Consider the following 254969-nt stretch of genomic DNA (forward strand, 5'->3'; position numbering starts at 1 on the left):
CCACAGAGAGCAGGAGGAAGGCTTGGGTTTCCCAGGCAATATAGGAAGCCAAGCTTTCTGCCTGCCCTTGCTGGTCTAAGCCTCCACTCTAGGCTACAAAGTTTCAATTATAGAAGGTAAACAAATCCAAACAGAAATAGCTGCCGGCCATGGAGCAGGCAGAAAGCTTGGCTCCGCTCCAGGCTACAAAGTTTTAATTATAGAAGGTAAATAAATTCCAGATACCAGGGCCTCCACTTGGGTCACCAGGGGGTGTGGCTGGCCTGCAAACCACCACAGGCTCCTCGCTCAAGTTGCCCCATACTGCAAGGGAACCCCCACCCTGCTCTGGGACACCCTTCAGGGCAAACCAGCTGGCCCCCACCTATGCACCAGGCCTCTATCCTATCTAATAAAAGAGTGATATGCAGACTGACCATCACTTCAACACACAATAGCTGCCCCCATGTGTCCCGACCCGAGGGGCAACAATGGGGGTACATAGGAACCACCTAAGAGAATGAAACAAACAAGGAACTCGGAAGAATGGAGGCAAGACAAGGTTCTGATCAAGCCTCGACTTTATTTTTTGAAATGGCTGTATATATACAGCAGAAACAAAGGAGGGCAGGGTAGCCTATGCAGAGGGGTCTTTGGCAGTGTATAATTGGTTTAGGCACTTAGTGACAAGGTGGTAAGGTATCTGGCAACACAGGATTGGCTAACTGCCAGGGCAGCGTAACATTCCAAGGTGTAACATTCCAAGGCTGGGCTAGCTATGGGGGAGGGTCAGGAAGGGGAAGTTGCAAAGATGCTAAGCGGCAGGTTAACCTTATCTTCTGGCCAAACCCTCAGGGCACCGCATAACTTCTGCTAGAAGGAACTTAATTCTATTTCCTTAAGACGGAGTTGCTTGTCTCAACTCTGATGGCTCCCAATACCCATGTGTCAAAGATAGCTGCCCCCATATGGACACAAGATGGCCAACCACAAGATGGCCAGCTGGGGAGGGCAGTTGGGAGGCACCAGGCCTGCAAGGGAGGGCAGTTGAAGGCTATCAACCCTGCAGGGAAGGGCAGTTAGGGCTGACCAGGCTGGCAGAGGAGGGAAGTTGGGGGCAAATAGGCTGGCAGGAGAGCAGTTAGACATCAATCAAGCTGGCATGGGAGTGGTTAGCAGGGGGTTATCAGGCTGGCAGACAGAAGCAGTTAGGAGCTTCCCTCCGCTGCCAGCAATCAGGAAGGCAGGCAGGTGAGCAGTTGGGAGCCATCAGTCTTGGATTGTGAGAGGCAGTCGGACAGCCCTCTAAGGGTCTCAGATTGGAGAGGGTACCCCCCCTCCCTCCATGCACGAATTTTGTGCACCTGGCCTCTAGTAAATAAATAAATAAATAAATAAATAAATAAATAAATAAAATAACAACTCATAAGACACGACACAGAAAGTTAATGAAAAGAGACATCCAAAAACAACAGAGAAAAAATTTAAACATTAAACAATACAACAAAAGCCAAACAAAATATCAGTTATTACAATAGCTATCTATGAATCGGAGGCAGATAGTGGGGAGAGCTTCAAAGACCTTTCCTTTTTTCAGGTATCCTCTGATTCATAAATCATGGCTCTTCTGTCTCAAAAATAGTAAAAATTTCTCTTAACATTCTGGCATTCATTTTGAGGGGTAAGTTTTCTCCATTTTTCATGTCTCTGTAGTTGTTTGGGTGGATGGCCAGGACAAGCGACAGTAGAGGCCACTGCCAGGATACCACTTTCTGTGTGACATTCTCATCCCATGCCTTCTGAAGTCCTACAGCACTTCCTGCTGCCCTGGTCTCTTCCATGGCACTACCACATGCTACTTGGGCCTTCACTCTCCTTTTTTTGCTCCCAAGGCCCATATCTGAGTCTCATGCATGCAGTTTTGAATGCCCGAAGTCTCCAGAGGAAGGCCCTGCCCACAGCATGGGCTCTGTATAGCCCTGACCAGTTTGGCTCAGTGGATAGAGAGAGCATCAGCTTGCAGACTAAGGGGTCCCAGGTTCGATTCCGGTTAAGGATATATAACTGGGTTGCAGGCTCAACCTCAAATAGGGGGAGTGTAGAAGATAGCCAATAAATGATTGTCTCTCATCATTGATATTTCTTTTATATATATATATATATATATATATATATATATATATATATTATTGATTCTTTACAGAGAGAAAGAGAGCTAGAAACATCGATGAGAGAGTAACATCAACCAGCTGCCTCTTGCACACCCCCTACTGGGGATGTGCCTGCAACCAAAGTACATGCCCTTGACCGGAATCGAACCTGGGACCTTTCAGTCTGCAGACCGAAGCTCTACCGTTGAGCCAAACTGGTTTCGGCTCATCATTGATATTTCTATCTCTCCCTACCTCTCTGAAATCAATAAAAATTATTAATATAGGGAGCAACCAAGATGACAGCATAGGTAAACACCTAAATTGCTGCCTCACACAACAATTTCGAAACTACAACTAAAAGACAAAAACGGACATCATCCAGAACCATAAGAAGGCTGGCTGAATGGAAATTCTAAACTAAAAGGAAAGAGAAAATCACAGAAGGAAAGAGGAGCTGCAGGAGGCAGAGGTACTGAGACACGTGCGTGGAAAGGACTGGCAACTGAGTGCACGGTTGACTTTCTCAAGTGGGAGGGAGACAAAAACTCCCGACTACACTGAACTCCAGTTCTGGGCGAGACTCTAAGGACCCAGACTCATACTGGGTGAAATAGGACTGTTAGGAAAGAGAAAAGGACACTGAGACTCAGAGGAACTACAGAAGGCAGAGGTACCAAGGCACATGCGCAGAGAGGACGGGCAACTGAGTACATGGCCGGCTTTCTCAAGTGGGAGGGAGACAAAATATCTGGACTTCTCTGAACTCCAGTTCCGGGTGAGATTCTGGGGACCCAGACTCATACAGGGAAAAACTGGACTGTTTGGCAGAGGGCTGAACTCGAAAGTGGCTTTCTCTCAAAGGTGCTTGCAGCAATTACCATGGGACACTGAGACACAGGGGCCTATTAGGGCAGGGTTGATGAAGAACCAATGCTGTCTGCTCCACCCTGAGACTCTGCCCCCCATCCAAGCTGAGCACAGAGGCTTTTGCAAGTCTTGCCTCATAAGGGTGTCTCCAGAACAGAAGTTCTCCCAGTGTACACAAAGCTGATCCTCACAGCTAATTGGCCTGGAGGTCAGTTTCTCCCAGTTGATACCAACAACAATCAAGGCTTAACTACAACAAGACTGTGCACATAGCCCACAAAGGGATGCACCAAGAGTGTCCACCTCAGGTAACTGGTGAGGCTGAGCCACTGGGCTCTATAGGACACCTAGCACACAAAGCCACTCTATCAACTCAGGGAAGCAACCAAAATGTGGAGACAAAGAAACTGATCACAAACAAACAAAATGGAGGAAAGCAAATGACTGGATATAGAGCTCAAAACCATGGTTATAAGGTTTTTCAAGAATTTTCTAGAAAAGGCTGATAAATTTAGCAAGACCCTCAAGGATATGAAAAAGAACCAACTAGAAATTAAACATACACTGACTAAAATAAAAAAAATATTATACAAAGACCCAACAGCAAACTAGAGGAATGCAAGAATCAAGTCAAAGATTTGAAATACAAAGAAGCAAAAACCACTCAACTGGAAAAGCAAAAAGAAAAAGAATCCAAAAATTTGAAGATAGTGTAAGAAGCCTCTGGGACAACTTCAAGCATACCAACATCAAAATAATGGGGGTGCCAGAAAAAGAGAGAGCGCAAGATACTGAAAACCTATTTGAAGAAATAATGACTGAAAACTTCCCCCACCTGGTGAAAGAAATAGACTTATAAGTCCTGGAAGCGCACAGAACTCCAAACAAGAAGAATCCAAAGAGGACCACACCAAGACACATCATAATTAAAATGCCAAGGGCAAAAGACAAAGAGAGAATCTTGAAAGCAGCAAGAGAAAAACAGTTACCTACAAGGGAGCACCCATACGACTGTCAGCTGATTTCTCAACAGAAACTATGCAGGCCAGAAGGGAGTGGCAAGAAATATTCAAAGTGATGAACAGCAAGAACCTACAATCAAGATTACTCTACCCAGCAAAGTTATCATTGAGAATTGAAAGGCAGATAAAGAGCTTCTCAGATATGAAAAAGCTAAAGGAGTTCATCACCACCAAACCAGTATTATATGAAATGCTAAAAGGTATTCTTTAAGAAGAGGAAGAAGAAGAAAAAGGTAAAGATAAAAATTATGAACAACAGCCGAAGCCGGTTTGGCTCAGTGGTAGAGCGTCAGCCTGCGGACTGAAGGGTCCCAGGTTCGATTCCGGTCAAGGGCATGTACCTGAGTTGCGGGCACATCCCCGATGGGGGGTGTGCAGGAGGCAGCTGGTCGATGTTTCTCTCTCACCGACGTTTCTAGCTCTCTATCCCTCTCTCTTCCTCTCTGTAAAAAATCAATAAAATATATTTTAAAAAAAAATTATGAACAACAAATACATATCTACAACAAGTGAATCTAAAAATCAAGTGAATCTAAAAATCAAGTGAATTAAAAATCTGATGAACAGAATAAACTGATGAATATAATAGAATCAGGGGCATAGAAAGTGAGTGGACTGACAATTCTCGGGGGGGGGGGGGAGGGGGGCGGGGTGCCGAAATACACCTATGGATGAGGACAATGGGGGTGGTAAGGGCAGAGGGTGGGGTGGGAACTAGGTGGAGAGGAGCTATGGGGGGAAAAAGAGGAACAATTGTAATAGTCTGAACAATAAAGATTTATTAAATTAAAAAATTATGAATATATAATTAAAGACTCTTTGTAGTAGTCGGCAGAAATACAATTCAAACTGCTACATGTAATCAAAACTTTCCAAGGGATGATGGGGCTTTCGGCCTAGCTGTATCTGAATGTTCAAAGATAGAATCAACAGACTTAGTGTCTTTCCATCCTTTGAATGTTCTTTCCTTTGCACTGAGTTCATTTCTAATACCCAATGGGTCACCAGCAATTTCAGCTCCCCAACAAAAACAGAACTTCTTGGACCTCAGATAGCCAACAACAACAAAAACAGGAAATAATTCTCAGGGGACTGGCGTGGATCCCATGGCCATCGCTGAGTCTAACACTGAGGCCGGGGATGGAATCGTCTAACCACTCAGCCTTCCACTGAGAGCCCAACAGGAAGAGGATTTGGTAAACAAATATGGAGAAGAAATGAAAGAGCAACAAATGTCCACCACTCTCTTCTTAGTTTCTTTCCAGAAGGAAACCTCCCTGCAGGACTGATGGGAATGATGAGGCCACCATACAGCTGCTGGGTATATCCTAGTTTACAAGGTACTGCTTACGTGGTCTCATTTAATCCTTACAGCCAGTCTGCTAGCCAAGTGCCACTACACAGATAAGGCAACTAAGGTTTAGGTGAGTTAAGGGGCTCGACTACATCAGAAGGCAGGTAAGCAGCCGACAGAGGGGCTGAGGAGAGGTGCCTGCAGGAGAAAGAGGAAGAAAACACTGACCCCAGGCAACTTCCTCTGTGTGTCAAGCTCCCCCACAGTCTCCACCACTTCCTCCCCTTCACCTCACGGACAGCAGTTCACCCCACCCCCCACCCCCACCTCTGCCTCCTCTTTGCTCCTGTCTCCCCACTTCTCTCCCTTATCATTGATCTTGCCTGCCTAGTTTCTGCCACACCTCTTTGCTGACCTTTGCTCCCTGCTCCAGGCTTGTTTTCCTCCCCTCTGGCCTGCGGGCTCACTTTCACTCACACTCACCGCCGTCCAGCCACGGCACCATGTGCACGGGAAAGTGTGCCCGCTTCGTGGGGCTCTCCCTCATCACCCTCTCCCTTGTCTGCATCGTGGCCAACGTCCTCCTGCTGGTGCCGAATGGGAAGACCACTTGGACCAACATCGATAACCTCAGCGTGGAAGTCTGGTTAATGTCCGGCATCTTCGGAGGGGGCCTGCTGGTGAGAAGGCTATCGAGGCAGGGGGCTGGGTGTCCCTCTAAGCCGGGTTCTGAACAGGAGGGGGAGGGAGAAGGAGGGAGGGAAACAGGCAGGTGCCTGGGAGGGATGGCAGTGGCACGGTGAGACCTGGAGCCCTCCGAATCAGGTCCCAAACACTGAGCACTGGGTAGAGTGCTGGAGGAGCCCCCGGGTCCTGAGCTGGATGGAAGGCTGAGGGGAACCAGAAGGAAAGGAGCCTCACGGCTCTAAGCAGCTTCCCTTCTGGGAAGAGGGAGTACGTCCTACCTGCCCCTCCTCATCCCACCGCGGGGCAGATGCTGGAGGCCACGAAGGTGGAGGCCGAGGGAGCAGCTGGTTGTGTGGGAGTTTATCAGGGCAAGATAATAATGGGTGGGGGTGGGGTGGGGTAGGGATGGGGTGCTTTGATAAAGTCTGGAGCCAGGAAGCAGTGTCATGGGTTAGTCATTCTATTTCTCATCTTGGTCTCATCCTCCCCAGTCTCCTTGTCTCTTCACTATCACCCCCATTTCTTTTTTTTAAACGGGAATTTTTTTTTAAAGTATATTTTATTGATTTTTTTAATTTTTTTTTTTTTCAGAGAGGAAGGGAGAGGGATAGAGAGTTAGAAACATCAATCAGCTGCCTCCTGCACACCCCCTACTGGGGATGTACCCGCAACCAAGGTACATGCCCTTGACCGAAATCGAACCTGGTACCCTTGAGTCCCTAGGCCTACGCTCTATCCACTGAGCCAAACCAGTGAGGGTCTCACCCCACATTTCTGAATGCCCCCTCTGTGCTCAGAGCTAAGGATAAACTCAAATCTAGGTCAGGGTGATGAAGAAGGTGCCCCCACATCTTCCCAGAGACTAGAATCTGTCAGGAAAAGTGGGAAACTGGGAGACACAGATTCCCTGGACTTCCTACCTCCCACCCTGCAACTCCCTCCCCATTTAGAGGAACTTTGGAAGATCAAGCTAGTTTAATATCTTCGTGGGATGAAGACAAAAGACCTACCCAGCACAGTTCCATACTTCTCAGGATAGCTGACTGATAAAATCCTCTGGGAGACGTCTCCCCTTTATCTCTTTCCTAGGTCCTCCTCTTCTCCTTTATCCACCCATCTCCTCTTACCCCCTGGGGTCTTTGCTCCTACTCCCCATCCCACATGGATTCATGGCTCTTGGACTCTATCCCTCTGACCTCAGCGCTCCCTTAGATGTCACCTCAGATTGCCAACGCATCATGCTCTTCTCCAGCTTAATCCATCCCAACTTCCTCACAATCTAACCAGCCTGTGTCAGGGGAGATCCCTGAGGATGCTCTCTCAGCGTGTTCATTCCCAGCTGTCTTCCTCCCACCTCCATGCCCGGAGCCACTCTTGAGAAGGCTTTTTCAAGTCTATTCACCTGGTCAGTGCTACGCCATGAGGACACAGGCGAGTTCCCTGCTCTCCCTGAAGCTGGCATTCCCACTGGGGAGACACACGGTATCACAGAAGCAAGAATGTAAGCCTCATTACATCAGGTACATTACACTACCCTGGCTGCCGTGTGCCAGGTGCCTAGACCAGTGCCGTGCACTTAGGGGGCACTTGAAAAAAAAGTAAATAGCCAACACCGGTTTGGCTCAGTGGATAGAGCATCGGCCTGCGGACTGAAGGGTCCCAGGTTCGATTCCGGTCAAGGGCATGTACCTTGGTTGCGGGCACATCCCCAGTAGGGGGTGTGCAAGAGGCAGCTGGTCAATGATTCTCTCCCATCAACGTCCATCAACGTTTCTAACTCTCTATCCCTCTCTCTTCCTCTCTGTGAAAAATCAATAAAATATATTTTAAAAAATAAAAATAATAAATAAATAAAATGGGAAGACATAATTAAAAAAAAAAAGTAAATAAGAGCAAGATGATTTCAGATGGGAGTAGGTATTATCAAGAAAACAAAGCAGGGTGCTGTCAATAGAGAATTCGTAGAGTAAGATCAAGGGGCAATTATAGTGTTTTCAAGGAAGGCCTCAAGGAGGTGATGTCTGAACGAAGACACACACCCTCCCCACAAGAAAGAATCAGCCTGGCAGACAGAGTGACTGACAGTACAAAGCCCCAGGCAGGAACAGGCTCCCATACCTGAGGACCGGATAGGTGGCCAGAGCAGCTGAGGTTAAATGAGATGAGATCTTGGGTAGGCAGAGACCAGAGCAAACATATATACTCCTGGAACCCACAGGAGAAATCTGAATTTTACTCCAAGTACAACAGAAAATGACGGAAGGACATGTTACTTTTTATTTTTGAACTTTTAAAAAATATATATATTTTATTGATTTTTTACAGAGAGGAAAGGAGAGGGATAGAGAGTTAGAAACATCAATGAGAGAGAAACACCAATCAGCTGCCTCCTGCACACCTCCTACTGAGGATGTGCCCGAAACCAAGGTACATGCCCTTGACCGGAATAGAAACCTGGGACCCTTCAGTCTGCTTTATCCACTGAGTCAAACCGGCTAGGGTTATTTTTGAACTTTAAATATATATATTAGTGATTTTTTTATAGAGAGGAAGAGAGAGGGATAGAGAGCTAGAAACATCAATGAGAGAGAATCATTGATTAGCTGCCTCCTGCACACCCCCTACTGGGGATGTGCCTGCAACCAAGGTACATGCCCTTGACCAGAATCAAACGTGGGACCTTTCAGTCTGCAAGCCGAAGCTCTATGCACTGAGCCAAACCGATTTCAGCAAAACTGTACTAGTATTCAGTGCAACTAGATATTACCAAAGAGTTTTCTGAAGCTCTTATACTAAGTCCATTTCCATTAGCAAAGTATTAGCGTTCTAGTTGCTCCATACCCTATTGGGCTTAAGAAGATGCCTCTAGCCTGGCTGATATAGCTCAGTTGATTGGGTGTCGTCCAGTGCACCAGGAGGCTGACGGTTCAATTTCCCCATCAAGGGCATGTGCTTGGGTTTTGGGCTCAATCTCCGCTAGGGAGCATGCAGGAGGCAGCCAATCGATGTCGCACTTTCAAATCAATGTTTCTCCCCTTTTCCCTTCTGCACACTCCACTTTCTAAAAAAAATAATAATAATAAATCAGTAAACTATACTTTTAAAATTTATAAATAAACTATTCTTTTAAAGAAAATCCCCCTTGCAGCTATGTGGAGAATGGAGAGTGGGAGTCAATAGTGGAAGCAGGAAGTCCAGATGGAGGGATGAAGGTCACTGCAGTTGCTCAGGAGAGATGATAGTGGCTTGAACTAGGCCAGTGGCCATGGAGATGGAGAAAAGTAAGCAGATTAGAGCAATACACTCAGCATTTCCTCCTGTGTTTACAATTACTCATCTCTTCTCATTAAGATGTGTAGAGAATGAGACAGAGAAACTCAGATAATAAAAATAAACACTTTGCTGAGACCGGTTTGGCTCAATGGATAGAGCGTCGGCTTGGGGATTGAAGGGACCCGGGTTCGATTCCGGTCAGGGGCATGTGCCTTGGTTGCGGGCATATCCCCAGTGGGGGGTGTGCAGGAGGCAGCTGATCGATGACTCTCTCTCATTGATGTTTCTAGTTCTCTATCTCTCTCCCTTCCTCTCTGTACAAAATCAATAAAATATATTTAAAAAAATAATAAATAAATAAATAAATAAATAAATAAACACTTTGACTGAAAAAGTAAGAATATCAAATAAATAGGTCATTCAAAACTGGTAAACCCAGCCGAAACCGGTTTGGCTCAGTGGATAGAGCATTGGCCTGCGGACTGAAAGGTCCCAGGTTCGATTCCGGTCAAGGGCATGTACCTTGGTTGCGGGCACCTCCTCAGTAGGAGGTGTGCAGGAGGCAACTGATCGATGTCTCTCTCTCATCGATGTTTGTAACTCTCTATCTCTCTCCCTTCCTCTCTGTAAAATATTAATAAAATATATTTATAAAAAAAAAACAAACAAAACTGGTAAACCCAAAGGCAATTCTAGATGTCTGGATCCAGGAGCTTCCCAGTAAGTGACCTAACCAGAGAGGCGAAGCCAGAGGGCCAAAACTGGCCCTAGCGTCCTGGCCAGTGTGTCTCAGTGGTTAGAGCTTCGGCCCATGCACCAAAGAGTCAAGGTCTCTATTCCCAGTGAAGGGCACGTACTTGGGTTGCAGTTCGATCCCTGGCTCTGGTCAGGGTGTATGTGGGAAGCAACCAATTGATGCATCTCTCTCACATTGATGTCTCTCTCCCTCTCCTTCTTTCCCTTCCACTCTCTAAATATCAGGTGAAGATTTAAAAAAAAAAAAAAAAAAAAAGTGGCCCTTGACCTACCATAAACATAGAGGGGAGAGTGTCTGGGGAAGTTGATTCAACTCTGCAGGTGTTTCTGTGAGGTTGCAGTAGGTCTCATAACAGGACTATAACTCTCAGCCCCTCCCCTGGGGAAGAAGAAAATGCTGCTTTGTGTGTGATGTAGGCCAGACAAGGTTCACAGGGAGGCAGAGATCAAGACAGCTGTGGGATTCCAGAGAAGAGAGACAGGCAAAGAACCTGGCATGGTGCACAAAGATAAGGCTGGAGCCAAATCAAGGATCCTGGAATACCTTTTCTGCGTTGAGTTTTGATGAGCCTCTCTTTGAGGATGTGATCATACAAGACTAATAAAACTTTAAAAATTAATTAAAAAAAAAAAAACACTTTAGCTTAATGATAGCATGTAGGATGGGGTAGGGTGTGGCTTGGAGCAAGAGATAGGGAATCTTACCCTGACTGGTTTGGCTCAGTGGATAGAGCGTCAACCTGCAGACTGAAGGATCCCAGGTCAAGGGCATGTACCTTGGTTTCGGTCACATCCCCAATAGGGAGTGTGCAAGAGGCAGCTGATCCATGTTTTTAACTCTATCCCTCTCCCTGCCTCTCTGTAAAAAAATCAATAAAATATATTTTTAAAAATCAATGAAAAGTATTTTTTTAAAAAGAGATAAGGAATCTAGTAGGCAGGCTGAAAGTATCATCTTCATGGGAGATGATTAGGGATTTTCGTTGAAGAAAAAGAAAGAACTGACAGAATCAAAAGCTGTTGAAGGGCTGAGACTGGTTTGGCTCAATGGATAGAGTGTCAGCTTGGGGACTGAAGGGTCCCGGGTTCGATTCCGGTCAAGGGCACGTACGTTGGCTGCGGGCACATTCCCAGTAGGGGCTGTGCAAGAGGCAGCTGATCGATGACTCTCTCTCATCGATGTTCCTAACTCTCTATCCCTCTCTCTTCCTCTCTGTAAAAAAAAATCAATAAAATATATATATATTTTTTAAAATCATGAGATCAGCCTGTGAGGTAGGTATTGAAGACCCATTTTACAGAGGACAAAACAGGGGCCTGTGAGATGAATCAATTCGTGGAGTGTGCAGTGCATTGGGGTTAGCAGTAAACCCAGGCCTCCTGGCTCCCATTCAAGTGGGCACCGAACATGTGTCAAGATGTATTGGGAATATATTATCAGGCGTTACCCTCAATCTGGACACATAAATTATGATAAATGAAGGTGGAACCTGAGAGTGCCCCAGGAGAAGTACAGATAAGGCCTTCCTGCAGTCCAAACGGCTGACTGAGGACGTCGCAGGCAGGTTCCAGGAGGAGGAAAGCACTGATGCCACTAAGGCCTTGAGGACCTGGAGGGGACCGGCTATCACACGCCCTTTGTTCCATAGGTACTGTGTCCGGGAATCGCAGCCGTCCGGGCAGGGGGCAAGGGCTGTTGCGGTGCAGGCTGCTGTGGGAATCGCTGCAGGGTAAGATCCAGATTCAGAGGGGACCCAGGACGGGTCTCTGAACAGGTCTAGGAAGAGCCAACCTAAAGCCACGCCCCCTCTTCCTAGCTGCACCACCGGCTCTGCAGTCCCAGGATCCACCTCTTCCCCGCCCTACACAAACCCCATTACCCCCATGCGCACCCCACTCCACCCCCCACCCCCCACCCCCGGCCAAATCTTAGACCTCAATGAGCCTTGACCGGAGGGGACTACAACCCCCATGAACCTCTGCAGCTGATGGCTCTTAGGGTTAACCTAACTCCTAGCCTTGGGGCTTGAAGGAAAATGTATGGGGGGAGCGGGGAGGAGTTAGGCAGGGCAATCTCACCTCTCCTTCCACTCGCTCCACGTCCAGATGCTGCGCTCGGTCTTCTGCTCGGCGTTAGGATTGCTTGGAGCCATCTATTGCCTCTCAGCATCCGGAACCGGGCTCCGAAAGGGACCCATATGTTTGAAGGACAACGCTTGGGGATACCATTTCAAAGACACCGAGTAAGGCTTGGCCGGTTGTTGCGCCCTCACTACCCCATCCTGCGCCTCTCTGCTGTGGAGAGCGCTTCCTCCTCGGTGGGGTCTAATCAGGCCTTTGCAAAGCCCCCTGGGCACGTGCTCAGGGCCGGGAGCCAGGGAACCGGGGAGCCGGGAGCGGGCTCTCCGCGGGGACCTCAGTCTCTCACGTGTCCTTGTCGGACCCACAGAGGCTCCTACCTGCTCAACAGCACCGAGTGGGACGCGATGTGCCAGCAGCCGCCGCACGCGATCCTCTGGCACGTGACGCTCTTCTCGCTGATGGTGGCCGCCTCGTGCCTGGAGGTCGTGCTGTGTGGGGTGCAGGTGGTGAACGCGGCCATCGGGGTCCTCTGCGGCGACTGCAGGAAGAAGGTGGGTCCGCGTGCCCCGAGCAAGTTTAGAGGGACCCTCCTTGCTCCCAGGCTGGGCTGCGTTCTTACGTCCTCTTCCCCGCAGGGCACCCCGCAATGAGGCTCCACTGACCACGCTGCTCGCCGCCGCCGGACGCCCACCCGACCCACCCACCCCGCCTGGAAATAAACCGCTTTGAGCTCTCTTGCGCCTCTCAGATTGTGCCCTGTGTGAGGAGTTGTCCGACCAAAGCTTGTGGCTCTCCTGTCTGGGGCCCATGCACTCAGCTTATTTTCTTTTTCTTTTCTTTTCTTTTCTTTTTTTTTTTTTTTATTGATTATGGTATCATATAATTGTCCTCATCCCCTCATTCCCATCCCAAACCCCTCCCCACATATGCCCCCACCCCCCTGTTGTCCATGGCCACTGGCTAGGCCCATATGCACGCACACAAGTCCTTTGGTTGATCTCTCGCCCTTATCCCCAACCTCCCCTACTTTCCCTCTGAGGTTTGAGAGTCTGATCGCTGTTTCTCTTTCTCTGGGTCTGTTTTTGTTCATCAGTCTATGTTGTTCATCATTTCCTCTAGATGTGTGAGATCATGTGATCCAAGAAATACCCTTGTAAGAACCTAAACTGCGATAAGCCATAATGGTTATGCTGAGAGGCAAATGAATCAGTCTGTAGACCCCGCTTATTTTCTTAGCAAATAGTGATATTTTTAAGCACGAGTTTACATTGTTTATTTATTTATCATTGTTAATTGATTTTAGAGAGAGGAAGGGGAAGAGAAAGAGAAAGATTGGTGCCAAAAAGAAACATCACCAACTGGTTGCCTCAAACCAAGATGCATCTGCCGTCTGGGTGTGTGCCCCAACCTGGAAGGAACCATCTCTTAGCGCACCTGTCAGGCTCCTACCAACTGAGCCAGGCGGGCCAGGGCAGCACACAGTTACTGAGCTATTAGTGTGCACCCGAAGTACCGCCGTTAACAAGGCAGGCAAGTTCTGCGCTCTCGATTTAGCATTCCAGGGTGGAAAGTTGGCAGTTTCTAAAAGAAGCAAAAGATCAGCTCACGATAAGCACTTTTACAGAACTCCTTGAGAACTGGCCAATGTGGCTCAGTTGGCTGGAGCGTAGTCCTGTACACCCAAAGGTTGCCTGTTGATTTGATTCTGGGTCAGGGCACATACATAGGTTTTGGGCTCAATCCTAGTGGGGACTTATACTAGAGGCAGGTAACCAACCTATCTCTCTCTCTCTCTCTCTCTCTCTCTCTGTCTCTCTCTCTCTCCCCCTCCTTCCCTCCCCCTCCCCTTCTCTAAAATCAGTAAAAAATATATATATATATATATCCTCTGGTAAAGATTAAAAAATAACAACACGTTGACAATGGGATACCTATACACCCTGAGAAAGTGAAATTGGAGCTGAAATCTGCTTATGGGCTAACCGCCTAACAGCTGAGGGATTTCAGGCAGAGAGAACATCGAGAGCAAAGACCCAAAATAGGAATCAGTATACGGAAAAGCCACCGCTGGCGTTTGGGGGGAAGGGAGGCAGGGGACAACTAAGGAAAAGACACATTCACCAATCAAGCTCTAGAAAATGAAGCCTGAAGGTGTGGGAGCATGTCACCTCCTAGTTCAGTAGAAGTTTCTGGATCTGAGATCACTGGTGGCTCAGAAAGGAAATAACCTGGGCGTTTAGTGGGCGTGATGTGTGTGCAGACGCCTTCAGGAAGCCAGGCGCTTCCTTCCCTTGTACACAAAATTGTACTTAAGTGCCTTTTTTTCTGGACTATAAGTAAAGTGACCAGACATCCCGCTTTTGGCAGGACAGTCCCAATTTCTAACAATTTGTTCCGCGTCCCGTGGCGTTTTTGAAAAGTCTTGATTTTTGGAAAGATTCTTTTAAATCTTTTTGAATTTTTTTAAAAATATATTTATTGATTTTTTACAGAGAGGAGGAGAGCCGAAACCGGTTTGGCTCAATGGATAGATCATCGGCTTGGGGACTGAAGGGCCCCAGGTTCGATTCCGGTCAGGGACATGTAACTTGGTTGCGGGCATATCCCCAGTAGGGGGTGTGCAAGAGGCAGCTGATCGATGATTCTCATTGATGTTTCTAGCTCTCTATCTCTCTCCCTTCCTCTCTGTACAAAATCAATAAAATATATTTTTTTTAAAAAAGAGAGAGAGAGAAAGGAGAGAGGGATAGAGCTAGAAATGTTGATGAGAGAAACATCGATCAGCTGCCTCTTGCACACCCTCTACCGGGGACGTGCCCACAACCAATATACATGCCCTTGACCGGAATCAAGATGTGCCCACAACCAATGTACATGCCCTTGACCGGAATCGAACCTGGGACCCTTCAGTCCGCAGACCGACGCTCTACCACTGAGCCAAACCGGTTTGGGACGTCTGGTCACCTTACTATAAGTCCGGAACTTTGAGTAGCCAGCCATGGACCCCTGAGCCAAACCTGAGCTTTACCCCGGCCCATGCTAGGCTAGGAGACAGGGAGATGCAGGTTCCTGTGCCTAAGACAAATGACACCAAAGCCAGGGCGGGGAAGCTTTAATGCGGAATGTGGGACAGCCGAGGTGGGGCCAGGAGAGGGCCCACGGGGATCAGCTGCTGCAGCAGAAAAAGCGCACGTCGTTAAGGGCGGTGTCGTCCAGGAGGCCTCTAGACGCCTGGACCTTGGTCTGCGCACCACAGATGCCTTTGGGACACGCCTCACTCCACTTCCCAAAGTCTCCCCAGGCCAGGCCAGGCCCCTCCAGCTCCGTGCCGTCGGAGCAGCGGAAGCGCACGTTGTTCGCGCCCGTGTTGTCCCCCAGGGTCTTGGGTGCCTCCACTCGGAGTGAGAAAGCCACGAGGAAGCCGCCGCGGGGACACCACTGCGGCTCGCTCCACGCGCCCCACCTGCGAGGGAAGGGAAGACTCGCTGACTGTGGGGGCGCCCTTCACCCACCTCCAGCCCGACCCAGCCCCGGGGGCACTTCCCAAGCCCCAGGCATCCGCCGAGGTGCAGAGGGGAGGTCTAAAGTGTGGCAGCTGAGGAGTTCCCAGCCGGCTGGGAGGGTGTGTGTGTAACAGAGGATAAGGGCCACACCCCACCCTAGGGGGTCACAGGCTCCGGCCCCTCACCTTCCAGACTCGGACTCCACTGTGCGCCCACGGGAGCAGTGCAGCCGAATCCCGTTCATGGCCGTGTCGTCTCCAGAAATGCCTTGTGGGGCCTCCACCTGGCGCGAGAAGAGGGGTAAAGATGAGTCAGACTACCAGTCACTATTTTATTTTATTTTTTACAAATAAACGTTGAATGCATTCTTTTTCGTTTTTATTACTGGAATTGGTTGGCATCTTTTATTAAAAAAAAAAAAGCCACACATATTTGTATGGATTTCAGAGAGAAACGGAGAGAGAGACAGAAACATCAATGATGAAAGAGAATCATTGATCGGCTGCCTCTTGCACGCCCTCTACTGGGGATGGAGCCCGCAACCCCAACAGGTGCCCTTGGACCGGAGGAATCTAACGGGGACCCTTCAGACCGCAGGCTAAAGCTCTATCCACTGCGCCAAACCTTTGAGACCCAGATCTGAGCCCTCACCTTGATGGAGAACCCGATGGTGAAAAGTCCGTCGGGACACATCTCGGGCCAGGCCCAGTCGCCCCAGGGACCCCCGTTGGTCACCCCGATGGTGTAGCGGCTGGAACCAACCGCGCGGGCATGCCAGCAGCACGCCGCCCACAGCAGCAGCAGCAGCCTGGCTCCCGCGCCCCGCTCCATGCTGCAGCTCTGTGAGCCAGGGCCTCGTAAGCAGGTTTATACCACCTCTGCTTAGGGGGATCCGATTACGGAAGCAACACCAAAAAGTAATCGGATCCCAGAACCCCACAGACCTGCTTTGCTGCTCCGGGGAGAACAGTGCTCCCAGCACCAGAGGAGGAGGGGGATCAGGAGCAGACAAGTTGGAATCACCACCATCTACTGAACTTTTTTAAAAATATATATATTTTATTGATTTTGTACAGAGAGGAAGCGAGAGAGATAGAGAGTTATAAACATCGATGAGAGAGAGTCATCGATCAGCTGCCTCTTGCACACCCCCTACTGGGGATATGCCCGCAACCAAGGTACATGCTCTTGACCAGAATCGAACCCGGGTCCCTTCAGTCCCCAAGCCGACGCTCTATCCATTGAGCCAAACCGGTTTCGGCTGAACTTTTTTTTTTTTTTTTTAACAATTCTTTTTAAAAAATATATATTTTATTGATTTTTTTTTACATAGGGGAAGAGAGAGGGATAGAGAGTTAGAAACATCAATGAGAGAGAATCATCCATCAGCTGCCTCCAGCACACCCCCCACTGGGGATGTGCCCTTGGATCGAACCCAGGGACCTTTCAATCCGCAGGCCGAGGCTCTATCCACTGAGCCAAACCGGTTTCGGCTCTACTGCACTTTTACTGCAGGCCAGGAACTGTGGTTAGCGTCTAGCAGGCATGTTCTATTTAACCCTCACAATTTTAGAAGGTGGGAATAAGCCTTCCTAGTACCGTATGTAGATTAGGGAACTGGGGCTTAGAAATGGCAAGCAACTTGCCTGAGGTCACCGTCAGCCAAGCTGAGAAACACTTCACCCCTGGGAAGTGGGAAGCCCAAGGCTAGGGATGGAAGTGAAGGCTCCTGAGTCCCAGGGGACAGGATTGGTCAGCAGCAAATGCCAGGACCTCCACGACTCAAGGGAGCATCAGAGTGAGAGCTTGGGCAAGAACCCATGAACTGTGGGAGCTAGGAGGAGGCTTTGTAGAGATCGGGGTCCTCACTTCTTGAGAATCTGGGATACTCTCCCTCACCCTAAGAAGAAAGTATACACAGAGACAGGGACAATTCTAAGAAGTTTATGGACTGCAGGCTAAGAACAGGAGATGTTGTTTATTTGATTGCATCCCGTATCCTTTCTCTGAATGTACCCCCTCCAAGGCCACTAGGTGGACTCCTAATTTGCAAAAATCAAAACCAAGTCCCTCACCCCAAAAAAACATGCAAATTTGTCATCTGGGTACTACCCTTGATTTGCCTGCCCTTAATACACATTTCTTTGTTTATTAACATACTAGAGGCCCAGTGCACGAAATTCGTGTGCCGTTAGGGTCCGTAGTGGCTGCTGGCTGGTGGCGGCTGGGTGTCTCCCTCCCTTCCCCTGCCTGGCCCTGTCAACTGACTGAACTCCCTACGAACTCCCAGTTGAGGGGACAATTTGCATACTACACCTTAATGATATAGGATACGTGTGTCGCAATAATGTACTTTGGCCCAGGTAATATTCTAAATTCTGCAAATAGAGCTGCAACCAAGTAAAACAAGATTCCTCAGAGCTCACATTCCAGTGGAGGAAACAGATTATAAAGTCTCCCGTGGACCTTGAGCTCTATGAAGGCTCAGTTTATTTGTCTTCTTGAAGCCTAATCAGGGCCTGGCATGTGGAAGTACTTAATAAAGGCTTGTTTGATAAATAATAGAGAACCAACCTGGAGTTGGGACAAGGACTGGGTAGGAGCTGGTGAGGGCATGGTGGATAAAGCCCAAAGTAAACAATCAGGAAGTCAAGCATCTAGATCCAGACCAGGTCCCGTGGGGATAGACTAGAGAACTTAGAAGTGGGTGTCCTGTGCTTGAACTTTATAGGTAAGATTTATGGAGCAATTGTGGTCAGCTTTCCCATTCACAGTGTTTACACGTACATTATCATTTAATCCTGGCAAAGTACCTATTATTATCCTCAATTTGCAGTGGAAGGAATCCAAGCCCAGAGTTATCTTAGGACCCACGTGATTGCTCAGTGTGGGAGCTGGTTCTGACCCTTCCGGATACCCAGGCTGCCTCTTCCTACAACCTGATCCTAGAAGGAAGGGAAATACAGAGACCTGTCACGGCCACGGAACTTCCCAAATCCTCTTAATCTGGTTTCTCACTCCTGAGGTGCTGCCCTCTGGGGCAAAGGACAGGGTAAGGGGCCTTCGGTTAATGATTAAACCTTGCATCTCAGTGCACCGCGGGCTTCTCTTCCTTCTCGGAGGCGGAGGGATAAGGACTGGGTGGGAGCCGGCGAGGGGTGGTGGTCCCGGCAGCATCCATGGGGGTCGTGCCGCTTCCACAGGTCTCCAGGCGCTGGCTCCGCTATACAATTGCTCTTGCCATTTTCGCGCTGCTGCTTTTGTATCTCTATCACCGGAGCCTGCGTGAGTGGCCTCTTCCCCCACCTCCTCTGGCAGGGACCCAGGAAACCAGGTCCAGGGCACCTAAGGCCCCTCTTGGAGTCCTCACCGCCCCGCCTTGTCTCTCCCCAGGCGGCCTCTCGGGCTGCGGATCCGGGGCCCAGCCCTGCGTTTCGGAGGGACCCCCACCTTCTCAGGTACGCTTGGGGCAAAGCTGGGACCGGGAGCCCCAAGTAGGACCCTGAACCGGGGGAAGGTGGAGCCCAGGCTGGCTGACTCCCTGCCGAAAAGCGGGTCTTCCTTCCCGTACCCCCTCCCCCTGACAGAAGCGAAGCGCACAGCAGGAGGGACACCGGCTAGACCTTAGGAGTGACTTCCTCAGAGCCCCACTGGGCTGCTTGGCGAAGGATGCCTAACAGGCTAGGGGTTCTGCTCCCGCCCCTCCTCCTCCTCCCCATATCTACTCCCCCCAGATCCTGCAACAGTGGGGAGCCCCGGAGGCCCCGGAGCCAGGAGAGCCTCCGTGCCTGGGCCCCCGGGGGATGCTGGGCCGCCTGGTGAGGCCGTTCCGCGCCAGCCTGAGCCTGGACGGGGATGTGGAGCTGTCGCAGTACCTGGTCGGATGGAGGGAGCTGATCAAGTGAGTGGCCTACCTCCCCTAAACCCAGTCCCCGCCCTCGGTGGCTCCATCGCCCTCTCTCTAACCAGCCCGCTCTCCCCACCACCAAACCACACAGATTCCTAACTCCCTTCGGCTCCATCTTCACCTTCGCCACCAGCGAGGCCTTCACCAAAGTGACCGCCCTGGAAGCTCGCGTGCACGGCCCGGAGGCCGCGCACTACAAGTCGCTGGTGACCATGGCCGCGTGGGAGCGGCGGGCGGGGCGGCTGGAGAGGCCCGGGGCCGCCCCCCCGGACTCGGCCAGGTCCTCGGGCTCCCGGACGGCGCTGCTGCTGCACCGCGCGCTGCGCTGGTCGCAGCTCTGCCTCCGGCGGGTGGCCACCGGGGCGCACCGCGGCCCGAGCGCCGGCGAGCAGTGCAGCGACGCCTACAGCGCCGTCCTGGGCCCGCACCACCCCTGGCTGGTGCGCCAGGCCGCCCGCCTCGCCTTCCTCTCCTTCCCGGGCCGCGGCCGCCTGCTGGAGCTGGCCTGCCCACGGACCACGGAGGCGGAGGCGCGCGCCGCGTTGGCTCGCGCGGCGGCCACCCTGGAGGAGGTCTACAACCGGACGCAGGGTTTGCTGGCCGAGCGCGGCCTGCTGCAGCTGGCCTAAGGGACCAGCTGGGGCAGAGCGCGCCCTGGGGCGGGATCCGCGCAGCACTTGGCTCGGGGTCCAGGCCCCTGGAGCTCGGCTGCCTGGGCGGGGCGCCTGATGTCCCGCCTCTTCGGTGAGGTCACTCCCGTGCAGGCGCGCCCCGGGTTGGGTGGGATTTTTTTTTTTATCTCCTCCTCGTCGCTATCTCAGCCACTCCTAGGGCCGGCCTTGTCAACTGCATGCCGAGTCTCCAGCCCCCATAAAGCCAGATATTTCTCAAATGCCCGCATGTGCAACACGTCCGTCTGGGATCCAATCGCCTCCTCCCAGGACTTCACCTCCTGTGTTCCTTGTCTCTATGAAGAAACGGCACCCTTTCCTGTCAACCTCCTAAGCCTAAAACCTCACGCCAGGCAGAAGCTCAGCGCAATATACATCTTTATTAAATGGCGTTGGCTGCTCCCACAATGAGAGTGAACATTTCATACGCTGATAACTCCAACCAGTTTACCCTAGATGCCAGAATCCTAACTATACACCTCCTTATTCGACATCTCCGTTTGGATTCCAACTACACATAGCAAACTTAGATGCCTAAAACTATGCTAATTCCCTCTCCTCCCAAAGTACCCTCTTTTAGCCTTTGCTATCTCAGTAAATGACAATTCCATTTTTCCAGGCCCTTAAACCAAAAACCTTGTAGTCATCCTGACTCTCTGTTTCTTGTTCTCTGTCCCCACATTCAATTTGTCAGAACCTGACTACTTTCCACTTTCTTCACTGCTTGTCAAGCCAATTTTATTACCTCTATTGTTGCAATTGTCTCCTAATTGTCTCTCTGTTCCATACTATATCTCCCTATAAAATATGTTCAATAGAGCAGCCAAAATGATTATTTAAAATGTAGTTCACATCATGTCACTTCCCTGCTCAAAACCTTCCAATAGCTTCCTATTGCACTCCAACTAAAAAACTTAATTTAGTCCTAGTTGGTTTGGCTCAGTGGACAGGGCGTCAGTCTGCAGACTGAAGGGTCCCAGATTTGATTTAGGTCAAGAGCACATGCCCAGGTTACCGGCTCGACCTCCGGTAGGGGGTGTGCAAGAATCGGCTGATCAATGATTCTCTCTCATCATTGGCGTTTCTTTCTCTCCCTTTCCCTTCCTCTCTGAAATCGGTAAAAATATATTTTAAAAAAATTAATTTAATCAGGAAATTTTCTGTATCATGTTTTCAGTTTTGAGAATGATAAAAAGCTTTGTAAACACCCTACCTGATTTGAATCTGCATTAGCCAATTTGACCTCAATATTCACTGGACATGTCAGGTTTTTTTTTGTTTGTTTGTTTTTTTAAATATATATTTTATTGATTTTGTACAGAGAGGAAGAGAGAGAGATAGAGAGCTAGAAACGTCGATGAGAGAGAAACATCAACCAGCTGCCTCTTGCACACCCCCCACCGGGGATGTGCCCGCAACCAAGGTACATGCCCTTGACCGGAATCGAACCTGGGACCTTTCAGTCCCCAGACCAATGCTCTACCACTGAGCCAAACCGGTTTTGGCTGGACATGTCAGTTTTGATCCTGTCTCAGAACCTTTGCACTTGCTCTCCCCTCTGTCCATACTGTTTTCCCCCAAATAGACCAATGTCTTCCCTCTTTACTTCCTTCAGATCTTTATTCAAATGTCTCCTCAGTGAGATCTTCCTGATTATTCTAAAATGCCAAAACACACACACTTCCCAACTTCCTTGCTTTATTTTTATTCTTACTCAATTGGCTCTTTAACATACTATATATTGTAACTATTTTTTGTTGTCCCCCTCAATGTATATAAGCTCCATGGGGCTAGAAATTTCTGTCTATTTTGTCCCCTGAAGTACCTTCAGTGCCTCACACAGTGCCTGGCACCTAGTAAACACAATGGTTTCTTGTTGAATGAATGTATGAGCACTAAAAATATAATAGTTCAGGTGGCTGGAGCCAAGAGAGTCGAAAAGAAAAGGAGGGGGTTCCACAACAATGTGAATGTACTTGATATCACTAGATTGTACACCAAAAATGGTTAAAATGCTATCTTTTATGTTGTTATTTATATTTTACTACAATAAAAAAAATTTTACAGTAGCCTGGCTGGTGTGGCTCAGTGGTTGAGTGTTGACCTATGAACCAGGAGGTCATGGCTCAATTCTGGGCGCATGCCTGGGTTTCAGGCTTGATTTTCAATGATTCTCTCTCATCACTGATGTTTCTATCTCTCCCTCTCCTTTCCTCTCTCTGAAATTAATAAAAACACATTTTTAAAAGTATATAAAAAAAGAATTGACCATAAATGCATAGATAAGAGAACAAATTGATCATCTCTCTCTCCCTACTGCCTCCCACTCTCCCTTCCTCTCTCTCTCAAATCAATAAATAAAAATTAAAAGAAAAAAAGTAATTTGAAAATATTAAGAGAATTAACAAAACTTTAGCTAGACTGCAGAAACCAGTTTGGCTCAGTGGTAGAGCATCGGTCTGTGGACTGAAAGGTCCCAGGTTCGATTCCGGTCAAGGGCATGTACGTTGGTTGCGGGCACATCCCCGGTGGGGGGTGTGCAGGAGGTGGCTGGTCGATGTTTCTCTCTCATCGACGTTTCTGGCTCTCTATCTTTCTCCCTTCCTCTCTGTAGAAAATCAATAAAATATTTATATTTTTAAAAACTTTAGCTAGACTGACAAATAAAAAAAGAGGGAAGACAAATTATTAAAATCAATAATGAAAGAGAACATTACTACAAATTTTACAGAAATAAAAGGGATTATAAGGGAATACTATAAATCATTGTAGACTAATAAATTAGATAACCTAACAGAAATGGACAAATTCATAGAAAGACATAAAGTACCAAAATGGACTGAAAAGTAAATAGAGCCCTAGCCAGTTTGACTCAGTGGGTAGGGTGTCAGCCTTCGGATTGAAGGGACCCAGGTTCTATTCTGGTCAAGGGCACATGCCTGGATTGTGGACTTGATCCCCAGTAGGGGGCATGCTGGAGGCAGCTGATAAATGATTCTCTCTCATCATTGATATTTCTCTCTCTCCCTCTTCCTTTCTATCTGAAATCAATAAAAAACTAATAAAGAGTGAGAATGTATTAATAAAAAAGTAAATAGAAACTCTGACTAGTCCTATAACAAAGAGATTGAATTAGTAATAAAAATTTCCTACAGCTCTAGCTGGGTTGGCTCAGTGGATAGAGCGTTGACCTGCAGACTGAAGGGTCCCAGGTTCGTTTCTGGCCAAGGGCACATGCCCTGGTTGCGGGCTCGATCCCCAGGGTGGGATATGCAGGAGGCAGCTAGTCAATGATTCTCTCTTATCATTGATGTTTCTATCTCTCCCTCTCCTTTCCTCTCTGAAAACAATAAAGAAATATATATATTTTTAAAGTGAAAAGATAACCCATAGAATGGGAGAAAATATTGTATTAGCAGATCATGTATCTGATATAGGACTAGCATCTACAATATCAAAAACACTCTTACAAACTCAACAAAAGATAACCCAATTTTAGCCCTGACCGGTTTGGCTTACTGGATAGAACATTGGCCTGCAGACTCAAGGATCCAGGGTCCGATTCTGGTCAAGGGCACATACCTTGGTTGTGGGCACATTCCCAGTGGGGAGTGTGCAGGAGGCAGCTGATTGATGTTTCTCTCTCATCGATGTTTCTAACTCTCTATCCCTTTCTCTTCCTCTCTGTAAAAAAAATCAATAAAATATAGTATTTTAAAAAAAGATAACCCAATTTTAAAATGGGCAAAGGAATTCTTCAATAGACATTCCTCCAAAGAAGATAAATAAACAGACAATTAGTATATGAAAATAGGCTCAACATCACTAATCATTAGGGAAATACAAAAACAACACCACCCCACAAGATACCAATTCACACCATCTAGGATGGCTAAAGTAAAAACACACAATAACAATTACTGAGGATGTAGAGAAATTGGAACCCTGTTATGTGGCTAGTGGGGATGTAAAATGGGACAAGCTGCCATAACCGGTTTAGCTCAGTGGATAAAGCCTCGGCCTGCGGACTGAAGGGTCCCAGGTTTAAATCCAGTCAGGGGCAGGTACTTTGGCTGCCGGCACATCACCAATGGAGGGATGTGCAGGGGGTAGCTGATTGATGTTTCTCTCTCATCTATGTTTCTAACTCTCACTCTCCCTTCCTCTCTGTAAAAAAAAATCAAATAAAAAAATGGGACAGCTATTGTGAAAAATAATTGTCAGTTCCTCAGAATGTTAAACAGTTAGCAATTCCACGCCTGGTTCTGTATATACTGCTAGGTATATACATACCTAAAAGAAATGAAAACATAGTGTGCTGTCTGGAAGTCAGAGGCTCAAGTCTGTCTTGAAGACTTTTTGAATTGCAGTTCCAATCAGATATTATCAGTACTGCACAATCCAATAGGAAGTATAGCCTTGCAGACTGTTTTTTGTGTTTTGTTTTGTTGTTGTTTTTTTTTGGGGGGGGGTGAGAGGAGTATTTTTGTTTGCTTACTTTGCCACGCTGCCATCAAGCATTCACTGTCGCAAAAAAAAAAAAAAAAAAAAAGCCCTTACACATTTCCCTTCTGCCGTCAACCGCGGCCCCGCTGCGCTCCCAGAAGGCCTCAGAGCACGACAGAAGGGAGTGACAGAGCGCTTTACGACAGTTGCTTTGCGGCAGCACCAGAGGAGAAAGATGGCGGCCACCTTAGTAGCGAGAGGAGCGGGTCCCGCACCCGCCTGGGGGCCGGAGGCCATTACCCCCGACTGGGAAAACCGGGAAGTCTCCACAGGGGTGAGGAGGGACTCGGGGTTCAGGGGGTGCGCGCGAGTCTCAGTGCGATGGGAGGACAGGCCTGAGAGCGCTGGGAGAACTGGGGGGCGGGGGTGGGAGGTGGGCTGGGATGTGCCGTAGGCCGAGGGAGAGGTATCCCGAGGATGCGTTATGGTAGGATGTGGAAGGCAGGCAGAAGTGTGGAATTCTGGAATCTTGCTCGACACAGGCTTATGGCTGGGATGAGCCTGGGGGAGGGGAGGGAGGATTTGAGGATTGGAATCCTGGTATTTTGCGGGTTGTTGAGGCCCCTCTGAGATTTGACAACGGGCTCCTAGTACTCTAGGGGCTGGATAGAGGGATCATTGTTTTCTTGTGCTGGAGAACGTGAATAGGCCCAGACTCATCCCTTTCTCTTTTTTCCCAGACCACTATCATGGCCGTTCAGTTCGACGGGGGCGTGGTTCTGGGGGCCGATTCCCGAACAACCACTGGGTAAGCTCTTCCTATCTTTCCCTTCCTTCCATGCCTGCCAGCCCATCCTTACCCTCCACAGACAGCTGTGGGAGGGAGGATTCTCCCCTCCCTGGAGATAAGGATTTGTTCCAGCTTCTACAACTCACCCGTAGATGAAATTCTTGTAGAAGTCTCTTCTCCAGACTGCTTCAGTTTGGATGAGAATAGGAACTAGAGGAAGTCCTATTCCTGAGGCCAGAAGGAGTAGATAATGGGAGGGAGGTGGGAGACCAGTAGGGTCCTTTCCCTCACTCTCCTGTCATTCTGCAGGTCCTACATTGCCAATCGAGTGACTGACAAGCTAACCCCCATTCATGATCGAATCTTCTGCTGCCGCTCCGGCTCTGCAGCGGATACCCAGGCTGTAGCTGATGCTGTTACCTATCAGCTTGGTTTCCACAGGTGCTTGTAGGCCGGGAAGAAACAAGTATATGAAGGGACCTGGGAGGGTCTTGACTTCTAGGTCCTGATGATGCCTTCCCTTTGACTTCTAGCATTGAGCTGAATGAGCCTCCTCTGGTACACACTGCAGCCAGCCTCTTTAAGGAAATGTGTTACCGATACCGGGAAGACCTGATGGCAGGAATCATCGTTGCAGGCTGGGACTCCCAAGAAGGAGGGCAGGTCAGATACTCCCCACCCCTGGAATCTTGGGGCCATGACTTTGATCTTCTCCCCACCCCAGCCATTTTCTGTTTCCAACCTCTACCTCACTATTAACTCTTTCTAGATCAATTCCACAATGGACAGGTGAATGCACATGTGTTGTGAGGAGGGTACAACTGATGACTCTTTTCCTCCCTCCACCTGGCAGGTGTACTCGGTGCCCATGGGGGGGATGATGGTAAGACAATCCTTTGCCATTGGAGGTTCTGGAAGCTCCTATATTTATGGCTATGTCGATGCTACCTACCGGGAAGGTATGACCAAGGAAGAGTGTCTGCAATTCACTGCCAATGGTGAGAATTTGGGTTTCTGGGCCTATGAGCTTTAACCCCCATACCCAAGCCAGTCCAATTTTCATCATTCCTTGCAGTGTTCCCAGCATCCAACTCTGACCCCCAACTTTTTTTTTTTTAATCCACAGCTCTCGCTTTGGCCATGGAGAGGGATGGCTCCAGTGGTGGGGTGATCCGTCTGGCATCCATATCAGAATCAGGGGTAGAGCGGCAGGTACTCTTGGGAGACCAGATCCCCAAATTCTCCATTGCCACTTTACCACCTCCCTGAATCCTGGGATTCTAGGATACAATAAGAGACATCCCCTGCTGACCCAAAATTCAATAAACAGTTTGTCAAAGAGTCTGTGTGCTTTGGGGTTCTTTTTTTTTTACTTCAGTCCAAACTTGTCTGGTCCACTACAGTTTGTACAGACCACTGCCCTAGCTCTGGGGCCATTGGAGTGGAGACTTTACAGGAGTGGTTTTCAAACTCTTCAGGCCACTTTCCCCCCACATTTCCTTTCCTCTAGTACAGTGTTTCCCAAAGTGGTACGCGTACCCCCAGGGGGACGGGAAGAGTTTGGTGGGGGTACGCGTTGCACCGGAGTTTGTTGGGGATATGCACTGCACCGTGCTTAGCTGCGCCTAATTCTACGTTCTCATGAGTACGAGGGGTACTCAACGTTACGAAAATTATAGAATGTGCACATATGTCAAAAGTTCGGGAAACATTGCTAGTAGGTCCAGGTCCTTGTGACACCAGACTAGTTTATGTGGAACTACCACATAATAGAAATGGTCCTATTCCCATCCCTGTTCAAGTCCGAGGTAGAACTCAGTATTCTGACGGAGACAGGTCTCCTCCCCTTAGCCTGCCTCCTGCCTGTCATCATGGGAGGCTACTGGCTCTAAGGCCAGAAGGACTCCAGGTCTCCTCTGACTCAGGCTCATGGTCCCCTCTTTCCAAACGCACCTCTGTCACCTCATCTTGTCAGAAGCTCCAGTTGCAAACACCTTTCTCATAAAGGTGTTTGCAACTGGAGCTTCAGATGGACATTGGGTGGGAGAGGGCAGCCACAGAGAGTGCGGTGGGCCAGTTCTGGAAGCCACCATTCCCATGGGGAGTGTAGTGATAAGTCAGCCTTCAGCCCCTGAGATGGGAGGCAGAGACTGGACTCTGACCCTTCCATTGCTGTCTCCACTCAAGCCAGGGCCCTAAGTAAATGAAGTGGTGTTCACCAAGAGTGACCAGCATTCTTTTTTTAAAAATATATATTTTGTTGATTTTTTACAGAGAGGAAGAGAGGGGGATAGAGAGAAACATCGATGAGAGAGAATCATCGATCAGCTGCCTCTTGCACACCCCCTACTGGGGATGTGCCTGCAACCAAGGTATATGCCCTTGACCGGAATTGAACCTGGGACCTTTCAGACCGCAGGCCACCACTCTGTCCACTGAGCCAAACTGGTTTCAGTGTGACCAGCATTCTTAATCCTGCCCCAATCTTTTCTCCCCACTATGGGTCAGGGAACTGTATAAGCTACATTTGAAAACTTTGCTCTAGAATATAATCCTGCCCTGTAGAGGGATAGTATCTGATGAAGTGAAAAAGAGCAGAAAAGGACCTCTGTCCTCAAACTTGCGTACATCAAACTTAAAATAATCAATAGAGCACTTCTGATTTTCCTGCAAAACCTGTTCTGGTCCTCCCTGCCTTAGGGCATCTTTGATTCAATCTTTCCCTTTTACTCCACATTCAGTCTAACAGTAAGTCCTAAAACTCTCCAAAAGTACGTCTGGAATCCGTCTACTTCTCACTGCACTGGCTTGAGCCAAGCCACCTTCATCTTTTTAAAAATATATATATTTTATTGATTTTGTACAGAGAGGAAGGGAGAGAGAGAATTAGAAACATCGATGAGAGAGAGTCATCCATCAGCTGCCTCTTTGCACACCCCCTACTGGGGATATGCCCGCAACCAAGGTACATGTCCTTGACCGGAATCGAACCCAGGACCTTTCAGTCCCCAAGCTGAAGCTCTATCCATTGAGCCAAGCCGGTTTCGGCACACCTTCATCTCTTGCCTGGAGGATGGCAACACCCTCTCCTACATGGCCTTACCGCTTCCATACTTGTCTTCTCCAATCTTTTCCACATACAGCAACCAAAGAGATCATTCAATGTAAGTGAAATCACATTGTTTCCCTGCTTACCATTCTTCAGTGGCTTACCATTCCATCTAGAATACGATCTTAACATCTTACCATGGCCTACAAGACTCAGCAGTCCCCCTCAATCTTGCCACTCCAGTCACTGGCTTTTCCCCCTAGAACCTAAGAGGTTTTACACTTAATAGTTCCTGATGGTTTTTGTTGTTGTGGTTGTTGTTGGTTTGCCTGGGACTACTCTTTGCTGATTTAAAAATATATATATATTATTTTTTTAGAGCAGTTTTAGGTCCACAACAAAATTGATCAGAAAATAGAGATTTACCGTACACCTTCCTGCCTCTGACATGCATAGAATCTCCCACTATCGGCATCCTGCACTGAGTGGTACACTTTTTAGATGATGAGCTTACATTGACACATCATTCATGTCTCAGCTCTGAATGGCACCTTATCAGGCCTTTCCTAACCACCTGCAATTTAAGAAACAGCATCCCCCTCACACTTTCATATTACCCTGTTTAATTTTCTTCATAGCAGCAGTTATTGCTATCTCATCATGTTTCCTTGTTTACTTATTGTCTACCTCCTCTGGTAGAAAGTAAGGACAGTGAGAAGAGAGAATTCTTTCTGCTTGCTCACTGACTTATCCTCAGTGCCTCGTAGAGAGTGGACATCTGATAGACACTGAATGAACATGTCAGCCCTATCTGCTGTCCTGCCTAGCCCCCAACCTCTCCAAATGCTCTCTCCACACTCAACTCTGCAGTTTGATTTCAGCAAACTTCTAGCTAGCCACATCAGGGCTCTTCATTAGATCAGCTACATCAGGTTCATTAATCCTATGTCCCCACTCCCACCCAATTCTGCACTTCCCACCTCAGCCCCCTAACCAGGTCTCCTCATCTACTCTTCCACCCCAACATACGTGCACATACACAGAACACTTGGCAACTCTGAATATGTTTAATGAGAAGATCATGGGGGAGCCAGAAACTGGAATCACTGAGAAGGGGAGTGGGGGAAGAGGAAGGTTGCCAAGGCTTCCTAGAAGTTCAGCCCCTGGTTGTCCCCTTCAAATGGTAGAGTCATTGGCTGATGCTCTGTCGTGCAGCTGGTGGCGGAAGGAGAGTCGGGCTTTCCTGCTGAAGTAGGCACTAGACCCTAGGGAAGGCATCCCTCCCTCAGCCATGATGGGGGCTGTCACTGGGCTGGGATCTGGATCTGGAGGGGCAGCTGGATCCAGACCTAAACGAGAGATTGAAAGAAGAAGGGAATTGTGAGTCTGGGTCCTCCTTTACCCCCACACCACCAGCCTCTGAGGTGGAAGGCCAGGGAAGACCTCTGAGGGTCCTGGGTGAAGGAGAGAGGAGTCCTTAAGAGAGCAGGCCTGTGCAGTTGCAAAGGACCCCACACTCAGAAGGGCACCCATGCTGGGTGTACTGCTCTGCTCTCATCATCTTGAAATTCTTAATCATTTTTTAATATAGGGCCCCCCTTCTGCATTTTGCATAGGGCCCTGCAAAGTATCTAGCCAGCTCTGTGAAGTCAAAGACCCACCTCCCATCCAGGGAAACAAACTAGCCTTTTCCCTTCCCCGGGTTAAGCACTTCCCTTTCTCCCAGTGCCAGTTTATATCTTCCTAATGCCCCCCTTTTCCCTCAGTCTCCCCATACCTGCTCCTCTTTCCGTCCCTCGCTGTCTCCGGCACACACACCATGGGAAACACCCTGCCCCCTTGAGACCCATCTCAACAATGGAGGAGACCAGGGTGTTGGGAATGGCCAGGAGGGCCCCAGGAGAAGGGGTGTGGTTTCCAAGCCCCACTGTGGGCAAAACTACCACTTAGCCTCAGACCGCCTGGTGATTAGAGGCGCCAGGAGATAGAAGGGGGAGAAGAGGGTGGAAGGAAGGGGTGGAGGGATACCCCACTCAAAACACCTGTCCTTTTTGTGCCCTCTTAATTTGGGGGCTCTCTGGAACCAGCAGCAGGAGACTGAGACGGGTGGCATGGCAGAGACACGCAGAGGGGCTGGGGCACACAGGTGCAGTGAAAAGTCACTACAGCTATGCTGGACCTCTGGGTGCCAGCCTGTACACTGCTGGGGACTCATTTGTATTTTCAAGTGAGAATTCCCAAGATGTAAAAATTTAAAGAATAGTTCTTTAAAAAAAAAATTTTTTTTTAGAACAGGAAACTTGACCAGTCAGGGAAATATATTTTTTAAAAATATATATTTTATTGATTTTCCACAGAGAGGAGGGGAGAGAGAGAGAGAGCTAGAAACATCAATGAGAGAGAAACATTGACCAGCTGCCTCCTGCACACCTACCACCGGGGATGTGCCTGCAACCAATGTACATGCCCTTGACCGGAATTGAACCTGGGACCCTTCAGTCTGCAGATCAACGCTCTCTCCAAATGAGCCAAACCGGTTTCAGCCAGTCAGGAAACTATTATGTTCTCATTAAATGATACAGTAGCTCTTGTCCCCTTTTATGAAGATAATTAGTTGTAATTGATTAATTAGGCTGTGCCAGGTAGATCCTAGGGACTTGCACGTGTTATCTTATTTCTATTCTGTCAGTGTTCCTTTGAGGCAAGTGTTATTACTATCTGATGTAGAGGTGATGAATCGGGGCCGCTAAGAGACTAGGTAACGTGCCCAGGGCACACAGGCAGTTACCAGCAGGGCGGGAACTACCCCCACTCCCATCAGTCTGACTCCGGAGTCCACTCTGCTTGCCACCACACAGCCTCCCAAGCATGTCCCTGGCAGGCTTTGATGCCCTCAGGCAGGCAGGGAAGGTGCCCAGAGCCTGGGCTGGGAGCCTCAGGTCCACCTAGACAAGGATTCTAAATGCCCTTTAGTAAAGCTGCACTAGATTATTCCCTAAGGTGAGAAGGGTTGGGAGGCACTGCTGACTCTATTGCCTGACTTAGACAGAAATCTGTTTTTTGTTTTTAAATTAACTTTATTTATTGAAGTAAAAATTTACACATAATTTAATACATATCCCAGTGTACAGTTCTATGAGTTTTGACAAGTATATACACCCATGTAATCACACCAATCAAGATCCAGGACATTTGTATCCCAGAGTTCCCTTACATGTCTCTTCACAGTCAGTCTTTTCCCCACCCCTGCCACAGGCAACCACTGATCTGACTTCCAGCACTGCAGATTGGCTTGGCCTCTTTCAGAACTTTATATAAATGGCAGCATATAGTATTACTCTTTCGTGTCTGACTTCTCTCAGCATAATGGTTTTGAAATTCACTCATGTTTCATGCATTAACAGTTTATTTATTTTTTGTATCAGTGGCTTTATTAGGAGATGATTCACACATCATGAAATTCACCCTTTTTAACCTTTTGTCCAACATCTTAGCAAGGCTGCAGGGGTAGCAGCTGCTCTATGAGCTTCCCTAGGCTGCCAAAGAGGACAAGAAGAAGAAAAATGCCAGAAAGTCAGCCAAGAAAGACAAAGACCCAGTGAACAAATCTGGGGGCAAGGCCAAAAAGAAGTGACCCAAAGAGAAAGTTTGGGACAAGCTCAATAGCCTAGCTTCATTTGACAAAGCAACGTATGACAAACTCTGTAAGGAAGTTTCCAACAATAAGCTTATAACCTTGACGGTTGTCAGGACAGCCCTAGGAGCTCCTTAGGAAAGGACTTACTAAATTAGTTCCCAAGCACAGAGCTCAAGTCATGTAGAAACACGAAGGGTGGGGACGCCCCAGCTGCTGGTGAAGATGCATGAACAACAGGTCCCACCAGCTGTACATTTTGAAAAATAAAACTTTATTAAATTAAAAATCACCCTTTTGCCGAAACCGGTTTGGCTCAGTGGTAGAGCATTGGACTGGGGACTGAAAGGTCCTGGGTTTGATTCTGGTCAAGGGCATGAACCTTGGTTGCGGGCACATCCCCAGTAGGGGGTATGCAAGAGGCAGCTGATCGATGAGTCTCTCTCATTGATGTCTCTAACTCTCTATCTCTCTCCCTTCCTCTCTGTACAAAACCAAAAAATATATATATTTTATTGATTTATTTTATTGATTGAGCCAAACCGGTTTCGGCAATATAATATATATTTTTAAAAATCACCCTTTTAAAGTGTACAATCCAGTGGTTTTAGTGTAGTCACAACCAATTTTCATACCCTCAAAAGAAACTGTACTTATTAGCAGTCACTCCCCTATCCTACCCCCAGCTATGGGCAACCCACTTATCTACTTTCTATGGGTTTATTATTCTGGACATTTCATGCAAAAGAAATCACACAAAATGTGGTTCTTTTGTGTCTGGTTTACTTCACTTAGCATGTTTCAAGGTTCATCCATGTTGTAGCGTACCAGGACACCATTCTTTTTTATGGCTGGATAAAATCCTACTGTAGTTGATGGACATTTGGGTTGTTTCTAGTTTTGGGTTATTTGAGTAATACTACCATGTACATTCATATACAAGTTTTTGTGTGGACATGTTTTCAGTTCCCTTGGGTATATATCTAGGAGTGGCATTGCTAGGCCATATGATAACTCTATGCTTCACAGTTTGAGGAACTTTTCCAAGGTGACTGCACTATTTTATATTTTATTCTCTTTTATTGCTAAATAATATAGTCTATATACTACCAATTAATCAAAATAAAAATTGTGCTCTTTAAAAAGCACTATTATTTTATTTAAAATTTTTAGACTGATTAAAATATATATATATATATATTACTGATTTTTTACAGAGAGGAAGAGAGAGGGATAGAGAGTTAGAAACATCGATGAGAGTCATCGATCAGCTGCCTCTTGCACACCCTGCAAAAGGTGCGCGCAACCAAGGTATATGCCCTTGACCTGAATCAAACCTGGGATCTTTCAGTCTGCAGGCCCACGCTCTATCCACTGAGCCAAACCGGTTTCGGTTTTTTTTGTTTTGTTTTTTTTTTTTTTAGAGAGAGAGAGCAGAAGGGAGAAAAACATTGATTTATGCATTCATTGGTTGATTCCTGTATGTGCCCAGACTGTGGAATGGAACCAGCAACCTTAAAAGGCACCATTATTTTAAAAGGACAAGCCACATTCTGGGGGGAAATATTTGCAATACATAAATCTGATGGAGGATTTGTATCCGAATATATATCTAGAACTCCTACAATTAAATAATAAGGCAAATAACGTGGCTTTAAAAAGACTCAGTGAAGACTTAACACTTTACAAAATATCTACAAATGGCCAATACGCACATGAAATATGGTCAACATCATCAATCCTCAGAGAAATACAAATAAAACTACAGCCACGTATGACTTTACCTATTAGAATGGCTACCCCTGCAAAGATTGGCAGTACCAAACGCTGGCCGCGTGTGGAGCAACTGAAAATGTAAGATGAAACGACTGTTTTGGAGAACAGCTTGGCAGTATCCTACAAGGTTAAAGCACAGTTATTATATGACCCAGCAGCTCCACTCCTAGCTATTTACCCAAGAGAAAGGAAAACATGTATCTACACACACTTACACAGGCATGTTAGAGGACCTTTATTCACAACAGATAAAAAAACAAACAAACAAACAAACAAAAAACTATTGTAGAAACAACCCAAAATCTCCATCCAAAGAAGAGATCGAGAAATCTGCTTTAGGGTGTTTTGAACTAGTCTGTCCTTTAGAACCTGAACATGTTCCTGCCTCCTCCCACGCTGGAAGTTCCAGGACAGCAGCTCCCGCGACTGCCTGGTTCGGGGCGAGCGCTCGAGTGCTGCCGAATGAATGAACGAATGCAAGCTTGCGCACATTGATTTGTGGCCACCCTCCCTCGGACCTTTTATCATCCCTCCCATCTACAGACGCCCGGCCGGGAGGTATCCGGTGTGGCTCCCTGCCCGCCCGGGAAGGAACACCCGCAGGTCCCCACCGAGAGGCAGGCGCGTCTCCGTCGGGGCCGGAAAGCGCCCGGGGGCCGCGCCAAGGGGAGGTGCGGGGCGCGCCGCGCCCAGCGCCCACGGGGCGGCAGCAGGCACACCCGGACCGACGGCGCGGGACGGACGGACGGACAGGCCGGCGGACGGCGCCCGCCCGCCGCCCGGATCCCCGCGGAGCAGAGGAGGATCCCCTCCCCAACCCACCCCGCCCCCCGGCCCAGGGCGGGGCGCTGGACGGCAGGGGCGGGCCGGACCCGACGAGAATCGCGCGGAGGTGAGGCGGGGGCCGCCCTGCCCCCGAGGGCAGGCCCCGAGCACCGCGCGGCCCGGGGTGGCTGGGGTGTGGGCTCCCGCTCCGGATCAGCCCTGCTCCGTCTGCTCCAGACCCCGCGGCGGCGCTGGCTCGGGCTGCCCGGGTAAGGGGTCCGGGGAGGGCAGCGCGGAGGACCGGGGCCCAGGAAGTCGGGCGGGGTCCGGCTTGAGCCCGGGCTTCGGCGGAGCCTCCTGACTCAGCCGCACTCTCAGATTTTGGGGTTTCCCTGCCAGGCGGAGAGCGCGCGTAACTTCCTCTTCCCCGAAGGGATTCCCCTCTCCCAGCCGGGCTGGCCTAGCCCGAGTCTCCCCCCCCCCCCCCCCCCCCCCCCCCCGGCTCCCTGGCCCCTGCACTGCCCCTCTCCTTGGCCTCTGCTCTGCCCCTCTCCCTGGCCTCTGCTCTGCCCCTCTCCTTGGCCTCTGCTCTGCCCCTCTCCCTGGCCTCTGCTCTGCCCCTCTCCCTGGCTTCTGCCCTGCCCCAGTTCAGCGATTTGGGGCCTGATGGGTGTTGCTGGCTGCGCGCCCTGCGCACAGAACAGGAGGCGGGACCCAGGGGTTCTGGACGGAGGCCTGGGCTCGGGGATGGATGTTGGAGGCGGGTTGGAGGGGTTTTGCAGACGATGAGGCCACAGCCACAATCGGGCAGATTGGAGTTATGGGAAACGAGGCGGGCGGGTGGGTAAGAAGGAGGGGGTGGGGGGAGGGGGGAGAAGATCTGTGGGAAATGGTGAAGCTTGGGGTCTGAGGTTTCCCCCTATTCCTAGGATGGCGGCTAGCCCAGAGAGCCTCTTCCCTTCCGGGGGCGACCTGGACTCCAGCCAGTTGCAGATGGAGCCGGATGAGGTGGACACTCTGAGGGAGGGAGAGGACCCAGGTACACAGGGAGTATGGCGCTCAGGGAGAGGAGGGGGAGGGGGCTGAGACCCTCCCGGGGTCTACACGCTTCCACTTTCTCGCCTCCCAGCTGATCGGATGCACCCCTTTCTGGCCATCTATGACCTTCAGCCTCTGAAAATGCACCCCTTGGTGTTTGCCCCTGGGGTTCCTGTCACAGCCCACGTGGTGGGCACTGAAAGATATACCAGTGGATCCAAGGTAGCTGGGCTGGGACCAAAGGGTGCGGGGGAGGGAGGGCTAAGGGGCACCGGCCGGAGTTGGGGGTTGCAACCCAACCAGGGAATAGCCATTCAGTTCCTCACACCCCCAGGTGGGAACCTGCACTCTGTATTCCGTCCGCTTGACTCACGGAGACTTTACCTGGACGACCAAGAAGAAGTTTCGCCATTTCCAGGAGCTACATCGGGACCTCCTGAGACACAAAGTCTTGATGAGTCTGCTCCCCCTGGCTCGGTGAGGGAGGACCAGACTGCTTCCTGTGAAGGGCAGGCCCACGTCCCGGCCCCAATTCCCATCAGTCCTTCTGCCTAGTCTCACCTCCAGACCCCAACTTCTCCCTCAGGGACTTTTCTCCCCCAACTGGCCACTGAGCCTTCTCCCCTGACCCTGGTTACCAGGAAACCCTCCCTGCTCAGCTCTCTCTGTCCATGGTTCTTTGCCAGTATCTTAGCCGGGCTGGCTGCCCAAATGCCCTTGGCAGCCTCCTCCGTTTCTTTCTTTTTTTAAAATAAAAAATATTTTTGCCCTAGCCAGTTTGGCTCAGTGTATATAGAGTGTCAACCTGGGGACCGAAGGGTCCCGGGTTCAATTCCTATTGATGTTCTATTAAAAAAAAAAATTTCTTTTATTGATTTCAGAAAGGGAAAGGGAGAGAGATAGAAACATCAATGATGAGAGAGAATCATTGATTGGTTGCCTCCTGCACGCCCCCTACTGGGGATTGAGCCCACAATCTGGGCATGTGCCATCACCTCCTGGTTCATAGGTCATTGAGCCACACTGGCCGGAGGCTCTTCCGTTTCTTCCCTCCATTCTCAGCACAGGGGGCCTTCCTCCTGCCAGCCTCTAGGTCTCCTTCCTTTCACCAAGGCCCCATCGCTAGCGCTTCAGGAACCCGGCTGCTCAGCCTCCCAATGCTCACTTGACCCTCACTCCATCCCTTCCACAGCTTTGCTATTCCCTACCCTCCAGCCCGAGAGGCAGCCGACAGAGAGATGCCCTCTCTGCCCCGAGCAGGGCCTGAGGGCTCCGCCAGGCATGCGTCCAGCAAGCAGGTGCGACCACACGCCAGGCCCTCGGGGGAGGTGCAGGTGTGCAAATGGCTCTGGTCTCATCTGTCTCCGTTTCCCATTTCTGCTTCAGAAATACTTGGAGAATTATCTCAACCGCCTCCTGACCATGTCTTTCTACCGCAACTACCATGCCATGGTGAGGTTCAGGGGCTGGCTGCCTGGGTCTTCTTAGGAGGAGCAGGATAACCAGACCCCCAAGGGGCAGAGGATTGCGGTCAGTAGGGGCCTGAAAACTAGAGTCTGCCCTCTGAGCCTGTTGCTTCTGCAGACGGAGTTCCTGGAAGTCAGTCAGCTGTCCTTTATCCCAGAGCTCGGATGCAAAGGACTGTAAGTGTGTGACACCAGCCACCTGTAAAACGTCTGTGTCTGAATCCCTGCCTGAGAATGGGGGATGAGGTGAAGGGTGGGCTGGGGGTCTGGACTCCGCATCCAGCACCTCTTCCTGATTTTTCCCACAGGGAAGGGGTGATCCGGAAGCGCTCTGGTGGCCACCGCGTTCCTGGCTTTACCTGCTGTGGCCGAGACCAAGTCTGCTATCGCTGGTCCAAGAGGTGAAGCCTGGGGAGGGGCAGCTGGGCCTTGGGTCGGGATGAGGAAGGAGATCCCCAGGGCAGGGAGGCACAGACAGAGTCCTTCTGCTCCAGGTGGCTGGTGGTGAAGGACTCCTTCCTGCTATACATGTGCCTCGAGACAGGCACCATCTCATTTGTTCAGCTCTTCGACCCTGGCTTCGGCGTGCAGGTGGGGAAACGGAGCACGGAGACGCGGTATGGAGTCCGGATCGACACCTCCCACAGGTAAGACTCTCTGGTGTGGACAGACGCCTGATGGGTAAATAGCCAGCTTAGGGTCCCGAGGGGAGTTTTGTGGCATTGCCTTGCCCTGGAGCTGGCCTGGATTTGGACCAGGCAACTGTTCTAGCCAGATGCTTGGGATTGCTCTTAGCGTCTAGGCCCAGAGAAAGGGGCTGAGTGTAAGCTTACAGAAGGGACTCTTGATGTAAAAGAAATGCACTCCATTCATTCGTTCATTTATTCATTTGACAAACCCGAGTGCCTGGCATAATGCTAGGTGCCAGGAACCCAACGGTGAATAAGGCAGATATATGCCCTGTGCTTATGGAGTCGAGATTCAGGGACTAAGTAAGGGAGGAAGTGGGGAAACTAGGATAGCCAAAGTGGCCGGACCAGAGGTACAGAGGGTGAGGGTTGTGGCCCATCTCACTGTTCCTGTCCAGGTCCCTGATTCTCAAGTGTAGCAGCTACCGGCAGGCGCGGTGGTGGGGCCAGGAAATCACTGAGCTGGCCCAGGGCCCGGGCAGAGACTTCCTGCAGCTGCACCGCCATGAAAGCTTTGCTCCACCCCGGCCCGGAACTCTGGCACGGTGGTAAGACACTGATGCGCCTGCTGAGCTCCGTGCCTTCTGTGGCCTTCTGGACCCCCTTGGTGTCGAGTCCTTGGTTCTCTTTTATCTCCGTTAACCCCTTCTGACCTCAGTAGCCTCCCTCTTTGACTGCTTGAATCTGTCCAACCCCCTGACCTCTTTAAACACACTGATCTCTCTGATTCTCCTCTGATTTTTCTTTTCTTTTTTTAAATCCTCACCCGAGGATATTTTTCCATTGATTTTTTTTTAGAGAGAGTGGAAGAGAGAGGGAAAGGCAGAGAGAAATATTGATGTGAGAGAAACATATCGATTGGTTGCCTCCTGCACATACCCCCACGAGGGCCTGGGCTGGGGAGGATCCTGCAACCGAGAGGTACATGCCCTTGACTAGAATCGAACCTGAGACCCTTCAGTCCATAGGCCAATGCTCTATCCACTGAGCCAAACCGGCTAGGACTCCTCTGATATTTCTCGCCCTCAAACTTGGTCATTTCTTCTGATCCCTGGACAATCTGACCTCCTGTGATCTTGTAAACCCCTTTCACCACACTGCCCAGACTTTCTGTTCTCTATGATCTCCTCAAATCTCTCTGATTAATTCATTTTATTTATAAACTTTTCCTAAGCACTACTAAATGCCATGTCCAGTGCCAGGAATAAGAGTTGGGTGGGTGATTCAATCATGAAACAATGGGAGCTCACCATGCTGGTGGCAGATACAGGATAGGGGCACCGAGGAGCAGTCTGCCCCAGCGTGGGAATGCCATGGCTGTGCTTCCAGAAGGCAGTCACCCTGAGGTTTGCCTTAGCAAGATAAAGACAATGGAGAAGGGCTGTCCATGCAGGGAAGGTAGTAATAGCCTGGTGTGTTTGGGAACCACCGGTCTGACTGTTGGTGCAGAGTGAGGAGGAGTGGCCAGAGAAGAGTCTCGGAGCCGGCAGCCCCTGATCTGTCCCCGAATACTAAGCTGCGGAGGTTGACTCCTATGACAGGCAGGGGGACAGTCATGGAAGGAGTGTTGAGATTTGTTTTTAACATGAGAATAATAATAGCTAGTACTTAATGTAGCACTTACTATGTGCCAGGAACTGTTTTAAGTGTTTTATATGCATTAACTTACTGAATCTCCACAACGCTACAAGGCAGGTATAGTTATCTCCATTTTACAGATGAGAAAACCGAGGCAAGGAGAAGTTAGGTAACTGGCCTCAGGTCACACACCTTGAAAACACTGGAACCAGGATTCAAATGCAGGCAGATTGGGTTAAGACCTTGCTCTTAACCATCATACTAGAATGTTATTAAAAAAAATCAAACACGGCCGAAACTGGTTTGGCTCAGTAGATAGAGCGTCAGCCTGTGGACTGAAAGGTCCCAGGTTCGATCCCGGTCAAGGGCATGTATCTTGGTTGCGGGCACATCCCCACTGGGGAGTGTGCAAGAGGCAGCTGATCGATGATTCTCTCTCATCGATGTTTCTAACTCTCTATCCCTCTCTCTTCCTCTCTGTAAAAAATCAATAAAATATATATTTTTAAAAATCAAACATATTTCCCTAGCCAGTTTGGCTCAGTGGATAGAGCGTTGGCCATGAACTGAAGGGTCCCGGGTTCGATTATGGTCAAGGCCATGTACCTTGGTTCTCTCTCACATTGATGTTTCTCTCTCTCTGTCTCTTCCCCTCCCTTCCACTCTCTCTAAAAATCAGTGCAGCCCTAGCCAATTTGGCTCTGTGGATAGAGCACTGGATTGCAGACTGATGAGCCCCTGGTTCAATTCCAGTCAAGGGCACATGCCCAGGTTGTGGGCTGGGCATGCAGGAGACAGCTGATCAATGATTCTCTCCCATGATTGATGTTTCTGTCTCTGTCCCACTCCCTTCATCTCTCAAATCAATAAAATATATATTTTTTTAAAAGAAAAAAAAAATCAATGGGAAAAAATCTTCAGTGAGGATTTAAAAAAAAAATGATAAAAGTTGAACATGTTAACAGAAGTTTCCACTCATTGCATAATCCTTTATTCCCTTTTCCCCCCAGCCCTTACGTCTTCCCCATACAATCCCTTTTCTCACCTCAGAAGTAACCCTGGCAACAGTTTGACATTTATCCTCCCAGATTTTTTTCTGCATTATTTTCATATTCTTATTCATATATGTTACTTTTTGTTTTAATGTCAATGAGATCATGTACTCCCTTCTGTGATATTTTTTTTCATTTAATACATATATTAGAGATTAGGTGTTTAAGTTATTCCCCATTTTTTACTTTCTTTTTAAAATATGTTTTTATTGATTTCAGAGAACAGAAGGGAAAGAGAGATAGAAACATCAATGATGAGAGAGAGTGTCATTGATTATGCCCTTTACCAGGGATTCAGCCTGCAACCTAGGCATGTGCCTTGAAGGGGAATCGAACCGTGACCCCCCAGTTCATAGGTCAATGCTAAACCACTGAGCCACATTGGCCAGGCCCCATTTTTTTACATTTTTTCCCATTTTTCATTCTTTTTTTTTTTTTTTTAATATATTTTATTGATTTTTCACAGAGAGGAAGGGAGAGAGATAGAGAGCTAGAAACATCGATGAGAGAGAAACATCAACCAGCTGCCTCTTGCACACCCCCCACCGGGGATGTGCCCGCAACCAACGTACATGCCCTTAACCAGAATCGAACCTGGGACCTTTCAGACCTCAGACCAACGCTCTACCACTGAGCCAAACCGGTTTCGGCCCATTTTTCATTCTTGAGAGCTTGTTTGGAGGTTCTAGCAGGGGAGCGCAGCTACTCTTATACCCTTGACCAAAGACCGGTCCTCTCCTCTTGGGGGAAAGTCGTCCTCTTCTACCGAGCGCGCAGCTTCGGGAGGGACGCACATGGATCGGTGAGGGAGGAGGGGGACACCCGCCTAGCCAGCCAGATCAGCCGAATCAACCCTGGTGATCAATGGGGTGCAGATGTCGCAGCCAGATCGCCCTCACATCCCCATTTTTCATTCTTATAAGTAATGCCACAATGCATTTAATAGGATATATTCCTAGAAATGGAATTACTATGTGAATGTAATGGTTTTAATGGGTATACACATCTAACTATCTGATAGATACTGCCAAGTTGTCATCTGAAAAGTTTATAACCAATGTATCCGTAGTCTATAAGAATGCTCACTTCCTCATATGCTTACATTAAATGTTACCAGTGATTTTAATTTTTGCCAATCTAGTGAATTAAAAAATGTTATTTCACTTTCCATCAGGTTTTTTGTTTACTAGTGAAGTTGATTATCTTTCCTTATGATGATTGATCATTGTCATTTCCTCTGTGAACTGTTCTTATCCTTTTTCACTTTTCAGTTGGCTGATATCCTTTGTTGGAAGTCTTTATGTGTGATGTATTCATCTTCACAATCTTCAGTCATTTTCTTTAGTTTATTGTCTTTTCTAATTTTTTAATTTTATTTAGCTCATACTGGCAAATTCATCTCACTTTCATATGTCTGATACCATCTGACCTTTCTGATCATTATTGATCTTTGGCCCTGCTGTCACCTCTGACCCATGACTATCCTCTGGTCTTTACTCTCCAGAGCTTTCTGACTCCCCTGACCTCCTTGGCTTGGCCTCCCCCCAGGTTTGTGAATGGGGCAGGTTACTTTGCCGCTGTGGCAGATGCCATCCTGCGAGCTCGGGAGGAGATTTTCATCACAGACTGGTGGTACGTGTGGGGAAAGCCCAAACAAGAAGGGGTGGGATAGGGCTTTTGTCAGATCAGTTATAGATCCCAGGAGGGAGTGGAGAGGGAGGAGTGGCTGGTTGTCTGGGGCTTAGCTTACCCTCCTCAACCTCTACCCTGAATCCTAGGTTGAGTCCTGAGATTTACCTGAAGCGTCCCGCCCATTCAGATGACTGGAGACTGGACGTTATGCTCAAGAAGAAGGCGGTGAGGAGGGTGGTCAGGCTGGAGGGGAGGGGTGGTGGGGTGGGTTAGAAGGGGCAGAAGCATGAAGGAACATAGGAATCCAAGGCTTCAAGGGGAGGAAACATGCCTGTCTTGGCTTGGTGTCCGGCAAACATCACCGTCTCTTCTCCCTAAGAAGAGCTGACGCCTCCCTCTTTATGCTCCTCCTCTACCTGGTAGAGACTGCCCTCCCGGTGCCCATTGCACTCTATGTGTTACCTGGGGGTGTACATGACTATCTCCCATTGGACCGACTGATATCACTAGTTCCAGTACAAGGCACAGTGTCTACCATGTTGGAGGCACCCATAGATGTTGATGGACAGGAGGAAAGTTATGTGGACGATGGAGAGTGGGTGGGCAGAGAGAAAGGTAAATGATGGAAAGGGAGATGGAAGGATAAGCATTTGGAAAGGTGGATCAATAGGAAGGCGGGTGAGCAGTTGGATGGATGATAGTCCGTAGATAAGGGGATGAACAAATGATTGGGAGGATGGACGGATAGTGATAGATAGGTGGGTAGATATATAGATGGATGAGTCAGTGAGTGCATTGCTTAACCATTGCTAAGTGCTTTGCAAGCATCAAAGCAGGGTAAGTGGCAGAGCATTGAGGATCTCCAGGCTGGGTGTGGGGGGGGACAGTCAGGAATCCTGAGCCAGGGGGAAGGGCTTGGGAAGGTGGAAAGGTGCCATTCCGAGAGAGGCATTAGGATACGATACCCTTTGCACCACCAGGAAGAGGGTGTCCGTGTGTCCGTACTACTGTTTAAGGAAGTGGAGCTGGCCTTGAGCATCAACAGTGGTTATAGCAAGAGGGCTCTGATGCTGCTGCACCCCAACATAAAGGTGACTCACACCTCAGGGACCCTTCCCACATACAGTCCTCCTCACCGTCCTTCCCATCCTCTCAACCCTCCCTTTCCTGAAGCATCATGTCCTTCTCTTTCCACTGCCCTCCCAGCATGACCTCTTGTCTCTCTCTCACCTGAGCCCACCCTCATGAGCTCCTCCATATTTACTCCAGGTGATGCGACACCCCGACCACGTGACCCTGTGGGCCCATCATGAGAAGCTACTGGTGGTGGACCAAGTTGTGGCCTTCCTGGGAGGGCTGGATCTCGCCTATGGCCGCTGGGATGACCTGCACTACCGACTGACTGACCTTGGGGACTCCTCTGAGTCAGCTGCCCCTCAGGTAACCCCCCACGGTCTTCCTGAACACCTCCAAACTCACCTAGCCTGACTCTATACCCTTTCCCCGCTTCAACCTTCCCCCTCATTTCCACTAACCACTCCCCCACCCCTACCCCACCCCAATTCCTCGAGGAAGTGCAGCTGAAGGGGAGGGCTGGGAAGTCAGACGGTCTGTTTCATTCTTACCCTGTGTCTCTGTCTCTGTCTCAGACTCTTTCAGTGCTCCTCTCTTCTCTTGGGCCCTGGCTCTGTGTGGCCCCATGACCTCTCCTTGCCCATGGCTTGGGTGTGTTCCCCTCACAGCCTCCCATCCCGTGCTCAGACTCGACAGCCACCCCCGATTTCTCTCACAACCAACTCTTCTGGCTGGGCAAGGACTACAGCAACCTTATCACTAAGGACTGGGTACAGCTGGACCGGCCTTTTGAAGGTGAGGGTCCCCTCCCCCCAAAATCCCTGAGAGCTTGGAGCGGGGGCGAAAGTCTGGGCCGTGACTGAGAATGGGATGGGCTGGGTCAAGGAAAACGGCAGCCTTTCCTCTGGTCAGCTGCTCCTCCTCCCTGCCGCCGGTGTCCCCAAGAAGCCATCCCTGACCTCTCTTCTGGGATCCCCAGATTTCATTGACAGGACGACCACAGCCCGGATGCCGTGGCGGGACGTTGGAGTGGTTGTCCATGGCCCACCCGCCCGAGACCTGGCCCGGCACTTCATCCAGCGTTGGAACTTCACCAAGGTGCTCCCTCCCTCCTGGCGATGCTGGAGGTTGGGAGGGAGCCAGGGGCAGCTCGCCGCCTCCCGCTGACTCTGCCATCCCTCTCCCTCAGACTACCAAGGCCAAGTACAAGACACCCATGTACCCCTACCTGCTGCCCAAGTCCACCAGCACCGCACACCAGCTCCCCTTCACACTCCCGGGGGGGCAGTGCGCCACTGTGCAGGTGAGGCTGGACTGACTTCAACCTGCCCCACCCCCCTCCCTTCAGCCCACTCTCCTTGACCCGAGCGCCCTCCAGAGTCCGCCCCTCCTGGGCTCAGGCACCACGTCACATTTGCCATTCCCCCAGGTCTTGCGGTCAGTGGACCGCTGGTCAGCGGGGACTTTGGAGAACTCCATCCTCAATGCCTACCTGCACACCATCAGGGAAAGCCAGCACTTCCTCTACATTGAGGTCTGACTGGGGGTGGGGTTGTGAGGGGAGGGTGGAGGGGATGTCCTGGGAGAAAGACTTAGGATGTCAGCGGATCGGTGTTGTGGGCCTGCCCAGGTAGCTGGGCCGGGAGGAAAACGGGAGCCTAGGGCTGAGGCCTGGAGCCTGGAGGTGGGGATGGCAGCCCGGAGCTGAGGGCAGGGCAGGGGCTTTGCTGCTGATGACTCTTTGGTCCCTGCCCCAGAATCAGTTCTTCATTAGCTGCTCAGATGGACGGACGGTTCTGAACAAGGTGGGCGATGAGATTGTGGACAGAATCCTGAAGGCCCACAAGTAAGGTGGACTGGCAGGTGGCGGGAATTGAGGGCGTGGTTTAAGCCCAACTGGAGGGGTGGGGCTTTGGGGAGAAGTCACACCTCTGACTCTCCCCCCTTCCCAGGCAAGGGCAATGCTTCCGAGTCTACGTGCTGCTGCCCCTGCTTCCCGGCTTTGAGGGTGACATCTCCACAGGTGGTGGCAACTCCATCCAAGCCATCCTGCACTTCACTTACAGGTGCCCTTCTAGGCATGGCCCCTTGAACCCTGCCCTTCCCGATTCTCTCCTGACCCCTTCCCACTGGACTTTTGAGGTCTTCTTATCTCCGGAGATCCCCATCCCCTCCTCCAGCCTTCATTCCTCTCATCCACTCTTTTCCCTCAGGACCCTGTGTCGTGGGGAATATTCAATCCTACATCGCCTCAAAGCAGCCAGTGAGTTCTGGGGGCTGGAGGTTCAAGCCCTGGACCCCTTGGGAGTGGGAGGGGGGGCCTGGAGATCCAGGTGGAGGAAGGAGCCTATAATTCCTGTGTGCTTCCGAGGCTACTGCCCTGAGACCACAGATGGTCTTTCCCAGAGGGAGAAGTGTATAGACTGGGCTCTGACGTGAGGGGGTGTGTGGGCCAGGGCTCCATGTGCACATGGAGGGCACCTGGCATCTCACCCCCCTTCCCCGATCTCTCCTTCTTTCAGTGGGGACCGCATGGCGGGACTATATATCTATCTGTGGGCTCCGCACGCACGGAGAGCTGGGTGGGCACCCGGTCTCTGAGCTCATCTATATCCACAGCAAGATGCTCATCGCTGACGACCGCACGGTTATCATCGGTCAGTGCTGGATCCGAGTCCCTGGCAGCAAGAGCGGGGGGAGGGGGAGCAGGACCCAGCCAGGGCACCGGGGCGAAGGGAAGTGGCTGCGGCTGAGGCCCAATTGGGAGTCGAGGCCAAGGAAGGCGTGTTGCCCACAGGCATGTGCTCTGGTGGAGCTGATGGGGTGAAGGGGGTCACCCCGGGCTCAGACAGACACAGTGTGTCCCGCCCTCACCCCAGGCTCTGCGAACATCAATGACCGGAGCCTGCTGGGAAAGCGGGACAGTGAGCTGGCCGTGCTGATCGAGGACACGGAGATGGAGCCCTCCCTCATGGGTGGTGTGGAGTACCAGGCGGGCAGGTTTGCCCTGAGCTTGCGGAAGCACTGCTTCAGGTAGAGCCTGGGTGGGCTCTACAGGGTGTGGCAGGAGGGGGAGGAGGACCTACCCTTTGAGGAGGTGGGAGGATTGCTTAGACGTACTACTGGGTTTCCCAATGGGCCGTAATCAAGTTTGGGGTACCAGCAAAGTAGGGGCACAAAAGAGAGAGAGAGAGAGAGAGAGAGAGAGAGAGAGAGAGAGAGAGAGAGAGAGAGAGAAAACTTTAAAACTAATTTGTTATGTTTTTCAAAACATCTTGGTCCCCAAAGTAGAGACACATGAAGGCTCATTGATGCTATTTTACCCTTTAGCATTGCATCCACTTTGAAGGACCTGGGTAGGCGCAGCATAACTTTCCTGGTATTCAGGCTCTCTGAGGACCTTAATCTGGTCCCTGAGGATCTTAATCTTAAACCCCTTTCTCCCGTAGCGTGGTTCTCGGGGCAGATGCCCGGCCAGACTTGGATCTCCGAGACCCTATCTGTGACGACTTCTTCCAGTTGTGGCAAGACACAGCTGAGAACAATGCCAATATCTATGAGCAGGTGGGAGCTTCGGGGAGTGGATGGGGGGGCGGGGGGATATAGAGGGGGTGGGGAGGATTCATGGATTATCCTGTTCAGACTGGGATGGAGAGCCATACTCAGAAGGTGCATGGGACTCTGGGGGCATATCATGGGATTCGGTGGCTCAGGGTTGGTATGGGGGTGGGGGCTTCCAGCTTAGTTGGGCTTGGGCTCTTGGCCAAGTCTCTCCAAACCTCATTGGTTTCTCTGCCCCCCACTTCCCCCCAGATCTTCCGCTGCCTGCCATCCAACGCCACGCGTTCACTGCGGACCCTCCGGGAGTACGTGGCCGTGGAGCCCCTCGCCGTGGTCAGCCCTCCCTTGGCCCGGTCTGAGCTCACCCAGGTCCAGGGCCATCTGGTCCACTTTCCCCTCAAGTTCCTGGAGGATGAGTCTTTGTTGCCCCCACTGAGTAGCAAGGAAGGTGTGATGCCCCTAGAAGTGTGGACATAGCTGGGGTTCCAGCTGGAAGAGGTTGGAAGAGGTCACCAGCTCCACCAGGCCTGGCTCCCTGCCCCTGAGGACTGAGGGCAGTGCCCGCTGAGACCTGCGGGAGGCAGCATCTCTGAAGGGGATGGGAGAATGCACAGAGGACCCTTTCTTGAGAATGAGCCAAAGAGGGCATTCCCTGCCCTGGGCTCTGGAGGCAGGAGAGGGTCCCAGAAAAGTTCCCCTTCCCTCCCGCTGCCGATTCGAACCACTGCTACAGAGGAGAAGCGAAACTCCTGCCAGGATTCCCGGGGCTAGCCTTCCCATCTGTCCCTCCCTCTGCCCCAGGGCCTCTCCCGGCCCATTGCTGCCAAGGGGGAGAGAAGGATGAAACCACTCCTGGCTTCAGCCCCCACAGTGGGGAGGGGTGGGAATTGCACACCCACTCCCTCCAACCTCCTGCTGCCAGACACTAACTTTGTATCAGTTCAATAAGCGTTTCTTAAATAAAAGCCTAGGAAAAACTCGTGCCTCTTCCTCAGTCGGAGGGAGCACTTGTCTCAGTGCCTACACACAGCCCTGGGTTCTTCCCCTCGCCACCCCACTCCTTCCTGCTGTCTCCGTTTCCATTGCGCTTGTCTGTGGCTTTCGGAGCTCGGTTTCCAGGTGCTGGGAGAAGGTCACGCTGCTGTCTCGGTAGGAGGAAAGCAGGGCACCTGGAGAACAGGGGAGCTGGTGTTGCAGTTGCAGTGAGGGAGGGGCACAGAGAAGGCCTGGAGGAGGCCTGACAGCACAGGGAGAGGCTCAGGGAAGCCCTTTCCCAAGTGGTGAAGGGCATAGGCTTTAGGTCAGGAAGAGCAGGGCTCAAATCCTGGATTGGCCACTTGTTAGTAAGGTGCCTTCTCAAGTCGCATCACTTCTGGGCCTCAGTGATGCCAACTGGGAAATGGGAACAATGCTTACATAACTGGCTTGCTGCAAAGATTCGGTCGTTGACTTCATTACTGAGCACTTGCTATTTCCCAGACACTGTTCTAGACTCACGGAAGTGAGCATGATAAAGCCCTCATCCTTATGGGGCACTTAGGCACGTATGTTCTGAAGCTTCACTGTCCAGTACAGTAGCCACGAGCCACTTCTTTTTCTGTTTATGTTTAAATTAATTAAAGTTAGAAATAATTAAACATTTAGGTTATCACTCGCACAAGCCACATTTCAAGAAGTGCTCTGTTGTTGCCAGTGGCTAGCATATTGGACAGTGCAGGTCCTCCCATCCTTGTACAAAGTCCTATTGGATGTCGCTGCTCCAGAGGAAGAGAGAAAATAAATGGTATAGTTGACAAGAGAGTATAGCACACAGATTGAGAAGGGTTATCTCCCAGGTGTGGAGAAAAGGGGACAATGGGTATGCAGAGAGCCCTCCAAGTGAATCAGTGACTTATTTTTTTAAAATATATTTTTAATGATTTCAGAGAGGAAGAGAGAGGGAGAGAGCCATAGATGCATCAATGATGAGAGAGAATCGTTAATTAGCTGCCTCCTACTGGTGATTGAGTGAAGCCTGGGCATGCGCCCTCATAGAGGAGAATCAAACCATGACCTAGTTCATAGGTTGATGCTCCACCACTGAGCCACACTGGCCAGGTAGTGACTTATTTCTTAATCTGAGTGGGGGGTGTATTAATTTTTATTATATATATATATATATATGAAATATTTTGCAATTAGAAAATAGTTGAGCAAATATCCTGGCTCTTGTGCTTCATTCCCCCCTCAAGCCCCACTCCACAGTCTCAGAATTGACCACAAGGGAGCAGAGTGAGGAGTGTGCTGTGGATAATGATGTGGCAAGAGGAAATGCTGTTGTCTGTTCCCATCTTTTCAATCCAGTCCTCCCTCTGAAGAAGGCATTTCCACACAGGAGACCCCCTCCCACATTTAGCGGTCCCCTGGCGCTAATTGATATTCTGCTAATTAGCCTCGTTGTCAGCACTAAGTGCCTCTTTCCCTGGGAGACCATTACCTCATTAGCGGTGTAGTGGGTGGAGACAGCAGCTGCCTGGGGCTGGGCCAGGGGCTGGGCACCGTGGCTTTCTGCTTCACGTTGCCTGTTGGTGTATCTTGCCACAACCCCCTACTTAATCCCCACCCCCGACCCCGCACATACCCCCCCTCTCACGTTTGTCCTGGAGGTTCTTGAATGGAGGCCACCACAGTGCAGGGAAAAGAGTAGTGAGCTTGGAATTGGAAGAGCTGGCACTAAGGAGACCAGCAATTTTCAACCTTTTTTTATCTCATGGCACACATAATTACTAAAATTCTGTGGCACACCAAAAAATACATTTTTGCTGATCTGACAAAAATAAGTATGTATTTTTTCTTTAAAAAATTTTTTTTAATTGTTTAAAGTATTACCTATGTCTCCTTTCCCCCCATTGACCTCTCCCCGGCCATTCCCACCCCCCAGCACATGCCCTCACCCCCTTTGTCTGTGTCCATGGGTTATGCTTCTATGTGTGCATACAAGTCTGATCTCTTACCCATGCCTTCCCTCTGAGGTTGGATGGTCTGTTTGATGCTTCTATGTCTCTGGATCTATTTTTGTTCATCAGTTTATGTTGTTCATTATATTCCACAAATGAGTGAGATCATGTGATATTTATCTTTCCCCAACTGGCTTATTTTACTTAGCATAATGCTCTTCAGGTCCATCCATGCTGCTGCAAATGGTAAGAGTTCCTTTTTTTTCTTTTTTCTTTTTTACAGCAGTGTAGTATTCCATTGTGTAGACATTCCACAGTTTTCTAATCCACTCATCTGCTGATGGCCACTTAGGCTGTTTCCAAATCTTAGCTATTGTAAAATTGTGCTGCTGTGAACACAGGAGTGCATATGTCCTTTCTGATTGGTGTTTCTGTTTCCTTGGACTATATTCCTAGAAGTGGGATTACTGGGTCAAATGGCAGTTCCACTTTTCATTTTTTGAGGAAACTCCATACTATTTCCTCCACAGTGGCTGCTCACTAGTCTGCACTCCCAACAGCAGTGCACAAGGGTCTTTTTTCTCCACATCCTCACCAAGGTATAATTTTTATTGTTCTATTGGCTGTCTTTTTTTTTTTTTTTTTTTTTTTAGGGTGGTGAAGACCTGGGGTGGGGTTGGGGGCAGGCTAGAAGAGGTCAGTGGGGGGAAAAAGGAATATCTGTAGTACTTTCAACAATAAAGATTAAAAAAAAAAAAAAGAGGTCAGTGATCCAGACTAAATAGTCAGGTGCTGCCTGTTTTAATTCTTGCAGCACACCAGTGTGCCAGGGCACACCAGTTGAAAATTGCTGCTCCGCCCTGGCCAGGAAGCTCATTTGGTTGGAGCATCATCCCCACACACCATGGTTGTGGGTTTCCTCCCCAGTTAGGGCACATACAGGAAGCAGCCGATGAGTGGATAGATATGTGGAACAACAAATTGATGTTTCTCTCTCTGTCTCCCTCAAAATTAATATTAAAAAATACAAAGAAAATTGTTGCTCTAGCCCTGGTGGAAGAAAATAAACTCAGCCTCCCAAGGTGGGTGGGAGACACCGAGGTCCACTGGGAATGTGTAAAAGGTTCATTTATCACCCAGGGATACTATAATTTGTCTTATTTTTAATACATTAACTTTAGTCATACCTGACCCAGGACTTTCTCCATTCACCTCATTGTCTCTAAGTTTGTTTTTTTTTAAAATATATTTTTATTGATTTCAGAGAGGAAGGGTGAGGGAGAGATAGAAACATCAATGATGAGACATAATCATTGAATGTGCCTCTTGCATGCCTCTTACTGGGGATTGAACCTGCAATCCAGGCATGTGCCTTTAACCAGAATTGAACCTGGGACCTTTCAGTCCACAGGTAGACTATCTATTCATTGAGCCAAACCAGCTAGGGCTCTCTTTACGTTTTTATTAAGGACACATTTCCTATGTATATACAGGAGTGGTCAAAAGTAGGTTAATAATAATATAATTAATTAATATAAGATTAAACTGTTTCACTTACAATTATAAACCTACTTTTGCCAACCCTGTATATCTAAAAGTAGGGAATGGGATAATGAACCCTCACATATCTGGGGATCCATATTCTGGCTTAGATAATTATCAGCACTGGACTAATTTTGTTTCCTTCTCTCCTTTCCTAACCCCCAGATTAATTGTCTCTTGAAGTTTAAATGGCCATTTATCCTATCCCTGTGATCTTAATTTGCTCATTCAACGATTCCATATCTCTTCATTAAACACTGCCTATGAATCAGACATTAGTAAGTTTATTGAAGACCTAGTATATGCCAAGCGTTTTACATACCATTTTATTTTATATTATCCACCCTGTTATTATCTCTATTTTACAGATGATAGAATTGAGCCTCAGAGATTTAATGACTTGTTCAAAGCACTAACTTTAAATTCTATGTTTGTTTTTTTTTCTATGACCCAATGGTCTTGACCTTGAATTACTATCTATCACTGTGCTTCCCAGACAACAGAGGGCTTCACTCAAACTTATGTATTCCTGAACCTCTAAATGTGGGTGCCAGGCCCTGTGCTGAACACAACTGACATAATTCCTCCTTTAAGATGATTCAACAGGCATTTACAATTCAAAGCATTAAATGTTACCATGGTTTTAAGCCAGGAAAAACTCAATCTTAGTCAAGGAAGGCTTCGTGGAAGAAGTTTAGGACAAACATGTAGCACAAAACAAAGGGCAGTGGGCATGGTTAGAAGGTTCCGGGCGGATGGGAGCAGTGCAAAGGCTGGAGCAGGGTCTGCTGAATTCTGTGGTTGTAGAATGTGTAGGGTTGAATGGTGGAATGATGAAAAACAAGGCAGGAGAAGCAGGCGGAATCTTGAAGGGTCTTTGATGCCAAACTTTAGATTTTACTCAGTAGACGGTGGGGGTGCTCAGCTGGTGTGGCTCAGTGGTTGAGCAGGAACCTATGAATCAGGAGATAATAGTTTGATTCCCAGTCAGGGTACATGCTGGGGTTGAGAGCTCCACCCCCATGTGGTGTGTGTATGTAGTGTGTGTGTGTGTGTGTGTGTGTGTGTGTGTGTGTGTGTGCAGGAAGCAGCCAACCACGATTTTCTTATCATTGATGTTTCTATCTCTCCTTTTCCCTTCCTCTCTCTGAAGTCAATAAAAAAATGTATTTTTTAAAAAAAGACTGTGGGGAGCCAGTTAAGGGTCTTAAATAGGAGAGTGACGCCAGATTTGAGTTTTAGAACAATCACTAAGGATTTGGAGAACTGATTTAAAAGGGTTGGACAGGGAGACCAAGTAGGAGCCTGATAAGAGTAACGGGAGGTAAGTAAGGTGTGTGGCTTGGACAAAGACAATGGCAAGGTAAATAGGAGGGCAGAGGAGCAAGTCTGGATGTGCACCTGAGAGTACTCAAGGGCTCAGAAAGGAGGGTGTTAGCCCCTTCCTAAGGGCTCCTCAGGATTCAAACTCTCCGAAACGGTGTTTACATTAAGGTGGGAATCTTTCAGAAATAGTATTGTTTTTGGAAGTGAACTGGAGGATCAGCCTTCTCCCTCAACATCACAGTGAAAGAAATGTCCAGAGAAGCAAAGCGACTTGCTCTAGGTCACACAGCATTTCAATGGCAGGACATGACTCCTTGCTCTTCTTTTAAAAATATATATATTTTATTGATTTTTTTTACAGAGAGGAAGGGAGAGAGATAGCTAGAAACGTTGATGAGAGAGGAACATCGACCAGCTGCCTCTTGCACACCCCCTACTGGGGATGTGCCCGCAACCAATGTACATGCCCCTGACCAGAATCGAACCTGGGACCCCTCAGTCCGCAGACCGACGCTCTACCACTGAGCCAAACCGGTTTCAGCGACTCCTTGCTCTTTACATGGAATTAACCCGGCCTCCAGTGAGGCTAGCAGCTTTGGAGGGAGCTCTGCCAGAACGACTGGACCTAAGGTGGGTGACCCGAGCAAGATGTGAAGGGATTGGACAGATTCTCCCTCCTCCTCTCTGCCTCTCCCTGCCACACTTTCCCCAACGTGTGGCTCCAGCGATCAGTCAAGGCATAATTGTGGAAACAGTTCCTTTGTGCCGAACAAGAGGTTCAGAAATTACAGTCTGCGGCAAGAGGGCCTATCTTGAGATCTGAGATCCCCTCCTCCCCAACCCTCTCCAGCTAGGGGAGGGGAGAGAGGGCATTCCTGAGGCACCTGGTCCCACCCCCCTGTGCTCCCCAACTCCCTTGTGGTTCCTCCAGTCAAGTTCTCACCGAGAGGCCCCTCCCTCTCAACAGAGGCTCCACTGTTGCCATGGCAATCGGGTGGGTGGACAGCCCATCCTACCTAGAGGCCACCCAACCCTCGCGTGGGGAGTTACCATAACAACCCTCTTAGTACTAGAGGGGGTTGTGTCCTTCCCGCTTCCTCTGCAGAGAGAGAGGTGGGCGGCCTGATTGGCAGCTGAGCACACGGAAGAGGAGGGGAAGGAGAAGGGGAAGGAAAGGCGTCCAAAGGAGAGCTAAGAAGAAAGTGGGGGAGAGAGAGAGGGCAAAAAAAACAAAACAAAACAGGGGAAGGGAAGGAAACACGCGTGCGCACGCGCGGCAGCCGAGGGTGCGCGGCCGCCCGGGCCGCCGCCCACTGCTTTCACGCCCGGCTCGCGCGGCCGCCCGGTCCTCACCGGCGCCTTCCGCCGCCTCCTCTGCGCGTGCGCGCAGGTGCCGGCGCCGAGGGGGAGGGGGCCCGGCGCGCGCGCGTCACGTTCTCTCGCGTCCGCCCTCCCGGCGCGCCGCCGCTCCGCGCCTGCGCAGCAGAGGCGGCGGCTCGGGTTGCAGGCTCCCCGGACGCAGGCTCCTGTCAGCCCGTGGGTCGGTCCTCCCGCCGGCCCTCCCCTTCCCTGGTGGTGTCCGCCCCCAGGATCCCCCGATGGGGGAGCAGTGGCGACGGCGGCAGCGGACTAGCCGAGCGGGAGCGTGAGCGGCGCCGGGGCCCCCGTTCGCCGCCGCGGAGGCCATGGGCGACCCAGCCCCCGCCCGCAGCCTGGACGACATCGACCTGTCCGCCCTGCGGGTGAGCGCGCCGCCCCCCCCCAGCTCCGCCCGGGCTCCCGTCCCCGCCGCCGCCGCAGGGGAGCGGGCTGGCCGCTCGCCTCACGTGCTCCCCGGAGGAGGCCCTCTCCGGCAGCCGGCCCGGTCCCCCCTCGGCGACCCCCGCTCCTTTCCCGGGCGCCCCCCGGGGCTGGGCCCCCCGCCCTCTGCTCCTCTCTCTCTCTCCACTTGCTGCAGATTCTGGGGAGCCACCAGTTCGGTCCCCACCCCGGGGGGCCCCGCCCCCACACTTCCCTGCCGCCTCTGCCTTCGCTAAGGCTCCGGGCTCTCTGCCTTCAAGGCGTTGGATGGTCACCCTCCAGTCCCTCTCTGAACTTGCGCTCCATCACCTGCAGGATCTTTATGATGGTGCCCCTCCCTGCCCGCCCGCCCTCCCCCGCCTCTCCAGCCCCTTTCAGTCCTTGCCCTTACTCAGGGCAAGGATTTCCTCCCCCTCCTTTTTCTGGGTTTCTCGAATGTTGACTTTGCAACTGTCTGGACAAGCCTCCCTCTCCTTTATCCTCGGCCACCCCTGAATTGCATCTCTCTCTGTGGTCGGCATTTCAGCCTCCCAGCTCCACCCCACACCGCCTACCGTCGTCCTCATCCTCCCCCCATTCAGCTCTCCCTAGCCCTTCGAGTGCAGCAGTCTAGAACCAGGCATTTCCGGTCTCAGGGTCCCTGAATATTACATTACCAACTCTGCAGCAGTGTGGGGCCGGGAGAGAGACAAGTGCACGGGTGGAGGAGGGGACGCGTGCATTCTCTCCAGAAACTCCGGCATGGGTTGGGAAGAGGATGTTTCTGGATGTACACCCACAAAGCCCATGCTGTATGTTATGTGGAAAACCTGCTTGAGGGATGGGGATGAGGATGGGGTGGGGGGGCTCATTGGAAAAAGGATGAGAAGAAACGATCGCAGCAGGCATTTCTTGGAAATACCTATTTATTGTTCCTCCCGGGGCGCTTGCATGGCCCTCCTATGGGAGCTTTTTCAGGAGCACTTGTGTGCTTTTCTGTTTCAACAAGGAGCTCTGACTTAAGGGGGCAATTTAGTGATTTCAAGGTGAACACTCCAGACTGTGGCCCAGGTGGTGTTTTTGTCCCCTGTCCTTCGAGCTTTCCATCAGGCCAAGATGTGTGTGTGTGTGTGTGGGGGGAGGCTTTCCCGTCTCTGGGTTAGCTTCTCTGGAGGCCATTCACATCGTCTTCTGGCTTAGGAGTTCGCCAGGGAACACGGCCAGTTTATCAGGAAAAAGGCGGTCAGCCACACAGGTGCCCCGGATACGACTGGAGGGGAGAGGGGAATTGGAGAGAACAGAGTCGTGTTGTTAATTGGGTTTCTGTAGGTGACATAGATTTTTCTTGCCATTCAGGTCATAATTTGTTTGGTGCAGTGTTGGGCTAGGAGACCTGGCTTGCTGGAGATAAGGTGATAAGTTGCTGAGGAGGGAGAGACGAAGAAGCATCGGATTTCTGTTGTGTGTATGGGTGGGGAGAGCGTCTGAAGGCTTGAGCGGGGAGATGTTTAAGGTCGGTTTCAACTTTGATTCTCAAGTTCAGCCAGTTAGGGTAGAAGATGGTAATTCAGGCTCCCCTTTGATTTGCTCCTCTCTGGGGCCCGTCCCCACTTTCCCTTCTTCCCTCCCCACTTTAGTAGTTAATTAACTACAGGTTCTGTGGCTGTGGTGGCTAAATTACAATAAAAAAGGGGTGAGTTCAAACCATGACCTTTGATTTAAACCTTGTGGGACTCTGCTTGGGCTTCTGTTTTCCTTTAGCCTCCTCTGCTAGAGTTTGGCCTGGATCCTCAGCCTGGGATTTCCAGCAATTCTGCAAACACCCTTTGACCTTGGATGTGGTATTTCCTTTCTGGACTTTTCTGCTAGAAGCAGTGTTTGCCTCCTTCCTCAGCCTCCTTCCTCAGTTGCCTCCTGCCTTATTCTGCTCTCTCCTTCCAGAGAGGCCGCTTGCTGATCTGCTCCCAAGTGCTTCTGTCTTTCCTGCCTCAGGCTTCTTAATAAAGCACCCCTCCCCCACTACCCCCCTTCTACACCAGGGGTTGGGAGGGAGCTGTGCTTTCTTTGAAATGGGGCCTGTTTCCTCCTTGATGCTGACCTTTTCTCAGTGCCTGTCCCCTCTACTCCCCCTCAGAGAGCTGCTGTGGCACCGTGGGGCCACCAGCTCAGTCAGCTCTTGCTCTGTTCCTGTCTGTTTTCCAGTGAGAAATGGGTAACCTAGAGAATTAACAGCAAAGATGTTTCCCATTGCCCTAGCGAATTTGGCTCAGTGGATAGAGCGTCAGCCTGTGTGGACTGAAGAGTCCCAGGTTCGATTCCAGTCAAGGGCACATGCCTGGTTTTCAGGCTCGATCCCTAGTGTGGGCTGTGCAGGAGGCAGCCGACCAATGATTCTCTCTCATCATTGATGTTTCTATCTCTCTCGCCCTCTCCCTTCCTCTCTGAAATTAATAATATTTTTAAAAATATATTTTGTTGATTTTTACAGAGAGGAAGGGAGAGGGATAGAGAGTTAGAAACATCAATGAGAGAGAAACATCGATCAGCTGCCAGTAGGGGATGTGCCCTCAAACCAAGACCGGAATCAAACCTGGGACCTTTCAATCCGAAGGCTGACGCTCTATCCACTGAACCAAACCGGTTTCGGCAATTAATAATATTAAAAAAAAAAAAAAAAGATGTTTCTCTTTACATCATCATGTGTTGGGGGCCTGGGGAGGAGGTGGGAGAGGAACATATTCAGCATTTAGTAGCTGGCCTTAAAGAGGCCAAATTGTCATTCTTCTCTTATTTCAAGATAAGGCTTGATTTTTAGCTGGTGATGAGAGTAATAGCCTGATATTGGGGAAGATTGAATTGCACTAATCTCTTAGTCATGTGTGGGGAAGCCAGGTGGACCTGCCACTGTGATACGGGCACCATTGACCTCTTTGAGGCTCCATTTCACCATCAGCACAGTAGTATGGGGTTGTATTCCTAAGATGAAGTCCTGGCTTTTTCACTGAAACCTTGGCTTTGCTCCTCCTCCTTCCCTTACTTGCTACAGATTCTGTAAAGCCCTTACCCTCTCTAAGGCTCTGCTTCCTCATTTGTATAGGAGAGGAATGTATACTAGTACTGAACTCAGTTGCTGGGGGTTAATGAAATACTGTATGCTAACTACTTAGTCCAATTCCTGGCACATAGCGACCATATATCAATATTAGTTTTTATTGTTGTTAATTGTTATCAAATGGCAATCAGAGAAGCCTTCTAGGGCAACTGTATCTAAAATAGCATTCCCTCCCCTGCTTAATATTTACATACAATTTTATTTTATTTTATTTTTAAATATATTTTTTATTGATTTTATACAGAGAGGAAGGGAGAGAGATAGAGTTAGAAACATCGATGAGAGAGAGTCATTGATCAGCTGCCTCTTGCACACCCCCTACTGGGGATATGCCCGCAACCAAGGTACATGCCCTTGACCGGAATCGAACCTGGGACCCTTCAGTCCCCAAGCCAACGCTCTGTCCATTGAGCCAAACCTGTCCCGGCATACATACAATTTTATATAACATTCCCTTAATCTGCTTTATTTTTCGTAGTATATATCACCAGCTGACATAAATATTTTCATCAACCCTGACTAAAATGTAAATATAGTGAAGGCTAGGACTGTGACTGTTGTTCATTTTTGCATCCTGAGCGCCTATGGCAGTATTTTGTGCTTAAAAGGGGCTCAAAAGGTTGTTGAGCCAAAACCGGTTTGGCTCAGTGGATAGAACATTGGCCTGTGGACTCAAGGGTCCTGGGTTCGATTCCGGTCAAGGGCATGTACCTTGGTTGCGGGCACATCTTTAGTGTGGGGTGTGCAGGAAGCAGCTGGTCGATGTTTCTCTCATCGATGTTTCTAGCTCTCTATCTCTCTCCCTTCCTCTCTGTAAAAAATCAATAAAATATATATTTTTAAAAAAGGTTGTTGAATAAATGCATGTTATAATAAGTGAAAACTCTTAGCACAATGCTTGCTTAGAGAAAGGATTCAACAAATGTCATGCTTATTAGGCTTCCTCCTGCCACTCATTTGTATGCGCACAATTAAGAATATATCTTTTCTGAGTTGTTTTGAAATCAGACCTTGTCTGGTGGAAAAGAGGGTTCTGGAAACTTCTATCTGAGCAATGCTCATGAAGTAAAGTTAGGATCATTCAAGAGAAAGTTTGCGCCTCTTGCTTCAAACCTTTTTTTGTGTCCAAGCTTGGTTATATTCCAGAAGAGTCTTCTGACTTGGAACTCATGGCTTCTCACAGAGGGCAAGTATCAGTGGAAGTGGATGGGACAAGGAGGGAGCAGACCCCAGGCTGGCCTCTTTCCTGTGCATTGCTCCTTTTGGTTAACCCACTTCATAAATCAAACAGCTTCTCCTTTACTGTCCGACCAGCTAGAAGTTTTAGACTGCAGTGTTCCTTGAAATTATGGAGCTAAATACAGTGTTGTTGTATTGAAATAATATGGAGCTCAGTCAAGAGAGACTTGTTGCTAGGTAGTAGTGCTGACAGAGATGTTCTTTCCCAATGATTTTGTGTTGTTGTGTCTGTTCTTTGGAGAAGTCTCTTCCCCCTCCTTGTCTCTTCATGAGACTGTAGAGCCAGCGCCACTTGGAAAGCTGGCAATTCTGGGCATGCATTTCTAGGCTGCTGAGCAACGTGGGACTGCTACTGTGTTCCGATGTGCTAGCTGTCCAAATGTTGATGACAGATGCCTCAGGCAGGGGAAGGGAAGACTGACCTCCTACTGCAAACGGTGTTAAATAGTGACTTTTTTTCTTAGAGAACTGTAAACGGGGAGTGGGGCTGTTTGGGGAGCTTGTGGCATTTGGAATGAAGCGAAATGCTATTTGGCAAAATGAGGGAAGGAAGATTGCGGAGAGTTTTGCTGGAACTGGATGTTCAGCCATTCCCCCAAATGAAGGAAGAGACACCACCACCTTTGATGCTGTGGGATAGGACAGATGGCCATAGTCCTTAGTGATCATGGAGGGGAAGGCCTTTGCAAAAGTGCGGTTTTGACAGTTAAGATAGTAGTAGGAGGGTTAGCAAGAGAGCCAGCAGATCCGCTCTCTCAAGCTTGCCCCAGGAGCTTGGTTGACACTATGCTGTGTGGGATCCTAATTTCAGACTTAGCCTTCTCCTTTCCCTGCAGCTTTGAACTGTGTGCCTAACACAGGGTAACCAGTGCTTGCTTCGGCAGCGTAAATGATGTAAACTAAAACTGGAATGATACAGAGAAGGTTAGCGTGGCCCCTATGCAAGGATGACTCGCAAATTCATGAAGCGTCTATATATATATATATTTATTTATTTTTTAATTTTTTTTTTTAAAGACAGGATAACACACAGCTTGGATAGGAAGAGTGTCCTCAGTTGTCATTTTGGGGACAAGATGGTTGAAAGTGTAACCACTCATTACAAGCTTGCACCTTATTCCATAAATAAGGAACGTGGTAACCTCTCAACCCAGAAATATAAAACAGTTCTGGGACTGAGGAGCATCTCCAGAAGCCATCTGAGAGTCTGTCTGACTAATCATTCTGTCTCCAAAGTTGTGCCAGAGAAAGTTAATAATATCCTTTCTTGCATCAGTCAGTCACCAATCATTGTCAGTCTGCTGTATTGAGAATCAGGTTCTCGGTACCATGGGAAGGATGTAATATTGTACTCAGTACTGTACAAACTATTTAATAAGAACTCTAGGAGCATCCACTTAAGACATGCCTTTGTGCCCTGGCCAGGTAGCTCAGTTGGTTAGAGCGTCAGCTCAATATGCCAAGGTTTTGGGTTTGATCCACGGTTGAGGAACATATAAGAATCAACCAATGAATGCATGGGTAGGCGGAACAACAGATTGATGTTTTTCCCTCTCCTTTCCTTCCTCTCCCTCTCTAAAAAAAAATAAAAATAAAAAAATTAATAAATAAAAATTTAAAAAGAAATGCCTTTGCAAGTTCAGGCTCCCCTTTTCTGATCTGCTATTGCTTTCCTCAAAGCCTCAGAACCTTGGAGGAATTTCTTGTTAAGTTTGTTTTCCATGAATTATACTCATTTTTTGTTATCCTCAGTCATCTTGAAATACAGTCTTTTCCCTTCCTCAACAAACATTTTATACCCTCCAACTCCCTCAATCTTTTCTTTCCTAGGTTTAAGAAATAGAACAAAAGTAATCCGGTTAATAAGTCAACTCTCAAAGCATTTCATGAATGCCCACAGAATACAGAAAGACACAAAAACATCACTTGGTAGAAGAATTAGACCCGGTCTACAGCCAACATTCATTGTCTCCTCTCTCCTGTTTTTCCTGCCATTCTTTTCCCAACCAACCAGTCCTTGACTTGAATCTGGGATTTTCCTATCTACAGGAAGTTTCTCCAGAGAAATTGACAAATACTTGAGGTGCTTTATAAGGGTAGGGAATGGTAGAGGAAGGAAAGAAGAAAGGGTTGGAATTGTGGTGACTCAGGAGCCTCTGGAGATTTTGTCCAGTGGCCAGACAGACTGAGGATGTACTTGCTAACTGTGGGAAGGATTTCCTATCCTGTCTTGAGGAAAGATCTCAGACTAGGCACAGAGGATACAGTGACAAAACAATCATTGGTTTTCCTACAGTGTAGGTAGTAGGAGAGACATTAATAAAATAATCAATAAATGAGCCCTGCCTGGTGTGGTTCAGTTGGTTGAGTGTTGTCCCATTCACTGAGATCTCTAATTTGATTCCTGGTCAGGGCACATGCCCAGGTTGCAGGCTTGATCCCCAATAGTGGGCATGCAGAAGGCAACAGATCCATGTTTCTCTCTTTGATTGATGTTTCTTTCTCTGTCCCTCTTCATTCCTCTCTCTTTAAAATCAATAAAAACATATCTATCTCTATATATAAAAGCCTAATATGCTAAGTGTCCGACCAATCAATCGGTGGGCTGTTTTGACAACCGTTCGACCAATTGCTATGACATGCACTGACCACCTGGGGACAGATGCTCCTACTGGTAGATTAGTTTGCTGCTGGAGTCCAGCTGATGGGGATTGAGCGAGATGGGCCTGACACGGCCTTGAGCCCTCCTGTGGTCCCTCCCCAGCCGGCCAGCTCCCATCTGCCCCTATTGGGACTGGGCAAGACAGCCCCTATTGGTCCTGATTACTGGCCAGGCAGAGGGCCTCTACTGTGCACGAATTCATGCACTGGGCCTCTAGTTAAAAAAAAATATTCATATATAATACATATACATACAATTGCGAATGATGATAAGGACTATAGGAAAAAACTTTAGTATGACATGAAAACATATAGTAAGAATTGCCTTTACTTTTTATGTGACAGAAATATTTGGTTGGTTAGATTGAGAGAGAAATAAATCACATATAAGAAGACCAAGCTGGTATGGCCATAAAAAGAGTAGATAGAAGTGAACCAGCAGGTGGAGTTTGGTGATGACCAGAAATGGGAGACACTGGAATGGTGCTGCTCTTAGGGTAGAATATTTGGTCAAAAATCAAGGGCTTGGGCCTTATTATTTTAAATGCTTTTTATTTATTTTTATTTCAGAGAGGGAGAGAGAGACAGAAACATCAATGATGAGATTGATGCCACCTCCTGCATGTCCCTCTACTGGGGACCAAGCCCATAAACCGGGGCATGTGCCCTTGACCGGAATTGAACATGGGACCCTTCAGTCCGCAGGCCGATGCTCTATCCACTGAGCCAAACCAGCCAGGAATGGGGTGGAATTTTCAAAAGGATTTCTTCTGAGCCTTACTATTAGGGGGTGGAGGGAAGTTTATTTGTTTCAGAGGGTAAGGGCATATGACTCATATGACCCTCATTTTTATTTAGGGGGAGAAACTCTGAGTCTGGGTTTGTGGACTCACATGTTGCTTTGCAGAGGGTGGATGAAGGAATGTGCTTGTTGCCTAGAAAGGGCTTATGAGGGAGAAGGGCATATTAGATGTTTTACTTTTTTAAAAGAAAAATTGTATATATTTAGGGTATACAACATGATATGTTTTTTTGTTTGTTTGTTTTTGTTAATCCTCACCTGAGAATATTTTTACCATTGATTTTTAAAGAGAGTGGGAGGGATGATGGGAGGGAGAAAGAAACATCGATGTGAGAGAAACACATTGATTGGTTGCACACACCCTGACTGTGGCTGAAGATTGAACCTGCAACCCAAGTACGTACCTTTGACCCAGGAATCAACCCTGTGACCTTTCGGTGTGTGGGCTGACGCTCTAACCATTGAGCACACCAGCCAGGGCTGCAACATGATATTTTGATATACATAGCGAAATGGTTGCTACAGTCAAGCTAATTAACATAGTCATCTCCTCATGTAGTGTGTGTATCACTAAATGTCATTAACCTAAGTGGTAGCTCGGATTGGAAGGTTGGAAAGTCTCACAGAAATAAGTACAAGTGGGCCTGGTTGTTGTGGTCTGTGGGCAGTGGGAGTCTTCCTGACATTAGATGTATATAAATAGATGATACTCTCAGTTTACATTGTGTACAAGTAAAGGGTGGGTGGGGTGTGGAGGAGGAGTGTTACTGATTTTGCATTTTTGAAAAGAAACAGGGGTGAGGCGCCACTGTCTTGGGCTTCATGGAGGAGCCGTGCTCCAGGAGCAGCTTCAGGACCTGGGGTGGCAGAGTAGAAGACAGTGGGATGGACTGAGAAATGTTTGATGGCACAGCCTGTGGGAGGAGCCTTAGTGGCTGGAGAGAGATGAATAGAGGAAATGGGCTCTCTGCCTAAGAAACATGGTGATGGTTGGTAAGGGAGGAGGCAGAAAACCTCTGACAGAGGAGGTAGTTAGGACTTCAGACTCAACTAGGAAGTGCATGTCCCCACAGCAGGAGAATCTCACAAGGCCGAAGGTGACTTGGAGAGCTTCTGTAATCACAACCGGGAACCCCCTCCACTCTGAGTCTGACTGAGTCAGTGCACATGGCAGGGAATGCACCCTGCCTTGCCTTTAGGAAGAGAAGGCCTTCTTAAAGAAGGCCTGCCGTTAGCTGGTCTTCTGAAGGAGAACTGGGAAATTCCTCACAACCTCTTCTCCCAAGAACCATTTGAGGCAGAGATCTGAAGGGCTTGCAGTGCTGGGGAGTTTTCTATGTACAGAGGTGCTTGCAGGCACAGATTGAGGATCAGGAGGGGCTGAGTGAAGAAACTTCCACCTCCATCAAGAGTTACCTCAACTCGCCAAAACCGGTTTGGCTCAGTGGTAGAGCGTCGGTCTGCGGACAGAAAGGTCCCGGGTTCGATTCCGGTCAAGGGCATGTACATTGGTTGCGGGCACATCCCCAATAGGGGGTGTGCAAGAGGCAGCTGGTCGATGTTTCTCTCTCATTGACTTTTCTAGCTCTCTATCTCTCTCCCTTCCTCCTCTCTGTAAAATATCAATAAAATATATTAAAAAAAAAAAAAAAAGTTACCTCAACTGCTTTTTCCACAAAGACTCTCCTGACTATGCTATCCTCACTGCTTGTGTTCTCTATCTTCTCACACACCTTACAATTTAGCATTTGGTTGTATATTACTTCATATTGAATAATATTTTATGGGTGTTTCCCCCCCTATCACTTCCTTACCTATAGGGGCTAAGATCTGTAGCACATTGAGTTCTCACAGTGCTTACAAAAAGGCTGAGCACATAGTAGGGGTTCAGTAATTATTTGCTTGGTAAGAGATAGGGATTTAAACCTTCCTGTGACTTGTCCTTTCCCACTAGATTCAGTCTACAAGCACCAAAGCATGCCCTATATGTGCTTGGCACTGCAACAGAAAACAATACAGGTCATTCAGTACATTGCCTTCCAGGGGGTGTTTAGAAATGGGGGGGGGGGGAGGGGACGTTTAATTGTCACATGTCTTGGAAGCACTAACAGTATTTAATATTTGGGGGATCAGAGATGTTAACCACCCTACAATGTCTGGACAGCATATTGAAAAATTATGTTTTTTTTCCACCTAAATTTCCAACAGTGCCTCTTGTGAACTTGTTATGAATGAGGGAAAGGTTAGGTAGAGTACTAGATAGCTTTCTCTCATGAAATTGGAAAGTAGTTCCTAAGTGACCTTTTACTTCTTTTGGGGTGGGGAGAGGAACGTAGGCTTTGCAGTACTTTTCTGCCGGGCATAGATCTCTTCTAACAGCTTTTATTTGTCCGAGAGCACACCTCAGGAGGTAAAATGGGCCTGCTCCAAGCCAGTCTGTAAGGAAGAAGGTTTTCGTGTTCTCTTTTCACTACACACCCACTTTCTTCCAAGGTACATTTGTAAGAAAGTGGCTGAAGCATATAGTTCTTGGTCTTTCATTTTAAGTGGCTCAGGAAAGAGTTTTCAAAAAAAAATCAAACAGGGCAACCCCAAAGCCTAAGCAGTATGAGGCAGAGATAGGGGTGTGTATGCACAGTGTTTGAGATGGAAAGCACCTTTGTCTCATCTTTCTGGTCACCTTGAATACAGAGGTATCATCACTCAAATTTCAGAAAAGTAACCAGATGTAGAAGGCAACTTGCCTAGTGGATTCTTTGGAGAAAAAGACCATTGGGTATGGGTGAGTGGCTGGGAGTAGATCTGCTGATGGGGACAAGTTGACGAAGCTGTCCATTCACTTCTCGCTACGTATCTCCTAATCTAATTTAGGAGAGCAGAACTCGATGGGTTCTCCGAGTGGTATATTTCTGGCTGGAAGCTTTATTCCACAAGCATGTATACATGTATTTTTTAGGAGCTGTTCTAAGGTTGTGAAAGCTTACATGTGGGTGACATCAATTACAGGAAGGAGGTTTTTAATATCAGGTAGTATGAGTTTGTGGGATTATGAGCCATGGAAAAGAACTAAATTCTTGTGGAAAGAAGAAGAAGGTTACAGCTAAATATGTTTTGGGGAAACCATGGGTAGCTTTTTAGGCTCCTTTAATGTTTCCTTCTGGGCCTTCAAACCTGCCGTTTGGAGCTGGGTCAGACTCTGTATCTCTCTGTGGTGTCTGCATTGCCGGACAGACCCAAAGCATGACCTAGAAATGAGTTAGTTTTCTTAGGCCAATTCAATGGCCTGCCTGGCCTCCTCATGTTCCTTTGTCCACACTGTTTACAGTTTTTTCATTGACCTTCATGGGGAAAGAGGAAAAAAGGAAGGAGAGAAAGGCTTAGCTCTCAGGTCACCCAGGAAGAGAGGAAGGCAGGAGAGCCCATGTTATAGAGAAGCCTGCCTGATAGGTCAAAATCCAGGCCACAGAGGTTGGGGGTGAGAGCTTAGAGCCCACTGTGTAGGGCTGTGTCCCTAGATCACCAGGTCTTGTGTTGGTTCCAAGGACTGAGGAAGAGTTTAAGAACTTGTAGTCTTTTTTCCTGACTTCTGTGCACAACAGGAGAAGCTTACACACTCATAGTGTTTTCTTCTCCAGGTCTGCCCAATCCCGAATGGCCCTTCATACCACAGTCTCTCTCACTGAACCCTCAAGCCTGCTTTTCTCTTAGATTGTGCCTAAAAGTCCTTTGAGTATCTACTCTGTGGGGCACTCTATTCACAACACTGACTTTAACATCTGAATACCAGATGTGTGATTTTCAGTGTAGTATATGTAAGCAAAGGTGTATTTACAAGGTGGTGATTGTGTGTGTGAATTGAGGTTGTTTTCCTTGGACTGTTTTACCTAACCTGGTACTCAAAGTTTGAATGAAGAAATGTTCCACTCACTCCTAGAAACACCGAATTTTGTTTTGTGTTTTTTTTTCTTTCTTTTTTTAATATATTTTATTGATTTTTTACAGAGAAGAAGGGAGAGAGCTAGAGAGCTAGAAATGTCGATGAGAGAGAAACATCTACCAGCTGCCTCTTGCACACCCCCTACCGGGGATGTGCCTGCAACCAATGTACATGCCCTTGACCGGAATCAAACCTAGGACCTTTCAGTCCGCAGACTGACGCTCCACCACTGAGCCAAACCGGCTTCGACGAAACACTGAATTTTGTATGTGTTATCCTACAGTATGGTATTACTCACTGACTGCATATGGTTATCATCACCATCACTAATAAAAGTAAAAAGTGATTTAAGTGCCTGTGTTTAAAGCAGAGCATTCATGGGACATTTTTTAAAAAAAAGTAATTTTATTGATTTATTTAGAGAGAGGAAGGGAGAGGGAGAGACAGATAGAAACACTGACGAGAGAAACATCCATCTGCTGCCTCCTGCACGCCCTCTCCAGGGGTTGAGCCCACAACTGGGCATGTGCCCTGACTGGGAATTGAACTGTCACCTCTTGTTGCATGGGACAACACTGAATCCACTAAGCCACTCCAGCTGGGCCCATCTTACATCCCCTCCCCCCCTCAAATATATTTTTTTATTGATTTCAGAGAGGAAGGGAGAGATCTAGAAACATCAATGATGAGAGAGATTCATTGATTGGCTGCCTCCTATACGCTCTACACTGGGGATGTGCCTGACTGGGAATTGAACCCTGACCTTCTGGTTCATAGGCCGAGGCTCAACCACTGAGCCACACCTGCTGGGCCCGTCTTACATTTTTAAGGTACCCACAGTAGGTCAGGTCTCAGAGCTAGTTAGGTCTGACTTCCAATACTCTTGTTCTTAACCATTCTGCTGTATTGCTCAGTCCCTACCAGAAACAAAGGGTTCCCATGTGTTTGGCCAGCCTAGGGTTCAGGGTCATTCTGCAGAGATGAGGTGTGTTTCACAAGTCAATGATGAATGCCAGATACTTCCCAGATCCCCTGCTCTGTCCTCCTAAGTTCCTCAGACTGGGTAAAATTGACAGTCTCCTGAGAGCTCCTAGCTGGAGGCCTGCTGACTGTAGAGGCTGTTGGAGCTTAGGCAATGTGATACTTGGAGTGAGCCTGGCATTAGAAGCTGGGAGTCCTGATTCCAGCTTCAGTCCCATCTCTGGTTTCCTCACTAGCAAGAGAAGGGGATGAGAACGGTGGCTTTTAGTCACAGGCTGAATCAGAATCATGGGGGTACTTTTTAACCTACACATACTCAGGCCCTGCCTTCGGAGGTGTGATTCAGTCATTCAGGGTGGGGCCGGGTGTGTTTTGTTCCAGGTAATCAGATGCATTTTCCTTCCAGAGCTACTGGACCAGATGAAACTTAAGGTTTTGCTAGACCCAGGAGTCCACTCCTGCCTTCTTTCCTTCCTTCCTTCTGTCCTAAAAATCTTTGAATGCTTGCTATGTTCACAACATTGACTTAAACATCTGAATGTCCGATGCATTACTTGCAATGTAGTATAAGTAAGGAAAGGGAACTCCTGGGTGGTGGTGATTGTGTGTGTGAAGCTGGGCAAAGGAGGAGCTGAGAAAGTTGGAGGAGGTTGGCCAGAGTTGGGTAACTGGGGATGATGTGTGAGCTGGTCTGGGAAACAGCAGCACCGACTGTGTAAAGATCTCAGGGTGACTCTAGCCAGTTTGGCTGGGTGATAGAGGGTCAGCCTGCAAACTGAAGGACCCCGAGTTTGATTCCGGTCAAGAGCACAGGCCTGGGTTGCAGTCTCGGTTCCCAGTAGGGGGCATGCAGGAAGCAGCCGATCAGTGATCCTCTCTCATCATTGATGTTTCTATCTCTTCTTCTCTCTTCCTCTCTGAAATCAATTAAAAAAATATTTTTTTTTAAAGAAAGATCTCAGGGTGGGGATAAAGTTGGGGAATGCGGTTGGGCACCTGGGAAGGACATAAGAAAAAGATCTAAAGGACTGTTTGAAGTATGAATCTCAGAATATGTGCACTCTGGAGACTGTTTCCTGAGTCTCTTAGTGCTGAGTGGAGAGCAGTCAGGCTAGGTGAGGATTGACCCTAAGAAAGGGAATTTCTACTTGGGTTTTAAAGATAGGGAGGGGGCCAGAAAGATAGGACCTTCCCCATCATCATTCTCCCCAAAAGCATAGGAGCCCTTGTAGACAGGCTTTCATTCAAATCCCAGTCCTATCACTTATTGTGTGACCTGTGACAAAGTCATTACTACCCTATGCCTCATTTTCATCACTTGTCAAATGAGGACAACAAGAGCCACCCAATAGAGCTGTTGCTAGGGTTAAATACAAGTATAGGTTTGGTAAGGGCTCATTAGATTTCTCTTATGAAATAATGCACCCAGAAAGGGTGTCTCCCGTGGTTCTGTTAATATTCCTCTCCTCCTGAGTTTTGTTTGGGAAAGAGAAAACCACCCAGTCTATTGAGTTCTATCTTAATTGCTGTGGGTGGGTGAGTCACTGAGCCCCCAGGTGTGGGCATAGAATTCCATGAGTCTCACCTCCCTTTCTCTGCCCTAGAGCCTTCTACCATCTCCTGAAAGTCTTCCAGCTTCATTGGAAGAAAGAGCAACTTTAAACTCTAATACCTGAACCTGAAACTCCTGTTTGTCCTGCCCCCTGAGTCAGGAATTTCCTGCAATAGCTAGGCAATCACTCTGGCCCTGCTTACACTTTTGTGTCAGGGTTCTCTGGACTCACCCAGAGGAAGCACTGAGCCTGGGGGTGGGGGTGGGGGTGGGACCTGTGCCTCACCCTTGGGAACATTCTGATGGGAATACATTGCTTTGTTCTGGTGTGTAAGACGTGACATTCGCACAAAAATGTATAAAGGACTTTGGCAAAAGGCACAGATTCCTGGGTGGGTGGCTAGGGCCTCTGGGTTCATCACAAGGCCTTGCCTGGAGATTTAAGACATTTCCAACCTCAGATCCTTAGACCTTTCCAACTGTCCGACCTTTGCTAGCTTAACTCTTTATCCTTTGGTCTTAGCTTAAATATCACTTCACCAGCATGCCTCTCCTGGCTCACCTCCCCCATCATGACCTCCCTTTCATCTTTCTATTAGTGTTTTGTACTTTTTTCTTCATAGTCTATTATAGTTGGATTTGTGTAATTGTGTCATCATGTTCTTAATGTCTGCTTCCTGTAAACCCCATTTCTATTTTCATTGCCACACTCTCCTGTCTAGGCGGCACTCGATATTTGAACTGGTGTCCTGTGCCCTAGGGTTGATATGAACGCAGGCAGGGAGGTTTTCTGAGGAGAAAGAGGAGAGATGGGCCTGTTTAAAAATTGTGTGAGCATATTTGCTCCATCCTGTTGGTCAGGAAGTTCCTCCTGTCTCACCTACATCCTTTGGGCTATAATTTATATAGTCCTTGGCAGAGCCAGAGAATATCTGGTCTCCACCCTTTGGAGACTAACCCTGGTTTTCCTTTCTAAGTCTGATTCTGACAGTTCTCCATTCCCCTCCTGCCGGCCCCACCCTTTATCTGCTCAGACTGCCATTCCGTCTAGGTTCTCTTTTCATAGTCCTCCTGTCTTTCGTAGCCTTCTTTCTCTCGTGGCAGCTGGTTGGCCTCCCATCTGGAGCTAGAAGCATACAGGGGCAAGACAAGTCACGGGTTTTCTTGGTGGTGAAGCTTCCCCAGTCGTTTGCCTTGGATTTGTGGACACCTGATCCCCCAGGAGGAGGTTGGCAGTGAGGTAGAATGATTTGTTTGTGCTCCAATTGAAAACCAGCAGTGAGAAGCCTTATTATCCAGCCCCTATTTTTGTTATCCTCTTCCGTGAGCTTGGTGTCTGCCAGCTTGAATGAGCTTGATGTTCTTTTCCCTGCCTGCCTCCTACTTCCATACTCTGCCCTTTCTTGCCTTCCCTAATGTCTGCTTCCCAGGGACTCCCCCTCCCTGCCCCTTTTAGCCCTACCTCCAAGGTCAAAGATCTTTTTCTCTCCCTTCTCTTCACCTGCCCTCATCTCAATTCTACTCTTTTATCTTATTTCTTTTCTGCTTAGTTGCCACTTCTTCACTCTAAATCCTATTAACACCAACATGCTTATTGCTAAATGACCTTTTTCCTTTTTATTTTATTTTTTTAGCATGTGAATTTTTTTTTATTTGGGGATAACATTGGCTAATAACATTATATAGGTTTTAGGTGGTATATGACATTATAACTTGAAAACTGTATTCACTATAGCATGCTCACCACCAAAAGTCTAGTTTCCATCTAACACCGTAATATTTTATCCCCTTTTTCCATTTAACCCTCCTTCCCCCCTGTAACCACCAATGTATTGTCTATATCTCTGAGTTTGTTTTGTTTTTTTGTTTCCTTTTTTTAATATTTCAGATATGGGTGAAAACATATGGTTTTTGTTTTTGTTTTCTATCTGACTTATTTTGTTTAGCATAATAACCTCAAGACCCATTCATGTTGTTGCAAATGGCAATATTTTATCTTTTTTATGACTGAGTGTGGTATTTATTCCGTTATAGATGTATCACATCTCTATCCATTCATCATTGATGAACAGTTAGGTTTGACTCAGTTTTTCCTTGCTCTATGGGAGGCAGTCTCTTCATAATAACTATGCAGATTTGTTGCATTTTATGGATTTCAAAATGTTTACATCTATGAATTCTTGTGAAATGAGTTTGGGTAGGTCAGGAAAAGAAACTCTGAGAGGTTAAATTTGCTGATTTGCCTGAATTACATGAGAGAATTAGAACAAGTGCCCAGGCCTTCTGATCCTTGGTGAAGTTTAAACACTAACTATTTAATACCATTCCATTTTTACTATACTCCTGGCTTCCTTTTTGCTAATAAATAAATAAATAAACAAATAAAATCTGTCCTTGTGTTTTCCTCTTAAAATTTTGAATCTTCCTGTAAATTGTACTCAAGAGATGCGGTCACCTTCTGTCCTCACCAACCCATTCTCTGCTCACTTCTTCCTCCTTTTCAGAATACTTAGCTCCTTTCTCCTCCAGGAAGCCTTCACTTTATCTCTTCTTGCCCTGTTGCTTCCTACGGTCTTTGGTCCTTATTAATGTTCCCATTTGGGTTTTGCCAACTATATAGGAGTTCCTAGCTTCAAGGAAGTCCACTTTATAATAACATCTACATACCAAATATATAAATTAGGGGTGCTGATTCACATGACAAAAAAGGATTCCGCCCTAACCGGTTTGGTTAAGCGGATAGAGCTTCGGCCTGCGGATTGAAAGGTCCTGGGTTCAATTCCAGTCAAGGGCATGTACCTTGGTTGCAGGCGCATCCCCAGTGGGGCATGTGCAGGAGGCAGCGGATCAATGTTTCTCTCTCATCGATGTTTCTAACTCTCCCTCTCCCTTCCTCTCTTTAAAAAAATCAATAAAATATATATTAAAAAAAGAAAAAAGAAAAAAAAGGATTCCAAGCCCTGGCCAGGTAGTTCAGTTGGTTAGAGCAGCATTTTTCAACCGCTGTTCCGCAGCACACTAGTGTGCCGTAGAGATGTTGCCTGGTGTGCCGTAGGTGCAGACAAGACAAGAATTTTATAATTTTTCACTATTTTGTTTACTTAATATTTCATAATAAAGTAATTATAAAATACTTTCTTTGTGTTTATTTGATTCCTATTCAAGAGAATTACTTTATATATAGTCAATATAGGCACAGAGTTAAATTTTTTAACATTTTCTAATGGTGGTGTGCCTCGTGATTTTTTTCATGAAACAAGTGTGCCTTTGCCCAAAAAAGGTTGAAAAACACTGGGTTAGAGCATCGTCCTGATATGCCAAGGTTGCAGGTTTGATCTCCAATCAGGGCACATACTAGAAGCAACTAATGAATGCATAAATAAATGGAACAACAAATCGATGATTCTCTCTCCCTCTTTCTCTCTGAAATCAATCAATAATTTTTTCTTTTAAAGGATTCACATTTAGTAGCTAACTTAGTGCATTGCTTTTAAGTAAATATTCATGGATTATTTTGAAAGAATGGAGATAAATCCAAACTATTATTAGAAACTTGTAGTAAGGAGAAGGGAAGGTTTTCTAGATAACACCAGTCCTCTTTTATGTTTGTATTTGTTCATTCAACAGAATGTGGTATTGAATGTGGCCCTGACCACCAAGAACTTAGGCTAGCAGAGAAGACAGCCAGTTAAAGTCAGTCACAAAAATGTAATTGGTGCCATGAAGGGGGCAGTACAAAGTCCTGTGAGAGCAGAGGACAGGGAAACTTCCTGGAGAAAGTGATGCCTACATGGAGGTCTGGAAGAATGGGCATGGGACATTCAGGTAAGGAGGGGAGTGATGTGTAAGGAGGGAAGAGGAAGCAGCATGTGCAAAGACCCTGAAGTGAGAAAGGGCATGGCAGGTTAGAAGAACTGAAAGAAACCCAGTCGAGTATAGGGCTCTTGCCCTTCAGCCTCGTCCCCAACCTAACATGAAACAGAACGACCCCAGTATGGGAATTGGCAAAGCTGCAGATAAATTGTCCTGGGATAATCAGCTGTAAGGCAGTCAGATCCAAGCATGAGGAAGAACCTCTTTGGCCCACAGATGCAAATGGAATCTAGTGGACAAAGCCAGGGGCTGGATTATGGGAGGCCTCTTTGGATTTGCCATCAGAAGACTAAGCAAGCTTGAGTTCACTGTCACAAACATTTAACAAAGGAGACTTGGTTCTATCATGTGTGAAATGGGGTAGTAATTCCCACCTGCTTCCCTATGGGTCTGAAGTGCCATTGAGATAATGGCTGTGCAGGCACCTTGTGGATTGTAAGGAGCTGGGCAGTTGGGTGATGGCAGCACTTGGTTGTGGCCATGAGGTGATGAAATGGATTCTGCTGGTTGCAGAAAGATCAAATTGCTCTGATAGCTTATAACAGTTTGAAAGCAAAGACCTTAAAAAGTTGAGACTTGCCCTACCTGGTTTGGCTCAGTGAATAGAGCGTCTGCCTACAGACTGAAGGATCCCGGGTTTGATTCTGGTCAAGGGCACATGCCCAGGTTGTGGGCTTAATCACCAGTGAGTGGCATGCTTAGAACCCATCAATGGTTCTCTCTCATCATCGATGTTTCTATCTCTCCCTATCCCTTCCTATATGAAATCAATAAAAATCTATTTAAAAACAAAATTAAAAAAGTTGAGACTTGGAAAGTATTGGAGAAGAAAAGGGAAGTACCACCTCAGCTGCCTAGAAGACTTTGCAACTTCTGCCGAGTCTGGGCAGGGGGTGGCCAGAATGACCTCAGCAGTCTTCAGTCCCGAGAGCAGGGGTTGTTCTAGGCATGCAATTCTTCATTTTCCCTTAGAAGGCTCTGGAGGCAGGCGGAACTTCAGAAACAAGCTGTCTATCTTTTAGGTTTTTGGGTTTATTTTTAAATTTCTGACTGTAATGGTATTTATATTTTCCTTTTTCCTTTCCCCACTTCTCCAGCTCAGCATCAGGAAGGGACCATCTGTCTCCTGCCTTGCCTGTGGCCATTTTAGAACCAGCACACGGCTGTTTGAATTCTAGTCCATCTTCCATTTCCCTCCCTCCCCCTCTGCCTGTCTCTCTCTCCTCTGCACTCTCCATCTAGCTCCCTCCATGTATCAGCCACCCACCTCCTGTGGGCCCTGCAGAGGGTCTGGATAAAGCACCAGCCCAGGGTCCCTGATCCTGGGCATGGAGACAAGGCTAACCTCCTAGCTGAGGCTGCTTCTAACCTCCTCTGCTCTGACTGGTTTCTGATTAGAATGGTATTTATGTTCATGTATGTGTCATGTCTGAACTTGTTTTTACCTTAGTGTATATCTGCAAGCGTTTATGTTCATGTGTGTGTTCTGGCATAGAGACTCAGACGTGACTTAAAAACTACTGCTCCCCCAGCATATCATTCCTGGATTCCCCCACCCCCACCCCCGGAGCCTATTTAATTTCTTATTTCCATAAAAACACTTCAAAACATGTATAACAGTAAATAGCTAAACAAAGTACTAGTACTTTACTGTGTGGAACCAGAATAAAAAAATCTGATTCAGTTCCACAGTGTCAGCCCAGAGCAGAGTGGAGAGATAGTTTTACAGAATGATGAAAGCTAGGGAAAGGAGTTTTTTGAAGACTTCATTCTAGTCCAGTTTATTATCGGACATGATGGACAATGGGGGATTGATGAGGGTTTTTTTGTTTTGTTTTTTTAATATATTTTGTTGATTTTGTACAGAGAGGAAGGGATAGAGATACAGAGTTAGAAACATCAATGAGAGTCATTGATCAGCTGCCTCTTGCACACCCCCTACTGGGGATATGCCCGCAACCAAGGTACATGCCCTTGACCGGAATCGAACCCAGGTCCCTTCAGTCACCAAGCCAATGCTCTATCCATTGAGCCAAACCGGTTTTGGCGAGGGTTTGTATTTAAACCTCACCTGAAGTCATGCTTAGAGGGAGGGATGTAGGGAGGGAACAAGGGAGAGAGAGAAACTTGCATGTGATGGAGATACATTGATCGGTTACCTTCCATACGTGCTCTGACTGGGAATCCAACTGGCAACTTTTCATCTTTCGGTGCCCACAACCACCACCAGTGAGCCACTCTGGCTGGGCTGATGAGGGTTTTAATCTCTCTTTCGCTTTGTCTTCCGTCCAGTTTGTTGGTCCAATGAAGAGGTGCTCCGAGGATCCCTCTCCTCGTACCCCCCTCTTCCTCTCTGTATGGGCTTTCTGGCTCACAGGAAGAGCTCAGGACTTCCTTTCTCACCATAGGAAGACTTCATCTGTTCCAGGCTTTGGCTTTGGGCCTGCTTCCCCACTGAGCCCTGCGGGGTAGGGATGGGAGTGATGCAACCTACTTCCCTGGTTGATTTAGGGGTAGATGGAGACTGACTCAGGCCTTGGAGAACCACCTCCTATTGAGAAAGGCAGGCATCTGAACCAGTTGGGTTTTGGGGGCTGTGTTTGGTTTCTCTGCTTTGGTAGGAAGAGGTGACATAATGAAACTTTTTTTGCCACTTCCCTACCTCCAGTCCACACATCCACTCCCATTTCCCCCCACTTACGCACTCTCTCACACACACCTTTCTGTGTGTGTGTGTGTGTGTGTGTGTGTTTATCATGTGCACACATATGCTGTAGCTACTCATAGCTAATTAAAGGATGTCTTAAGTATCCATCCCTCCACCACCCCCGACTCCATACCTCTGCCAGTACTGAGTAGGTTAGGCCTGTGCCTGTGGGACTTGAACTGTTGGAGCAAGCAGCCCTGCCTCTGTCCCTCATCTCACAGGCCCTTAGCCTCTCCCCTGGTGGTGGAGTATCTCCTATAGAAGGGTTTAGGGTCAGCAACCTGGCTGATAGTGGGACTAAAGGGATGAGGTTTCAAGTTGCATTTGCATGGCTGTCGCTGTTTTAGCACTTAGATTATTGGGTTTTTGGGTTTGAGGCTGCTGCTGAGCTTCTGAGAGATGGAAGGCCTCCTCCCCTAGGCTGTGCCTTGGTACCTCACTGCTACCACACTGCCTTTGCCCCCCTCTTCCTCTTTGTGTGGGCTTTCTGGGTCACAGGAAGAGCTCAGGAAAACAGGCCTATTGTTTTTTTTCTCTCAGTCCAGCCCAGTCTCAGCACCAGATAAATAGAGGCTCCACAGGCTCTGGCAGCCCGGCTCTTCAAGGGCAAAAGAGTTGTTTGTCTCGGGACTTTCTTATGCCAGCTCTGGGTTCCCTCTGTAGACCACAAGTTCCCATTCTCTCCCTAGTGGCCCTGCCATTCTTTTTCCTACTTCTCCCTCTGTTTGTCTCCATACACGTCTTTCTGGGTCTCTCGTCCTCTGTGGAGTCCTGGAGTGCTCGGCAATAGGCGTGGGCCTGTCTCCTGTAAGTGGGAGAATATGGGGCTGTGGCCCCTTCCCTCAGCCCTTGTCCTCCTATGCCCCCCACACCCCAGGGCAGCCCCACCTCCTGGCCCTGCTTCCCTGTTGGGGGTAGGGTGGCACCTTGCCTGAGTTTAGGAATGGCACTGGTTACGACAGCAGGACATGCTGGGACATATTTGAGTGAATAATCATTGCTGGGCTTGAAACACAGAAGAGACCAGTCCTTCCCTCATCTCTTTCCCAAGGACTCTAGCCCTTCCCCCGGCTTTATGCTTCTATTTCTTTCTGCTATTCTAGTAGCGTCCTAGACTCAATATCCTGGAATTCTTTTTTTTTTATTTTTTAAATATTTTTTATTGATTTTTACAAAGAGGAAGGGAGAGAGATAGAGAGCTAGAAACATCGATGAGAGAGTAACATCGACCAGCTGCCTCCTGCACACCCCTTAATGGGGATGTGCCCGCAACCAATGTACATGCCCTTGACTGGAATCGAACCCGGGACCTTTCAGTCCGCAGACCGATGCTCTACCACTGAGTCAAACCGGCTTCGGCAATATCCTGGAATTCTTTTTTTTTTTTTTTTTAATATATTTTGTTGATTTTATACAGAGAAGATGGGAGAGAGATAGAGAGTTAGAAATATCGATGAGAGAGAGTCATCGATCAGCTGCCTCTTGCATACCCCCCACTGTGGATATGCCCGCAACCAAGGTACATGCCCTTGACCAGAATCGAACCCAGGACCTTTCAGTCCCCAAGCCGACGCTCTATCCATTGAGCCAAACCGGTTTCAGCAATATCCTGGAATTCTTAATGCCTGGACCCTTCCAGCTCTGGAATTCTGTAACAAAAAAGTAAGGAATACATTTTCCTTTTTTTTACCTGCTTTTCCTGCAGTTTCCTCACAAGCAGTCTTACTCCATGTTTTAGCATGTCACTCTTCTCAACATGTTAATTTGCTGTATTGATATCTGACTTAGAAGCTCTTAGACGGTAGAGCCAGGGTTTAAGAAGGCATCCTTGGACAGACACTTAAAAAAGATGCCAGTTGCCTGCCAGTGTGGCTCAGTGGTTGAGCATCAACCTATGAACCAGGAGGTCACGGTTTGATTCCTGGTCAGGACACATGCCCAGGTTGCAGGCTCGATCCCCAGTGCGGGGTATGCAGGAGGCAGCCCCTCAATGATTCTCTTTCTCCCTCTCCCTTCCTCTCTGAAATCAATAAAAATAAAAAAAAGTATTATATATATTTTTGAATTTTTATTGCTGAAAGTATTATATATGTCCCCTTCTTTTCCCCATTGACCCCTTCTAGCTAAAAATATATTAAAAAAAGATACCAGCTAATATATACATATACACACACACACACACACACTAAAACCCAAATATGCAAATCAACTGAACAGAGGAAGGACTGGCGGAGCTGTCACAACGCAGCAGCTGCCCCCTGGTGGTCAGTGCACTCCCACAGGGGGAGCGCAGCTCAGCCAGAAGCTGCCCTGCTCCGCTGGTGAGCACAGCGGTGCCTTTCTCACGGCCGCTGCAGGTGGGTGGTAAGGAGTGAGGGGTTCCGGACTGTGAGAGGGATGCCTGACTGACTGCTTAGGCCAGATCCCGGACTGAGGGGACTCCCCTTCCCCCGAAGTCCATGAAATTTATGTACTGGGCTTCTGTGATGTATACTATAGTATTTTTGTTGTTGTTGATGTTAATTCTTACCTGAGGACATTTTTTCCAATTCCTTTTTCAGAGAGCGTGAAAGGGAGGGAGGAAGGGGCAGAGAGAGAGGGAAACATTGATGTGAGAGAGCCACATAAACTGGTTGCCTCTCGCAGGTGCCCTGATTGAGGACAGGGGGTGAACCTGCAACCCACGTACATGTTCTTGACTGGGAATGAACCCAGGATCCTTCAGTCCGTGGGCTAATGCTCTAACCACTGAGATCACAATGCCAGCTAATATTGATAATAAATAGCAGGTTGGCCCTGGCTGATTTGGCTCAGTGGATAGAGCGTCAGCCTGCAGACTGAAGGATTCTGGGTTCGATTCTGATCAAGGCCACACACGGCACATACCTCTGTTGCAGGCTTCTTTCTGGCCCGGGCCCTGATAGAGGCACGTGGAGGAGGCAACCAATTGATGTGTTTCTCTCATTGATATTTCCATGTCTTCTCCTCTTCCTCCTTTTTTTCCTCCTCCTCCTCTTCATCCTCTTTCTTCTTTTTTTAAATCTGGTTCTCAATTTGGCATATTCTTAAAATATATTTTATTGATTTTTTTACAGAGAGAAAGGAGAAGGATAAAGAGTTAGAAACATCAATGAGAGAGAAACATTGATCAGCTGCCTCCTACACCCCCCCCACTGGGGATGTGCCCGCAACCAAGGTACATGCCCTTGATCAGAATCGAACCTGGGACCGTTCAGTCCGCAAGCCGATGCTCTATCCACTGAGCCAAACCGGTTTCGGTGATATTTCCCTGTCTTTTCCTCTCTTTTCCACTCTCTCTAAAAATCAATGGAAAAATATCCTCGGGTGAGGATTAAAAATATTAAAAAAAAAAAAAATACATAGCAGTTTGCTTTTGTTGAATTACTTAAAAAAACAACAAACAAACAAACCTTTACCCCTCAGAGGATTTCATCTACATTTGAGGCAGGGACACAACATGAATGACTGAATGACGGACTTGAATGACTGTGGCCATTTGGAGATGGCAGTCAGAAGTACCCTGGGAAGAGGCACATTGTTAGAGGAGGTATTGTTAATGGAACAAGACTGGAGGCCAGGGTTCTGATCTGCTACCTCTGGGTCACTTCCAAGAAATGTGGCCCCAAACCCAAGAATTTCCCTCCTTTTGCTTATTCTGTCTCTCACCCCTTTCATCCTAAATGCCGCTCTGACTCCAGACCCCTCCTGTACGTTTCTAGGTACTCACATGCTAACTGAGGGAGCCATTGAGGTGTCCTCCTTCCCTTGTCCCACTGCTCCCTAGCCCTTGAGCCTCAGGTAGTGTCCCCTGACACTCTGCCCCACGGAGCCTCTGAACTAGACCGCGATTTGGTAACCTGGAAATAATTGATGCATAAACTCCTTCGCATTTTCTCTTGGGAAATGGGTACAGTCTTCATTTCTTAACCTAATCTCAGTCTGTCCTACTACTGCATGCAAGTGACTTTTTGGTTTCAAGGAAGGAGAAAGGAAAATGCCAGTTGGTACTGGTCCCCGAGCATCAGACTGCCTGCCTTGCTGTTTGTCAGAGCTGTGCTTGCCAGTCCCCTGTAGTTCTTTCTCCGCATATGAGCTGTGAGAGAGACCAGGGAGCCCCTTCCGGGTCAGCAGAGCCTAAAGCCAGTGTGTGCCCAGTTCTCTCCTGGCCAGTCCTAGTGAGTACAGCCCTTGATGAAGTTTTAATTTCGAGTCTTGGGAAGGATCAAGACGCTGTGCCTTGTCCCCATTCAGCTCATCTTTATCAAACATATAGCACATGTTGAAGGCTGGGGAGATTCTAAAGCACAAGGTAGTGCCTTTTGGAAGTCCTTGGGCTACAGCTGGGGAGACTAGCACACTTGAGATCATTAAAGGGGAATTTAAGGCAGAGGAGAAGAGTCTGAAGGGACAGCTCTTCCCTTTCTGGCCCCTTGCCCGCCCCTCAGGCTGTGTTTCCTCTTTACCACCCAGGTTGGGGCCCCTTCTCTCCCTCTGGCTCTTTATCCTCAGCTTTTTCCAGAAAGCTTTCCTTGACCAAACCCATCTCTACCTTGCTCTGTCTGGCATTTAAACATTAAATCAAAAGCATCTAAGTACCTTACGCATACTCAGACACATACCTGGTGCTATGAGGAAAACAGAATGGGGCAACAGGCATTTCCTGAATCGTGCAAGGGTAACATCCCGAATGAGCTGCCCCTCACTATGTTAAATGAGTGTCAAACATGGTCCCTTGTCTTACACATTGCACGTGGTGTTACATCCACCTGGAACGGTTTTGCAGTTAACATCATTGCTGTCGCTTCATATCTGAATGTGTATATTATAAATCGTAAGTGATATACAGTGTAAAGCACAGTGCCATGTAACTTCTTGCTGGCTGTTTTTGACCTACATGGAGGGTTGTCAATTGTCTCAGAGCCACACTCTTTCATAATTTATTCCAACTCTTTGGTGGTGCCTTCCTCAGCCTCTACATCAACGGAATGCTTTATAAAATTTTTTGGTTTATAAGAAATGCTTAGTAACATCAGCACTAGTGAGTGAAAGAAGGCAGCCGCAGGCTGTTACTCCACATGCTTACTATGCCACAAAAGTTGTTTGTGTGTGATACAGATTCTGAGCTGCACAGATAGCCTCACTGCTGTTATTTTTCATTCAGGCACCCATATCAGCACAAGTTTGCGTAACTCATGCTGTGAAGTACCCAGGAACCACCTGGTTTCTGCCCTTAAAGAGCTTCTGTTCTATTTGGGATGTTGAGACATAATCATGTGAAAAGTTAAATAGCGATGCTGTGGTCTAGTTTGTTTGGTTGCAAGGAACCTGCGCAAACTATGTCCAATAAAGGCTGATTGTAGCAGACTCTGGAGCCAGGCTATAAGCATTCAAATCTTGCCTCTGCCACTTAATTAGCTGTTTGACTTTGGACAATTACTTTACATTCACTGTGCCTCAGTTTCCTCATCTGTAAAATGGCACAAACAATAGTATCAATGTCATGGAGTTGTGTGGGTTTACATTGATTGGTATGTGTAAAGCTCTTAGAACAGTGCTGGCTATTAGAAATAATTTTTATTTACTTTAAGGTCCAGAATCTCACTGGCACCTGAGCACAGAAACGTGGAACTGTAGGGTAGTTCTGGATTCACAGTAACATCAAGGAACAACTAGAACAAATCACTTAATCCCTCCCACTTCCATCTCCCTCCGCTTTGCTTTATTCTCCGTTTTCCTTTACCCGAGATAATAATGGCCTCTCCAACCCTGACTCTGTCCTCTCTGGCATCTTCCCTCTGGGTTTTAGTTGGAAAGGCTGAGGGGGCAATCATCTTTCTTTCTTCAGCCTTGGATTGACTACTCTTGTGCCAGGAACCCCTTCTTAAACTCATGAGCTATGGCTGGGGCAACAAAGAAACCAAATGGTCCCTTAGACAATAGGAACTGTGAGCATCTAGGGCAAAACAGAGCAGGGCAACACAGTACTAGAGTCACATTTTTGAGGTCAGACCTTGGCTCCACCATTTCCTGGCTGAGTGTAACTCTGGGCAAGTCATTTAATTGCTCTAAACTTTCTTCATCTGTGAAATTAATGTACCAGCAGTACCAATCTCAAAGTTTGTTAGGAAATTATACTTCTAAAGCGCTAAGCAGTACCAGAAACAAAATACTAAAAAAAAAAACTAAAAAAAAACTACCTTTTTAATTATTAAGGGGATATGGTGAGTGTGGGCAGTGAGAGAGGTATCTCTGAGACAGATAATCTAGGAGAGCTTCATAAGATAATAAAGATAAAGGCCACATGGATGGGATGGAGAGTAGTACTGGGAATGTTTTTAGACCCCAGCTTAAATATGTTGTCCTGAATGAGCTTTTCCCCAATTCCTCTAACTTGGTCAAGTTTGTTCTCTTAGCGCCAGTACTTCTCCATAGAATGTAAGATGTATCATGGTTACATTTAAACAATTGTTGAGTTATTCGATGTCTGCCTCCCCCATTAGAATGTAATCACCGTTATGGCAGGGTCTGCCCTGTTTTTTCGCTGTATGTCGGAGCCCAGCACAGCTCCTAGCACACAGTGAGGATACATTAGGCTGGCAGCTTTGTGGAATGTGGGCTTGAGCTTTTAGAATCATAAAGTTAGAACTGGAAAGTTTTTCTGTTTGTTGAAAGGGAAACAGTGACTTCCCCCCGAAACCCACGGCGTGTTCACAGCGGAGCCAAGAATAGAAATCAAGTTGCCTCAGTCTTCATATAAGTGGTTGCATTTCACCGTTTTTCTGTGTTTGTCTCAGGACTTTTTCATTTGTGTCATTCGGTCAGAAGCACTTTGAGAGCTTCCTTCATCTTATTAGAGTAGCTTTCTTGAGTGGAAACTGTCATTAATCAACAATAATTTATTGAATGCTATGGAACATGCTCTTGGGATTATTATTTCTTTATTGAGGTATAATTGATATACAACATTATATTAGTCTCCGGTGTACCACACAGTGACTCGACATGCATGGGGAAGGATCTTCTGTTAACATCTGTCACCATACATACAGAAGTTTTATTTTCTTGTGATAACTTTTAAGATTTACTCTTAGCAACTTTTAAATATGCAAATATGACCTCAGCACCCAGGTCACTCCCAGCCAGCCATCAGGCAGAGGCTTTAGGCTTGGGAAGGGGCCGGGCCTGCGATTGGAGGTGCCAGGATGAGGGGGAACCCCTTCCCAAGCCTAAAGCCTGGGGTGGAGGCTTTAGGCTTAGGCAGGGGCCAAGCCTGGGATCAGAGGAAAGGGGGAAAAAAATCAATGGAAACATATCCTCAGGTGAGGATAAAAAGAAAAAGAAAGAAGGAAATGTCATATCTTATGAAAGACACATCTTGAAAATGCCTAAAGAAAGTTGTCATTTTTTCATGGTTAAGGGACGGGTGTCCATGTTGATGAAGATACCTTGGTAGCTGCAGTGACTGGCAGTGGCTGCAGTAGTGGGGTGATGGGGCTGGCGCCTTCCCCTGATCAGCCCAGTTGTCTCCTGCAAAGGACATCAGTAGGACATACCCTGAGGGCTCCCAGTATGTGAAAGGGGGCAGGCTGGGCTGAGAGACCCCTCCCCAGTGCACGAATTTCGTGCACCGGCCCCTAGTTAACTATAGTCGTCATACTGTCTATTACATTCCTATGACTTACATATTTTATAACCGAAAATTTGTACCTTTAAACTACCATCAGGATTATTATTTTTAATAACACATACCTCCAAATCATTCATTTAAAATATTTTAGAAGTCTTATGACTACAGATTTACAGAAGAAGCCACATCAAGACTGGTAGGAAAAAAAAAAAAAGACTGGTAGGAAGAGCAGAGATCGAAGGGGGCTGGCCCACTCCCATGGGCTGTGGCTGAGATTCCAGAGGGCTATCTCATCTGCAAAGGTTCCCCCTGAAGAGCATGGATCTCAATCCCATGCTGGGCTTCCCAGCCCAGAGGACCATAGCCAGGAAGAGATGTCCACATAACATCTGGCTTTGAAAATGAGCAGGTATTCTGTCTGCCATAGAGAAATGGCAGTCTGCTAGAGACACAGGCGCCCTACTAAAGGGCCAACATACAAAATCTCAATTGCATCTACTCTCCCTGGGCTGTGGCAGAGGGAGGGTGGAGCAGATTAAAGTCTTATATGGGGGGAGGTTTGTGGCTCTAGAGATAGGTCTAACGGCACAGCCGCCAGGACCCCTATGCTGAATCATTCTTCTGCACCACAGACTCAATCTTTCTTGGATAGAGTACTCCCTTATGGTATCAGCCTAGAGCCATGGTCGGCAAACTGCGGCTCACGAACCACATGCGGCTTTTTGGCCCCTTGAGTGTGGCTCTTCCACAAAATATCATGGCCTATTATGAAGAAGTGAAGTTAGAAGAAGTTTAAGTTTAAAAAAATTGGCTCTCAAAAGAAATTTCAGGAGAGAATCCAAGATGGCGGCATAGGTAACCCCTAACTACAGCCTCACACAACAATTTCAATAAAATACAACTAAAATACAAAATGGACATTACCCAGAACTACAGGAAAGTCGACTGACTGGAAATTTTACAACGAGAAGAAAAGAGAAAACCAGAAGGAAGAGCAGAGGAGCTGTAAAAGCCTAAGGTACGGAGACACGCGCGTGCGGAGAGGAGGGGGAGGCTGAGTGCCTGGCTGGCGTTCCCTAGCAGGAAGGGGATAAAGCTTTGGTCTATGTTGAACCCCAGATCCGACAGCACTGAACCCCAGTTCTAGGCCAGACCCTGGGGACCCAGGCTCATCCAGAGGGAGCCTGGGCTGTAAGGTGGAATCTCAGGGGATCGGCAAAAGGCAGAGCCCCTGGAGGCGCACACATTAGGCGCAGAGGACGGACTGTTGACTCTGCTGCTGGATTGCCCTAGTGGGAAGGAGACAAAAGCTCTGGACTGTGCTGAGCTCCAGTTCCGACTACACTGAACCCCAGTTCTAGACCAGACCTTGGGGACCCAGGCTCATACAGAGGGAGCCTGGGGTGTAAGAGCGGCGAAAGGAAGTCCCAGAGGCGCGCACATTGCACGCGGAGAACAGGTGTTTGTGCCACTGGATTGCCCTAGCTTTCCAGTGGCACAGTCACTTCCAACTGAACTGAACCCCAGTTCTGGGCGCACTGGGGGAGAGCCTAGACTGTTTGGTAGCAGGCAAAACTCGAGGGCACCTTTCTCTCAGATGCTTGCAACGAGTACTGAAGGACCCTGGGAATTACTGAGACTCAGGAACCGCATAGGGCGGGGCTGAGGGAAGCCAAGGCTGTAGGCTCCACCCTGAAACTCCGCCCCATCAGGGAAGCTGTGAAAATGCCGAGACAACAAAATAGATCACAAACGAAAGAAATGGAGGACAAAAAGCTACTGGATATAGAGTTCAAATCTATGCTTATAAGGTTTTTCAAGAATTTCCTAGAAAAGGTCGATAAGACCTATGAGGATATGAAAAGGGATCAACTAGAATGAATAAGGAATCAACAAGAAATGATAAGGGATCAACAAGAAATAAAGAACACATTGTCTGAAATAAAAAATATTATACAGAGTCCTAAAAACAGAATGGAAGATCGCAAGAATCAAGTCAAAGATTTGGAACATAAAGAGCCAGAAGACACTCCTCCACAGAAGCAAGAAGACAAGAGAATCCAGAAAGTTGAAGATAATGTAGGAAACCTCTGTGACAACTTCAAGCGAACCAACATCAGAATTATGGGGGTTCCAGAAGAAGAGAGAGAGCAAGGTACCGAAAGAATACTGGAAGAAATAGTGACAGAAAACTTCCCCCACCTGGTGAAAGAATTAGACCTACAAGTCCAGGAAGCGCATAGAACTCCAAACAAAAAGAAATCCAAAGAGGACCACAACAAGACACATCATAATTAAAATTCCAAGAGCAAAAGACAAAGAAAATATTCAAAGCAGCATGAGAGAAACAGGTAGTTACCTATAAAGGAGCGCATATACGATTGTCAGCTGATTTCTCAACAGAAACCATGCAGGCCAGATGGAAATGGCAAAAAATATTCAAGGTGATGAATAGTAAGAACCTACAGCCAAAGATAATCTACCCAGCAAAGCTATCACTTAGAATCGAAGGCCAGATAAAGAGCTTCACTATTAAAAAAACGCTAAACGAGTTCATCACCGCCAAACCAGAATTATATGAATTGATGAAGGGGGTTCTTTTGGAAGAGAAAGAAAATAAAGATAAAAATTATGAACAACAAATATATAACTATCAACAAGTGAATCTAAAGAACAAGGGAATTAAAAAACCTGATGAACAATATTAACTGTTGAATATAATAAAATCAGAGGTATGGAAGGGGAGTGGACTGACGATTCTTGGGGAAAAGGGGAGTGGGGAGTGCGGGAAGAGACTGAACATAAACTGTGCACCTATGGATGAGGACAATGGGGGGTGGGGAAAGGGCAGAGGGTGGGTTAGGAACCTGGTGGAGGGGGGGAAAATGAGGAACTTTTGTAATAATATGAACAATAAAGGTTTATTAAAAAAAAGAAAAGATGCCGAGACCGGTTTGGCTCAATGGATAGAGCGTCGGCTAGGGGACTGAGGGGTCCCAGGTTCGATTCCGGTCAAGGGCATGTACCTTGGTTGCGGACATGTCCCCAGTAGGGGGTGTGCAAGAGGCAGCTGATCGATGACTCTCTCTCATCGATGTTTCTAACTATCTCTCTCCCTTCCTCTCTGTACAAAATCAATAAAATATATTTAAAAAAAAAAGAAAAGAAAAGAAAGAAAAAAAGAATTTCAATCGTGTACTGTTGATATTTGACTCTGTTGACTAATGAGTTTGTCCACCGCTGGCCTAAAGGAAAGCAATGGCCCCACCCTGCTGAGGAGTGAGCTGCCTGAGCAGTGGTGTAGAGGTCTGGGCAGATTCAGGGAGTGTCAGTGACTAAAGTGGGGGGATGGGGAGTGGTCTCCATCCCCCCACTTTCCCATGAACCCCTCACTAGGATCTCCTAGCCTCACCCTTTGGGCTCCAGGTGGCCCCATCCTCTCAACTCCTAGTGGTCACGCTCTGTTGAACATAATTTTGGACAGCTGAGTTTTGTGTCTCTAAGACGGGGCCATTTTTCCCTTGCATGCTCAACTGATTTGTTTGGGCCTCATAAACTCTGCTGGCCTCAGCCTGATGACTCCCTGAGACCCTTCCCCATGGCAAAGGTCTGCTGGCATACAGCAGGTGGCTGCCAAACTGGGTATACCCTGGGGCATTTACTGAGTAGCCTTAGATCCAGCGCTGACACTGAGTTTCAACCTGCATCAACCTGGTGAACACCACTCACCCTACCTGGTGATTCACTGAGATCCTTCTTTATTCAACTTGAGTGCTGCCAGGGACTCTTTCAGTGACTGGGCATAACAGGCAGCTGGCAGGAGGAGGCAGATCTTGGGGTTCCTTAGGACTTTTGCTGACCTGCTTCTGGGTCCAGTGCTGGTAAAAGCTGGCCTTGGTGGTCAGCATGGTACTTCCCGCATACCCAGGCCCAGCAGAGGCAGGCACAAACAGTAGATTGCTTTGTAGTTCCAAACAGGTTGCCTAGAGCTAGTCTCAGGCATTGTCTGGCATTGGACTTCACCCGTGGCCCTCCCAGAACCAACACACCCAGTGGCCAGCTTTAGACAATAGAGCAGCATCAATTAACTTAAGCAGCATATCCAAAAGGATATCTTGGCAGGCACCAGACCCTGCTGAGGCAGATTTCGCTACGTGTGATCAACACCTGCACAGCCTGAGGGTCAACCCCACACACGAGCGGGCCCATAGTAATCAAGACTAAATTATAACAGGAGGACCCACATAAGGGACATTCCTGGAGCATCCAGATCAGGTGACTAAGGAGATAGCACTAGTACCTAGGGCTACCCTACCAAGAATGGGAGTCATAGCAGAACTATCTAATACATAGAAGAAACACAAAGAGGCAGCCAAAATGGGAAGACAAAGAAACATCCCCCAAATGAAAGAATAGGAGAAAGCTCCAGAAAAAGCTATTAAATGAAATGGAGGCAACCAATTTCTAAAAATATATATATTTTATTGATTTTTTACAGAGAGGAAGGGAGAGACAGAGCTAGAAAGGTCGATGAGAGAGTAACATCGACCAGCTGCCTCTTGCACACCCCCTACCAGGGATGTGCCCGCAACCAAGGTACATGCCCTTGACTGGAATTGAACCCAGGACCTTTCAGTCCGCAGACCAACGCTCTACCACTGAGCTAAACCGGTTTCGGCGGAGGCAACCAATTTATCAGGTATAGAGTTAAACAAAAATGCTTATAAAGTGCTCAAGGAACCTAGTGAGAGCATCACAAAGAGATAGTGAGCAGGTAAAAGGACATAGAGCCAGGCCGATGTGGCTCAATAGTTGAGCGTGGACCCATGAACCACTGGAGATCGTGGTTCAGTTTCCAGTCAGGGCACATGCCCAGGTTGCAGGCTCGATACCCAGTGGGGGGTATGCTAGAGGCAGCCTATCAATGATTCTCATCATTGATGTTTCTATATCTCTTCCTTTCTCTCTGAAGTCAATAAAAATATATATATTTTTTAAAAGATTGGAACAGAAATAAATGTAATAGAGTCTAAAAAAAAAACACAAAAGATTAAATCAAGAGCTGGTTCTTTGAAAAGATAAACAAGATTGACAAACCTTTAACTAGACTCATCAAGAAAGAAAGAAAGATGATCCAAAAGATAAAATCAGGAATAAAGAGAAGTAACAACTGACTCCAAAGAAATACAAAGCACTGTAAGAAAATATTACAAATAACTAGATACCAACAAATCAGACAAACTGGATAAAATGGATAGATTCCCAGAAACATACAATCTTCCAAAACTGATTTAGGAAGAATCATAATCTGAATAGACAGATTACAACTAGTGAAATTGAAGCAGTAATCCAAACACTCCCAACAAACAAAGTACTGGACTGGATGGCTTCACAGGTAAATGTTACTAAAACATTCAAAGAAGAGTTGACACCTGTCTTTCTCAAACTACTCCAAAAAATTAAGAGGTGGGAAGACTCCCAAGTTCATTTTAAAGAGGCCAGCATTATCCTTTTCCAAAATCAGGTAAGGACACTACAAAGAAAGAAAATTAGCCAGTATCCCTGATGAATATAGATTCTAAAATCATCAACAAAATATTAGCAAACCTGATGGAATAATACATTAAAAAGATCTAACACTATGATAAAGTGGGCTTTATTCCAAGGATGCAAGGTTGGTAAAATAACTGCAAATCAATAAATGTGATACAACACATAACAAAATGAAGGATAAACGTCACATGATCATGTCAATAGATGCAAAAAAAAAAAAAAAGCATTTGATAAAACAAGCACCCATCTATAATAAAAACTCTCACAAAATGGGAATAGCGAGAACATACCTCACAACCTAATAAAGACCATATATGACAAATCCATAGGCTACATCATACTCAGTGGGCAAAAACTAAAAGTGTTTTCCTTAAGATCATAAACAAATCAGGAATGCCCACTATCACCATTCGACTAGTACTAGAAGTTCCAGCCCCAGGAAACAGACAAGAAGAAATAAAAGTCATTAAATTAGAAAGGGAGAACTGAAGATGTCATTATTTACAGATGACATAATACTGTATCTAGAGAATCCTAAAGATTCCACCAAAAACTACCAGAACTGATAAATGAATTCAGTAAAGTAGCAGGATACAAAATAAATATTCAGAAGTTGGTTGCATTTTAATATACCAATAATGAACTATGAGAAAGGGAAATTAAGAAAATGGCATAACAGAAATTACCTTGGTTGTAAAAGACCTATACTCAGATAATTATAAGACACTGAAGAAAGAAATTTAAGCTGATACAAATAAGTAGAAGCATATACCATGTTCATGGATAGGAAGAATTAACATCATTAAAACTTTTATACTACACTGACTGGATGGCTTGGTTGGACACTGTCCTAAACACCAAAAGATTGCCAGTTTGATTCCCAGTCAGGGCATATGCCCAGGTTGTGGGTTCTATCTCCAGTGTGGGGGGTGCAAGAGGCAGCCAATCAGTGCTTCTCTCCTTCTTTATAAAAACAATAAAAACATTTTTAAAAAATGTCCATAGTACTAAAAGCAATCTATATATTCAATGTGATTCTTATTAAGATACCAGTGGCATATTTCACAGACCTATAGCAAATGTTCCAAAAATTTATATGAAACCGCAAAAGATCCTGAATAGCCATAGCAATCTTGAGAGAGAACAAAGTTGGAGAAATCTACTACCTGATATCAGACCAGAATCTGAATAGACATTACAACTAGTGAGATTATAATGAATTTATGAATTCAATACTGTTATGAATCGTAATGTAAATATCTGTCTTTTCTGATGGTTTTAGGTGACACTGCTAGCGGTTCTCAACCTGTGGGTTATGATTCATAACAGTAACAAGATTACAGTTATGAAGTAGCAATGAAAATAATTTTTTTTTATGGTTGGGGGTGACCACAACATGAGGAGCTATATTAAAGGGTCGCAGCATTAGAAAGATTGAGAACCACTGATCTATGCTATAGCAAAAAGTAAAATTTTCTTTCTTTCTTTTTTTTTACAGCTGAGTAGTATTCCATTGTGTAAATGTATCAGCTATTTTAGCCATTCATTTACAGATAGGCACTTGAGCTGCTTCCAGATCTTGGCTGTCTATAATATCTATAATAATAAAAGCATAATAGGCTAATTAGACCAGACATCCTTCTGGATAAAGCTGCAGCAGGCGGTGCCGCTGCAGAGGCGGCTGTGGCTAAGGCCCTTGCACGAATTTCGTGCATTGGGTTTCTAGTTATAAATAACACTGCAATGAAGAGGGGTGCATATATTCTTTCAAATCAGTGTTTTGGTTTCTTTGGACATATTCCCAGAAGTATTATCGCTGAATCATAAGACAGTTCCATTTTTTTAAAAAAATATATATATTTTATTGATTTTTTTACAGAGAGGAAGAGAGAGGGATAGAGAGCTAGAAACATCGATGAGAGAGAATCATTGATCAGCTGCCTCTTGCACACTCCCTACCAGGGATGTGCCCGCAACCAAGGTACATGCCCTTGACCGGAATCGAACCCAGGACCCTTCAGTCTGCAGGCTGACGCTCTATCCACTGAGCCAAACAGGTTTCAGCTAGATATTGGTACTCTTGTTAAAAATTATGTGATCACAAGTTTAGGCATTTATTTTTGGATTCCTAGTTCTGGCCCATTGATCTATATGTCATATTATCATGCCAGTATCACACTGTTTTTATTATTATAACTTTATAGAAAGTTTTGAAATTGGGAAGTGTGAGCCTTCCACTCCAATTTTATTCTTTTTAAAAAAATATATTTTAATTTTCAACAGAGAGGAAGGGATAGGGATAGAGAACTAGAAACGTTGATGAGAGAGAAACATCGACCAGCTGCCTCCTGCACACCCCCCACCAGGGATGTGCCCGCAACCAATGTACATGCCCTTGACTGGAATCGAACCTGGGACCTTTCAGTCCTCAGACCGACGCTCTATCCACTGAGCCAAACTGGTTTCGGCTTGTTCTTTTTTTAAAAATGTTTTTTATTGATTTTTTACAGAGAGGAAGGGAGAGGGAGAGGGATACAGAGTTAGAAACATTGATGAGAGAGAAACACCGATTCAGCTGCCTCCTGCACACTCCCTACTGGGGATGTACCCACAACCAAGGTACATGCCCTTGACAGGAGTTGAACCTGGGACCCTGGGACCCTTCAGTCTGAAGGCCGATGCTCTATCTTATAAGCCAAACTGGTTCTTTTTTTAAGATAGTTTGTCTCTTCTGGATCCCTTACATTTCTATATGATTTTTAGGGTAAGCTTCTCAATTTCTACAAGAAAAAGCCAGCTGGGCCCGCCTGGAGTGGCTCAGTGGTTGAGCATTGACTTATGAACCAAGAGATCCTCTCTTCCATTCCTAGTCAGGGCACATGCCCAGGTTGCAGGCTCCATCCCCAGTAGGGGGCTTGTAGGAAGCAGTCAATTTATGATTGTCTCATCATTGATGTTTCTATCTCCCTCTCCCTCTCCTTTCCTGTCCCTGAAATCAATAAAAACTTTTTTTTTTTAAAGCCAGATGGGATTTGATAGAAATGCACCGAATCTATAGATCTTAACAAAATTAAGTATTCCGATCCATAAACATAGAATATTGTTCCATTTACTTAGGTCTTCTTTAATTTTTTCAACAATACTTTGTCAGCTGAAACCGGTTTGGCTCAGTGGATAGAGCGTCGGCCTGCAGACTGAAGGGTCCCAGGTTTGATTCCTGTCAAGGGCATGTACCTTGCTTGCGGGCACATCCCCAGTGGGAGGTGTGCAAGAGGCAGCTGATCAATCTCTCATCAATGTTTCTAACTCTCTGTCCCTCTCTCTTCCTCTCTGTAAAAAAAATCAATAAAATATATATATATAAAAAAACAATGTTTTATCATTTTTAACACTTTTTTGTTAAATTTATTCCTTTTGATGCTTTTGTAACTTGTACTGTTTTCTTACTAGTAGTTTTATTTTTGGACTGTTTATTGTAGTATGTGGAAATACACTTGTATCCTGCAACCTGCTGAAATGGTTGATTAGTTCTAATAGGTTTTTAATGTTTCTTATAATTTTCTACATATAAGATTATGTCATCTGCACATAGAGATAGTTTTTACTTCTTCATTTTCAACCTGGATGTCTATTATTTCCTTTTCTTGCCTAATTTCCATACAGAACATTGAAGTGGTAAGAATAAACAATCTTGTCTTATTCTAAGATTATGTTTTAAAAATATACCCATTTGGTCATATTCTTGAGAAACTTAAACTCATGGTAGAGATGAAATTAATATGTGAAATTGAAAATGAAATTCATGGGTGGGATAGCTTGTGGTGGGCTAGAGTAGCTAGGGAAGATTTCCTGGGAGGAAAACAACAATTTGTGACTTGGCTTGGCTGATAGGAGGTCATTTTTAGGCATGCTTGGATACTTGAACATAGAAAAAAAAAATGGGGAGTAAAGATAGAGATTCTTTAGAGCTATTTTAGGAGAGAGCAGTAGTTGGTCATCCAGAGTGCTGATGGATCTCCTACCACTGCTCAGCCTGCTTGACTTCATTTAGCTCTCTGGACGGTCTACACCTTCCATTCACCTATTAGTAACCCCCTAGTATAGTGTTGCTCAAAATGGGTCCACTGCCTTTTGCATTAGAATCACCCAGGGGGAACTGTTAAGTAGACTGATACTGGCTCCTCACCTGAGGTGCTAAATCAGAATCTCTAGAGGCAGATCCTAGGAGGTGATTCCTATATATCATGAAATTTAGGAGATACTATCTTAAAGCACCTATGTAGCATCTGTTCCCATGTTTTTGCCAACTCATTCAGGCCCCCATTTCTACTTAGTAGATGATCTTCCCTCTGACATAGTTAAAGTCAGAGTCATTTGGTATTTATGGAGTTCCCTCATCTTCCTTCCTCTTTACTTCAACAGACCAGCATCTCTTCACTTTTTATCTTTTCCTGTCCTTCTCCCTTCTCTCTTTAGTTATTCATACCCTTGTTTCCATCCCTTCCCATCTGCCAGCAGCTGGCTGGATAAGAAATTAGACTGCTGAGAACAAAAAGTTTGAGCACCAAGAGAAAGAGCTGGAGAAGGCCCACCACAGCATCGTTAGAGCTGTGTCCACTTGCAGGGGCCAAGCCAGGGCTGTTTTGGTGGCTTTCCAGTAGCATAGCACCTCCTTCTGCAGACACCTCTATTAGGTCACCCTCAAAGAGGGTGGCCAGGCATGGGCAGGTGCATATTTGAAGGGCTCACATTTGAGACCAGATCAATACATAAATCATATTTGAACTGCTAAGCATTTCTGGGCATTCCGAATCATTGGGTAGGTGAATAAGAGAAATAGGCATTATTGTATTTTATCACTATGTAAATCAATGGAAGATGCAGTTTACATGCTATGGAATACACATATACATGGGTATACTCATATATATCATTAAAAAGTCAACTCATCAAGCATCATCAGTCTCCTCTCTTTGTGGCTTCTTCCCTTCCACAAGCATGAGAGATCTCTATTTTAGAAACCCTTTCGCCTGGCCCTTCTGCCTCCTCTAGCCGCCATCTAATTTCCCCTTCCTCTCCAAGTTAACATTCTGCAGTGAGGAGGCAGCACCCATAGCCGTTACTGCCTTGTACGGCATTTCCTCTTCCTGCTCTCATGACTGCAGTTCCCACCCCGGTTCCCTGGGCGCTAAGTCATGGCTGTTTTCTTCAGTCCTGATTGCCGCCGCCTCTGGTGTCTGTTCTGCGCTCCATCGTGGTGCACCTGGGCATTCCTCAGAGGCTGACCTTGGCTCTTTCATTCTCTTTTCCCTGTGCATGCTCCCTAGACGTCTGGTCTCCTGTCTCCAACTCTCACACGTGTGAATGTCCTCCACATCTTTACCTCCGGACCTTTGTTTCCAACCGCCTGACAGACATTGACTCCTACGCGTCCCCTGACATCTCAGACTCAACACCCAAACTCAGACTGCTGTTCCTGAGCATGTTTCAGCCTTCCCCACTCCTTTCTTTTTAAAAAAATAAGTTTTTATTGATTTCAGAGAGAAAGGAAGGGGGTGGGGGAAGAGAGAGACATGGGTGGGCTGCCTCCTGCATGCTGCACTGGGGATCGAGCCCGCAACCGTGGTACATGCTCCCACCAGGAATTGAACGAGTGACCTTTTGGCTCATGGGACTTTGCTCAACCAACTGGGCCACTCCAGCCACGCAGCCTTCCCCAGTCTTAAATTCCTATCACCGATTGAAACCTTAACCAGCTGCTAAAGCCCAGTGTAGACTCTCCTCTGGGGAGTCTGCCCGAGATTTCCAATCTGAATTTAGTTCTGTCCCCTGAAGCCATGAGACAGGTTTTTTACCCAGTTCAACTCCCTCTTAGTTTGTATGTGGAAGACGAGGCGCCAAACCGTTAAACACCTGCTTAGGGACATACAGCTAATGCTAAAGTTCTTAGAAACTCACTCCCCAGTGCTCTTCCCACTCCACCAAGCAGTTTCTTAATGCCTTGGTGCTTTCAGTTGCCCTTATAGCAAACAATCATACACTGCCATGTGTGCGTGCTGGGGTACTTGTAAAGTTAGAGGATCCTGGAGCGACCTTCCCTGTTTCTCATGTATCCCTGAGCTCCTCATTGTACCTAATTGAGGAGTCATCACTCAGTTAGTGCTCACTAAATATTTAATAGCTGAATGAAAGAAGAGAAAGTTGCCTTACAGATTTTCCCTGATTAGGGCCTAGCCCGGTCCAGGGTAGATGCAGACGCTCAGGAAATATTTATTGGTGACGGGCAACTGTAACGATCTGGCTGAGGTGTTTGGGCTCTTCTTAGGCGGTGGGAGCCATGCTGGTCCTAGGCAGGAGAGGAGGACTTAAAAAGCACCATGTTAGGAGGGTTCAATCTGGCAGCGGCAGCAGAAGTGAGGCAGGAGCTCCAGGAGGGAAAAGAGGAGGGATGGCCTGGCTGGCAGCTCTAGGAATTGAGAGAAAAAGACAAACAGGGACATTCTGAAGGGAGGAAGGATAGGGTGACTGTGATGTGGAGAAGGAACGGGGAGGGGGCAGGGAATGGTACCCAGGATTTTGCTTTGAAAACGGTATTGCTCTTGCCGAGGGGAGAGGAGTGGTCTCTAGGAGCACGCTCTGTGGAGGATGTTTGGTACATAACTGCTGTGCCACATTCATGCTCTCAGCCTAGTTCTTAGCGTAACCATTTCAAGTAGGTGTGGTTATCTTTGCTTGTGGGTCAGAACACGGGCTTGAAACCATTAAATCATCTTCTGAACCCAGTGTGTCTGACCTCAAAGATGTTCTTTCATTTCTCAGTGCCTCCCAAACACAGGAGGAGACAGATTTGGAGCTAAGATGATAAAATTAAATCTGTGCTGATTTGAGGTGATGGTGGTATACCATTGTGACTCTAACAGGCCCATCATATTTTCTCTTAGATTAGGAGGATCCAGAAAATCATAAGTCCTTTTTTCTTGTCTCTGCCATCTAGAGAGAACTAAGTTGGATGCAGAAAAAGACTTCTCAGCAGAGTTTAGAGGCCCCCAAATGGATGAGCCCTTCTTTTGGGGAGGTTTTTAGGGAACTGGGCTCCCTTCCTCTAAGTCTAGATTTGCAGTTAGACAAGGTACCTTCTTCCAGGCTCCAGGCCTCTCCTTAATCCTCGTAATATCTCACAGTGACAACATCTCTCTTTCCGGTGGGGCCTGCTGTTTTAGTAGACCTGTTCAAGGTCTTTTCTAAAGGAACTTCAGCTGGAGCTAAATAACTGAACACAGAACCACGAAATCCTTGGCCTGGTCAGCCCAGGCTCGTTCAGAGCACATAGAGGGAGCTCTTTTCTACTTCTGTCAAGTCTTTCCCTGGAGTAGCTTGGGGATGTTCTTTCAGGCTTCCATATGCTAGGCTCTGGGCGAGGTAGGTACTGGACACAGTGGTAAACAAGGAAGACTTAGTCCCTTTTATCTGGAAATGTCTGGACAAGTCTGTACACAATAACAGTGCATGCTAATACGTGCTCTGATAGGGGAAGTACATTTTAACCCTCCAGTTCCCCTCTTTGAGAAAATGGACGGAGATAGTATAGGGTAAGGATATTCTAAAACAATGAACAACACCTCGGGCTGGTGTCTCCCTGGTCCCAGCCATGCCCAAGTTATGTTCCATGTGGATGGAAGGGGAAGGATTCTTTGGTATTGTTTGTTTGTTTGTTTTTGGTGTTTTTTTTTTGTTTTTTTTTTAGAAATCTTATATTGGTTTTCAAAATCAGGGAGAAAGGAGTTTTAGATTATATACTTCTAGGATTATGAGCACAGATGCCCAAGCACTGCCTGGAGGGTTTGTGGTGCCTCTCCTCTTAGTCCTGCAGGTGGCGGGAAAGGGTCTGCCCAGGTTGCAGAGCACAGGAACAGGCTGGCTCTCAGCTTGCAGCCCCACTTCCCAGCCTCTCTCCCTCTTTCAGAAAAGAGTTTCTGCCAGGAGGGTGTGGGCGGGGGCCTCCGGCAGCTGTGCTCCCAGCCAGGCTGCCTGCTCTTGGCTCTGCAGGCAGCGAGCCTCTTTAGGGGCTTTGTCTGAGCCTTTCGGGCTCGCTCCTCCTGGCACTGCCTGGCTCAGGAAAGCAGGAACCGAAAGTTCTCCCTTCTCATCTGCCCCTGCCAGTGGCCCTCTCACTGTCACCTGCTCTCCCTCCCTACCTAGAGCTCTCTCTACCCTCAGAGGCCACAAACATTGGCTCCGAAGCCCTTGGTCTCAGGAGACTGGGAAGGAGCGGGGGTGGGGGTGGGGGCGCGCAGGATGTCAAAAGGATGGTAGCTCTCAAGTTCCAATTCCCTGCTTTTAAAAAATTAGTAACTGTAAGTAAATGTTATTGCACACACGCTTTTAACCCGTGCCAGGCATCATCTTAACCATTTTATGGGCATTGCCTCATTGAAAGTTGACACCAGCCCACCCCAGCCAATTTGGCTCGATGGATAGAGCGTCAGCCCGTCGACTGAAGAAGGGTCCTAGGTTCCACTCTAGTCAAGGGCATGTACCTCGGTTGCAGGCTCAATCCCCAGTCCTGCAAATGTGGGAGCCAACCAGTAGCCGTGTCTTTTACATGTGTTTCTCTGTCCCCCTCCCTTCCACTCTCTAAAAATCAATGGAAAAATATCCTTGGATAGGGAATTAACAATCAATCAATAAATTTGATAACAACCCCAGAGGTGGGTACTCAGGCACCCTGTTTTGCAGGTAGGCTATACACTCAGAGTTTGTCATTGAGTTTGAAATCAGGAGCATGTCTTTGAAAAGCTAGCTGGGTTCTGGCTTCTGTTTTCTCTCATCTTCTGACTTGTCCCATAGAACATGAACTCTGAACCCATAGAAGAAGGGGCAGCGGGCCATCAGGGTTCCCTCCGCACGCCTCTCTTAGTATACTAGTCTTCACTCTTCTCTCCTGGTTGAATACATACCCCCCACCCCCCACCCCTCCAGGCTATATAAACTTTTTCTGAAGTCTGACACCTTATTCTTTCTCTCCCTCTCCCCTCCAGGACCCTGCTGGAATCTTTGAGCTGGTGGAAGTGGTTGGCAATGGAACCTATGGACAGGTGTACAAGGTGAGACTCCAATGGTGCAGAAGTGTGGCTGTCTTCCCTGGGGTCCTCTCAGGAGGGGTGGAAGAAGTATATTCCAGGTCAGGAAAGTGGAAGGGTTATGGGAAATTGCAGAGGCCAGGGATATGGGAAAAAGAGAGAGAAGAGAAGAGAGGAGGAAATTAATGAGGGAAGGAAGCAGTAAAATGTGGGATGGTCGAACCGGTTTGGCTCAGTGGACAGAGCGACGGCCTGTGGACTGAAGGGTCCCAGGTTCATTTCTGGTTAAGGGCATGTGCCTTGGTTGCGGGCACATTCCCAGTGGGAGGTGTGCAGGAGGCAGCTGATCGATGTTTCTCTCTCATCGATGTTCCTGATTCTCCTTTCCTCTCTGTGAAAAATAAATAAAATGTGTTAAAGAAAAAAAAAAAAGAAGTGGGATGTTTTTGCTGGCTTCTGCCCGAGTTTAGAACTATTGGTGTAGCAGGGACAGGTTTTGAGTTGAATGGTATGGGAAAGGAACAGCTGAAGGCGGAGGGAATGGTATCAGAGCTCACTTGGGAGTCCAGAGTAAAGCTCAGGCCAGAGTTGCAGGTTTGACCTGACAACAAAAAAACCCAGGATGTGGAGTGGGTGGGATCCAATGAGTGACTTTCTTGAGCTCCCACAGCTGGTGTGCAGCAGGGTAGGAGCCGGAGCTCAGGCCTTCTGCCCCTGAGGCTGCCTCTCTCCCACAGAAGTGGTGTTTCCTCAGCCACTGACTGTACCTTCTGGCCTGGCCAGTTCGGCATTCTCGTGTGGCCTGATCTCGGGTCCCAGTTGAAAGGGGGGAGGTGGTCACAGCAGAGAGATGTTCAAGGTGGATGCTGCCCCAGAGAATACACACGGGCTTCTTTGTCTCCAGACACAGTGCTGGGTCTTTTCACAAGTCTCCTCGGCATCCAGGGCCTGTTTCCTGGGTCACTGGGACCACCTGCCTTTCTCTTACCCTTCTTCCATGTAAGCTTTGGGAAACAGGCACCCCCTCCCCCCACTTCCCCATCTCTTACCTAATGGTTGCCATGGAAATCCTAGCTCTGTGTTCCAGTGCTTTTCTGGGCTTGGGGTCTTGAATGACTGCTGAGGATAAAAATAATCCATGGCCTGGCAGTGCCCATGTTCATCCCCATGAGGGGCTGCTTTCCCTCGCCTTACTCTTCCCCAGAAGCTTTGGGTTTCCTGTCCAAACCCCAGATGGCTCCAGCTAGGAATATTAGGAGGAGGGAGGAAGAGACAATGGCAGGGCCATCCTATATCTAGAAGTTTCTTCCCATTAGCTCCGATGGTGGGTCCATCGACATGTTAGTGTTTCCCTGTGTTTCCTAAAAATCTCAGCTCTATTTTAGTAAAATATGTTTTTTGTTGTTTTTTGTTTTTTGTTGTTGTTTTGTTTTTGTTGTTTTTTTTTAGAGAGAGAGAGAGGGAGGACGGGAGGGAGGGAGGAAGGGAGAGGGATAGAAAGATAGAAACATCTATGAAAGCGAAACATTGCTAACCAGTTTGGCTCAGTGGATAGAGCATCGGTCTGCGAACTGAAGGGTCCCATGTATTCCACTCAAGGGCATGTGCCTTGGTTGCGGACACATCCCCGGTAGGGCGTGTGCAGGGGGCAGCTGATTGATGTTTCTCTCTCATGGATGTTTCTTTTTTTTTTTTATTGTTTTGTTTTGTTTTGTTTTGAAATATATTTTATTGATTTTTTAAAAATATATTTTATTGATTTTGTACAGAGAGGAAGGGAGAGAGATAGAGAGCCAGAAACATCGAGAGAGTCATCGATCAGCTGCCTCCTGCACAGCCCCCGCTGGGGATGTGCCCGCAACCAAGGTACATGCCCTTGACCGGAATCGAACCCGGGTCCCTTCAGTCCCCAAGCCGACACTCTATCAACTGAGCCAAACCGGTTTAGGCTATTTTATTGATTTTTTACAGAGAGGAAGGGAGAGAGATAGAGAGCCTGACCGGAATCAAACCTGGGACCTTTCAGTCCGTAGACCGACGCTCTACCACTGAGCCAAACCGGTTTCTGCTCTCATCGATGTTTCTAACTCTTTATCCCTCTCCCTTCCTCTCTGTAAAAAATCAATAAAATATATTTAAGAGGGGGGGGGGGAGAAACATCATCGATCAACTGCCTCCTACACTCCCCCTACTGGGGATCGAGCCTGCAAATCGGCCATGTGCCTTGACCTGACCGGAACCGAATTAGTGACCTCTTGCTTCCTGGGTTTATGCTCATCCTCTGAGTCACACCAACAAGTTCGGCTCTCTCTTAATTCTTTCCTGTCAACAAAATAAAAAATCTGGAGTGGGGTGTGGGGGGGAGACTAGGGGGAATCCTGGGAAACAGCCTCCTATCCAAAGGGGGCTTGTGTTGCATAGAAGATGCAAAGAGTGGCAAAGGCCCTCCCTCCTCAGCATCTTTCCCAGGTCCCTCCAGCTCCATCTGAGGATGGAGAAGGTATCCTTGACTCCCCACTCTAACTTTCTTTTTTTTAAATATATTTTATTGATTTTTTTTTACAGAGAGGAAGAGAGAGAGATAGAGAGTCAGAAACATCGATGAGAGAGAAACATCGACCAGCTGCCTCCTGCACAACCCCTACTGGGGATGCGCCCGCAACCAATGTACATGCCCTTGACCGGAATCGAACCCGGGACCCCTCAGTCCGCAGACCGACGCTCTACCACTGAGCCAAACGGGCCTCGGCCCCACTCCAACTTTCAAACGAGGAAGAACAAGCCAGAGATGCTTGAGTATGAAGGGAGCAGACCCTTCATTTTTTACCAAGCACAGAGCTTGGAAATCCAGTCTTGGTAGTTTTTCTGTAGCCCACTGTTAGTCCTGTGACCAACCAATAAATTGCGGTGTCTAGCCACCATGAGGGGCATATTCTAAGATAGAAAAAGCCAAGAGGTATGGCTTCACCCTCCGGGAGCATGACCCGGGCCCCTCTATGTTTGCCTTGCTGTGCACAGGGTCGGCACGTCAAGACGGGGCAGCTGGCTGCCATCAAGGTCATGGATGTCACGGAGGTAGGAAGTGGAACGGGGCAGAGGGGATTGGAGCATTGAAGTCGGGGCTGACCTTCTCCCATTCACCCAGGATGAGGAAGAAGAGATCAAGCAGGAGATCAACATGTTGAAAAAATACTCTCACCACCGCAACATTGCCACCTACTATGGAGCCTTCATCAAGAAGAGCCCCCCGGGGAACGACGACCAGCTCTGGGTGAGAGTGCCTCCGGCCTGCCCCTGCCCCTCCTTGCCCTTTCTGTCTCAGGCTGCTTGTTTGGAACTCAGTCAGTACCCAGAGTCTCCTGGGCAGCCCTCTCTTCAGTCCCACAGCCTCTCCTGTGTATGGACCGAGGGACCTCCTGACCCACACTTTGCAGTCTCTTGTTCTCTGGGCATTTTGGTGGCAGGCGTTCTGGGGCTCCCCCCCCCCCCAATACTCACTTTTGCCCTAACCAGTACCTTACCCTGTGTCCAACAGGCCCTTATAAGTATCAAGCAATGTAATTCTAGCAAGGGCTGGGAAAGACCACAGAGAGGTTAGTTGACAAGTTCTCCTGCACTGGCACAGCCACTAGGAAGGTAGCAGACCAAACTCTGTGGGAGGCGACAGATAGAGCGTGGACCCCTCCGGGCAGGGCACAAGCCTCTGGGTGATCGTTCTAACCAGAACTTAACTGCTGCTCTTTTGGTCTCCCCGAAATTCCCTCCTAGCTCAGAATATTTCTAGGTCACAACTCTCCTTACCTGGGCACTGATGCCAGCTGGTTCCTCAGCCTCACCCTCTCTGGTACTCAGCCATACCCAAGGACAGAGCAGCAGGGAACATGGCAGTGGCTGAGCAAGGTGGGGTGGGGGCAGCAGGGGATTGGTGCTTATACCAGGTCTCCCCTTGCAGCAGTTGCCAGGTGAGTATTTAGCACTTTCTGCATACCCTGCATAGATTAAGTATGAAACATGGTTCATGTTTCTATGCAGTAGTCTTTTTGAAGGTGTGTGCGCGTGCACGCGCGCGCACACACACACGCACTCTCTCTCTGTCACACATTCATATTTCATACACACCAAGGAAAGTGAGTAATGGGTTAGAGAGGTTTACCTGCCAACTGTACCTAGTGAGAGATCCTTGAGGACTAGAGGTTAGGTGCTAGTGACCAGGCGCCCCCTTCTGGACCTGTTGGACATTGTCCTCCCACTATGCTATACTCAGATGCGGAGCATATGTAAATTATTTTTGCATATGCAAATGTCCACATATCTTCCAACCTTTTTCTGTGTTGGGTGTGGCTTTTAGAAAAGTACAATGAAAACATTTCCACAGACGTGCCTGTCACCTGCCTCTGGGTTTCTGGTTCTTCCCTAGAGATGGCACAGGGAGCTCTCCTCCTCTCCCCACTTTAGTCTCTCCTCTGCTCGTGGAGTTTCCCCCAGAACGCTACCAGGTTCCCTCGGCTCTCTGGTAGGCCCCGTGTACTGCTGTCTCTAGCAGCCTGGAGAATTGCTGGTTCTAGCTCCTTTCTTGACTCAGGATGAGAGTTTGGCAAACTGATTCTGTGAGGGACCAGATAGTAAATATTTGGGGCTTTGTGGATCATATTGTCTGAAACTACTCAGCTCAGCCATTGGACCATGAAAGCAACCATAGACAATATATAAATGAGTGGGCATTACTGTCTCCCCAGGACCTTTATTTAGGACACTAATTTGCATGTCATGTGATCCTCTTTTTCTTCTTTTCAGCCATTTTAAAATGTAAAAAACATGCTTAGCTCATTGGCCATAGTTTGCTGACCCTGCTCTAGAGCAGGGAGGGGTTATGATACCATCCAAAGAGGATCTGATGAGCACATTGGATCCCTCCCCATTTTGTCTATAATTTCAGGGATTCCTTGGGCTCCTACTCTGGACAAAGACCATGTCCCCAAACCCACCCTCTCTATCTTTTCTGACTGTACTTCCTTCCCCTTTTTCTCCTAATCTCAGGAAGTTCTATGGCCTTTGCGAGAGAGGCATGTGGCCCCTACCCTTCAACTTATACCAGTTTTGACCCCAAGGCCTCTGGTTCTCCTCCAGGGAGCTGGCAGGGGAGAGGGGCCTTGCCTAACCGCTACTTTTCCTTCCCATCTCCCTGGGACTGCAGCTGGTAATGGAGTTCTGTGGTGCTGGCTCCGTGACGGACCTGGTGAAGAATACAAAGGGGAATGCGCTGAAGGAGGACTGCATCGCCTACATCTGCAGGGAGATTCTGCGGGTGAGCACCGGGCCCCCCGCCTCCTGCTCCTGGGCCGCCCCCACTGGAGCGTCTCCCTGGGCATGGACCCCTGCCCTGAGGAGGAAATGGGGCTATGCCCTCTTTTTTAAATTAATTAATTATTTTAAAATATATATATATTTTATTGATTTTTTATAGAGAGGAAGAGAGAGGGATAGAGAGTTAGAAACATCGACGAGAGAGAATCATTGACCAGATGCCTCTTGCACACCCCCTACTGGGGATGTGCCCTCAACCAAGGTACATGCCCTTAACCGGAATCAAACCCGGGACCCTTCAGTCGCAAGTCGATGCTCTATCCACTGAGCCAAACCGGTTTCGGCTAATTAATTTATTTTTATTGATTTCAGAGAGGAAGGGAGAGGGGTAGAGAGATAGAAACATTAATGAGAGAGAATCATTGATTGGCTGCCTCCTACACACCCCCTACCGAGGATGGTATCAGCCCACAATCAGGGCATGTGCCCTTGGCCAGAATCAAACCTGGGACCCTTCAGTCTGCAGGCGGACACCCTAGCCACTGAACCAAACTGGCCAGGGCTATGCCCTCTTTAACGGAGCAGGTGGCCTGATGGGATTGGAGGCTAAAGACAGAGTCTTAACCTTGAGGACTCAAACTGTTGGAGATAAGGGCTTCTGTTCCCAAGCTCTGCTATTTCTCCACTTGCAACCTACACCTGGGAATTCCCAGGAGCCACCATGCTGAGGGAACTCCAGGAAATCTCAGCCTGTACTTCGGGCACATGGTGGAGAGGGACTGCTTCTTCACCCCAGCCCCGTGCTGCACACTCTCTGGGACCTCCCCTCCCTCTCAGTCACTCCATATTCTTGCTCCTTCCCCCTTCCTCCAGCACCAAGCCTAATCCCCCCACTCTCTGCCCAGGGTCTGGCCCATCTCCACGCCCACAAGGTGATTCACCGAGACATCAAGGGGCAGAACGTGCTGCTGACAGAGAATGCCGAGGTCAAACTAGGTGCGCTGGTTCCTTCTGGGTGGACGGGCCCTCTCACCTCCAGGGCGAGAGGCCCCTTTTCCCCTCTGGAGGCTTACGTCCCACAGCCTGTAGGCTGGGAGGCTTGCTTTCCCATTCCCTCCCCGGGGATGTCCTGCTGCCTGCTGTGTCCCAGTGCTGTGCAGGTCCCTCTGGAGAGCTGGGATATTTTTATCTGAGGTGTTACCTTTTCACCTTGGTTTTTCCCAAGAGGCAGGGAGACTCGGTCAGGTACTTCAGGGTGTTGATGGAATGGGAGAGGTTGTGGGGAGTGTCTAGGTAGAGCCAGGACCTCAGCTGCCTTGGGGCATGCCCATGCTGGGCCCCGGATGAGGGGAGCAGATGTGACACCGCTATGACCCCTCTCTTCATGTCTTCTCAGTGGATTTTGGGGTGAGTGCTCAGCTGGACCGCACCGTGGGAAGGCGAAACACTTTCATTGGGACCCCCTACTGGATGGCCCCGGAGGTCATCGCCTGTGACGAGAACCCCGATGCCACCTATGATTACAGGGTATGGACCAGAGCGTGTGCTGCATGGGGCAGCCAAGGCCGGAAGTGAGATGGGGGCGATGGGTAGATTGAAAATATCAGGGACGGAAGCAGCTTGGGGTGGGGGGGCAAAATGAAGGTCTAATGATGTGTTGGCTATGAGGGTTGGGGACGTTTTGTGGCAGGGAGGTATGGATGGGAATGTTGGGCAGGCTGGAGGACATGCAGGGTTAGAGGAGGGGCCTCAGGAAGGGATTGGCCAGCAAGGGGTTCTGAAGAGACCAGGGATTGTAGGTGAGGAGAGCCACCAGGAGCATTCACCTGTCCCTTCTTTCCCCCTCTGTAGAGTGACATCTGGTCTCTAGGAATCACAGCCATTGAGATGGCAGAGGGCGCCCCCCGTAAGTGCGGAGTCTGGGAGAGAAGGGAGGGCCCAGAAAGGGGCTGTCGGGAAGAGGTGGGCCCTGGGAGGTCCTGGTGGGAAGGGCTCCTGCAGGCTCTCCGTGTGGCCAAGGGGTTGATGGTCTCTTCCGTGTCCCAGCTCTGTGTGACATGCATCCCATGCGAGCCCTCTTCCTCATCCCTCGGAACCCACCGCCCAGGCTCAAGTCCAAGAAATGGTAGGTCTCTGGGGATTTGGTGTCAAGGAAGGTCTCTGGGCAAGGCCGCCTCCACCATAACCCCCTGGGGTCAGGTTTGGGCCTGCACCCTACAAGAGGCGTTGGGAGAGGCTGGTACTTGCAGCCAGAGCATTAGGGGTGCTGGTGTTGGGGTATGGAGAACACAGAAGGGAAGTCCAGGTAGCCTTTTTTTTTTTTTTTAATTTAAATTCTTTATTGTTTGAAGTATTACATAACTCTTCCTCTCCCCCCTCCCCCACTGACCGCTCCCCAGCCACTTCCACCCCCCAGCACATGCCCTCACCCCCCTACTGCCTGTGTCCTTTGGTTATGCTCATATACATGCATACAAGTCCTTCGGTTGATCTCTTACCCGGCCTGAAGTGGCTTTCTGATGAACGATCTCCCCTCTTCCTCCTGTGACACCCTCTTCCAAGGGGGCCCTCCTAGTGTGAGCCATTGTTTCCAGGTCCAAGAAGTTCATCGACTTCATTGACACATGTCTCATCAAGACTTACCTGAGCCGCCCACCAACAGAGCAGCTGCTAAAGTTCCCCTTCATCCGCGACCAGCCCACAGAGCGGCAGGTCCGCATCCAGCTCAAGGACCACATCGACCGATCTCGGAAGAAGCGAGGCGAGAAAGGTCAGCGGGGGAGGCGGGGGTGGTGGGTCAGGACACACTTCAGCCCTTGCTCCTCTTCACCAGCCCTGGCTCCTCCTTGCTCTCATTCGGGCACCTCTCCCGCACCCTAGCTGTCCCCATCCGAAGACACCCTAGCTGTCTCCATTCCCAGGCTTTCAACCCTAGAATGCCTTTTCTCATACCACCAATTCAAGCCAGCCGTCCAAATGAGCGTGGCCCTTTTACATCCTTACAGAAGTGTCCTGTTGAACACATTCATTTGTGAGTGCATGCACACATTTAGTCACATCCCACCTACTCTTGGGTCTAATCCCCATGTCTGTCCCGGCCCAAACCTGAGACCCGCCGCCATTCCATTGCTCCAAGGAGGTGGGCAGGGACCCAGGTGCGTGGCCATCCAGACAGATCTCATTGGTTGTCCCCGTCTAAGGTTTTCCTAGCCCAGGGTGGGGTCTGGGGCACTGGGTGAAGAAACAGCAGTGATCTCCCCCCTGCAGAGGAGACAGAATATGAGTACAGCGGCAGCGAAGAGGAAGATGACAGCCATGGAGAGGAAGGAGAACCAAGGTGGGCTTGGCAGGTGGAGTTTGGGGGCCTCACTTTTCGTCCGAGGGGACATTAGAGGGACTCTCAGCCTGGGGATGGTGGTGGGTTAGAGACCCATAAAACAATCTCCGCGTGCTGAGAAGAAATGGAGTGAATGAGCAAGAGGTGGCAAGAGCCCTGGCCAGCGTGGCTTGGTTGGTTGAATGTCGTCCTGTGCACCAAATGGGCGCTGATCTGATTCCTGGTCAGGGCACGTGCCTGGATTGTGGGCTTGGTTCCAGTAGGGGCATGCAGGTGGCAGCCAGTCCATATTTCTCTCCCTCTCAAAGAAAAAAAAAATAAAAATAAAAACGGATTAAAAAAAATAAGAAGTGGGGAGAGGGTGATTCAGGACTGCAGGCTGGGATGTTGCTAGAATACAAGACTGGGCAGGAGAGAGTGACCGTAGGCAGACTGTCTGGTCCAGGCAGAGCACCTACTCGGGTGGCTCCCAGGCGTGAAAGTGGGAAGTGGCTGGGTTCTGACCCCCCTGCCCCCCCCCCCCCTTATTGTGCCACCCTGATCCAGCTCCATCATGAACGTGCCCGGCGAGTCCACGCTACGCCGCGAGTTCCTCCGGCTCCAGCAGGAGAATAAGAGCAACTCGGAGGCTTTAAAGCAGCAGCAGCAGCTGCAGCAGCAGCAGCAGCGAGACCCCGAGGCGCACATCAAACACCTGCTGCACCAGCGGCAGCGCCGCATCGAGGAGCAGAAGGAAGAGCGGCGGCGTGTGGAGGAGGTGGGGGTCCTGGGAGCACCCGCCAGGCCTGGTGCGGCGCCCCTCCCGGTCCCATCCCTGCTTCCATGAGGACCACAGGGAGGAGGGGGAGCCAGCCAGGGCTTCCTAACCCCCTTCGTTCAGCACTGGATAAAAAGTGTCTGTCCTGTGGGAGGCCAGTCCCCATGTGCACTGCCCGCTCGTCAGCCCTGTGTGAATGGCGGTGCTGTCCGCGTCCCTTCGGAGCAGAGCCGTTTCTGAAAAGCCGCACTGGTTCCCCACAGACAGGACTGTCCCTGTCCTTGTGTCCACAAACTTCCAGCCAGGGCTGTCTGGCCCTGGGAGCGGGGCTCTGTGTACACACACTTCTAGCCCCGAACATCTGACTGATAAGCAGTTGTCTAGTCTGAACATGAAGAAGAGCCTTTTCTTTACCCTCTTTTTACTTTTAATTGTTGGGGGGCTTAGATTTGCTGGAAAGTACAGTCTTGTCAGTCAGAATTACTGGAGGTGGGTGGGAGAAATTCGTTTTAATTGAGAATCCTATTTTTAAATAGCTACAGTTTTTTATTTTATTTTAACAGCACCATTTTAAAAGATTTATATGCATATTTACTTTTTCTATGCATATCTATTTAATTGTATTTATTTTGCAGGGGGCCAAGGTGGGAAAGGCAAGATATAGGTTGGTTTTATTTTATTATTTATTTTATTTTATTTTATTTTAAATATATTTTACTGATTTTTTACAGAGAGGAAGAGAGAGGGACAGAGAGTTAGAAACATCGATGAGAGAGAATCATCAATCAGCTGCCTCCTGCACACCCCCCACTGGGTATGTGCCCGCAACCAAGGCACATGCCCCCGACCGGAATTGAAACCGGGACCCCCCAGTCCGCAGGCTGATGCTCTATCCGTTGAGCCAAACCGGTTTCGGCTATAGGTTGGTTTTAAAGATGCCTTACGTCAGTGGTAGGCAAACTGCGTCTCACAAGCCACATGCGGCTCTTTGGCCCCTTGAGTGTGGCTCTTCCACAAAATACCACGTGCGGGCGTGCACGTACAGTGCGATTGAAACTTCGTGGCCCATGCGCAGAAGTCGGTTTTCGGCTCTCAAAAGAAATTTCAGTCGTTGTACTGTTGATATTTGGCTCTGTTGACTGATGAGTTTGCCGACCACTGCCTTAAATGATGAACTTTCTGTTGAAACAATTACATGATTTCAAAGTTCACAGAGAGCTGGGCTTAACAAAAAAATTAATAGAAGCATCCACACTGTCTATGAACTGCTCCTCAAAGCAGGCCCTAGTCTTTGTTGAACAAAAAACAATTTGTAAGAACGCCTGCTACAAGAGAACATGGTAAATTTTGTTTTCAGTTAGTTGAGGGACAGAAAGTTGTGTCTGGCGGATGTTTCCTGGAGCAGGCCTGCCACCTCCTCATTGTGGAGGTAGGCCCCCACTGTAATGGCCCTAAGGGCTTAGCTTTTTTCCTTCGTTTCTAGAAGTTTCTGAACATGAAAGGTATTTTCTAAAGAACCACCTTTTTTGTTTCAGCTTAGCTTTGTTGGAAAGTACAGTCTTGTCAGGTGGGAGGGAGAAGTGCATTTTAATAGAGATCTTTTTCTCTTTTTCTTTTATTGGGGCAGACTCTTTGGTCAGAAAGATTGTGAAAGTAAAATGCAACTGAGCTTCTGTTTGCTAAGGACCTGGCCAAATCCCTCTCCTCCGGGTTGTGCTTTGTGCATTGGGCACCTGCTGCTCTCTTGTGGCCAAAGGCCATCATTACAGCCCACTCCTTTTGGATTTACAGGCAGGTGGTTTTGAGAGGCCAGGAATGTTGTTGACTCTGGTTTTTTGATGGGCAAATGGGTAGGAGAAGGTGTTATCCAATTCAGCCCACTCCAAGGGCAGCATCCAGCTGCTTAGTCTCTGGTTCCAAGCTCACAGCCACGTTGGACAAGTAATTTTCCCAAGCTAAGCTCCCCAGGGGCTCCTGTGTAGGAGTAGGCAGGTCTGTGGAAACAAGTTGAAGCCATTCTCTCTCACCGTCATCCCGGGTGAGAAGGAGTACTGTCCTCAAAGGGTCGCCTTTCCAGAAGATGCCCGAAGTGGGCTGGGTTTCCCCTTCCACGCTGTCTGAGTGTGCAGTCCTTAAGACCACACCTCTCTCACCCACAGCAACAACGGCGGGAGCGGGAACAGCGGAAGATGCAGGAGAAGGAACAGCAACGGCGTCTGGAGGACATGCAGGCCCTGCGGCGGGAGGAGGAGAGGCGGCAAGCAGAGCGGGAGCAGGTACAGGCCCCCAGCGTACACTGCACACACCCCTCCCTTCCCCTGGCCTCCCTGCCCGCTCCTGCTGCCTGCGTCCCTGCTCCCCGATACCCTTTTCCCCTTCTTTCCCTACCCCTAGATTCCTCCTATCTTTTCTAGCTTCACTCTTTCTCTCTGTTTTCTCCCACCCTTCTACCCCCAACCCTGGCTCCCTGCCCTCCTCCTGTCTCTGTGCCTTCATTCCCCATCTCTTTGCCCACCCTGACTCCTCTCCCCTGCACTTTCCCTCATGGGTCCTCCACCCTGACTTCCGCCTCATTTCCTGCCCCTTCGGGGCTCATCCCATCCCCGTCCTCTCTATTGCTCTTCCCTGCTCTCCTCATCCTCACCCCACCGACCCGACCTCTTTCTCCAACTCCTTCGCCGCCGCCGCCTTTTCCTCTTTCCCTGCCCTTTGCCCCCACCCCACCCCCACCCCCCAGGAATATATTCGTCACAGGCTAGAGGAGGAGCAGCGACAGCTCGAGATCCTTCAGCAACAGCTGCTCCAGGAACAGGCCCTACTGCTGGTAACGGGGTCCCCCAGCTTTCTCCGGGAAGACGTGTGTCAGAGCTTCTCTGCCGGAATGGAATGGGATGGGAGCACTTCAGGGGAAGGGATGCACCCAGGCCTCAGGGGAGACATCTCTCTAGGCAGGAGAAAAGAAAGGGCATGCCACCTCTAACTTCCAGGGCTACATCTTGCTGAGCCCCTCTTCCTACCCTTGGGCCCAGGAATACAAGCGGAAGCAGCTGGAGGAGCAGCGGCAGTCGGAGCGCCTGCAGAGGCAGCTGCAGCAGGAGCACGCCTACCTCAAGTCCCTGCAGCAGCAGCAGCAGCAGCAGCAGCTGCAAAAACAGCAGCAGCAACAGCAGCAGATCCTTCCTGGGGACAGGAAGCCCCTGTACCATTATGGTCGGGGCATTAACCCGGCCGACAAGCCAGCCTGGGCCCGAGAGGTACTCACTGCCTCCTTACAGCCCAAGACACCGTCCTCCCAGTCCCTCTGCCCGAGGCCTGAGCTGTAAGAAGTGGGCATCCCGCACTGGCGGACACTGAGAAGGGGAAAGGGGACGGCTCAGGCATGAGGGCTGGCGCAGTGGGGCAGACGGGGACTTACGTTTTGAGGACAGTGAAGCAAAAGCTGGCCTGCTTAGCACCCTTTTGAATCACAGGTAGAGGAGAGAACAAGGATGAACAAGCAGCAGAACTCTCCCTTGGCCAAGACCAAGCCGAGCAGCGCAGGGCCTGAGCCCCCTGTTTCTCAGGCCTCCCCTGGGCCCCCAGGACCCCTTTCCCAAACCCCTCCTATGCAGAGGCCGGTGGAGCCCCAGGAGGGACCGCACAAGGTGAGTTTCTTCCCACTCCTGTCTTAGCACAGACAGGGAGCCTTAGTCAGCGCGGGGACACGCGCACACAGACACATCCTTAGCCAGGGATCGCGGCCCTCATGATAGATACATGGGCAGAGACATCGCCTGCTTGCTGCTGCATGTCTGTTCCTACATCTTGCCTGCTCTTGGGCTCCAGGAGCCCCTTTCACTTGATGGATAATTGGAAGCTGGAGGCTTTACTTGCCCCTTCCTCTCAGCCCAGGCCCCGGCTCACAGGTGGGGATGTGCACAGAGTGGGCAGCCTACCCTCCCTGGTCTCTCCCTGCAGAGCCTGGTGGCACACCGGGTCCCACTGAAGCCATATGCAGCGCCTGTACCCCGATCCCAGTCCCTGCAGGACCAGCCCACCCGAAACCTGGCTGCCTTCCCAGCCTCTCATGACCCTGACCCTGCCGCCCCCACACCCACTGCCACGCCCAGTGCCCGAGGAGCTGTCATCCGCCAGAATTCAGACCCTACCTCGGAAGCGCCTGGCCCCAGCCCGAACCCCCCAGCCTGGGTCCGGCAGGATCATGAGGCCCCACCCAAGGTAAGGACAGGCCTGTGGGACCAGGAAAGAGCACAAAACACAGCTGACCCTTGAACAATATGGAGGTTAGGGGCACTGACTTCCACACAGTCAAAACTTTACGTGTAACTTTTTAAAAATATGTTTTTATTGCTTTTTAGAGAGGGAGGAAGGGATAGGGAGAAGGGAGAGAGATATAGAAACATTGATGAGAGAGAAACATTGATCCTCCTGCATGTCCCCAACCGGGGATTGAGCCCGCAACCTGGGCATGTGGCCTGACTGGCAATCAAATCAGTGACCTCGTGGTGCGTGGGTTGATACTCAACCATTGAACCACACTGGCCGGGCTAAGTGTAACTTTTAAATGCTCCCAAACTAAATTACTAATGGCCTGTTATTGACCAGAAGCCTTACCAGTAACATAAAGTTGATTGACACATAATTCTGTATGTTATACATATTATAGAAGCTAGAGAAAAGGAAACATTATTAAGAAAGTTATAAGGAAAAAATAATATGTTTACTGTGTTGTACGGGTTTCTTGAGAAAAATCTGTGTGTAAGTGGACCTGTGCAGTTCAAATCCCATGTTATTCAAGGGTCAACTACAGTAAGAGACAGAATGGAGGAGAGGGGAGGGAGCAGCGAGGTGGGGATGGGTTTGGGGTTGGAAGGCAAGAGAAAGACCAGTCATCCACCACAGCCGCAGTGCTGACGGGGCGACCGTCTGGGCCCGTGAATGTGTCGTGATCCCAGCGGGTGGTCCCGTGTGAGGGTGTGAGTGGAAGGATGCCCAGGGTGTTAGGGCAATTCTGGCGGATGACCGTCTGGGTTGGGATCCCGGCTCTGCCACTTCCTAGGTTCATGACTCTGAACAGATTCATCCACTTCCTTGAGCTTAGCTGACTTCACAAAGGCCCGGAGAGCACGCTGGGAGCCTCGGCGAGGATGAATGTCTGTGGTTCGGGCACAGAGCTGGCTCCCAGCACGCTGACCTCCTTCTCTCCTCAGGTGCCTCAGAGGACCTCATCTATTGCCACTGCCCTTAACGCCAGTGGGGCCGGAGGGGCGCGGCCAGCCCAGGCTGTCCGTGCCAGGTAACACCTGAGCAGAGCAAAGTTGGGTGGCAGGCTGGGGAGCGGGGCGGGGCCAGAGGGGAGTTTGCCAGGTTACCCGCTTAGGGGTGGGCAAGCCCCGACCCAGTCACCTCAGCCCCCTCCCCGCCCCTGCCCCCGGCACCTCTGTGCTCCCTTCACAGACCTCGCAGCAACTCCGCCTGGCAAATCTATCTGCAAAGGAGGGCGGAGCGGGGGAGCCCCAAGCCTCCAGGGCCCCCTGCTCAGCCCCCTGGCCCGCCCAACGCCTGTAGGTAAATGGAGTTGTCCCCTCACTCACTCCCACCCTCACTTCTGCCACCTACTTGCCTCCTCTGGTGATGGCGCCCTCTGCAGTGCAGCTCAGCCCCCAGGGAGGGGAGCACCGTGTCGCCCTGACCCGTCTCCGCTCTCCCACAGTAACCCCGACCTCAGAAGGAGCGACCCTGGCTGGGAGCGCTCGGACAGTGTCCTCCCCGCCTCTCACGGGCACCTTCCCCAGGCCGGCTCTCTGGAGCGGAACCGTGTGGGAGGTACGTGAGTGAGTGGGCCTGGTGGCCTGCTGGGGCCTGGACACGGTCTCCATCAGGGCAGGGCCTGAGACATCCTCAGGGGTAGGGTGGGGCCTGGGCTCAGGCCGAGGTCTCAGCCCAGGGTGTGGGCTCCAGGTCACCCCCATTCGGTGTCGGTGACCTCCCTTCTCCCACCGTGCCGTATCTAGCCTCTTCCAAACTGGACAGCTCCCCAGTGCTGTCCCCTGGGAACAAAGCCAAGCCTGACGACCACCGCTCACGGCCAGGCCGGCCCGCAGTAAGTCGGCAGGTGGCCGCTGTGGCCCTGCCTTCTGGTCTGTGACTTTGGGGCCAGCTTGGAGCCTCTTAAGCTCGGGTCCTGGGGCGTGGGCCTTCATTAACCTGCCTGAGGGGGGCGCTGCGGGATTACAGATGTACTTCTCCGTTACTAACCTTTCTTAACCTCTCTCCTGCCTCTCCTGGCTGTCCTTCCCCTGCGGCCCCTCCCAGAGCTATAAGCGAGCCATTGGTGAGGTTAGTGGGAAGGGGCCTGCTTGCGGGAGCCCTCCTGTGACCCTGCCCCTTCTCCTTGGACATCCTTTACCCCCGCCCCCCGCCCCCTCACTCAGCTCCTCCCTTGCAGGACTTTGTGTTGCTGAAAGAGCGGACCCTGGACGAGGCCCCGCGGCCTCCCAAGAAGGCCATGGACTACTCCTCGTCCAGTGAGGAGGCGGAGAGCAGTGAGGACGACGAGGAGGAGAGCAATGGCGAGCCATCAGAAGGGAGCAGAGACACCCCTGGGACCCGGTACGGGGCTCCCTGGGGGCGGTGGCACGCCCACATACATCAGAGGCACCCAGAGAGGGGTTGTGGGTTCGAGGGAGGGGGATCTCTGGGCCAAATCTGTGGGGAACCCTGGTGTCACTGCTGGTGAGTGATCCCTTCCTTCCTCTAGAGGAGGGGGTATGAGACGGGCGTTCCTCTCTCTCCCGTTGTGCTGTCAGTGGGGCGGTGGTCTCTTCGGGTATCTCCGTACCACCAGCCTTCCCCAACCCAAGAGCAGGGCCCAGGACACCCAGCAGCGGGTCAAGGTTGCTCATAAGGGCTGAGTGCATTGTGTTCTGAAGAGTCTGAAGCCGAAAGCGCTAGGCCTCCTGGTCTCGCCTGCTGCCGTGGTACTTGGGTGGCAGGCAGGACCTGGAGGGCCTCAGACCTCCCTCTCTCCCATAGCAGCGATGGGGACACAGACAGCGTCAGCACCATGGTGGTCCATGACGTGGAGGAGAACACCGGGACCCCGACCACCTATGGGGGTGGCACCATGGTGGTCCAGCGTGTGAGTTGGCACCCCATTCTTCCCAGCGCCTGCCGTGACCCTCCTTGGCCCTAGCACTGGCCCCCTTCCCTCTGTTCCTTCAGACACCTGAAGAGGAGCGAAGCCTGCTGCATGCCGACAGCAACGGTTACACCAACCTGCCCGACGTGGTCCAGCCCAGCCACTCGCCCACTGAAAACAGCAAAGGTCAAAGCCCCCCGATGAAGGATGGAGGCAGCGATGTAAGTGGGTGCAGGCAGGTCCATGGGACGGGGGGAGGGCACTGGCAGTGGGCAGATCAGGGGGTGTGTGGGGGTTACTGCGCCGGGCGGGCAGAGCACCTGGGCCAGGGTTTCCCCGAGGGCACATGGGGCCAACAATAAAGAGGGGCCACAGGCCGGGGTCTCACGTGTTTGCCTGACCACCACTCCTCCCCCCACAGTACCAGTCTCGTGGGCTGGTGAAGGCCCCTGGCAAGAGCTCGTTCACGATGTTTGTGGACCTGGGCATCTACCAGTCCGGAGGCAGTGGGGACACCATCCCCATCACAGGTGAGGATGGGGGACGGCGCTGCCGGGAGGCCTGGAGAGGGCAAAGGGGAAGCCCGGTGATGCGGTTCACAAAGCATCACCGCCTCCCCTCCCCTGAGCACGGCCCTGCACAGAGGCCGCAAGAGCCCCTGAGCCTCTAACCCGAGAGGAACGTGCTCAGCAGCACAGGGGCCCCCGGGGACGGGAGGAGCAGTTTGCAGGCCTCTGGCTGTTTCAGCTCCCTCGTGCACCTCCTCCAGTCCCTGGTCTCTCTCTTTCCCTCTGAGTGTTCAGAGGAGCGAGACTGAGTGTGAGGGTAGAGTAAGAAGAGGCAGGGTGAGGGGGCGCAGCCCACCCCGCTTCTCTTCCCCCCGCAGCCCTCGTGGGCGGAGAGGCCAGTCGGCTTGATCAGCTGCAGTACGATGTGCGGAAGGGCTCCGTGGTCAACGTGAACCCCACCAACACCCGGGCACACAGCGAGACCCCCGAGATCCGCAAGTACAAGAAGCGATTCAATTCCGAGATCCTCTGCGCGGCCCTCTGGGGTAAGCCAGGGCTGGGGCGGAAACGAGGGATCCGTGCGCCCCTCTGCTCCTGGTCGGGTGAGGGCCCGGCCCCGCCTCTGATCTGCCCAAGGGCTCCCATTGCAGGCGTCAACCTGCTGGTGGGCACGGAGAACGGGCTGATGCTGCTGGACCGCAGCGGGCAGGGCAAGGTGTACGGACTCATTGGGCGGCGGCGCTTCCAGCAGATGGATGTGCTGGAAGGACTCAACTTGCTCATCACCATCTCAGGTGTGTGCGTGGGGCCCGGAGGAGGGGGCTCGGCTCCGTGGCTCTCTGTCACCATCTCCAGCCTGGGCAGAGGGCAGCCTTGGTCCAGGAGCCGGAAGGTGGGGCCGCTCTCTCACCCCTTGTGGTACGCAGAAAAGGATGGCGGGAGGCAGGATCTGGATCTCCAACGAAGGGAGGGTGTGCGTGCGTGTGTGTCCTCGCCCCTCAGGGAAAAGGAACAAACTGCGCGTGTATTACCTGTCCTGGCTCCGGAACAAGATTCTGCACAATGACCCGGAAGTGGAGAAGAAGCAGGGCTGGACCACCGTGGGGGACATGGAGGGCTGCGGGCACTACCGCGTGGGTGAGGAGGTCACAGCAGAGCGGCCAGGGCACGTTTGTTTCTGAGAAGAGATGAGGGTTCGGGCTTAATGGTCATGAAGCCAGAGACGTGGGGGCCTGGTACTGGGGGGTGCAGTGACAGACCTGTGGGAGGGGCCCCGCAGCCCAAGAAGGGAAGTCCCAGCATCCCTCTTCTTTCCTGCCCCCAGTGAAATACGAACGTATTAAGTTCCTGGTCATCGCCCTGAAGAATTCCGTAGAGGTGTATGCCTGGGCCCCCAAACCTTACCACAAATTCATGGCCTTCAAGGTAATCCCAGCCTTAGCCCCCCATCCCTGTTCCGGGGTCTGACTCCCCCAACCTGTGTCCCCTGATCCCTCCTCTCCTCCGCAGTCCTTTGCTGACCTGCCTCACCGCCCTCTGCTGGTGGACCTGACGGTAGAGGAGGGCCAGCGGCTCAAAGTCATCTATGGCTCCAGCGCTGGCTTCCACGCCGTGGATGTCGACTCGGGGAACAGCTATGACATCTACATCCCTGTTCACGTAAGCTCGCCTGGACTGTGGGCAGAGGGGGGCCGCCAGCCTGGGCTGCAGACTCAGGGACTCCAGCCCTCCTCCCAGATCCAGAGCCAGATCACGCCCCACGCCATCATCTTCCTCCCCAACACCGACGGCATGGAGATGCTGCTGTGCTACGAGGACGAGGGCGTCTACGTCAACACGTACGGGCGGATCATCAAGGACGTGGTGTTGCAGTGGGGAGAGATGCCCACTTCCGTGGGTGAGTGGTGCCTGTCCCCGAGCCGCACATCCCCGAGCCCGGCCCTAGGTGGGCCTGGGCCGCAGTCCACTCACTGCCCCTCAACTTCTTTCTCCCCCAGCCTACATCTGCTCCAACCAGATAATGGGCTGGGGCGAGAAAGCCATCGAGATCCGCTCCGTGGAGACGGGACACCTGGACGGGGTCTTCATGCACAAACGAGCTCAGAGGCTCAAGTTCCTGTGTGAGCGGAATGACAAGGTGGGAGCCCTTCGCCCCTGGGAAGGGCCGGGGCCTGCGTTGGTCTGGCTTCCGAACCTTAGGTTCCTACCAAGGAGGTGACCATGGTGGGGTCTCTGAAAGGGGCCCTTGGGGAGCCCGCACGCAGTCACAGCCTGCCCTTTCCCTTCCCCCACCTGTTTCTGAGAATTCCCAGGTCCTTTCACCCAGTGGTCTGCCGGCTGCCCTCTTCCCCAAGCACTTCTGCTCCTCAGGGGGATAGGAATAGTTCTTTCTTTTTTTGGGGGGTTATCCTCACCCAAGGATGTTATTTTTTTCATTGAATTTTAGAGAGGGGGTGGGGGTGGAGAGAGAGACACATCAGCTGGTTGCCTCCTGCATACAGAAGATTGAACCTGCCACCCAGGAATGAGCCCTTGACCAGGAATCGGCCCTGCGACTCTGTGTGTTGCGTGGGCCATTGCTCTAACCACTTACCAACACTGGTCAGGGCGGGATGGGGTTATTCTGAGAGACTGAACTGCAGCGTCTTTCTCCCTCTCCCAAGTAATTGAAACCCCCGCCCCAATCCCTTGGTGACTTCTTCTCCTCTCACCGCTCCCCCCCCCCCCCCAGGTATTTTTTGCCTCCGTCCGCTCTGGGGGCAGCAGCCAAGTTTACTTCATGACTCTGAACCGCAACTGCATCATGAACTGGTGACAAGCCCTGGGCTGGAGCGCTCGCACGGGGACCCAGCTCTCCCCCCACAGCCAGACTTCCCAGGCCGCCCTGCTTCCCCCTCCTTGGGCTTTTGCTTTTACTGGTTTGATTCACTGGAGCCTGCTGGGAACGTGACCTCTGACCCTTGATGCTTTTGTGATCACATGACCACCTTCTTCCCCAACATGTTCTCTTCCCCAAAACTGTGCCTGTCCCATCTTCTGGAGAGAGGCACAGCTTCCCCTTAACAGGAATTGAGTGGGCTTAGCCCCATCCCCCCTTTTCTCCACTTAAGAGGAGAGTGCTTGGGGCTTGGACCCCGTACCCCACTGCTGCTGACTGGGCAGGGCCCTGGGCCCCTTTATTTGCACGTCAGGGGAGCCGGCTCCCCCCTTGAATGTACCAGACCCTGGGGGGGTGTCACTGGGCCCTAGGTTTTAGGGGGGTCACCAGCCACTCCAGGGGCAGGGACCATTTCCTCATTTTCTGAAAGCACTTTAATGATTCCCCTCCTCCCAAACCCCAGGGAATGGAAGGGGGACCCCGCCAGCCAAAACATTTCTCCCTTTCCAACCCTCATCTCTTCTAGCCTCTGTCCTCTCCTGGTGGAGGGAGGGAGCATGGAGCTCTGGCCCTCTGCACCCCCTTGCTTGCATCTGTATATAGTGTGAGCAGCAAGTAGCCCTGTTCCCTCCCTGCCCCTCCCCCTCCTCAATGTAGTGGCCTTGGATATCCCGTTTGTTAATAAAGACTATTCAACCAGCTCCCACCACTTCAGACTCCTTTTTATTCTGTTTTTTCGCCCCCACAATCCATATACTCACCAGGGCAAGCAAGCAGAATTAGGACAAATGGGGGCAGGTGGGGTGGAATCTACAATGAGCTTGGGGATCCAAGTAGATGGGCAGTACTTAACCAAGAAAACCTAGAAGAAATGACTGAGGGAGGGCCAGGGCATCCACAGCCTCACTCCCTGGGGGCCCGGTGGGGCCTGCCCTGAGGGCATTTGTCCCAGCTGCTCCAACAGGGCCAGGCCGGAGGGACCTGCTTCCTGTCTCCAGCCTCCCGTAAGTGCCAGTCCTGCAACGGAGTCTCCTGTGTGGCTATCAAACAGCTGCCGCCTTAGAAGCTCACAGGGCTAGGTCTTATGCGGCTGAAGCCTGCGCAAAACTGGAAGGTCAACAAGGCTGAATCTAGGATGGTCTTTGCTTCCCAGAGGATTGGCATTCAATCCAAGATGGCTTGAACCACCATCTTGGCTGGCTCAGTGGTTGGGGCGGGAATCTGTGAACCCGGAGGTCATGGTTCAGTTCCGGTCAGGGCACATGCCAGGTTATGGGCTTGATTCCTAGTGTGGGGCATGAAGGAGGCAGCCGATCAATAATTCTTTTTTAAAAAATATATTTATTTTTTACAGAGAGGAAGGGAGAGGGATAGGGAGCTAGAAACTTCAATGAGAGAGAAACATCAACCAGCTGCCTCCCGCACACCCCCTATGGGGATGTGCCCGCAACCAAGGTACATGCCCTTGACCGGAATAGAACGGGGGACCTTCAAGTCCTCAGGCCGATGCTCTATCCACTGAGCCAAACCGGTTTCGGCTGATCAATGATTCTTATTGATACTTCTCTCTCCCCCTCTCCAAAATCAATAAAATTTTTTTTAAAAAGTCCTCCCTCTTTCTAATCCCTGCTCAGTCACCAGACCTCCACACTTGTGCACACGCAACATGTGTTTACAAAATACTGGTTTATTATCTGTGGTGGTCAAGGATCATGATATAGCAGTGGTAGTAGCAACTTGTTTTTCAAAATCTATTTCCTCCTGGAGATGGACAGGAACCAGCTCAGGCCTTGATGCACGGAGGGTAGGGCAGGTCGGGCACCCGGTTTAGGTAGCCCCCCAGGAAGATGAGGCTGGAGCCCACACTGAAGAGCACCAGCGCCGCCCAGAAGCAGACGTTGTCCAGGGCCTTCCCCATGCGCAACCAGTCGGACACCTCCTAGGAAGGGGTGGGCACGAGCTGAGTGCCTACAGGCTGCAGGAGCCTGCAGCGCAAACGCTGGTGGGGCGGCCCCTGACTCGCGCCCCACCCACCTCGCCGGCGGCCTCCTGGTCTCGCGTGCTCTCCGCCAAAAAGTTGATGGCCTCCACACAGCAGCGGATCTCGGGGGCGGCGGCGCCCAGGCTCTGGTAGAGGGCGGCTGCGGGAAGGAGGAGCAACCAGGGGGGCTGTTGGGCCTCCCCTCCTTCCAGCGCCCCCGGTTGGCCCACCCGGCCACGCTACGCACCGGTCCAGGTGCCGTGCCGGTACCGCTGCCCCTCAAACACGAGCTCGCTTCGCGGCTTTTTCAGGATCAGCTCCTCGGCTCGGAGCAATAGGCCCACGGACGAGGCCCGCCTCGGGACCAAGGCTGCCCCGGGGGCCTCCGGAGGCGCGCCCGAGCCCAGGAGGCGCGGCAGCAGCTCCAGCAAGACCTGGGGGCGGGGCGGGGCTGTGAGTGGGCGGGGCTTAGAGCAAAGGCCCACCCCCCCTCGCCCCGCCCCGTCCCCGCCCCGCGCTTACGTGGCGCATCCGCGGGGACGTGGCGTGAGTGGCGGGCGTCCGCAAAGACACGTTGAGCACGAAGACGCAATTCATGACAATGAGCGTGGCCACCACCATGACGAAGATGAGGTACCTGAGGGGCCCGGGGTGCGTGACGTCACACACACACACACCCACACACACCCGGCCGGAAGCCGCAGGCGGAGCCCGGTCCTCTGACCTCACAAACACACCTCGCCGCCCGCCCGGAGTGGGGCCGCCCCAGCCGCGCCTCTGCGGGGCCGCTCGCGCTCCGCGGCCCTCTCCCTTCCCTGCCACGCCACTCGTGGCAGCCATGAAGGGGACCCCCGGCTCCCTGGAGACCATGCTGTGGGTCTACCACTTCCACAGCTCCACGGAGGTGAGGCGGCGCCCGCGGCCCGGCCTGCGGGGAGCGCCTCGGGGAGACCCCCGGGGAAGGTCTCCAGCGGCCCTCGGCGCGACCTCTGCCCCGTGACCCGCCGGCGCCACCGCCCCTGCTCCTTCTGCAGGTGGCGCTCCAGCCCCCGCTCCTGTCTTCGCTGGAGCTCGCCGTGGCCGCGGCCCACGAGTATCTGGAGCAGAGGTTCGCGGAGCTGAAGTCGCGGGAGCCGCCCGCCCCGGAGCCCACCCTGGGGCTGCTGCTGAGAGAGGCCGCGGCCAGCGTCGTCAACTTGGGCGCCACCTTGTTAGAGGTAGGGCGCTGGGGGGGGGGGGGCGGGGGGGGCCGAGGAGGGGCAGGAAGGGGGATAGGGAGGGACCTCCGCACCCCCAGCTGACTCCGGTTCCCTCCATGAAGATCTCGGCCCTGTGGCTGCAGCAGGAGGCGCGGGGACTCGGTGGAGAGGACGGCAGCGCGGGCCGCGCCCCGGACGCCGGAGACCCCGGCGGCGCGCTGGCCCGGGTGGCCCAGGCCGCGGGGCAGGGCGCTCGGCGAGCGGGGGCTGCGGTGGGCGCGAGCGCGCGGTTCCTGCTGCAGGGGGCGTGGCTGTGCCTGAGCGGCCGGGCTCCGCGGGGGTCCGCCTCCCTCCTGCAGCCGCGCGGAAGCCGGCTGCTCCCGGAGCCCCCGGGCCACTGGTGAGTTCGGGATGAGGAGGTGATTTGGGAGCCAGAGGAGGCGCGCGCGGTTGGGGAGACATGGAGCCGCCTCCCCCACACCCCCGGCCACAGAGATGCTCGGAAGACCTCAAGGAGGCGTCCAGCGGCAGAGCAGAGGATGGGGGACCGGAGAGCCCACAGTCGTCCCAGGCCCACCCTGCGTTCAAATAAAGCCCAGGCGGAGAGAGGCAGCCGAAGCAGCTGCAGAGTCCTTTGGTTCCGGCCCCGCCCACTCCGACCCAACCCTCTTAGCCCCGCCCACCACGACACACACCTCCTCTGAGCCCCGCCCCGCCCCGTCTGGCTCCGCCCTCCGCGTGGGCACCGTCGGGACCCCGGGGACCGTCGCGCCCGCACCTGCCCAGCAGCGGGACGCTCAGAGACGTCTCTGGGATCTTCTGGGCGATCAGGAACAGGAAGACGGTCTGGGCGAGCAGGACGTTGATGGAGACGGTGCATTTCTGGCCGCCGGCTGCAGGGAGCGCCCAGGGAGAGCTATTGCCCGCCCCCCCCCCTTCTCCCCACTCCCCAGCACGAGCCCCTCTTTCGGGTTGGGGCGATCCCTCACCCTGCGCCGGCAGGAAGTAGGGGAGCAGCACCAGGCCCGAGATGAGCACGCAGGGCACGATGATGTTGATGATGTAGAAGAGCGGCTTCCGGCGGATGATGAGCGAGTAGACGATGTCCACGTCCCCGCGGCCGTCCGCGGGCTCTCGGTCCCGGTGGTGGATCTCCCCGGAGCAGAAGTCGATGGCCCACTCGCCGTTCTCTGCGGGGCGGGGGCGCGCTCAGCCGGCTCTGCGCGGCGGGCCGGCCGGGGTGGGAGGGACACGGGGGCTGGAGAGCTTGGGCCTGGGGCTGCCGGCAGGGGGGCCATTTGGGCAGGGCCGGAAGGGTGTTCGGGTGCGGTATGGACCGACCTCGAGGAGGTAGGACGGGTCCGACCATCGAGAGTCATTTCAGGAAAAGGGCAAGTGAAAACGCGGTGGCCAAAGTCGGTCCCTAGGATGGATGGATGGTCTGGGGCAGCCCCACTCTGCAAGTCCCTTCCTTCTCTTGGCCCGTCTGGAAGCGGGTTTTAGGAGCGGGGGGACAGGGGGACCTCACCGGTATAGGCCTCCGTGTCAATATCGATCTTGCTGACGGGTTCGCCGTCATCTCCTACCACAAAGGCGAACTCCACCTCTTGGGCATTGTACGTCTGGGAGCTGTGGAGGCAGGGGGGGCCCCCACCCCAGAAACTCGGACCCAGGCCCTAGCCTCAGGCCCTGTCCTGGAAAGATGGGGTCTGGCGGGGTAATAACGCCCCACCCCGTTTTCTCCACAACTTCAAATTTGCCCCACCCACTCCGGAGCCTGGCTCCGCCCCCGGCACAAAGCCCCGCCCCCAGATGAGTGTTTCTCTCCCCACTACCTCCCTCTCCCCCTTAGGACGCCGTCCCCTGCCCCCCTAACCCCGCAGAGCCCGGCCCCCATGGAACCCTCCCCACCGGAAGACGAGCGAGCAGTTCTGCCAGTCGAAGGGGAAGTAGGAGACCTCCACGGCGCAGGTGCTGCGGTAGATGGCGGGCGGCAGCCAGCTCACGAAGCCGCCCTCGTACACCAGCACGTTGCAGTCGTAGGCCACCCCGAAATTGCCGTCGATGCTGTGGGCTCCCAGAGAGCCGGCGTTGGTTCGCCGAGGTCCGCGAGCCCTCGCCCTCCCGCCCCCCACCCAGGTCCGCCCAGCCCCACTCAGGCCTTGGCTGCGAGCAGCCCGGTTTCCGTTCGCCCCTTACTTGTTCTCCAGCACAATCTCTGGCAGCCATACGCTTTGTGCTGGGACCCTCAGGGTCCCTAAGCCCCCGAAGTCCGCCTTGCTGAAGTTGAGCCGGTAATCGTGCCAGTCCTATGGGGGAGGGTGGGGGGGAGTAGCGGGGACGACGACGTGCTGCGCCCTGCGTCTCCCACTGGTGCGCGCGCGGGGCGTTTGGGTAGAAAGGGGCTCCCTGGACAAGACCTCGCCCTGTCCCCCCAGGTGTGACTCACAATTCCAATCCAGACGCTGGTGGTGAGGGTCTCCTCTTTCTCGTTCTGCGCGGGGGAGAGGAGGCGGCGTTCCAGAGCCACACCATGAGCTTTAGGACAGCAGTGCAATGTCAAGCTCAGATGCGGCGGCGCTGGGAACGGAGGTGGGTGTCTTACCAGTGAGATGAGGTTGGTCAGGGTGACCTTGAGGTTGATGCTGACTGTGTCCTCAGGCCTCCTCACTGGCCTGCATTTGGGGTCATAGTTGTCGAAAAGATGGTGGTAAAGGCGCAGCTCCTCACTCGTCCCCTCGCCTCGGCCTGGGGATGGTGACAAGCCTTAGAGTCACTTGAGAGGAAGAGGCTGGAGGGCCTCCCCCCGCCTCTGCTCCCTCCGATTCTGTCCAGGGCTCTGCTTCTCTGTGTGTCTGCCTCTGAGACTGTGTTTTCCTGTGAATGTCTTCTGAACCGATGTCATTGTGCTTGGGGACCAAATATTGCAACCCAGTCTACATCTTGGTCTCTGTCTTGGTCTTAGGATAGTGTCTCCGTGTGTGTGTGTGTGTGTGTGTGTGTGTGTGTCTCCAACCACCTCCCCCGACCCTGTCCATACCAAGAAGCTGCAAGAGGAACAGGGTGCTGAGCAGAGCCCTCGCCATCCTGCTGTCTGGTCCTCGGGTTATTCTGAACCTGGGCAGGCTTGGCGCGGGGCAGGCCAAAGCTCATGAAGTGAGGGGGAGGAGGGTGTTAGTTCCGGCCTGAGTTAGGGAACTGTCACCTAATCCTCTTACCGCCCTGCCCCTGCTGAAGCCAGGGACATCTTGTCTGCTTCCAGGGACAGCTGCTTCATCCCGTGTTCCCTGTCACCACCCCATCCCAGCATCCTTTGCTTGGACTTCAGTCAGCTCCCCCGCAGCAGAGCTCCTCCTCTCATGACCGGAGCAGGCCGAGTTCAGGTGATGGGGTCCTTTCAGAGCACCTGGAACCACCAGCCTGGCCGCAGGGGGGTGGGGAAACCCTGCTTTCCCCCTGCACTGCTGCCCTTTCCATAAGCCGCCTTGTGCAGGTGACATCCCTGGCCTCATACTCACCCTTGTGGAACACACATTACCACCGCGCCCAGCCCAGTCAAGGTCACACTGGTGCGGTTTCTGCTGGCAGAGTTTGGCAGAAGCACAATGTCTGTAAAGACCTGGTGAGGAGATAGGCGGTCACAGGGGAGTAGTCTGCAGTAATAGACTTCAGCTGGCCAAGATGACCATGATGAGCTATAGGGCCCCGCTCCTCCCACAACCCATGCCCGAGTCTACCCACTCCCACCCTTCTCCTTGCCTCTCGCTGTTGCCACCTGGTGCCCACATATGATAGTATTGTTTTCCCCACCCCTAATACACACACACACACACATTCCTAATTGATTCTTTCATTAAAGTCTCCCTGGACCACCTTAATCAATTACCAAGGATGCTTATTTAAAATTCAGATGTTGCCAAAACCCGTTTGGCTCAGTGGTAGAGCATAGGTCTGCGGACTGAGGGGTCCCAGGTTCGATTCTGGTCAAGGGCATGTACATTGGTTGCGGGCACATCCCCGGTGGGGGGTGTGCAAGAGGCAGCTGGTCGATGCTTCTCTCTCATTGATGTTTCTAGCTCTATCTCCCTTCTTCCTCTCTGTAAAAAATATCAATAAAATATATTTTTAAAAAAGGTCCTACTTGTAAATGTAAACAAACACACAAAAATCTCATGTCATGTCAAAAAATCATTCAAATAACATGTCAAGGATAAATTATTTAAAAAAAAAAAAAGATTGCTGTATTTCCAGAAGGCAACAATAGGTAAAATGCAATATAAAAAATAAAAATAAAATTCAGATGTTGCCAAAACCGGTTTGGCTCAGTGGATGGAGCATCAGCCTGCAAACTGAAGGATCCTGGGTTCGATTCCAGTCAAGGGCATGTACCTTGGTTGCGGGCATATCCCCAGTGGGGGATGTGCAGGAGGCAGCTGATCGATGATTTTCTCTCATCGATGTTTCTAGCTCTCTATTCCTCTCTATAAAAAAAATCAATAAAATATATTGATATTTTAAAAATAAATAAATAAATAAAATTCAGATGTTTAGTCTCCATCCCCAAAGAATCCCCCAATTTAGGAAGATGGCAGAGATGGGATGCCGGGAATCTTTTTTAAGAAGCTATCCAGCCCTGGCCTGTGTGGCTCCATTGAGCATCTCTAGCACTGGAAGGTCACAGGTTCAATTCCAGTCAGGGCACATCCCCGGGTTTCGGGTTTTATCCCAGTGGGGTGCATATGAGAGGCAACCAATCTCTCTCTCTCTCTCTCTCTCTCAAATCATCTAGCTTCCTAGTAACAGTGCTGATCCTCTCATGACTGGTGAAACATCAATGATCTCTAAAATCAATAAAACCATTTTTAAAGCAAGCTATCCATATATTTCTTCATGGGTGGAAGGTACTGGACTGAGAAGCACTTTTTATGCCCCAGGCCTTGCCTCCTCAAGCCAATCCAGCAATGCAGTTACCATTGTGCTGAATGTATAAAATTGGTCTAAGGTCACAGAAATAGTTTGGCAATAATGCATGAGACTTATCCATAAGCCTTATTAATCATTTTTACCTGTGTTCATTTTACACCTCACAAAACATTGTCATGGCCATTTGGGGGCCTCCTTCCTCTACCTGTGAGGTCCCCATGTTACAGGCATGGACACTGAAGATCAGACGGTTCATCCATTTCCCACACATCTTTGAAGCTTCTCTGCTTCCTCTGTTAACTGCCTTAGTATTCCACGTTTCCCACTTCAGACCCCCAGAAAGAATCTACGTGGCCCAGCTCACCTTTCTGCATGTGGCTAATACATATACTGATTCTAAAGTCTGTGATGCTGCTTATTCCAGAGTCTCTAGATTAGGGGCTGGGCAAAGAGTTGTGATAAAGAGATATTTATTCAAACACTAGTGGGTATCTGCAACACTCCCTGAGCAGGGTCAGATGCTGTTATTATAGAGATGAATAAGACATGGCCTCAAGGAGCAGAGGAAGGCTTATAAGCAGGCAGTGTCTCCAGAACTGTCAAAAGGGTGAAAAAGCAAGAGCCACTTGGCTGGTGTGGCTCAGTAGTTGAGAGTTGACCTATGAACCAGGAGGTCACGGTTGGCTTCCGGGTCAGGGCACATGCCTTGGTACAGGCTAGGTCCCCAGTGTGGGGCATACAGGAGGCAGCTGATCAATGATTCTCTCTCATCATTGATATTTCTACCTTTTCCCTTCCTCTCTGAAATCAATAAAACTATTTATTTATTTTTTTTAAACATACAGTAGTCAGGCAAAGCCACATCTAGACCAACAGTCTGCATGAGGGAGAGTAGTTTGGGTTGGAGGGAGAGTACGTAGAAATCCTCATTCCTTGCTGCCCAAGCCCTGAGTTGCTGCTTGGTCATTAGCCCACCGTGTATCACATTGGACACAGAGCACCTTGCTGCGGGACCCCTGGCTGGGGCTGTAACTCATAGGTGAAGGTCTTGCTCAGACCAGTGAATCCCACCTACATCTCTTGCAAAGTCTGCACATCAGAAACCTTCCCCTACTGCTCTCACCCGTTGGGCTGTGAATAGAGTGACGGCCTGTGGACGGAAGGGGCTGTGATTTGATTCTGGTCAAGTGCACATGCCTGGGTTGTGTGCTGGATCTCCAGTAGGGGGCATGCAGGAGACAGCCAATCAGTTCTCTAATCATTGATGTTTCTCTCTCTCCCTTCCTCTCTCTGAAATATATATATTTCTTATTAAGAGATTGAATATATCTTAATAAGAAACCTTCCCTTATGTAGTCGCCAGGAGGGCCGCTCACCCCTCAGCCCTCCCCCCTCCCCTTCCCTACTCCTGGCCGCAATCCATCCCACTTGTGCTGGCACAGAGCTAAGTCATCTTTTTTTCTTTCCTTCTTTTCTTTTTGCTGTTTGCTCAGGATCACAATTGTCTGAGGGACTGAGACTTTCTTTCAAGTTGATGGAGTGAGGCACCGCACTCAGACCTGGGTTTTGTGTTTTTATAATAAATAAAAAAAATCCACAGATCCTTAGTGGGCTCTCTGCAGTTTGGTTTCTGGGTCGCCTTCACTTCCAAGCTAGACGCAAAGATCTCAGCTCAACAGGAAGCCACTCCCTGCACCTACTGGCTCTTGGCTGGTAACTCGGAACAGCTGCAGCTGCCCCCATTGGCCAGGCCAAGCTTCTCTTTCTTAGTCATCAGTGTCCTCACAGTGGAAACATGCCCAAGCTGCTCTGCCCGAGGGCCGCCTCTGACACAGCAGAAAGAGACCCGTTTGCAAGGTGGGAGCGTGGACGGGCTGAGCGAGGGCAGGAGCAGACACTGACTTCCAGGCTGCCCTCCTCGCTGGAACCTCAGCTCTCCCGTCACTGAGACCTTCCTGGTTTACTGTGCTCCAGGCACACAGCACAGAGCCCAGCACAGAATAGGCATGCAGTGAAAATTTACGGAATAAATGAATGAGTGCCTTCAACTATATGGTAATGGAAGATGATTTGACCTTGGGATGTGTGCACACAATGCATTATACAGATATCATAGAAAGGTAAACTTAAAACCTATGTAATCTTATTAACCAACATCACCCCAATAAATTTAATTAAAAAAAAAAAAAAAGAGCTCTCGGCGTCCGGCTTGGTTCGCGGCGACATGGCTAAACGCACCAAGAAGGTCGGAATCGTCGGTAAATACGGGACCCGTTATGGCGCCTCCCTCCGGAAAATGGTGAAGAAGATTGAGATCAGCCAGCACGCCAAGTACACCTGCTCCTTCTGTGGCAAAACCAAGATGAAGAGGCGAGCCGTGAGGATCTGGCACTGTGGATCCTGCATGAAGACAGTCGCTGGTGGTGCCTGGACCTACACCACTTCTGCTGTCACAGTAAAGTCAGCCATCAGAAGACTGAAGGAATTGAAAGACCAGTAGGAGCTCCACAGTTGGAAATATTGTGAGCCTATAATAAATGGGTTACTTTATATGAAAAAAAAAAAGAGTGCCTTCCCTAGGCGGTTTGGCTTAGTAGATAGAGCGTCGGCCTGCGGACTGAAGGGTTCCGGGTTTGATTCCGGTCAAGAGCATATCATATACCTTGGTTGCAGGCCCCTCCCCAGCTCTCGCAGGAGGCAACCAATCGATGTGTGTTTTTCTCACATTGATGCTTCGCCCTGTCTTTCTCTCTCTCTCTCTCTCTCTCTCTCTCTCTCTCTCTCTCTCTCTCTCTCTCTCTCAAAATCAGTGGAAAAATATCCTCGGGTGAGGATTTTAAGAAATAAATAAATACAAACGTACAAACTCATGCTTATCTTCCCAGCACCCTCCCATCTACTGAGAACTCTTCATTTCCAGCCCTGTGACTCCAGAGCAGGGGTCTTCAAACTTCTCTCATTATGAGAATCACCTGGTGGAATTGTTAAAACACAGATTCCCGGATCCCAACTATAAGAAGTGCTATCAGGAATCTGTGTTTTAACACCTCCACCAGGTGATTCTCATAATGAGAGAAGTTTGAAGACCCCTGCTCCAGAGGCTCTGCCAAGTACTTAGACTCCTCACCTGGGGCCAGAGTCAATGGATCCAGACCACCTGGCAAAGAAAGCCCTTCCCTGAGAATTCTGTCAAGCAGCAGCTGAGGAAGTCAGTCTCTCTCCCTGCTGTGGGAGGGCAAGATGTAACCTTCACATTTTTGTTGTTATTAACCCTCACCAATGTTATGTTCCCATTGATTAAACTTCAGAGAGAGCTGAAACCGGTTTGGCTTAGTAGATAGAGCGTTATGTTCCCATTGATTAAACTTTAGAGAGAGCTGAAACCGGTTTGGCTCAGTGGGTAGAACGTTGGCCTGCAGACTGAAAGGTCCCAGGTTCGATTCTGGTCAAGGGCATGTACCTTGGTTGCGGGCACATCCCCGGTAGGGGGTGTGCAAGAGGCAGCTCGTCGATGATTCTCTCTCATCGATATTTCTAACTCTCTATCCCTCTCTCTTCCTCTCTGTAAAAAAATCAATAAAACATATTTTAAAAATAAATAAACTTTAGAGAGAGAGTGAAAGGAAGGGAGGAGGGAAGGAAAGAGGGAGAGAGAGAGACATTGATGTGAGAGAGACACATCAATTGGTTGCCTCCTGCACACAGCCCAACTGGGCTAGGGATCAAACCTGCAACTAAGGTATGTGCCCTTGACCAGGAATTGAACCCATGACCCTTTGGTCTCCCAGCCAATGTCCTAACCACTGAGCCATCGGCCAGGGCAAGATATAGATTTAGGTGCACAAGGCAGCCATGTTCATTCCCCATCTTTTTCATGACTAAGGGAGAATGCAGCTGGTACACAAAGATAGAGGGGAGAGAAAAAAGCCTCCAGTGTCCCAGGCCCCGGCCCCAGAAATTCCAGGGCCCTGCTGCATTGGTCTCCTCCTGCAGGCCGCTTGAATGAAGATTATCAGCATCCTTCTAGTAAGTCCTCCTTTTCTTGACTTAAAGACATTGGGATTAAAACAAACAAACAAAACAAACTAGGCCAGCTGGTGTGACTCAGGGGTTGAGCATCAGCCTATGAACCAGGAGGTCAGGACTTTCATTCCCAGTCAGAGCTCAGTCTCCAGTGTGGGGCATGCAGGAGTCTGACCAGTGATTCTCTCTCATCACTGATGTCTCAATCTCTCTCTCCCTCTCCCTTCCTCTCTGAAATCAATAAAAATATATTTGAAAAGAAAAACAAAGAACACTAAAGAAGAAGAAATAAACTAGTATAAAGAAGAAGAAAAAAGCCTCATAACACACATCAATTGATTGCCCAGAAAAACATTTCTGATAAAAACAGTAATACATGCATCACTAGCACAATTGAAGAGTGCAGAGGACACAGTGAAAACCCAAAGCTTGTTTCTACCCTTAGCTGGAAATCTTCCTAAAGTGCAGCACATGTAAATATATATATGGCATCAGACTGTGCTTACTATTCTGCAGCTTTTGTTGAGATTGGCCCATATCAGTACATACACGTTCCTTGTTCTTTTATTTTTTTAAATATATTTTATTGATTTTTTACAGAGAGGAAGGGAGAGAGAGAGCTAGAAATGTCGATGAGAGAGAAACATCGACCAGCTGCCTCTTGCACATCCCCCACTGGGGATGTGCCCGCAACCAACGTACATGCCCCTGACCGGAATCGGACCCAGGACCCTTCAGTCCACAGACCGATGCTCTACCACTGAGCCAAACCGGTTTCGGCCGTTCCTTGTTCTTTTAAACTGCTGCACAGTGTTCCGCTGCATGAGTGTACCACAGGTACTTTCTCCAGTTCCCAATGGGTAGACATTTAAGTGCTAACCATTTGGGGTTTTGCAATGACAAACTATGCAAACATATTTATGCACTTATCTTTGGCATGCTTTTTGCAAATATATCCATAGGGTTAATTCCTAGCAGAGTTCATGCATTTTTTAAACTGTTGATGCCTTTTGCCAAATTGCCCTCCCAAAAAAAGCATTCACGCCAACAGAGTGTGAGAGTGCCTGTGTCCTCATACCCTCCCCAGCAGAGAGCATTATCAGACTTCCTTCCTTCCTTCCTTCCTTCCTTCCTTCCTTCCTTCCTTCCTTCCTCCTTCCCTCCTTCCCTCCTTCCCTCCTTCCCTCCTTCCCTCCTTCCCTCCTTCCCTCCTTCCTCCTTCCCTCCTTCCCTCCTTCCTTCCTTCCTTCCTTCCTTCCTCCTTCCTTCCTTCCTTCCTTCCTTCCTCCTTCCTTCCTTCCTTCCTCCTTCCTCCTTCCTTCCTTCCTTCCTTCCTTCCTTCCTTCCTTCCTTCCTTCCCTCCTTCCCTCCTTCCCTCCTTCCCTCCTTCCCTCCTTCCCTCCTCCTTCCTTCCTTCCTTCCTTCCTCCTCCTTCCTCCTTCCTTCCTTCCTTCCTTCCTTCCTCCTTCCTTCCTTCCTTCCTTCCTCTTTCCCTTCCTTCCTTCCTTCCTTCCTTCCTTCCTTCCTTCCTTCCTTCCTTCCTTCTTCCTTCCTTCCTTCCTTCCTTCCTTCCTTCCTTCCTTCCTCCTTCCTCCTTCCTTCTTCCTTCCTTCCTTCTTCTCCTTCCTTCCTTCCCCCTTCCCTCCTTCCCTCCTCTTCCCTCCTTCCTCCTTCCTTCCTTCCTTCCTTTCCTTCCTTTTTCTTCCCTTCTTGCTTTCTTCTTCCTTCCTTCTTCTTTCCTTCTTTCTTTCCCTTCTTTTCTTTCCTTCTTCTTTATTTCTTTCTTTCTTCTTTCTTTATTCTTTCTTTTCTTTTTTTCTTCTTTCTTTCTTTCTTTTCTTCTTTCTTTCTTTCTTTCTTTCTTTCTTTCTTTCTTTCTTTTTCTTTCTTTCTTTCTTTCTTTCTTTTTTCTTCTTCTTTTTCTTCTTCTTTCTTTCTTTCTTTCTTTCTTTCTTTCTTTCTTTCTTTCTTTCTTTCTTTCTTTCTTTCTTTCTTTCTTTCTTACTTTCTTTCTTTCTTTCTTTCTTTCTTTCTTTTCTTTTCTTTTCTTTTCTTTTCTTTTCTTTCCTTTATTTATTGCCTGACCGGTATGGCTCATAAGAAGACAAAAGGTGGAGAGAAGAAGGCAGAAAGGACAGGGGCCGCGAAACCGCGAAACCCAAGGAACAGCATGACAACAGTGAGTTTCCTGGGTTCTCTTTTCACTTCGCTCACCCCCCTCAAACCCTCCCCCCACCCCCAATCTTGGAAGTGAAGTCAGCAGGATGGATACCAAGGCGCAGACAAAACAAGAAAAGCAAACAAAATAAGACAAACCACAACAAAAGCCTGCTCCCTCTCTAGCCAACGGGCCAGGAAAGAAAGGGGCAGCTTAACAAGAGAGAAAACTTGGAAAATAACCACTCTACTCCAGCCAAACACCACAGAGAAACGGTGGCCACACCCACACCCACAACCACACCAGCGCTGAGCCTAGACTTCCCCTCTCCCCAGGAGATAATGAGGCGCCCAGCTCTCCCAGGGTGGTTTCCGAGAAGGTCAAGCAGGGAGTGGGAACTTTCACCCCCCCTTCTCCCCCCCTCCCTCCCCACCAGCTGGAAATGAGGCCTCCGCACTGCAGCGTCAGGAAGACCACGTGGGTGCCGGGGCTTGGGCCCCAGATGGGCAGTGGGGAGGCATCCCTCAGCCTCCCTGCGGGGCTGTGCCCCTACGTCCTCCCTGTCCTCCCGGGTGGCAGGGCAGCCCCTGTGGGAACCGGACCCCCCCCCAACCCCCCCCCCCCCCCCCCCCCCCACCCCCGCAGCCAGATGTCCGCGGAGGCTGAGCTGGGCCTTGAAGGGCCACCTCCATCTGGCGGTGAGAAGGCAGCACCCTCCCCCTGCCCCCCCAGCGCCCTGTCAGAGAAAACCGGCTCAAACAGGAGGGTTAAATAAGACCCAGCGTCTCATAAAATAATACAGACAGGTCCGTGTTTGGCGTGCGCTGGTGTAAGAATAAGAGTCGGGCAGAAACCTGTTTGGCTCAGTGGATAGAGCGTCAGCCTGCGGACTGAAAGGTCCCAGGTTCGATTCCGGTCAAGGGCATGGACCTTGGTGGCCGGCACATCCCCAGCGGGGCGTGTGCAGGAGGCAGCTGATGGATGTTTCTAACTATTCCTCTCCCTCCCTCTCTGTAAAAAAATCAATAAAATATATATATATATATATATATATATATATATATATATATATATTTTATTATTATTATTATTATTATTTTTTTTTTAAGAATAAGAGTCGGGTCTGGGGAAATCCTTCAGCTGCTGCGCCCACGTGCCAGGCCCCGGGGGTCTTTACGCGCGAGCACGGCGCGAACGCAGCAGGACGGTCACACCGGAGACTCGGCCTGCCTGTGGTCCAGAGGAACCAGCCGAACCGGCCCCGCTGAGCGAGCTGCGGAGATGAAGAGGCTGGCCCGGGAGAGGGAGGAGACGGGAAGGAGCCCAGAGGTCTCGTGGCACCTGCCCCGGCCGGCGGCGAGCCTCTGTGCGCTGGGGACGTGCGAGGAGGTGGCGCCGGGCGAGGGGCCGCCAGCTCTGCTGCCCGGAGGCCGCGCACCGCTCACTCCGCAGCCGCCTGGGAGCGAAGCTCCTCCCTGCAGCCGCGCTTCCAGGGCTGGGGCCCAGGGGGCGACGGGTGGTGATGGAGGGGTTGAAGGGGGGAGGGATAGAGGGGGCGGCTCCAGATCGTGGGGACGGCCAGGGCCACCTGCTGTCCCTTTCTGTTTCTTCGGGGGCCACCTAGGTCCGGGCGGATGTGTTTTCAAGCGTCAACTCCGCCTGCCCGCCCAGGTGACAGCCGAGCTTGGGGGTGGCTGCTTGCAGGGACTTGCTGCGGGAAGTTTGATGAGGTTTTCATGAGTTTTAGTAGGCAACACGCACTGACCAGAAATGACAGTTGGATGACAGATGAAATGAGAAGGCGTTGGCGAGGCCCAGGGCGCTCTGGGCCCGGGTTCCTGCAGCCCCTGCAGGGACCTGCTTAGGAGGCGCATGCTGGCAGCCCATCCCCTCTCCTGCCTCCTGTGTCTTCCCTTTTCCTCTGAAAATGTTATAACAGGAACAAGTATCAGACAACAGACCTTTTTGGTTTAAAATAAACACAATTTTAGCATTAAAAAAGGTTCATGTTTCCATTGAAAAATCATTCATCATACCAAGAACTGGGAAGGCCCTGGGTGGTTTGGCTCAGTGGATAGAGCTTTGGCCTGTGGACTGAAGGGTCCCGGGTTTGATTCCTGGTCAGGAGGGCACGTGCCCGGGTTGTGGGCTTGATCTCTCATTGGGGGCGTGCAGGAGGCAGCCAATCAATGATTCTCTCATATTTGATGTTTCTATCTCTCTCTCCCTCTCTAAAATCAATAAAAATATATATTTTTTAAAAAGAACTGGGAAGATCTCAAATTGAATTAAAAAAAAAAAAAAAAAAGACAATTAGCAGCTGCCAACACCCAAAGGAGAAGGTGTTAGGATTATCTGAAAAAACATTTTCAAGCAGCCACAATAAAAATGCTTTAACAAGAAATTAGACTTGCTTGAGACAAAGAAAAAGATAAAAAGCTTTAGCAAAGAAATAGGTCTAAAGAAGAACCAGACAGAAATTTTAGAACTGAAAAATACAATAGTTGAAATGGGCTCAACAACACTATTAATGAGAAAGCACGTGAGATGACACAAAGCGGCACTCCAATTAAAAGTATAATTCAAGTGGATTTACCTAAAAAGCAAAAATGATTGTATTTCTAATCTTTTTAGTGAACTAAGATTTCAACTCTAGAAGGTAAAAAGAGAACATGAAAATAAGCTCAAAAGTATGAGGCATTATTAACAATAAAACTAGACATTCATCATCAAACAGGAAAAGCACAGCAATTGGCTAGTAAAACTAATAAATTTAGTCCTTTGACTGGTCCAATACAATAGACCAATCTTCTGTAGGTCTGATGAAGAAGAGGCAGGGGAAGGAAGAGAGAAAGAGAGAAAGTACAAATAAACAATACTAGGGATTATTACTATAGATATGGAGATTTTAACAAATGATAAAAGCATAAATATGTTCAAACTTGAGATAGTAATTTTGAGCAGGCACATTAAATTATATTTTAGTAGAAATATTAATTACTAAGTTTGACTCAACACATAGAAATCTCAGCAGAGCAATAATTATGGTAGGAATTGGAGAGGTATAAAAGGACCTAAACCCCCAAAGGCATGAGGTCCAGATGGTTTTATAGGTGAATTCCACCAAGCCTGCATAGAATGGAAAATCCCTATGAGCTCTAATTTTTCCAGAGAATATAAAAATTTCCAACTTACTTTCCAAGGCCAAGGCAACTCTAATGACAAAGCAGAACAAAACAAACAGAAAAAGACAAAGCCCCTCAAAAGAAATCTATGGGCCACTCTCATTTTCTTTATTTTTAGCTTATGGAGGCTCTATACTTTAAAAATTTTTTTTATTGATTTCAGAAAGGAAAAAGGAGTGAGAGAGAAACATCAATGATGAGAGAGAATCATTAATCGGCTGCCTCCTGCAAGCCCCCCACTGGGGATCTGCGCCCTCCTGACCAGGAATCAAACCTGGGACCTTTCAACACTCTATCCACTGAGCCAAACCAGTCTCAGCCCTATTGTTTCTTTTCCCTTGTGATTCTGTTCACTATTTTGTTTTTTTCTGCTCTTCCCCCCCCCCCCCATGTTTTAGCTCTGGATTTTTGTTTTGTGATTACCATTATGTTTGTGTAAAACATCTTATGCATAAAATGGTCCTTTTTCTTCTGCTTGCCTCTTCATTCACCTGTATCTGTTCGATCCTTTCTCTCTTTCCCTTTTATGATTTTGTTGTTACAAATTATCTCTCTTTATGTTGTGCATTTGTTACTGAATTGCAGTAATTGTAGTTATTTTTAATGTTCCCCCTGCCCCCTTTAACTTTTATGTTATAATTAAGTATTTAACATCCTAGTCTGAAGAAGTTTTGCAGTTTCCTGTTTCTGTCTGTGTATTGTTCTTTTTACTCACAGCTGTGTATATTTTTGTCTTTTTGTTTGTGGTAGAAGAGCCTCTTTCAACAATTCTTGTAATGTGGGTCCGATGGTGGTAAATTCTTTCAGCTTTTGTTTGTATGGGAAAGCCTTTATTTTGTCTTCAGGTCTAAAGGATAATTTTTATTTTGTTTTGTTAATCCTTGTCCAAGGAAATTTTTTCCATTTATTTAAAAAAATATATTTTTATTGATTTCAGAGAGGAATGGAGAGGGTGAGAGAGAACCATCAATGATGAGAATCATTGATTGGCTGCCTCCTGTATGCCCCCTGCTGGGGATTGAGCCCACAACTGGAGCATATGGACTTGACTGGAATTGAACCTAGGACTTTTCAATCTACAGGCCGACACTCTATCCACTGAGCCAAACCGGCTAGGGCCCATTGATTTTTTAGAGAGAGTGGAAGGTCAGGGAGAGATAGAGAAACATCAATGTGAGAGAGACACATCGACTGGTTGCTTCCCGATGGGACCTGGGATTGAACCTGCAACTGAGGTACATGCCCTTGATGAAATCAAACCCATGTCTCTTTAGTCCTTGGGCTGACGCTCTGACCATTGAGCCAAACCAGCTAGGGTATGAAGGATGATTTTTGCTGGATATATTATCAGTAGCTGATGGTTCTTCTCTTTCAATATTATAAATAATTCCTCCTACTCTCTCCTGTCTTGTACTGTTTCTGCTTTAAAAAAATTGATGGTAATCTAATGGGGTCTCCTTTGTAGGTTGTAGTCTCCTCTGGCGGCCTCTATAATTCTTTGTTATTGATTTCTCATTTGTTAGCCTTTTCTGAAATTGTAAGAATCTATTGGAGACAAATTGATGACATATGCCAGGGAGCAAGAACTCAAATACTCCTGAGAATAAGTTTTGCAGCTTCTTTTATGTAAATCGAAATTAAGGAGGTGATCTAAGGAAGACTGCGGAAAGCAAGGTTGGGATTGGATTAATAGGGTAGTTAACAAGGTTGTGTGCTCTCTTCAGGGCTGCAACTAGCCCACTGGCAGACTGAAGAGTTGCAGGCTTGATGCCCGGCCCCAGTCGAGGCACATGTGGGAGGCAACCAATCGATGTTTCTTCTCTCTCTGTGTCTCTCTCCCTCCATTTCACTCTCTCTAAAAATCAGTGGGAAAACAAAACAAAAAAACCTTTCACTAAAGAAATTATAGGCATAGAGCACAACTACCTACCATGACGTGCCAGTTAGGAATTTATGATTAGATCAGCCTGTGGGGTTACTTTCCATAGAACTTTCCTCTTCACCCACAGTCCCCCCTTTTTATCATTAATCAGCCTGACGGATGTATTGATGACTAATCTTTGGGCCAAATAGTATGGTCTCACAGCACTAGGAAGGCTCATTCCTAGGGAGTCAGTCTTGAAGTCTTTTGTTGACCATTGGGGATGGTGAAATACTGTAACCATGGGATCTACTTGAGGTCAAAATTCCCCCAAAGGGCAGGTAATTGGAAGGCTCTATCCGATAGAGCGTCTGTCTGCGGACTCAAAGGTCCCAGGTTTGATTCCGGTCAGGGGCATGTATGATGGTTGCAGGCACATCCCCTGTGGGGGGTGTGCAGGAGGCGGCTGGTCGGTGTTTCTCTCTCATTGACTTTCTAGCTCTCTATCTCTCTCCCTTCCTCTCTGTAAAAAATCAATAAAAATATATTTAAAAAAAAACTTTAAAAAAATCAACAACAATCTCTTAGTTCTCTTTCTTTTCCCTCTTGAGTCACTTACAGGTTGTTGTGTTTTTTTGTTTTCTTTTTTGTTTTTTAAATATACTTTATTGATTTTTTACAAAGAGGAGTAAATTAGCACTCTCTCAGCTCCATCCTCCTCCCCATAATGGCTGTCAGCCCTGGTCTGTTGTTGTAAGCTTTCCAGCCACCTCTGCCTGGCTCTGCCCTGATGGGGAAAGGAGAAGCGAGATGGCCTTTTTCAAGTGAGAAACCATTTCTCCTCCGATGCTCCAGGCCATAAGAGAAGGGCCGCACCCTGACTCCTCCTCTGCTACCACACTCAGGAGTCGCACTGGATGCTGAACTGCATTGTGCCCACTGTCCCATCTGTCCTTCCCCCCTGCCACTTCCCTCCTTCCCCTGTTTCAACACACCCACCTTCTGATGTCCTGAATCTTCCAGGTGTGTGTGTGTGTGTGTGTCTGTGTGTGTTAAGCAAGGGATCCTTCCCTGAGTTATCGTTGTATGACTTGTTGCAAAGTTTAAGTGGAGCAACAATGGAGTCTTCTTAGTCATGATGCTGACATCAACCACTCTTATTTTCTAATGTTGATGTAAAGGTTCACTGAGCCAAACTGGTCTTGGTAAATATGGTTCACCCCAAGCATTCAAAGATGCAAAACTGGAAAAAATTAAGGACATTGACATGTGAAGAAAATAAAACATAGGATCATTTCAGCAGATGCCCAAGCACATGAATCTCTTACCTATGACTGCAAAAATTCTTCAACTTATAAATCCTTGGAGAAGCAGAACTTGGCTCCTACTACAAACACTGGAAGTAGCCCTAACTGGTTTGGCTCAGTGGATGGAGTGTCGGCCTTTGGACTAAAGAGTCCCAGGTTCAATTCTGGTCAAGGGCATGTACCTTGGTTTCAGGCACATACCCAGTAGGGGGTGTGCAGGAGGCAGCTGATGGATGTTTCTGGCTCTCTATTCTTCTCCCTTCCTCTCTGTAAAAAAAAAAAAAAATCAATAAAATTTTCTTTTGTTTTTTTGTTTTTTAAATTTGGATATAGCAGATACTTGTTTTCACTGACCCACTGAGTCACAGGGACATGATCAATCAGGTCACCCAGATGTTGACTCAGGAGTTAGTATCACCAAGGAGTAGCAGTGGCCCAGAATCCTCGCTCTCTCTGCAGCAGGAGGCTGTGAAAACACCGAGTCCTGGCTGGGCAGCTGGAGCAGTCAAGCTTCAGTGACCTGGTCTTGCAGCAGGAGCAGCGCTTTGCTCACCAGACTGGTTCTGCAGCCTCGTTCTGGGCACGGTCCTGGCTACACAGTTCCAAGTTTGGTTCTCCAGCCCTGACAAATCTGTAAAGTAGCCAATGTATTTTTAATAAATTCCTTTCCACCTAAATTAACCAGATCATCTTCTGCTGCTTACGACTATAAGCCCTGCTCCTAAGGCAGCAAAAACTAACAGCCTCGGGGCCTTATTCCACATCGTAATCTCTCTCTATACAACTTTCTGCTCACTTCCTGCTGTTAGCTGTCTCCTTTTCTCCACATTTTCAAGTACTTTTTTCCGCTGGCAAATATATAAATGGCAAGACTGCAGACTAACTGCATCTGCCCTTGTCCAGTCACCAACGGCAAGTAGACCAGGGCAGGCTCAGGCCCTTCCTGGGGTATAGTAGGTAGGACATGTTAATCATTAGGCAATGGTGGCTGAATCTCTGAAATAGGCACCTAACCTGATGTTGGCAAGTCCTAAAAGGTTTTCTAGATGAAGGAATTCTGGACTGGAACTTTCCATATAAGTGAGAATTATGCAGAAGGAGATAAGTGATCAGAGGGCCCGGGCACAAGAAGGAAAATGGTCTAGTATTAAGAGATGGGATTGGTGAGGCAGGCACAGGACTCTGTAGGGCATGTTAGGGGTCTTAGACTTCCCCATGGATGAATAAGCAGTGAGGTATTTGAGCAGATCTGAAGTTCTTTTTTTTTCTTTTTTAATATATTCTATTGATTTTTTACAGAGAGAAAGAGAGAGGGATAGAGAGCTAGAAACATCGATGAGAGGGAAACATCAATCAGCTGCTTCCTGCACACCCCACAACCAAGGTACATGCCCTTGACTGGAATGGAACCTGGGACCTTTCAGTCCGCAGGCCGACGCTCTATCTACTGAGCCAAACCGGTTTCGGCAGATCTGAAGTTCTGAAAGACAGCTCCAGTGGGGAATGAGAGAAAGGGAAGTCAGAAAGCTAGGACACCAGATGGGGGGCAGTTGTGGAGAAGCAGTAGAGAGAACGTAGCACCTGGGCTAGGAATGGCGGCAGTAGGAAAAGGGGAAAAAAGTGGAGCCGAAACCGGTGTGGCTCAGTGGATAGAGCTTCGGCCTGCAGATTGAAAGGTCCCAGGTTCGATTCCGGTCAAGGGCATGTACCTTGGTTGTGAGCACATCCCCAGTGGGGGTTGTGCAGGAGGCAGCTGATTGATGATTCTCTCTCATCGATGTTTCTAACTCTCTATTCCTCTCTGTAAAAAAAAAAAAATCAATAAAATATATATATTTTTAAAAATTGGATTTGAAAGCGATAAGGAGGTAAAATTAATGGAACCTGGTGACAAGTTGGATGTGGGGATGAGACAGGGAAGGAGTTAAGGATAACTATCAGGGATTTGTTTGTATTGATTGAATGGCTAGACCAGCATTTTCTTTCTTTCTGTTCTTCTCTTTCCCCCTTTGGGCTTTTTTTTTTTTTTTTTTTTTTTTTTTTTTTTTTAAATCCTCACCCAAGGATATTTTTCCATTGATTTTTTGAGAGAGTGGAAGAGGGAAATTTCGATGTGAGAGAAACACATTGATTGATTGCCTCCTGCATGCACCCCAACCAGGGCCTGGGCTGGGGGAGGAGCCAGCAATTGAGGTATGTGCCCTTGACCAGAACCAAACCCAGGACCCTTCTGTCAGCAGGCCGATGCTATACACTGAGCCAATCCGGCTAGGGCTCATTTTATCTTTGATTTTATTCTTTTCTTTTCTTTTTTTTTTTAACTTTTAAAATCAATATTATTTGGGAGAGAGGGAGAGAGAGACACATTGATGTGAGAGTGAAACATTAATCAGCTGCCTCCTGCATGTGCCCCATTGGGGATCGAGGTCACAAGTCAGGCACGAGCTCTGACCAGGAATTGAACTGGCAACCGTTCGGCACAGGAGATGACGTCCAACCAGCTGAGCCACACAGCCAGGGCATCTTTCGTTCTTCTTTTTTTTTTCATCTATCTTAGACCAGAAATTTTATTTCTGTATTTTTAACTTATTGTTTTGAGAGGAAGAGAGAGGAAAGGAGAGGGGAACATCAGTTTGTTGTTCCATTTATGATGCATTCTTTGGTTGCTTTTTGTATGTGCCCAAACTGGAACGCAAATCCACAACCTTGGCATATCAGGATGACGCTCTTTTTAAAAAATATATATATATATTTTATTGAGTTTTTACAGAGAGGAAGAGAGAGGGATAGAGAGTTAGAAACATCGATGAGAGAGAAACATCGATCAGCTGCCTCTTGCACACCCCCCACCGGGGATGTGCCCACAACCAAGGTACATGTCCTTGACGGGAATCGAACCTGGGACCTTTCAGTCCACAAACCGGTGCCCTATCCACTGAGCCAAACCAGTTTCGGCAGGATGACACTCTTAACAAGCCAGGGACAGACCAGCAATTTTTAAAAATACTGTATGTTTTTATCGATTTGAGAGAGAAGAAGGGAGAGGAGTAGATAGAAACATCAATGATAGAGAAACATCCATCAGCTGCCTCCTGTACACTCCCTACTGGAGATTAAGCCTGAAACCCAGCCATGTGCCCTGACTAGAATCAAACCAGTGACCTCTTGGTTCATGGGTTTTTCACTCAACCACTGAGCCACACTGGCTGGGCCAGACCAGTGATTTTCTTTTTCTTTTATTTTCTTTTATTTTCTTTTATTGATTTTTTTACAGAGAGGAAGGGAGAGAGATAGAGAGCCAGAGACGTCGATGAGAGAAAAACATCGACCAGCTGCCTCTTGCACACCCCCCACTGGGGATGTGCCCGCAACCAACGTACATGCCCCTGACCGGAATCGAACCTGGGACCCTTCAGTCCGCAGACCGATGCTCTACCACTGAGCCAAACCGGTTTCGGCGGTAATTATCATTATTATTATTTTTTGGTAAATCAATCAAAGTTATACCTATTTTTTTTTGTCAGATCAGCAAAAAATGTATTTTTTGGTGTGCTGCAGAATTTTAGTAATTAGTTTATGTGTGCCATGAAATGAAAACGGTTGAAAATCACTAGTAGACAAATCAATGCATAATGGGGCCATTCACCAGGCTGGAGGACATGGGAGGATAAGCTTCTTGGAGAGAGATCATAAGGTCTGCTTTGAACACATTAGTGTCTTTGGGACACTCCAGAAGTCCAAAAGGCAGTGGGATATATGTGTTTGGGTCTCAAGAGAGAGGTCTGGGCTGGAGATAAAATGTTATGGGAAGTCACAAGTGGTAGCTGAATGCAAGGGAATGGGCAAGGATAATCTCAGGTGTTTGTGAGCATAAAGAAGAAGAAGAAGAAGAAGGAGAAGGAGAAGGAGAAGGAGAAGGAGAAGGAGAAGGAGAAGGAGAAGGAGAAGGAGAAGGAGAAGGAGAAGGAGAAGGAGAAGGAGAAGGAGAAGGAGAAGGAGAAGGAGAAGGAGAAGGAGAAGGAGAAGGAGAAGGAGAAGGAGAAGGAGAAGGAGAAGGAGAAGGAGAAGGAGAAGAAGAAGAAGAAGAAGAAGAAGAAGGACGAGGAGGAGGAGGAGGAGGAGGAGGAGGAGGAGGAGAGAAGAAGAAGAAGAAGAAGAAGAAGAAGAAGAAGAAGAAGAAGCAGCAGCAGCAGCAGCAGCAGCAGCAGCAGCCCAAGAAGAAGAAGAAGAAGCCCAAAGAACCAAAGTGTGGGGGCTGCTTAATTTCCATGAGGACAGAGGAAGAAGAACCCACAAAGGAGATGGGGAAGGGCTGGCCGGAAAGGTAAGAGAAAACCAGGAAACAGTATTATGAGTCTCTAGCAGGCTGCAGAAAATAAGATCATAATGGAGAAGTGTCCAGTGGTTGTAGAGGGGTTGGGGGCACTGGAAACCTTGGCGAGAATGCTGAACCAATGGCGGGATGAAACCAGCCTAGTTAGGTGAGAAGGCAGAGGGAGGTGAGGGTTAAAATTACTAGGCAACTCTAAGGATGCAGCTGTGAAGGGGAAGTGAGAGTGGCAGCTGGAGGGGTTTCTAAAAGCTGGATGAGGGGTTTCTAAAACAGGTCCACTCCCAATCTCCCTGCTGTAGAAGGAAAGGGGGAGTGAGAGAGCCAAAAGGAGGGTTTGGGGAAAGCTGTGGAAGGGGGTGATAAGGGCTTGTGTCCGGGAGTCACAGGAGTCCCTATCAGGTTGGCACTTCCTCCCATGCCCATTCCCTTCCTGCCCCTGCCCAGGCCCTCCCTCAAGCTGTAAGAAAGAAGGAGTCACACCCTGGAAGAAGCTCTGTGCCTCCGGAGGTTTTTCTGCCTGCTCTTCTGCCTGCCTGTAAGCTGGGGTTTGGGCTGGGCAGGGAGGGGAGAGGGTCTGAGGGAGGGACGAGAGTCAAGGACCTGGAGCTAGCCGGGAAGGCTTTGGGGGACAAGGGTGAGAAAGGGGAGTGGGGCGGTTGGGAGGTGTGGAAGCCAAGTTTCTGGAAAGGATCCCGGAGGCTTCAGCGAGGGCCAGGGCCTGGGGGGGGGGGGGGGAATAACGCGGGGGCCAGCGAGGTGCCCCCTCAAACTCCCCTTGCCCACAGGTCCTCATGCCTCTCCTCCTCTTGCTGCTCCTGCTGCCGAGCCTTTCACACTCGGATTCCTCCTGTGAGATCTTCATAGTGGCCAACAAGATGGAGGTGAACTGTGAAAAGCGGGGCCTGAAGGCGATGCCTTCAGATTTGCCGGGCGGCGCCAACATCCTCCGCCTGGGCGAGAACCCCCTGGGCACCTTCGCCCTGTCGTCCCTGGCGTCGCTGCCCCGCCTTACTCAGGTGCACCTGGGAGACAGCCAGCTGACCGAACTGCGGGCTGATGCGACGCTGCCGCTGCTGGAGACCCTGGAGGTACCCCACAACCTGCTGTCAAGCCTGCCCGCGCTGGGGCAGAGCCTGCCAGCACTCACCACCCTGGACGCCTCCTACAACAAGCTGACCTCATTGTCTCCGGGTGTCCTGGACGGCCTGAGCCACCTGCAGGAGCTCTCCCTGTGGAAGAACAAGCTGCGGACGCTGCCGCCCCGGCTCCTGGCGTCCACCGTCCGCCTGAGGAAGCTCAACCTGGCCGAGAACCAGCTGACGGACCTGCCCCCGGAGCTCCTGGATGGGTTGGAGGAGCTGGACACCCTCTACCTCCAGGGGAACTGGCTGCGCACAGTCCCCGAGGGCTTCTTCGGAGACCGCCTTCTGCCTTTCGCTTTTCTCCACAACAACCCCTGGTTCTGCAACTGCAGCATCCTCTACTTCAGCCGCTGGCTGCAGCAGAACGCCGACAGCGTGTACTTGTGGAAGGAGGGCGTGGACAACAAGGCCATGACCCCCAACGTGGAGAGCGTGCGGTGCGTCAACCTGCACCAAAGCCCCGTCTCCGCCTTCCCCGGGAAGGGCTGCGCGCCTCCCAAAGGTGACACAGAGGTCCCTGAGTATGACGCCACGAGTGCGGAGGTGCCTACCACAAGGGCTGCGGTCTCCCACACCAAAGCCGATACAACTCCCGGGGGCCTCTTCGCCCCAGAACCGACTGCTTCTCCAGCCAGCCACGTGCCCTACTTGCCTCCATCCCCTGAGCCCACTAAGAAACAGACCACATTTCCAACCACATTAGAACCCATTACATCCTCCCACACTCCCAAACCCACGACTGAAACCACCACAACCCGGACCACCCCAGAGCCCACCACGACCCCAACTACCCCAGAGCCCACCACGGCCCCGACCACCCTAGAGCCCACCACACCCCCGTCTACCCCAGAGCCCACCACAGCCCCGACGACCCCAGAAACCACCACAACCCTGAGCACCCCAGAGCCCACCACAGCCCCGACGACCCCAGAAACCACCACGGCCCCAACTACCCCAGAGCCCACCACGGCCCCGACCACCCTAGAGCCCACCACACCCCCGTCTACCCCAGAGCCCACCACAGCCCCGACGACCCCAGAAACCACCACAACCCTGAGCACCCCAGAGCCCACCACAGCCCCGACGACCCCAGAAACCACCACGGCCCCAACTACCCCAGAGCCCACCACGGCCCCAACTACCCCAGAGCCCACCACACCCCCGACCACCCCAGAGCCGACCACACCCCCGACCACCCCAGAGCCCACCACGGCCCCAACTACCCCAGAGCCCACTATACCCCCAACTACCCCAGAGCCCACCACACCCCCAAGCACCCCAGAAACCACCACGACCCCGACCACCCCGGAAACCACCACACTACATACCACCTCAGAACTGACCACATTAACCACCACAGAACCCGCCTCCCTCCCTCCCTTAGAATCCACAACAATCACCCCTGACTTTTTCGACCTCGCCAAGGTCCGAGGATTAGCTCAAGGGAATGTGGATAGCTCCCAAAGGGACCCTTTTCTCAGCCCCGACTTCTGCTGTCTCCTTCCCCTGGGCTTCTACATCCTGGGCCTCCTCTGGCTCCTGTTTGCCTCTGTGGTCCTCCTCCTGCTGCTGATCCGGGTCCGGCACCTGAAGGCACGGCCCCTGGACTTCGGCCAGCCTGTTGCCCTGACCACAGCCACGCACACCACCTATCTGGAGCTGGAGAGGGGAAGGCAGGTGGCTGTGCCCCGGGCCTGGCTGCTTTTCCTCCAGGGATCATTCCCAACTTTCCGCTCCAGCCTGTTCCTGTGGATCCGGCCCAATGGCCGTGTGGGGCCTCTGGTGGCAGGACGGCGGCCCTCAGCCCTGAGTCTGGGCCGTGGTCAGGACCTGCTGGGCACAGTGGGCCTTAGGTACTCCGGCCACAGCCTCTGAGGTTGGGCGATTTGGGGACTTGGAGAGGCTCTGGTGGGATCTGGTGGGGGGTGGGGGCTAGTGACAATCACAGGGTCACGGGGAGGTCTCACTTTTTTATCAGAAGCCTCCCCTTCATACCACAGGAACAACCTCAAAACCAGTCAGCCAGGAGAGGAAGTGAGATGGAGTTGTGTGGCTCATAGAAAAAAAAGCATTAGATGAGGTGGGGTGGCAGACCACTGGGTTATTACCACTTTGATTGATGTTTCTACTTCTCTATTCCTCTCCCTCTCTAAAAAGAAAAATCAATAAAAGCATTTTTTTTTTTAATAGAAGACTGGCCCCCACGTTTATCTGTGTATTGAAAATTTGAAGAGATTTATCAAGATGTGAACCCTGATTGTCTCGGGGTGGTATATGGTCTTCCTTTCCTCTGCTTGGCCTTTTCTATCATCATATTATTGGTATAATAAAAAGTAATTTCAGCCCAAACCGGTTTGGCTCAATGGATAGAGCGTCGGCTTGGGGACTGAAGGGAACCGGGTTCAATTCCGGTCAAGGGCATGTACCTTGGTTGTGGGCCTATCCCCAGTAGGGGGTGTGCAAGAGGCAGCTGATCGATGACTCTCTCTCATCGATGTTTCTAACTCTCTATCTCTCCCCCTTCCTCTCTGTACAAAATCAATAAAAGTAATTTCAAAAAGAAAAATTAAGGTCTTTTGGAGGGAAAGAGTGGCTGGGACACCTGTCCCTGGCATTCCCAAGGCTCCAATGACCCCCCACTCTAGTTGCACTCCTCACCCCCAAAGATCTAGCCTTAGATGGCACTTCCCGGCTTGGGGTGCCTACTCGTCTCCTCAAGGGGTGACCACCCTCCAGGCCGCCCCAAGCACCGGCTCCAGATTAAGAACCACATGTCTCCCTGGAGGTTAGCAACACCACCGGGGCCGTCTGTGGCCGCAGAACTAGGAGTGAAGGGGATGCCTGCCCTCACCTGCAGCCTCCGAAACACAGCTTTCCTGTGCTGTCCAGGTGAGTGGGACAGAGGAAAGGTGTGGGCTTTCCTGAATAGTGTTTCCTACCCTCAAACTAACAAACCCACTTCTCTCATCGTGTGCCAGGTTCTCCTCACATGTGATAGCACCCTCTCCTACCTTGCCCCCAGCCCAAATCAAGGCTTGGAGCTCAGAGAATGAGATCAGACCACCTCTCCAGGTGGTGCTGGAAGAATCTTCCTAACTTGGAAACCCAACCGAATTTCCCCTGCTCTGAACTCTTCCCTGGGTAGAGGATGACAATCAAGGACTTCTGTGCACTGACCCGTCGAACACTTCAGCTTCACCTCACACACACTTCACCACCTGTGTCCCGGCTGCTGCACCTGCTCCCCAGCCTTTCCTGTCTTGTCAGCCCGAACGGCCCCGCCCCCGCCCCCAGCCAGTCTGCTGCTGTGCACAGGTCTCTCCTCACCCAGGCAGAGCGGGTGCTCCAGGCTACCCAGCCCCAGCCTACTGCTCCACTCCCAGTTCCCCGAACTGCTCCTGTGCCATCTTCCCCCTGGACTTGGAATTTCTTAGTATGACTTGGGCCTCAGTGTCTCAACGTGGCCACAAGGCCCAGGCCAGCACGTGCACGGAGCAGGTAAAAAGACAGGCGGCGGTGGGAGGGCCCAGCACGACGCCAGGCTGCCGAGCTCCACTTCCATCGAGAGCCTCTGCCAAGAGGACAGCTCCCACCTGCCGCCTGCCTGTCCCCTGACCTGGCTCGCAAGCCCTCAGACCTCACACTGACCAACCCTCCTTCCAGTTGACCTTCTCATACCCTTTTAAGTCCCCAAGAGGTTGGGGGGCTCCTAGAGGCCAGGGTCTGGGAGTCACGCAGACAAGGCAGTCACTCCCCCCAACTTAGTGCCCAGATCAAGTCTCTGGCTCCTCCAACTCCAGGCTTTGGGGGTCTGGCTCCTGTGCTCACTCTCCAAGCCCGCCCTCAGAAATGCACCCCCCCCTCTCCCCCCACCCACACACACACACACACACACACACACGCAGGTCAGCCTTCTCTTCTCATCCTCTTTATTCCCTCCCTCTTTGGGCCACAGGAGCAGTCACCAGACCCGAGGCTCTCCTGGGGATCACGTGAGCGGACTTGTGCTGACTTGCGCATCAGTCGCATTCTTGGGCAAGTGGCTGGGAGGCAAGACTCGGTGCTCGGGCTTTGGTTTTCCTCACCCAGTCAGCTGCCACAGTGAGACTGACTGACGTCGCGTTTCCATAAAAACAGCAGGTGCTTTTTCTGTAACAGTTTTCCTTAAAAACTCCAGTTTCTGTTCTCCAGGAGCATTGCTTCTTTGCCCTGTCTCCTCCCCCTCCAAGCCCTCACAACTCGTCGAATTTGGGGGTAGTGTCGTCAATCCAGGGAGGATGTCCTCAGTGAAGTGGAGGAAATCCGGTTTATTACGTCCTCTCACTGCAGACCCTCTGGCCATCTTGACAGCTTCCGCTCCCTCTGGCCCCTCGGCTCTGCCTCGGTTTCCCTACTGAGAAGGGGAATCTTCTGCTGTCCCTTGTGTCCTGAAACTAACACCCAAGAGAAGGCTGGGAATTCTCAGGGAGTTTCTCAGCTTCCTCCAAGGCACAGCCAGGGACAGAGAGGTCGTGAGGATGAGGACAAGCAGGGTGAGCTGGAGCAGGGGCAGGGCAGACCAAACCTCTTTACCGCAGAAGAAGGAACCACACTGCGGAGGGAGAATAAATAGAGGGGCCAGGGCAGCCGTCCAGGGCCCCCAGGGGCACACTGACTGTAGGAGCAGCGGGCCAGGGGGGAGCCCAGCACACCGGCTCCAGGCCCCTCGCCCGCCTCAGCCACTGAGGAAGAGACGCTTGTAGGCCTTGTTCATCTGCTCCAAGAAGATGAAGGTGAGGACGGTGTGGGGGCCCAGGCGGGCGTAGTACGGTGTAAAGCCCTTCCACAGGCTGAAGAAGCCCTCGTAGCGAATGACCTTCGCCAGCACATCCTAGACAGGCGGGTGGGCAGGACACGGGGGCTAGGACCTGGCCTCTGGGGCCCTGGCCCTCATACCCAGCTACCCTCACTGTTTCCCCAGGACATCCACGATCCTCCAGCCCAAACCCCCAGCCCTGTTTCCTCACCAGGCCGTTTTTGTATTCCGGCTTCCCGTCAATCATTCGCATGTTCTGGATCCTGGAGGAGAGAAGGTAGGGGCGTGAGACACACGACGGGGCCCTCCCTTCCTTCCCCAGGCCCAGGCCTGCAGACTCACCGGGTCTTGACAATGTCCACGGGCATGGAGGCAGCAGTAGTGACCAGGCCACTGATCATGCTGGCACAGAAGTGCAACAAGATGTTGTCAGAGAAGTAACCTGGGGGAGGTGGAGCAGTGGCAGTCAGTCAGAGTCTGGCTCAGGACCGGCTGGGAGCTAAGGGCCCAGGTCTAGGTCTCACCTGAGTCCAGTAAGAACTGCTTGGATTGAGAGTAAGAGGCAAGCTGGGCAGCATTGACGACAACCGCCCGAGCCATGGTAGGGATGCAGCCCTGGGTGGGGAGTGGGAGAGGATTCAGAAATGCCTGGGACCTGACCCCACCCCTCAGGTGTCCAGCCCCTTCACTCACCCTCCACAGTGTGGGGACGCCCTCCTCCCGAGCGATTCGAACCAGGGCATTAAACACATTTTTGTAGCCACGGCGTTGGTCAGCTGGGAGCCTGGTGGGAAGGCAGGGAAGAGGCCAAGCTCAGGACAGACCATCCTGTCCCACAGGAACAAGGAAAGAGAGTCCAGAACAGATGAGTGCTCTGCTTTCGATCGAAGATAAGTTAGCCCTTAATTCTAGATTCCAAGGAATGGAGCTGGAGGCGGGCTCAGACCTGGAACTCACCGGCCATCGGCAGTCATTCGAATCAGAGCCACCTCGGCTGGGGTTCCCACAAAGGCACCGGTTGCCCCTGCAGTCATGCCGATCAGGGCCTTCAGCAGAAAGCCAGGCGGCGTACCATCAGCCCCAGTCAGGCGTTCAAACAGCACAGTGTAGATGCCAAGGCGCGTGGTGGTGTAAGTGGCCTGGCGCAGGAGGCCAGCTGACAACCTGGGGAGTGAAGGGGTCACTGTATTAGGCCAAGGTCCGGGGCTGCCAACCCGCACCCTAATCCCCATCCTGTGGCCTCAATACCCGGTGTAAATGCCCCGCAGCCCTTCTGCCTTAAGGATACTGGTGAGGGCATGGAAGCTGGTCTTGTACTCCCGCGTTTTGGCTCCTTCACCGCTCAGCTGCATCCGGTTCTTCACCAGGTCCAGGGGTTGTACAAAAACTGTAGCTCCCATCCTGGGGGAAGATGGGGGTAGAGTCAAGGTGTCCCAGATCTACCAATGCCTACTGGCACCTGGCAACAAGTCACAAGGAGCAGGGCCTGCCATACGATTGACTAAATGTTCAGGAGGTCGTTGGACATGTGTATAAGTCAAGAGTAATGGGTCTAAACCATCCAATGATCCAGCATGCAATCAAAGTGCTCCATAAACTCTAAGGGGGTCAAGCAGTGACTTGGGACTTGCATGCAGTCCGACCCCTTCAGGACCGGCAGGAGACATGCAATGACCTGGAACACCATAAACCTTGCAGAGCCAAGCAATGGGTTGGGAAATTCAGGTGGCCGCCCAGCGGATCCCGTGCAATGACCCCGCATGCAGCCTAATAAGGGCCTGGCAATGGGTAAAAATATCCTGGCATCTCAAAGATCACTGAGAACGGCGCTGACCCCGTGCAGGCTCAGTACACTGCAACAGACCCCAAGATGAACTGGGCCCGGCTCCTCGCACCCGTCCCTTCCTCCTCGTTACCATCCATAGGGCCTGCGCTTACCCGGCCAGGCCCCCAAACAGGAACTTGACTGACTTAGGGGACGTACGGGGTTTCCCGTCCATCCCGCCGGCCCCAGGACTCGCCGTAGCCGCCATCGCTACTCGATGGCCCTGGACACCCGGTCCCGTGCACGCGCGGCCCCGCTCGCGCCCAAGGTGACACCACGCGCAACAGGGGCGAGGGCGCGCGCGCACAGGCCGGCAGCTCCGGGGTCCAGAACCACGGGGATTGACAGCGCAGGCGCGCAACGCAAAGGTGGCCGGGAGTAAGGCGGAGCTGAAGGAGGAGCTGAAAGATGTGCTGCGAAGGGGTGTGGCTCATTTAGGAAGTCACAGCACAGGCGCAATTTAAAATATATATTTTATTGATTTTGTACAGAGAGGAAGGGAGAGAGATAGAGAGCCAGAAACATCGATGAGAGAGAGTCATCGATCAGTTGCCTCTTGCACACCCCCCACTGGGGATATGCCCGCAACCAAGGTACATGCCCTTGACCAGAATCGAACCCGGGTCCCCTCAGTCCCCAAGCCGTTGCTCTATCCATTGAGCCAAACCGGCCTCGGCTCCAGGTGCAATTTTTACCTAGTTGGAATCGCGGGAAAATAGAGAGGGTGTTTGAAGATCTCGCGAGATCGGGTACACTACGCTCGCCAGCGTTAGGAGGTGTCTCGCGATAGATACAGCAAGTTTCAGCAGGTGGGAGGGAACTGTGAGGAGGTCTCTCGCGAGACCTTAAGGTACCGCGACAAGGTACCGCGACAGCGGCCGCGGCCAGAGGAGGAGAGGTTTGTAAACTGGCCAGCTACAGGATTCGGGCTGTAAAAGGGAAACGACTAGATCGTCTTCTGGGACTTCAGTGCTTCCTTCATCTCCACAGGCACTCCCTCCACCTCTAACTTTTCTTTTAACCAGCCTTTTAGGACCGGAAGTCCTTCATCTTGAGCGTCCAATACTGGAAGCGGCCTGACTTTCTTTACCGGAAACCTTTTTCCAGGACCTAGGAAGACGGCCCACCTGGCCGGAAGTCCCACCTCTTTGAGCTCCTCCACCCTCCCAGAAGTTTTTCTGTCACCGGTGTTTACCTCCCTCTCCTTTTCCCATTTTATCCCCATACTAGGACAAGATACATTTAGTGTCTGCCTCTTAGGTCCACTAAACGGGTTGGGTATCTCATTTCCCGAGCCGGGGTTCCTTCCCCGTATCTCCATGTAGCTGGGAAGTGGAACCTGGGGGTGGTTGGACCCCTAGGATCCTGGAGGGGCCAAGAGGGCGCAGAAGTCCGCTTCTGCCCCTGCTACCAGGACACGGCCTCAGCCTCTCCCTTCCCGCTGCCATGCACCCTGCGGCCTTCTCGCTTCCTGTAGTTGTGGCCACTGTGCTGTGGGGAGCGGCCCCCATCCGGGGTCTCATTCGAGCGGTGAGTCAAAGGGGTAGGTGGGGGAAGGGCGCTTGAGGGAGAGAGTGCAGGCTGAAGGGGAACATGCAATCTTTTGTCCGCAGACCTCGGACCACAATACGAGCATGGACTTTGCAGACCTCCCAGCTCTCTTTGGGACTGCCTTGAGCCAGGAGGGACTTCAGGTAATTTTCTTTTCCCTTTTTCTGTTTCCTTAAATCTTCCATCCTGGGTAGGGTTGAGGAGCCATACCCTTGGATGAAACTAGAGGTAGGAAAAGAGTAAAGTTAGGAAGTGGATTAGCACATCTAGCGTGGAATCCAGAATCTAGAGAAGACCAAGCCTACCCTAAGAAATCTGAACCCTATGAGGGAGACTAAAAGTGTATCAAGATAAAAGGCATGCCGGGACTGGTTTGGCTCAATGGATAGAGCGTCGGCTTGGGGACTGAAGGGTCCCGGGTTCGATTCCGGTCAAAGGCATGTACCTTGGTTGCGGGCATATCCCCAGTGGGGGGTGTGCAAGAGGCAGCTGATCGATGACTCTCTCTCATCGATGTTTCTAACTCTCTATCTCTCTCCCTTCCTCTCTGTACAAAATCAATAAAATATATTTAAAAAAAAAAAAAAAAAAAAAAAAAGATAAAAGGCAGAGAGAACTGGTGCTTACAGTAGAATCTCTGGGGTCAGCTATTGGTTTATATGATTATGGACAAGTTAAGGCTCTCTTACTTTAGCATGGGATAATAATAGCTGTTATCTCAGTGCTATTGTGAGGATTAAATAAGATAAAGGAATTTTGTTGTACTTAATACAAAGATGCCCACACAGCAATAACTGGGCCATAGATTATCAGTGTAATTGTTTGTAAGATGGGTAATTAGAAAATTAAAGAGAGGTTGAACATAAACTGTGCACCTATGGATGAGGACAATGGGGGGTGGGGAGGGGGCGGAGGGTGGGGTGGGAACCTGGTGGAGGGGGGAAGAAATGAGGAACCTTTGTAATAATACGAACAATAAAGGTTGATTTAAAAAGATAAATAAAAAAAGAAAATTAAAGAGAGTGTTAAAAAACCAAATTCTAGCCTTGACCAGTTTGGCTCAGTAGATAGAGCATCAGTTTGCGGCTGATGGGTCCTGGGTTCGATTCCGGTCAAGGGCACATCCCCAGCAGGGGGGCGGGGGGTGTGCAGGAGGCAGCTGATCGATGTTTCTAGCTCTGTCCTTCTCCCTTCCTCTATGTAAAAAAATCAATAAAATATATTTTTTTAAAAAATTCTAGCCTGGCAGGTGTGGCTCAGTGGTTGAGCCTTGACCCATGCACCAAGAGGTCACAGGTTCGATTCCAGGTCAGGGCACATGCTGGTAGTGGGCTTGATCCCTGGTGGAGGCTGTGCAGGAGGCAGCTAATCAATATTTCTCTCTAATTGATATTTGTCTCCCTCTCCTTCTCTCTAAAATCAATAAAAACACATTCTAAAATACACACAGAGCCCTGGCAGGTTTGGCTCAATGCATACATTGTCAGCCTACGGATTCAAGGGTCCCAGGTTCGATTCCGGTCAAGGGCATTTGCCTTGGTTGCAAATACCCAGTAGGGAGTGTGCAGGAGGCAGCTGATCGATGTTTCTAACTCTATCCTCCCCCTTCCTCTCTGTAAAAAAAAAAAAAAAAAAATCAATAAAATATATTTAAAACACACAGAGAATTCTACGGAGTAAATTTTAAAGACCTTCCTAGCTTTATCCAATGACTTATGAATTGGGCAATAACCTATGTAGCAAATAGAAAGTAACTCCAAAGAACTGTACATATTGAAAGACTTTCATAGGCAGAAGGGAGCAGGACAAGGGAGTTATATTAGCAAAGAGCTGGTTGTTTTCGGCAAGGTCACCTTTCTTTAGGGAATGGCAGGGAGGTCTATGAGGCAGATTACTTCATTAGTGCTGACCAGGTAATTCCAGAATGGCTTAAGATTCCATTCCTGGGAAAGGCTGAAACTATAATTAAGTTAGGTATTAATTCTCAGTTTGGTGACATGGGGCTTAGCACAAGTGACACCATTTTTTAAATTGATGTTAAAGAGGAAGGGAGAGAGACATCAATCACTGTCCTCCCGTACACACCAGAGATTGAGCCCACAACCTAGTATGTGCCCTGCCTGGGAATGGAACCTGTGACCTTTTTTGTGTATGGGATGACACTCCAATCAATTGAGCAACACAGGCCAGGGCCCTGTTGCCTATTTTTTACTTATTTTGTGTGTTGCCTCCTTTTTATAACAGAGAGGAGTATGTTCTGTATTGTACTGGAGAGGGGATTGTGAAATGGAACTTGGGAAAGTGACATGGATGAGTGGAGAGTTGATGTACAATCAGTGGGAAACTGGAATGCAGAATTCGAATTAGCTTGGAGCATGGGGTATAAGTTAGCTCATCTGGGACACAGAGAGTCTGGTAAAAAGATGTTGTTTGATATAATTTCATCTTCAGGAGGCTGAGAAGAGGTAGATTTCTGACTTAGATGGGATGCTCAAACCCCGGGAATGAGAAGGAAGTAGATAGAGAACTAGCAGTATGTGGGGGTCAGTGTGCTTGGTGGGACCTACGGAGAGCAGACGCTAGGGAAGTGAAATCCAACAGCTGTTTACTTCTCTTCTCCAGGGCTTTCTTGTGGAGGCTCACCCAGCCAATGCCTGCAGCCCCATTGCCCCACCACCCCCAGCCCCGGTCAACGGGTCAGTCTTTATTGCACTGCTTCGAAGATTCGACTGCAACTTTGACCTCAAGGTTGCTGAATACGGAGTGGGAACCCCAGGGTAAAAAAAAATGCACCAGGAATGAAGGGAGATAAGACCCATAATGGCTCCTTATCCTTTCCTGTCTCCCTAGGTCCTGAATGCTCAGAGGGCTGGGTACGGTGCTGCCGTGGTACACAACGTGAATTCCAATGAACTTCTGAACATGGTGTGGAATAGTGGTAAGGTTGGATCTGAACGGCTGGGTTTTCAGTGGAACTCAGACTTAAGAGATGGTGGATGGGCTAGAGAATGAGGGGGAAGTGAATCTTTGGATGGGATAGCACAAAAGAACCAAATGCCAGGATTACCAAAGGATTTGAGTGGAGGCTTGAGTCCTCAGTGTAATGAATGCCTCAATCCCCGCAGAGGAAATCCAGCAGCAGATCTGGATCCCGTCGGTGTTTATTGGGGAGAGGAGCTCCGAGTACCTGCGAGCCCTCTTCGTCTACGAGAAGGGGTAGGATGTGTCCCTCATTCCCATTCTGTCTTTAGCACTTTCATGCCAATCTGGAGCCCAAGTCAGGCCCTTCTGACGGCCTCTTCCCTCCATGGGCCTTATCCAGAGTCAGTCACTTCTCTCTGTCATTTTGCTTTTCCTGCCCCTGAAACGGATCTTCCTTTTCCCAGGGCTCGGGTGCTTCTGGTCCCGGACAGTAGCTTCCCGTTGGGTTATTACCTCATCCCTTTCACAGGGATTGTGGGACTGCTGGTTTTGGCCATGGGAGCAGTGATGGTGAGTAACTCAGGGAGCATGATGGGAAGAGCAGAGGCCTTTATTTTTTCTTAAAGTCAGTGTTGTTTTTTTTTTTTTTTTTTTAATATATTTTATTGATTTTTTACAGAGAGGAAGAGAGAGAGAGAGCTAGAAACATCGATGAGAGAGAAATATCGACCAGCTGCCTCTTGCACACCCCCTACCAGGGATATGCCGGCAACCAAGTTACAGGCCCTTGACCGGAATCAAACCCGGGACCCTTCAGTCCGCAGACCCGACGCTCTACCACTGAGCCAAGCTGGTTTCGGCAGAGCGGAGGCCTTTAAAACCAGACTGGATCTGGGGTTTAGAAGTGGGGATGCTTTGTACTGGATTGTCCAGTTTTGTTCCCTAAGGCTGATCTGATCGTCCACTCCCTTTCCCCAGATAATTCGTTGTATCCAGCACCGGAAACGGCTCCAGCGGAACCGTCTGACAAAAGAGCAACTTAAACAGATTCCGACACATGATTATCAGAAGGGTGAGAGGGACAGGGGAGCGGAAGGCCTTCTCCATAGTGTATGGTTCTGAAGGAGTTTGAGCCCAGGAGGTAAGGGGCAAAGAAAGATGGCAGGGAGATGCCAGCCTCAGAAGCCACCTTTCCTCCTCTTACCCACACGTACAATGAAGACAGGACAGGAACAGAGCAGATGAGAAGTAAAGATGACTAATGGGGTATTGGGGGGAAAGATGAAGACCGACCTTGATTCTAAGAGAACAAAAATGGAAGGAATGGGGAGGATTTACTCCGAGGACAGGTGAGGAGGGGCTAGGTCTTTAGGCCCAGGAGTCTCCATTGCCCAAATAAGGCAATAGAAGCCCTGCCCTCACTTCCACTCCTCCCACTCCGGTATCTCTACCCCCACCCCTCCCCGATAAAACCCACTTCCCTTCTTACCTCTGCTTTTCTTTGTGCCTCTAAACCTCAGTTCCCCATGTTCTACCTTGGCCTTATCATGCAAGTCCCAGTCTTAGCTCTTCCACCGGCTCTATAGAACCAGGGAAAATAACTTGCAAGGTTTAGCTACCCACAGGCCTTCCAGTGAGTTATGGGCCATGGTCCAAAGTGGCTCAGTAAAAGGACTTGTTTTTTCCACCCCCAGGAGACCAGTATGATGTCTGTGCCATCTGCCTGGATGAGTATGTGGAAGGTGACAAGCTGAGGGTACTCCCCTGTGCACACGGTGAGCCCTCAGTTCCAGTGCCCATGTCCTGCTCCACCAGCAGGCACCAGTTGTTTCACCTCATTCCTCTCGCAGCTTATCACAGCCGCTGTGTGGACCCCTGGCTCACTCAGACCCGGAAGACCTGCCCCATTTGTAAGCAGCCTGTTCATCGAGGTCCTGGGGATGAGGAGCAGGAGGAAGAAACTCAGGGGCAAGATGGTGATGATGAAGGGGAACCAAGGGACCATCCTGCCTCAGAGCGGACCCCACTTCTGGGCTCTAGCCCTACAACACCCACCTCTTTTGGCTCCCTAGCCCCAGCCCCACACGTTTTCCCCGAGTCTTCAACAAACCCCCCACCCTCTCCCCCCTCAGCTGCCGTCCTAGTCTGACCCTGTCACCTCCCCCCTGGTGACCTATTTTGCACAGCCTTTCTCCTCTGGCCTATGTTGAAGAATAGGGAATATTTCTACCCTGGGTTTCTCCCTTGCCTAACCCCATCCTTTTGAGGGGTCGGTACAAAGGGACTGGGACTTCAGTTACTGGGTTAATAAAATTGTTTTTGTTGACTGAGGAAGGGGAAAATCATTCTCACCTCTTACCCACTCGGGAAATTGCCCCCTTCTTTGGTATAAAGGGGCAAGGGAGTTCTGGAAGAGACCAACCTAATCATGGGGATAGCCCTAGCATTTTGCTGTGAGTCAGAGGGGGAGCCCCACCCACAGGATGACTCAACTGGCCCTGCCTTGCCCGCAGGCTGGGGCCCATTCTCTGGTCTGGATGGCTCTATTCCATTACCCACTAATTCAGCTAGCACACTGCAGATAGGTCCTAGAAACAGGCGGCCAGATAGGCCTGAGGCAGGTGCTCAGTCCTAGATTTATAGTGCTTCAACCCTTCCTGCTCCTACCCCAAACAAGGATAAAAAAGAGGCAAGTCCCGGTGACTGCCCTCCACCCAGGCTAGAACCACACAGCACCTCGTTAGAATCTTTTATTCAGAAAAAAAAAAAAAAAAAAAACCCACAAAAAAACAAAAACAAAAATTGTTTTCCAATCACACACGGGAGGGGTATGGGTAGGGGGAGGTGTCTTCCATCCAGCCCTGGCCCCCAGCCCATGTGGTTTTGGCAGCAATAAGGGGTATAGGGTAATGGCCCAAAAAATAAAAATGGTATATGTGTGTGTATGGGAAGGAGAGGAGTGCCAAAGCATTGGGAAGTGGTAGGGGGAAGGGAAAGACGAGGTCAGTACTGGGAACGCCGCAGGTGGTTGGCCATTTCAAAACATTTCTTGTTGATCAAACCACCGTGGATACCTTCTTTGCCCATCAGCAGGACTAGCGCTGGAGAAAAAAGAGAGGAGGCTAGGACCCAGGTGTCACAATGCTACCCTCTGCCAGCTGTTGAGCAGCTGTCCAGCCCTGGGGGCTGTAACCCAACCTCATCTCTCCAACCCCCCCCTCCCCCCCCCCAGACAGGCTAGGCTGTCAGTCATCCTGAAACAATAGGGCTTTTCAAAAATAAGGGGGTTTTGTCAAGCTAAAAGACTGGAAGCACAACACAAATTTAGGGGGTCAAAGGCTTATAGACCTGACTCCTGTTCAGGCTAGAAATCGATATGGATGAGCCTGCCAACCTCAAATTTTAACCAAAGAGTTCAAAAGACAACCCAAGTGCTGACTACAGGTAACGGTCTGCCTCCTCCCAAAAAGGAGTTTCTCACCTGAAAAGGCTCAAGGCAGGAACGGAAGAGGTAATATAGTTCAATTTCTTTATATTGTGAGATAGGAACTAAGAACCGGAGGGACTCTCCGATATGCTAATACCCAGCAGGGTGGGAGAAGGCTGGTCTGATCCCTCCATGCCCGGAACCACACAGTAAAAGAACCCAAAGGACTCGCAGAAGGGTGTGCATTAGGAATATTGGAGCTACAGAAAGATAAGACTCAGAAACTCACTCTTGGCAGTCATGGTGACAGTGATGTTGAAGGTGGGGGCTCCCCCAGTGCTCTTGGTACGAAGATCCATGGTAAATTCCCCATCCTCTAGCAGTTTGTCCCGGATCACAGAACATTTCTGGCCCCCGAGTGTCAGCCCATTCACGAAAAAACTTGACCGGTCTTTGCCAACCAGGACACCAACTTCTGCTGGCTGGAAGGGGAACCAAGCACTCATCAAGTTAGTACACCATGGTTGCCTCCTCTCCAAGGGCATACCCGCTTCTCACTTCTCAGGAGCTAGAATCCTCTGGGGAGGAAGGTGTGCATGTTAGGTGCTTTGTACTCATCTATGAAACCTGAGAAACTCTTAGGACTTTTGGAAGTTAGTCCACAAAAAGACCAGGATCCTCAAACCCAGAGAATGGTCATACGAAAGATGGCATATTCCTCTAGAGACTTGGAAAGCAAACCCAGGAAATAAAGGGCCAAAAGCCAGTGAGGAAAGTGGAATGGAATGGAATGGGGAGCCTTTGGATGCTCAGAACTCTCCTTCAGGAAAAGCAGAAGCTAATAGGGGAAGAGAGGGGGCGGGCAAAACAGGAGAAGCAACTTTGTCCTTATTTGGTCAAAGGTTCTGAGGGAGTTGTTAGGGGCCCGGACGCCTGGGTCTTCAAGTAACCTAGAGTTTAGGTCCAGGTACCTATGTCCCGAGATGAGGAAGCGGATCCCTGGGGGCTTTCCGGAAAACTGGAAAACTTTTGAAAGGGGACCTGGGCTAGACCCAGCACGCCAGCTCTCTGGTATAGATACCCCAAGGAACCTTTTCACCCCTCCCCCTTACACCCCAAATCCCCACATCCGGTCCCCTCCCGCCCGGAAATCCCCTTCCCCCCCATTCGAACTTCCGCTCCCCCTCCCCACTTCCGGGCAGTGTGGACCTGGGAGGTAGTGATGGGGACAGCAGTGGTCATTCCTTATTCCTTTACTTACACTGTCCCAGAACTTCTCACAAAGTTCCCCTGCCCCAGGCCCCGCAGGATGGCGGGAAGGGAGGGCGAGGGGGCTTCCGGAAGCGGCCTCACAGGAATGCTGAAGTCCACCGGGCGGACTTGGGAAGGGGAGCTGGGGACGTGAGGCGGCCCAGCCTTTTCCAACCCAGTTGGGAGGGGCAGGGAGCCCACAGAGGACCGGCATGGAGCCTCGGCCACGCTCCCTCCCGCACAAGGGGGAACAATGGTAGAGGGGGCATGAGCTGGCGGCCGGATGTGGAGCTCGGGGGGTCCAAGGACCCCCCCAGGCCCTGCTCAATCACCATCCCCGGTTGGAACTGCAGCGCGTGCCCGCCCCGCCCTGAGCGAGGCGGAAGTGGGCCGCCGCACCGGGCGGCGCAGTCCTCCCCGCCCTGTGCCCCGGATGTAACGCCCCGTCGCGGAAAGCGGGGCGGCGGGCTGGATGGGAGACGCCGGCTGGGGCGTAGCGCTTAGGGGGCCACCGGGGGGCCCTCACGTGCAGCCGCCATTGGCGCCGCTCCCAGGGCCGGGACCGGGTCACGGCCTCTCGCAGCCCTCCCGGGACCGCACCCGCCGCCACACAAGCCCCTCCCTCAGGGTCCCAGCTCGGCCAGTACCCGGACCGCGGAGGCCTCGCAGTACCGTGATGTTGGCGAAGGTTTTCCCGGGGACGGCGGCCCAGACGGAGGGCGAGTCCTTATAGCCCACGATGGCCGCGTCCTGACAGGTCCCGTCCGCCATGAGGTTGTCGATGTAGGCGTTCCACCCGGCCATGGCGCTGCTGCTGGGGCTGCTCTCGGCGCTGCTGCTGGGGCCGCGGGCTGGGCTCGGGCTGGCGGGCGGGGGGAGGCGGAGAGCTCGGGGCACGCGCTGCCGTCCGGACCGCGGCTCTGCTAGCTGTGCGGCAGCCCTCGCACCGCCACTTCCTGCTCCTCCCCCCACTTCTAGATTTTTATTTGCAAAGGGCGGTAGGGGCGGGGCCTGCTCCCCATTCCCTCCCCACCTCCCCCCTTGCCTGCCCAGATACCTAACTTTGTGCAAATGCAATTAAAAAAAAAAAAAAAAAACCCTCCCCCTACTGCAAAATTTGCAGAGTTCAATGGAAAGCAATATAAAGGGATGAGAAGAGAGGGGAGCGGGAAGAGGTTAGGGCTAAGGCTCCCTCCGATTTGCGCTGAACATAAACCACACTCGGGTATAAGGGGAGGGAGGGAGTCGGAGGAAGGAAAGTAAAAGGAGGAATTAGCAAACTGCCAATTTAGCACATTAGAGCGGGTTCGGGGAAGCCAGGGTTAAACGGAACGACTCCCCTTCCCCCACCCCCGCCGGAGGGCAGGAGCGGCGGGCGGCGGCGCGTGCGCCCGCGCCTGCGCCGGGCCCCGGGGAAGCGCGTGGGGCGGTTGGGGCCGTGGGGTTCGCGGGCGCGCGGCGCGGGGCGCCCGGCGCCCGGACCGATGCGGAGCCCCGCGGCCGGGGCCGTGTCTCCCTCCGGGCGGAAGAGGCGGGGGCGGGAGCCGGGACGTGCGCGTTGCCGCTTCTTCACTTTTTTATTTAATAATAATAAAAAGAGAGCAAAGGGGAATTTGACAAAATACCCTGGCCAGTTCCAGAACTGAAGGTGCCCACTGGAGACCCTTCCCGTCCTGTTTCTGTCTGGCCGGGCGGCACGATTCCGGCTCAATGGAGCCCACCCCACCGAGGGGATTATCCCTGGCCGCTCCGGCGCCTGTGTCCCAGGCCCCACTCTCCCGTCCCCGCCCCGCCCGGCCCCCGGCCAGCGGTTCGGGTCACCGGCCGGGCTCCCGGGCGCAGAGGTCACCGGGCGCGGGCGCCTGCGGGGCTAGACACAGGGCGGGGAAGGGGAGCTATTTTTTAAGGCGGAAGCATACTAACAAGTTTCACGGTTTGCAACTTTTTCAACAAGGGGAAGGTCCCTTCTCCTCCGGGCCCGTTGGGTTTCTTTCTTCTTTTTCAGTAAAACGTATGCCAACAACTTGAGTTCGAACAGATCGCCCGCCGCCAACTGGGAGGGGGTGGGGCCGCACCCGGCCGCCGGCTCAGGGCGACCGGCCGCGCTCGCAGCCGCGGGGCCGCCGAGGAGTCGGCGGCTTCCGGTGCCCCGAGGGCGGGGAGCCTCCGGGGCGGGAAAGGGCTTCTTCTCTCTCGTGTCCCCCCTCCCGAACCCCCACCCCCCAGGCTGGGCGCGGCTCCTTCGCGGCCGCTCCGCTCTCCCCGGGCCCCCGACGCCCCCCGAGCTCGGTTCCTAGACAGCCGCCGGGGCTGAGTCACCGGCCCGCCGAGGCGGGGCCGCACGCGGGCACGTGGCGACGCTCCCCGCCCGCCATCTCCTGACCTCTGGCCGCCGCACCCCCACCCCGGGGTGGAAAAATCCCGGCGGGAGCGGCCGCCGATAAGGGGGGAGGGGCGCGGCCGGGGCAGGGATTCCGGGCTGGGGGAGGGGGGCGGGCGGTGCGGGGAGGGGAGCGGGGACAGGCCCGCGGGGGTGAGTCACCGGCGCGGCGGGAGGGGCCCCGAGGCGGCGCGGGGGGCCGAGGAGCTCCGTGGCCCGAGCCTCCGTCTCCGGGCCGACCCGCACTCCCCCTCCCCTCTCCGCGCGGACCAGGCGGGGAATGCCCATGCCGGGACCCGCTTCCCCGCAAGGCCGCTAGAGGACCCCCGGAGTGGCCCCGGGCGCCCGGACACTCTGGCCACCCCTCCCGTCCATTCATTGTCACTCCTGACTCCACACGGACGGCCGGGGCCGCGTCCCGGGACCCGCAGGCGATGGGGAGAAGGGCTCCTGACTGACTGTCCCTTCGCCGGGCGCTAAGCGCCGGCCCAGCGCCCCCAGTGGGCAGCGCGCTTTCCCCGGGGCCAGTCCAAAGTCGGCTCCCCTCCCGCTCCCGCACCGCCCTTGCTCGCGGGGAGAGGCCGCGATGAGGGCCCTAAGAGGTGAGACCCTCTCGCCTTCTGAAGGGGGGTTTCCGTTTTAGGCTTCAGAGCTCGCCCAGAAGCCGGGTGCCTTCCCCCACCGAGGGCAGGGGCGGCCCCCCGCCTGCCATGTGAGCTCGGCATGTGTGGGTGTCAATCCAGCAGCCCCTCTTCCGGGCCCCCTCCCCAGCCCCGCGGGGCTCAGGTTACCCCTGGCCTTTCCTAAATGGCACTAGTGCCTCTTTAACCTTTGCAAAAGGGGAATATAATCCTGGGGAGGGGAAGACCCCTCCGCCCCCCTTCTGAAGCTCCTTCCCAGGGGCAGGATTAGAGGCAGGGGCATTTTACAGGGGGATGGAGAGAAAGGAGGGGTAGTTACTGGCCTTTGGGAAGGGGTCTTTAGACTGCAGTGGGCACTTGGCTGCCAGCCGGGTGTGGAGAGGGAGGATAGAGAGGGAGAGAGGCGGGGCTGGCTGGGGGACAGGGTGGCTGGGGATAAATGCCCAGCCTGAGAGGGGGTGAGCTGACACTGTCCCAGCTGCCACCAGGAGCTCACTCACCCCAGGCCCCAGCCACGACATTCAGGTCTGGTGAATCTTTCAGCCACAGGGGGTGGAAGTGGTAAAGGGTGAGGGAGGTGCTGGCTGGAAGGAAATGTCAGCTTTTTTCCCCCTCCTGGGACTGGGGGTGCTTACAAAAGACGAGGAGCTGGAGCAAGCAGGATGGGTACCCATGGGTAGGGAAATGAGGCTGTGAAGAGAGGCGGGCAGAGATACAGAGAAGGGTAGTTAGAGCTACAGCCAGGCGGAGAATGTGGGCCCCCCTGAGGATCTGAAGACTGCAGAGCAGGAAAAGCACACACAGAATAATGACAGATGTGATGGCTAGGAAGCCATGGAGAACACGTTGCTTGACTGCGGTAAAGGGGTTCAGGGAGTGGTGGAGTCAGAATCGCTGGCGTTGTAAAGGAGGGGCCCCTGGATTCTTAGGACGGGTGGAGGGTGGAATAGGAGCTGTTCTGAGTGGGGGAAGGGGCTGAGCCTGCCTCTTTGGTCTGTGACCTTTTTGTGGGATATTTTTAGCTCCAGCACCTGCCTTCTTGGGGTGGGGAAGACTCTTAAAGGGCACAGGATTTGGGGTTCCGAAAGGGATCAACTGTCCACACTCACTCAACCTCCTGTCCTGAAGCCATGGCCATGCAGAAAATCCTTGCCCGGGAAATCCTGGACTCCAGGGGCAACCCCACTGTGGAGGTGGACCTGTACACAGCCAAAGGTAACACGGGCCATCGAATCGGTTTGCCTGGGAAGACCCTGACCCCATCTGGTCTTTATCCCCCCAGCTGTCCACACCCTCACTTCGTCTGAGAGCCCCTTCCCAGGCCTTCCTCTTCCAACCTGGCTCCCCGCTGGGAGAAGCCCTAGTCGGGCCGAAGCCGGTTTGGTTCAGTGGTAGAGCATCGGTCTGCGGTTCGATTCCGGTCAAGGGCATGTACATTGGTTGCAGGCACATCCTCGGTAGGGGTTGTGCAGGAGGCAGCTGGTCGATGTTTCTCTCTCATCGATGTTTCTAACTCTCTATCCCTCTCCCTTCCTCTCTAAAAAATCAATAAAATATATTAAAAAAAAAAAAAAAAAAGCCCTAGTCGGTCTGCTGCTGCTGCATGCCTCCACCCTGGGCTCAGAGAAAACACCTTGGCCCTTTGGGGTGGGTGGGACTCTCTGTGATCTGGCAATTCCTCTCACCCCAGGCCGATTCCGAGCAGCTGTGCCCAGCGGAGCTTCCACGGGCATCTATGAAGCTCTGGAGCTAAGAGATGGAGACAAATCTCGCTACCTGGGCAAAGGTGAGGAAAGACCAGCACTGAAAGCGCCTGTGAGGGGGGGTTTCAGGATGTGGAACCCTGCCCCCCAATATCTGTTTGGAGTAAAGGACTGGAACCCAAAGTTCTTGAGGAGCTGAGGTCCACGGGAAGAGATGTGATTGAATCAGAGATCTCACCCCCTCCCCTGGCCTCTAGGCGTCTTGAAGGCTGTGGAGCACATCAACAAGACCCTGGGTCCTGCTCTGCTGGAAAAGGCAAGTGGGGAGAGCTTATTCCTCCTGCCCCCCGGCCGCCCCCTGCCTGGGAGAGGCCTCTGGTCCCTCTCTCCAGATACCTGCACTTCTTCTGCACGTGCCCTGGCTCTTTAGAAATCTGACTTCTGCTCTCCCCTCCTCAAACCTGCTCTTCCAGAAACTAAGCGTCGTGGATCAAGAAAAAATCGACAAATTTATGATTGAGCTGGATGGGACTGAGAATAAATGTGAGTGAAGGGCTAAGGATGGAGAAGGGAAGGGATGTAGGTTAGAGGGGGGAGACCCTGGGGCTAATGTCTGGTTAGGGTTATTGCTGTGTCCCACATTTGGGGGCACATCGTAGCGGGGTGGACTTTCATTCATTCCTCAGGCATTTCCTGCTGGCCGTGGCCACAGGTGTGAAGCTGACACACTCCCCTTGGAGGAGATGACCCCGAACACTGGGGGAGAAGCTCTCACCCTTTCTGTGCGCTTGCTTCCTGCAGCCAAGTTTGGAGCCAATGCCATCCTGGGAGTGTCCCTGGCGGTGTGCAAGGCTGGCGCAGCTGAGAAGGGGGTCCCGCTCTACCGGCACATCGCAGATCTTGCTGGGAACCCGGACCTGGTCCTCCCAGTGCCTGTGAGTACAGAGCTCCCCGGATCCCAGATGACAGAGGCCTCCTCCAGCAAAAGTGTCTAAGCAGCCCCTGGGAAGTGCACCTTCCAGACCCAGCTCCAAAGGAAGTTTCCTGAAATGGAACCTCTCCTGCTCAGTCCAGTCCCCCTTTCTCTCCCACAGTCCAACCTTCCCTTACGCCTCTGCGTCTTCGCCTTCACGTAACCCAGTTCCTTCACATTCCAGTCGGGGCTCAATAACTGCAGCTTCTTATTTTGCTTTCTACCCCAACCCCCAAAACAGATAGAGAGCTTCTTAATGGCAAGGATCTTGGCATTTCTTTGTATCTTCTTTAATCTTTGTAAGCTCAGATTTCCTTTTTATGGGAACCCTTTGAATTTAATGTCAATAAAAATGTTACAGACAAAGCCTGAACTATGAACAACTTCATACCATAAAAGCTATTTTTTAAAAAAGAGGTAAAATAAAAAGCTGAAATTTTTTATTGTTATTACTAGGCAGATGGTATTAGAACATGAGCTGTGGAGATAAGCTGCTGGGTTCGAATCCGGGCTTTGCCTGTGTTAGCTGTGTGATCTTAGGCAAGTTATTTAACTTCTCTATGCCTCCGTTTTCTCATTGCAGAGTGGGGGATAATAATAGTACCTAGTTCATAGGGTTGTTTAGAGAATGAAATGAGCTAATAGAGTATATGTGAGGGGCCACTAGAGCAGTGTCTGGCCTGTGCTAAGTGCTATATCAGTTGCTGTTGTGTATAGGCACATGCTTTACATTCCATTTCTCTAATTTTCAGCATAAGATCCTGCAGGGAAGCAGGTGGTATTCCCATGAGAGAAATGAGGAAAGAGGCTCTGAGGAGTAAAATTACTCACGCTAGGTCACTCAGCTAGTAAGGAGGGAAGCCAAGATTCCACCTCGACCCCTCCTCCCTAGCTCTTCTTGATCCTTCATACCCTGGCCCAGGTCTGAACACCCCCTCCTCCTCTCAGGCCTTCAATGTGATCAATGGGGGCTCCCATGCTGGAAACAAGCTGGCCATGCAGGAGTTTATGATTCTGCCCGTGGGAGCCAGCTCCTTCAAGGAAGCCATGCGCATTGGTGCCGAGGTCTACCACCACCTCAAGGGGGTCATCAAGGCCAAGTATGGGAAGGACGCCACCAATGTGGGTGATGAGGGCGGCTTTGCACCCAACATCCTGGAGAACAATGAGGGTCAGTGTGAGCACTCTGAAGGGCAGAACCCCTGGGTCTTCACAGAGGAGGGACCTGTGGAGACAGGGTGCCCTGCAGCCTCAGGTCTTCTCTTGTCCTTCTCCCAGCCCTGGAGCTGCTAAAGACTGCCATCCAGGCCGCTGGCTACCCAGACAAGGTGGTGATTGGTATGGATGTGGCAGCATCTGAGTTCTATCGCAATGGGAAGTACGATCTTGACTTCAAGTCACCTGATGACCCCGCCCGGCACATCACTGGAGAGAAGCTGGGGGAGCTGTACAAGAGCTTCATCAAGAACTATCCTGGTGAGCCCCCCCAGGTGTTCCAGTGCACCTGCCTGCGTACCTGGCACTGCCCAACACACTGACTTCAGAGCCTCCATTGCCACCAACTCAGCCCTTCAATCCTTAGCACCATTGCAATCTCCACACGAATTCTTCTGACCTGTCACCCCCTTCAGGAAGCCCTCAGACCTTTAACCTGACTCTGCCCATCTCCCGCCAGTGGTCTCCATTGAAGACCCGTTTGACCAGGATGACTGGGCCACTTGGACCGCGTTCCTCTCGGGGGTGGACATACAGATTGTAGGAGATGACCTCACAGTCACCAATCCCAAGAGGATCGCCCAGGCTGTGGAGAAGAAGGCTTGCAACTGCTTGCTGCTGAAGGTCAACCAGATTGGCTCGGTGACCGAATCCATCCAGGCGTGAGTGCCTCCCTGCCCTGGGGTGCGCCATGGCCTCCGTCCACCCCAGTTCTGCCACCCGCTGCAGTCCTGCCCTCAAACTACAACTCTACCTTTCCCCTAGCTCCTGACACACCCCACTGTCTTGACTGACTTCAAGGCTTTGACCAGCTTTAAAAAATACATATTTTTTAATTGATTTCAGAGAGGAAGGGAGAGGAAGAGATAGAAATATAAGTAATGAGAGAGAATCATTGATCGGCTGCCCCCTGCACGCCTCCATTGGGGACCAAGCCCAAAACTCAGGCATGTGCCCCTTCTGGGATCGAACCATATCCTCCTGATTCACAGGTCAACACTCAGCCACGGAGCCACACCAGCCCAGGCTTTGACTGAGTCTTGGCCTGGCCCCAAGAGCTTTGCCATTGTGACCTGCTGTCCCCACCTCCACCCAACACCGTTCTTTTCTGCAAGATTCTGCCCTTCTTCCTTCCAGCATCTCAGGAACCCAGTTCAAGATCAGGAATCTTCCCTTCTCTCCTAGTTTCCAAACAACTTTAGTCTTTACCCTCCCTGCAAAGTGCCCACTACCCAAAACAGAAAAGCCCCGTCCAGCCCTGGCTTTCCCACTGAGGAGGTCCCGTTAGGCTGGGCCTTATGGAGTATCCTCTCCACCAGCTGCAAACTGGCGCAGTCTAATGGCTGGGGAGTGATGGTGAGCCACCGCTCTGGGGAGACTGAAGACACGTTCATTGCCGACCTCGTGGTGGGGCTCTGCACAGGACAGGTACTCATGGCTCCCCTCTGTCATGTCAGAATACATTTTGGGGGGAATCCCTGGCCTCTTGCCCCTGAGTTGAATGGCACCACAGGCTACTTCCTCAGGGCCAGGCCCAGTCCCTGCTCTCTAGCCTCCTGCAACCCTTGGAATCCCTCTTCCCTCCTCAGATCAAGACCGGTGCCCCCTGCCGCTCAGAGCGTCTGGCCAAATACAACCAGCTCATGAGGTACAGAGGGTGCGGTGGGCTGAGTGCGGGGAGCTCAGGGCTGTTGGGTTGGAAGGATGCAGCTCTGACTTGGTCTACCTTGTAGGATTGAGGAGGCACTCGGGGACAAGGCTGTCTTTGCTGGACGCAAATTCCGCAACCCAAAGGCCAAGTGAGAAGCTGGGGCCCCGGACCCTAGATGGAGGCCTTCAAGCCCTTCTCCCTGAAATAAACACTGGTGCCAGCAACACGGCCGCGTGCTCCTTTGTGGGAGGGATGCTTGTCTCTGGAAAAGACAGGAGACGGGCAGGAAAGGGAGAACACATATACCACCTGCTGTGACAGCGGGAGTGAGGGGCTGGTCATGGAGGAAGTTGGGCTGGATTTAGAACAACCAAGTTCACATTGTGAAGGAGGCCGGGGAAGCAGGTGCACGTGTGAAATGAAGCTGGAAGCACTGACAGAACATGGAACTAGAACCAGGAGGGGGATCGAGGGCCTGACATCACCAGGCGGGGAAGCTGGGTCAGACCTGCCAGTAAGTTGGAGTCCAGCCTGCAGCGAGTGGTGTCAGTGCTTTGTGAGGATGACGTAAAACCCAGAGCAGCTATCACTTCTATGGAGATCAAAGGTGTTCAGCTGCTCTCAATATCTGACACGTACTGACTTGTGTAATCTTTGTTTATTTATTTATTTATTTATTTTGTTATTGATTTCAGAGAGGAAGGGAGGGGGGAGAGAAATATCAGTGAGAGAATCTTTGGCTGCCTCCTGCACGCCCCCTACTGGGAACCAAGCCTGCAACCCAGGCATGTGCCCTTGGCTGGAATCGAACTTGGGATCCTTCAGTCCATAGGTCGACGCTCTATCCACTGAGCCAAACCAGCTAGGGCAACTTGTGTAATCTTTGAAACAGTCCTATCAGATAGTTACCATTATTATCCCATTTTATGGATGAGGAAACCGAGGCACAAAAAAGTCAAATATTCTACCCAAGGAAACAGAAACTGGTACAGCCTGTATCCAAAATTAGGCCCTCTGGCCCTAGCAATTGTGCTCTTAAAATACTTTCACGTATGAAAGGGCCAATATTTGGCTATCCTTGGCTTACACAAACAACAGTTTTATCCTGCTCAAGCCAAAATCACTTCTCTTCCGCTCCAGGACCCACCTCTTGTTCTGGTTAAACAAACCGAGACAGTGGTTCAAACAGTGTTTATTGAATGTAAAGTAACCCCAGCCCCATGGGGAAGAAAGTTCCAAGGAGAACAGAATAATACAGATTAAATACCCACCTGTGCATTCTCTCTCTCTCTCTCTCTCTCTCTCTCTCTCTCTCTCTCTCTCTCTCTCTCTCACACACACACACACACACACACACACACACCACATACATATCCAAACTCTTAACAGTGACGAATCAAACACCTGCTTCCTCCAGCCTAAGTGATGGCCGTTAGCAGGTGGTTCAGAGGTGGGGCTCCAGAATGGGTTGTAATAGCAGCAGCCTGTCCCTCCCCGCCCTGCCCCAGAGAGCCGGGGTGCCTAGGAGGTAGGGGGCAACTCCTCCCCACTCTGCCGCAGACGCTTCTTGGCTCGGATCTCATTCATGGCCTCTTCAATGGAGCGTGTGTCCCTCTTGTTGGCCACGGGCACTAGGGACAGAGGAAAGGGTGGGGAGGGCCTAGGATCCCGGTGCCTTAGCCTGCCCTCCCCCTGCCCTCCCCAGCTCCCACTGTGGCCTCACCACAGCCATAGGTCTTGTTGGCCTGAAGCATATGGGCTGCATCCTTGGCTGCCCCCTTGCCGATGAGGTGGCTGTACTTGTCCTTGTAGTCACTGGTGGGGCTCACTACCACGGGTCCCTGCTGAGCTGCCTCCTCCTCCTGCCGCTGGGCCAGCTCCTAGGGGTGCAGAAGAGTGGCACTGGTGCTCAGGGGTCTGACCCCAACGCCTCCCAGGTGGTGGGCTCCAGGGACTGCTAGGCATAACTCACCTTCAGCTTCCGTTTCTCCTCCGCCTTCTGGGGGTCCCACTCCTCTCCACGACGGTAGGAGTCCAGCTCTTCATCTGAGGGTGCAAACTCCTGAGGAAGGAGGGATGATGAGCTCAAGGCTCCATGTACATGTTTCATCTCATTTCTCTCTCCCAAGGGGGCACAGGCTGAGAGGGAGCGAGTGGGGAACCCAGGCCTTTTACCTTTTTGAAGATCATGACATAGCGACATTCGTCATCTTCTCCAAAGGAGAAGGATGTCAGGCCAGCCACTTCCACCACATCGTGTCTGGGAGGGGAGGGAGGACAGAGGAAAGAGTATGTAGAGCCACGAGGGGCCTAGCACCCTCCTCTTGGTGGATTTCCACCCTGGACCTTCCATGCCAGCCTGGCCACCCGCTTCCTGCCTCCCCAGCCCAAGGCACTCACAGTATGCTTCTCTCTATCTTGTTCATCGGCTGAAACTTTTTCTTGATCTGCCCACTGTCTTGGATGAAGTCGGATACCTCTTTCTCCATCTTGGGAGAGGGAAACGGGGAGAACATATGAGATGATGGCTCTGCCCCAGTATCCCTCTTCCTATGGGCCTTTGCCTCCCCACACCTAACCCAGCCTCCATGCCATCAGCTTCCAGGCTTCACCGCTCCTGAGACATTTTCAAAATCCCTGAGTTCTAATTCTGACTCATTGGAAATTCTTCCTGAGGCTGCCTTGATCTCTCCGGTTGTTCTCACCCTTTTACGAAACTCCACTTTCTGTTGTTTGTCTTGCTCCTGTAGTTTCTTCAGGCGGGCAGCCTGCTCTGGGGGTGAGAAATGGCAGCATGAGGCCAGGGCAGAAGCATGGGTGGGGAGGGTTGTAAGGTTTCAAAGGAGGTCTGGTGTCCACTGGGAGGGCTACTGTTCATTCACCAAGCATTTATCGATTTTTTAACCTGGCACTGTACTAGGCCCTGGAGCACCAAGATCTGTAAGACACAGCTTTGCCCTTCAAGAGATCAGTTTAGGAGGAGTAGCAAAGATTAGAACTATGCTTAACCGCACTTCCCAATCTCACAGGGGAAACCAATTAACAAACATTTACTACCCACAATATACAAAGAACTATAAGGCACCTGCGGAGGTAAGGAGACCAGACTAAGGCCCTGTCCTTAAAGAGTTCATCATCTCATTGTCTACATGGGAAAGAGGAAATTATTTAACTTCCTACCTATATTTTGTAACCCCTTCCTACGCCCCTCCCCACAACTTCTCACTTCTACAGACAAGATGAAGCTGAAATGACTAATCTGACACCGTTCTCCTTTGAGAATGTAGGTGTTCAAAGTCATTTGTAGAGAAACTTCCCATCCTTACATCTTATGTTCCCTCTCCTCTCTTTTATCATTTTAAATCCTTTATATCCTTAAGGCCCATTTCTTCCACAGGATCCAACTAGCTCTAGCTGCACCGACCTCTTCCCATTTTCCTAATCACTCCATGCCTTTGCACATGTTGTTCTTTTGCACATGTTGTTCCTTCTGCTTGAAATGCTTTTCCTCCTCTTGCAAACTTTGAGCTTCACCATGAGTCAGGGTTACTCACTTCTTCCTCTGGGGCCCACACACATTCAGCTCCGACATCTACAGCATGTGCTGAGAGCCAATCTAATGTAACTTTGTCTCCCCTGCCATCCTGTAAGCTCCGAGGACGCAGGGACCCTGTTCACCTATCCTCTGTGGCCCCTGACATCAAGGACTCTGACCATCGGTGGCCACTGAGTGTTCGATAACTGGTTTGAGTTCTCTCTGTATCTGAGAGGACATACGATGATCATCGTTCAAGTCATAGGCTTAAAAGCCACACCTGGATTTAAAACCCTGCCACTTAGTAACCCGGCGACCTCAGGCATGTGATTAAACTCTCAACTTTGTCTTCCCAGGTAGTCATGGTGAGCACGAACTAATTCCAACTGCCGGTTCCCATTATGCTCCCTCCTTCCTCAGAGCTTTCAAACACACATCTGCCTGTAACACTGCTCCCCCCGCTTACTCACTGGATTATCTACCCTTCACTTCAGATCTCAGGCCTCCACAGACTAGGTTAAAGACCCCTAGGTAGTCGCTCTCAGAACTATTTTTCTTTCAGAGCACTTATCAAGCTGATGATTAAACTTCTATGTGATCGTTTTAATCAACGTGCATTTCATCAATGCTTTCAGACCGTGGGCTTCTGAGGGTACCCCGGCTCCTAGCAACCGTTTAGTAAACAATAGGTATTTCGGAATTAAGCAGCACTTGAGCGCACTGAAGGCATGCAGCCTGCCCTGGCCCCTCGGGTGGGTGGGAAGCCAGGGGCCGGGCCGGGGCTAGTCTGTGGTCTCCAGGCCTGCAGGGTTGGGGGGTGGGGGCCTTCCCAAGCCACATTCAGTCTGACTGCTTCACACGCCACAGCGCAAGCAACCCAGGGGAAGGCTGAACCGCCGGGCCGACCGCGCCCTTGGCTGGCAGGCGAACTCCTGAGCCCGCCTGCAGGGAAGTTACTCAGAGAATGCAAGTGGGAGCCTACAGCCAATCGGACCCGGCAGAGGCATTTCCTCTCCAATCAACATCACGACCCACTCGGAGAACCGGGGAAAGTAAGGCTACAGACAGGAAGGGTTCGAAAGATGTTAAATCAAGTAGGCGGGGCATAGGACAGCGAAAGGACCCATCAACCAATTGGAGGAGCTTGAGGTGGGTGGGTGGGCCAGAGGAAGGTCTTTAATAGGCAGACCTTGAAGATGGCCAATAGAGGTGAAAGGATTGCGGATGGGCGTGTCCTGGACCCAATCAGAATGGGAATGGGTCGTGGGACACTCCAGCCCGGAGTTGGGCGGGGCCGAGTGACCGAACACGCCCTCCTGCGACCCGAAGGCGGGCCAAGGAGCACCCGGAGGCAATCTACCAATCAGAGCACGCCAGCAGCGGACAAGCGGGCCTGTTGACGAATAGAAAACAAGGACTGCAAGGCCAGGCGAGAGGCAGGAGGCCGGCGCTAGGCTTCGGGCAGCCAATCACCGTCCGCTGAGAACAGCGGGCGGGTCAGCAGCCCTTGTAGGGACTCTGGGGGGCCTATGAAGGGGCCTTTGAGGGGGTTTTCAAGGTTGAAGAGGCGGCACCGCCTAAAGGAGGAAGAACGCGGTCCTGAGGACCGAATGAGGAAAAGTAGATGTGAATTTGGGGTCCTCACCTCGGGCCCTGCGCCGAGTCTCCTGGTCACTGAGGCTGGGTGGCTTTTCCATGGAGCTTAGGATGGAGCCCAGTAGGTCCGCCATCTTGGGAGTGACAGAGACGGGGCGGTGCGTCTTAAAGGGAAGGACGAAATGCCTTTAAGGCCGGAAACACGTCGGCGGTGGGAAACCTCGCACCGGCCCCGCCCAGGCGCTGAACCGGCCGGGCGCGCGGCCGCCTCTCCCGCCGAGGCCCCGCCCCGGTCCCCTCCCCCGCCTTAGACAGAAGTCGGAGGCCGGCTGGTGCAGCGATGTTTAATGGCATCTCAGGAACTAAGCCCATGCACAAGTAGAAAGTGCTCGTGGGGCCGGCGGAGGCCCCTACAGCGTCTGGGAGCCGCAGCCCGGCCACGCAGCCCTCCCCGCGGCGCCTTAAATAGACTCTTCACTATACTCTGTATGTTACATATTTACAGACCCCTCCCGTCAGGGATGGGATGGGGTGGACTCCGCAGCGTGCTCCTATATACAGTCTCCCCTTGGGCCCCGGAGGTGGTGGCCAGGCCGGAGTGACGGGGGAGACGGGGCCAGAAGGGGAGGAAGCGGACGCAGACATGCGGAGTCGGTGGGGCACGGTGGGCCCTGAAACACGAGGGGCGAGCGCGGCGAAGGCAGGTGGGGCCAGGCCGATACATTCAGAGACGCGTCCAACAAATAAATAAGGCAATCCGGGAAGGGGGAGGCGGGTGCAGGCCAGGGGGCAGCTGTGGACAAGGGGCAGGCAGGGCTCGGAGCTCACGGCTGAAGATCCGGGCGTGTGGGGTGTGGGTCTTCTGGAGCCAGGGGCCAAAAAAGGGGGCACGGCCCAGCGGTAAGAGGAGCTGGGGTGGGGAGGGAGTTCAGCACTTTGGAGGGGGAGGCGGGTAGAGACCTCGTGAGATCTCCAAAACAGAGTGACTGGGAAAGCTGCCGACAGGGGGCTCCTCCCCCAGAGGGCCCTCTCCCTTAGGACAGCAGGGAGCGGCCTCAGAGTGGGGAGAGGTCAGGTGGCCAGTCCAGGTTGGGGAAGCCCTTCCAGCTCCTGCCTCTGCTTCAGCTCCCTCATCCTGCAGAGAAACAAGGAAGGAGTCAGAGGAGGAGGCCGGCAGACCTGGGGAGGTGGGCTGATGGAGGTGGCTGAGCAAAAGGAGGAAGGATGGGTACCTGTGTCGGCAGCGCCGCAGGAATCTCATGATTTTCCGGGCTGCCTGGTCCTGCTTTTTGGTGAGAAAGGAGCCTCTGGCAGAAGGAAGAAAAGATGAGGAAAACTCACCCAACACTCAGGCATCCCGTCCTCAGCCCTTTGGGACCCTCGCAAGGAAGGGCTAGGGCAGAACGAAGGGCTGGGAGTTGGGGGGCCATGGGCCGTGGGCATGGGGGCGGCGGGCAGGCACGGAGGCTGGGGCGGGCCCCTACTTGTTGCGGGGCGGCAGGCTGCCCGTGGGCCGGCGGCGGTAGGAGCGGTAGTGCTGCTGGATGAGCACGGCTGCCCGGCGGCTCTGCTGAAACCGCTTCTGCTCATAGTAGCTTCGGAACTTGCTCTGGATCAGGATGGCCGCCTGCGTCATCTTCTTATAGAGAGCAAACTGTGGGAGCGGGGAGGAGAGGAGGCGGGCTGAATTGGAGGGACAGAAACCAAACCCCTGAGGGTCACCCCGAGTTCAGCTGGCGCAGGTCTCTCTCTCTCCCTAATCCACACGCTCGTGGAAAAGCTTGAATCACCACAGACCACCTCACACCCGGACCTCATGCCTAATACCTTAAGTGCAATCCAGGTCAGCTTGTGGAGAGAGAAGGGGAGTCAGGGCTCCAGCAGCACTCTGGATGCTCTGGGCTGGGCTGGGTGTGTGTGGTTGGTTCTGCTTTAGAGGAAGGGACTCACCTGCTTGTACTTCCGGTAACAGCGCTGGATCACAGCCGCTGCTACCTCCTGCTGCTCCTTCAGCCACCGGCCCTGAGGGGAAAGCAGGAAGCCTCAGCACCTAAAGGCCCACCTCACAGACGTGTGACCTGTCCTCCCACCTGGCCTGAGGCCTGAGGTCCCCTGACCTTCCGCCCAAGGCCACTTTGGGTGACTGCTCTCCCTCCCAAAGTCCTGGGAGCCCACAGTCTGCCCTGACTCAAAGATGGCGTCATTCTTTCCCCCGGAGACCTCCCGGCCTCCTGACCTTGTACTTCCGGAAGGCCGTCTGGATGACTCGGGCTGCCTCATACAGCTCCCGCTGCTCGTGATCCGATAATGTCAGCAGGGCAAAGTCACTCTCCATCTTGCCACTGGCAGATGCTGAGAGAAACTCTGCCCAGGAAGGCGCTGGAGGGACCGCCAGGCGTCCCCGCTCAAAAGACAGCTCGCTGTGGGGGCAGAGAGAGGCAGTCATGGGGCATGTGAAGTCCCTCTTTGCCCAGGGGGAGCTGTGAAGGGACAGCCCCACCAACGGAGCCTGGAGAGCATGCTTCAGAGCACAGCCAGCCTCGATGCCCTCAAAGGCCCGCAGGGCCTCTGCCGGGATGGATCGTGGGCTGCGGGGAAGCCGCCTCCCCTTTCCCATCTCCCTTGGAACAGGAGCCCGGAGGCTCTGTCCTCAGCTGGTCACCTGGGAGGGGCGGCGCTGGGGAAGTGGTCCACGTTCTCCAGGTAGCTGGCCAGCCAGGACATGGTCTCGCTGAGCCCCAGGGCCCCTGTCCGCTCCCGCAGGGAGGCTGCCGCCTCGGGCAGCCCCACAAAGCCCTCTCGTTTGATCCGCTCCGGCGTGGCTTCGATGATTTGCTTGGCCAGTGAGATCATGTCCACCTGGACGGAGAAGCGGGGTGAGTCTTGGGGGTCCCCACTGCCAGGTGTTCCTGCCCTGACACAGCTGTAGCCTCAGTCCCCTTCCTGCCTTGTTCCTCCTCTCACCGCCAGATGAGGCATCAGGGATTGCTGTCCTTTCTAGCCCCGCCTTTCTCAGCCCCTATTCCACATTCACGCGTTTGTACTCACTGGGCCTCCGCCTGTGTTGAGACATTGTGGAGAACAGGGTGGGAAGGACATACTCCAGATGGAGAGTCAAGCTGAGCAAATGAAGGACTTAGCCTCCCAGGCTGACTGCTTACTGTCCTACCCAGGCCGGGCCCATGCCAGCACATCATTCCCACAGGTCTGGCCACGCCTGCCACCCCCACCCCCTTCAGCTCTCCAAGAACCAGCTCAGCCAACCACACAGCGCCCCACAGAATGGCTTCAGCCTGGCTTCCACGCCAGTCCTGACCCCGCAGCACTTCCTGCTGGCCACGTGTAACACGGCCCATGTTGTGGGACCGCTAAGTTTTCTGTACTTACAGTGCTACCCTGCCCTCGCTGATCCAGCAGCCTCTCTAAAGCCCGCATGTCCTCCGGTTCTTGCTATTCCTAAAGAGCTACTCTCATTTATTTACCCCACAAGTTCCTTAGCTTTCTCTATGTACCAGCTTCCTCCTCTCCAAGTCCTTGCCAGGTACCTCCATCTTCCAAGCTCTCTCTCCCACAACCCTCCCAATTTCCCCTCCATCACTCTGGTTCCCCAGGAAGCTTGTCTCTTCATGGATCAACAGGTAACCCCTACAATCCAGCTCTCACTGAAGATTCTCCCCAGATTTTTTTAGCCTCTGATGCCTCATGACTTCTGAGTCAAGCTCTGGTAGAAGTTAAGCAGAGGATGACCTTGCCTGTCCAAAAAGGAGGGTAGATAGCTGCTGCTTCCCAAACTGAAGCAAGACTCCATCTGTTTCAGGGACTAGCTGGCTCCCCCCACGCCCACCCCCCACCCCCCTCTCTCTAGCCCTCATAATTCCATCACGTGAGCAGTACCGGGATCACGTCCACAGCCGGGGGGCTGTAAGCTTCCTCTGGAGCAGCCCCTGCATCCAGGGCTGGCGGGGGAGGAGGTGGTGAGGGTGGGGGCCCTTTGGGGTTGGTGGCTTCATAGTCCATGAGGAGCAGGGGGGCCTCTGGGGCACCAGAGGAGAGCGGGCCTGGGGCCATCTCCATAATAATCTCAGAGGCTGGCAGAGGAGCAGGGGGGGGACTTCCATCGGGGGCACTAGAATAGGCTGATGTGACAGAAAACGTGCCATCGGACAGCTCGGAGGGCGAGGAGACGCTGCTCAGACCTGGAAGGTAAGGGAGGAGGGTGAGGGCAGCAGGGGCCATCTCCCTTCCCTCGAGTCTCCAACCTGCCCCGTCTTTGCTGTCCGTCTCCCTGTCTGTCCGTTCCTGTTGGTATTATCTCCCTTCCCAGCCTCCTCCTCCATTTCCCCCCTCCCACACTTTGTCTCCCACTCTTCAGCTTCCCTGGCCTACCGTCTCACCCACAGCCCCCCTTAAAAAGATCAGGGGTAACCCTCACCCGTGTCTGGACTGGAGGAGGGTGGCGACAGGGCAAGCGGGGGCTCGGCTGACGCCTCCTGCCTCTGCAGCTCCTCCAGGCAGCGGGCCAGGCGCACGTGGCCCCGGGAGTGAGCCACCGACAGGGGCAGGCGGCCCAGCGAGTCGGGGATGCTCAGCGCCTGCCGATTCCAGCGGAAAAGGAGCACAGCAGCTTCCAGGTGCCCCAGGGCACATGCCCACATCTAAGGGGGGTGGGGGAAGGCAGGGCAAGGACAGGAGGGGAGACAGGCGGAGGTGAGGCCCGAGGCCCTTTCTCCAGGCGGCCCATCTTCAGTCCCTCGTCCTCCCCATTCCTGCAGGTCTTCCCTGCAAGGCCCCTCCCCGTCTCCCCGCCCCACATGCACGGGACTGCGTGTCCTCACCAGGGGAGTGCAAGAGAAGTGATCCACGTTGAGCGGGTCCACCTCTTGCTCCAAGTCCAAGCTTCCGGTCTCCACACTTCTGGAGGGTTTGGGGAGGGACAGCAGAGCCCAGTTAGGGACAAAGTGGGCAAAGTGGGGACAGAGGAATGAAGAGCCTGGGAAGCCAGCTGTCTAGAAGCACTACAGTCAGTGGGATGAGGCAGTCAGAAATTAATAAATGTGATGGGGGGGGCGTTGTTGGGAGTGGGTGGAGAGATTGAACAAAAAAGAAGGAAAAAGAGAACTCATGCCCTGGCTGGCTTGGCTCAGTGGATAGAACATCAGCCTGCGGACTGAGGGATCCCGGGTTCCATTCCAGCCAGGGCCATGTGCCTGGGTTGTGGGCTCAATCCCCAGTGGGGGGTGTGTAGGAGGCAGCTGGTCGGTGGTTTTCTCTCATCGTTGATGTTTCTATCTCTCTCTCCTCCCTTCCTCTCTGAAATCAATATATATATATATATATATATATATATATATATATATGAAGAAAACTCATGACATGGACAACAGACAACAGTGTGGTGATTATAGGATAGGGGGTGGCCGTGGAGGCGGGCATAGAGAGGATCTATGGTGATGGAAAAATAAATAAATGTGAGGAGGGCAGAAAGTCAGTCTTGTAACTCAGGGGATGTTAAAATTTCTTCCAACACACATCTTCTAGCCCCTCTTCCTTCCCAGTGACCCCAGCTCCCTCGTAGCAAGGCTTCAGCCCCCTGACGCTTCTGTGCCAGTGGCTGCCCAGTCCCCGCCCTGCTGGCCCTGCTCACCGCCACTGGCTCAGGGTCTCGATGAGGCGGGCGTAGCCCTGGGCAGCGGCCAGGTGCAGAAGGCTCATGCCCCGGAAGGGGCTTCCGTGGGCCAGACGTTCAGGACCCCTCCAGGTGGAGCGTGGGATCATGCTCTCCACCAAGACCACTACCCGGGCCTCGAACCCGGGCCCCTGGCCTTCATCCTGCAATACACACAACCTTATGCAGAGAACTGAGCATGTGGTCCTCTGGCTTGAGATGGCCTTGGCCATCCCATACCTGGCCTCTCAGCTTCTAACTCTGCCCTCCCACACTCCTCACACCAGGTTCCCACCACACACCCCTCTGAAGGCCTGCCAGTTCTCCCAGTTCAAGTTCCTGGGTGTCCCCTACTCCCACAGCTAACTTCCTGCAGACCCTCTGGCAGCCAGATCTCCCAGCCCCCGCCCGTGCTGTGCCAGTGCCACATCCACAGATGCCTCTCCCAGTCTGTCTTCTTCCCTCAGACACTCAGGACTCCCAGAGCACGGGACCCCAACCTCCTGGTCCCCTCCCCCACCCTCTCCTTCACCTCCACCCTTCTTCGGACCAGAAATAGTCTGAAGCCTGTCATGCCAAGAGGGTGCCCAGAATAGCCACTCTTGCCACAGGGCGGGGGTGGGAGCAGGGTGACGTCAGGGCTGGGGAGGAGGGCCGGCTGAGGCGGTGGGGGACGGGAGAGTGAGAGCCATTTTCTTTAGGAAGACCCTCCCTCCGCTCCCTGGCTCCCTCATGGAAGTACCTGCATCGGAGGCCCGTCAGGACCCTGGCCAGGTGCCTGGCCAGCTGCCGCGATCTCTGCCATCCGCTTCTCCATCTGCTCCAGCCGCTCCAGTATGGACATCCGGAACTGGTTGTCTGAGGGGGAAGGGGATGGGGGCTGTGGGCAGGGTCTAGGCGATGCCCTTAACGCAGAACGGGACCTACCCCAGGGTCTGGGAGGTAAAGACGCTGAATCACGTTCTTACCTCTTCAGCCCCTTTCCCCACCCCCCTCTGAAACTCGGTCCTTAAGCTAGGGCTCTTAACACTACTCATCGACCCAGGACCAGAATCCAGAACCACAGCTGTGTCCTTCGAGGCAGACACAGGAGGAATTCCCACATACTATCCCGCCTCGAACTGCTCCAGGTCGTACACACACTCCCTCAGCCTGCTCCTCGGGGAAACGGGGAAAGGCTGTCAGCTCTTCCCCAGGCACTACCTCTGTCCCCCATGCTGGGGCTGAAGGACTCTGTGAGCCCCAAACCGCTCAGGAACTGTGATTTGAAAAGCACCGCCCCTTCCTCCTGGCCCCCCACAGCTGTCCACAAAGAGGATGGTGGGGAGGGAACGTGACAGAGATGGATAGCCATCCATTCCTCCTCCTCCCCTCACCCCATGCACAAATACACACGCGCGCGCACACACACATCCAAAGCTATATCTGTCCCCTCTTGAGATCACACAAGGACAAGGAGGAGGGGCGGGAGGGGATCAGAGCCATGGAAAAACAAGCATCAAGAAACAGGCTGGAGGTCAGGGATGTGCTGAGATGCTAGGCAGAAGGGGCCGAGGCACGGAAGTGATGGTGGGGAGGAAGGTGGACAAGGATGAGTAGAAACCCTTGTATAACAGGGAGGAGAGAGAGCAGAAAGGCTAAACAAGGCAAAGAGAGGAGAGAGAGGACGAAGGAAAGCTGGGGACTGTTCCAAACAGCAACAAGGAAGAGAAGGAGAGGGACAAGTGAAGACTCTGGTCCAAGGAGAAATGAGAGGGGGCGGGGAGCGATGGTGTAACTGATTAGGCAGGGACAGGACAGGAAGGCAAGGGGCAGTCACCGCAGGAAAGACAGAGCAGGCCCGGGAGGCCTGGCAAGATCCCATGGTAGGCTGCGGGGCAACCCACACACAGCCCCCTGAGGGGCGGTGAGCCAGGACGAGCCGGAGCGAGACAAGCAGGCATGGCGGGAGACACCGCAGGGTGACCGCAGAACTGAGGCACCCAGAGGCGGCAACAGAGACACCCAGAGGAGAAGACAGAGAAGCACACACCCTGGGAAAGAGGCAGGAGCAGAGGGAAACAATTTCTCAAAGCCAGTGCTGGATTTAAGCAAATACACACAGCCCAGCCGGCACAGCTCAGTGGCTGAGCATCGACCTATGTATTCGAGACACCTATACATATCAAATATGAATCAGGAGGTCACGGTTCGATTCCTACCCAGGACACATGCCTAGATTGCAGGGTCGATCCCCAAGGTGGGGCATGCAGGAGGCAGCCAATCAATGATTCTTATCATTGATGTTTCTCTCTCTTTTCCCCCCTCTCTGAAATCAATAAAAATATACTTAAAAAAATAGACACATACACATGCATGTTTGCACTTCTTTGTGTGTTTGAATGAGAAAGTACAGCATGCTATTAAAGTGGTAGACATTACTGAGGAGTAGCATCGGCAGTTTTCACTTTTAGGTTGTGCTTTTCTGTAATTTCCTCTAGTAAATACCTATCTTTATGGAGAAGAAAACAATACAGGTCTAGATGCATGTACACACTCGCACATCCTATATCGACTGCTCTAGGCCCTGTCCCCACTCCCGCCTCTTTGGGATGGAGAAGGCAGGACAAGACTGCGGCAAACAGGCTCCAGACGCACAGGGAAGATGAGGGGAGAAAAGCTGCCGCTGCATTTAGAAACGGCCAGCGAAGTGGGAGCTGAGAAAGGCCGGTACACGTGGGCTCGGTGGTGGACCTGAGCGCTGAGGCGTGGAAGAGTGTCATGCTCAAAGCCTGTGGGGCCCGACGCTGGGGATCAGAGGCCTCGCTAACTTACCATCTAGTGACAGCCAGTCCAGCTGAGTACTAGGCAGGGACAGGAATCGGCGGGCTCGATACTCAAAGAGCACGGAGGCAGAAAGGGGCCCCTCCCGCCCGGCCACCTGCAAAGACACCAGCCCTACCTCATGGGCTGGGGAGGGCAAGGTCAGTGAGAGGGGCTCTCCCCACCAGCGCCTTCTCTGGCCCTCCGTGTCGGAGCCACGGACGGTCATTTCACAGTGAGCCTCCCGGCTCCCCTGCTGTGGGCCAACAGGCTGCTGACTTGGGGGGGAGAAGGGGGCCTTGGCACTAACTGGGAAGGGATGCCTTTCCTTTGAGAACTCAATACCTGCTATGGGCCAGCGACCCCTTGGACTCTGGGCCCTGTAGTTAAGGATGTTTGTTATTCGGCACCAAGGCCTGGAAGCCGAGGGCCAAGAGACACCCATACTTATAAGTAATTTGATGGAGTGTACACCCCCTGGTCTCCCAAAACCAGTGTCCAGACGTCATGGCCCCGTTGCTAAGACGGGAGGAAGGAGAGCTGGCTGCTCACCAACGGTGTCTAGTGAGAGCGATGTCCCCGCTATGGCCTTGGAAAGGGAGCCATCAGGCCCCGGTCCCTGGCGCACCACCTGTGCACCACTGAACAGGGCTGTTGAGATGGGGGAGAACTCACACATCAGTGACAAAGCTGCCACCGTGCCACTGGGGAGACTTTGGGGTTCACAGTGAGGCTGGCTGACTGCTGAGTGCAGGGTCGAGGGCAAGGGTGGTGGCTAAAGGGCAGAGACTAGAGGTTGTTCTGGCAGTGACGTCCAGACCAGCACTGCCTAACAAAACATTCCCCAACCGAAACCGGTTTGGCTCAGTGGGTAGAGCGTTGGTCTGCAGACTGAAGGGTCCCAGGTTCAATTCCGGGCACATCCCTGGTATGGGGTGTGCAGGAGGCAGCTGGTCGATGTTTCTCTCTCATCGACATTTCTAGCTCTCTATCCCTCTCCCTTCCTCTCTGTAAAAAAATCAATAAAATATATTTTTTTTAAAAAATTGCCCAATAATGGAAGTGCTTATCCGCACTGCTCAATAGGGCAGCACTGGCCAGGTGGCTACTGACCACTCAGAATGTGGGTAGTGTGACTGAGGAACTGAACTTTAAATTTGACTTAGTTTTCATTGATTGCAACGGGCACAGGTGGCTAACGGTGACTGTATTAGACGGAGGCCAATGTCCTTCGATCGGAGGAGACCAACATCTCTCCCTTTTCATTCTTCCAAGAGCTAGACTCTGGCTCTAAGGCCGGAACAGACATCAGAGACTCCCTGACCTTGCAGGAGGGGAGGCCAAGGACCCGGGAAAAGAGCAGACGTATCTGAGGTCACAAGTCCAGGAAGGAGCAGATTTCTTGGACCAGAACCCAGACCTTCTGACACCTGAGCCCAGGCTCATTTGCCTGCTGGAGGACGTGGGACTCAGCCTCAGGACTGAATGCTGTGTGCTCTCAGGAACAACTCAACACGTTTGCCCCCAGTGCTTCCAGAAGTCCTAAATGCCATTAGCTAGTCCCTTCCCCCACTAGTCCCCATCCTCATACCGGGACAGTAGCAGCGTAAGACGCCAGGCTGGACAAGCGATGCTGGCACTGCGATGTGATCGAAGACACAGGAGTAATGCTCGGAGGCCTCCGTCCAAGGACCCGTGATGAGCACCTTGACCCCACCCTGCGGACGGAAGTCAGAGGGCCCTGTGGCTAGAGCTCTGTTGGTATTCACTCACTCACTCACTCAGTAATGTAGACTCTCAGGCCCTGTGCTAGAGTCTGGGGGTACAGGGACTGGACAGGACCCCCTGGGGTAAGGTCACCTAGTCTGTCCCTCCTCCCCAATATCCCTGCCCTCCTCCTGAGCCTGCTAGCCTCACCCAAGGCTACTGACTCATTTGCAGATAGCTGTCATCAGGAGGAAGTCCTTTTTTTAGGCCCCAACTATAGTTCCTCCTTCCCCTCATTAGGGCAGCATAAAGCAGAACTTCCCTACTAATGAAGACACAGTCTTTTAGCTTCCCACAGTCTGCAATCACATCCCCACTATGTCTTCTCTTCTCCCGCACTAAGTGGCCTCAATCCCCTCCCTGTGAACGTCACCAGGGGAATGAGTCCCTGGGCAGCTGGGATGGGAAGGGAGGGAGAAGGGTGAGTCAGAAGGACTATGGAAACAGGAAAGGAGCCACACTGTGGAAAAGTAGAGGTTGGGAGGACTAAGCAGCCATGGCAACTAGGCCCCATACCATGGGGTAAGAGGGACGGGCATGAGAGACTTACCTCTGGGTAGGACCACTCTGGGGAGAAGTCGGTGATGGAGCTGAGAGCAGGTGAGAGCTGGGGGTTTGGGGCAGGGATGCCTGGAGCTTCCTCGCTGATGAGCTCTCCCATAAGGTCTGGGAATGACGAAAGACTGAAGGGCTCCAGCTCGCCGGCCCCACTGGCTCCTCCAAACAAGGCCTCCCCTCTGCCTACCCTGCCCGATGGCTCCGAGGGGGCAGGGGAGGGGGGTGGGGAAGGAGGGGGGGAAGGTATGGGTGGGGCAGGCCCCTGGACCTTAAGGTCCTCTCCACTGTCATCATCTTGAATGAAGAAGCAGTTTCCTCTTCTCCCACCCCCTACTGACGGTGGAGGGGGACCCCGAGCAGCTGCCTGGGGCTCCAGGGCAGCAGCAGGCTCTAGGGCAGGACAGGGCGGATGGGCAGCCTCTGCCTCCGGGAAGTCTGGGCTCACCCCCTGCCCCCCTCCATATGTCTGGCCCCTCTGGGGGCTGTTGAGAAAACGATCAGGGTCAAAGGCAGGGCTGGGAGGAGCTGGTGGGGCAGAGGGCTCCGAGCCGACAACCACTGCCAAGCTCATGGGCGGGTGCGGGTCAGCCTGGGGAGCCAAGTGCCTGGTGGGCGTCAAGCCCCCAGGACGCTGCTCCAGTCCCGTCAGGAGGAGGATAGCGGTGCCTCCCCTCGACGACCCCCCTCGAGAGGTGGGAGGGCTAGGTCTGATCTCTAGGGGTTCTGCAAAGCCCGAGGAAGAGGAGGAAGAGGAGGAAGAAGATGGGGAGGTATGTGCCTTGGGGAGCTCTGGGGGAAGTGGGGCTGTCAGGGGAGGGGGCTCAGGGGGGTGGGGATGGGGGATGGAGGTCAGGGTTAAAGCGCGGGGCTCCACTTTGGGAGAGATGATGCGGTGTTTTGTGCTGCTGCATTTGTGCGTAAGGCTCCCGGAACCTGGAATGGAAAGGGGCAGGGAAGAGAGAAGGGATGGGACACATCTTTCTCCATCATCCCCAGGCTGGGGTGGGGCCAGGGCTAGTCTGCTCCCCAACTCTTCCTCGGTGCAGGCCCTTTGCAGGGATCCCGATCTTCCCACAAATTCCTCTTTAACCCTTACCCACCCCCACCTTTCCCCACACCTTCATGCAGTGGCTGGGAATCTGCTATATACTAGAGCTGTAATACTGATTATGGCCACTGCGGGGCAGCAGAAATACTCCTTCCTCATTTAAACAGGACTGAAGGAGCATGGAGCGGGAGAGGCGGGGACAGAGGGCTTGGAGGAAAGGTGAGAAAAATAGGTAAAACCATAAAAAAAAAAAAAGGACAAAAGAAGAGAACTACTGGGGTACCAATTAGGAGAAAAGCTAAGGCTGGGTCTATGTGGGAGTGCTGGGGTAGAAGGAGTTGCTAAGAGTAGAAGGCAGAAAAAAGCTGGGCTGCCAAGACTCAAGAAAAAGGAGCCGGGGTCAGTGCACACCCAGATGGGAAGGCATACAGATCCCAGCAAGATAGATACCCCCCTGGCTTAAGTGCAGTGTGGCCAGTCAGGACGAGAGCTCCAAAGTCGGGGTCACTCACCAAGGCCCCCACTGCAGAGACAGGCATGGGTTCGTGGTGCAGGCTTGGTCGGGTGGGTGTCCAGGATCTGCTGCACCAGCTGCTCTACAGAGAACTCCCCCGTCCCGTTCCCACAGCTCCACTTGATGCCATGAACTAGGGGAGAGGTGGGGGGAAGTGCTATGGGACCCCCACAAAAGTCCCCAGAGCACCTCCACAGCTCGGCTCCTTCAAGCACCTGAGATGCTCCAAGACTTCTGGCCAAGGGCACAGAGGCCAGCAGCCTCGAGACTGCTTGCATCTGTAGTTCACAGCTGTCCCTTCTCCATGTGAGAACTCGCCAGGAGGCCTAACACCCCCGCAGGAAAGCTCCCTCTGGCTTAGACGGACATAGTCACCCCACAGGCTCCTGGTGCCTCTGGGAGGGCCCTGTTTCCACTCTCCCTGGGAGCACCGTCCTAGCCCTGCTGCCTTACACATGGGCTTCAGCTGTCCCAACAACTCCTCCCGGGACCACTTGAGCCACTCTCGCCGGTCGCTGCTGATGGAACAGAAGATGGGGCTGCAGCCCTTTCCACAATCCTCCAGGGCGGGGACGTTCAGGTAGTGCACAAGGACGATGTCCGGGTTCTGAGGGCACAGGGCACACACACAGAGCACGATGGGGCCCTGAGATCCAAGGGCTTGGCTTCCTGGTCTTCATTTTTCCCCCCGGAACCGCCCACTCCATCCCCAAGTTCTGGTTCTCTCTATCCCAAACTCCCCGCCAACCAAGCCCCTTTACCCACTCAGAACTAGCCACCCTTCACTGCGCCCTTCCAGACTCCATGTCCCTCAAAGAGCCAGGAAGAGGGTGCCTCCCTGAGCGCTCCCGTCCTTACCTGGAGCAGCCAGTAGCAGCGCCGATGGAATGTGGGGACGATGGAAGAGTGAACGTAGCAGCCATAGAGACACTGCCAGGAGACAGGCTGGGGTGGGGGGAGGGCTAGTCTGCTCCCCAACTCTTCCTCTGTTCAGTCCCTTTGCAGGAATCCCAATCTTCCCACCAGCTCCTCTTCACCCCGACCCACCCCCACCCCTTCCCCACCCCTTCAAAGACCCAGCCCCCCCAGTCACGGGTGAGAGGCAGGAGGAGGGCACACTGGGCCCCGGGCCTCAGGATGAGGATCACATTTGAGATATAGGACTATCTGGAAATCCGAGGGCGGGGCAAGAACACAACTGAGATGAGGAGCAATGATTTGGGGAAGATAAACCTGTGCTTGGACCCCCGAGGGAAATGCAAGTGAGGTGAGGGGGCTGGGCATTGGTGTCCTCCAGGGGAGGCACACCCTAAGGGCTGCAGAGCCGGGATGTGGAGGGAAATGGGGTGTGGAGGGTGGGCTATCAGCCAGCTGATGCAAAGCGAGTGAGAAGGGAGGGTGGCGAGGCAGACAATGGTCCCAAGTCCTGATGGGGCTGGAACCCAGCTAAGGGCTGAGAAGGGCGGGCCGTGGCAGGTGAGCAGGATGCCTCGCTTACCTCCATGCCCTGGACCTTCAGCTTCATGTGGTCCTCTCGGGTGGTCTTCCCATCCTTCCGCTTCTTCCAGAGGTAGCCATCCTTCCGGTATTTCACCTTCTTGCGGTTGTAGAGGATGATGGAGCCATTCTGAGGCCTGAAGGCAGGAGGTAGGGTTGGCCTTGAGTTCCATGAACAAAACCCAGGACCCCTGCCACTCGCACCTTCACGAACTTTCTCACCTTGTCTTTGGGGCACAGGACAGCCACTCCTCATGCTTCTCAAAGGTGATCAAGTAGGATGCAATCTCCTGTGGAAGAGGAGGAACTCAGGTGGGTGTCCCCTGCAACCAGTCTCAGACTGGCCTCTTGGCCACCCCTCAGGGTCTCTCTCTACTGAATTCTGGCAGCTAATGGAGGATGCTGCCAGCTCTCTGGACCCAGCAAGGCTCATGCCCTTCTAAGAATCCCAGGTTCCATCGCAAACAAAAGTCTAACCTCTGGAATTCCATCAGCCTGACTCCCTCCCTCCCCTCCAACTGGGGCTTTTACCTTGGGGCCAGACCCAAGCTCTTCGTCATTCTTTGTTCATCATTATTTTACTCTCCAAATTCCACTTTTGTGCCACTTCCTGACTCAGAAAACTTCACCAGGAATTCCAGATTCTTCAGCCTGACTCCAAGGTCCTCCCTGACCAGGGATCAAACCATCGCTCCTATCATACATTCACCTACCACTGCACCTACCATTCCTGCCAGACTGAACCACCGATTCTTCCCTGAACTGAGCAGCAATATCCTCAGTGTTAGCACTGTACAAGTCTGAAGTGCCATGTACACATCTTTGAGTCGGGAAATCCTAGCCATTCATTGACCAAATCCCTTCCCAGAGCTCCATGAAGTGCTGTGGCCCTAACAATCACACACACACACACACACACACACACCCCTTTTGACTGACAGTCCTCTTCTAGTCCAATAATCAAATCAATAATGATCAACCACCAAGTACATACAAAGCACTGGGAGGAGGGAGCACAGAAGGTGTGTAACACAGGACGTGCCCTCCAGAAGGAGCAAAGCATAAGTGGTGGTTAAAAGAGGAGCTTTGGCTGAAACCGGTTTGGCTCAGTGGTAGAGCGTCAGTCTGCGGACTGAAAGGTCCCGGGTTCGATTCCGGTCAAGGGCATGTACCTTGGTTGCGGGCACATCCTCGGTAGGGGGTGTGCAAGAGGCAATGTTTCTCTCTCATCGACGTTTCTAGCTCTCTATCTCTCTCCCTTCCTCTCTGTAAAAAACCAATAAAATATATTAAAAAAAGAGGAGCTCTGGAGCGAGTCAGAAAAGCACATGGGGTAAGTCATTTCCTCATCTACACCATGGGGATAACCGTGCTTGCTCTAGAGATAGCATCATCAGAGCTGCAGCATGAGATAGTGGAGGTCAAGTGCTTAACGCAGTACCCGGTTTGTAAGAAATACTGTGGAGGTGGTAGCTATTATTCTTACTCAGGTGGCCATGCCAAGAAGTGAGTTCCTACAAGATGCAGGTCTTTATACCTCCCCTGGGACGCCCAAAGAGCGGGGAACAGTGCTCTGCACTTGGGAGACCCTCATTCCCTCTCACCAGGCCTTGCTACGCCCCGATCCCCCAAGCTCCCTAGGAAACCTCATTTGTATTCCACCGCAGCCGCTCTGGAGGCAGCAGTGGACATCGAGGAAGACACTCCAACAGCTTCTTCGGGAGGAAGATCTTCAGGTGGTGGCTGTTCTCTGGAGGAAATTAGAAAGGAGGGCTCAGGGTGCGGGCCCAGGGCAAAGGGCCGAATCCAGAGCACTGGGAGGACTGGATAGCAGGGAGTCCGAGAACCACAGGCGCCTCAGGGCCGGGAGGGAGGGAGGTTGTGTCCCAAGTGGGAACCTGGATTGTCGACTCACCAGCAACCTCGGTGGTGTCCTTGGTACTCATGGTGAGGGCTCCAGGGGCAAGGTCACCCCTGGCCGGAGGGGCCGGGGGGAGGGGGAGTCTGTGCTGGGATAAGAGAGAACAGGTCACGGCCGAAGCCCTCACACTTATCCAGGATGAGGTGGGAGAGGCAGCGCAGAACTGGGCCATGGGAGAGAAGAGGAAGAGAGGAAGGAAGGGGATAGGCTCTGATGTGAGAGTGGGGGAGGGGGAGAGCCCAGACCTGGTGCCAGGAACCAACGTGAGCGGGGCCCACGACAGAAGAGTAATCAGGAAGAGTCAGTAATCAGGGTGGAGGAGGGGAGACACCGACGGGACTGGCGTCCTACAGGTCCTACAGCGTAGGCTCTGGAGGAGGCTGGGGCTTTGGCGGGGTCAGGTCCTGGGGACTGGGACTCAGGGCATCCGGTCCTTGGAGAATGGTTTGGCAAATGAGAGCCTGGATGCTGGGGGTTGGGCGTTGGGCAGGAGATCTAAGTCCAGTGGAGAGCGAGGCCTTAGAAGACACACCCTGAGTCCCTTCTCTATTTGATTTTTCCAAGAGGAAAGACAGATCTGACAACCTTTCCTCACCTCTCGCTCTGGTCCAGGATGGTCAAGGCCTGGGACAACCTGGGATAGTCACCCACGACCCAGCTTCCCACCCTCAGGACAATCCAGAGGCTGACAGCCCTCTCCACCCTTCACCCACCTCTCTCCCCACCCTCCCCAGAAGCCTCTGCTGCCCCGGCCTCCAGCGGACCCTACCCCATCTACACCCCGCTCCAGCCTGAGCCCCCACCCTCCCGGGGGAACAGATGGAGCTGGAGGAGGCTGTCAGTGCGGGCTCCGCCAGGTGTCCGAGGATGAAGAGGGGGAGGAGGCCCCTCCGAGCTCGGCTGCGTGGGTTGGGGTGAGGACTCCGCCCAGGGCGCAGGTGCACAGTCCGGGCGAGGCCGCCCACTAGGGTGCGGGGCGGGCCCAGGGCGGCCCCCCGCGGGGGGCAGTGGTCCCCAGAGAAGCTCGGAGCTGGGAGGGTCCTGCCTCCAGTCCGCAGGGAGGGAGGGATGTTCTGGGGAAGCTATGGAGCAGAGTCCGCGGGCGCGCGGCGCCCGAGGGGCCGTGGGGGCCCGGGGGTCCCTTAGGCAGTCCCCGCGCGCAGGTCCGCGGTGGGGCCCTGGGCGGAGCGGCTCCCGGCGCGGGGGAGGAGGACGGAAGCGGGAGGAGCGGCAGGAGGAGGGCGGTGGTCTCCGCGCGGCGCCGCGGCGGGGCCGGTGGAGCTGCGCCCCCTGGCGCGGGGGCGGGGAGGCGGGCCAGAGGCCCTGGCTCTTACCTCCCGGGGTCCCGCAGGTGACGGCGGCAGCGGCCATTCTACCCCACACCGACCCCCCCCAGCGCCGGCTGACAGCGGCGTCCGACGTCACTGCGCACGGGGCGGGGCTCCCAGTTAAGGGAAGAGGGTCGCGGAGGGAACCGGTGCCGCCGTGGGGCTCCGGGTGGGGCGCTGGCGGGTGGACTCAGTGCCGGGAAGCCCCTGAGGAGGCAGCGGGGTGGAGGGCAGGGTCCCGGGGTCCCGGAGGCGGAAGCTCGTCCCGCTGGCGTGACGGTGGGACGCGGGGGCTGCCCGGTGCTGGGCGAGGAGCGCTGGACTTGGGGGGCAGACTTCTCGCCCAGAGCATGATTCCTTGACTTTCGGGGACCCAGCCCGACTTCATTGTAGCTTGCCCACGAGCCTTTCCATCACTGCTTCCCGGAAAGACAACTCTGGGCTCAACGTGTTTTCCTTTTAATGAAAGACCCGGGAAAAGAACGCTGCGGGGAGCGAGGCTGTCCACCGGCCTGGGAGCTGGGGGGGGGGGGGGGCTGAGGGGGGGCCCGGGGGCTGTTAGTGCCCAGTGCAGAGATGGGAGGGGAAGCTGGAGAGGCTAAGGACTAAAAACGGGGAAACGCCTTTGGGGGTGATTCCAGCGACAAGGAGGCGGCTTGGGTCCCTGAGGCAGCGCCAGCATTGTTGGATAGGCAGGATGGTTTCTTTACCATCCATGGGCCTCTTCAGTCTGCGGAGCCTTCCTTAGGGTTCTTCCTTATTCCTCGGGCAGCTCCATCCCCCAGGTACTGGAAAGGGGGTTCCTACTGGCTCTGAAAGCGCTGCAGGGGGTCAGAGAGCTCAGCTGCCTGGAGAGGAAAGATCCTTCCTGGACCAGGGGACTCCAGGGAGACCAAAGCAGCTGCAAAGAAGAGAAAGATTGAAAAAAGAAAGAAAAGTATGTCCCTCCAGATTTCCCAGTGCCCATACCCAGATACCCCCACATCTCTGATTTGTTCCCCTCAAACCCAGCAAGCCAACTTGGCTCTTGGCTTCCGATGCCTCTCCATACAAGCCCCGGCACCCACATCACCCTCCATCCCCCCTCCGGGTTCCTCTCGGACCGGACCTGGGCCCTGCCAGGAGGGAGGACGTGTTCTTCCTGTGGGAAGGCTGCCCCCTCCTCTTCCAGATCAGGGCGCTCGCTGGTGCTGGGGAGCCCACAGCTCGCCTCGCCTGGCACCGGGGGCTCGGCTGCAGCGCCAGAGCTGCTCCACTGGGCCTTCTTTAGTCTGTGGAGATTTTAGGCTTAGCAGGGGTGCCTGGAGGCCACTTCCGGTCTCTCCATTCCTCACCTTTCTGTCCTAAAACACTGCAAGCTGGGACCCAGGGGCATTGTCCTTTGACTTCCAACGCTCCACTCCCACTGTCTGCTCCCCTCAGACTGAAGTGTTTTTGGTCCAAGAACTCAGAGGTGACCACCAGCTGCCCACGATCCTCCAGTTCTCTGGAGTGCTTTTCTGTGCTTAGTGATCCAGTTTCCACTTCTTCCAGCTCCTATGGCTCATGCACCATCCCTTAGTTCCCTCCTTCCCACATTATGGAAATTCTGCTGCAGTCCCACCAAGTTCATGATTCATTCCCAAACAACCTCCAATTCCTTCAAAATCGTCCACCCCTTCCTTAGCTCAAACCATTCTGCCTCCAAACCCTGCTAGGGGCCCGGAGCCCAGATGTCTCTCCTTACTCATTGATGATTCGCTGTCGCCTCCTTAGGTCCTCCAGGTGGTAAGTGACAGCCCTTACTCGGGCTGGGATGCCCCCACGTCCCTGCATTCCTGCCAAATAGGACCTCCTTCTCGTTCTTCTGAAGAGCAGCTCAGGGGGTGGGAGCCCCTCAGGGCCGTACACGCCAGGCTGGGAAGAACCAGTGGCTCCCTGTGCCGAAGAAGGGGAAAGGAGAGAGATGGCAGAACTGGGGCTCTCCGGGGAGCTTCGACTGACATAGGGAGTCCAGGGTCTTGGGAAGCTCAGATCACGAAAACGGCTGTGATCAGGAAAACACGACTGATAGATAGGAGGGCCTGCTCCGTGCTTTGGTTGGGGGGCACTAGAGGGGACATAGACTAGGAGAGCTGGGGTGCAGTTTTAACTGGGGAGTAGTGAGGGGCAGAAAATCTGTCATACCAGCAGGGGTGGGGTGCACTGTTCTTCCATCCAGGTGGAGCTGTGAAGCACAAGAAAGGGGGCTAAGTGCAGAGAGGCACCCCCACCCGGGTTGTTTCTCTAAAGATCCCTCCCAACCACCTGTTTATCTGGCATTAGGAGCTACCATCAGCCAGCGAGGCAGTTATTCCCAGACTAGTGCATATTGCCATAGAGCTTTCCCCCTTAATCCTCACCTGAGGACATGCTTTTATTGACTTTGGAGTGAGAAGAAGGGAGAGAGAAACATTGATCGGTTGCCTCCTCGCTTGTGCCAACCAGGGATCAAACCTGTCACCTCTCCTTGTTCCAGCTAACTGAGCCACACCGGCCAGGACTGTAAAGCTTTATGAGTGTTAAAAATTGTACAGCCTCGCCGAAACCGGTTTGGCGCAGTGGATAGAGCATTGGTCTGCAGACTGAAGCTGCCTGGAGAGGAAAGATCCTTCCTGGACCAGGGGACTGGTCTTTGAACCAGTTGGTCCCAGGTTTGATTCTGGTCAAGGGCATGTACATTGGTTGTGGGCACATCCCCAGTGGGGAGCATGCAGGAGGCAGCTGGTTGATGTTTCTAGCTCTCTATTCCTCTCTCTAAAAAAATCAATAAAATATATATTTAAAAAAAATTGTACAGCCTCACCTTCCCACCTCCAGTTAGTCCTCATTTTCTCCATTTCTACCCACCTGGGCCTTTGACTAAGGTTGTCCCAGAAGATGTCTCCATAACGCTGGGGTGTCAGTCTGAGGCTCTGGGAAGGCAAGCTTGGGGGTGAAGATCGGCTGACCACTCTGGAACACCTGAGGTGAGGACAAGGTAGGCTAGGGTCTGGCTCTGCCCTTATATCTACTCACCCCAGGGATTCAGAGGCCCTGTCTTATTTATTTATTATTTATTTTTAGTTAATCCTCACCCGAGGATATTTTTCCATTGATTTTTAGGGAGTGGAAGAGAGAGGGAAAGACAGAAATATCTATGTGAAAGAGACACATTGATTGGTTGCCTTCTGGATGTGCCCCTACCAGGATCCCTGGGCTGGGGAGGAGCCTGCAACCAAGGTATGTGCTCCCCCCCCCCCTTTTTTTTCAAGGTATATGACCTTGGCCAGAATCAAACCCGGGACCCTTTGGTCTGCAGGCTGGCACTCTATCCAGTGAGCCAAATGGCTAGAGCCAGAGGCCCTGTCTTTCCATGAGACCTTACAACTACTCAGACGCTCACAGGCTATGTCCCCACTTAATCCATTTTAGCTGAGGAAGGTGGTAAAGCCTCTGATTTGAAAGGAGATTGGAGCTGGGATGAGGGTGGAGATTGGCTATTGTTGAGCCTCAGATCTCACTGAATCTCAAGCTGCTACACCCCACAACCAGAGAACAACATATTTAGCAAGCGGGGCTGTTAAATAGGAAGGCCCAGCGATCAGCTATTCAGATGATGATTGACAGGTTAATGCAAGGATGCAGGAGAGCAGAATTCCTGTTTACTCCTGCTTCGCCTCCCCTATCTCAGGAAGACTAATGTCTTTGAAGGTGGTGAGGGAATTTCGGAGCTGTTTGAGATCAGTGCTCCTCACCTCCAAGCCTGCGGATTGAATGATGACTGCTCTCCTGCTCTCTAGGAGGAGAGTGTCTGAGGGCTTAGACCTGAGCCCTCCATCTTCTCCATTCCCATCCCTCCTTAGGTGATCTCAGTCAGGCCCATGACTTAATCTCCCCCTGCCCCTATAACTTTAAATACCACTAATGACGCCCAAATCTGTGTTTCTAGCCGGCCTCTTTCCTGAACTCCAGACTTGCAGGTTCAACTGCCCACTCAACATCTTCTTAGCCTTCCCATCTCACTGAAAGGCCCCTAATGCCCAGTTTTTAGAGCCCCAAACCTGTATACCTCCTTTTCCCTCACCTTCCAAATCTATCAGCAAGTCCTATCAATTCTACATCTAAAATATACCCATATTTGACCACTCCTCCTCATTTCCACTCCCATCACCATATTCCAGCTCATCTGCTACACTGCCTGGACTATTGCAATGGCCTCTTTCTATCTGATCCTTACAAACTACTCTTCACAGAACAGCTTGAGTGATCTTTTAGAAGTGATCATGTGAAATGATGTATAATTTGAGATTTACTTCAAAATAATCTGAGTAGTAGGAGGCTGGGTGAGGATACAGATGAGATGATTATCCACATAATGACAATTATTGTAGCTGAGTTCATTTTGCTACCTTCTCTACTTCTGTATTTGTTTAAATTTTCTGTAATAAAAAAGTTGAAGAAAAAAAAAAAAAAAGCCTGCAGTTATTTCCTTGCTTAAAAACTTCCACTGATTGCCCTACCTGGTTTTTCTAGTGCTTGGAGCATTGGTCCGAGGACTGAAGGGTCTCAGATTTTATTCCGGTCAAGTACCTACCTGGGTTGCAGGCTGGATCCCCAGCCCTGATCTGGGACATGTGGGAGGCAACCAATTGATGTGTCTCTATCACATGGATGTTTCTGTCTCTCCTCCTCCATTCTATTCTCTTTAAAAATCAATGGAAAAAATCTCAGGTGAGGGTTAAAAAAAACACCAACTTCCACTGATTTCTACTGTACTTGGAGTTAAATCCAAACTCTTTTCAATGGCCTACTAGGTCATCTGCCTGTCTGAATTTACTGTCTGTATTTCTCTCATCCCTAAGTTTCTGTTACACTGGCCTGATCTTGGTCCTAGAGATACCAAGCCTGTTTCTGGGAGCTTTAAAAGACCTGCTATTCCTCCCTGGCTGGTGCTCCCCAATGGTCAGAGCCACGGCCCTCACGCTGAAGGGTCTTTGAGTTTGATCCCAGCCCCAGTCAGGCCTCGAGCAGGAGACATTCAATCAATTATCATTCTCTCTCTCTTCCTCTCCCCCTCTCTCCCTTCCAAAGAAGTAAAAAAATAAAACCTACGATTCCGTTTTCTCCCCAGTGGTTCTTATCAGACTGGCCCCTTCTCATTGTTCAGATTTCAATTTAAATTCACCTCCCTAGAACAGTCTTTCACAATCACCTCACTACATTCTATTTTCCTATTACACTCTCGTTTTTTTAATTTTTCACTAGTTGAAATGAGGTTTATTTGCATATTCTGTCTCCTCCTTCTTGAATGTAAGCCCTTTGAACAGGACCCCTGTCTTTCTACTTGCTGAATCCCTGGTGCCTAATACAGTGCCTGGAACAATGCAGTGTTCAAAAATTATTTGTTGAATAAATTAATGAGTCATCAATCCCCTGAGCCCAGGCATTGAGCTTCTTGTTCCTTATTTCCAACTCTTCTTAGGAAAGAGCCCAAGCATGCAATCTTCCCTTCATCCTGTCCCTGTTCTCCCAACTGGGTGGGGACGACTCACTTGGCAAAGGGGATGAGGTTGTCTCCATCTTCCTGTACCTGCATGACTGGACTGGGCTGGCTGGACTGAGGGCTAGGAGGATAATGAAAAATGAGTCATTCACTCATGGAAATGGCTGTAGGGATGAGACCAGTAGCAGACCTAGAGATTAGAAAGAGGATAGTGGGTCCTGAAAAGGAAAGAGAGCTTTAAAGGTATTCCTGGTGCCAGACATGTCTATTAGCTGAATATGCAGGTTGAAGATGGAGAGCCTAGGAAACGTGGATGTGGTAAAAGGTAAAGGAGAAGCACTAGCCGGTTTGGCTCAGTGGATGGAGCATCGGCCTGCAGACTGGAGAGTCCCAGGTTTGATTCCGGTTGGGGGCATGTACATTGGTTGTGGGCACATCCCCAGTGGGGGTGTGTGTGTGGGAGGCAGCTGATAGATGTTTCTCTCTCATCAATGTTTCTGACTCTCTATCCCTATCCTTTCCTCTCTGTAGAAAAAAAAATCAATAAAATATATTTTAAAAAAGATAAAGGAGAAAATAAATTTTCTGAAGCCAAATGTATAGAGTAGGTGAAATTTACAAATAGCAGTTAAGTTCCTTAATTAGGAGATGATGAAATGAAAAGGGATGGCAGGTGGAAATTAGGTAGGACAGAGGTTTCTATGGATTGTGGTATGGAATTTGTGGTTGGGGGCAGTTAGAGAATTGAGGGTTGAGACCAGTAGCAGACCTAGAGATTAGAAAGAGGATAGTGGGTCCTGAAAAAGGAAAGAGAGCTTTAAAGGTATTCCTGGTTAAGTGTGGACAGAGTGGTCACAGGGAAGGAGCGGGCATGTCTACAGGTCAAGGTGCTCAAAGGTCAGTTGCATGGAGCCAGGGGCAGGGGAGCCAAATACAACCCAAGAGCCAGCTGGGATGTAAGGATGCCAGTTGCAAAGAGTGCCTGTAGGAAACATAAAAGGAGAGGCCGATTGGAAACTTTATCCAAGGGCAACCGCAGATGGGCTGGACAGCAGTCAGGTGAGAGAGAACAGAGGATGCGTGGGGCTGAGGTGGCCGGTGGGATGGAGTTGGGCTGAAAAGGCAGGAGGGGTCTACATGGGAAGCCCTGGGCCAGAAGGGGTAAGCTGGCCTCAGGGGCCAGGTGGGAGCTGAGGGCCATTCGGACTCAGGTGGTTGGGTCTAAACGGTGACCTAGATCTGAGGGACAGGCCGGGGCCTCGGGAAGGGAGACGGAGCACTCGGCCGTTGACCGGGGTGCAGTAGGGGCCTCCCTGGGCAGATGAGGGCCGGAGGGGTCTGGGCTGCGGAGGGAGGGTGGGCGGCCCTGCCCGGAGGGAAGGGCCAGGCCGGTGTGTGGCTTCGCCTAAGGGGGCTAAGGCGGCCCTGGCGTGGCAGCCAGACGGGCACGGGCAGGCCTTCGCGGGCAGCCACGCCTGGGAGTCGGAGGACCGCACGCGGCCCCCCATGGATGAGGGCTCCTGCCTGAGGGGACGGCCTGGGTCTGCAGGGGCGGGCGGCCTGGGCCTGAGGTGGCGGCAGGAGCAGAGCGCCGGTGGCTGTGCCGCCGCTGCCCGCACTTGGCCCGGGCACCTGAGGCAGCTGCCGGCGAGTTCCAGTTCTAGAACGCCAGGCCGGAGGCGAAGGGGGCGGGGCCGCCAGCGCCGCGCGCTGGGGCGGGGCCTGCGCGTAGCCGCCTCCTGGGCAGGGCCCGGCGAGAGGCCACGCCCCCGAGCGCGCCTCCGCCGCGTGCGCGTGCGCGGCGCTATCCCCTGTCCCCTGCGGGGTCCGCCCCACCTGCTCTGGCTCCTCAGGCGCTAAGAACCTTCCCGAACCCCGGCGTCCAGCTCGCCCTTCGGCGGCCGTGACTTGGTTCCGCACCCCCCCACACCCCCCCGCCCGGTGGGCCCACAGTCCCGAGGTCATTGCCCCTTTAACAGCGGCTCCGGCCGCTCCCGGGCCCCGCTCCGAGCGGCGCGCCCCCCGCGTGCGCGCGCCCGCCCGCCGGGTCCCCGCCCCTCGCTCCCGCCCCAGCTCGCGCTGCCCGGGCGGGCGCCGGCCGCTGGCGCCGCTTCTGCAGCCGCCTGCGGGGCGTGAATCGGCCGCCCGCCCGCCGCCCGGGGACCCGGCGAGGGGCGGGGGCAGCCCCGAACCGGCCCCGGATCGCCCCGCTCGCGCCCCCGGCTCCCCGGGAAGTCTGTCTCCGTGCGCCGTGCCGGCCGCTCGGGAGCCCCGCCGCCGCCGCCGCCGCCGAGTGAGAGCTGGGGGAGGGGAGGGAGGGGCGCCCGCGGAGGAATGTGTCGGGCTGGGGGGCGGGAGCGGGGTCCCCGTGTGAGCGCGACCCGGGAGGGCCGGCTGGCCAGGGAGCCGGGTCATGTGCTGTTTGTCCCGCGGAGGCGCGGAGAGGTGCCAGGCCCGGGCCGCCGTCGGTTGGCTGCACCGGAGGACGGGGACCGGGCCTGGGTGCGGACTGCCGGGCTGGCAGGGTCCAGGCGGTCCTTTAGGCTTCGGTTCGGGTGGGTCGACCCTTCCCCAGTCGTGGCCCTCCCTGCACCCCCTGCTCCTTTGCGCTGCACTGGCTGACCTGCCTGTCCCCTAGCCCTTTCCCCGCTGTCCCCGAGCCGGGCCATCCCAGTCTCCGCTCCGTTGGCCTCCATGGCGGAACCCCTGAGTGTCCCCACCAGTGGGATCAGGATCTGGGGGGTCAGGGCTGTTCTTGCTGAGAAAGCCTCTAGTTTCAGCTATTCCCTACCTGCCCTGGGACAGACCAGCCCTCGCATTCTGTGCCCCCACCCCCAAGGCCGGTGAGGTGAGATCCAACCAACATGACAGGAGTTTGAGGCCCTTTAGGGTCTCAGAAGGGGCCCCGGCATCCCCGGGGTCTCTCTCCACACTCTCCACCCTGCCTCCGTGGGCGTAGGCTGCTCAGCCTCTCCTCCCAGGGTGTGGGCACCCGATCACCCACATTCCTGGGCTCCAGTCTGGCACCTTCCCCAGAGCAGTGGACGCCATAGCATTGGCCTCAGGCAGGGGGCCCAGACCTGCCTGCCCCTTTCCCTTCTCCCCCTTTTCAGGGAGACAGACCCCAGGGTTACCCTCCCTTCCCCATAAAGACAGGTATCCTGGCTTCCCCAACCCCGAGCCCCGGGCTGGATGGATGCAGGATGACCCCGCCCTCCCCTGCCCATTGTCCTGGATCCTGAAAAGGAAGTGCTGGGGGGCTGGGCCAGGGGTTTGGGGCCACAGGCCCTGTGGATCCCAGCCCTGGACTGTTCCTCCAGCCCTTGCACTTTGCCCATTGGCAGCCCCTGCCTATGTGTGGAGGGTGTGGGCCCTGGGTGGGAGCTGGCTGTCGCTTCTCCCTGGCTGGCCCTGACCCTGCTTGGGAATTTTAGGGTGGGCTTTATGTTTAGGATTCTCTCTCCTCTCGTTTCCCTTCTGGGCTCCCCGTTTGTGCTTTTGCCCTGCAGCCCTCCTCCCTGCCTGTCCTCCCATTTCTGTGTGTGTTGGCCTGCGCCTTTCCTTCCTTTTCCTCCCATTATTTCCTTCGTAGCGTGACCTCGATTTTTGCCTTCTCTCCAGTGTCTCTGATTTTCTTGGTATCTGTGGCTTTCTGCCCCTCCTCTTCCCCCTTCCTGCCACCCCCAGGGTCTCTGCCCCTGTGTCCCTTTCTCAGAATTGCCCTCTGTGCAGCCTCTCCTCTGTCTGACGCTTAGTACACTTGTGAGTGACGAGGAATAAAAATATCACCGTCTCTGCCCTTGGATTCACATTGCATTGGGCCACTCCAGAGGGACAGCCATCCTGACATCACCCCCCACCCCTTATTCTCCAATCGTGCAACCCCAAACACACCTCTGGAGCTACAGGTGCCTCCTAACCACTCTTCCCCCACCACCAGGGTTTCCCCCGCAGCCCCAGCTGGCGTGGCCAGGCCCCAGGTGTAGGATGGGGCTCCCCCTACGAGGGCCGGTAGCAGCCAGAACTGATACAGCCCCCCTGGTCTGGGGCCAGGACGACAGGTAACCGTGAGCCGGGATATGGCTAGCAGGGCCTTTGGGAGTCCCTGAGGAGCGTGGCATTTGGGAGGAAGGCCAGGGAACTAGGAACTGGGCCCTTGGGGGGTTGAGGAGCTGAGGAAGGGGGGTGGGGTGGAGAGACTGGTTCCTTGGAGAAGCTGAGAGTTAATGTCTGGGTCCCCCCAGCAGCTCTAACCATCTCTTGTGTGTCTGTCCTCCAGCTGAGGAGGGTGGGAGAATCTGAAGCCATGACGGGTGCCTCAGTGAAAGTGGCGGTGAGGGTTCGGCCCTTCAATGCCCGTGAGACCAGCCAGGATGCCAAGTGTGTGGTCAGCATGCAGGGCAGCACCACCTGTGAGTGAGTCCCAGGGGCCTGGCAGCGGACAGGCGGGGTGGGCCAGGCCCACCACACAGGCTGGTCCTGCTGGGCCGCGCCCGGGTGAAGGGCTGTGCCCAGCACAGAGCAGGTGCTGGTTGTAAGGGTGGGGGTTGGGGCAGGCTGGCCTTTCCGTGCTCCTGTCTGGGAGGGGGAATGCTGGCCTGGAGCCCTCCATTGCCCAATCCAAGGAGGCAGTCTGGTGGGGGCGGGTCCTAGGAAGCCAAAATTAGCTTTGGTGCGGGAGGGGGTGGGGAGCATTAAAGGGGAGAGATGAACTAGGACAGAGGAGGGAGTACTAGGATGCCTGGATTCAGGGGCTTGTGGGCAGTGGGCAGAGGTTGGGAGTGCCTGACCTTGGCCTTCCTTCGCCCTCCCCTGCCCCCTCAGCCATCTTCAATCCGAAACAAAGCAAGGATGGCCCCAAAAGCTTCACCTTTGACTATTCCTACTGGTCACACACTTCGGTAAGGTTGTTGGGCGGGGGAAGAGCTAAGCAACAAGGGACAGGGGGTTTGGGTCCTAGGAGAGGGCATTGCAGGGGAAGCACCTCTGGGAGGGTAGTTGGGATGGGGTGGGTAGGACACAGCTTGTGACTGGGAGGAAATGGACTAGGACCCCCAGGGATGGTTAGGAGGTGATGGGTGGGAAGCACACCGGACGTTTGGGCGGTCTTTGACAATGGGGGCAAGCCTCCTGGGCCTAGACACTGAGGACCAAGCCCCGGAGGGCTCATGCTGTCTTTCTGCTCCGTTTCCACCTAGGCTGAGGACCCCCAGTTTGCATCTCAGCAACAGGTGTATCGGGACATTGGAGAGGAGATGCTGCTCCACGCCTTTGAGGGCTACAACGTGTGCATCTTTGCCTACGGGCAGACCGGGGCTGGGAAATCCTACACCATGATGGGCCGGCAGGAGCCAGGGCAGCAGGGCATTGTGCCCCAGGTACTTGCCGGGACCCGGCCGGGCCGCCAGGGCGGGAGCATCTTCAGCCGTCCCTAAGGAGTCTAAGGGTTATGGAGCAGAGAGCTGGCTCTGAGGCCCTTAGTGACAGGGAATGTGAGGGTGGGTAGGGGTTGGCTATATCTTGCACAGCCAGGACCCTCCAGAAGCAACAAGGCTCAGTAAGGAGAGCCAAAGCTATGGCATCGGAGAGCCCTGGTTTGAACTCTGGTTCTGCCACTTACCATTTACCTTGTCTCGTAACCACTGTGAGTATACCCACCCTGAGTTCTGGTGTGTCATAGTTAACGTGGTGACTATACAGGAAGCCAGCTGCGGATAACTGAGAGGTGCTCGTAATTCTCCCTGGCTGTGCAGTGTAGTGGCCTTGCACGTAGGCTCTGGAGTGAGGATGCCTGGATTTGCTAGCTGTGACCCGGGCAAGTGTGAACCTCTCTGAGGTTGCTTTCCCATCTGTAAAACAGGAATGACCCCTCCCTCAGGGCTGAGTTAGGGTTCAACTGGACCATTTAGGACAGGGCCTGGACAGGTGCGCTGTGAACAGTGGCTTTTCTGTGTCCTCTCCAGCTCTGTGAAGACCTCTTCTCGCGTGTTAGTAAGAACCAGAGCGCTGAGCTCTCCTATTCTGTGGAGGTAAGTCCAGGTCTCGATGGGCAGGAGGGAGGGCATGGTGTTCCTGGCGGGGGGGAGGGGGAGCAGGGAGGAGTGGTTAAGACCAAGGACAGTCTATGAGTCAGACAGCCTGGGATTCATGCCCTGCCAGTTACTAACGGTGGCTTTGAGCAAATGATTTTATCTCTCAGCTGCTGAGCATGTTCATCTATGAAATGATAATGGCAGGGTCCCCGTCCTAGGGTTGTGGGTGGCTCAGTAAGCATATGGGAAGTGCTTAGCGCCATGCCTGGAGCTAGGAAATGCTCAGGGTAACCTTAGCTGAAATCACCGGTTTCATACTCGGTGGAGTATAGGGTGTTTCATAATCAGTATTTTGTTTGCTTGTTACTTTTAATTTATTTTTTTATTGAATTTATTGGGGACATTGGTTAGTAGGATTATATAGATTTCAGGTGTACGATTCTGTAATACGTCATCTGTATGCTGTGTTGTGTGTTTACCACTGCAGGCCAAGCCTTCCTTCACCATTGATCTCCCTAGACGCTCTTCTGCCTCTCCCCACTCCCCTCTTTACTTCCGGTAATCACCGTGCTGTTATTTCTTATTTTCTTCTTCCACGTAGGTGAGCTATATGGAGATCTATTGTGAACGGGTACGCGACCTCTTGAACCCCAAGAGTCGGGGTGCTCTGCGGGTCCGGGAGCATCCCATCCTGGGCCCCTACGTGCAGGACCTGTCTAAATTGGCTGTGACCTCCTATGCAGACATTGCCGACCTCATGGACTGTGGAAATAAGGCGAGGTGAGGTGGGCCGGTGGAGTGGAGGGAAAGGGAGCCAGGCCTAGAATGGTGAGAGGTGGGACCCAGTGACCACTCCCTTTCCCCCAGGACTGTGGCTGCCACCAACATGAATGAGACCAGCAGCCGCTCCCATGCCGTCTTCACCATTGTCTTCACACAGCGTTGCCATGACCAGCTCACTGGGCTGGACTCCGAGAAGGTGGGAACAACCCTCTCCCCACTAACTATCCCTACCTAGTACCATGAAATGGCCTTGTGTCCTCCCTGCCCACGCTGGGTTTGAGTGCCTTCTCCAGGCTTCCAAAGGTCTCTGTCCTCCTCTCAGATCATAGGGTACAGCCTCCTATTTTCTTGTTTGTCCTTCTTACTAGACTTCTCAGTGCAGGGCTTGGATCCCACTGTACCTTGTCTGGCACACAGTGGGCAAGTAAATACCTATAAACAAATTAATGCGCGCATGGATGAATAACCAGTCCCTTACTATTGTCTTAGTAAATTTCATTTCCTCCTGCCCTGTTCCTTCGCCCCCTCCTGCAATTTTCCATCCCTTGCCAATAGCCCAGTTCCCTTGTTGGGTGTTCTGCTGATTTGCCTGCCCCACCCCACTGACCCAGCCATCTCCTACCTCTTTCCTCTGACCCAGGTTAGTAAGATCAGTTTGGTGGACCTTGCTGGGAGTGAGCGGGCTGACTCCTCAGGAGCCCGGGGCATGCGCCTGAAGGTGAGGAGGCTGAGGAGGGACGGCCGGGGGCAGGGTTGGGGGAGTGTGCAGTGGTTCCTCACCCTAACCTGGGACTCTGGTTGCGGGGAGGAGGGTGGGGAAGTGGGGTGGAGTGGGAGAGGAGGGCCTCATTCCCCACATTCCTTATCGCTTTTCAGGAAGGTGCCAATATAAACAAGTCCCTGACTACTCTAGGGAAGGTGATCTCTGCCCTTGCGGATATGGTAAGACCTGGGGGTGGGAAGAGAAGGGGCTCTGGGTGAGGGGACACCGGGGATGGCCCACCCTGACCCCCTTCCCCCTTCTGTCCCCCAGCAATCAAAGAAGCGGAAGTCGGATTTTATCCCTTACAGGGACTCTGTGCTCACCTGGCTACTCAAGGAGAATTTGGGTGAGGGGCTCCTCCTCTCTGTCTTTGCTGACCTTGCCACCATTCTGCTAACCCCCTTTGATAAATTTGCCACTCAGAGAAGCTCAAATGCTCGAGTTGTCCAATTGACTCCTCTGACCTGGGGAGCATCCTTTGAAGATGTCCTGCTGCTGAGATCAAGGCCACACCCTGCCTGCCAAGCCAAGCGCCTCACTAACCTGGCCACTCATGACCCCTTTCTGACCCCACACCCACTGCTGACTTCATCCTCCTCCTCCTGCTCTGTTTCACCGATGTCTGTTGTCTCCTTGACCTCACCCCTGCTCCCTCTAGCTACTAGATTTCGTGTGTAGCTCCACAATGCTTAGCTTCACTCTACCTTGGTCAGTGCCCGCCAGACCCCTGTCTGGGCACTAAGGCCCCCTGACCCAGTCTGACTTTCCTTAGGACCCAGCCCAGCTTAAGCTTTTCCCTCCTCTCCGTGCATAGGTGGGAACTCACGCACAGCAATGATTGCAGCCCTGAGCCCCGCAGACATCAATTACGAGGAGACTCTCAGCACCCTCAGGTGGGGCTCTGGTGGGGTGGAAACAGCATAAGAAACGTGCCAGGGGAGCTCAGATGCTGGTACGTAGTTCAGGAACCTGCCCATGAGACAGAGTTGACCCTTAACTGTGCCCCAGTATTTTAAAACCTGGGAGGAGAGAGGGAAATAGGCAGCAGGCAGCAGACTAAGGTCACCTGGGTCTGGGCCTCACTAATTTCAATCCTCCCTCTTCACCCAGATATGCTGACCGCACCAAGCAGATCCGCTGCAATGCCATCATCAATGAGGACCCTAATGCCCGGCTGATCCGGGAGCTGCAGGAGGAGGTGGCGCGGCTGCGGGAACTGCTGATGGCTCAGGGGCTCTCGGCCTCTGCTCTGGGAGGTAGGGCTCCAAGGGAGGGGCAGCTCAGGGATGCCCCTTGGCTTGCCTCATCCCTCCTCACTTGCCTTTGCCTAGTCCTGGGGCAGGGAGGGCCACTGACCTTAAGCCCTTCATGTTCTCAGTGACATGGGACAGATACGGAACGGGAACCTCCCATGCCTTGCAGAAATACAAGCTTAACAACAGTTAATAGTGGGATGGTTTCTAAAGTTTACTGCTTAGCCTCACTGATACAAAACAGTGTCTATTCTAGAGGATGTACAACTGTATGGGCTGTGTCAGGTATTGACTCTGAATTCAGTATTTGGGTCCATCCCATTGAGGACAGTTAGGGTGCTAAGGGGCCCAGTAGGGGAAACAAGGGTGTCCATTCTTGGTAATGGAAGGATAAGGTAGATGTAAGAAAAACAAAACAAAAATAGTCTAGTCTCTCTTATCCTAGAAGGCAGGATCAGAAATAGTGGCCACCTGTAAGGGGGGTAGATTTTAGCTCAACATAGCTAAGAACTTTCTGATAGTGTGAGCCACCTAACAATGGAAGGAACTCATTGCCTTGTTCAGTAATGAGCTCTCCACCCTTAGAGGGAAGCAAGCAGAGACTGGGTGCCCATTGCTAAGGCTGCAGTAGGAGGGCTTCCTGTTGGGTGGAGGTTGACCAGATGTCTTCGGAAGTCCTTATAGACTGGTCCTCTCTGAGGCCTTCTCTACGTTCCAGTCAGCTACATCTTTCCTTAGCCTCCTTTGCCTTCTTTCTCCTTCCCAGGCCTGAAGGTGGATGAGGGGAGCCCTGGAGGTGCTCTGCCAGCTATAGCGTCTCCCCCTTCCCCAGCTTCACCCTCATCTCCCCCCACACACAATGGGGAACTGGAGCCATCATTCTCCCCCAATGCTGAGCCCCAGATTGGGCCTGAGGAGGCCATGGAGAGGCTGCAGGTGGGAAGCTGGAGCTGGCCAGGACGGGACCTGGGGGCTGATGGGAATGTAGTTCTCCAAAGCCAGGAGTGATTTGGGCCCCACGGTAGGTACTTGCCCCAGAAGGTCCTGATCCCTGTCTGCCTCATACCCCCAGGAAACAGAGAAGATCATAGCTGAACTGAATGAGACCTGGGAAGAGAAACTACGCAAGACTGAAGCCTTGAGGATGGAGAGGTATGAGGCGGAAGGGGGACAGTTGGAGCCTTGGAAGATTGGGGGGTGGGGAGGGAAGGTCAGATTCTACAGGGGAGGAGTTCATGGGTAACGAGGATAAGACTAACATTTGTCTCTTGGCCTGCAGAGAAGCATTGCTGGCAGAGATGGGGGTGGCTGTCCGGGAAGATGGGGGAACTGTGGGTGTCTTCTCTCCGAAGAAGGTGAGTGAGTGGGTGGGTGAAGAGGCCTAGGAGACCCTGGGTGCTTAGAGAAGACGGTTGGGGGTGGGAGAGTGATAAGTTCTAACCCTCATCTCCAAGGTCTCTGAATTATCCCCCATCATCTCTGTCCCCACTCCTGCATCTTCTCTCTGTGTTGTCTGGCTATCCTGCCTTCTCTCTCCCTCCGTCTGACAGTTAGCCTAAGAGGCAAGTTCTCAGTAAGTGCCTGTGGCCAGGAACTCTAGGGACCCAGAAGAATGACATGGCCCCTACCCTTAGGGGGCTTCACGAGCTGCTTAGAATCTAGGTATTTACAAACATCACCTCACACGTGTGTATGTGAATTCATGCCTGGACTTCAGTAAGAACCTGGTTACAGTGCTTGCCCCAGGAAAGAGGGAGAGGACCTGGGAGGTTGGAGGTTGGTTGGATAGAGACAAAATGTAAACTATTTTGTATCATTTGACTTCTGTACTCTGTACATATGGTATCTACTAAAAAAAATTAGCTAAAAATATATTTCAAAAAGGATAACTTAGAAATAGATAAGAAATAAGCACCAAACTGTAAGATGTTGATTGCAGAAGCATCGAGAGGTTTAAAGATGGTAGCATCAATACAGCCTGTAGATGAATGGAAACTGGTTTCCTGGAGAAGGTGGTTTGGCTGTAGGAGGAGGGCTTCCTGTTTGGTGGAGGTTGACCAGATGTCATAAGATCAGAGCGTGAAAGAAGGTCAAGATTTGGGAGAAGCTAAGAGCAGAGAGAACATTAGGCAAAGGAAACACAGGTATCAGTCGGTGGGGCGCACCAGGTGTGTCATGTGCCTGGTGTGTAGCGGGTAGCGGGTGCTCAGTACATCTTTACTGAGAGGAAGGAAGGAAGGAAGGAAGGAAGGAAGGAAGGAGGCTAGGAGTGATCAAGCGCATGTGGAGGCACCAGCAGAACATAGGAACGGACCAATCAGAATGGATGCTAGCCATAGACAGCTGGCACAGCTGTATGGGTCAGGCATCCTGATGGGATGACGTGGAAGCCAGTTTGAATAAGTCAGGAATTCCCAGTCCCCTGGAGAGCTAGCCACATCTGTTTGATCTACTTAATGAAGGACCAAAGTGCTTGATGCAGGCAGGGTCACGGGCACTGCCTAGGAGAGGTGGCCGATTATTGGAAGAAGCCCTCCTGGTTTCATAAGATCAGGGCCGTCTGGGAGGCTGAACAAGCAGGGGTCATTGAACAGGGATCTGAAAAGAGAGGGGTTTGCTTTGCATGGCCTACGGCACAGTGAGGGAGTGAGAGCGCCATGGGTGGGTGATGGAGGATGGCAGGCTGGACTGAGGGACCTGGTCCAGGGGTGGGTACCCAGGGCTTGGGGTCCTTCTGAGGTCTGCATCTGGGGGAGGAGCTACATATGGCTCTCAACAGCTTGCAGCCACCTTGAGGTACTGGGTACCTGAGGAGCTTCCACCACAGTTGCAGGGCTGGAGGAAAGGTAGAAATGGGTGGAGAAAGGTAGATGTGGTGGGTGTTTCTTCCCTGGAGGGCTTCCACTCCTACTGAAGCTCAGCGACCAATAAGGATGAGTCGCTTTTTGTTTGTAATTATTCTTAAAACGGTGATCCATACCAGAGAGAACCTTCCCATAGCGCTGAGAGGTGGGTACAGTGAAAAGGAAGTCCTCTTCCTTCCCCCCTCAGATTCCCCTCCCAGAGGCAAGCCCTCTTATCAGATTCCGACATGTTCTGGAAGTAGCCAGTGCACACACAAGTGTGGGTTATGTATAATTAGACGCAGGTGTGTGCGCATGCAGGCGCGAGTGCCTACATTCATGATCTCTTTTTGGAATAGTAGTGGTTGAGTACTTTATACTTTGCTTTTTCACATAACATTGAAATTCTGTCTGTTCTTTTCCAGGGTGTCAGAATATCCTATTGATGTAGGATAATTTAGTTAGCCAGTTTTCTAATGATTGTCCTTTAGGTTGTATCCCATTTTTCAATATTATAAACAATATTACAACACTTGATCTTAAATAGGTCTGTTATCTGTAGAAACAAATTCCTAGAAGTGGAGATTTGGATCAAATAGTAGCTATGTAAAATTTTAATCTATTTTGCCAAAGTGCCCTCCAAAGATAATAACCATGTCACTTTATACTCCCAGAAGCAACATCCTCCCCCTCTTCTAATTTTAAAAAATATATTTTATTGATTTTTTATAGAGAGGAAGGGAGAGAGTTAGAAACATTGATGAAAGAGAAACATCGATCAGCTACCTCCTGTACATCCCCTACTGGGGATGTGCCTGCAACCAAGATACATGCTCTTGACCAGAATCGAACGGGACTTTCCAGTCTGCAGGCTGATGCTCTATCCACTGAGCTAAACTGGTTTTGGCCATTCTCTTCTAATTTTCGATCTTTACCAATCTGGTAAAATGGTGTTTTACTTTTGCATTTTCTCAAGGTGGTGAGGATGAACATGCTTTTATATGTTTAAAAGACTTGTATGCTTCAGGAGGGGAGCTGTTAGACTCCCAATGGGGAAATGGGTGGGGGCTCCAGCCTGGGAATTTGGTCCTAGGGGAAAAGCTACAGTTGGTCTTGGAGAGGGCCAAGAGTCTTAGGGAAAGTTCCCTCTTTCTGGGACCCCCCACCACCAGGCTTTCACAGGGGTGGGAGAGGGTAAGGGTGGTGCGGGGAGGACCAAACTCTGGGTCCCCCACCCCCAGCCTCATCCTGAGTGGCTCCCTGCTTATCTGCTTGACATATTCAGCTTCTAGGTAAGGTTTCATCTGAACAAAGGGTTCCAGGGCTGAACAGAGATTCAAGAGCGCTGTCCTAAATCATGTCCCCTCTCCCAAGGGAGAGATCACTCTCTGCTCTCAGAGCCCATCAGTGTTTGGCATTCCTGACACTACGGAGTTGGGAGGGGCGTGAGAGTCCCTGGGGAGAAGAGGAAGTGTGGCAGCAGGGAATTGTTGGGGTGCCTGGGTAGAGGGGCAGGCGCATGGATACATGGTATATCCACCATGGATCACCATCCAGGGGTCCCCAAAGAAACACGGGGCCCGACTGTTGGCTCTTTTTCCCTACACTGTGTGCTTTCACGCTTCCATGCTGCTGTTCACACTCCTCTTTGACCTGGAATGCTCTTCATGCTGCATGTCCACGCCCTCATCCTCAAGATTGGAGCCCGTGCTGCCTTTCCACGAGGTCCTCTTGAACTCTGAGTCCTGCAGTTCACTTTATTCATCTTTGCCTCCACCTCCCCAGCCCAGGGTCTGGTGGCACTCAGCTCCTGGGAACAAATGAATGAATGAATTACTATGTGAAGATGTGAAAAGATCAGAAACTCCACTGTAACGTTGCCACGTCTTACCTTCCCAAGTGGACAGATTTCCTTGCTGACAGGACAGCAGCACCGGGGTTGCTTCATCTCTGTGTCCCACCTAGCACTTCTCAGGGTCTTTAGGAAGTAACTTCTTGTAGAAAGAGGCAGAGCATCTTGTCTTCAGTTGGAAGGCAGGGGAGAGCTTTGTGGAGGAAGTGGCATTTGAGACAGACTGTGAGGGAAGTGAATGACTTTGACAGGTGGGGCTGGGGTGGGGCTGGGAGGGAGGCTGTTCCAGGTGAGGGAACAAGGGGAGCAGCTCCCGGGCATGTTTAGGGATAAAGGAGATCTGGAATCAGTGTTCAGTCCCACTGGGTGGGAACACACCAGAGAGGGATCCCGGAAAGGGGCTGGGATAGGTGGGCGGGGGCCCTGATGTGAATGAGGCCCACGGATGCCAGTGTAAAAGGCAGGCTTAGCCCTAGCTGGTTTGGTTCAGTTGATAGAGCGTTGGCCTGTGGACTGAAGGGTCCCCAGGTTTGATTCCTGTCAAGGACACATGCCTGGGTTGCTGATCAATCCCCAGTAGGGGGCGTGCAAAAGGCAGCCAATCAATGATTCCCTCATCATTGATGCTTCTCTCTCTCTCCTCTCTTCCTCCCTGAAATCAATAAAAAAATATATTTTAAAAAAAGGCTTAAGTCAGGTGGGCATGGGATGCCAGCTGGGCTGGGCTGAGTGGAGAAGCATGACTTGGCCATGGTGTGGTATGAGCAGGAAAGTTGGGAGACCCCTGGAGACAGCGGGAAGTCAGACAGTTGCGGCCGGGTAGCTGAGGCAGCAGATATAGGGAGGGAGACCTCCCCAGGATGGCAGGAGTGGCGTGCGGATGTGTAGAGGGAAAAGGTCTTATATACTGTGCTTTCCAGAGCTACATGCCTGGAGTGTCGCTAAAGAAACCAGCCAGGAAGGAGTGCTTTGGGGGAAGGGAATGGACTGAGTTTTCGATGTGGAGCAACATAATGATCAGCCCGTTAGATGGGACTCGACAGGGACAGCACCAGGCAGCCGCTGCAGTGACCTTGGCCCAGGTGAAGCAGGGCTGGAAAGGGGTAGTGGCCAGGGAAGATTAGGGAAAAGGGGGTTTGTTTGTTTTATTTGCTTTTGAATTGAACTGACACTTTTTTTAAAGCCTCACTTGAGGGTATTTTTCCATTGGTTTAAGATAGAAGGGAAGGGGAGGTGGGAGGGACATTGATGTGAGAGAGACTGCAACTGAGGTACTTGCCCTTAACTGGGAATTGAATCCGAGTCCTTTATATTGTGTGGGCTGACTCTTAACTACTGAGCAAACCTGCCCGGGCTTGAACTGACACTGTTTACTTTTAAATTATGATTGTTCAGTAAAAGTAATCCATGCTCCTGAGAAACTGAAGCTGTAATAAAAGGTGGGAAGTAGCCGAAACCGGTTTGGCTCTGTGGACTGAAGGGTCCCAGGTTTGATTCCGGTCAAGGGCATGTACGTTGGTTGCAGGCACATCCCTGGAAGGGGGTGTGCAAGAGGCAACTGGTGGATGTTTCTCTCTCATCGATGCTTCTAGCTCTCTGTCCCTCTCCCTTCCTTTCTGTAAAAAATCAATAAAATATATATTTTTTAAAAAGTGGGAAGTATCAGTCCCCTCACCCAGTCTCTCCAGAAGTGGCAAGATACATTTTGAAGGAAGAAATGAGACCTGGGGACGGGGAATACAGGGAAAGCAGAGGCGAGGGCAGGCGGACTCTAGGTTTTAAGGAGATGGGCGGTCGAGGTGCCTTTGAAGAAATGGGCCTTCGGAAGGGTTGCTGACCTGGGAAGGGGTAGATGGATGGGGTTATTTTAGGCCCTGGTGTTTGAGGAGAGGGAGGGTGAGGCTGTTCTGAAAGTGATGGAGTAAGTGGGAGTAAGTAGAGGGGAGAGTTCGCCGAGTGAGGGGAGGAGGAGCAGCTCAGTGCTAGAACCCAGAGGGATGTCCGCTGGAGCTTGTTTCCCCCCCTTGCGGCACCCCCTGGCTGGCTCTCGGGACCCCTTCCCTGACCCCCGCTTTCCCACAGACTCCCCACCTGGTGAACCTGAATGAAGACCCCCTGATGTCAGAATGTCTGCTCTACCACATCAAAGATGGTGTTACCAGGTAGTGTTCGATCAGTGGCCTGTGGGGCAGCCTCTCCTTTTGGGGTGCGATTTGCAGAGGGACGGCCACACTGGTGACTCCCTTTCCTGGTGACCTTGCTGGAAACACCCCGGATGTCAGGACGGCTGGCTCCACAGCTCTGCTCGCTTTCTAGGCTTCCTCTGGCCTCTGAGCAGCTGTCCTGCCTCACCCACCACTTTGGTTTGGCTGAGTTGCCTCCTGGGACAAACGGACCCAGCGCTGCGGGGATAGCTCCTGACTGCTTAGAGCAGTGGTCAGCAACTCATTAGTCAGCAGAGCCAAATATCGACAGGACAACGATTGAGATTTCTTTTGAGAGCCAAATTTTTTAAACTTAAACTTCTAACACCACTTCTTCAAAATAGAAGAAAACTATTTTTGTTTGTAATTATTCTTAAAAAATACTAGGCTGTGGTATTTTGTGGAAGAGCCACACCTCATGTGGCTCATGAGCTGCAGTTTGCCGACCACAGGCTTAGAGCACAGACGGGGTTGGAATCTAGACCTCCACATTTTCAGCCTTAGCCACTGCCTCGGCCTCCCTGGATGGAGCCTCCCTGGGGGGTAGAGGGAATCGTGGTCCCAGGCCCTCATTGTTTAGGGGCAGTGCCTGGGCTGTGGGTGGCTGCATGGCTAATGCTAATCCCTGGGGCTCAGTGCCTCTGAGGTCATCTCGGAGTTAACGAGGCGAGGGTGCCCCTTTCTGTCTCACCACAGCATTTACTAGCTGCCCATGGTAGGCAGTGAGCTCTCAGGTGATCAGCTCAAAGGATGATGGGAGGCCCATCCCCTCTGGGTTCCCTTTTCTCGTCTACTATGTGACACAGGGGCTTTGGAGTCAGGCAGACCTGGGTTCAAATCCCAGCCTCACCACTCCTGGGCTGCATGTCCCTGGGCAAGTTAGTTTTCCTTCTGAGCCTCAGTGTCCTCACATATGACGTAGAAATAATGACACTTGGCTCACAGAGGGGATGACTGGCATTCAGAAGCGGCTTGATGACTGCGACACCTGCTGAGGAATTGTTGGCCATTGCTTCCCAGGGTCGGCCAGGTGGATGTGGACATCAAGCTCACCGGGAAGTTCATCGGGGAGCAGCACTGCGTGTTCCGGAGCATCCCTCAGCCGGACGGAGAAGGTAATGCCGAGGGAGTGCGAGTGGAGTGGCCGGACAGGAGAGGACAGGGCCCTCGTTCACACTGCATTGGGCACTGGGTGTGCAGCCATGTATGAGGGCATGTATCCTCATCCTCACAGGGGCTTTGAGCTCATGGTGAGCATTAGGGAAACCAAGGGCCAGGCTGTCTGCACTTACCCCGGGTGCTGCGAGGGGCAGTGCGTGGCGAGGGTCCAAGGCAGAAACAGCACTGGCATTTTGGTGAAGAGGTCGTCTGCCTTCTTTCTTGACTTTTTTATCCTAAAACAGCATCCTGGTCATTTTTTTATGGAAATTCTATTTGTTCCAGTGGGCCTTCTGAATTTATCTCTGGAAAATGTGTCTATCTGTCCAGCTCTGACTGCAATGGTTTCAGGGAGTTAACTGGCCCATGTATCCCTTTGATTCCAAAACGTTCAGAGATTGTTTTGCCCCTCTATGCCATAGCTGCAAAAGCTTTTAAGAATCACAAGCCCAAAGGGTGATGCCTGTCTGACATCAACAGAACAATGCTCCTGAGGTTCAGGGTGTATTTTGAGGTCACCATTTTGGTCTTGATCAGTCATTTCTTTAAAAAAGTGCAATGATTTGTGTTCAGTTAGGCCCAAGTGCAGTTGAGCTGTAGGAAATGTGCTGGACAGGGCGGCAGATGTTACACATGGCTCTTCCTCACCTTGAACTCCTATCTTGTGTCTCACAGATCTGAAAGGAGTGCCTAGTCTGATGCTTTTGAAGGCACAGGGAGGTGGGACAAGCAATGCCAGCACGTTTTTAAAAACCAGAAAAGACACTGTTGTGTGGCTTGCAGTTCAGGTGTAAGACGTGCCCATTGGGCTTCGGTTGGTTCAGGGTCAGCAGATTATTTTTATTTTTCAAATTGAGCTTATTGGGTAACATTGGTAAATAAAGTTATATAGGTTTCAGGTATGCAGTTCCACAATGCATCATCCGTATATTGTATCGTGTGTTCACCACCCCAAGTCACGTGGGGTCAGCAGATTCTTGCCCTCGCTCTGGTCTGGTTCAGTGGCAGCACACGCTTCCAGCACTGTGGGCTAAAAGCTGTTGAATCATCCAGCCCAGTGAGTCATTGCCGAGTTCCTGTCCTGAGGTTCCCTCCGGTAGTGCTGAGGCGATAGCAGAATCATCCCAGGCACGCGGAGTGAGCCCACCCTCAGGAGCTCAGAGGGTGTTTTGAGAAATGACAGCTGAAACACCATTAGTTACATCAGTAAAAGCAGCTGATGAATCTTTGCCCCAAAGACCGGGGACTCTAAAGGTTCCGTCCATTTGTGCCTCTGTTCGTACAGCAGGTTGAAGACTTGACCAAAGACAGGCAGAGGGTGTGGGTGTGAGCTAGAAGAATAGTTGTCACTGACCATCTACTGTGTACCTTTGCTCTTTCTCATGCAGCTCCTGTGAGGCATCTGAGATCCAGGGTTAGGGAATTTGCCCAAGACCAATTTGGCTAGAAGATGGCAGAACTAGTTTTGAATATAGCGTAGCAGGCTCCAGGGCTATGCTGTGAACTCTGCTCTGGGCTGCCTTAGTACGGAATGCTGTGAGTTCATGGACGTGGAGAAGCTGCCTGGCCAGCTCTGGCAAAACCCTCTCCTTGCCCGAACCCATTTTCCTGTTATACCCGTCATTCTGACTTGAGACTGCCTCCTGACTTACTCATTAGCTGTCTGTCTTACCACCTGGAAGTGAGCTCTGTAAGAGCAGGGATTTGGGGTTTTATTTCTGCTGCGTTTCCATGACCTCAGGTAGTGCCTGGCAGATAGTAGGGTGCAGTGTGTGTGGAATGGATGATTGAATTTGGGGGCATGACAGGGAATAAGGGTGGGCAACAGGCTGGTACCCATTACAGGCACACCATCCTCTCCTCTGCTGCCTTCTTTCATTGTTGTTCTGGGGCATATGGTGATGCTTCTTTCTCTGTCTTTTTTTTTTCTCTCCATCATTTCTTCCCCCTCTCTTCAAGCATTGGCTCAGAAATTGCTGCTTTCCCATTCTCATTTCTAGTCCTCTTGTCTAAGCTGAGTTCCTCTCTGCTTTCTTTGTCTCCCACAATATCACTAGTCCCATCTCTGCCTTATCTTACAATACACTTCAGTTTCCTCTATTACTTCCAGCATAAATCACGCTTGCATATCACTTTATTTGGGCTTTCAACCACTCTGAGCTAACTTCTGTGAGCTGTAGAATGGGAAGTCTTTGATGATCACATTTTATAGCTCACAGAAGTTGGGTGACGTGCTCAATGTCCCTCAGGTCAGGAGTTGCAGAACCTGGATTTTTGTGGTACAGGCTCTCTGTGATAATAGGAAGGCAGGAAGCTGCTGTCAGAAGGACAGGAAGCTGTCTCAGGCATCTTTGTGTCTCAGCAAGCAGTAGACTTGGTGATTTTTCGGAGGAGCACCTGGATAAATGCTTGGGTTGGGTTGACTGTACCTTGTCCTATGAAGACAATGATCTGTTTGTTAGCTGTGGCTTGAGCAGATTAGTCCGGTAGTGTTTTGTAAGATGCATCAGACAGGTCTAGGGGCCTGCTGGAGGAATCCAGGCCTACCCCGGGATAATGCTAGTTGGAAAGGAAGGGATGGGCATCTGGAAGGCAGGAATGACAGGGCCCGATGACCATTTGGCTGGGAATCACAGGTCTGCTAAGCTGCTGTGGGGAGGATGGTGGTGGAGGAGTACAGAGCTCCTGCAGAGGCTCCTGGGAATGTCAGCTGGGGCTCTAACCCTCCTTCTGCTCTTCCTTTCCCTTGCTGCCTGCCACCAGAGGGGCCATGACACCCCTAACAGGTACTGGGGGGTGGGGCTGGGGATGCATGTATTTCGGGGGGTAATGCAAGATGGGAATATGACCATAATCCTCCTACCCCGGGGTCTGATGGCTTCCTTTCCTTTCTCTCTCCCTCAGTGGTGGTCACCCTGGAGCCGTGTGAAGGAGCCGAGACCTATGTCAATGGGAAACTGGTGACCGAGCCGCTGGTGCTGAAGTCAGGTAGAGGAAGAGCTCGGGGAGGTGCTGGCATGCTGGGCAGAGGAAGTGCGAGGGCCGCGCTTCCCGGTGAACCTTGGGCAGCACCCAGAGAGAGCTAGGGAGCAGCGTGGGTGTGAAGAAGGACTGGGAAGTGACGATCAGGAGTCAGGTTTTGGTTTCTCTTGTTGCCCAGGCAAACGGGAACAGGATGCCCACTGCCCCAGGGTGGGTGGTTCCTGGTGTCAGCCAGAGGAGCCTGGGCTTAGAAAAACCCTCAGACTTGGCATGATGAGAGAGCGGGTGCCAGGGCCCCTGCGACTTGTGGGCAAGACCTTGCACATCTTGGGCACGGGGACGAGTGTGCTGCCACTTTCCCCTCCTCCCATCTCCAGGGAATAGGATTGTGATGGGCAAGAACCACGTTTTCCGCTTCAATCATCCGGAGCAGGCACGGCTGGAACGGGAGCGAGGGGTCCCCCCACCCCCAGGACCACCCTCTGAGCCCGTGGACTGGAACTTTGCCCAGAAGGAGCTGCTGGAGCAGCAAGGCATTGACATCAAGCTGGAGATGGAGAAGAGGTGCGAGGAGGGGGTGCTCCAGGCCCTGGGGCCCTCTAGGCTGTTCCTCCTGGCCCCCAGCCCCCAGCATCTTGCTGTTGGACACCCATTGAGGTGGCTGCAGAATCTCACAAAGCCTTCCTCTCCCTTCCCCGCTCCAGGCTGCAGGACCTGGAGAATCAGTACCGGAAAGAGAAGGAAGAGGCTGACCTTCTGCTGGAGCAGCAGCGACTGGTGAGGAGTTGGCAGGCGTGTGGGTGCAGGGGCAGGAGACAGGCTGGCAGCGCCACAGCCTGGCTCCGCTCTTGGTGCACACTGAGCCAGAGTGAGGAGTGGGCGAGGAGGCGGGTGGGGGTGGTGTCTCGGAGACGGTTGTGAGAGAAATGTGACCCACAGGGCGCTGTGCAGGGAACTGGAGTGCCTTCCAGGGCTCCCAGACTCCAGCCGGTCCTGTGGCAGCTTTATGATTCCCACCGGTCCTGTTATTCATTTAAGATTGCTCTTCACGTGGACTTTTAAATCGTTTTTTATTTTATTTATTTTTATTGACTTCAGAGAGGAAGGGAGAGGGAGCGAGAGATAGAAACATCAATGATGAGAGAGAATCATTGATTGGCTGCCTACTGGGGATCGAGCCCAAAACCCTAGCAGTGTCCTTGACCAGAATTGAACCCAGGATCCTTCAGTCTGCAGGCTGATGCTCTATCCACTGAGCCAAACGGGCCAGGGTGACTTTTAAATCTTTAACCTCATCCTGAGCAGTAACACGAGACGATAAGCTGCAGCTTGTGCTGACTGGCCACTTTCTGTGCCGGCCGCTGCTTCCACTCTTGATGTGCATTAACCTCAGACTGTGCCTGTGAGGGGGACAGTGGTATCGTCTCTGTGGCGTGGCTGAGCAGAGGTTAAGCAGCCCACCTCGGGGTGTGCGGTTCTGATGGCTGTTTTCAGTGCTGTTGGGACTCAGGGTTTCGGGATGTCCTTAGCCGCCTCCCGATTTGTTCTCTCTCTGGCCCCCCCCAGTACGCGGACTCTGACAGTGGCGATGACTCTGACAAGCGCTCCTGTGAAGAGAGCTGGAGGCTCATCTCCTCTTTGAGGGAGCAGCTGCCGCCCACCACAGTCCAGACCATCGTCAAGCGCTGTGGCCTGCCCAGCAGCGGCAAGCGCCGCGCCCCACGCAGGGTGTATCAGATCCCGCAGCGCCGGCGGCTGCAGGGCAAAGACCCCCGCTGGGCCACCATGGCCGACCTGAAGATGCAGGCAGTGAAGGAGATCTGCTACGAGGTGGCCCTGGCTGACTTCCGCCACGGGCGGGCCGAGATCGAGGCCCTGGCCGCCCTCAAGATGCGGGAGCTGTGCCGGACCTACGGCAAGCCGGAGGGTCCCGGGGACGCCTGGAAGGCCGTGGCCCGGGATGTCTGGGACACCGTGGGCGAGGAGGAAGGCGGCGGAGGTGGAGGTGGAGGTGGCGAGGAGGGAGCCCGCGGGGCAGAGGTGGAGGACCTCCGGGCGCACATCGACAAGCTGACCGGGATCCTGCAGGAGGTGAAGCTGCAGAACAGCAGCAAGGACCGGGAGCTGCAGGCCCTGCGGGACCGCATGCTCCGCATGGAGAGGGTCATCCCCCTGACCCAGGTACCGAGGGCCTTGCCGGGCTTCCTCCCTCCTCAGCTCTCCCCTCTCAGAATCGGAACCTCCGCCAACCTCCTTCCCCTTCTTGCTTTCGGAAATGTCATTCATGTACAGCAGCTTTTCTCAGTAGTTTCTGAATCATGTGCCTCGGTCGCTAGGGCACTAATAGAAAATGCAGATTCCTGGGTCCTGCCTCAGACCCACCGAATCAGCATCTTTGGGGATGAATCTGCACTTATGATGAGTACACAGGTGTTTGTGAGGTATAATAAGGTTTCAGGACCCCTGAGATACAGTGCACTTTCTTAAGTTACCGCTTGCCGAACGTTCACATGTGCTTTCTCATCACCTCCCCCTCCATGGGGGCCGACTCACTCTGTGCTGAGCACTTCCTGTGCCACCACCTTTAATCTGCACAGCAGCCTGCGAGGGCGCGTCATCACTGGCCCCTGATTTGCATGTGTTCACTCAATAAAGGAACACTCAGTGCTTACTGTGTACGAGGCTCTGTGCTAGCCACTGGGGCTTCACAGCAGACAGGGTTGCTGCTCTGCCAGCTTGCCTTCTTTTTTAAAAAAATATATTTTATTGATTTTTTTTAAAGAATTCAGTATATTTTTTTCTTAATATATTTTATTGATTTTCCACAGAGAGGAAGGGAGAAGGATAGAGAGCTACCCTGTTTCCCCGAAAATAAGACAGTGTCTTATATTAATTTTTTCTCCCAAAGTTGCGCTAGGTCTTATTTTCAGGGGATGTCTTATCTTCCCATGCGCTAGGTCTTATTTTTGGGGAAACATGGTAGAAACATCGATGAGAGAGAAACATCGACCGGCTGCCTCCTGCACACCCCCTACCGGGGATGTGCCCGCAACCAACGTACATGCCCTTGACCGGAATGGAACCCGGGACCTTTCAGTCCACAGGCCGGCACTCTATCCACCGAGCCAAACCGGTTTCGGCCCAGCTTGCCTTCTGATGGAGGACAGCAGGCAGGCCTCCACAGCAGCTCGTGGTTACGGAAGGCTTCCTTCTCCAGCATAGCTCCCTCTGCTCTTCCACTCCTGCCGCTCTGGCTTACTGCGGGGCGCACTCCTACCTCTAGGCCTTTGCACCTGCTGTTCCCTCTGTCTGGATGCCTTTCCCCATGAAAGTCTCACATCTCTCCGCCCCCCCCCCCCCCTCCTTCGGGTGTTTCCTGTAAGGTAACTTCTCAGTAAAACCCTTTCTGGCAATTCATTACAGCCAACTCACCCTGTCCTCCCATCCCCCTTCCTTGTTCTTTATCTCAATGTGTATAATTTATGTAAAGTGTATTGTGTAATGTTTGTACTTATATATAATATGGGTAATGGGTACTAAGTAGTTTAAATATATACACTTTTTTTCATTTTTTATTTTTTATTTATTATTTGTTTATTAAGGTATTTGTACATATCTTACCATTGCTCCCCCTTAAATATATACACTAATATTTAACTATTTTTTTGAAAATATATTTTATTGATTTTGTACAGAGAGGAAGGGAGAGAGAGAGTTAGAAACATCGATGAGAGAGAGTCATCAATCAGCTGCCTCTTGCACACCCCCTACTGGAGATGTGCCCGCAACCAAGGTACATGCCCTTGACCGGAATCGAACTCGGGACCTTTCAGTCCCCAAGCCGACGCTCTATCCATTGAGCCAAACCAGTCCCGGCTATTTTAACTATTTTTAAAAAATATTTTTTATTGATTTTTTACAGAGAGGAAGAGAGAGGGATAGAGGGGATGTGCCCGCAACCAAGGTACATCTGGAATAAAACCTGGGACCTTTCAGTCCGCAGGCCAACACTCTATCCACTGAGCCAAACCGGTTTCGGCTATATTTAACTTTTTATTGAGCTATACTATATGTACCATATTACAATTTTTCTTATTAACTGTCTTCCCCACTAAAATGGTGGCCAGTCTTGTTCTTCCCTTTTTGTTGATTGCCAATCCCCAGGGCACATTATTTGTTCAGCTGTGTTTGCTGAGTGCCTACTATGCATCAGGCACTGTTCTAAACACTTTACATTGTTTAATTTATTTAATTCTTAAAACAACCCTGTGCAGTAGCTATTATTTCTATTGGCCTCATCTCACACATGAAGAGACTGAGGTACGGTGACAAGCGAGTTCCAGACCACACAGCTGGGAGGGGGCAGACCGGGGCTGAGCTCAGACCCCTGCTCCGGGGCCCGTGCTCCTGAACCTCGGTCTCCACCACGCCCTTCGGGGGACCCCTTGACATTCGGCCACTCAGGGCCTTCCGACTTCTCCAAACGCGCTGTGCTCGGGAAACTCGGCTCATCTCACACTCCTCTCTTCTCTCCCCTCTCTCCCTCCCAGGATCATGAGGATGAGAACGAAGAAGCCCATGAGGCCACCTGGGCCACGCCCCCAGGGTCAGAGGTCGTAGAGGAGGAAGCCCCCAATGACCACGGGCCCTCCGCCCGGCCCTCTTCGCCACCCCAGTCCAGCTGGGAGCGGGTGTCACGGCTGATGGAGGAGGACCCTGCCTTCCGTCGAGGCCGCCTTCGCTGGCTCAAGCAGGAGCAGCTGCGGCTGCAAGGACTGCAGGGCTCTGGGGGCCGGGGCGGGGGGCTGCGCAGGCCCCCCGCCCGCTTCGTGCCCCCTCACGACTGTAAGCTGCGCTTCCCCTTCAAGAGCAACCCCCAGCACCGGGAGTCCTGGCCGGGGATGGGGAGCGGGGAGGCCCCAGCGCCACCCCCGCCCCCTGAGGAGGTTACTCCCCCAGTGGTCACCCCTGCCCGCAGGCCCCCGAGTCCCCGAAGGTCCCACCGTCCGCGCAGGAATTCCCTGGATGGAGGGGGCCGGTCCCGGGGAGGGGGTGCTGCACAGCCCGAACCTCAGCACTTCCAGCCTAAAAAGCACAACTATTATCCCCAGCAGCCCCAACCCTACCCGGCCCAGCGGCCCCCAGGGCCCCGCTACCCCCCTTACACTACTCCCCCGCGAATGAGACGGCAGCGCTCGGCCCCTGACCTCAAGGACAGCGGGGCGGCGGTGTGAGGCCACGTCCTGGGCAGAGGGGCCTGGGGGCCCCTGTGGGAGTAGAGAAGATGCCTGAGACACTGCTTCCCCAGAAGCCTTGGGGCAGGGAAGCCAGAGATGAGAGAGAAGGTTCGAGTAGGTGCTAGATGACCAGGTGACGGGCGGAGGCTGCAGGAAGGAAGAGGGCACGGAGATGCCAGGAGCAACCAAAGTGGAGGAAGGCGTGGGAAGCTGCCTGGGGGCCGCCCCTTGCAGAGGGGAGCCCCACAAACGCTGCTATGGGTGGGCGGGGCTGGGTGCTGTGTAACCAGTGTTTGACTTTCTTTTCAAGTGGGGGTGATGGGGGGAGAACCTAGGGTGAGGCAAGTTCTCTTCCCCAGCCCCTGTCTGCCTGTCTGTCTGTGGTGGTTTCTGTTTCAGGGAGGCGTGGTGGGATCATAAGTCATCCCCTTCCTTTTCTAGGCCTCCAGCTATACATGGAGGACCTGTCTGGTTTCTGGTTTGGCTGGGGTCCCATGAGGGCGTGGGACCCTTCAATAAAGGATAGCAAACGGAGCTCGTGGCTGGTGGTCATTGGTTTTGGTGTCTTGTTGAGGTGTAGATCATAGAAGGAAGAGACACGGGTCTTTTTTTTTTTTTTTAAAGAGCTGCCATTTATTTATTTATTTATTTATTTATTTATTTATTTAAAATATATTTTATTGATATTTTACAGAGAGGAAGGGAGAGGGATCCATGAGAGAGAAACACCAATCAGCTGCCTCTTGCACAACCCCTACCGGGGATGTGCCCGTAACCCAGGTACATGCCCTTGTCCGGAATCGAACCTGGAGACCTTCAGTCCCCAGGCCGACGCTCTATCCACTGAGCCACACCGGTTTCGGCGAGGCACAGGTCTTAAGTGAGCGGCCCCGGGTTTTACGTAGATGTGATGCCATGCAGTCCCATCCGTTCCTGAGTAAGAACAAGTCCACTTGGCTTCTTGAACTTCCAGCATCACCTTCCCTTCAGCGTGCACTGCCCATTAAAAAAAAAATGATTGTTGAAAGTATTACATATGTCCCCCCTCCCTATCGTCCTCTCCCAGCCTGCCCCACCCCGCCCTGCCCCCTTTGTCTGTGTCCATTGGTGATGCTTACATGCATACAAGTTCTTTGGTGATTCTCTTACCCCATCCCTGGCCCCCTTCCCTGCATTTATTTCCCTTTCATTTTTGCTTACCCCGTGCCTCCATCTCTGCCCTCAACACAGCTTCATTGTCTAGAACAGAGGAGGGGGAGGAGGAGAGGGGAGGTGAAGGACACGTCTGTCAGCACCTGGATGGCTGTTCCCGACAGGCGATGGAAGGGCAGGGGGAGGCTCTGCTTCATTGATCACCTAGCGGCTGGCAAGGTCTCCTGCGGAGCATCGTTTCCCCAGAGCCTTTCATCTTGGATGTGTTCACCAGAGACGGCCAGGCCCACGGCACTTCCTATTTTCATTCTGCTTCTGTTTCCTGCCTGAGGGCAGGGTCCACGAAGCATTCCAAGTAGCATTTTGTCCTCGGCCTGTTTTCAACAGGGGTGCTGGCTGCTTGTCCTGTTCTGACTTGGAGGAACATGCCCAGGGCAATGTGCTATTGTCAGTCTTACAGTTACTCCAGCCTTGCTCTGCCTTCACCTCGTCAAACCCCAGAATCCCCACTTTGCATCCTGTTCTCACAAAAACATTTCCACCCACTTGGACATTGAGCTGCTTTTCCGCAGCTTCCTGATGTCAGTCTTGAGGTGCAATCAGCCGAAACCACAGACATTATCCCCGTGGCAGCCAAACCGCAGCTCTGGGCAAGGGTGCGATTAGGTTTACTTAGTTTCTGTACCCGAACGCTGGCTACCTTTATTTTGGCACCTTTGACTAAAGCCAGGTCTTCAGGAACTTGTTGACAGTGACTCAAGATCTGGGCTGTAATGGGTAGTTTGGCGACCGTGTTTATTTGAGCAGTTATAATCTGCTCAGGGAGACTACCTGTGGGCAAGAGACGATGGAAGAGGAAGTTCCCTGGATGAGAGCAAGCTGAGCGGCACAGACAGCGCTGTGGGACTTCTGATGGGAAAGAGCTCATTCATGTGAAATGTAGTTGGTTATTTTTCTCTAAGGATTCCCTTAGGTAAATGTGTTCTCTGACATTTTTATCCATTTCTCACTTCCAAATCAATCTTTACAAATGTGATGTTTAGATTTTATTCAGAGAAGTGCCTGCTTATCTCTTATCTGTGCTGCACACTAACATATTCTCCTTTGAACAGCTCTATAAAGTTGGTCTCTTTGTTTCCAGATAGGAAGACTGGGGTTTGAATAGATTCATGAGTTCCCAAAGGTCACACAGTTCATAAGGCAAAGTTAGGATTCCGCCGAAACCACCGGTTTGACTCTGTGGATAGAGCGTCAGCCTGCGGACTGAAAGGTCCCCGGTTCGATTCCGGTCTAGGGAATGGACCTTGGTTGCAGGCACATCCCCAGTAGGGGGTGCGCAAGAGGCAGCTGATTGATGTTTCTCTCATTGATGTTTCTAACTCTTCCTCTCTGTAAAAAATCAATAAAATATATTTTAAAAAATTAAAAAAAAAAGTTATGATTCCATCCGAAGCCAAGGTGACTGTAGCCCAGACTTCTCTCTGATGCCTCTAGGACATCAGATACCACTTCTCCTCCGGAGACCATGCTGCCTGCTCCTCATGTTAGGTCTTCTCAGTTATTTCACGAGTCTGCCTCTAGTTTCCGATCTCTCCCAAAGTTGTCCTGTGAAGGAGTGAGAACGATTTGTGGACCTCTGAAATCAGGAGCAGAAGTCGCCCCAACAATCTGTCTGCCAGGCAGGGTGTTTTCCACCCCCTCCCCCCTCCCCCCAATTTGGACATGTCTGCAGATTTACCCTTGGTTTCCTCGGAAATGCTATTTGCTTTTTAAAATTTTTCTCTCTGGAGGCCTCTTTTGTTACTTTTTTTTTCTTCACCTGGAGTTTTTATATCTGAGTACATTTGGAGATTCCCAAGATTTTTTTAAATAGTCTTTTGTACCTTTCCTATATTCCTAGCTTCTAATTTGGATTGGTTTGAAATTGTTCTTTTCCCTTTTTAAAAGATTTAACGTCAGCAGCTACCTGATGACATTTTGGTTCAGGTGGACTGTGTGTAGGTTCTTACCCATCACAACCCCTGCTTGCACCATCGAATTCCTCCACAGGGGTCTGAGTGTCCGGGGTCCTGCCTCCCCCACCAGTAGCTGTAGAGCACACTCCTCAAGGAGGATGGCTTCAAGTAGCCCACGTAACCTCACGGCTCACAGCCTGTCCCCTAGACATCTCTGCTACCCACTGAGGTGAGCGTAGTGTACAACTCTCAGCAGGTCAAAGGCCAGCAGCTGCTGCCTCATTATACAAGTTCCCACTCCTACCATCCACTCTGTCTCCCTTGAAAGGCAGGAGGAGAGTGGCACCATCTGGATATATGTCTCGGAAAGTTCTGGTCACCAGCCCGGCCGGTGTGACTTAGTGTCGACCTATGAACCAGGAGGTCATGGTTCAATTTCCTGTCAGGGCACGTGCCTGGGTTGTGGGCTCAGTCCCCAGTGTGCCGTGTGCAGGAGACAGCCAAGCAAAGATTCTCTCTCATCATTGATGCTTCTTGCTCTCTCCTCTTCCTTCCTCTCTGAAATCAATAAAAACATATTTAAAGTTCTGGTGACCAGATGGGTGTTGTGGAAACGGCTTCTCTCATCCCTGAACAATCCACAGTCCCAGGAGCTGACACCAGTCGGCAATGCCCCCGATAGCCTCAGCCACGAGGATTCCTTCCTCAACCCCCTTCCCCCAGGTTCTTGTGCTCCCTCCACCTCCAACCCTGGAGGACTGGCTTTCAGACACCTTGGAAGCTCTAGTTCTGGGCTGTGGCTGTGCTGCTGCCTGACACAACAGATGGACTAGCCTGACAAGTGTTCATGCCTCAGGAGCGGAGCTTCTTTAAAAATGACCATGGAAAGGTTCTGGGTGTTTTACCTTCTCAGCCAGAGGAGACACTCTCCTTTCTCCCAGTCCAGGGCCCCATTCCCGGCAGGTTAGGCTCCAGCCAACCTTTGGAGCACACACATCCAGCCTGGTCACAAATTAGCTCTGGGTAAGTCGCCTCTTTTGGGGCCTCATTATTCTTGTCTGTAAATAGGACAATTAGCCCAGTGAAGCTGTTGTTGAAGATTTCATGCAAAGTGCCTAGCACACATTAGGAGCTCAAGGTGTTTTTAAATATATATATATATATATATATATATATATATATATATATATATATATATATATATATATATATATATATATATTGATTTCAGAGAGGAGGGAAGAAGGAGAGAGAGATAGAAACATCAATGATGAGAGAGAATCATTGATCGGCTGCCTCCTGCACGCCCCCTCCTGGGGATTGAGCCCGAAACCTTGCCTTTTTCCTTGTTTTTAACTGGAGATGAATTCTTGGGAAAGAAGGGAGGGGCCACAACATCAGGTCAGGTACCCGCAAATGTCAAAACTCTCCAGCTCAGCCCTCAAGGTTTGACGCCCCCAACCCGCTACTTCCCTAAGCTCTGCTGTTCCACTGTTGTCCGCCAGGAGGAGAAAAGGCGCAGGTTCCCTTTCTGGCTGCTTTCCCCAGCGCGTTCACAGCCCCGAGGGCGTGGCCGAGTTTCCCAGGGGCGGGACTGGCGCGATTGGGAGCCAGCCACCTGCTTCCCTTTCTCGGTGGAGTTGGGTAGTTGGCTGTAGTTGAGGCTGGGGGCCTTGGGGGCCAGAGGAGGGCGGGCCAGCTTCCATCTTCGTTTTCCAGAAGGGACGACCTGGTTCCTTTCAGAATGAGCATTTTCCCCATCGGGACTGCTCTTGAATTCCAAAGAAAGGGAAGAGAGAGGACGTGCCTTCAGCACCGTCTGCCACGGGCACAGTGCAGGGGACCTAGACCAATCTTAGGGGAATGATGCCCCTGGAGGAGAGGGGGTTTGGGAGTTTGCTTTATCCCAAATTTAACAAATGCAGACAAGTAGAAGGAAGGAAATGAAATTAATCCATATTTCATCACCCCCGAAGTACCCACTGGTGCCTCCTGAAAGTGTATACTAAAATGTTTGTTCAATAAGTTTATATTGAGCCCTAGCGGGTTTGGCTCAGGGGATAGAGCATTGGCCCCTGGACCAAAGGGTCCTGGGTTCGATTCCGCTCAAGGGCACTGACCTCAGTTGCAGGCTCTTCTGAGGTCCGGGCTCCGTGCAGGAGGCAATCAATCGATGTATTTCTCTCACATTGATATTTCTTTGCCTTTCCCCTCTCTCTTCCCCTCTTTCTAAAAATCAATGGAGCCCTTCCTGGTTTGGCTCAGTGGATAGAGTGTCGGCCTGCAGACTGAGGGTCTCAGGCTTGATTCCACTCAAGGGCATGTACCTTGGTTTTGGGCACATCCCAATAAGGGGTGTGTGGGAGGCAGCTGATCAATGTTTCTAACTCTATCCCTATCCCTTCCTCTCTGTAAAAAAATCAATAAAAATATATTTTTAAAAATCAATGGAAATATATTCTCATGTGAGGATTAAACAACAACCACTGTAAGTGTTTATTGACACCTACCTATACCGTGTGCTCAGCACTGTTCGGCTGTGTGAGGACTACAGAGGGACGAGAACGATGATCAGGAAGCAGGGTTTCTAGAAATCCATGCAAATGAGCACATGTCACTATCTTAAGGGAAGCAGGGCAAAACAAGAGAATCGCTTTACTAAGGAAGGATTCAGGAAAGAAGCCCCACAGAAGTGAGGAGCTGTGGATGCGATGAAGGAGCTACAATCTGCACCAAATCAAATTGCACATTGGAGAATACACACAGCATGTAAGGAGAGTTATTTAGCCCAAACCTCTGGTTTTACTAATTTTTTCTTATAAGGTTTTAATTTGAGTTTTAAAAACAAAATACTAATGTATAATGTTAATTATATATAAATTGTAAACTATCAGAATTTCCATTCTCACGGGGAAAATGAGGCCCAGAAAAGCCAAATGGCTTGCTTAGAATCAAGGAGGGCAGGACGGGGACTGGACCCGGGACCTCAGGTTTCCAGGCCGGTACTGTTCCTGTTGTATCAAATGTAGCTCAGGCTTTAAGGGAAATTCTGACATTATTGAGTTTCAGAGGATGCATCTTAGAGGAAATAAGTCTAAAAACTTAATCAGAGCTGTCATTCTCAGATAAAAATTACATCTTGGATAATTTTTATTGGGAAGATCGTCTTTAGACAAAATGAGTAACTTTAGGATATATAATGACTTTTAGGAGATAGCCCAGTTTTTACTGAAAAGTAGCTAAATATTCAATAAATACGATAAGAAGTCAGAAGTATTCTTTTTAAAAATATATTTTTTATTGACTTTAAAAAAATATATTTTATTGATTTTTTTACAGAGAGAAAGGGAGAGGGATAGTTAGAAACATCGATCAGTTGCCTCCTGCACACTCCCTACTGGAGATGTGCCCGCAACCAAGGTGCATGCCCTTGGCCAGAATCGAACCTGGGACCTTCAGTCGGCAGGCCCATGCTCTGTCCACTGAGCTGAACCGGTTTCGGCAGAAGTATTCTTATCTTTGTGAAATTCCAGGGAACTCGCTCTTGAATTAGCTCCATAAAAGTTTACAACTTCCACAGAACCAGGCAGGTGCCTGTCACTCTTGTCATTGGAGGAGCCACCCAATTCTCTTTCTTTGTGAATCAGAATTTCATGGTTCACTCTTTTTTATTTTTAGAAGAAGGAAGAAGAGAGAAGCATCCATGTGAGAGTACAACATGGATCTGTTGCCTCCCACACGCCCCCTACTGGGGATCAGGCTCAAAACCTAGGCTTTTATTGAACATTCAGTTGTCTATGAGTTCAGACGCAAAGGAAACCACGAGGGCTTTAGAACTGGAGCTCTGTGGCTGAAGAGAAGCAGAAGGCTACAAAGGCCTCAGCATGGGAAGCCAGGTCCACAGGAACGGAGCCTAGGAGTGGGCTGTGAAGTTGCTGTAGCATAAGTGAGCCTGGGGTGCTTGTGGTTGTGGGATCCTAAAGGCGCCTTTTGTGGGGGAGGGGGGCCCAGCGAGGAGTGATACTTGAGGTAGGCAAGTGGAAGAACCTGACTTGGTAAAGAACATCACTGGGCACTGCCACGTCCCAAGGTCAAACTTGTTTACGTCACGGGGGTGAGGGCTGACACATCTGGGGGAGAAAGGTCACTGTAGGTCTCAGTGGAAAGTGCCTCAAACCTTGGGCTTCACCAAGGAGCAGAAGGGTTACCAGGGATAGGAGTACTGGCCCCGGGAAGGGATGGGGGTCAGGGAATAACCACGGGACCAAGGTCTGACCTGCTCTTCTCCCCGGTAGAGTCCCTGTGCTCCTTAGGGCCAAGGACCCTAAGCCACCCTGCTGTGTGCCCCGGGGGACAGGCACCCCGGGGAATAGCACTTAAGACAAGGAGTGAGTGAGTTTGGGGGACCTAAGGCTGTCCCCATTTTGCTGTCAAGAAAGGTGATGGCTCCTCATGCTCCCTCATAATATCCAGTCCAGCTGGGTGGGAGGTGCCAGTGGTAAGGATTTTCCAAATCTCCATTACCTGACTTTTCACTTCCCCTGATGTCCTTACCTGTTAGCCACAGAGTACTGGGAATCATAGCCAATTGCTAGGGTTTCTTTTTTTCTTTCTTTCCTTTTTTAAAATATATTTTTATTAATTTCCAAGAGAGAAACATCAATGATGAGAGAGAACCACAGATTAGCTGCCTCTTGCCCCCCCCCCCCAGGATCGAGCCCACAACCTGGGCATGTGCCCTGACCGGGAATCGAACCATGACCTCCTGGCTCACAGGTCAATGCTCAACCACTGAGCCACACCGGGCAGGCAAGGGTTTCTTTTTTTGAAGACCTCACACAGCATTCAATTACTGTCGCAGGGAGTGGGTTAGGAGGGCGGACTCAAAATCCTACCAGCGGGTCAGCGGGCCCTGGGTTAGCAAGGATAAACCCCGTTTTACTGCCCGCAGTGACTTACCCGCGTCTGTGCTGGCTCCCTGGCTGTCGGCCAGCGTTTGCCTTCTACTCTCTCCTCTGTCCCAGGAACGGTGGCCCCAGAGCTCAGAGCAGGAGGTGAAACCCTAGTCAACCGGAATTCCTTTCTTTCTTATCTTATTCCTCTGCTTCAAAGTGGCTCCTCCTGACCCCCTCCCTGGGGTGGTCCAGGGCCGCAGTCTTACCCTGGGTATGACCCTCCAGTCCAGGGGTCTTCAAACTACGGCCCGAGGGCCACATGCGGCCCGCAGAGGAGTCTGATCCGGCCCGCCAGGTTTTTCGGGCAGTGAGCGCAGCCGAGGTGTTACAGTAGGAATTAGTAGTTCATATAGTCCGGCCCTCCAGCTCTCTGAGGGACCGTGATCTGGCCCCCACTTTAAAAAGTTTGAGGACGCCTGCTCCAGTCCAAGGTCTGATTTTGGCAACTCCCCCAGGGGGAGGGCAAGCCCAGCTGAATGGCATAGCTTACCTTCAGGTGGTTTTACACCCCTCTCCCTCCCCCAAACAGATACTTCTATGGAGCAGACTTTCTGGAGAATAAGCCCATCAGGAGACTGTTTACTCCCATTGGAAACGCACAACGTTCGGAGCTCAGATCTCAGGAGACCTGTGAGACGGGCTAGGAACTTTGAACCCATCTCTTATTTTATTTATTTTATAAAACACGGAAGAGCCTGCTGCATAGGGTGTACTTGCTATGTACAATACTTCGGATGTCACAGAGACAGATTACAGATCTATAATATGAAAGCCTGGCCCGGTCCTTCCTCCCCTGCCTTCTCCCTGGCGCTCTGCCTCCAGCAAGTTGTTTATGTTCTTCCCCTGGCCGCCTCCTTACCCCTCCCTACCCAGTTTTACACTGTGTCCAGCCTCTGTGCCTTTCCTCCTCCCGGAAGGTCTTCCCTACCCCTCAGCCCCCTCCCCTGGCCGCCTCCTCCTCACCCATGAGTCTCAGTTTGGCTGCTGCAGTCTCAGGAGACCTCGATTCCCTCCGGTGGGGCGGGAAGGGGGGGGGGTTAGGGATCCTTTTCCTTTATCATTGCACTCACCACGTATAATAACACAATTGTAAATTCTGTCCTTGTCTCAGCTTCTTGCCTCTAGACTCCCTGAGGTTAGGGACTGGACCTTATTTGCCCTTTGAGTCAGACCTATTGGGTCGGCAACTAAGTACTTGCGGATTTTTTAAAGAAAATCAAAGACAATTTTTTCATGGAACTAAATAACTTTATTCTGTAATGTATTGCCCATTTTGATCAATGACCTTTTACCATCTTTCAGGCAGCATCATAATCCCACGTTCAAAAAACTTCTGGTTTTTATTAGCAAAAAACTGAATCAGGTACGATTTGACATCATCATCATTATTGAAATTTTTACCATTCAAGGAGTTTTGTAAAGATCGAAACAAAAAGTAATCAGATGGTGCAAGGTCAGGACTATATGGTGGATGTGGCAAAACATCCCAACCAAGCTCCATTAATTTTTGCCGAGTGACCAAAGATGTGTGTGGCCTTGCATTGTCATGATGGAATACAACACCTTTTCGATTTGTCAATTCGGGCCGCTTTTCTTCAACTGCATTGTTTAATTTAGTTAGTTGTTCAATGTAGACATCAGAATTGATCGTTCGGTTGGGTGGTAAGAGTTCAAAGTAGACAATTCCTTTGTAATCCCACCAAACTGATAACAAAACCTTCTTTTGATGAATATCAGCTTTTGATGTTGTTTGAGTTGGTTCACCTGGCCTGCTCCACGATCTTTTCCGCTTGATATTGTTGTAAACAACCCATTTTTCATCGCCAGTTATCAGTCGTTTTAAAAATGGATCATTTTCATTATGTTTCTTTAGCAAATCGCAGCTGCTAATGCGTTGCGTTAACTGTGATTCTTTCAGTTCGTGAGGAACCCATGTATCGAGTTTTTGAACATAGCCAAGTTGTTTTAAGTGATTTTCAATGCATGTATGTGATACATGAAGCTTCTCTGCAATCTCACGTGTTGTACTGTGACAGTCCGAATTGATTATTGCTTTGATTAGGGCGTCATCAACTTCAACTGGACAACCAGAGCGTTTTTCATCTTTGAGTGAAAAATCACCAGAACGAAATTTGGCAAACCAATTTTGACACTGCCGTTCTTTTAAGGCTTCGTCACCATAAACAGCACATAACTTTTTATGAGCTTGCAATGCGTTTTTCCCTTGTGGAAATAAAAAAGCAAAATATGACGAAAATGTTCCTTTTGATTTTCCATTTTTCAACGAACGCCAAACGAAAACTACAAAACAGATCAAAAAACTTTTTTCACTGATTAACAGCTGAATAGCCAACTACCAAATAACAAAATGTGATTTACATTTGTACTACGTCTGCAAACCTAAAAATTCAACTGAAGCCATATGTGTGTGAAACCCGCAATTACTTAGCTGCCGACCCAATAGATTTTCCTCTAATGAAGACGGCAGTGCAGCCCTAGCTGGTTTGGCTCAGTAAACAGAGATCTGGCCTGCAGACAGAGGGGTCTCGGGTTCAGTTCCAATCAAGGGCTTATGCCCGGGTTGCAGGCTCTATCCCCAATAGGGGGCGTGCAGGAGGCAGCCAATCAATGGCTCTCTTTCATCATTGATGTTTCTATCTTTCTCTCCCTCTCCCTTCCTCTTTGAAATCAATAAAAATATATTTTAAAAAAAGACTGCAGTGTAGGAGGAAGAGAAACTGGCATGAGGCTTATACAATGATTACAATGAGGTAGGTGTGATAAATACCGTAATAGTAGTATAAGTGAGGAAACTGAGGTTGCTACTTGCGTAAAATCAACTCTCAGCTTCTTGGCAGCAGGCCAGAGCTAGGAGCCCACCTCCAGTTGGAGGAACTAGTGTGTGTGTGTGTGTGTGTGTGTGTGTGTGTGTGTGTGAAACCACATCAGACTCAGCGCCAGAGCTAAAGACCTTGAGTCACAGGGAGGTTATATCAAGCTCAGGAGCTCGGGCCAGCCTGTGTGACTCAGTGGTTGAGCATCGACCCATTAACGAGGTCACCGGTTCCATTCCCTGTAAGGACACACGCCTAGGTGGTGGGCTTCATCCCCAGTAGGGGGTGAGCAGGAGGCAGCCTATCAATGATGTTTCTCTCATGGATGTTTCTACCTCTATCCCTTTCACCTCCTCTCTTTCTAAATAAGATTAATAAAAACGTATTAAAAAAAAAAAAGATTAGGAGCCCAAGTCATAATCAGGTGAATGTTCTGATCACAAGGAGGCACCGAGTAGTGGAAGGAGCCCACGACCAGATATCAAGAGAGGACCTGGGCCCTAGCTGGCTTGGCTCAGTGGATAGAGCATCAACCTGCAGACTGAAGGGTTCCAGGGGCACATGCCCAGGTTATGGGCTCGATCCCCAGTGTGGGGCATGCAGGAGGCAGCTGATCAATGATTCCCTCTCATCATTGATGTTTCTATCTCTCTATCCCTCTCCTTTCCTATCTGAAATCAGTTTTATATATATATATATATATATATATATATATATATATATATATATATATATATATAATATGAGAGATAACCTGGGTCCTGGCTCATACTCTGTTCCATCTGATCCTTTGCCTCAGATCCATTCCAGCCCATAATGAGAACCCACTGCCAAATGGGACTCCCCAACTTGTCATATCTAGTCCTCAGCCTAGAATAACGTCTGTCCTTCCCAGCGATCTCCTGGTCAAAATACTGCTCTTTTTAAAGACCCAGCTCTAACCCTACGCCCTGAGTGAAGCCTTCTTCATCCTCCTACCCAGACTGAGGTGAGGATTTCTGTTCTCACCTCCGAGTGCCCGTAGACACACTCACAGGACTGTCTTAGGAAACTTAGTCTCGTTCTGCCTTACTGTTTACACAGAAGCTTCTCTTGTTTCTCCTACTAAACTAACTCCATTAGATTTCCTCCTCCTTGAGAGCAAAGACCGTGTTTACTTGTGCAGCTTCCTTATTACCTACTTTAGATGCTCAAATATTTGATGACTAAAAGGACTCCCTTTTATCAGGAAGGTGTCCTGGCTGATGGAACTCTGAGTCACTCACTAGCTGTGTGACTTGGGGCAAGTTACGCTTTCTGTGTATCCGTTGCCCCAACCGAAAGTGGTATAACAGCACCAGCCTCCGTGAGGGGTGCTGAGGAGCCAGTGAGCACTTAGCTGAGACTAGGCCACTCCTTCGAAACGTGCCCAGCTGGAAGGCTGCCTCTGTGTTCAACGCCAAGACCTTTCTCCTCCCTGAATGAGTGCCCTTCTCCCTTGGCCCCTGGTTCTGCTGTGAGCAAACCCCCAGTGAGCTGTGAAATCCTCCCAGAGAACCTCCCATTGTTCTGGATATTTCTGTGGATTACTTGGTTTGAGTCTGCAGTCTGCAGATGGAAAGTTAAGAGTCTGTGTCATGTTTTCCAGTTCATTGTACAATTTACTTATTAATTTGCTTTTCTCTCTCTCTCTCTCTCTCTCTCTCTCTCTCTCTCTCTCTCTCTCTCTTTCTTTCTTTCTTTCTTTCTTTCTTTCTTTCTTTCTTTCTTTCTTTCTTTCTCTTTCTTTTCCAAGAAGGAATGCCTTTAGATAGGTTCCTGAGAAGCCACAGAGGTTTTTCTTGTTTGTTTCTTTGTTTCTTTAAAAAAAATTTTAAAAATATTTTGTTGATTTTTTCAGAGAGGAAGGGAGAGAGATAGAGTTAGAAACATCGATGAGAGAGAAATGTCAATCAGCTGTCTCCTGCACGCCCCCTACTGGAGATGTGCCCGAAACCAAGGTACATGCCATTGACCAGAATCAAACCTGGGAACCTTCAGTCCGCAGGCCAATGTTCTATCCACTGAGCCAAACCGGTTTTGGCTGTTTGTTTCTTTAAAAATATTTTTTTAATTAATTTCAGAGAGGAAGGGAGAGGGAGGGAGAGAGAGAAACATTAATGATGAGAGAGAATCACTGATCGGCTGACTCCTGCATGCCCCTTATTGGGGATTGAGCCCTCAACCCCTGGCATGTGCCCTTGACCGGAATTGAACCAGGGACCTTTCAGTCCGAAGGCTGACATTCTATCCACCGAGCCAAACCAGCTAGTTTTTAAAAATACATATTTATATTTTTATTGATTTCAGAGAGGGAGGGAGAGGAAAGGAGAGATAGAAACATCAGTGATGAGAGGGAGTCATTGATTGGCTGATGATAGGCTTTTTTTTTTTTAATATATTTTATTGATTTTGTAGAGAGAGGAAGGGAGAGAGATAGCGAGTTAGAAATATCGATGAGAGAGAGTCATCGATCAGCTGCCTCTTGCACACCCCCTACTGGGGATGTGCCCGCAACCAAGGCACATGCCCTTGACCGGAATCGAACCCGAGACCCTTCAGTCCCCAAGCCGATGCTCTATCCACTGAGCCAAACCGGTTTCGGCTGATGATAGGCTTTTAAAGGCCACAGGGTGAGGTGGATTTGTAGACAGAGGGGTGAAAAGCGGAAGTGAGGAGCGTTAAGGGGAACAGAGGGAAAGGGGCTGCCACCCGTGGAGGGAAACACACAGGTCGCTCTGACAGATTCTCTGCTATTATCGATAATTCCAGCACAGCTGGCCCTCTGCCGGGCTTTGCTGCACAAACACTTTGTGTTTCAGAAGCTTTTCCCGTTAGAAGGCCCTGGGACGGAGCTGCGTTTCTCTTCCCAGTACCCACATCTGGCACCAGAGGAAGGCCTGTGGGGGCAGGAGCCTCCAAGCCGGCTTTCTTTGGAGGGCGGGACAGACTGCAGACAACCCTTTTGGGTGTCTTCCCAGGCGCGGGCTCCTTCACGGGGGCAGCCAGAGCGGGAGGGCGGGGGCCGCTGGGCAGGCATCCTCCTCCTCCTCCTGCTGGCGCTTGTCTCCTTTTAAGGACATTTATTGTGTTTCTGTTCTCACAAACAAATAATGAGGAGTCCCGTGGAGGGCTGGACCATCGGAGGAACTTCAAGGCGGGGGCATATTCCTGCTTTCCGTTCAGCTGTGCAAAGGGGGAGGGGAGGAGAGGGCAAAGATGGGCGTGGAAAACTTAACTGCATCCTTGGGCTGGTTTTCTGTTTCCGGGAAGCAAGCCTTAGAGTTTAACCGTCATCACACACCAGCACTCCCCTACAGGGGAGAGGGCGTTCACAACAGTCACCATGGAGACTGAGGACGACATGGCGCCCCAGAAGCAGCCGTCGGAGTTGGAATGCTCAGTCCAGATGTGAAGACGGACAGGCATCGTGAGGAGTGTCAACGCAAGAAACCTCCAAACCTGGAGAGAATTTTTATGAGTTTATTTGAGCCAAACCGATGGCATATGCCAAGGAGCAAGATCTCAAATGCTCCAGAGAGTAACCGTTTTGTAGCTTTTTATTATGCACTTGAAATGGAGAGGGCAGCCAGGTTACGTGGGGGTGGGAGGAAGCAAAGTGGGGGTCAGATTACAGGACAGTTCAGACTGTGTGTTCTCTTGAGGGTGGTCGTGTATTAGAAGGGAGTCTGAAAAGGGACATTTCAAAGGTGTGTTAACCTACATGCTTAGAAACAGCAGACAGGGCTTGCTAAAGGAAAGACAAACCTTTTGGCCCTGGCCAGTAGCTTAGATGGTTAAAGCATCATCACGATATGCAAATCTTTCTCTCTCTCTCTCCCTCTCAAATAAAAGAAAAATATATAAATCTTTTTCTAAAGAAGTTATTGGCCTGGGACATGACTGCTCACTGTGCTCTACCCAGTGAGGAATTTATTTATTTTTTTAAAAAAAAAAAGAATTTGCCTGCTTAAAAAAAAAAAAGTGTACATTTTATATAATATATAATATTATATAAAATATAATATATAATATAATAATAATATATTATATAAATAATAATATATTATAAAAATATATAATATAATAATAATATATATATTATTGATTTTTTATAGAGAGGAAGGGAGAAGGATAGACAGTTAGAAATATCGATGGGAGAGAAACATCGATCAGCTGCCTCCTGCACACCCCACACTGGGGATGTGCCCACAACCAAGGTACATGCCCTTGACCGAAATCGAACCCGGGATCTTTCTTTTCATATATATATATATATATTTCATTGTGTTTTATATATATATATATATATATATATATATATATATATATATATATATTTTATTGATTTTTCACAGAGAGGAAGGGGAAGGGATAGATAGCTAGAAACATAGATGAGAGAGAATCATGGACCAGCTGCCTCCTGCACACCCCCTACCGGGGATGTGCCCGCAACCAATGTACATGCCATTGATTGGAATCGAACCTGGGACCTTTCAGTCCACAGACCGACGCTCTTTTCCACTGAGCCAAACTGGTTTTAGCCGAACCTGGTACCTTTCAGTCTGCAGGCTGACGCTCTATCCACTGAGCAAAACCTGTTTTGGCCCAGTGAGGAATTTATACTCTGATCATGCTGTGAGGTGACTCCATAGAACCCATTTTTCATCACAGGAGGCTCAATGGTTAGACTTTTTTGAGCTTTAGACATTTGACTAAACCCTGAGTTTATGAGAGACAAGAAGAATCAGTCCCAATATATGACCTGGTCCCATATTTATGAAATACTCATAATAAGAAATCTCTAGAGTCAGGAAGTAGATGAGGGGTTGCTAGGGCTGGGGTGGGTGGGGGAATGGAGAATGACTGCCAATAGGTACAAAGTTTCTTTCTGGGATGATGAAAATGCTCTAAAAGTATGTTTTTATTGAATTTAGAGAGAGGGGGAGAGGGAGAGAGAGAGGAACATCAATCAGTTGCCTCCTGTATGTGCGCTGACCAGGAATTGGACCTGGGTATGCGTCCTGACTGGGCCCTGAACCCACAGCCTTTAGTTGCATGGGATGACAGTCAACGAACTGAGCCACACTGGCCACGGCAGGTCCGTATTTCTTTTCCCGCTGTTTCCTGTTTGGGTTCACAAATTTGTTTTCCATAATTAAAGTAAAATAGCTTCTAACCACAGTGGGTGCTTTTTTCATTGCATCCAGACAGGCTTGCTGTCAGACTTTTGTTGAGTGTGACTTCCTGAGGTTCTGGCCATTGCATGACGACTGGAAACAAAGATGCAGCTTTTGGTTCTATTGACTTCCTGTTTTCAGTCTCATTGATTTTTTTCTCTAATTTTTTAAATGGCATCGGCCAATTTTGTATTTATTTATTTACATATTTTTTTAAAAACTCCTCACCTGAGGATGTTTTTCCATTGATTTCTAAGGAGAGTGGAAGAGAGAGGGAGAGACAGAGCGAAACATCGATGTAAGAGAAACACATCGATTGGTTGCCTCCTGCATGAGCCCTGACCAAGGCTCAGACTAGGGAGGAGCCTGCAACCAAGGCATGTGCCCTTGACCGAAATCCAACCCAAGGACCCTTTGGTCTGCAGGCCCACGCTCTATCCACTGAGCCAAACTGGCTAGGGCTCTTTAATTTTTTGAATTTATTTTCTAATGCTTACTTTGCATTTAATTGGCTTTCTTTTTCTAGTTTCCTAAGGTGGGAGCTTGGATGATTGATTTTAGAGTGCTCTTCTTTTCTGATATATGCTTTGGTCAAATGAACTCAATATAAATTGGGAGGCTTTGTTGGAAATAAAGGATAAAGATTTACTCAAGGATCTTAGAGTTTGCAAACTGGGAATACAATGAGGCAAAAACCTGGAAGTGTTCCAAGGAAGAAAAAAAAATTAAAAGTTCTTATAATAAAAAGGACTTTTTTAAAAAAATCCTCATACAAAGATATGCTTTCTTGATTTTTTTTTTTTTAAGAGAGAAAGTGAGGAAAGGGGAGAGAGAGAGAAAAAAACAACATTGATGTGAGAGAGAAATAGAGAAACATTTATTAATTGTCTCCCACATGCTCTGACAGGGAATCTAACCCGCAACCCTGGTATGTGCTCTGATTGGGAATCGAACCTGCAACCATTTTGATGTATGGGAAGACACTCCAAGCAACTGAGCCACCCAGCTAGGGCTAAAAAGGACATTCTTGAGAATTACCTGTCCAGCCTTCTTAGCCCTGCTCCAGAATGGTTAGTCACACATTAGGCAATCTGGATATGAGTCCTTTGCGGGGGGTAATCAGAGGGTTATCTGGAAGTTTGGTGTATGTCCAGATGTTATCTGGGCATTGATGCATGACTGGAAAGTTCAAAACAAGTTTAAGTTCCCAGGATAGTCAGAACAAGAATGGAATCTCTCCTCATGCCTGAAGCTTCGTAATGTTAATCATTTTAGCAGCTTGGTTCGAGTGACTCCTTTTATAGATTCCCTATCTTCACATGTTCCTCATAGTTAATGCTATAAATTTCCCTCTATGCACTGCTTTCACTGAGCCCCAGAAATTTTGCTAAGTTATGTTTTAATTTTCTCCCCCGACCTCCCATGGTTTTAAAGATTTTATTTGCATATTTTAAACATTGTGCATTCCAATCATTAAAATCATTTTAAGAGAGGGAAATGGCTACTCTGAGGAAACTGCCTTTACAGCCGGCAGGACCCTCAATCAGCTGGGTTTTTGCTCTGGATTTCACTGTCCTACCACCCAGCTTCTTCCTTCACCAACACGCAAGTTCTGTTCCTTTCCTGCCCGTCAGACAGGCAGGGAGAGGCAGGGTGGCCTTTGCTGTCAGTAGTTCTCCGGAGTGAAAGGGGCAGCACAGCCATGCACACGGATTCGGCCTCCCTGCAGCTCACAAAGCTACACAACTCACAGAAGCAAAGTGAGAAGGCAGCGCACATTGGCAGAGCCTCTGCCGTTGGCCCGCTTGCTTTGTTCAGCTGTTTCTTTTGAAGGCCGTGGGTTCTTCTCTTGCTTTTCCGTCTTCCGTGTCGACCTAGGGGATTTCTCAGCCTCAGCCCTGTCTTGTCTATCAGATGCCGCTGCAGAGGAAGTGGGGTGAGGCGTGCGGACGAGTCGAGTCAGGTCTGCTCAGCGGCCGCCCCCGAGTTTAATTTTCATTTAGTTCAAAGTAGTTTTAAAAAATTCTCTTGAGATTTCTTCTTGGACGAGCGTGTTAATTTAGACACGTGTTGTTTAATCTCCGTGTATTTGGGATTTCCCGATTATCTTTGTGTTATTGATTGTGATAGATCCTCCCTTCCTCCAGTTGATGGACAGACCCCACCTGCGTCCAGACATACCTGAGCTCTGAACCACCAATCAGCACCTGCCAAATACCCTAAGCCCCTGATTCCTAAGTCCCTAGGTCCCTAATCACCAATCAGCGTGTGCTGAGTGCCCTAAGCCCCATGCCCTATCCTTAAAGGTGCTTGTACCCCGGCCCTCGCTCTCCTCCATCCCTCTCTGTGGAAGCAGCTGGCAGGGGTACTCTTCTCTCCAATAAAGCCTGTGTGTGTGTCCTGCCATCCCGGTCTCTGGCTACCTTCTATTTAATCTATCAGACTGCAAGTTGAATTCCATTGTGATCTGAGAGCAAACACTGCATGGTTTCTGTTATTTTAAATTTGTGAAGATATGTCTTATGGCCAGAAAGTGCTCCATCTTGGCAGATGTCCCATGTGAACTTGGGGGAAATATGTATTCTGCTGTTGTGGGTGAAATAGTCTACAGATGTTCCCTACATCCAGCTGATTGATGCTGTGGAGCTCAACTAAGTCCTTACTGACTTTCCGCCTGCTGGATCATTTGTGATAGAGGGTATTGAAGTCTCCAACTATCACAGTGGATGCATCTATACCTCCTTGCTGTTCTGTCTTTTCTTTTTTTTTGCCTCGTGTATTTTGATGCTATGTTGTCAGGTGGATACCCATTAGGGATGGTTATATCTTCTTGGTCCAAGTGGTCTGCAAACTCATTCGTCCACAGAGCCAAATACCAAAAGTACACGATTGAAATTTCTCTTGAGAGCCACATCTTTTAAACTTAAACTTCTTCTAACGCCACTTCTTCAACATAGACTTGCTCAGGCCGTGGTATTTTGTGGAAGAGCCACACTCAAGGGAGAGAGGAAGCCTCCTGGAGGAGCGCATGCGTTGTCCAAGGTCAGGGAGTTGGGAGGGCGGGGGGGGGGGGGGGGGGCGGATCGTGGAGGAGCCCCAGCCTCAGCTCAGCCTCCTGAACACCAGCGAGTTCGGGGAAACGTTTAGACACAGTTCAGCCTCACCAGTCCGGAGACTTCGTACTAGAAGAGAACCCTCGCTTTTTATTTTTATTTTTCATTTGTTTTACTTTTAAAAATATATTTTATTGATTTTTTTACAGAGAGGAGGGGAGAGGGATAGAGAGTTAGAGACACTGATGAGAGAGAAACATCGATCAGCTGCCTCCTGCACACTGGGTATGTGCCCACAACCAAGGTACATGCCTTGATCGGAGTCCAACCTGGGACCCTTGAGTCTGCAGGCCGACACTGAGCCAAACTGGTTAGGGCCCCTCCCTTTTAAAAAATATTTTTTTAAATTGATTTCAGAGAGGAAGAGAGAGAGGAAATAGAAACGTTAATGATGAGAGAGAATCACCAATGGGATGCCTCCTATTGGGGATTGAGCCACAACCTGGGCATATGCCCTTGGCTGGAATCGAACTTCGACCTCCTGGTTCAATAGGTCGATGATTAACCACTGAGCCACGCCGGCTGACCTAGAAGAGAACCCCTTTGAAGGTAATGACTGATGGACAGCCGTTCCTCAGCCGCACACCTTCCTCTATCTACAGCACTGTGTCTACCTGCGAGAGAGAAACCCCGTAATTTAGCCAATGGGGTAAAGCCTGTCATCAGAGCTTGAGTCTCATTCAACATCAAAGGCTCCATTCTGGAGAGAAACCCTGAAAAGGCCATGCGTGTGGGAAGGCCTACAATTATAGTTCAGACCTTATTGGACTGCAGGTGATTCATATGGGAGAGAAACGACTTGAACGTAATAAACGTGACAATGCTGTCTGGCCTGGGCCAAGCTTGACAACCTGAAAGAATTCATTTCAGGGCAGAATCCTATGAATGGAATGGAAGCGAGGACACCTTCCACCAGCCTAGCGCCTGAGAATCTGCTCGGTGAAAAGAGAGATGATAAAGACGTGAGCAGTTAAGATATGTCTGTGGATGTATTTTGTGATGCAAAGCGGCCCGCTGTGCGCCTCCCTGGTTCGCACATGGCCTACGTCACATGTGTCAAACACAAGGCCCGCGGGCCAAATCTGTCCCGCCAGGCCTTGCAATGTGGCCCGCACCGCGCTGTCATCACTGCACTCCGCTGCGTTTCCATCACAATGACAGTTTATGACTGTTCAGTAAACCATTCGGCCCGCGATTTAGGCTGGATTTTAGATTTTGGCCCCTTCTCTGATTGAGTTCGACACCCCTAGCCTACGTGGACAGTGGATCCAGCGCTGACCCGGGGGACAGTTTTTCCGCAGTCCTGCTTATTTTGCCGCGCCGGGTGGAAAAGCAGTGGCTGCAATTCTTGGAAAGGAACGGATGCGTTCTGACTTGTCATGCTTTGTAAGCAGCCTGAGCGTCCATGTTGATAAGGGTCCATTGTCGATTTGGCTCAGTGGATAGAGCATCAGCCTGCGGACTAAAGGGTCCCAGGTTTGATTCTGCTCAATGGCACGTACCTGGGCTGCAGGCTCCTCTCCAGCCCTGGTTGTGGTGCGTGCAGGAGGCGATCAATCGGTGTGTTTCTCTCACATCGATGTTTCTTTCTCACGTTCCCGCTCTCTCCCACTCTTTCTAAAGATAAATGGAAAAATATCCTCAGGTGAGGATTAGAAAAAAGAAAAAAAGATATCGTTTTCTACCATTCAGATGTAGCTCATAAAGATTCTGAGATGCTGGGGAAAAGAACTCTCTGAAAAGGGTGAATGGAGAAGGGGTCCTGGTGACAGTGAGGGAGGTGGATGCTGGCCACCAGGACCCTCTCCAGTTACGTCCGGGCACTTAACGTTCACTGGATCAGCCTTCAGGATGGTGCACCCGTAAGACCCCGTCCCACTTACCTGGATGAACGCTCGACTCTGTGTCCTGGACTCCGCCCCTGTGCTTCCCCTCCGACCTGCCCGTTCCCTCTGCACACACAAATCTGAGGGTGTGGGTTCCATGCAGAGGCGCCTTCACGCTGGAGAGCAGGGCAGAGAGAGAGAGAGCGAGGTGCCGGGGTTCAGAACGTGCGGAGGAGGTCACTCTCTTGTGTGACCCCGAGAGTGATGCCCCCTGAACTGCGGTGGCCTCGGGCCTCACTGGCCTCACCCTGGCCCTGGCGCTGGCCCTGGAGCACGAATGACTTGCTTGGAGGCGACTGAATGGAAATCTGGATCTTGGGGGTCTGGGAAGAGCTGGGACAGAGAGAAAGCGACGGGAGGGAAACAGCTGGGAGGGAGCCAGCTGCGGGAACGTGCTTGGTCACCGGGCCACAGCTGGAACAGCTGGGCAGCTCTAGGACACAGTACTCCAGTCTTCAGGGACACCAGTAAGGGGCCCTCCTGCATTCAGTCACACCTTCAAGCGCCCACACTGCCAGGCACATTGCCGTTGGAAATATGCTTTGTGGACCCCTTTCACGCTAGCTCCGGGAACGGTACCTTTTTATAAAGGAAATAACTAGGTTTGTTGCTTTATTTATCTTTTTGGCTTTATTGTAAAGGTAGAGCGCTATCACTTACAGGGCCTGGGCTGCCCAAACCTTGTACATTCCAAAGATTTTCGGGACTGGCCCACCTTCCGGGGGATAAACTGGGCCCATGGACTAGCCTCCTGATAGGAGTATCTGTGGGTACCCGAGGCCTTGGGCCTCACCACCTGACAAGGTGATGAGTGGGGAACACCTGTTTTTGCTTGCCAAGAGGCTTTGGGCCACATGCATCGGTTTGATTGTTTTAAATATATTTTATTGATTTTTTTACAGAGAGGAAGGGAGAGTGATAGAAAGTCAGAAACATTGATGAGAGAGAAACATCGATCAGCTGCCCCCTGCACGCTTCCCACTGGGGATGTGCTCGCAACCAAGGCATGTGCCCTTGACCTGAATTGAACCTGGGACCTTTCAGTCTGCAGGACGGTGCCCTCTATCCACTGAGCCAAACCGGTTTCAGCCAGTTTTTAAATATAAATTTTCATTGATTTCGGAGAGGAAGGGAGAGGAAGAGAGAGATAGAAACATCAATGATGAGAGAGAATCATTGATTGGCTGCCTCCTGCATGCCCCCTACTGGAGGTTGATCCTGCAACCTGGGCTTGTGCCCTTGACTGGAATCGAACTGAAGACCTTTCAGTCTGCAGGCCGACGCTCTATCCACTGAGCCAAACCGGCCAGGGTAACACACTGCATCAGTTTGCCTGGGAAGGACCCTGACTGGCTGAGGGCGGTCACAAGAGCACTCACTCCACGCTCCCATGACTGACTGCAGGACAAATTCTGAACTCCGAGGCCTGGCGGAGCTCCCCTGTTTGGCAGCGCGTTGTCCACGTCGCCACACATCACAGCCGGGAGAGCAAAGTGCACGTGACCTACCGGCAGCAGACAATTGGAAGCCTGTCTGGTGACTCCCGGACTCCACCCTATGTCTCCTTTCCCTTTGTTGATTCAATCTGTCCCCTTTCACCACAGTAAAGCATAATCTAGGTACCCAGCTGTCTGGCTGGTGAGTCAGGCTAGGAACCACTAACCTGAGGCTGGCCTTGGGGCCCTCGGGATAGCCAGAAGCTCATGCAGGGGCCCCAGGAAAAGCTGGACAGGAAGACCTCGGATGGCTTTGGATCCACGGTAGCTGAAAGAACTTCTTTGAAATATAACTTTCAGCCGCAGAACTGTATGTGTAAAGCAGTCGTAAGCACCCAAGATAAAAGTTCAAAACCCAAACACAGAACAAGAAGAGGACACGCCGAAACCTGTTTGGCTCAGTGGATAGAGCATCAGCCTATGGACTCAAGGGTCCTGGGTTCGATTCCGGTCAAGAGCATGTGCCTTGGTTGAGGGCAGATCCCCGGTGGGGGGTGTGCAAGAGGCGGCTGGTTGATGATTAGCTCTCATCGATGTCTCTAGCTCTCTATCCCTTTCTCTTCCTCTCTGTAAAAAATCAATAAAATATATTAAAAAAAAAAAAAGAGGACACCAACAACTGTCGATGTCTATATGCTGCTAATTCTAGTGGCTCGAAAGGGATTGCCCCCGATGTCTGACGGAGGATGCCTCTGGGCTAGAGACAGGCACACGGCCTCATTCATAGTTTGATGTTGGCTTTCCCGGAGGAACCCATCTGTGCCTTTCTCAGGTAATGGGTCCCTGGTCTTAACGATCATCTATCTATCTATCTATCTATCTATCTATCTATCTATCTATCATCTATCATCTTTATTAATCCTCACTGGAGAGTATTTTTTCCATTGATTCTTAGAGAGTGGAAGCGGTGGGGGAGAGAGAAACATCGATGCCAGAGAGACACCTTGATTGGTTGCCTCCTACACAGGCCCCAACGAGCCAGAGCCTACAACCCAGGTACATGTTCTTCCTTGACTGGGAATCCAACCCCCGATCCTTCGGTGCGGCATGCAGGGGGATGCTCTAACCATTTAGCAACACTGGCCAGGGCTTAATCATCCCTTCTCCCAGAGGAAGAGACTAGGACTAAATACTTAAGTATAGTGTCTTAGCTATCATTCCTTACTATCATCCCGGAACGTCTCAGTAATTACAAAAGTAAACTACTTATTGGGGAAAAAAAAAATGCCTGTCAATGGTGACTCAGTAATAATTTATTGGATGATTAATACCTTAAGCTTCACCTCCACCTGTTACTCTCTTATCTCAGAAACTTAGGACCTTGATTAAGGCCCCCCTTCCTTTCCCCTACTGGTTTGGTGACTAATTCCAGCAGGGCCGGCGGGAGCTGCGTCTTCCTGTTGTCCTCAGCTCTAGGCCTCTAGGCATGGGGCTCCTGGTCAGAGGGCAGCGAGAGAAGCCTCCCGCCAGCCAAGCGCTCCCTGCAGCGTCCTCCCCCTGCCCCCTGCTTTTCTGCCTGACGCTACTCAGCTCTAAAAGTCTGAGGGTTGTCTTCCTATCCCCCCTCACCACCTTCTCTGCTTGATCTTCCCTTTTTGGATTCTGTTTTTTCTTAAAATAGTCTGTGTAAACAAAGCCAGCATTCTTCTATGATGTATCAGCTGGATTGGGATTCAAGGCCTGAAGTAACAGTGGCTTCTGCATGACTTACGTTTATTTTTCCCTCCATTGTCCCGAGGTGGATAATTCAGGGTTTCCCTGGAGCCCTGTAACCCCCTGGGATTCGGGCTGTTTCTAGCTTCCCACTCTGTCATCCTGGGGCACAGCCTCCGCCGTCAGGCATAAGGGGGAGCTCCTGGCATCAAAACCGTGTTCCAGGCAGGGCCCGGAGCGGGCACTTGCCATGTGCCTCTCAAGGAGGACCATGAACTGCCTTGCGCCCAGCTAAGCCTCTAGGATGCTGAGAGGAGTGAGTGTTTCTGGGACAGACAACCTCCAGCTTCAGTCACAGTTGTCGTGACTTCCCCTCACATTTTTTTCTTTCTTGTCTCCAATAGGGCCCACGTCTCACTGCTGTGTGTGTCAGCAGAAACGGCTTGTCTGGTTTGGCATGTGGGTTATGTTCCTTATGGTAGTAAGGCGTATACTAACTTACTGTTATAACATACAGTGTGCATGTTTTTTCCTACCTTAATAAAACGTTATATGATACTTTGTTGTTTATCTTCACCTGAGGATATTTCCCATTAATTTTTTTTAAGAGAGAATGGAAGGGAGGGTGGGACACTGGGGTGGGGTGCTCTGACTGGGGCAGGGGATCAAACCTGCCCCTGACTGGAATCAAATCCGAGACTCCTCAGTTGACACTCTGTCCACTGAGCTGAACTGGCTAGGGCTGTTATCTGGTATTTTAAAGACATATGCAAAAGCAGTTAAAATGTGACAGTCTTGATTTTGCTTAGCTAGATCCTTTATATAAAGGATTTTTATTTTTCCTCCTTAATTTAGCTGATGTGGATAAATCACTGAGAAAATGTATCACTTTAATCTAGCATCGTCCTAATATTGTTTACGATTAATAGTAGTGCTCTATAATTAACAATATGGGGCCTAATTATTAAAAACAAACTTATTTACCTATCACAGTACACATCTATAATAATAAAAGTGTAATATGCTAGCCGAGACCGGTTTGGCTCAATGGATAGAGCGTCGGCTTGGGGACTGAAGGGACCCGGGTTCGATTCCGGTCGAGGGCATGTACCTTGGTTGCGGGCATATCCCCAGTGGGGTGTGTGCAAGAGGCAGCTGATGGATGACTCTCTCTCATCGATGTTTCTGGCTCTCTATCTCTCTTCCTTCCTCTCTGTACAAAATCAATAAAATATATTTTTTTAAAAAAGTGTAATATGCTAATTAAACTGGACGACCTTCCAGACGTCTTTCCGAACGAGCTTCCGGACAAAGCGAGAGAAGCCCAGGTCCCCGGTGCCAGAGGAAGCCGGTGCTGGCAGCCGGGGGAAGGAAGGCCTAATCTTGCACAAATTTCATGCCTTGGGCCTCTAGTGTTTTAATATGTCCCTTGATATACAAATAATTAGGGAGGGAATCTAGAGGCTTTATCTACAGACTGAATTTTATGGCTTCAGAGAAATGTAAACCTGACTTAAGATGCCCTCTCTGAACAAAGTGCCAGCTGTGTCAGGTGGCCCGGTGCTCAGGGAGACTCAGCTTTTTCCTTCTCCTCCACTTTCCCAGCCACAGTTGACTCTGGTTTGCAGGCCCGGGGCGCCACCTGATGCCCGGGGAGGACACTGCCCCGTCATCTGCGCTCAGGGAGCGGATGCCTAGATACATAATCATAGCTCCCGCTCCTGTCCCTTTAACGATTCCCCAGCTACCTGATTCCACTCCAGATAACCTTTCGCACACACACCCCCTTTCTTTCTGCCCCATTGTTCCAACTCCTTCCTGCTCCCCCCAGAAAAGCTCTTTCTCCTTATTTGCACATCCAGTGGCTGCCTCGGTAAGTGTTCACTGCATCCATTCTCGTGCCTGGTGTGTGCGAAGGACTTTCTGTGCATTTAATTCTCACCAGAACCCCATGTACCCACATGATCGCATTTTACAGGAGAGGACACAGACTCCAAGCTCAGGTCATCTTCCCAGCTGTGCAGAGCTGGTGAGTGCTGGGAGCCCACGTGGAGCACAGGGCTGTCTCCAAAGCTCATGCTCTCGCAGTGGTTCTCAACCCCGGAAAGCTCTTAGAAAGTGTCATTTTTAAAATTGAGTTGATCTTGCTGGGACCGGTTTGGCTCAATGGATAGAGCTTCGGCTTGGGATTCCGGTCAAGGGCATGTACCTTGGTTGCGGGCATATCCCCAGTAGGGGGTGTGCAAGAGGCAGCTGATCGATGACTCTCTCTTATCGATGTTTCTAACTCTCTATCTCTCTCCCTTTCTCTCTGTACAAAAAAACCAATAAAATATATTAAAAATAAATAAATAAATAAATAAATAAATAAAATTGAGTTGATCTGGGGGGAAGCATGGTATGTATGATGATGGGCTGAATTGCCATCTCACCCAATTTCCTATGTTGAACTCCTAACCTCCAAGGGGACTGCGTTGGGAGACAGTCATTAAGGTAAAATGAGGTCATCAGGGTGGGGCCCAAATCCAATCTGACTGCAGTCCTTTTAAGAAAAGAGGAAATAGGAGGAATACTCTTGCGTAAAGAAAAGGCCATGTGAGGACACAGGAAGAAGACAGCCGTCTACGTGGCGAGGAGAAAGGCTGAGGGAGAAACCCACGCTGCTGACACCTTGATATTGGACTTCCGGCTTCCAGAACCGTGAGAAAATAAATTTCTGTTGTGCAAGCCCCATTGTCTGTGGTATTTTATTATGATAGTCCTATCACGCTGACACTTCAGGAGACTTCTTTGTTTTTTTGTTTTTTGTTTTGTTTTGTTTTGTTTTGTTAGTTCCGGAGCTAATTCTACAGCATATGCAGGTGAGAATACCGGAAAGAAAACCCTAGGAGAGAAGGCAGTCTTGGATTCTGGGGTAAAAATGGACTAACAATCTTTAGAATTCTTGAAATAATTCAGATGGTTCTCTCGGTAACTTTGCCTGTGCCCACATTTTCTTTCATTCTTGTTCTATTTACTCAACATCAACACTTCAGATAAACGAAATATTCTTTCTTATCTGCTTTCCTTTAGTTTTATGACTAACACCACAGCATTCTTTCACGCTTCTCATTGCAAAGGTATGCTATTTCATCTGTGTTATTGGACAAACAACATATTTGTGGGTTGTTAGGAGGCCTTATCCAACATGCATACAACATTCCAAGGGTAAATAAAAGAATTTCAGGTTTCAATAACCACATTAAAAATGGGATTTGGTAGCACCTCCTGAATGTAGGCTTAAGGATGTCTGTATACTTATGGGTTTGGCACATGTTTACTGAAATATTCATTATTAATTCTCTTGAGTGTGAATTTCAGCCTAGGCTGCTGTGTTACTCGGATACTGAATTTGAATTGACAGCCTTGTTCCTCAGAGCTGAGGTGGCTTTTAGATTTATATTTTAATCACCCGGGGGATTAAAATATGGATAGCTCTGCCCCCATCCTGGACATCCTTATCTTTTTTTTCTTACTTTATTAATGTAGTAGCTTCCTTCCCAATGGCCAAAGCTTAAAGACAAAGCTATCCTTTGGTTTATGAATGCACACACACATCTGGATACATTTGGACAATGGGATATTATTCATTGATAAAATGTAATGAGCTGTGAACCCATGAAAAGACATGGAGAAAACCTAAATGCATATTACTAAGTTAAAAAAAAAAAGCCAATCTGAAAAGACTGTATACTGTATGATTCCAACTGTATGACATTCTTTTTTTTTAATATATATATATATATATATATGTATATATATATATATTAAAATATATTTTATTGATTTTTACAGAGAGGAAGGGAAAGAGATAGAGAGCTTGAAACGTCGATGAGAGGGAACCATCGACCAGTTGCCTCTTGCACACCCCCTACCGGAGATATGCCCGCAACCAAGGTACATGCCCTTGACCGGGATCGAACCCGGGACCTTTCAGTCCGCAGACCGAGGCTCTACCACTGAGCCAAACCGGTTTCGGCTGTATGACATTCTATAAAAGGTAAAACCATGAAGATAAAAACACCACTGGTTTCTAGGAGGAAAAAGGAGAGCCACAAATAGGCATAGCACAATACTTTTAGGGGAGTGAAAATACTCTCTCTGATATTTATAACGATTGATGGAGTTCATGAAACTCTGGTCCATACCCAGAGCTTATACACCACCAAGAGTGAATCCTACAGTCAACCATAGACTTCAGCTGCTTATGATGTGTTAATCCTTGGTTAAAAATAGATAAGGAAGGCCGAAACCGGTTTGGCTCAATGGATAGAGCGTCAGCTTGGGGACTGAAAGGTCCCGGGTTCGATTCCGGTCAAGGGCATGTACCTTGGTTGCGGGCATATCCCCAGTAGGGGGTGTGCAAGAGGCAGCTGATCGATGACTCTCTCTCATCGATGTTTCTAACTCTCTATCTCTCCCTTCCTCTCTGTACAAAAATCAATAAAATATATTTAAAAAAAATAAAAAAAATAAAAAAATAGATAAGGAAAGAAAGGAAGGAAGGAAGAAAGAAAGAGAAAGAAAGAAAACCATTCTGGTGAGTGATGCTGCTAATGAGGAAAGCGGGAAATGCACTGGGCAGGAAAATCTCTGCACTTCTTTCTCAATTTTGTGGTAAACCTAAAACTGCTCTAAAAACCCCATTCTGGACGTTCTAAACCACATCTCCTGAGGTGGGCCCTGGGAATCTGGAATCTGCCTTCTGTTCACCAGGGGAGTGGCCTCATGTCTATGTGGGGTTACTGGACATGTTGTGTGATGTTGAGTATTTTGAAAGCATAGGATAGGAAATTTATTTGGAATAAAGCTGGTCCCCTCAAATGAAAACAAATGTCAAGAACCACAGTGTGAGAGTTTACGAAGGAAACTGTGCACTGTCCACAGGAATCCTCCTGCGCGGACAAACCAACGCCCACGAGGCTCAGAGGACGTGGCAGTGGTTCTCATTTGCATCTGCACCTCCTGTGGTCGTGCTGTGGATTGTGCCGTTACCATAAAGAATGCTGTGAGAGGAGCCTCAAGAGACACAAATTCTAGATGGGATCCTGGGACAGGAAAAGGATATTAAGTAAAACCTAGAGATCTGAGTAAGTTATGGGCTTCAATTAGTAACAGTGTATCAATTGGTTCATTAATTATGATAAATGTGCCACATTCATGCAAGATGTGAAAAGGGGAAATTGGATGTAGGAATCTATACCACTTTTGCAATTTTTCTATCAATCTAGAGCTGTTCTAAAATGAAGAATTTACTATTTTTATTTTTTCAGCTTTATTGAGATACAATTGACAGATACCAATGTATTAGTTTAAGGTGTACCACATATATTGTACAGCGTAAGATTATATTGCAAAAGAAGTTTATTTAAAATTAAAAGTAGGGGGGGGCAAAAAAATTAAATTAAATTAAAAGTAAAGGATTCCAAAGTTGGCAAAAGTGCAGTTATAATTTATAATATAACCCTTGCATTTATTACATAATTGTGATCATGTTAGCACTGAACAATGCATGCAGAAATCTTATTTTAAAGGAGAAGTAAGATTCAATTAAACTCCATGGAACAGTTTTAACAACCACCTTGCTACTTGGTTCTATACGTTTAGGAGAGAGTACTCTGTGAAATCATAGAGACAATAAACAGCCTTAACCCTAAATGTGTTCATTGATTCCAGGTTTGTGAGCCACATGGGGACACCACTCCACTACATCTTTATTCCTGTTGGGGGAAGCATTTGAAGTTATGTGACATCTTTAGAAACTCATTTCTTGCCTAAGGCTGACAGATGTGTACTTAGTGGTTTTCACATAAGGCACCTCATGGGCAGGCCAGGATATTCCCATTTTCAGATCGGGGAACCAAGAGGTGAAAGCACTTTATTGAGGTCCCAGAAGTAGTAAATATTTGGCACAGCCAGGATCGGAATCAGGCCGTGTGATGTTAATCCACTCTGCAGCAGTAAGAGCTGGTCCTTAACCCTTTTAGAAGGGTATGCCATACTTCTCCTCCCTTCCTATCAGAATGCCACTGCCACTTAGGTGCCCACACATGTCTGGAACCCCTGAACTCCACAAAGGACAACTGGGCCCCAGCTTCAGGTGGCTCCTCAGTAGTCTAACCAGGGTCCTCAATGTCGGGGCACACTGGAATCACTCGGGAGCTTCACTGATGCTTCCGTCTCAAGGCCTATATTTTGCCCATCTGGATAAGATTCATATATTGTGATTTCTTTTTTCTTTTGTAAAATATATTCTGCTGTCATTTCCAGCGTACCCTCTCCCACCATTTCCAGCTCCCCTCCGCAAAGCCCAGCACTGACCCCTGTATGTACCAGGGCAACCTACTCTTCTTCTCTGCCTCTCCACCTGGCACCAAACCAGGGAGCAGTCATTAGGAGGCTGAGGTTTCTGGGTGTTGTTCCATTTTATCACATGTGAAAGAGGCCATGGTTTCGTCCGAGCGATGCGGCCCTTAGAGGATCCTGAAGGCACCTTGTAGACTTAGAGACCTTGCCCAAGGAAACTCTGCTCTCCTGACACAGGGAAACATGATCTTGCTGGGCCAGGCTCAGACTGGTCTCCCTGGGCTCCTTGGTAGAATTGGTAACTCTAGAGAAGGAGCTTGACTTTTTGTTTCATCTGCTTCTGCGTAGGTGGAGGTGTGAGGGGAACACTGAGGACTTAATTGAACCTTGATCAGCTTAAGCTGTTTGCTTGTGTGTGGAGGTGGGATGAGTATCTCAGGGAGCTGGGTTCTACTGAATATGGACCCAGCATGGCTAGTGCTTCTCAGGGACATGTAACACTGCCGTGTTTCTCGGGGAACACTCTACCTGGGGTAAAGCTCCGCCCATAGGAAATGGCTCAGTCACATAGGCAGGATGCATTTGTGCCATCCTCAGTGAGGCTTCTGGTGTGTAAGGTTGGCTAGTTGGAAGGAAAGAAAGAAGGAAGGAAGGAAGGAAGGAAGGAAGGAAGAAAAGGAGGAAGGAAAGAAGAAGGGAAGGAAAGAAGAAGGGAAGGTAGGATTAAGAAAGTAGGATCAAGTGCAGTGATACAAGAAGTAGATATGAGAAGGTAGGAAGGGAAGAGCAGTTCACAGGAAGAGAAAGCTAGTCAAGCCAGTGTCCTTGTGTTAATCATATTCTATTATAGTCCAGAGTTATACAGTAAGCCCTCACTTAACGTCGATAGGTTCTGTGACTTTAAATGAAATGACTTATAATGAGCCTAGTGTTACCATAGGCTAATTTGATATAAACAAGTTAAGTTCCTGTGGCATCTCAATGACATTGAACAAAATTATATTATTCAAGGGCTTGCTGTGGGAGAAGAGGTTTTGAAAGACCTGAAGGTCAGCAAGGTGGAGTGTGCTTATGGCCATTTCTCCCGGAATCCTAACCGTGGCTTACACATATTGTAGATGCTGTCGGAGATGACACCGAGTGCTGTGACTCAGAGTTTGGTCATGCGGGTGGTGGAAGTGGAGTTCTTACAGCGTCACAAGGAAAGCATTGCGGGAGACCCACATAGGGGAGATTGTGTTGTGATTAAGATTTATTTGTGGCACCAGATGCAAAATCAAGAGTGCCCATTCTGGGTTCCCTATATCCAATCTCTGTCCCTCCCGCCATGGGAAGATTCCAGTCTTGTCTCCATCAAGGCCAAAACAAAGGTCAGTGTCCGGAGTTTCTGTGCCATATTGAAGCTTAGTTCTTTGGAGCCTGCACGGTTTGCAGTGGGACTCAGGTGGCTGCTAAGTGGTCTCAGTCCCTGTCCAGGTAGCTTAGTGCTGTTCCCATCGGCCATCAGTTGCTGTGCTGCTGTATTCAGGCTCCTGCCTGAAGCCTGCGTTTGGAGAATGAATACTCTCCAAGTATTCTTGCCCCCAGTATTACTGGGGCAAAGTGCCTGTTACTGGGATTCTATCATCTTGGGCTTGGAAAGGGCCAGGCCCGCTTTCAAAATAACAAATCAATTTCCCAAACTTTTGCAGGGCTTGCACTGGGTCCGCCTTCTAACCAATCTGCTCTTTTCCCAGGCTGGACTGACAGGCCTCTATGGTCACCATCTTGGCTACTATTGTGCATGTGCCTACCTCCCTCTTTTTTGTTCCATCCCTTCCTCTAGTGATCTCAGGGGCCAGATGGGCAATTCCCTGGGGAACGTGTGAAGCTGTAACTACTTGGTGAAGCAAGCAGGCTCATGTTCCCCAGTTAATTATGCTCATTAATGTCTGATTCCCTTTCTTTATTAATATCTAGCTACCCACACTAACAGTAATAACTTGGAATGTGGCTAATGAAAGACCTGAACGTTTTCAGTTGGGGGTGGTGGTGGTGCTTATGGTCACTTCTTCCAGAATCCTAGCAATGGCTTACACTTACATGCTAAGAAGACGACAGACAGCTGAAAATATAATTGCAATCAGCACCAGGCCCAAAACAGAGTTGTAAACTAATTACATAGAGGATGTGATTTAAAGTTTTAGAAATGGGTGTAACTGTGCTGATAGCGCCCCCTTCCCATGTGTTCCGCAGACAGAAGAGAAGGGACAGGGTGAACATGAGCAGTATGCCTTTTGTTTTTCATGTGCCTGTCCCTGTGTGAATTGAAGAAGGCAGACAAGGTTTCTACCTGCCATTTTTTTTTTCTCCAAGAGGACAACACTGCTCATAAAAACCTATTCAATGAGTCCTGAGCTTGTTAGGAGACCATGAAACATCAGCCCCTATCCAGTCTTACACATCTTCATTCACATTGGACATTGGAATGGCATTTGTGGATCATATGCCTTGGTCTCCTTCCCTCAGTAGATTCCCATTGCTCCAGATGGCCCCTACACTGGTGAGTGTAATAAATCAGGTAGTCAGGGGCAATTGCCAGGAGGATAAAGCTTATCCTCTTTCTGTCTAGCTCACATACAAGGCTGATCAAATGAAGCACTGTCAATGTCTGGGTCAAACCTTAGTGTGCATCAGAACCCCTGAAGAGCTTGTTAAGCACAGACTGTTGAGCCCTAACCCCTCAATTTCTGATTCATATACTACACTTTGAGAATCACTGAGCTAGGATGTTGTTTTTCAACCTTGTTCGCTACATGTTAGCATCCCTTGGGAAGCTAAAAAAGCAAGCATAAACCTCTCCAAAAAAAACCCCCCACAAAAACAAAACAAAGAAAACCTTGCCTGGATTATATCTGAGATTAATTGCAACAGAATCAATATGGATGGCAATAGATAGTGATATTTTAAAGGTCTCCAGGGGATTCCAATATGTAGCCAAGTTTGAGAATCAGGAATCTAGACTCTTGATCCAGATGCCCATTAATGCAGGTACATTAGGTAAAGTCAATGTCCCCCATCATTGATTCTGAGGCAGGATACTTTTGTAGTCCGGGCACCTTGGGATGAATGTGGCTGGCGATGAATTGTGATGGTAACTGACTCCTCTTGGGTCATGGCTTGAGCAGAATGAAGGTTGAAATGGTAATCGTGAAAAACGGTAGGCAAGCTGACTAGGGAAACAGAAAATGACTTCTGGGGAGCAGTGACAAACCTTTGGAAAGTGGAAACCATACATTTATCCTGGGGTTCTTCCCCCAAATGTGTAATTTTCCCCACTAGTTATTAGCCTGGGCAAGGAAAATGGATATTTCAACTGATCCAGGGTTAATAAACTCCTGGACAGTTGCAGACAGTAGGTCAAAAAAGTTAAGGACATGTGAGAGTGGCTAAAATGATGGTCCTTAGAGTGTAGAGCTTAATCCCAATGATGATCTCAAGAGAAAGTTTTCTTTTCTTCTATACAGGGTGTCCCAAAAAATGTATTCACACTTTGAATATTAATTCCAATGGTTAAATCTGAAAAGAAACATCAATTGAGCTACCAGCCATTAACATACACAATCTCCCTTTCTGAGAATAGTCACTCCCTATTATAGTGAGACAAACACAAAAATCAGACCCCACAGTTGGGGTAGATTGTGACCCAGATGTGGCT

The 254969-nt window shown here is 50.8% G+C and overlaps 18 protein-coding genes, 1 long non-coding RNA gene, 1 other non-coding gene and 1 pseudogene across 59 annotated transcripts; 13 read left to right on the forward strand and 8 right to left on the reverse strand.

Moving 5' to 3' along the window:
- Window positions 1–5746: 5746 nt before the first annotated feature.
- On the forward strand, window positions 5747–12848 carry TM4SF5 (transmembrane 4 L six family member 5). Its single transcript, XM_036452458.2, has 5 exons — window positions 5747–5995; window positions 11681–11761; window positions 12138–12274; window positions 12481–12664; window positions 12749–12848. Exons 1-5 carry the CDS (start codon window positions 5819–5821, stop codon window positions 12761–12763), a joined length of 594 nt encoding a protein of 197 aa, XP_036308351.1. The 5' UTR covers window positions 5747–5818; the 3' UTR covers window positions 12764–12848.
- A 2247-nt stretch (window positions 12849–15095) lies between these two features.
- VMO1 (vitelline membrane outer layer 1 homolog) lies at window positions 15096–17855 on the reverse strand. 2 transcript variants are annotated; one of them, XM_036452452.2, is made up of 4 exons: window positions 17101–17855; window positions 16268–16645; window positions 15802–15899; window positions 15096–15356 (listed from the first exon to the last, which is right to left on the reverse strand). In XM_036452452.2, exons 2-4 carry the CDS (start codon window positions 16445–16447, stop codon window positions 15158–15160), a joined length of 477 nt encoding a protein of 158 aa, XP_036308345.1. In that variant the 5' UTR covers window positions 16448–16645; window positions 17101–17855; the 3' UTR covers window positions 15096–15157. The 2 variants fall into 2 exon arrangements, with proteins under 2 accessions (XP_036308345.1, XP_036308344.1); XM_036452451.2 differs by having other exon boundaries at window positions 15211–15576.
- A 912-nt stretch (window positions 17856–18767) lies between these two features.
- Window positions 18768–20152, forward strand: GLTPD2 (glycolipid transfer protein domain containing 2). 2 transcript variants are annotated; one of them, XM_036452445.2, is made up of 4 exons: window positions 18768–18901; window positions 19010–19074; window positions 19351–19517; window positions 19615–20152. In XM_036452445.2, exons 1-4 carry the CDS (start codon window positions 18796–18798, stop codon window positions 20150–20152), a joined length of 876 nt encoding a protein of 291 aa, XP_036308338.1. In that variant the 5' UTR covers window positions 18768–18795. The 2 variants fall into 2 exon arrangements, with proteins under 2 accessions (XP_036308338.1, XP_045442570.1); XM_045586614.1 differs by having other exon boundaries at window positions 18796–19074.
- A 1068-nt stretch (window positions 20153–21220) lies between these two features.
- Window positions 21221–22130, forward strand: LOC118727021. The gene is made up of 2 exons (XR_004990469.2): window positions 21221–21461; window positions 21713–22130. It is a non-coding gene; the product is annotated as an uncharacterized LOC118727021 (long non-coding RNA).
- Window positions 22131–24817: 2687 nt separating this feature from the next.
- On the forward strand, window positions 24818–26774 carry PSMB6 (proteasome 20S subunit beta 6). Its single transcript, XM_036452448.1, has 6 exons — window positions 24818–24974; window positions 25381–25448; window positions 25740–25871; window positions 25964–26093; window positions 26284–26428; window positions 26557–26774. The coding sequence occupies exons 1-6, from the start codon at window positions 24876–24878 to the stop codon at window positions 26697–26699; spliced, it is 717 nt and encodes a 238-aa protein (XP_036308341.1). The 5' UTR covers window positions 24818–24875; the 3' UTR covers window positions 26700–26774.
- A 2630-nt stretch (window positions 26775–29404) lies between these two features.
- CUNH17orf114 (chromosome unknown C17orf114 homolog) lies at window positions 29405–30782 on the reverse strand. Its single transcript, XM_045586617.1, has 2 exons — window positions 30257–30782; window positions 29405–29828 (listed from the first exon to the last, which is right to left on the reverse strand). The coding sequence occupies exons 1-2, from the start codon at window positions 30327–30329 to the stop codon at window positions 29656–29658; spliced, it is 246 nt and encodes an 81-aa protein (XP_045442573.1). The 5' UTR covers window positions 30330–30782; the 3' UTR covers window positions 29405–29655.
- A 565-nt stretch (window positions 30783–31347) lies between these two features.
- Window positions 31348–32396, forward strand: LOC118727047 (annotated as a pseudogene).
- A 2252-nt stretch (window positions 32397–34648) lies between these two features.
- On the forward strand, window positions 34649–47721 carry PLD2 (phospholipase D2). 5 transcript variants are annotated; one of them, XM_036452421.2, is made up of 25 exons: window positions 34649–34781; window positions 35584–35693; window positions 35784–35914; window positions 36027–36169; window positions 36885–36990; window positions 37079–37144; window positions 37277–37335; window positions 37467–37559; window positions 37653–37805; window positions 38246–38395; window positions 42026–42109; window positions 42256–42334; window positions 43090–43200; window positions 43379–43549; window positions 43852–43978; window positions 44163–44281; window positions 44373–44486; window positions 44613–44717; window positions 44941–45029; window positions 45136–45249; window positions 45397–45446; window positions 45706–45840; window positions 46063–46216; window positions 46633–46747; window positions 46997–47721. In XM_036452421.2, exons 2-25 carry the CDS (start codon window positions 35585–35587, stop codon window positions 47219–47221), a joined length of 2802 nt encoding a protein of 933 aa, XP_036308314.1. In that variant the 5' UTR covers window positions 34649–34781; window position 35584; the 3' UTR covers window positions 47222–47721. The 5 variants fall into 5 exon arrangements, with proteins under 5 accessions (XP_036308314.1, XP_036308315.1, XP_045442572.1 ...); XM_036452422.2 differs by having other exon boundaries at window positions 34724–34923; XM_045586616.1 differs by having other exon boundaries at window positions 34724–34914.
- Window positions 47722–54005: 6284 nt separating this feature from the next.
- On the forward strand, window positions 54006–118099 carry MINK1 (misshapen like kinase 1). Of its 14 annotated transcripts, XM_036452397.2 has the most exons (34): window positions 54014–54290; window positions 97431–97496; window positions 100491–100547; window positions 100618–100743; window positions 102667–102777; window positions 103682–103772; window positions 104173–104303; window positions 104628–104682; window positions 104823–104901; window positions 105371–105546; window positions 106044–106113; window positions 106660–106870; window positions 109030–109146; window positions 109608–109694; window positions 109900–110124; window positions 110341–110514; window positions 110828–111088; window positions 112081–112166; window positions 112328–112438; window positions 112584–112696; window positions 112885–112973; window positions 113186–113209; window positions 113319–113482; window positions 113906–114011; window positions 114095–114232; window positions 114433–114541; window positions 114898–115065; window positions 115171–115314; window positions 115523–115657; window positions 115845–115945; window positions 116030–116179; window positions 116258–116417; window positions 116518–116657; window positions 117252–118099. In XM_036452397.2, exons 1-34 carry the CDS (start codon window positions 54234–54236, stop codon window positions 117333–117335), a joined length of 4116 nt encoding a protein of 1371 aa, XP_036308290.1. In that variant the 5' UTR covers window positions 54014–54233; the 3' UTR covers window positions 117336–118099. The 14 variants fall into 14 exon arrangements, with proteins under 14 accessions (XP_036308294.1, XP_036308297.1, XP_036308295.1 ...); XM_036452395.2 differs by having other exon boundaries at window positions 54012–54290; window positions 110888–111088; window positions 116030–116417; XM_036452392.2 differs by having other exon boundaries at window positions 54013–54290; window positions 116030–116417.
- On the forward strand, window positions 59555–59661 carry LOC118727060. The gene has a single exon (XR_004990476.1). It is a non-coding gene; the product is annotated as a U6 spliceosomal RNA (small nuclear RNA).
- A 966-nt stretch (window positions 118100–119065) lies between the features above and the next one.
- CHRNE (cholinergic receptor nicotinic epsilon subunit) lies at window positions 119066–124589 on the reverse strand. Of its 3 annotated transcripts, XM_036452433.2 has the most exons (12): window positions 123619–124581; window positions 123184–123326; window positions 123028–123072; window positions 122778–122887; window positions 122490–122645; window positions 122107–122207; window positions 121568–121768; window positions 121357–121471; window positions 119902–120016; window positions 119627–119813; window positions 119433–119539; window positions 119066–119337 (listed from the first exon to the last, which is right to left on the reverse strand). In XM_036452433.2, the coding sequence occupies exons 1-12, from the start codon at window positions 123662–123664 to the stop codon at window positions 119182–119184; spliced, it is 1482 nt and encodes a 493-aa protein (XP_036308326.1). In that variant the 5' UTR covers window positions 123665–124581; the 3' UTR covers window positions 119066–119181. The 3 variants fall into 3 exon arrangements, with proteins under 3 accessions (XP_036308326.1, XP_036308325.1, XP_045442578.1); XM_036452432.2 differs by having other exon boundaries at window positions 123028–123326; window positions 123619–124583; XM_045586622.1 differs by lacking the exon at window positions 119433–119539 and having other exon boundaries at window positions 123028–123326; window positions 123619–124589.
- GP1BA (glycoprotein Ib platelet subunit alpha) lies at window positions 119897–145852 on the forward strand. 3 transcript variants are annotated; one of them, XM_045586621.1, is made up of 4 exons: window positions 119897–120012; window positions 120414–120596; window positions 142813–142903; window positions 143154–145852. In XM_045586621.1, the coding sequence occupies exon 4, from the start codon at window positions 143160–143162 to the stop codon at window positions 145383–145385; it is 2226 nt and encodes a 741-aa protein (XP_045442577.1). In that variant the 5' UTR covers window positions 119897–120012; window positions 120414–120596; window positions 142813–142903; window positions 143154–143159; the 3' UTR covers window positions 145386–145852. The 3 variants fall into 3 exon arrangements, with proteins under 3 accessions (XP_045442577.1, XP_045442576.1, XP_036308324.1); XM_045586620.1 differs by lacking the exon at window positions 119897–120012 and adding an exon at window positions 120014–120283; XM_036452431.2 differs by lacking the exons at window positions 119897–120012; window positions 120414–120596 and adding an exon at window positions 142156–142359.
- Window positions 127675–128066, forward strand: LOC118727018 (60S ribosomal protein L37a-like). Its single transcript, XM_036452456.2, has one exon. The coding sequence runs from the start codon at window positions 127726–127728 to the stop codon at window positions 127999–128001; it is 276 nt and encodes a 91-aa protein (XP_036308349.1). The 5' UTR covers window positions 127675–127725; the 3' UTR covers window positions 128002–128066.
- Window positions 145853–147422: 1570 nt separating the features above from the next.
- Window positions 147423–150489, reverse strand: SLC25A11 (solute carrier family 25 member 11). The gene is made up of 8 exons (XM_036452444.2): window positions 150244–150489; window positions 149554–149706; window positions 149263–149469; window positions 148999–149089; window positions 148830–148920; window positions 148648–148747; window positions 148517–148568; window positions 147423–148380 (listed from the first exon to the last, which is right to left on the reverse strand). The coding sequence occupies exons 1-8, from the start codon at window positions 150336–150338 to the stop codon at window positions 148225–148227; spliced, it is 945 nt and encodes a 314-aa protein (XP_036308337.1). The 5' UTR covers window positions 150339–150489; the 3' UTR covers window positions 147423–148224.
- A 388-nt stretch (window positions 150490–150877) lies between these two features.
- Window positions 150878–156931, forward strand: RNF167 (ring finger protein 167). Of its 2 annotated transcripts, XM_036452442.1 has the most exons (10): window positions 150878–151028; window positions 151164–151660; window positions 151744–151824; window positions 154304–154429; window positions 154532–154619; window positions 154807–154897; window positions 155068–155173; window positions 155582–155675; window positions 156298–156378; window positions 156454–156931. In XM_036452442.1, the coding sequence occupies exons 2-10, from the start codon at window positions 151577–151579 to the stop codon at window positions 156750–156752; spliced, it is 1050 nt and encodes a 349-aa protein (XP_036308335.1). In that variant the 5' UTR covers window positions 150878–151028; window positions 151164–151576; the 3' UTR covers window positions 156753–156931. The 2 variants fall into 2 exon arrangements, with proteins under 2 accessions (XP_036308335.1, XP_045442587.1); XM_045586631.1 differs by lacking the exon at window positions 150878–151028 and having other exon boundaries at window positions 151035–151660.
- Window positions 156932–157342: 411 nt separating this feature from the next.
- Window positions 157343–160250, reverse strand: PFN1 (profilin 1). The gene is made up of 3 exons (XM_036452453.2): window positions 159954–160250; window positions 158320–158512; window positions 157343–157704 (listed from the first exon to the last, which is right to left on the reverse strand). The coding sequence occupies exons 1-3, from the start codon at window positions 160083–160085 to the stop codon at window positions 157607–157609; spliced, it is 423 nt and encodes a 140-aa protein (XP_036308346.1). The 5' UTR covers window positions 160086–160250; the 3' UTR covers window positions 157343–157606.
- Window positions 160251–161195: 945 nt separating this feature from the next.
- Window positions 161196–168064, forward strand: ENO3 (enolase 3). 5 transcript variants are annotated; one of them, XM_045586630.1, is made up of 12 exons: window positions 161196–161214; window positions 163431–163517; window positions 163993–164088; window positions 164263–164321; window positions 164479–164548; window positions 164807–164940; window positions 165927–166149; window positions 166257–166454; window positions 166654–166855; window positions 167513–167621; window positions 167783–167841; window positions 167927–168064. In XM_045586630.1, the coding sequence occupies exons 2-12, from the start codon at window positions 163433–163435 to the stop codon at window positions 167994–167996; spliced, it is 1305 nt and encodes a 434-aa protein (XP_045442586.1). In that variant the 5' UTR covers window positions 161196–161214; window positions 163431–163432; the 3' UTR covers window positions 167997–168064. The 5 variants fall into 5 exon arrangements, with proteins under 5 accessions (XP_045442586.1, XP_045442585.1, XP_036308329.1 ...); XM_045586629.1 differs by lacking the exon at window positions 161196–161214 and adding an exon at window positions 161275–161292; XM_036452436.2 differs by lacking the exon at window positions 161196–161214 and adding an exon at window positions 162098–162263.
- Window positions 168065–169021: 957 nt separating this feature from the next.
- Window positions 169022–173216, reverse strand: SPAG7 (sperm associated antigen 7). The gene is made up of 7 exons (XM_045586632.1): window positions 173025–173216; window positions 170550–170617; window positions 170245–170333; window positions 170020–170104; window positions 169817–169906; window positions 169568–169724; window positions 169022–169475 (listed from the first exon to the last, which is right to left on the reverse strand). Exons 1-7 carry the CDS (start codon window positions 173107–173109, stop codon window positions 169366–169368), a joined length of 684 nt encoding a protein of 227 aa, XP_045442588.1. The 5' UTR covers window positions 173110–173216; the 3' UTR covers window positions 169022–169365.
- An 89-nt stretch (window positions 173217–173305) lies between these two features.
- On the reverse strand, window positions 173306–190231 carry CAMTA2 (calmodulin binding transcription activator 2). 8 transcript variants are annotated; one of them, XM_036452410.2, is made up of 23 exons: window positions 190082–190231; window positions 188742–188835; window positions 188473–188576; window positions 187049–187116; window positions 186828–186963; window positions 186188–186259; window positions 185783–185936; window positions 185328–185462; window positions 183760–184700; window positions 183034–183160; window positions 181455–181589; window positions 179383–179498; window positions 178620–178804; window positions 177811–177889; window positions 177408–177630; window positions 176870–177171; window positions 175638–175834; window positions 175212–175395; window positions 174926–174997; window positions 174803–174823; window positions 174460–174629; window positions 174208–174282; window positions 173306–174110 (listed from the first exon to the last, which is right to left on the reverse strand). In XM_036452410.2, the coding sequence occupies exons 2-23, from the start codon at window positions 188770–188772 to the stop codon at window positions 174047–174049; spliced, it is 3591 nt and encodes a 1196-aa protein (XP_036308303.1). In that variant the 5' UTR covers window positions 188773–188835; window positions 190082–190231; the 3' UTR covers window positions 173306–174046. The 8 variants fall into 8 exon arrangements, with proteins under 8 accessions (XP_036308303.1, XP_036308306.1, XP_036308305.1 ...); XM_036452408.2 differs by having other exon boundaries at window positions 173903–174110; window positions 186188–186274; XM_036452409.2 differs by having other exon boundaries at window positions 173903–174110; window positions 186188–186274; window positions 188742–188830; window positions 190082–190152.
- Window positions 190232–190589: 358 nt separating this feature from the next.
- INCA1 (inhibitor of CDK, cyclin A1 interacting protein 1) lies at window positions 190590–195959 on the reverse strand. Its single transcript, XM_036452449.2, has 6 exons — window positions 195628–195959; window positions 192944–193057; window positions 192242–192281; window positions 191802–191992; window positions 191184–191346; window positions 190590–190976 (listed from the first exon to the last, which is right to left on the reverse strand). The coding sequence occupies exons 1-6, from the start codon at window positions 195669–195671 to the stop codon at window positions 190833–190835; spliced, it is 696 nt and encodes a 231-aa protein (XP_036308342.1). The 5' UTR covers window positions 195672–195959; the 3' UTR covers window positions 190590–190832.
- Window positions 195960–197639: 1680 nt separating this feature from the next.
- Window positions 197640–221219, forward strand: KIF1C (kinesin family member 1C). 5 transcript variants are annotated; one of them, XM_036452417.2, is made up of 23 exons: window positions 197640–197871; window positions 199519–199639; window positions 199858–199994; window positions 200403–200479; window positions 200777–200956; window positions 201542–201607; window positions 202212–202390; window positions 202478–202589; window positions 203034–203111; window positions 203270–203335; window positions 203427–203502; window positions 203971–204049; window positions 204267–204412; window positions 205176–205345; window positions 205482–205561; window positions 205689–205764; window positions 211187–211266; window positions 212329–212423; window positions 215371–215454; window positions 215826–216012; window positions 216153–216225; window positions 217015–217629; window positions 219999–221219. In XM_036452417.2, exons 3-23 carry the CDS (start codon window positions 199931–199933, stop codon window positions 220680–220682), a joined length of 3267 nt encoding a protein of 1088 aa, XP_036308310.1. In that variant the 5' UTR covers window positions 197640–197871; window positions 199519–199639; window positions 199858–199930; the 3' UTR covers window positions 220683–221219. The 5 variants fall into 5 exon arrangements, with proteins under 5 accessions (XP_036308310.1, XP_045442582.1, XP_045442584.1 ...); XM_045586626.1 differs by having other exon boundaries at window positions 197641–197871; window positions 199858–199990; XM_045586628.1 differs by lacking the exon at window positions 199858–199994 and having other exon boundaries at window positions 197641–197871.
- Window positions 221220–254969: the final 33750 nt, after the last annotated feature.

Source organism: Pipistrellus kuhlii, unplaced genomic scaffold, assembly GCF_014108245.1.
Source record: "Pipistrellus kuhlii isolate mPipKuh1 unplaced genomic scaffold, mPipKuh1.p scaffold_m20_p_23, whole genome shotgun sequence".
Taxonomy (NCBI): domain Eukaryota; kingdom Metazoa; phylum Chordata; class Mammalia; order Chiroptera; family Vespertilionidae; genus Pipistrellus; species Pipistrellus kuhlii.

Coding starts and splice junctions, on each gene's coding strand:
- INCA1 (XM_036452449.2), bottom strand. CDS start 195,671: ATGCAGGTACAGGAAGATGGAGACAACCTCATCCCCTTTGCCAA. Junction 192,282..192,943: donor AACCTTAGTCAAAGGCCCAG/GTGGGTAGAAAT, acceptor TGTGCTTCACAG/CTCCACCTGGATGGAAGAAC. Junction 191,993..192,241: donor AGTGCACCCCACCCCTGCTG/GTATGACAGATT, acceptor TCTTCGGCACAG/GGAGCCACTGGTTCTTCCCA.
- SLC25A11 (XM_036452444.2), bottom strand. CDS start 150,338: ATGGCGGCTACGGCGAGTCCTGGGGCCGGCGGGATGGACGGGAAACCC. Junction 149,090..149,262: donor CGAATGACTGCCGATGGCCG/GTGAGTTCCAGG, acceptor CCTTCCCACCAG/GCTCCCAGCTGACCAACGCC. Junction 148,921..148,998: donor GCGTCCCCACACTGTGGAGG/GTGAGTGAAGGG, acceptor CTCCCCACCCAG/GGCTGCATCCCTACCATGGC.
- CAMTA2 (XM_045586625.1), bottom strand. CDS start 188,772: ATGAGTACCAAGGACACCACCGAGGTTGCTG. Junction 186,260..186,827: donor TGAAGGTCCAGGGCATGGAG/GTAAGCGAGGCA, acceptor GTCTCCTGGCAG/TGTCTCTATGGCTGCTACGT. Junction 175,835..176,869: donor CGGCTGTGGACGTGATCCCG/GTACTGCTCACG, acceptor TTCTCCGTCCAG/GTGGACATGATCTCACTGGC.
- LOC118727018 (XM_036452456.2), top strand. CDS start 127,726: ATGGCTAAACGCACCAAGAAGGTCGGAATCGTCGGTAAATACGGGACC.
- RNF167 (XM_036452442.1), top strand. CDS start 151,577: ATGCACCCTGCGGCCTTCTCGCTTCCTGTAGTTGTGGCCACTGTGCTG. Junction 154,430..154,531: donor ACTGCAACTTTGACCTCAAG/GTTGCTGAATAC, acceptor CTGTCTCCCTAG/GTCCTGAATGCTCAGAGGGC. Junction 155,676..156,297: donor GACACATGATTATCAGAAGG/GTGAGAGGGACA, acceptor TTCCACCCCCAG/GAGACCAGTATGATGTCTGT.
- CHRNE (XM_036452432.2), bottom strand. CDS start 123,664: ATGGCGAGGGCTCTGCTCAGCACCCTGTTCCTCTTGCAGCTTCTTG. Junction 122,208..122,489: donor AACTGCTCGCTCGTCTTCCG/GTGGGGAGGGTT, acceptor CTGCCTCCACAG/CTCCCAGACGTACAATGCCC. Junction 121,769..122,106: donor TGACACGGAGGCCTATACCG/GTGAGGTCCCCC, acceptor CCCGCCCCGCAG/AGAACGGCGAGTGGGCCATC.
- MINK1 (XM_036452392.2), top strand. CDS start 54,234: ATGGGCGACCCAGCCCCCGCCCGCAGCCTGGACGACATCGACCTGTCC. Junction 106,114..106,659: donor GGAGAGGAAGGAGAACCAAG/GTGGGCTTGGCA, acceptor ACCCTGATCCAG/CTCCATCATGAACGTGCCCG. Junction 109,695..109,899: donor AGGAACAGGCCCTACTGCTG/GTAACGGGGTCC, acceptor CCTTGGGCCCAG/GAATACAAGCGGAAGCAGCT.
- GP1BA (XM_045586621.1), top strand. CDS start 143,160: ATGCCTCTCCTCCTCTTGCTGCTCCTGCTGCCGAGCCTTTCACACTCG.
- PFN1 (XM_036452453.2), bottom strand. CDS start 160,085: ATGGCCGGGTGGAACGCCTACATCGACAACCTCATGGCGGACGGGACC. Junction 158,513..159,953: donor AAACCTTCGCCAACATCACG/GTACTGCGAGGC, acceptor TTCCCCTTCCAG/CCAGCAGAAGTTGGTGTCCT. Junction 157,705..158,319: donor TGTCACCATGACTGCCAAGA/GTGAGTTTCTGA, acceptor TTTTTTCTCCAG/CGCTAGTCCTGCTGATGGGC.
- TM4SF5 (XM_036452458.2), top strand. CDS start 5,819: ATGTGCACGGGAAAGTGTGCCCGCTTCGTGGGGCTCTCCCTCATCACC. Junction 5,996..11,680: donor TCTTCGGAGGGGGCCTGCTG/GTGAGAAGGCTA, acceptor TTTGTTCCATAG/GTACTGTGTCCGGGAATCGC. Junction 11,762..12,137: donor GCTGTGGGAATCGCTGCAGG/GTAAGATCCAGA, acceptor CTCCACGTCCAG/ATGCTGCGCTCGGTCTTCTG.
- SPAG7 (XM_045586632.1), bottom strand. CDS start 173,109: ATGGCGGACCTACTGGGCTCCATCCTAAGCTCCATGGAAAAGCCACCC. Junction 170,618..173,024: donor GACTCGGCGCAGGGCCCGAG/GTGAGGACCCCA, acceptor TCTCACCCCCAG/AGCAGGCTGCCCGCCTGAAG. Junction 169,476..169,567: donor CAACAAGACCTATGGCTGTG/GTGAGGCCACAG, acceptor CTCTGTCCCTAG/TGCCCGTGGCCAACAAGAGG.
- GLTPD2 (XM_045586614.1), top strand. CDS start 18,796: ATGGGGGTCGTGCCGCTTCCACAGGTCTCCAGGCGCTGGCTCCGCTAT. Junction 19,075..19,350: donor AGGGACCCCCACCTTCTCAG/GTACGCTTGGGG, acceptor TACTCCCCCCAG/ATCCTGCAACAGTGGGGAGC. Junction 19,518..19,614: donor GGATGGAGGGAGCTGATCAA/GTGAGTGGCCTA, acceptor CAAACCACACAG/ATTCCTAACTCCCTTCGGCT.
- CUNH17orf114 (XM_045586617.1), bottom strand. CDS start 30,329: ATGGGTCTCAAGGGGGCAGGGTGTTTCCCATGGTGTGTGTGCCGGAGA. Junction 29,829..30,256: donor AGGGACGGAAAGAGGAGCAG/GTATGGGGAGAC, acceptor TCTCTCGTTTAG/GTCTGGATCCAGCTGCCCCT.
- KIF1C (XM_045586626.1), top strand. CDS start 199,885: ATGACGGGTGCCTCAGTGAAAGTGGCGGTGAGGGTTCGGCCCTTCAAT. Junction 204,050..204,266: donor GAGACTCTCAGCACCCTCAG/GTGGGGCTCTGG, acceptor CTCTTCACCCAG/ATATGCTGACCGCACCAAGC. Junction 205,765..211,186: donor GTGTCTTCTCTCCGAAGAAG/GTGAGTGAGTGG, acceptor GCTTTCCCACAG/ACTCCCCACCTGGTGAACCT.
- VMO1 (XM_036452451.2), bottom strand. CDS start 16,447: ATGGAGCGGGGCGCGGGAGCCAGGCTGCTGCTGCTGCTGTGGGCGGCG. Junction 15,900..16,267: donor CCATCGGGTTCTCCATCAAG/GTGAGGGCTCAG, acceptor TTCTCGCGCCAG/GTGGAGGCCCCACAAGGCAT. Junction 15,577..15,801: donor GTGGAGTCCGAGTCTGGAAG/GTGAGGGGCCGG, acceptor CTTCCCTCGCAG/GTGGGGCGCGTGGAGCGAGC.
- ENO3 (XM_036452436.2), top strand. Junction 167,622..167,782: donor TGGGGCTCTGCACAGGACAG/GTACTCATGGCT, acceptor TTCCCTCCTCAG/ATCAAGACCGGTGCCCCCTG. Junction 167,842..167,926: donor AAATACAACCAGCTCATGAG/GTACAGAGGGTG, acceptor TCTACCTTGTAG/GATTGAGGAGGCACTCGGGG.
- PLD2 (XM_036452419.2), top strand. CDS start 35,475: ATGGGAAACGAGGCGGGCGG. Junction 35,495..35,583: donor ATGGGAAACGAGGCGGGCGG/GTGGGTAAGAAG, acceptor CCCTATTCCTAG/GATGGCGGCTAGCCCAGAGA. Junction 36,991..37,078: donor GGCATGCGTCCAGCAAGCAG/GTGCGACCACAC, acceptor TTTCTGCTTCAG/AAATACTTGGAGAATTATCT.
- PSMB6 (XM_036452448.1), top strand. CDS start 24,876: ATGGCGGCCACCTTAGTAGCGAGAGGAGCGGGTCCCGCACCCGCCTGG. Junction 25,449..25,739: donor GATTCCCGAACAACCACTGG/GTAAGCTCTTCC, acceptor GTCATTCTGCAG/GTCCTACATTGCCAATCGAG. Junction 26,429..26,556: donor TCTGCAATTCACTGCCAATG/GTGAGAATTTGG, acceptor TTTAATCCACAG/CTCTCGCTTTGGCCATGGAG.